Source organism: Ammospiza nelsoni, chromosome 4, assembly GCF_027579445.1.
Source record: "Ammospiza nelsoni isolate bAmmNel1 chromosome 4, bAmmNel1.pri, whole genome shotgun sequence".
NCBI classification, from domain to species: Eukaryota; Metazoa; Chordata; class Aves; order Passeriformes; family Passerellidae; genus Ammospiza; species Ammospiza nelsoni.
The window spans coordinates 63,205,129-63,493,486 of NC_080636.1; the positions used below are offsets into that span (position 1 = coordinate 63,205,129).

The window sequence follows — 288,358 nt, forward strand, 5'->3', positions numbered from 1 at the left end:
TCCTCTTCCTCCTTTCAGACAGTTCAGCTGAGAGGTTGAACCTAAGGAATTTGAGTTTCATGGGAAACAAAGCTTTTGTATGTGCAGTGATCATGTACTGAGCCCACTGCCCAGTTTTGGTTTACCTTTTCTCTTTGGTGCTTCCTACAAGTTTCTTGCAAGCTGGCATTGACAGGAAAAACCTTCTCAATGTCTCTACCAAGGGCAAAGTTATTATACACGACAAAACTCGCATGAGAGCGAGCTGTACTTGGCTAGGCTCCACTAGCTCTGGGCTGCTGCAACTTGTTTTTCCAAACCTGCTAGCATGGGGTACGACTCAGGCAGACACTCTGCAGAGGACCTTCCATCCCACACAATCCTACGCAACAGATTTATCCTCTTTTTCATCTCTAACTCTGCTGGCCACTAATGGTTTGAATAGTGCAGTGCTTTTTTTAATAAGCCCCTCTAACTCATGGGCAAACATCTTGATTCTATTTATACAACTGTCCTATTTTAAAAGATAATTTCATAAAATATCCTGCCAGAGCCAAGTACAAGAAGTTAAGCAAACATACGTCACAGCAGTGTGGCTTTCCTGGCTCAGTACTTGCTGTGACCCACCCAAGCTCCCCCCAACATCTATTGAGCATCCCAGCACTTAATTATTGCAATGTGAAAAATCATGCATCAGTTTGATGATACTTTAGATGATATCTATGATCACATAGAAGAGTTGGATCAAACAGCCCCAAAGCAGACCTTACTGTGTGAATCTACCCACTATCTACCCAATGGTACTTATTTTCAAAACTAAATTGACTGTAATTTTTCATGCCTGTCAATCTGCCTGATTTTATTGGACTCTGCTGGATTTTGAAATAGAAAAACCCTATCTCCTGGCAATGCCCGTGCTTTTTTTTAAAGGCCTTCTCACAGCAAGCCCTGAAATGAAATGTTGTCAAGTTTTTGTTCCACTGATTACCCTTTTTCTTTACTAATTAGCCACGTAAAAACAGATTGAAAACACTGAGACTGGCAAAATTACCTATGTCTCTCACTAACATTGCTGCATCAACCAACAGCAGGATTTAAAGCACAGCATTTTCTGTTGCCAGTTGCACCAGATTATGGCTGTGCATCCTCCCACCTTTTTTTTTTTTATTATTATCACAAAAAGATGCATGATGCTGAACCGAGTGCCACTTCCAGTAATGCTTTCCCTCACAGGTTCCATGGGCTTTCCCGTCTCCTTTCTGATCCTCGGGTGGAAAGTGTTCTCTCTGTCATTATGATTATTTTCCTGGCTTCTAAAGCAGCATAATGTGGCTCAGCCTCTCTGAAGCCTGCTGAGCTCTGCCAGCTTACACCAGCTGAGAACCTGGAGCAGATTATCCTAACAGCTACTATGAAAGCCAGCTATGGACAATGAAAGAAGTATAAATAGAGCTGTTTCTCTCCTCATCCAAAAAGCAGCACTTCCAATCCCAAAACCAGAGTTGGTTGTTTCTTTTTTAAGGAAAAAAGCAGTATTAAATTTTTTAAATTATCTTTTGATGTACGCACGAAGGGTTATATTTTTCAAGATTTTTCTCACAGGAGCTGGGCAAAAATTGCTTTGTGGTAACTCAGGTTCTGCAGGACTTGGAAGTTGCCAAGTCCCACGACTTAACAAGAATATCTCCAGAGCCAGCTGCAGGGCTGATGCTTACCAAGAACACAGGAAGGAAAACAATGCCAACACAGCCCAGTAGCCAAGAGTGTGGTGCTAAGAAGACCTGCCAAAACATGCAGTGCCCAAAAGCTTGCAAACCTAGTCTGAGCCAGCAGCAAGGACCCATCATTTCAGGGGCGGGACTGGATGATGATATTTACTATTTCCTTAGCATGAGATTCTTCTGTTTATTTAATTTAGAAAAAGAAGTTTGTCAGAACTCTCCATCACAGAAAATGAAAGGTTTAAAGTACTGCTGACACCTCCTGGAAAACTTTGAAAAACCTCCTAGGTGACATGAAAATAAAGCAATGCCTCTATCACACTTTAACCTGCTCTTTTAATCCTTGCTACAGGACTTTTGTATAGGTCCATCAGCCAAGGTTAAAAAACCCAAACTTATAAACAAGACAAAGATTATTATTACTACAGTTAGCAATTTGTTTCAGATCTTGTTCTTCCATGTTACATTCTCTCTGTCTTCTTTAAACAAGAAGAAAATTAATTAAAAATTAATCCTTCCATGCTTGTCAAGCTCTCCTCTGCCAAGGCAGCATTTCTCTGATTTCCCCCCAGATGCTGGGGCAGACGGCTGCTGAGTGCAAGGAATAAGGAAAGAGAAGGAACACCAAGAAGCTGCCTTGTCCCATGGAGCTATGGCTACAATAAGTATGACCTAAAACCCCCTTTATATCTTTTTTTTAAAAGCTTACACATACATAGGGATATACACAAACACACACTCATTTTGGTGTGATCTTTCTCCTATCTTCTCTCTAGAAATAAATGCTCCCTGGTTCTTAGCAAAGCACCAACTCAGGCATAGCCAGGAATAAGTCCTTTTGAAACATGGAAAGGTGCTCAGTAGACAAATGAAAGTCACCCAAATCCCTGATGCACCCAAGCTGCCATTTTCTGTCAGTCTTTGTTAGTTCCCTCATTTTTAACACAATATTGACAGCACCACATATTGAAATCATTATGACATGAGGCCTCAAATTCACTCTCCAAATCCAAGAGTAAAACTTAAATAATTTTGCTGAAAGCATAACATGCTGGTTTTTTCACTCATTTTTTCATTTCAAATAATTTCTTTCCTATTTTTAAGCTTATGTCAATGGCTGCAAGTACAAGAAACATCAGGTTATATGTGAAAGTTGACACCTTATCTTGAAGAAACATGTGTGTTTCAGAGAGGAACTTTGTCAGAAGCACCCACTGTTTAAGAGACATTTCCTGAAATTAGGAAAATAAAAAAGCAGCTGTAACACTGATACATCGATCCTCCTATGTGAACTGCCCAGCTCTTTTTGAAAAGGTCAAAGTAAAAGTGAACCCATATTAAAGAGCCTCCTGCTGAATAGGGGGTGCTGGCTTGTACCCCTGCCTCAGCCAACCAGGGAGAATAGTGTTCCCCTTCCCTTTCTCTCTCCATCACCATCAAATCAACTCCTCCAGTTTCCCTCTTGTCCTTTTAGCTCTCGGCTGCTGCTGAGCCTCCAGAGGCTCAATTCACCCCCTGAGGAGAAAAAATGCTGGCTGGAAATCTCAGAGCAGAGACCAGAGAATGAGATATGTGACCCCAGACCATTTCATAGCCTTTAGCCAAGATGTGAGTGACTCCTTGAGAAACAGAAGAATCAAGCCCCATCAACTGATGCATTCATCACCTAACCAGAAACTCTGCTAAATAGATCCATTTTTAATTTCTGTTTTGCTGATTTTATTTCTTTCACTTCAGAAAAATGTTCTTGTCCTTCTGTGTGAGTGCATATATATTATTTATTTATCATCCTATGAATATCAATTTGATTCTTGTCCATAATTAAACTCTGCTGCTCTATATCAAATACACCCTGTGTCCCATCACTTCAGATATCTGTCACTGCCCTGCCAAGGCTGTGTTAGCAGCAGTCCTGAAAAAAAGGATGCTCCTTTTCGGTTCACCGCTTGGGCCCACTGCATCTCCTGCTACAGCTGGATTTTCCCTCCCAGGCTCCTAACATGGCTTCCTCCCTTGATTTTCTAATAACTACAGATAAATGGGTATTTCAAGAAAGATTTGCACTTGAAAGTTTGCAAACTCTGTCTTCTTTCCAGAAATCTTGAAGAGGGGGAGCCCACAGCCCAGGTCTGAAAAGGTAGGGGATAATATTTGTATCACCCAGAAAACATCATTGGGCACCTGACTAAACAGTGATATGGGAGGCCTGATAGCAAAATTGGTAGCCTTGCCTGAATAAATATCTTATCAGAGGGATTAGTTGGTTTCATTAATGTTAAAAACTACTAAAGGGGAAAAGTTGGAGGGGGAGCTCATTAGTGCAATACGAATGTTTTAGAGAAAGGAAACTGAGAAAAAAGAGAAGGGAAGAACTTTTTTTGTCCCAGCGCATTTGCAGCAGCAGCAGGAATCTGAGTGGGAAATGTGGTTTTGCTTTTTTGGGGTGTTCTATGGGGCTGTGTGCTGATCCTATTCTGTTAGTATGGCCAGCCAAAGCAAAGGGCTGTAGCAGCTCTTTGTGCAGGTCCTCACCACATCAGATAGGAACCTGTTCATCCCCTCCTCATCAGTGTTGATTTACAAGCTCTTGCCCATATGTTATTCCTCAAAAGGAAAAGCACAGAATAAAATGGTTTTGGCAGAGTTTTGTGCTTGTGCTATGACATATGATTAGAGTGGGTAAGCAGAAAAGCAAAGCAACAGCACCTGTTTATTGTGAGTGAGCTGTCCTCTCCAACTTTTCTATTTATGTCCCAGCATACAACATGGCAGCCCACATGGATTAGAAATTAAACTGTAAGTGAGCCTTTTCCATTTCCTGCCTAAGTAAGGATTAGCATATTTTAAAACGTTCTCAGGGGGTTTGCACTTTCTGTAATGAAACCTGTTCAAACAGATAATTGATATGCAGCCACTAAATAAACACTAAATAAACATCAGACTGGAGGAACAATGTTTTCTCTTTTTCTTTATTTTTTTTGGTAATAAATTATTCTGCTCCTTCCTGTAAACATTTCCTACCAGTGACAATTTCTATTGCAGAGGGCAGGCACTACAACAAAGCTGAAGCAGGTAAAAGAGCAGAACAAGTACCTGAGCCTAAGTAAGAAATACTGAAATCCCCAAGAGCATGGCAGAGAGGAAAAAGGCGGTCTGAGCAGCCCCTCCTACCCTTTTATAGCACTAAAAAATGCCCCAGCCTTTGTTCTTCATGCCACAGCATGGAGGAAAAGTGCTTCTGTCTCTTTGTCAGAGGCAGCTCCAGACCAAATGCATTATCAACACATTTTCCACTCAGGTTCCTCCTTCTGGCCCAAATGTGCTGGGGCAAGGGAAGTTCCTCCTTTCTCTTTTTTCTTAGTTTTCTTTTTTTCTTTCTCTAAAAGACTCTAAATAAGTTACCCTTCCAACTTTTCCCCTTCAGAACTTTCTAACAGTCAAGGAAACAAACAGTTGTTTAGAGAAACTCAAGCCAAGAATGCCTCTCCAAGTGGGTGCTGTAACTCTTACGCTTCCAGTTGGATTAACCCCCTTCAACTGAACAACTTTTGCAGCTCTGCAGCTCGCCAGATCCCAATACCCCTCCTGCAAATGTCAGGCTAACACAGGCTCACCCAAACAACGCAGCAGCAATTACCTAAATAAGTTTCTACCAAATAACTCAGGTTGAACCTAATGAGTTTCTGAGTGCTTGAGCAAACATGATCTATCACAAGGGGAATGGGCTGCCTAGTAGAGAACCATGTCCTCTGCTTGGCCCAACTCCAGGGGTAATTAATCTGTCATCTTTCGTTACATTGCTACCAAGCATATAAATATATACTGAGTACCACATCTAACAGAACAGTGACACTGCACTGACAGAAGACTTGGCCTGATGGTCTCCAAATATCTGTTCTGATTCAAGGTGCTTCAACCACCAATCAAAATGGGATGTCCAGGCAAGATTAGTTTGAACACAGCAATGAAGCATGTGTTCTTCAGGGGGTTTTTTAGATGACAATGTACAAAAACAGATGAATTATACTCTGCCTGTAGTTTAGAGTAGAAATAGAAACATTACACAGTTTAAATATAACTACTTATAATAGCTCCTTTAATAAAAATGAAAAAAACTCCAAAATTAAAACCAGGCTTCTCTGAAGTCCATCAAAACAGATGAAAAGCATGAACCTTCCTGGGAAAGTCCTAATTTCCCCCCCAGACTGAACCTGAATGCAGCATGACCAGCAAACAAGGCAAGAGCTTTTCAGAGCAGGGAAAAGAGTGGCTGTATGTGGAAGCACCAGCCCAGATCATGAATTTGCAGAAGTCAGCCCGGTTAGAGTTAGCACATGCCAGCTGACAGTTATGGCAGGTGCAAAAGCACATACTGCTTTTCAAAATGCAAAGAAGGGCTTAATGTAATTTGTGGGGGAGATTTTTTTTGTTTTCAATCAGAAAGCATCAGCCATTCTGTCACCAGCACTAATAGCTCTAACTGCAACAGTCATATCATTTAAATGTGTGGCTGTGCTACCTTCATCCCCAGCCTAATGGCATGGGAACCAAAAAACAAGTCTTTCTCTCTGGAGTTCCTGTGCACAATAAACACTGCGTACCCTGCATCCAGCAAGGCACATGTGGGAGCAAAGCAATTACCACTGGCACTGGTGAAGCAGCTTCAGGCCTGTACTTTCACACGCCACTGGCCAAGGAGGCAGCTGCAAACTCACTGGGTCGAAGAGAAGCTGAGCTACAAGAAACCCAAGTGCGGTGCTTTAGGGATTTGTTCCGCACAAGCTGTAACCATGGTGGTCTGTAAGGAGCCCCCACGCTCTCCTGCAGCACAAGTGAGCACGTGGCAGGCTCACCTCTGCACCGAGCATTCACTTAACAATGCTTGCACTCTTTTCCCCCTACTCAAAAAGCCAAACAATTTTCAAAGTAAAGCGGGGTTACATCTTGAAACTCATGGCAGGTACTGCTGCTAGGACTGGCAACAAAATCCTCATCCTTAATAAGAATATTTTCTGGTTTAGTATAAGTCCACACAGCTGTGCTTACCAGGCTTATAGCACTCAGGCCAAAATAAGGACCAGCCACCGATGCACAGCAGCAGTGCTTTGTCCCTTCCTGCTCCAGTCAGAGTTCTGAAAAATGAACTCTTTGTTTTTAACCCAAGGTCAAGTGAGTGTTTAAACAAGGAGATAATTTTTATTTCATACTTCCAACCACTTTTCAGTTTTCCTCTTTGGAGAGTATACAGCAGGCACCTGTAGGATTTAGTTAAAAGCAGCAGCTGTGCAGAAGGGGTTAATCCAAGACACAGAAGTTAAAGCCCTGGCTTGCTGACAGATCACACAGAGGCCATTTGGTATGCTGTGCTTTCAATGGTTACTTAAAAGAAATTGCATATAATTAATTTGCAATAGCTACCTTGCCTTATTCTAATTAAATGTCTGAACACTTATTTTAAGATAAGCTTTTCTAGAAATTAACACAAGTTCAGGGCAATTTTTTTTAGAAGGCAGCAATACCATGTTTATTACTTACGTAAATTTCCTTAATTATACCCTAACTAGGTTATCTTCTTTATTGCATTTCAATCCTTCTAAGAGTCAGTAGCTCTTTAATTAAGTTGAAAGAGTAAGAGGTGTCTTGTTAATTGTAAATTAAATAGATTTGAATAGGCAATAGTTTGCAAATGGGAGATGCACTTTTTAGTGCATATAGAGGAGTCACTGGAAGGCTTCAGTGTAGCTTTTGCTTTCCTTAGTAGGCAAAAAGGGAAACATCCAAACCCTCCTAACCTTTGCTCCAGAGAACTTCCAGCTTACTTCTCAAACAACTTCTCAATGAAAATTTTAAGAAAGAATAAAAACAAAAAATCCCCCCTATCAATGCAGAACTGTGATGATGCTGTGAGCAGGGCAAGCTCAACTTTGAAATTAAGTCATTAATTTTCTTTCTGCAGGAGATTTGCAGGTACCAGACTGCTATGGGTTACCGGGCACTGGTAGAACAAACCGTGGGCAAAAGTTCATCTATTTGTGCATGACTTCTTGTGCCTTAAAAAGATGTCAGGGATGCTCTGAATTATAGATGCACATTCTCACATGCTTGTATGATATTGTTGGCATTAGTTCCAAGACCAATGAATCAAAAACATTTCCATACCTAGAAATAAATTATTGTTAAAAGCTATTACTGCTAATCATTACTGTTAACGTCCCAATATTGCCAGAAAGACAAGCAGAACTGTTATTCTGCACTAGGGCAGAGTGTATACTGTGTATGTTTTTTTTTCCAAATTGGAAGTCAAATTGATCATCTATGCCATTAGGAGTTATGGCTCATGGAATTTTATCACTCCTATAATGTGCTGTGAAAATGCAATAAGGGAATAAAACAGAACAGCAACTTACAGTAATTTGTTATGAAACACACCAATATTGAATGTGTCTAGAGTCTATTGATAAACAGATTTATTGTAACAACCAGTGGATGTTATGATCACCCTAGTGCTAATCTTTGTATGACCAATTTTCCTCATGGTATGCTGGGGAGCCAGATGCCCATTAATTTAAATGGGAAGTGAAGGCAGACCTGTGACCAGTGTAAATCAGATACCTCCTCAAATCACCAGACCTACAGCAATTTATCAACATTCATACACATCCCTTGGAATCTCTTCTGCCACTTCATATCTCAGTGTAATGCAGCAAGAGGGAAGCACCAGCATGAATTGGAAACATCTTAGACTTTGACTGAACGGCATTAAAATTAATGAACACACACGTTAAAATCTCACAGTTTAAGATATTCCTAAATGTGCTCACTTGACTTTAAGAAACACTATGCTTAAGGGGGATAAATCAGCTTAAGAGAGGTAATCCTATTTTTGCACGTCTAGATAAAAACGAACCCACGGCTCAGGAAGCCCAGAGAGCACACACAGTCATGCCTGTGAAGGGCTCATATTCCCTCTCAAGGGAGACATAGCCAAGCAGAAGTAGTCAAGAGAAGACAAACACTGTGCAGAAACCCATTCCTCAGCACTTACAGCATAAGGGATTTTTCCCCTTGGACACCCATGGAGATGGGGGTGGGGAGAAGCAAAAGTCAGTGTTTTACAAATTATTTTCCAATAATTGCCTTTTCCCTAGCTCACCATCAGCTACTAGTGAACAATTAGCTTGCATTCCCTTGGGCTACTCTTTGTAGAGATTTTTTTTAGTTCATTCATAAGCCTTTTTAAATTGAAAACTCAAGTTTCCTCCATAGTATTGCAAGGAGAAAGGATGACTTTTTAGCATTCATAGTGATACAAAAAGATGGGCTTCTTGTGGTAGCAGACAAACAAGAGTCCAACAATCTAGATGCCAGATCTTAATACAGCAGGGAATGCAGCATCAGTCCTGTGGAGCAAGGGAGCTATTAATAGTCCACAGACACTTGTGTGGCATCTAATGATAAAATCTTCAAGTTGGGAAGCAGCAATACCTGGGACCATTGATAACAAAAGATCCACATGAAATGACATGTGCCATCCACACGATGATGCCATCGAGTCTAATGAAAATTGAGACACTTTTCTGGGACTTCTGGAGGGATAATGCTCACACCTCTGTGCACACTTGTCTCTCTCATCCCAAGCCTCCCCAAAACCCAAAGGCACTCCCATGGCTGGCAGAGGAACGCTGTAACAGGTCTCAGTCAGTGCTTATGGATCTGTTCCACCACAATCCAGCCTGGACAATATTTTCCACATCTCCATAAAAAGCAATTTTGCATTCTCTAGCCTTGTTGTTTTTGTTTTTTTTTTTCCAGCTACAGTGTTTGAGCTCCTATTCAAGGAGTATTGTGAAAAGGAAAAGGATGACAGCTCTGTTAGACATGTGATTTTCAGGCTGACAGTTTCCCTTTCATTTTAAGGAGCTGAAAAACATTTCAGTGTCAGACAGATTGAGTTTTAACAACATGATAAACAGGCCCATTTGTTGATCTCGGGTCCTTGCTATCCATCTTCAATTAACATGGTAAAAAGGTGGCTTGCATCCAGTGTCAGACATTTGTATAAGCAGCACATGCCCTTGCAGTTGGAATCAATGTTTGCCATTGATATATCGGGCAGGATAATTTATAGTATGGCACTTGCCTCACATAATCAGAAGAAATCAGGTACCTTTTGAAAATATCTCTCTCTTTCAAAATCCAAAAGTCTCTCTAAGATTTATAGTGGGTAAAGTAATCATGATATTATAAGAGCACAACAAAAAATGTGTGATGTTTCACCATGAAAAAGTGCAGCTGATTTCGGAGCCAGCATAGAGCATACAGTGATTTTACTAATGCAGATATGCCAAGGCCATTTCTGTCCAGGGCCTCTTCATGACAGGCAGTTCTGATTTAATTTCTTTCCACTTTCCTAATAAAATTAGGATTGGCTAGTCCTGATTTAAAATTTCCTCACAACATGTCGGTTTTTACATAACAAGAAAAGGCAGACTGAAAAACCAAGTCCATTTCAGAAGAAGGAAAGAAGATAGCTATGGCTGGGAAGATTTCAGGTTCAGCACAGTGCAGAAGCCTATGCAGAAGTTACTTGGGTAGCTGTGTGCAAACCAGACAACCAATACCAAAAGAATGCAATACCATAGAGATTGACATGGCAGATAGTTTCTTTTGATTTCAGCTATTGAAACAGCTGTCTTATCAAATGGGATAGTGTTTCTTACCCCGGTGAGATGTTTAATGAGATGAAGTGTGGCTGGTGGGAGCTGAGCCCCCATAACTGTCCAGCCCTTTAGCTCTACCGCACCTTGAACACATTGCTCAACAGAGGACGTTTTCTCAGCCTTGTGTGACTTCCATATAGACCAAAACAGCAAGGAGAAAAATTAAGCTATTTTCTCATTGGAAAGATGAGAAAATTGTAATGGAACTATTGACTCTGAGATAATAATGGCAACGTACATGATATTGAAGATTAAGGTGCATATTTTATAGTTAAAACTAAAAATGAACAGACTTTCCTGATGGAGTCAGCAAACCCTGACATCTTATTTATTTTAAAAGACCTGAGGGCTGCTCAGATAATTGGAAAGAATGCAATAATCTACTAACATCTAGCAGCACAGGAGTGACAAATGCATAGTCTAAATTCAGATTTTTTGGAAATAGTAGTTGCAGTTTCTCCCTCTCTGGGCACAGACAATATAGGAAGGGTTTATAGTTAGTAAAATCTGTCCTCCTGTACAGTAGTGGTGACTTAACAGACATTTTAAAATAAAAATCAAATCCAAATAGTGTTTGGCAAATTCACTTGCCAACTGTCTTATACAGTAAATCGAGTCATCTGAACATTCAAATACCCTTTTTCAATGTATGCAGAAAATAAAATATCAGACCAAAATGTTTTGAGCAGAAACCAAGAGATGCTCATTAAACCAGCACTCCTAGTCAGCAGTGTGCAAGCTCAGTCTGCTCTCCTGAATCCCATTTAACTCCAGCCCACCAAACTGAGCCATCCCAGGATCCCCAAGGGTGACATCCCCCATGATCAGGGGTCACCCATCTCCTTCCCATATACCACCTGCACTGCACAAGCAGCTCTTGGAGCTGGTGTGTGTGCCAGGGCTGAGCTGAGCCATGCTTGGGCAGGGAGCCAGGTCATTTCCTGGTGGCACCACCAGCAGCACCCATCCTTGGCTCCAGTTTACTCAGCTCAGCTCAGAGGGCCATGACCTGTGGAGCCCAGATAAACCCATTGCACAGCCCCATATAGACTTGAACCCTCCCATGCTCAAATGAAGAGATTACTGTAGGAACAGGGAACAGTCCCAGGCTCCATTTAACCCTGCAACCTGTCTCCTGAGCAAATACCCAGAAAACACCAAGAACAGGATAGATATCAGAAGGGGAACATATCAGAACCTTGTGAAAATTCCTCTGTTCCTGTTTTTAACCAAAGTGATCTCCTGAACCAGTTCATGTTTCTGGCTGTGCAGGGGCCCCCAAGAGCTCTCTTACCTAAACACTTGGACTCTTCTGTACAATGTTCTATACGAAATTCAAGAATGCCAGTACTGAGCAGACAGGTTGAAGCAAACCTTGGCTTCAGCAGAGCTGAGCACAGACTCATACTGGCTGAGACCCATGTGGATACACAGCAAAAACACAAAGCACAGAAATAGTACAAATGGGAAGTGTGCAGGCTGGTTTCCTTGCATCATTACAAGCTGCCTCATCTTCAGAATGTGGGGTAATTTAGATCACAATAAAACATAAATAGAAGTATTAACCCTATTCAAAGCAGCACACTGTCAATAGCATCAAAACCAATACTAAAACAACCAGTTCAAGCTATAGGAAAATTATAAAATTTGATTTCTTTTCATATTTAACTAATAAAGACTTGCTACATACATAGAAGTAAAACCAAAGGAATATAAGCTCAGCACAATGAAGAAATGCTCCTTCCAGTCTACCACTGAACCTCTCTCCAACCAGTTCCTCACTATCCTGGCTTTCCACTGCAATAGCTTGTGCAAATAATACTCTATTGCTTTTCCTTCCCCCTTTTAGTCTTTGTCTGAACTTATCCTTCCATCAGAAGCTATTAATAAAAAATGTACTAGGGAAAATCTTGTTTCTACCATATCTTCCATATTTAACATACCTCTGCAGAACACTTAATCTGAACTGTGGTATCAAGTCACACTGCACCACCATGTAACAGATTCTTACCAATTTCCTGATTAAAACAAACAACAAACTGTATATCATGCAGACAGGACAAACTCTTCAAAGTCACGTTGGCTGATAGCATGCATCTAATTCCTAATTTCTCTTGTCCCAGTGGTTTGGTCTAACATTCAAAAGTGCAGATTATCATCTTACTCTCACTGAGTTTAGTATCAGCCCTTAGAGTGTTGAAGTTAGTTTTGGATAACTAAACAATACCTGGTATTTCCTCTGTGCAGAAGGGAGATCTAAAAAGCCATTGGTGGCTTTAATTATCTTGAAATAATTAGTCAAAACTCCTTTTTCCAAATATTCTACCTTTCAGGAAACTCAGAATTTTAGCTTTATGGAAACATACCATGCAGAATGTATTTCATAGTCATCACCAATCCTACTTTAGATACATAAATTCCTTTCTTACTGCTTCAATTCTCTGTCCGTCACTACTGAAATTGGGCCCTGTAGCAGTGGCTGGGAAAGGTCTCTAAAACATCCAGGGAGCAGCAAACTGCTCTTTCACATGTCTTCTCACTCAGTACACCTACCACTAAATCCAGGCTTGTGCTGAGACAGCCTGCTGCTGTCTCCCATTTCTTACGTGGTAGAAAGCATCTTTCATGCTGTGTAGAAAGCAGCCTGGCTATGATGAGTGATGTGTCTGAAACTTCCCAGCCAAGCTGGTTCCCTGCAAGTCCCTCCTGTTGGAGAAGTCATGGGAGCTAACACTCATGAGACAGCTTGCAGAGCAGTTGGGGATGTCTGGGTTCAGGTCAAGGCAAGAAGAACAAGTTGGAGACAGAAAGGGAGGCTGAACTGGTGCCACAAAGCAAAAGTGCTTATTATCTTATGAAATTGGGGTATTCACAGCCAGCCTTTGTAACAGCACCAAGGCTCACTCAAACTGTCTCTCCTCCTGAAATTTACTACCCACAAGCCAGGAACAGGCCAAGAACCCCATTGCCCTGGATGACTGTGTCGCCTCAAGTGAGGAGGAGGCACATCACGAAGGAGGCACAAAGCTGTTGTTGTTTTGTTTGGGTCCTCCATGCTAAATACAAAGAGGACTCAAAACAGATCTGTAGGTTCTTTTCTGTGACTGCTACACAAAACTGCCACGCAAGGAAAATCAGTGCAACGCCTTCCTTTCCAAACCATCATCCCCTCTATGCAGAGATTGTAATAATATAATTTATTACTGCTCAGCTCCAGCTCCCAAGCCCACCTGCCATCTGGTTGCAGGGGCTGCACTGGTGGCGTCACTGGTGCCAAGTTACAGCTTTGTGACCAGCAAGGGAAGGGCACTCATGCACCCCCTGGCTCCTGTCCCGCCCGCTCACAGCCAGCTCTGCATTTTCTGTCTGGGCACCAGTGCTATGGTGGAAGCCAGTGTTTCCCAAGGACAGGGACACCTGTTTCTCCTGGAGAGGAGTTCCTTCTATGCTCTGTCCCCACAGTGACAGCACAGGGTGTGTTCTGTTTTGCATGACAAAACACAAGAAAGCAGCATCTATGTGAGCAAGGAGATACAGGGAGCAGCAGAAACTGTGTTAAAATGTACAACTCTCTAAGTTTGAGACCAAAATGTTTCAATTATATGTCTAGCACTGGGATTTAAATCAGATTCAAGCAAAACAAAAGCAAAGAAAAAAAACCAAGCAAACAAATTAAGGCAAACTGACCATGCAAAAGAAATTTACTCTCAGGCCTGCATTTAGCAATTTTACAGATATTATTGCTGGAGAGCTTAGACCCTTCAGCACAGCACACAGAATAAATATGCACTTGATAAAATCTAAAAGGCATCAATAAAACTTCATTACCAGTACTTAAACACTAACAGGAGATTGAGTAACACAAAGTTGAGGAATAAAGTGGCACTCAGGAATGAACTCTTAATTTTAGCTCTGTCATGGGCAGAAGATGTCACACAACAATTCTCCCATCTTCCTCTAAAACTTGTACAGACCTAGACTGATTATTTTCAAAGTAATAAGTTGTCTCAAATTTGAAGTCCATAAAGATCTACCATATCTTCTGGGAAACTGTCATAATAATTAATCTTGTGGTTTATTTTGGGAGTGGGGCAAGGGTGTTGTTGGATTTTGTTGGTTTTGGGTTTGTTTTTTTTTTAAAAAAGTATATCTTGTTTTGAGGATGGATTTTTCCAGTTTCAGCTTCCAGCTCCTGGCTCCTGTTATATGGTTCCTCGCTATCAAAAATGTCTCATATAGGGTAGCTTTCCCTCTAGTGAAGTGTATATAAAGTAGGTACAGTACAGTATCATGCTGCCTTTTACTTTTCTTTTACTGGTTTAAATTCCCAGACCTCCCAGAGCACCTCACCCAGAGGATTCATGACGAGCCCTACTGACTTTTGCAAAGAATGAGACTTTTCAGTAAAGATTACTGGATACCAGTTCCCTCTTTGTCCACCAGGAAAGATGTCCTGTTCCAGAGTCTTGTATCCATCCATTCAATAGATAACATATCATTTGGACAAGGATCTGGGCCAATGTCCTAGGCCACCATGAGCTACAGGAGACATGGTCTGGGGAAAGGGATAAAACAAAGAGAAACAAAACCTGGCAGTGTAGCAAAGAGGAGAGGCAGATCAAATCCAGGACAGCCTGGGTTTTAGCACAAGCAGACAGTCTGAACTCTGTGTGCTTCAAACACAGGGCTGGTGACTGCTCTGGGATGTAATGAGGGTCACACAATTTCATCTCATCTGATGTTTAGGCAGCATCTTTGCACAGAACACTCTATCAGACCAGTACATTACAGTAAAAAAAGTTGTTTTGACAAATCAGTATTTTGCAGAGGAAAAATTCAACCATTCTGAAAAGTTTCCCAAACAGCTTTTATCTAAGCATAGATAGCAAAAGCCAGCTGATAAAAAAGTTTTGTTCTGTTTTTTTTGTTTTTGTTGTTCAACCATGTGTGGCCACAAAATGCCTTTATGGATGTTAGCACAAAATCAAACTTGCCAAAGCAAAAATATTCTATTATTTTTGAGGGCAGAAAATTAAAAAAAAAAATCCTAAAATTATTTACTGCCAAAATAATGCTGATTCTAGGGCCATCTAAGAGGCATGGTTGATCAGCTGATGGACGAGATGCAATGTAGTTTTCCAATTATAATCCTTTCTACTATATCTCAAATTCACCTTCTGATGCTTTCTTATTTTTCATGCCCCTTGTGGAATAGGCAGGCCATTAACCAAGACACACTTGAATTTTGCTGCTTCCCAGCTAGTAATTTTCTGTGGGATGGATTTTCAAAACCTTCTCCGCATTGGAAGCCTATTATAATTTTTGGACATGACTTAGCACCACTGGAGTTTGGTTCCTCACAGAACAAGTCAGAAAGGCAGTGATCATTTAAAGATGGTCACAGAGGCCAAACTCAATTTGCAAAAGCAGGGAAGATAATTAAGTCACATTAATTTTTACTGATGTATGTTAATTTATGGAGATTTTAAATCATCAATCTGAAAAAGAAAAGGGATAAAGGGATACAAAATTAAAGTACAAGCTCTACTACAGATAAATCAAGGTACAGAACTGGAAGCCATGGTTACTGAGCTATGTTCTCACTTCTAACCCATGCAGGTGACTATTGCAAAATACTTTCTACACTCCATTTCTGAGCACTATCCATAAATGTTTTCTCCCAGTACCTCTCCCTCAGAGAAATCCCTCAGAGCAGGAATCACCTTAATGTGTTTATACAGCACGGAGTACAACAGTGCTCTGCCCTCTCAAAACCACAGCAGAACAAACAGTGGTAAAAAATCCAAGGAGGTGTCCAGCAACTCCTCCCCAGAGCATCCACAAACACAGAGGAAAAGATCCCGGGACTGTTTCCAAAATCATAATTTCCAGCACAGAGTACTCCTTAAGGACAGGAAATACCTGGGGGTAGAAATTTGTGTCCCTCTGAGCCTTGCCAACCTGGCTGCAAGGGGTTCACACTTGCCCAGGGTGAAACACAACTCTTGGGCAGCTGCAAGGCAGGGCTGGCCTGGGGACAGCCTGGCTGTCACTCCTGAGGCTGTGCTTGCCCAGATGTGGAATAGGACCCACCACAGTTCAGAGACTCCTTGGTTTCTGGCAGGGCAGGCACTGGTTTTTTTCTGCCCCAGAAATGGATACACTACACACCTATTCTGGTGAATCTATGTCCTTTCAGTCCCAAAAAATGAGAACATTCTGAAGTAACTGGTCCTCACCTGAGGACTTCAAAAGAGCAAGGAAGATATCCTCAAGTGGTAGTAGATACAGAGGGGAGGGATTTTTTTTTTTTCTTCTGAGCTCAGGGAGTGTAAATCCACTTCCTTGACCTCTTTTGGCTCTATCTCCTGTGCCACTATGGGCTTGCCCTCTACTTTCACTGCCTTTTTATTTTTTTTAACAAATCTCATGAGAGCACTAAGCTGATAGAAAGGATTTTTATTAAATCTGGCAACCCACAGAAGTGTCACAGAGTGAAAAATACCAATCTGCTGAGCATGGAAGTGAGGAAAAGTGTGAGTTGGAGGCAATTACAAAATATTAATTTGACAGCAAAGGCACAACTTTTGAAGGAAAGAACAGTATAAGGTAGACAAACAGAAAAAGGTGGAAAAGTGTAGCATGAACTTATCAAAGAGAGATCATATGAGACTTAGCTGGTACCTTCCTCTAAAAAGATAACTCATTTTCTAGATAAAGGGTGCACAAGGATAGAGACTATTCAAACTTCAAATAAAGCTTTGGTTATAATATCACAGGGGAAATACTCAAAATTGAGTAAATGCGGATTATCAGAGGGACTAAAAGGAGTTATGAAACCAATGAAGAGGTAACAGATTGCACTGGGGAAGGGTGAACCAGTCTGGAAGGTAAAAATTGGCCAGGGGAATATTTTCTTTATTATTTAAATTAATAGCCTCTGTGTGACTTCTGGAGCGTACCAATGTGATTTGCTGATGATAAGATGTTGGAATGAACTGCCATCCCATGGCTAAGCTGGCACATTTTGCAGCCAAAATTATCTGGAAAAAGGCCCAGGGGATGGAGCCGAGCAGGTTTCTGGGCAGTAATTTGGGATCACTGGCGATAACACCTTCAATGATTTCACTGTGTGAAATGATGGCAGAAAAAGCCTCGGGAGGACAGGCAGTTCGTAAAATGATTTCAAATCATCAGTCTGAAGGTGCTGTTAGAAAGCCAAACCTGCAGAGGTGACAGTGAATGAAGGACAGGACTCCCATGGGATGGGCACAGTCTAGGAAGCAGGAGGGAGCTGAAGTGCCACTGCAATCTCTTGTGGCCAAGACAGAAAAACATATGAACTAGAGCTATTAAACAAGGCTAGTGGCCAACCCAGTTGAGGACAAGAAACTAAAATAACTTGCCATGTTTTGCATTGCAAAACAAAAGCTGAGAAGGCACAAAGCTTTTCCTCCCTCTTCAGAAATATCCAAAGGGGGTAACTTAAACCAGTGCTAACATAAGCATGGCTAGATCTGTCTCTACTGTAAATAAATTTAGTCTGAAAGCACAATAGTTACAAACAGGAGGGGTAGCAGACCCTTGCAGTAGGAATAAATGGGAAGGGAATATATGCTGCTTGGGAAAGCAAGGAATTTATCTTCTTTTCCCTATTGCAGCACCTCATTTTCTTTAAAATATTGGAACCATCAGCACTGCTTCAGATAACTGAAATACAGTGAAATTGTGACCTGATTTTCTCCAAACTTTTTTAAAAGCAGAAATGATTGCCAGTTTAAAACTTATGCTCTTCAAGACAGAGAAATATTTTTTCTTGTATTTAAACTTGGGTATTTAAGACAAGAAACAAAAAGTATCAGTCGGAAGACACTCCCTCATGCTACTATAACTACCTTGATACAATTATGGCTGAGACAACCTGCGCTAGAAATGAATTACACAACCATTCCAAGATAAAGAACACACTGCTAATGGGGGAAGACACACAAAAACATCAGTCCATTGATGCTCTGTCAGTTCTGAGCCACCTGGGAGCCATGCAAAATGCCTTCCAAGAGCAAACATGAGAACAAGACTGACAGCTGTACAAGAACTGCAAAACTCAATATGGTATTAGTCTTATGAAACAATATAATCTCTGACTTTTCTAACCTTGTTTTGTTTCACAAGCTGTAAAGGACCACTTGTTTTTCTCCAGGAAATAAAGACACCTTTCTTTGCTGATGTTCCTGCTTTGCTTTAGACACCAGCCTATAGTGTAATATTTTCTTTCAAATCTACTTTAACTGGTACACTTCTAAGTGGACTTTCAGCAATCCTTTCCTCTAACTATGCAAAGAGCTGTTACCCAAAACATACAACTTTTTTTCAATTATATTAGCTGGTTTAACAAAAGGTGATGCTTTTGCTGCCCGCACCCTCTGACCATCAGGCTGAAAAAGGTGATCTCTGGGGATAAGCAAATTGAAAAGCTCATAATGTCATCCTGCCAAAAACAGAGAATATTATTGGAGTTTCCTCATTTCTCAATAAAATGCACAACTACTTGATGTAGAAGTTTTGAAGTTCTAATCACCATTTTTATGGCAGTTTGGGTAGACTTTCGCAGCAAAAATTGTTGCTTTCCATTGCAGAGCACAGAAACTCCTCTAGCACTGTCTGCCTAAACAGAATTTAAAAGAAACCAATAACAAGACAGACAGCTAACAACAAAACTTAAATCTAGTGTTTTAAACTTGATCTCTTGAGAGAGGTTTGTCTTGCTTTCCAACTTAGAGGGATAAAATAGTAATAATCCTCCCAGGATATCTAGCACAGCAGAAACTTTGGATGCCAGCATTCATTTCCTGCTTCATCGCAGAGGAGTTGCTTCATTTCTTGTTATTTATGAAATTTCCCCCAGATATTTTGTGAGTTTCCTCATGACCAAGTCTTCAGAGGAGCTGTAAAAATGTTCCAACTCAACAAACCTCCTTCATGAAAAATGGACTTTCAAAATAAGTAAATAAATAAATCCATTGCTATCCAAGAAAATGTCACTTTTGACAGATGGTCAGATTTTCTGTTTATTAATTAAAAAAAACTTCTAAACAAATTCTGGGGATTTTATGTCTAAAACCATACCACCAGCAATAGAACTTTGGGGTTGTTTCCTGTTTATATCCTTGAATCTGGATAAAATCAAGAAACGCCAAGAGAAGAAAGGGCAGCAAAGACTTTAACTTTCTCACCTTTGTGCTTTCAAGCTTAGAAGAGGAAAATGAGTTATCATTGACCAGCAATGTTCCAAAATTTCCACCATTAAAAACTAGGAAGGCACAGAATTAAATAATCCCACATATTACACTGCCCATTTCCCAAGTATTCAAAAGGCATGGTAAAAGGTAAGCAGCAAAACAAAAAGTACCTAGGAGTGCCTACTTATTTCAGTAATAGAACAGAGAAAAGAGGAGAGGGGGACCAACTCTAAAATGCAAGGACACAGAAGATAGCACAGGATGTCTGGAGAGAGGGAAGGCTCCAGTCTTTCCATTTCTCCTTCCATTCCTGCATACACACTCATATGCATTTAAATAAGTCTTTCAAGAGTGCAGCACTAGATGTGAATGTTAAGCTACAGCACAGTCCCCATTTCCTGGCTTAGTTTGAAGTACTGTGACCCAGCATGAAGGTTCATATATGAACTATATTGCTGAATAGAGGGCAGAGCTACCTAGGAGTGCTAAGTCCCAGGGATGGCTAGGAGAAATCTGCTTTTCTCCATGGCATAGGTCAGGATTTTGTGTCATTTCAATGTATGCCATTTCTCAAGGTCAAACCTGCTCAAGTCACTCACCAGTTAAACCCAGGATCAATACTAAGAGGTATTTACTGCCTGCCTCAGTGCATACATCTGCAGCAGTCAAAGAATGTATTGGAAAATCTGCCTCTCTGAGTAGAGTTTTCCTTCTTTTCATTAAAGAAAGGAAATGCATTTCTTTCAAGCATGCGGTCTAGATATGAACATATGTGAACAACAGCTATTAATATCTACAACTTCATGTAAATATAAACAGCAATAAATACAAGCAGTAGTAATTTCAGGACCAGTAGAATTAGCAAACTAGAGAACAAACCCCTATTTTTGTCTTCTCCCAATATATCAAGTGTCAGTTCAAGTAAATATTTTCCCAGACAATATATTTTCTAGAAAAGTTAGCCTGCTCTGCTTAAGTTTAATGTGCAGGTATATATATAGATTGAAATTTTGAAAGGCTTTATTGGGTCAGTTTGAGTGCACAGACTGTTTGCAAGCAGCTGGAGATATTGAATAGCAAAACATAATCAAAGCAAGGCAGATCGGCCAGTGCTCATCACACATGGATTACTGCCTTATAAATTCACTTATTTGACAGCTGACACAGACTCTTGTCCTCTGCAGGGCTGGACCAAGTGGCAAAGTCTGCTCAGAAAGCCCAGACTGCTGCCAATGGAATCCTTCAAGCAACCAGGCTGCAAATCACAGAACTGACCTGTGCTCCTCAGAAATAATGGGAAAAAAATCTAGGGAGGGCTTAGTAAGCAGCAGCCAGAATATTGTGTACCTGACTCCTGGGCTCTGTGTGCAGTGGTGGGATTTAGAAGTGGATGGTTTGCTTTTTTGCAAATGTGGTGTTACATTTGCTTACTTCCCACTCTTTGAGAGAGAATTCCTGCTGCTCAAAGTGTGTGCTAGAGTATGGAAGGCAAATACAAAAAGACAGGCAGATGGAAGTGAGTACATCAGACACAGATGTTGTATGAAATTCATACTTTCAAAGGAGCTTCATTGCTCTTCTCAGGAGGAATTGTAGGAAGCTGAGTCCTTTTGGAAACTTGGCTCCTAAAGCCACAGTAATATTAAAAAAAAAATTTTAAAAAGTAGCATATTTTCTCCTGTGCTTTAGCTTTATTACTGACTTCATGGGAAATGCATTTTGGCCACAATGAACTGTTTTTCTTGTCCTCTCCCCCAGTTCCTACACTTTCTTCTTCAAATCTAAAGATCAGTGGCACCAGCAGAAATTCTTCCACTGACAGCAGCTTGGGTCTGAATTGGGCTTTCCATTTTCATATCTCTGCTATTTTCTTCCCAAGGAAATACACAGCCTAAAATTTTTGGTTAAGTCAGGCATATGAGTTGCAAACAAGGGAATGAAGAGATTCCTCCCTACTTTTCTACAAAGATAAGACTACTTAGATCTCCATCCTCCTGCCTGGAAAAGGTGGTTCACTACCTCTAAAGGGTCTCAGTAGATTGATAAGAGAAAGTCAGGCAAAGAGGCTGATCAATACTCCGTACCTGTATAGTCCTCTGCATCTGGAGAAGGTCTTCACCAAGACTTTAACTTCTTTCTTGTTCTAAATCATTCTTAAGAGTTAAATTTCTCTGCCCAAAGTTCAAATTAACACACTGAAAAGACTGACTGATGGAATGGAAATGCCAGGTTTATCTACGGAGCCCCAAAGACTCTTCTCCAATATATATTTGCAAACTGGCAGCTGCGTAAGAGCAGAAGAAGCTCTAAGAAGTGTGTGTGATAATCACAGCATAATCACTGCTGATGAAACTTGATGTTCTTCCATAATCACTGCAATTTTAAGTGGATTGAGAGCCATTTAAGTGACAGGAGTGCTATGATGGATGAAATATATGCTCCCAAAGTTACATCAGCTTCTTTGACATTCGTGGCATGGAATGCTTAGTGGCATTTAATGTTTGTAAATCTTTAGAAATAAGTTAAATATGTTAATTACCACTGGAAAAATCTCTCAAGCTGAAGTACTCAATGACTATATTGCAGTTGTCCTTAGTGCTATATTCTCCTCTTCTTGTCCACTAAGTAAACATGACATATCAGGCCAGTGATTACACTCAGAATTAGCATTTATTTGCATCTGTTAGTATTTCTAGATAAGTCAATGAACTGGGACCCAGCCTGCACTGGCTGCCTTCCCCTCACCCATATTTTGGGTGCCCCAAACTCCTGGCACTGGTGCTGCCACGTGCTCTCACACATGTGGGCTGAGCACAGCAGGCCCACAGAAACATTCACTAGCCAAGGCACAGGGCCAGCCCAGCGCTTCCATTTCCTCTCCCAGGTCACCTCTGGCTGTCACATGGCACAAGGGTCACACACCAAGCCCAGGAAAATGGGTGAACTGCTTTTTAAAATGTCCAGTCTTAAAAAATTGGAATCAAGAATGGGGGATACACTGAGCATTCTCTGATGGAAGGCTGCAACCTCTCGTAGTAAAAACAGGCGACAGAACAAGGCTGGCTGACTGATGGCATCTTATTCCAGCATATGGGCCCCAAGGAGGCCTGCTGGAGAGAAACCATCTGCTAGCCATCCCTCAAGGGAAGTGCTCCCCATTTCTGCACCCCCTCCCTCAAAAGATTGTATCACCCAAAATGTCTTCCATCCTAGAAAAAGAATCAAATTTCTTCACATGGAACATAAGATAGTTGCTCTGAACCAGGAACAGAAGTTATCAGAATAAGACAAGTGATGAGGGTATGAAATAATTCAACAAGATATTCAATTCTTGGCATCTTGGCAACAATTTAAAAAATAATCCAGGAGAAGTTCCTCTAAGAATTGTTGGCAATGAGCAAGAGCAACAGTAGGTCAAGGCAATTGACTTTTTATAACTTAAAAAATCCTGTCTGAAAATTACCTGGGATATTATTTAAGCATTTTAAAAACAGGTAAGATATCAAAATGAAGCAGGACGTTTTGTAGATTAAGCCTTCGCAGTGCCTCAGTGATTACTTTCCCTCCCCTCATTATTGGCTTCTTTAGAAGGCAAAATTACTTCATTTTACAAGACTGGCACCCCCAGCTCCTTATTTTCAAGTAAAGGCAAGAGAGTTAAGTGTGCATATGCATGACTAGTCTGCAAAAAGCGTGGGGTATCTGACTGGCAGGTCAGGCTACTAATTCAACTCTTCCATTCTTTGAATTTGCAAGAAATTATCTTTAACAGTAAGGCTCCAAACAGCCCCAATCCACTAAGAGGGTGAGGAAAATCAGGATGGAAAACCAAAATCCATTTTAAGCAGCACACTGGGCACTGACCAGAAACACAGCTTGTCAAAGTCAGCCCTCAGCACTGTCACACAGAGTGACCTGAAACTGGTGAAATGAGCTAATACTAAGTTAATGCACTGACTATTTACTCCATTCTCATAACTGTCATCAGTTGTTATTTGCAAATTCCAAGCTGCAATTCACATTTCTACAACTTGAGCTTAAAGCCCCACTTGCCAGGAGACTTATTAAATTTAGACGGGCTCCAGCAGGCAGAAAAGCCCAGCTACCTGGCCTTAATTGAGAAAGAGGCCTCTGAAACAGGAAAGCTGCTAAAAAGCATCCTGGTTTGGCAACAAAAAGTACATGCTTCACCTTGAACACAAACATATTCCTAATTTTAAGCACATGCTCAAGTGCTTTGCCAAAGAAAAGCCTAAAATCCCATTCTGTAAACTCTTCAGCATATTAGATTACAGCAGCTTCATTGACATTGAAAAGAATTTGGTAAATTCAGTGTAAACTATTCATGAGGATGTTTTCACCATTGGTTCCTACGTAATTCCAGGCCAATGAGAGATTTGTAATGCTGATATTGCTTCAGAGTATTTCCCTTGTAGGCTGAGCCTACTTCCATCACATACAGACTACATTTTATGAGGAAAATACTGGCAACTTTGATATGAAGAAAAATCCTCTGGGCTATATCATTCCCTGTAATAAAATAAACTGAGAGAGAAGCAAAATGGAAACTTGGAACAAGTAATGTAACTGAGCTGCATCACAGAAGCTATTTACAGGTTGAAATAATCAGATCAATGTGCAAGCCAAAAAAATTTGCAGTTAAAGGGACAGCTTTCTAAACCAGGTCAAAACAGGAGTCAGAGAAGGGTTCCTAAATGACCTGAGTCTCCATTTTGAAGCTTGTGCATCTTAATACTGGGTCCTTACAGTTCCTGGTGCTCATCATGGTGACTGATTGACGTTGAGCTCCTCTGAAGACCCAAAGAGGTCTGAAATGGCAGACTGCTAATATTTTCCCCTCTGTCCTTTGGGTACAGTATCACCCTACACAGAAGGCAGAGAGGCAGTCATAATTTGCTTGTGTTGCAGCTAATAAGAAAGAATAAAGTTCCTCTTGAAGGCTGTCACCACTAATGTGACCCTGTCTCATTTGTGCCTCTAACCCAAATCTATGGACTATTTCATCTGACCTTTCTAAGCCTGAAGTAGCAACTCCATTTGCTCCATCCAGCAAAACATAAACCACCAGCTCAGAAATGGTTTTAATAACATCAACAGGAATACCTGCTGAATAACCAGCTCTTTGATTATTATTACTTGAATAAACATTCCTGATGCCAACATATTTCTGAGGTGGAAGTGAGGAAATTGTTTCCACACCTTGTACTGCGTAGTAGTTATGTTAAAGATTATAGAAGTACTTTCAAGTACAAGACATAAAGGATCACCATATCTGGTTTTCTCATGGAGAGCTGTAATTTTTTGAGAAGAGAGAAAGCACCAGGTATATAGCTCACAAGATATATTACTTAGGGAAAAAAAGTTGAGAATACTGTAATGCGATGTGTCATTTTCCACAAGGATTTATCATAACTCTATTGAAATCAGTGGGGACTCTCACACTGACTTTAAGAGGGATAATATTTCACCCTGAGTTTTCAGACACTGATCTGATCAGGTTAAAGTTACAACATATAATTTTCCTATTTGTAAGGAGAGAAAAAAAAAAAAAAAGAAAAAACCCAAGCCATTCCATTCTCACAGAGCTAACTCACCAGGACAATTTTCTGACTTCAAAAATTTTTCATTTTAATCTTTTTCAGAAATTAATGGCTTTATTTGATGATATCCAAAAACTTATAAAAGATGTCTCAGTGATAGATTCTTAAATGTATGTATTTAAAAGTCACATCACAATTTCTTCTCCCTACCTGTATTTGCTCCAGAGATAGGGTCAAGCATCCAAAAGCAGAAAAAGAGATTATGTAAAGCTTTTTTCCCCCAAGACAATCTGCAGAAAATGAAAGCTTAAAGAAAATAAGCATCTGCAGAAAATTAAAATGTCAGTGGTTTTCACTGAAAATTTAAAGCTATTCACACAGTGAGGTTTTTAGCAGTAGCTCTTCCTGTCTCAGACAGCAATGCAGTGGTAACAGTCTGCAACAGGGAAGCAGGAGTCATGGACACTGCTAGCTGGGCTCTCTGTTCTGCTCCAAAGAATATCTCCCATGGAATTTTCATAGGAAAAAATCACCAAAATTACAGCATCAGAGAATATTCTGAGTTGGAAGAGATCCACAATGACCATTGAGTCAAGGCTTTAAGTGAATAACCCATATGGGGATCAAACCCATGACTTTCACATTATAAACACCATGCTCCAAACAACTGAGATATCATTAATTTACACAAAAGGAAGTCTGAAAGGCTGGGTCAGAAACTGATGAAGATCTTAGGAGAAAAGCTGACCAGAGATATGTAAGTGGCAAAACCTGTATATGATGCACATATCCTGTTAAGGAGATGTGCTATTACCTTTGCTTGCTTATGATACAGACAAATTTCAGAATTGTTACTGCAGCCACAGAGAAGATGAAGGGGTGTTCAGTAGCCAGATGCCATGCTGTGGATTTGATATCCTTACCACAGGCAGGCCTTTCCTTTCCAGGACAGAACTTGCTATAATTAATTTCTCAGAGATGTTCAGATACTGTCTCCTTGGAAATAGTAGATTTTTTTTATTAAAGTCAAGGGGATATGAATCTAAAACCTGTAATGAGAAAATACACAGTAATGCCCATGCTTATGCTTTTTTTGGTCTTATGGTCACATGGAGCATATTCATACTGTACCATTTTAGGTAAGGTATCATTTTTGTCAAGCACAAAAATGGCTTTGGGCAAAACAGCCACCTTTTCCCAGTTTGGTCTCATTCACAACTGTCAAAGATCACCATTAGGATAATGAAGTGGAGAATCCCATAGAAGACCTATAAATAGTCCCAAGAAACCACCACAGCATTGGAGGGCAAAAAAAATCCCAGGTGCAAAGGTGCACTGAAGTTGGGACAGGAGTCTCATTGTGCCATGGTTTTTCTTTTTTTTCCACCAGAGTGGAAGGAAGAATCTCACTAGGGCAGAGGAGCAGAAATTTTCCTTTTCAGAGATGACCAAACTAGCTGACTATCCAACAAGCTATATGCTACACATGAAACACAGCACCATGTGCCTGCACCCACAGGAAAATTCCTTTTAGGACTAGAAATCTGAGGCTTCATCATCCAAGCCACACCATGAACGCTTCCCAAACCGGTGGATGCACATTCCCTCAACCTGGGCATGCTAAAGCAGCTTCTCTTCCTGCAGTTGCAGACCTGCCCCACATACATTACCACTGCTTGAAGTTTGAGCTTTTTCCAGCTTGTCTTGTGAGCAAGCCTGGCTTGCACCATGCACCAGCTGGAGATAAACCTGCACATTCATGTAGTGAAAAAGCACCAGGGCTGTAAGTTTGCTTTTGTGGTAGATAAAAATAGAGGGCTCTTTTGAAGGTTTCATTACAAGATGTGTGGTAGAGTCCCCTGAGCTGGCACTAGTCTTCTAATTAATCAGTGCAAGGATTGTTGAAATCCTGGCAGAAGTCCTTCCTCTGCCTGACTTAATCCTGGAGGTTTTGATTTGGAAATTGAAAAAATCTGAATTCTGTTGGTTCCCCACCCAGTCAGGTAAAAATGGAATAATCAGGCCTTTTTTAAAATATATTTTAAAATGTTGCACACAGACAGACAATGCAGTTTCTACCTCAAAACCAAACAGGCTAGTTTTCAGGGTAGTTCTTTGGGGCTGAATCCTGTCAAATCAAGAAAGGAAAGAGAGAGAGGAAGAAAGCAGAAGAGATGGCTTGTGAAGAAAGTATTTTCTGAGCAGGAAGTCAAGGGTGTCAAGTCAAGAAAGTCAAGGACAACCAACATGGGTGTCCTATTTATCGGTCTCCTGAGTCTGGACAGTTGATGAAGAGCTCTTTGGAAGCAGTAAAGAAACATCACATCCACATGATACTTTAATTTTGCTTTTTCTTTTTTCCTAATTTTTCAAAATTTTGCTTTTGCTACTTTAATAAAAGCTGTCTTGAAATCGGCCACTGTTTATATCAAAGTATTTTCTTTCAAATAGTAGGGTTTTTTTCATTACTAAAAAAAAAATTATTTTTCCAACCTGGCCCAAATGTTTTCCTTTTCAGGATAAAGCCACACTAAGGCAAAATTTTCTATATATCTGCGCCTACAACTGCTCTCTGGAATTCAATTTAATTTCTGCTCTCACTTTTAATAACTCTTTAAATAACATAAAAGTTTCTTATTTCAACTGTGCCTCACTTTAGAGTCGCATTATTTCCTCCTGGCCAGGAGACTGGTTTGTGTTTAATATACTGCTACTTTTCAGTTGCTTTTCTGGGCCTCAGGCTTTGGCAAAAATTCAGCTCTGATTAACAACATGCTCTTCACTTGCCTTTGCTATTCACCCCTGGATGTGTCAAATTTTTGTTTCCACTCTTCACTGTGTTGGGTTTTTTTTTAGTTTATTTTGTATCATCTAATTCTGCTCTGAATGCTACATTACTTTACAATCCTAGAAAGCATTTGGTTTATTTTTCACTGTGAGGTATGCTTCACCCTTTGAGATTGTGAAACATGGTGACTGTCATGTGTTTAGCTGGTGTTTTGATGTGGCAGTATTCAACAAAGTCAGAAGATTTTTCCAAGACACACCAGCATCATATTGTCTGGCTCTCACAGGACTCCAGCACTTCTTCTGAAAATCAGCAGTGGTGATTCTTACTATCTCAAACAAAACATGTTTTTACTGGCCTTTCCAAAGGCATATCCAAATTATGTCCCTATTATTTCAGGAAGAAAAAAATTCATTGCAGGAAAGGTCCATGCAAACTGGGACATGGACAGCCAGGGAAAATCTAGATTGCTAAAACCAATGTGGGGGCTTTCCTCAAAGGCATAGCTTTGGGAGAGGAGCAGCTCCCTTGGGACCTTCCTACTTGTATGGTATGTGCCAGTAGGGAACTGCTGCTGCTGCTCATTTTGCTTCTTGGCCAAGCAGAGCTCAGTTTTCAATAAACCCATCTGACTTCAAGGAACATCAAGAACAAACCTCTTTTTCCTCCTCTTTTTTTTTTCTCCCCTTTCTCATTTGCCCATAAATCAAAGAAGAAAGGATCAAATGTACAAAACAACAAAGTGGCAAAACGCTCACTTCAGGGTTGCAGCCAATCTAATTAATTTTTCATTTAGGTCTGATGTATTAGAGGCCAATCAATCAAGGATTATGTTTACAGAGTTGTAGAAAGAGAGGAGACCGATCCTCATTTGTTGTCTAGGCTGTCCAAATTAGTCAGTTAAATGATCCTGGGGGAGATCATAAAGGATATGAATAGGTCCTTGTAGGTACCTTTCTTTTAATTACAGACCAAACAGTCAACACTTCCCGCAGTCCTTGACTTCCTGCCTGAAGGACAGAGCTGGCTTCCTGGAAGCCAGAGGGACACAGGTGACTTCTGCCACCCACTTTTGGGACAGTGCGGTTTCTTAATCTCTGAGTGTGTCAGAGTAGCCCATTGGGCTCAGGATACCTATCCAGCAGCAGTATGCAGTAGCTGGAGTCCAGCAAGTCCACCATATTCAATGGGCTGCAGTATTTCTTATTTCTAAGGGGGCAGAAAAAGGACTATAAAACTGCAATCCCATTTTCAGGTCCATCTGTATTTCCAAAAATTGTAGGGAAATCATAGTCAAATCTGGCTGTGCAGAATTTACATTTTTGATTTAAAAGCCCTTTTTGAGTGTGACTTAGCCGATCATGCCCACAACAGCCAAATAAGTGCTTTGTTACTGCACCTTCCAGTGCTTGACTTTAAATTCCATCTTTGACAGGGCCCTTCTGGTTCATTCCCTCCAGAGGGCATGACTTGTGAGGTACCTGCTTTTGTCTTTTATAATTTGCTGGGCTGCAGACAGTGCACGGTCCTTACAATATTAATGATCCTTAATAGCAAAGAGTCAATGTAGTGACAACTAAGTAGACAGATGGCTTCAAATGACCTGATAAACACAGGAGAAAGATGAGATGAAGAGTCAGACGATTTGGTCAGTATGACATGACCTTTCCCTACAATCATTTGACATGGCAAGTTCCCAAGGACATTTATAGACCCAAGATGACCAGCACTGAAAAGTCACTTTGTGGTCAAGAGCCAAACAGGATGCAGGAGGCTCCTACTGATACACACTGCTTGGGTGGGGGTGAGACAGAGCCCATCCAAAGGCAGCTGTTCTGCCTCCATCCAAAGGCAGCTGTTCTGCCTTGCTACACGAGTGCTGAAACACAGACCTGGTGCCTGTGGGGTGCACTTTGCATGACAGTTGCCAGACAGAGTAACCAGAGCTTTTGGCTGCAATGCTTCAGGAGAAGAGCAGTAGTTGTGATGGCTCCAAATATTTCAGACTCTTTATATCGCTATTACGACTTGGAAATTTTGGCGATTTTCTCCATAAAAATCTCAAATTAGTGAAAATCTCGGTATGATAATGCAACAGTGGCCCAAAAATGCCATTCCTTAAGCTGTCTCCTCACGTGCTGTGGCAAGGTACTTGCTTGCTATACAGTGTGTTTCCATTTCTGTTAGTTCACAGAAGGCAATGGGTTTGTGTATATTTTCAGTATCTCAGGGAACTGAGGGCAAGAAGCAATAAATAACAGAAACAGAGAGAGGACAGGCTTCAGCTTTTATTTCAAACCCACTGATTGGCCACATTAAAATCACAAAAAAGCAGAAGGCAGCAGTAGCTCCAGATAACTGCATCCCCATGCCACCAAAACCAGGCACAGATGTATTTCAGATATACTGGCACAGAGTGCCACCCTGTCAGCCACTCTGTCCCAGCCTTGTTGGACTGGAGCCCTGTCTCTTTTAGCAAGGCACACTCTCATCTGAATCAGCTCAAGCTGATGCAGAGCAGATTTCATGTAGATAAACTCTGGCTTCAGAGGGACTAAAGTTCTTCCAGAAATGTCTGGGTGCCTGATTGCTTTAAACAACACGTAAAAAAAGAACACTGCTGAAATTTTCTCAAATGACCATTTCTATTGTACCCAAATCAGCTTTTCCAACAAGGTTATTTTTCTTGCTGTCAAATAGATAATTTAAATTCCTTGAAAATGTGGTCAAGTATAATCATTGAAGTCAAGCTGCCTTGAAAATTCAATACCTACAGACACACCAAAACCATAAAATTCTGAACAATGAAGTTAACAAAACCAGACTTAAACCAGCAAAATCCATTTAAGAACACCCATACTCACACACTGCAGTGATGTGTGGTATCGACACCACACAAAACACCCACTTGAGTTTTTTTAAAATTGCTTTGGATCAGTGGATTACATGCTCCTGTGTTTTGTGTAACTAGTTATTTCCATGTCTAGTAAATAAAAATCAAGTTTAGTCAAAGCCTGCCTGTTGCCCTTAGAGGGGCAGTCACCTGGCTTTAACTGATAATTACCCCAGGAAGGAGATGCAGAAGAACTGTAATTATTGCAGCAGGAAAAGGTAGGAAGGGTTGGAGCCTGAGTCCACTCAGAAGGGAATAGATAAAAATAACTTTTCCCAAAGGGATAGTGATGCAGTGGTGGAAAGTATTTACCAAGGGCTTGCCATTTTTGACAGCTCTCTTCTGTTTTGCTGATTTTATTTCTTTCTTCTTTTTTATACAAAGGTGCCACTTTAGGTAAGCATGCTAGTGGGTCCCAGTTCTTGGGGCCCATTTCTATTTTTGCCCTGGACCCTGTGTGATACAAGAGTGGGTTGCTGGTGGACTTTAATCAATATACAGACATGTGCAATACATACCTAAAACTTCTATTTTTTTAATATGAATATTACAATCTGGAGGTAGACATGCCTCTGGTACATATATCTGCAAACCACAGGAGAGCTGTCCTCACAAATCACACCCAGTGGACTCCCAAGGTCTTTAAGCAAACAAATGGAAGGGAAGCAGCTTTTCCTTGACTCCAAGGCACTAGTCAGCAGCAAGACCCCATCAGCAATTAGGATTCCTTGCTGGCCTGTTCTGAGAAATGAGTAATTTGATCCCACTCCAAAGGCTGTCATGAGCTCTGGTATGGTTTACTCCTCTAAATGCATATGCTGAACCTGATCTACAGACAGGAATAATGGCTCTGTGGCAGATGGGGATGTCTTTTGGGCTTATTGCAGGTGCATCCTCATGTGCATTCGTCTGGCTGGGGAAAAATGTGAATCCATAGATCCTCTGTGCTAGGTGGTGTCTGCATAAAAACTTGACAATAAAGAGCTGTAACACAATGCTTTTTGGTTTGGTGTCTGCCCTAAGAGGATTCATGGCAAGATGGGTGGGTATCAGTCCCCAAAGCCATAATTGAAATCCCTGTGGGCTGTAATGAGCAATCCTCTTCCAGTTGCATTACAGCTGTAATGCTATATATGGGATTTAGCCTTTTAATTAAAAGTCTGGGGTAAAGCTTTAATCCAGTGTTTGTGTTCCTCAAAGGAAACTGGGTTTGAAGTGACAAATTCACATTTGTTGGACTGAGAAAGTTGCTTTAGTCCTTGATCATTTGTACTACTCTTTTTCTTAATAAGAAAAAATTGATTAAAATAAAGCATTAAAAAAAAAAAAAAGAAGACAGCTTAGTTGGCAGAGTATTAATTCCCTCCCATTTGTGAAGCTATTGATCAAAAATGCTAAGGTGCCAGTAAAAAGTCAATCCAGCCCTTCCTGGCAAGAGCTGTCAGCAGTGTCTTGAAAAAACAATGGTTTCTTATCTTTGCACTTGGGACTGTGCAGAATAGGAACTACATGCAGTTGTCAAGCTAAGTAGTGCTTCATTCTCGCTTTAGTCAGTTCCACATACACCCTCTCTTCTGGAAGAACAGCTGGGTATTTCTCACCAAATTCTTACAGAAACTACCTAGATGCCTTCCTGCCTTCAGTCAGTTTTTCTGGGGGGAACATCAGGACAGAGGCAGGTCTCATCTACACTAAATTCTTGTTTACTAGGCACTGAAATAATTGCTGCACAAAACACAGGAACATGTCATCCTCTGATCCAGAGAAATGCTTTCTGTCTCACTCTCCTGCAAGCTTTTTCCAGTCTGGCCTGCAACTCACCAAAGTCTCTTGCTCCTGGCGTGCCAACCCCTGGAGCAGACCTGGTGCAGGGAAGCACAGGCAGAACAGTGCACCAGGTGCTCTCAGACATCAGATGGTGGGTCCCATAAAGCCTAAATGAGTCACTTGTCACATGAAAGATGGCAAGGGGCCGGTGGAAGGGGACCATCCAGAAGATGAGTTTGAACCTATGGGGTTTGACTGACCTCCAATAAAGGTGGCAGGGCACACAAGGTGGGTATTGACACCGTGGACCTGCACACAGCTCCTGGCCATCAACAGAAGAGCTCTAAAGTGTCAAGTGAAATTTGAGTCTTTCTTCCTAATCCAATGTATTGGATCTTGCACTTTCCCCTTCCTAGCCCTGGAGCCTCCAGAGGGGGTTTTTAAAAGTTTTAAGATTTTTAAAATTAAGTTTAAGGTATAATCACCAACTCCAAGTTATCCAAGGGTCAGAGGGGGAGACTTGCTTTAGGAGAGACCTCCTTTATTCTTGGATCACATCTTAAAGGCATTCCTTGCAACCATGAGGCCCAGGCAACTTACTGTTCCTAAGAATAAATTACTGTTAGAGGTTAATTCCTGAAAAAAATCTGAATTTTTCATGCTGGCCACATCAGCATGTCAAGCAGGCCATGTTTATCTGAGAGGACAGCTGAATGACATTTCTGACAGAGGACCTTATACAGTTGCTCACACTTGCCAGGCCAGAGCTCTTTGGTTATGATTTTAAGTAGAAACCTGCAAAACTTTATTTCTTATAACAGCATCTGACACCATAGAAAACTAAATTGTTTCTGTATGCATTTGTCTACTGCTCTTTCATTGTGACTATTCAATCTTTATGAAATCACAACATGGAGAAAAAAATACCATGGAGATGAAAGGAAGAAAGAAACCTATTCCACGGTGTGCTAACCCACTTCAATATTCAATATAGAAAAGCAATTGCTGCCCACTCAGAGCAGATGTTCCTCATAGTTCATAAGCACCCATCAAATGTTAGGTCATACATGCACTTCCTTACAGCTTTGATCTCTAACGTTACCCAGGTGAGTAATTCCAGATACTTATAATGCAACCTATAAACAGACACCTGTTGTTATTTGAATTAAAACAGCACACACACAGATGCCAGGTAGAGATTGGGGCTCACCTCTACTAAGGTATATATAAAGGCACCTGTACACATACAAAAAAACCTGGAATTTCAAGAGCTGTGAGCTACAGGGGTTTGTTCTTTTTTTCCTTCTGTTTCTATAGCAAAATGGACTTCACTCATATGTCACAGACTCACCCTAAACAAGTTCAGAGGACCTCCGCTCCAATGAAATAGTCAAGTAAACTAAAAGGCCAAGAAATCCCAAAACTCTGATAAGATTTCCCAAAGCACCTGGTTCACACACATCCTGCTGTGCCATCTGAATGTGATTCTGTATAGCTAATGGCTATTTGAAGACAAGTCCTGGTTTTAATTATACTGGATTTCACACAACATACCTGGGTGCCAGCCACTGTATAGTTCCTGACTGAATAAGAACTCATTTTAGTAAGGTACCAAAACAGCTGAGTTTTTACAACTGCTCAACAGTAGCATTAACCCCAGAGAAGCCCAAAGAAATAACAGCAGCACTAATATCGGTGTCTAAATGAGACCCGAGCTCCCTAGTGGCCAGATACAGTCAGGACCACCAAATTTATCTAGAATTCTCTCCCAGATTATACAAGGCAAGGTGAATTCCCTTAAGCAAAACAGATGTATTTCATAGACTTGTGTTTTTTTAATTTTTGCCAAAGCAGAACTCTCTGCTACTATGAATACTGTTCAAAGTTTGCTTTTAAAGGATGAGAATCTGGATGAAAGAAGCACATTTCAATCCATATGCAACCAGTTATCCAAAGAGATGGATTGACCAGAACATGCATTTCTTTGACAGTTTAGAAGGCTTGGTGAGCCCAAGCTCTTTCCCCCTCAATCTTGATGGTATCCAGAAGAGATATCTAATTCTCTCATCCATCTTTACAACATGCCTCCCAAACTCCACTGCCACTCCCATCCACCAGGTGAATTATTGTTGCCCTCCCAATCCAAAATCCATCCACTCTCAATTGTCAAACTGATCATGCCACACACCTAAATGACAGAAATAATTTCATTGGTGTTTGGTGGGATCAATATACTATTTTTCTGTCAGATGTCTTAAAGGATATCATAGAAGGACTGTCATTGAAAGACTGTAGCTCTTATCCACACTCCATGTAAGAAAGCTTCCTACTGCTGGACAGCAAGAAAGTTTCAGAGATAATTAACCATCTGAGGCCATTCATTATTTTAATGAGTCTGCTGAAGAGCACTGTTCCCTGATAAAAAGCACATGGAAGACAGTAGCCCTCATTATATTCCAAACAGGAGCAAACTGAAAAAGGAGGCAAAAATCTTTGCACAAAAACCAGAGAGAAGATGTAGACAGTCTCTGATGTCATGTTTTAATTCTGTGAAGACAGAGGCAATGGAAATATTGTCATTTTCCCAGCAATGACAGATGGTGGAGACTCATTTCACTTCAATATTAAAGGTGGCATAGTACCTGAAGCTACAGGCTTTGACAATTTCCATCTATTTGTAAAAGTCACCTTCAAAGAAGAGAAAGTTAGAATAGGGAGCACACAGGCTCACTGTCAGTAGCAAAATTAATTGCCCTCAATAAGGCTGACTCCCTCCTCTTTGCTCCTGCTCTGTATTAAAGACACATGTCCAGCTTCCACTCTGAAAGATGGGAATTTTTGCAAAGAGCTGAGAGAATTGCTCTGAGTTAGGCCAGCACAAGCAGCAGCTCTTTAGGGAAAAAGGGCCTAAACCAGTCAGGCACAACACAGGGCACAGCAGCAATGCTTACCATCCCCAGCTGCCTAGCAAGGCTCCCACAGAGCTTCTGCCACCCAAAACATAGGGCAGACAAAACTCTGCCAAAAATAACAAGAGTGCCAGTTGTGGATGTGTAACTTCAGATCCCTTCTGCAAAGAAGAAAAGATAATGGAGGCTGTGAGAAACACATCCTCGGGAAGATACAGAAAGGAGAGAGTAAAAACAAAGATGGGAGCAAACAGCAGCATTAACAGACTCAAAGAGCTGGAAAGAGTGCAGATGGTGACCAGAAGAAAGGCGCCAGAAATCTGCTAACACGTAGCATTTAAGCAAGTGGAGTCTGTGTAGACCTCTGAAGTTTTTACACCTCTGGCCTCCCAATACCATCAAACATCTGGCCAGAAGATTAGAGAGATTACTGAGATACACAAACCTCAATATGAACGTATATGGATGCAGTAGAAGCAGTCTGTTAGCAACCAAAATAAATACAGACCATCCTGCCCATATGTTCTGTGCTTGTAGAATCTCCCCAACAGCCCTTCTGAAGCGGTCTTAAATGCTTTGGCAGCCAAGAAGGCTCTCTATCAACTTTGCCTAGTGAGCCTCCAAACATCTTATGGTGCATCCTAAACAAGGCAGATGAGAAGGAACCCAGGGTGAAGGCTGAAGAAGGCTCTTGCTTGGTTGCAGCTGCAATGAAAGAAATTAATAAGCCAGAATTAATAAGCCCAAATGCCTGTTTTGTTTGCAGCAGATCTGCAGTGGGACTCAACCCAAGAGAATCCCCAAAATGGTTGCCAGCATGCCCAGGGTAACTGCACTGGACTGATTCCTGGCTGGGAGGTTTGCTAAGCAAGGGCAGTTCTGAGTGGAATCACAAAAAGATCATGTTGCAGAGGTCATGAAAGCACTAAACCCATTATTTCAGTATGTAATAAACATTATCCAAAGCAAAGAGATTATAAAGCATAAGAAGAGCAGAAAATCCTGACGTGCCAAGTTATTTTCAGTTAATCTGCATTAGTACGGTAAACCAGCACATTAGCACGTAGGATTAAAGTGGAACCCCAAAGTCAGGCAGTTGGGAATGTTTTGTCCTGAGAGCAAAGATGATTGTTTCCAGCATCAGAACAGCAAACACAGCCCAGCCTACTGAGGTAGCATCCTGTGCTCCCACGTCTGAGGCAACAAAGCCATCTAAAATGGTTTGGCTGCTCTTCTGAGCTGTTTGTTGAGTAGTGGGATAAGCACAGAAAATAATTTAATGAGCTATCTGGACAGAGAGGTTTGCAAATAAACTCCTCTGTAGTATTGGTCTCTCTTCTGCATTCTGAAAGCTCTCACAGTGTCAGCATGGCTTGCCTCTAGCCATGTCTAGCTCTAGCACATCTCCATTTTGGCAGCCAAAGAAAAGGGAAAAAACAGGGAAGGGACATGATGAAGGTGGATTAGGAATCAGCACAGTCCACCCCTGTTTCCATTTCTAATCAACATGAGTTAGGTACTGAAGTGCCAGAGCACTGCAGAGCATCCTCTTCTCAGCTTGCAAGCTATGCACTAAACATATGCACCAAGCTCTTGCCCCCAACATTTACCCAACAACACAAGGCCTCTGGCAATCATTCCCAGCAAGGAACAGGCAAGTCAACAGCCAAAATTCCCTGGACTATTGACTGTAGATCCAACTCTTCCCCCCACAAAGTCCTACTTGAAATTTAGGCTCTATGAACAAAAAAATGCAAGTAGTGAAATATTTCTTATGCAAGGAAGATCTACAAAATATGGCAGGTCAGATGAGATTGCTCTGCCTGCATGAAATCAGGGAAATTTATCTAATTCATTAATGGTTTCACCATTTAACAGTGCTATCTTGATTTCACGGCTATTGAGTATTCAGACCACTCAACAACATCAGTATCTTCATCCATATTCCCTAAGTATACAAAGGACTGAACTTATTCCTGCGACAAAGACATGGAAGAAAGCCTATCACAGAGAGTTTTGCCCTCAAACTCTGGAGATCGCAGCCTGAGAAGTTTATGAATCAGCTCTGGGGTCTATAATTGCTTTCTGGATTCATCTGTTACCACTTAAGTTTGTACTTTGGGAATGTGTAGATCCCTTTCTGCTCTTTTGGACTCACCTGTTTCTATGTAAGCTTACAGTGTTTATTCTATGTGTTGCCTGGAGGGGACATGCATGATGTCAGATCTTATGCTTTTTGTGGGTTATCTGATAGGCATGCAGGAACTTGGGTCAGTAGCCAACAGATTATTTCATGCAGCCTGGTATACAAAGGAAATACCATTTATATAATGCATTATATTAAGCAGATGTTCCTTTTAATTAACTAAGATATACAGCCTGGCTAAAACTCCTCTTCCACATGTGACAATAAATAACTGGTGAAACTAAGTTGGAGGGGAGTTCTGATAAAGATGAGGACTGCTTCAATGCTCTTGAATCACATCCTATGTAAAATCTAAAAGCCAGGACATGTGCAAAACTGCAATGTGAAGTCCCCTCTTCACTCCAAAATCACTTGTGGAGATTTCATTCCAGTAAGCAAATGAAGTGCTATTGATTGGGCTGGTTTGACTTTTTTGTTCCTGGGACTGTGTCAGACATTTCTTACAGGGAATGCTGAAGCTTTTCCAAACAGCTGGGAGGATTTTATTATCAGAACGTTGCTGTGGCAGGAGTACCTGAAACAAATCTGCTCCTGGCTCTCTAGTTGTTCAGACCTCTTCACACAGGACAGACTTGTACAAAAAAGAAAGAAAAAGATCTCCAGCAGATAGAGGCTACAAAGGTTTTCCCCTACATATTGCAAAAAAACCCCAACACCCCCCCCCCCAAAAAAAAAACAAAACCTCCCAAACAAAAACAAAAAAAAAAAAAAGCCAAAACTAAAAAAAAACCCCAAAAATAAAAAGCCAGCAAAAAAAAAAAACAAAAAAAAAAAAAAAACAAAAAAAAAAAAAAAAAAAAAAACAAGAAACCAGTAAAAACTCCTACATGCCTGTGGATGACCCAGTGTGGCACAAGGCATGACACCCTGAGAAAATAAATGGACAGATACAGTAGGCATTCATTGTGTCCTGGCAAGAATCCCATTCTCCTGCAATTAGGTAGGGCCTCAGTTCATGAGGAGTTTTTGATGCTGGTTTTCTTCTGTGCTGAAGTAAGTAAATGTGTTTGTCTACAGGGAGATATAAGAAACAGGAACAAGGAGGTCTCTGAATGCACTCAGCCTAATGATTCACCTGTCTATTAGTCACCTAATTTCACAGTTCATGAACTTTAAAGGTTTCAGTTATGAATGGGCCCAGTGGTTCTGGGATAAGAAAGTACTCATCTTCCATAAAGAACAGGAAAATAGGTTTATGTGATACTGCTCTCAGCTGGTTTTCATTCTCAAATACAATGCATGTTAGAAGAGGAAACCCCAAGAAATCCCATCAGCCCTAACAGTGTTATCCAAATCAGAAGGATTCCTGCCTTATAATCTTGTTTGCTGAGCAACTCAATGTGTCCATTTTCATACACGCATGATTTGTATAAGCTGTATTTTTTTCTAGATAGTAGACAAGAGCTTCAGTGTGAACACTAGACATAATGTAAAGCTGGATCTTTATGCTACCACTCCCACCATTTTAGAAGTTTTTCCTTCACTGGAAAATGACTGTCTCCTCACTGTTTAGATATCTAGTTACAGGATTTGAGCTGCACATTTACAAGTTATGTTGCAAGAGCAGTGAAACTGGAAAAATTAAACCCTAGAATTATGTGTAGACTGTGATCCATGTCACGGATGAGGTGCCCATAGCAAAAGGCTTCCTCTAACTGCAGAACAAAAAAAAAAAAAAAAAAAAAGTCAGAATAAAAACTCATCAAGTTCACTATTCCTATTTCTCATGAGGATTCCAGCTCTTCTCTAATCAGTAGCTTTATGCAAGCAATGACTTAAATAGGAAGAGTTAAAAGAAATTTTATTCCAGAAATGCTTTTTAAACTGCAGTAACAGTTCACTGCTAATTTCCCTGGGCACATGAACAAAATAACTTTGAAAACATAAGAATCGGCTGGCAAATGTCAATGGCACAGTAATGGATACATCCTGGAATTTACCCTATAGGCAGAAATTCACTTGCTGTCACCCCTCAAGCAAAAGCCTGAGTAAGCAGGTGGGTTAGTAAGGTAAAGGTCAACATCTGTGTTCTGCTTTGGGATAAACAGGGGGAAAAATGAATGCCCAGGTGTCCCCAGACATTTTAGGCACATTCTTACCTTCAGCCTCATATCAGCTGATGTAACCAGGGCTATTAAATACCTGCCTTTGGTTTGCAGGACCTGCCACCAGTCAAAACATGGCTGGGTGCAGAAAAGCACTAGAGAAAGGTTAGCTCACAAAGGAGAAGGGACAGTCAGAGTCTGTTCTGTAAAAGGTGGAGGAGGGCAAGGGAGTGCTAAAACCTGTGATGGCAAGGGGTAGCCCTGGAAAAGAAGAGTTTGGGGGCTGAAAGAAACCAATTGTGCTGAGAATCACAAAGAATGGAGAGAGTAGAACTATTTGTTGAATTGATTGAAATAGCAGAGACCTGAGGTATTTAAGAAAACCAAATAGGAAGCACAAAGGGCACAGGACCTCCTACATAGCTCAGGTCCAACTACTGTGTTCCCTGTGGACAGGGAACTCAGGCCTGGAGCATTTGACAGAAGAGCCACTCAGAGAACAAACCACTATAACCATTAACTTTCATCCTCAAAAACTATCTTTCCCATGCTTGAAAGCATGAAACTAAGAATAACATCCAGCAATAGAAACATCTCAAAAAGCTACCTGGTGCACTGCTGGTGTTTGGTCTGCATATCTGGGACCTTCAAAGGTCTGGTCTTCAGGAAGAGACTGTCTGATTTAGGGTAAATGACAAAAATCAGTCTTCCATGAATGAGCACTGTGTCACCTGATAAGCACATAGTGATCTACAGATCTCCAGGCTTTTTGATCCCTATCACTTGAGACACTGCAGTGACATTTTTAGAGATGCACTGCTGCTGCTTGGAAAGGAAGGCAAATTGAGATTTCTTCTTTCCTTGCAAATGTATGATGAATATGCTTTGCTGGGTACTGTTCAGGAAAAGAATAACTGCTATTTAGAGGTTTAGTCAAAATGTAAGCCTTCAAAGCAAGCACTTTGATTTTTAAAAACAGCCAACCATTTAGTATGGAAGACAAGCCCAATTTTTCTAAATTAAGCATGTTAGGTTGGACTCAAAGTACTATTTTGATTTTTGAGAATCATTGGAAATCTGATGGAAGATATATTTCCAGTCCACCAATAGCTGCTGAGCTCTGCTCATCTTCATAGATGGCCTAAGTCATTTAGCACTGAGATGGAAAACAAATCTTTTCAGAGTTGAGCCCTCAAAGGTTAAAGGAGAGGCAACGTTTCAGTAATGTCACAGGTGATTTCTTGAAAACACTGGCAAAAATATCAGAATAGATGCCATTTCCAAGAAGAAAATAAACTGTAGGAAAAAATGCAAATTGACAAGTGCCATTACTCTTTCCTTGACCAGTCCTTGGTATCTCTCAATTGTCCTACTCTTCTTTTTTTAAAAGATGTTGCCATAGTGATACTACAGAACCTGCAAGACTGTCCCAGCTATTCATCATCAGAGATTAAAATATATTATGAAATGGGTTTTAATATAGTATAAATTATACATACTGCAATACCAAATTCTATTATAAAACAGGCTTTAAATAACATATTGTGGAACTAGAGTAGCTGTCCTGAGTTCAGGTGGAAGATTGCTTTATAATATAAAGTCTGATTTTTCAGTCTCACTAATGGCCCTGAAAAGAAGTCACCCACTATGAAATTTTATCTACAGGCTTTCATTCATTCCATGATCCTTCCAAGCAGCTGAGTCTGGAGAGAGACGTGAGGACAGATTCTGTGCCACTGCCTGGGCACCCTGTGTCATTCAAGATGCTATAGGGGGGGCAAAACTTTCCTGTGGGGCAAACAGAGACAAGAAAGGAGCTATGGAAGAGCTTTGCTTTTTTGGACAGCAGCTGGAGGCCAGTAGTGGTGTCCCAGGGCAGCACTACTGGGACTAGAGGCTTATTTCAGACTGAATTGAGCCAATTAAATGTATTTTACTTTACTACAGGGAAAGTGAGGCTAGAAATAAAACAACCAGATTTGATTTTAAAATGGGCCTTGCCACAGCATTTCTGTTCCCTGTGTTTAGAAGGGACAGACATGGGGAGGCACAAGGAAAGAAGTATGAAAATCCCCCATAATTTTCCTTCCATCCCATACAGCAGTACATCGATTAACTACAAAGCCAGTTTTAGTTTCTGAGCTGGAAAGCCTGACAGGGACGATCCCCTCAATTCCAGGTCCCATCCTAAAGCACAGGGAGTTCTTGCCACGCACTAAAAGCAGGAGCCCACCACATCACCCTGAAGACAGCGTCACATCCCAGCCGTCCTGCTCCCTGCTGGGAGTATTAGCTCCTCCAAAGGGATTTTATCCCTACAACCAATGGGAAGAGCAAAGAGGTCTAGCAGCAAAATGCCCTCCCCCAAGTCCTGTATCTCAGGCTGTGCTTGCAACAAAGCCTTGTGCTGGCACAGGGGCGATAAATGGCTGGCTGTGGTTTGCACCCAGCTGGCGCAGCGGTAGGCACGCGGAGCGCGGCTGCCTCACGCTCACAGCCTGGCAGCTCTGCGGGAGCCGCCTCCCGCTGCCTGCCACAGACACCCGGCTGCTGCACAGCCAACCCTCGGCGCTGCCGCGGAGCACGGAATCCAGCAAACAGCAGCCATGCTTAGCAAGAAACAGTTCCCTTTGTTAAGCACTGACATTGAAGTCCCCAGCCAATTTTATACCCGCTTTCGGTTAATATTTTGAGCTTAAAAAATTACTGCTTGCGAGAGGTTGTGTTGCTAAACTGGCATGAGCCCAGAAAACAAAAACAGGGACCCAGCAGTCTTATCAGTTCAGTGCCAGCTCCAGGGTTTTCATTAGCAGCCAACTTTTCTGGGCGCTCCTCAGAGAATGGATGCCTAGTGGTCAGCCTAACACACACATAAGCACTCGGTGCTGGGGGATTTATGCTGTTCTTCCAAAAGCCATGCCAAATGCAGTTTTCCTGATTGCACTTCAGGATTGTGGATTTGAAAGTGGCAAGCGATAAGGGCAAGAATGCTAAATCGTGGATCCCGTCAAGCAAGTCACAATCACTATGACTATTGTTATCTGTCACCTTGAGACATCAGGAGCTGTGTGCTTCACTAGATCCAAGCAGAGACTTCTTTTCCCCAGTATATTATGTACAGATAGCTCACATGACTATGGAGCTACACCAAAAGCTCTGCATAAATCTCTGTGGCATTTATTGTCTTTCCAAGCAGCAGACAAGTTGTTTTTTTTCCTAACTTGCTACAGGAGCAACACATTTCATTAACCTGGCTTTTATTCATGCCAACTCAAAAGGTCAGAACCAGTAGCCTTAAAGAGCGTCCTCATTTTAACAATGAGGTTTGCCTGCTGATGAGCATCAGGCACTGCTGAAACCTCAAAAAATAAACATTATGCTCACAGGTCCCTTAAGTAGGGTAAACTATCCATTTATCTTGCAGCTGCCAAGCACACAGTCCTCTAATTGCTGTTACAGATACACCACTCCAGATCCAAGCTTTACCAACGTTGTCTTGAGATTTAATCACACGTCTTGCACACATGTCACACAAGAGCCCAACATTATTTGGACTCATCCTAAGTCTCTTCAGAAATACATGTATTTGATTTGTGTGATCTGCAGGTTCTTTATGCCCATATCAGAAACCCCTCCTAAATAAACTCTGAGCCTGAGGCTTTTATGCTCTGACACAATCCAAAGGTTCAAACAGACAATGACATCCCATTTGGAAGATCACTTGGAGAGCCAGCAGAGTCAATCAATTTGCTTCCTTGCTTGCCCTGCCTCATGAGTTAAATCTCATGCTTGCTTCCTTAGACTACATGGGATTGCACTTCAGCCTTTGTTGCCTGAAGAGGTGTAAATAAAAATATAAACTTTAAAGGGGATCAATCTACTTCTGGATGGAGAAAAATCCAAAAGATTTCTCCCTAATCTGTGTTACAATTTAACATATTCGCCAGTATCAACAGGGTCTGCCGTCTACAAGTATCACTTTCAGCATCTCTCATCTTCTCAAAGTAACAAAAACTGTCTGGTTGACACCCAAATTCAGAAGCAGATTCCAAATGAATACAGGAATTAGCACTTATAGAGTCCTCAAATATTAATGCCAATTCAGAAGACCCAAATTTAGGGGCACGTATGATAAGGATCAGGCTTATCTTAGTGTGCTGATTCAGACATCCAAAAGTAATGAGTTAACACTGAAAACTCAAGCTTATTCTACAAGTACTATACAATGCAGGGATAAATCAACCCATAATTCTCTCTCTCCAGCTAAACTCAAAATCCCCTTTACATTGAATCAGAAGTCTTCTGAAGCATGAGGAAAAATAAAGACCAAGATGAATCAGCATTTTTGATCAACAAATTTCTCTGACACAAAAGAAATAAAACACTAACTTGAACCAACACAGATGAGATAAACCCTCAGCCAGAAGCACCATTTCTCTGGGGTGTCTGGGATGAGCTACTTGACATGTTGGCTTGATCACTATTTCATGCACACTAAATAAATTCACCTGAGTCTGGTGATATTTAACTTAAAGTAAGGACCATTTAAATTGCAAACCAATTCTAGTCAAGAATGAACCTTTGAAAAATCTGAGATGTTTGGCCAGAAGAGATAAGTGATGAAACAAGCAGTAATTTATGGAGACATATGGTTGACAAGTCTTCCAAAATAATGTTCTGATCATGCTTGAACACTTTGAGACATGTGTGAATGAAGCCATGTTTTTTTCAAGACAGAGAGAGAAATCACAGTGGCGAAACCCCACAAGGATCATCAACACATAGTATGCAGGGCAACCCCAACATCTGGCAATGATTGGCATCTGACTCAGATTCAGAAGGCCGAAAATTGTTTTATTAAAACTATATTATATTACATTAATACTATATTATATTAAAGAGATACTATACTAAAGAAAAACCCATGACTGTCTCCAGACAGCCAGGACACAGCTTTGACCCAATTGGCCAAGGAAACAAAACAATCCTCAGCAGAATCCAATTGACAAATCACTTCCGCCAAACAATGTTCCTAAAACATTCCACATGTGCAAAAAAACAAGAGCAGCAAGTAGAGATAAGAATTGTTTTCTCTTCTTCTCCGTGCTTCTCCAGGAAAAGTCCAGGAAGAGAAAATGATGTCTCTCTCTGTTCAGAGAACGTGAATGCCACATCACCACATGCTGCCTGACTTACAGACCTCATCTCATCTGCCTACCCAAGGGTGCAGCCTGGGCAGCATGCTTGTGCTGTCCCAGGCTGTGATGATGGCAGGATGCAGCCTCACCACCCCCTGCACGTTCAAGCTCACAGGTCAGCTGCAGTCATCTCCCATGCAAGGTATGTGATTGCAGAGACAAACCTGCAAGGCCATGAATTAACCTGTGAGCAAGCCCAGCAGCTCTTGCAGGCACAATGTACTAGGCTTGCTTCAGGTGGCTTTGCAAGTATGGCCAAGTGCAGCTTCACTGCTTAGTGGGGCTGGGGAAGGCACCTAAAGAGTGGCTGCGTGCTCAGAAACACGTGACAGAGTTTGGAGATGAGTGTGAGTGATGTCAAACAACAGTGACTGGGTGTGATAGGGTCCCAAAATACTGATGTATGGGGAGAAAAATGTGGCTTACACCAAGCTGCCCCACTTCAGACATGCCTCTGCCCACTGCTCCTTGCTGTACTAAGGATATTTAATGCAGAAGGGCCCTTTCACATTGCTAGGTGCTCTTTTCCAGCTTCTTTCATGCAAGCCCTGAGCCCAAAACAGTTGCACAGAGACTGGCACTGCATAATGTGAAAAGAAAACCTGGTAATGACTGTGAGAAACTTTTACTCTCACCTTAAGGCTGTCTTGTCTTGCCAAGGAGAAATGAAATGACAGACAGGTAGAGGACAAAGATTTTTTCTGATTTTACTTTTTTTTTTTTTTAATTCAAATTCCCATAATTTATTTGGGTCCAATTTCCTTTTTTCCTTAGCCATGATTCTAGAAAGGGTTGAATAATTTTAATCTATAACTTTTCCAAAGGATCAGCTTCAAGCAGAGAGCAAATTCTGAAAATCACAGGACCACAGGAAGCCAGCTCTCAGTTTGAAGTCTCCTGCAATGCCAAACACTTATATAAATAACACCTCACAGCACTGCTAAAGTTACTGCAATGATGTGTACCCTTCCTCATTGAGGTCCACTACCTGGGGAAAGCACTCTGAAGGCTTCCTATCCTCTTGTCCATCTCTTCAGGTGCTGCTGGTACCCATCTACTGCCACTCCTCCACAGCCGCATGGAAGGAATTGCAACACAGGTGAGCCCCAAGCCTTGCTGGAAGCCTCTGTGGGCACTGCCAGGCCAGAGAGTTAGGTAAATGAAGCTCAAAACTGTATAAAACAGCACTAGCAGCTACTTTTACATCCTCCAGCTCCAGCTTGCCTCTGTGCAAGCAGCAGACATGTCTCACTTGGCTGAGCAGACTGAGTACCTGCACCCACCCAACAGCAGTGGCAGAGAGAGGCTGTGTGTTTGCAGAGCAGACGCAGCCAGTGGTGCAGGGACTGGCTTCATCAAGATCCAGCAGTAAGAGCAGCACCACTGAAAACACAACTTGCTCTGTGCAGGGTTATTTTGTAACCTCTAAACTTCCTTACTGTGGAAATGAGACTGGCATCTCTGAAAGACTGAAAATTTCCAGGAATTTGTGAGTTGTTAGAATATTTGTTAACTTTTTATAAAAGGTTGTTTTAGAATCACATCATGTGATGAACTGACCACAGTTCTCATTCCTGTTCCCTTGTGCCAGTGCAGGGAGAAGGTACGGGAAACCAGGAGTGAAACTGAGGCAAAGAAGAAGGGACGGGTGGAGGGAAGGTGTTTTAAGGTTTAATTTTTATTTCTCTACATCCTACTTTCATTTGATTGGTAATAAATTTAACCAATTTTCCCCACATCAAGCCTGATTTGCTCATGATGGTAATCACTGAGCAATCTCTTCCTCAACCTTATTTCAACCCAGGAGCCTTTCAAAATATCTTCACTTCCCTGTCCAGCTGACAAGAGGAATGATAGAGCAGCTTTGCTGGCAGCTGGCATCCAGCCAGGGCCAGCCCACCCACACATGAATTGTCTAACATCCACATTTGCATCTCAGGAAATGTCAAATGAGGATTATTAATTTTAAGTAGTTTTCTTTCTTAAAAGAAAAGATAAGCTTCAACTGCCTTTACATCTAAGGCATCTTTTCAGCACACACAATAATATTTGCTAATTACTAACTTTTCACAGTCCCATAGAATTTCACTGAAAGAAAAAGTTTCTGTGGGTGAAAATGCCTGAAATATTAAGTGACTTAAGACAGAATCTACAAGATGATCAAGAACATTTTCTTAGTAGATATTTCTATTTTGAAGAGGATATTATAAAATATTCCATACAATTAGTCTGGTTTAATTGGATTTGTTTGGAAAACAGATGGAGAACTAAAAATCCTAATGATGTCTAAACAAATCATTCATTTCTCTTTTAATTTAAACATTGAAAACTGCATTGAAATTACAGAATCAAAAAGAAATGCCACAGAGCTTCAAAGTCAAATCATTCATCTCCTGCTTCTATCAGATCCTTTCACTGGCAGCATTTCATTGTGTAAAGAAAAAAAAAAAAAAAAGAAAAACAGAGAAAGAAGTAATCTAATTTAAATTCATATTATTTTTGCTATGGGGGGGTTCAGTGGACAGCAGCTGGGCACCACTGCTATCAGCAGTGGGTAAACATCACAAAGTACAGTCATTGTCTCAACATCTTTATATTCAGGACAGCTAAGGTGTCCAGAAAATGACAGGAAAGGCTGTAAATACATATGCAGAAAAGCCTAGGCAATTTTTCTGGCTCTCAGTTCAGCCCACATGCTCAGGTCTCCCCAGGGACAGAGCAGAGCAAAGGAGAAGGCCACTTCCACAGAGTTCAGCTGGTACTAAAGAAAAGCCAATTTTCTGAGGACTGGCGCTTCAGTGATGGAAATGAGCAATTTGAGTTTGTCTTGGAAGAAGAGTAAACAAAATTTTTTACCCATATGGTAACCAAAAAGCAGCTGTAGAGATTTCCCTGATCTCAGACTAATTTTTGGAAAATGCTATGTATTCTCTAGAGGGGGAAAACACGTGGTGATTTCTCTCACTGTTTTTCATCAAAGGACTGAATTTCACTTGCAGTCCTAGCTTATGGTGTGAAAACTGAAACCTCAACCCAGAAGTAGGGCTCGTGAAGCACACTCCAAAGCACTCTGCCAATATGTTACTCCCTACACCAAAACTCTGTCAGGACTAAGACAGTGGGAACCATCTCCTGATTTTCTAGCAACAAAAGAGACAAGAGGCAACCTTAAAGTGCTGACATTGCAGCCTATCTTACAACCAGCCCAAAAGGCACACAGCATAAGCTCCTCTCTATGTAATTTCACAACACCACTCCTCAAAAAAAGTTCAATTTCTTTATTGAGATCATAGGTAATGTAACTATTTAAATATGAACCTCTGTTCAAGAAATAAAGTTTTTGTTCTATCATATGGATTCAGTGAATGACAGCCATAGTAGGAGAAGGTGGCCTTTGCAATGCCCTATGATGTCGCCATCGGGATTATTGCAACAGATGTGGAAGAAACATGGCCTATTGGCTGAGTAACTCCCAAAAGTAAGGGCTAAAGCAGTAGAACAAGCTATTTTCCCAGACCCTGTTAAGCATTCAAATTCCCAGTGTCCCATTGTTTATAGCAAACAGAATTACAAGAAGAAAAGTGACACAAACACAAATCTGTCTAGGTGACTGTGATTGTCAATGAGCTGGTGAAAGATAGCACTGGAAATGGATCTATGAAGAGATCACAGAACTAATGCCTTTTGTGATATAATCCTGGCTCTAAGATAGATTAATGTATTAGCATTTCTACTGTAGGTCTCTAATGTTACTGTTCTAATTCAATACCCAGCTAGGGATATAAATCTCTGAATACATCCTGCATAAATAGCATGCATTGTTATGATTTTCTTAATAAACCATGGAAAATTAACATAGGCATTAATAGCAGCTTTATGTCCTAACTCAAATGCAATTTATTCTTTTGTGGGATGTAATGCTATACAGACAAGTTATGATATTACACTAATTTTTGTAGACAGCCTTGAGACAGTTGACAAACTAGAAATGTAATGTGCTGTCTGATCCTGTCCCTTCCCAATGTAGCTTTTCAACATGAAATATAGCGGGGCTGACACTGCACCAGCAAAGGACATTTTTAGCTGAAGAAGCAGGCTGGAAGATGGCAATTTGCCTTTGAATTGCTGCAGCTGCAGGGTGGTGAGTTTGGGAGGTAGGGAACAAGAGCAAAGATTCAAGCTGCTCCCTGCCTCCTGGGGAAATACCCACTCAGGCCCTGACAGCAGGGACAGACAAAGTGGCAGGACAGATCGTGTTTCTGTTTTATGCCCTTACATCAGCTCTTTTCTCCACTCAGTCCTGTGGTATAGCAGGAAATCACTGCTGGTCCTAATTTTACATGAGAAAAGTAGAGGAATGGTTTTTGCTGATTCCAAAACACAATGCCAAGAAATCTGCTGAGCTCCCAGGCAGGTCTGCCCCATGGCTGGGCATTCCAAAATAGCAGGACTCTGATACAAGAAAACATACCTTGCAGCAGAGGACACTGAAAGTAACAGCCTGGGACTGGGGCCAGCTCATTAACACCCTGCAGCACTATTTTATTTAATCCCACAGTCCCCCCAGTTTGACAGTGCCAGAGAGTGAAACAGGAGACATCCTGGCATTACCATAAAAATCCATGGTGCCTGGAACACTGCAAGTAGAACCCACCTCACCTGCCAAAAAATTACAGTAGATCTGGACAAGGTATAAAGAAGGGAAGCAAAAAGAGTTAAGGGAATGAAATTGCTTTTATGCAGGGAGAGACTTAAAAAGAATAAGACTCCAGCATAGAAAATATAATATGGTAAAAGCCTATAACAGTCACAAGCAGCATGGCAGTGTGTAGGGAATGACTGCTCATAATTTTCTGATGCAAAACCTCAAGGTTATCAAATGAAATAAAAAGGAAAAAAAGCTCAAGAGCAGACCAAAAGAGATACTTTTTCACAAGATGTATGGTTGAGCTGCACAGCTGAGCCATGGGATACTATAAATGCCAAAACCTTTCTGTGAATTGGAGAAATTAATGAATAGAAAAACCCTTCTCAAGTCAGGAAGGACAGTGATGCTACCTGTGGCTTAGGAAATCCCTCAGCTGCAGAGCAGCAGAAGGTGAGGAGCCTCATGCCCCACCCAAGCAGCCTGACTGCCCCAGTCTGACCCAGACAGCTGCTGTGAGCTGGCAAGGGGAGCTTCTCTGCCAGCACACCAGGCAATTCTGACTCCCCGCACATGCCTGAGCCTCAGCTCACATGGAGAATGGACAGCTTGCCCACGGGGCTGTGAAAAGGCACCATCTTGCTGTGTGTGGTCATTTGCATGGGGAACAGCAAAGCTCAGCTCAAGGGCAGTGCTGAGATGTCAGCACGTGTTGTGCAGTGTAAATCACAGCACAGAGGATGCCTCCAACCCCCCAAAAGAGAAATGACAGAACTCCAGCCTTACCTCAAACAAGATTCACCTGTCATTAACAGCACCTTATAGCATTTGCCAATAGGGGCTGAGGAGTACAGTGATGGAAGCAGGGAACATATTTTGGGAAGAAGCAGCCTTTGCCCTCTAAGCAGAGGGCAGCTGCACACATGCTGCTCACTTGCCTCCCTTCTTTGAGGCTGAGCTCATGTCCCCACAAAGGGATGGCAGGGCAAGCTAGAGCAAGGACAGGCACCCCAACACCCTTCTGCCCCGATACCCCAGACCAATCCAAAGAAGAAAGCACCTCACTGCAGTGCAGCCCCAGACAAGAGCAGAGCCTAGATTTGTGCAAATCTCATATTTATACAGTTGCATCCATTGCACCCTTTCTGCCTCTAAGTTCCCAATCTCAGAAGCTGCAGCACTGGAGGGATTTGTCATTAAGTGTATGGTGCAGGGCCACTGTAATATTTCCTTTTAGGTCAGCAGTGCTTTCAACATGTTTTCCCTCTACATATGGGGTTCTTTTGACTGCAATAATTGTTACTTTTGCAAAAGAAAAGTGGGCACATGGAAGATACTGAGATCATGCTGGAGAATGCACATCTGCTATCTGCTACCTCTGTCTAGTACAGCAATGAACTTATGTGGAAAACCCCACAGCCTTCGTAGAATGCCACTAGGTAGTGCTGGAAATAGATCAGGGGTAGCAGCATCTCTCAAGCTGTACACTGTGTAGAGCACCCAAAAGAAATAAGGAGGGGAAGAGGGACAAGATGTGTGGTACTGATGAACTGCCACTCTTCTGGGATACTGGAGCATGGTATATTGCCCAAGTTATTAATTATTTCAGAGCCAGGATACTCTAAGACAAAACAGACATTTTTGTGTCTACATGCTTGGTCTTCTGTATATACCAGTGAACTTAACTTGAAAAAACTCAAAGCAATGTATTGTAATGCAGATGTCAGCCTTCAGCTGTCTGCAGCACGCGCATTGAGTAGCCCCTTACGTGTGATTCTGCTGACTCTGCTCTGCTGCAGCTTAATGACTGCTCTTCTCCAGGATGGAGAGATTCAAATCCAAAAGGTTCACTGCTGAGCACTGTAGAGTTCCTCTCAGTGTGGGACACTGACAGTGCAGTTGCAGACTGATATTTCCTTTTACCAGGTACTGTGAGGAAATGCAGAAAGGATCCCCCTCCTCCAGCAAACACGCTGCATTTGGGTGGGGCAGGTCTGGCTTGGTGGAGCCAAACTCCAGCAACAGCTGGCTGTGAAGCACAGCAGCAAGTCCAGGCTTCCTCCCTTCCCTGCACAGAGCTGCAGCTGCCAAAGAATTAATCTGCACTTGTTATTGCTTTCTTTGACCAAATGCTGTGCAACCATACAGCACAGAATTTAAGTCAGCAGGGCAGGCTTGATCTTTGCCAATACTGTGGCAGGTTTGATTTATTCTCAACTATAACACACACTCAGACTGTGACTTCTGGCAGCTTGCTTTATTTCCAGATCAATGAGAAATCATTGTGGAGAAGCAGACTTGGGGAGTAGATGTCATTTGCTCTCAGGGATGGGAAGCCTGGATTATTCAGATTATTCACACACAGACAACTCCCTCTGGGTTGCCTTAAGAGTGCAGTGGATAAGTTTCAGGAAAACTTCCAAAACTAATGCAAAAGCTGAGCCTGTTGCAAGGGTTCACTCAGATGGATCTGCCCCTCCCTGAGGATGGTGCAGAGAGCACCACACACCTCAGAGAGTCCTACTTGGGTTTACAAGTGCAGCCAGATAATGACATTTAACTTCAATAATGAAAGGAAGCGTTAGCTTTTGTTTTTCGTGTGCTTCATCTAGATCTTCTCTGAAAGCCTTAACAAGACTTGTGGCTTCAAAGTTGCTTTCAAGGGCCAACAGAGTGCACAGTTCAGTGGAGCTTCTGAAAGTGACTGCAAAACAGTTGAGGGCTATCCAAAATTGACACTCAGGATTTCTCAGGTGGACTGATATTAATAATAAGTGCATAATTCAAAGCCCCTAGATTTTCCATCACCCTACAAGATCCAAATTTTAAGAGAGAAAAAGATATGGCAGCAGACATGTAGACAAATGTAAATTTGTATTTCTGCATTGTGGAACACTCCTGTAATTTCAGAGCACTATTTGTATTCAGAAGAAAGGATTGAGTGTTGAAGCTTGGAATATAATATGAGCAAAAAGTCTGCAATATTTCATTTGGGGATGAAATATTTAATCCAACTTCCAAGTGTTTATTTGCCAGGAAGAAAAAAATAAAAAATGCAGGCAAGAAGAAATATCTAAATAGAAAACATCTCCTAAACTAAATAGCACTTAGAAAAAAAGAAGATTTTACTTGCTAGAAATCTGTTAAGGGAAGATTTTTCTTTGGACAAATATGTGGAAAAATAAGCTTCTCAGATAGCTTCTTTGAGAATCAATTTTAGATAAACATTATGAAACCACAAGTGGCATGATAAACATGCATGCCATGTTTCTTCACCCAGCTGCAGCTAGGAAACCAAGCAATAAATACTATTTATTTATATTAATAGTATGCTTAGTGAAAGTATTACAATATTTCCTAAGCTTAAAACTATCCATGAATGTATTTTATCATGAGGCTCAGCATTTTTATAGTAATTTACAACTTTAAAAGGGTAAACTCTATTGCTCTCTGTCAACCCAACAACTGGGTAAGTGCAGAATGTTACCACATGAAGCATGATGAAATTTATTGCTGCAGTCATTAGTACATATTGATTTTGTTTATAACAACCCAAGGGGAATACTAAACTGATTTTGCCTGTGCTTGGCTCTCCCTCACCCTCTGACAGAACACAGGCATGGCAATGCCAGGTTGCAAACCCCCAGCACTGCTCCCTTTCCTCTGAGGACAGAGGTTTTGAGACATCAGCATGATTTCTCAATGATCCTTTGGTCAGCTCATCCTGCTCTGCTCCATTTTGTGGCTACCCCACATCCAGCTTCATTTTGAAGAATTTGCACTTAGACTGTCTAGGCTGCACAAATATTGACTCCTTATTAGTCAGCACATGACTAAATTGTATCAACTCCTTGTTCAGTCTGATTTTTCCACTTTGGGTAATTTCACTGTGTTAAAACCCCAATGTGCAGTCTTGAATCAAAGTTACTGACAGAACAACTCATTATGGACTTCTGTTACAGTTATTTAATTATTTCTACAAAAAAAAAGTAAAAATACTTCTGCTCAGGAAAATATGAAGCAAAATGTGTTTTCCTGGTTTAGTTTTTGTGGTAGAGTAGCATTTTAGATGACTGTTGATTTAATTTTTAACTCATCAAAAATGTGACATTTCATACTTGTGAAGGAAAACTAAGTATGAAATTTGATTTAAAGAATCAGAAAGTTGCATTTCAATATTTAATTGAAAAATATTCAATTCTTTTCAATCTGCAGTTAGGGCAAAAGATATGCTGAAACAGAGTTTCCTCTATTCTCAGCATTTTACACATTAGTGGTAGTTCAGAAATTTCCCCTAATTAACAAGAAAAGACTGATACAGTTATTTCATTTCTTTCTTCCTACCGTTTTTACTTAAAAGGTAGTTCTTTAATTGAACAGAAAAGCAATTTCAGTATCAATCACAAGTCCAGGGAATGGAACATTATGGCAAAAAAAAGAGCAAAAAGAAAGCTGATTTAGCATGCAAGAAAGGGGGAAATTATTATACTTGAGACTGCAAAGCCAACTTAGAAATCACCTTCCTCCAGCCAAGCTCAGCAGCTGGGAGGTTACAGATGTGCTTCTCAAGCTTTGGAGTCACAATGAAAGTACCTCAAGCTGTGCATTTTGCTTTTTCATCCCCTTGATGCCAGAAGAACAGTGTCACACAGCCCAGCCCACAGAGGCACCACCCTGCCAGTGGGGTAAGGAGTGGAATGAGCACTGGAGAGCTACTGGCTCCAGCTGGCAAGGCAGAAGTCACTAACAGTGCCAAACAGTGCAGGCCCCAAGAGGAGAAAGCACCTCCAGAAGGTAAACCTTTTGCATTTTAGATAGTTCTATTCCCCCAGATAAAAGAACACTTGTGCCTGGTTCCCTCCCTCCATCTGGCCTGACCCATGTGAGTTTCCCATCAGACTTGCATTGCAATTCCCTCTTTTCACCCAGAGAAAACAGCTTATGGGAGTGGCCAACAGTTGCTTGCGATGGATATTTCATGGTGGGTGGCTTTCATGTGAAAAACCACCTCAGCCTCAAACCCCCTCAAGGTACTTGTCTTACTCTGCTTCAGGCACTCCTTTTATTTCACTAAGTGCAAAGAGCACGTTTATTAGCGTTCGTTTGTTCACTCTTTCATGCGTTCCCACACTGTGGATATTGCAAGAGTTCATTAGAAGGCCAGTAGCACAAGAAAACACAGGGAAAAAAAAAAAAAAAAACACAAAACCACAGCAACTGCAGAATCACTTTTTATAGACTGCCTCTTCCCACTGCTCCTGAGTGCACAGCACTGGTACTCACCACACTGCTCTTGCAGCAGGCATAAGGACACAAGTCACAGCAGTCAGCCCAGAATGCTGCCCTGGGGCAGTTTCCCTCTCCTGCTCCCACAGCTTGCTTATCTCACTACACAGAGCTATTTCTTACATATTTCTGTGGGGGTCACAGGAACCTCAACTCACATATAGAAACTCATTTTACACAACCTTAGAAAGCTGAAAAAGCTCCCCACTGGCAGACAGTGGCTGCAATTCTGGTCTATTTTTTCCCTTTGTTTTTGGGGTTTCTTTTCCCCTCATTGTGCTGCAGCACAAGCAAGGACTAGATCCAGCAGGACTAACAAGAATGGTGCAACAACCACAGTACAATATCTCTGCAGGGATCTAACCTGGCACCCACAGACAAGTCATTGCATTCCTTTGAATACACCCTCCAGTGAGGATCAGATAGCACAGTAGTGAACTTTCTCCCCCTCGTTTTTCACTACAGTTGAGCATTTTCCTGTACACTCCTAGGGAACATCATACAGCAAGGAAACATAGCACTCAGAGTTGCAGGTATGAGAGGGCAGGCATCTACTGGTGGAGCAGTCAGTCATTTTAAGCCCTGCTTTAAAGCCAGGCTAATCTGTGTCCCCTGCTTCACACACAGAACTTCTTTTATTGGGGGTGCTCAGGACAGGCCATTTATGCTGCAATGCTTTAGATTAGGGCACACACCTTCCCATAGAGCCCATTTTCCCGGAGATTAACCAACATCCTCGAGGGAATAACAAACATAACACCACTAGGAAGTTATTTGCCTCAGTACATTTGTGACAGGATGTATAGGGCTGCATTGTGCCTCTGCTTGGAAAGTAACTGCCTAAAATCAGGTTATTCAACACTCAGGTGATTTTAATTTTCCATCCATCTTCCCAGATGTATTCCATTTGTTTGTGTGTTTTGTTGTTGCTTGCCTTTTTTTCGCTGTTGTTGCTGCTGTTTTGTTTTCCCTCATTTGTTGCCATTCTTTCCTTATGTGCAGCAGCCAAGTGCTGGATATTGAAAATCCCTCATGAAGTCACTATGTAATGTCACCACTTACTGTTTTCCACCTGCAGTCCCATCACCACTAATTACAGCTTCCATAAATTAGTTCACTGGTGACATCTAAATGAAGCCATTTACAAACTGCAGCAGTGCCGGGCAGCCCAGCTCCCCGGTACCGGTAATGGCTGCACACAGCCTCCATCAGGAGCTCAGAGCCACGGCGTGCTGCTCTCATGGCCAGCCACGACAGCACAGATTTCATTTTACCTCATCCATGTAGGATTTGCTGTGCTGCTCTCATGGCCAGCCACGACAGCACAGATTTCATTTTACCTCATCCATGTAGGACTTGCCTGTGTGCTCTCATGGCCAGCCATGACAGCACAGATTTCATTTTACCTCATCCATGTAGGATTTGCCCGTGCTGCTCAAAGCAGAGAATGTGTGCTTATACTGCCAGTGCTCCCTGCACTTACAAACAGAGGGAAGAGGGGAAAAGCATCTGGGAATTGGAGAGCTTCAGTTACTTGAAAAAGCATTTACCCCCACTGTTCCCAAGCACAGAAACTGGGGTTTTACCAGCCTTGCTTACACACTATGCTCCCCACTGCAACATCAAAATGCCTCGAGGGATAAAAGCATAACTCAGGATAAAAATTATCATCCTGTGATGAGAAAGAACAGCAGGCAGAGAAAAACTATTTGTAGCCATCCTGTGAGACTTGCCACAGAAGTGGGTGCCTTTGGGGGCCTCAATCACTGCAGACTTCTTTAAGCAGCCATCAAGATGCAAGAAGAGGTTCAAGTTGCCAAAAAAATTGTATCTGGACACATTTCAAAGTACTTCCTTCCGTAGGCCACTGAATGAAGTTACCGTATTCATCAACATTCTTTACATGACACATGCAAGAGAGGCAACCACCCTGCACCTTTTTGGGGCAAACATGCTCAGGTCACTCAACCCACCCTACTTCTATGCAGCAACAGCCAGTGTCAGCTGCACAGCTTGGGGAACAGAATTACCCAGCATCACAAAGGCCAGTTAATGTTCAGCAGCCTTTTGGGGAAATTTTGCCCCAAGCCACCCGATGCTCTGCCTAGACTCTGCTGCAGAAGTGGAAACTTGTATTGCTGGACCAGGGTGTCGTTGTACTCTGGTTGCAGAAGGCTCCAGTAGCATATTCCCAGCCAGCCAAGTGATGTGAAATGAAACCATGCCTTACCCTGCAGAAGGGGTAAGCACAAAACAATCCACTACAGTTTTTCTCCCAAAAGCCACTGTTAATTTGATAAGCATTTGCTGCTTTAAACTCACCCCCTTCAACCCATAAAACAGAATAATCAGCACATAGTCTTTCTGGAAACACCCACATGACAGACCTTCAGTGAAAGTGTGGTATAAAGTACAAGAAAAGAAAATTTTAAAAAGCACTAGTTTTGTCATGGATGCTGTTCCAAGAATTTGAAGTAAGGTGCTCTTTGAAAACAACCCTTCCAAGTACATTGATTGTTTCTTGCATGCAGAAAATCCCAAGTTAGGGCTCCCATTGATTTATGTCACTTTTAAAAGCCTAGTTCTCTTGAGTTATTCCACTATATTTCAAGCCAAGCAATTAATTCTTGTTTTTTTTAAAAAAACTTTCCAGTGCATGAAAACTTTTTGGTACAACACACAGCATTATATAAATGAGTCTCTCAGAAAGATGCTAAGCATTCACATGCCAGCAATATTTCACGGATTGAACTGCTCTGATATTAGCAGACTTTGTAGCACATGTGCACATAATTACGACACGTCTGGAACATTTTGTCACTTCATTGGTGTTTGGATGTCTAGCACAAAAGGCTTGCTGGCAGTCAGTTTGAAAGCACATCCTATTCACCTGTTTCATAGCACTGTGGGTGTAGAGGTAGCCCAGATAAGAAGGAGTTGTTTGATCACATAGACACAGGAACATCATTCTTTCCCATTCAGTTAAAATTTCATAGAAAAGAAGAATTAAAGGCAACCTATTTTAGCTGCTGTAATACTGATGCATGTGCTGGTAGCCTGGAGGAAACCTGCAGCTCTCTGTAATGGTTTGGCTGCCATTCTCCCCATCACCATCTGCAAAAATTTTCCCTACTAAACATCCCAGTCTGTATCTTTATTTAAATACTACAAGGAGCTTTTTCCACCTCTTCAATCTATGCTTAAATCACCACCAGCAGCACAAAATAGAAGCACCCTCACCTTGTTCAAAAGCACTCCTTAACTTTTTTTGCCAGGAACATTCTTTACCAGAGGTCAGATATTAGGATTTGGCTATAAAAGACAGCAGCATACTTGGAGAGGCCCAGGCTGGACCAGGACAAAGAAAACAATATTTTTCTAATGAGGTTTCAGTCCAGCCATGCCATGTGCTGCAGGTTTGCTTGGGATGCTGGAGCAGTTTTTTGTGCTCACTTTGGGGTAAAGCCAAAAGCTACCCAAAGTAACCCATGGATGTTGCCAAAAAAAGAGGAGGGATGCACATAGCCCCCTGGATAAAGGTGGAACTCAGGGCACAGGGAGGTGTACAGCTCCAACCTGCCCTGCACAGGGACTGTGGGCACAGGAGAAAATAACTCCCCAAAACCTCTACAGTCTCTTCACACCCACCCCAACTAAGCAACTCCCCATATCTCACACGCCATGGGCAGCTCCCATGGCACTAGAGCACAGCTCCAGACTTATCTGCAGAGCCACCCCCAATACCCCACTGAAGGCTGCAGCAAGGGCAAGACAGACTGCTGTGGCAGCTGCTGCTGCCCCATTTCACACCAAACACAGCAAAACACGGTTTTTCCCATTAACCTACAGTAACAAAGAAGGTCTAATTCCTTTCCTAATGCAGCCAGCAACTGGTAGACACCCACAAGAAGCACATACCTGTTTCACTTCAAAGTGGAACACCCAGGTTATTCCTTTACAGCCAAAGCACCAATCCCAATATTGTTCTTTCATGGATCCTTAGCCTTTTCTCAAGCTCCCACTCTCTGCTTGTGTGAGCAAGCTCTGCATTTCACAGGTGGAGCTCACTAAACCTAATTACTCCAAGACCTTTGATACCAATAGAGGTGATTTTATAGCTCTTACCAACATCGAAGCACCTGGGAACCCAAAGCTCACTAAGGCCTAAAACTTCATACCAGCCCCAGGTTTAAAATCACAAAGCTTACATTTTGTCAATGACTATGGTATGATTTGAGACAACTGTCAAAAATCTCAGACCTAGCAATGCTTCTTCAGACCATGATTTTCATGTTTCCCACCTAAGTAACTTAAAACCTCTCGCATTTTCTCATTGGGGGGCTTTTTTACCTAAATAAAACCCCAAAACAACAAACCAGCCAACCCAACAACAAAATACCAAACCAAACAAACAAATTAAAAAAACCCTACCCTGGCTGAATATCATCTCTGTTGAAGAATTCTCAAGGATTCTCTAAAATTTGCCTTTTGTGTTCATATTTTTAAAGCTTCCCTTTGCAGCTACAGTATCTAGAAGCATGTCTCCTGTTTATTTGTTTATTTTGAGTTTATTTTTATTTGCTTCACTCCTCTGCAGGGAACCGTGCAGTTGTAGGACTCCAACAGTCTTTCAGAAATCAGTAAGCACCATGACGGTGTGAGAATGAGAGCTGATAAGACTGCAGATCTGTCAGAGCAATAAACAAGTTTTTCCTCTATGATTGTAATAAAGTTACACAAGGGATGAACTTCACTGCTGTGTTAAATTTGCTCATTAAAAATAAGCCTGGACATTTGGTTGTATGTAGACACAGGGGCTGGAGTGCAGGGTTGCTGAACTTTTCCATCAATGCTGCATGACCAGTGAGACCTGTTGAGCACAGGACAGCTCTTTCCACAAGAGAACTTCTTCATCTGCCCTCGTTTTGGCTCTTACCTCAAGCCTCTCTGAGGGTTCTGATGAATTTCTCTGGCGAATTTTGATTTTGCAGTTTAAATACCTTCAGTCTTGGAGGCAAACCCATGTAGCCCCAGGAGCAGAAGAAAATCTGCTCCAAGACCTCAGTCCCTGAGTGTAAAAGCTCTGTCTGTTCCAAGCACTGGCAAACAACTCTCCACCCAGACACATGACTATGACCTGTGGCAAACATTCCCTTTGGCAACTCTATGCAAGTATGAAAGGACACAACTAATGCAGCCTTCCTTCCAATCACACAAAATACATATATATTTGTTTTCCCCTTTGGACTCAGATTTTCATGCTGAGAAGGGTGATGAAAGGACAGACAGGTTTTGAGGTGATGGCCTCCTCTCTGTGAGCAAGGGGAAAGTCTTTTGCAAAGAAGAACAAATTCTGGCAGTAAAACTTCACTTTCAGTTATGCTGAGGTACTTTTCCTTTTTCCTTGCCTTTTTCCCCTGAGCTCTTCAGCCAAGGTGATGCCACCTCTGGGAAAACACACAAACTTTCCCAGGTCAAGACTGTTTTGTCAGTGATGCTAACTGTAAGTGATCTTTCTCTCTTTATCTTGATCCATGAGCCTATTTTTCATTTCATTTCCCCGTGCCCCCCATCCTTTTGGGGAGGGGAGTGCGTGTCCAGATGAGTACCTGGCAGCTGATCACTGCCAACTTGCCACACCGGTATCAGAATGACAGTGCTGCAGAGAGAGGATTCAGAAGGAGCTCTCTTGTTTTGGAAAAAGAAAAAAAAATATTAAAAAAAACCCAAAACAAAACAAAACAAAAAAAAAAAAAAAAAAACAAACGAAAAAACACCAAACCCAACAAAAAATAACCACAAAAAACCAACCCAAAACTAGTCTAAGCAATAGTCTGTGACTACTAAATCTGGAGATTCACAGTTGCAAGCCTTTCTCAGGGACATTTATGCCTGTGGCCCCACTGCAGCCTTGTAAGGAGGTCAGCATCCCTTTCCTTTTACATTTTACATCCCTTTACTTTTTCTGTTTGCTGGGGGTCTGGCATACAGCCTGGCTTGCCACCTCTACTCTAAATTCTAGGACTGCGGAATAAAAATCATTTGCTGTTAGTCAACAAAAGCTGTCTTTTCTCTCTCTCTATTGATTACTCCTGAATAATCAATTGACATTTGGCACAGTCTTATTTATAATAATTCAAGTCAGCAGCAACATAATTTAGAAACTGGCTACTAGGCATGTGTTGGTAATGAATCAAATCCATGGATAATTCAAATTCATAGACTAAAAAATTACATTTAAATAATGTTAAGGTTGTGACAACCTGACAAAATACTGCAAATTCAATGTGAAAACTTTTCCTCCCTCCATGGCTGAGGGGAAAGCATGGAGAAGACTTGAGAAGGAATTGGCATTTGCTGCTTCCCCAACGATCCTGCACCTTTGAGTTCATACTTAATTGACACCACCTTTGTGATCATCTGAACTGAATCCCTGGTTCTTCTTCACACAGTTCCAGTGGTGTCATTTTAGCCCATGGGAGGGAATGGATGCATATTTTTACACAACAGATTTCTTGGCCCAGTACAAAGCCAATAGAGTGTGGTGTGCAAACCTCCCTTAGTTTTGTGGATTATGGAAGCAGGAGAGACCTGAGCCATCCCCTGCTGGGCATTGAGTTTCCACTAACACTCACCTCCTGTCACAACCCCAGACACTGCCTTTTTCTCCTTGTTGCACCCTGTGACAAATTTTACTCTGAGTAGAACCTGAATGTAGGGTTGCCCTTAAACCTACAACAGGAGAGACTTGGAAATTATAGATAACTTCAAGCTGAATAAATGAATGGCTCCTTAAACAGGTGGTCAACCTGCTCATTTTCACACAGGATTAAAAAGCCACAGAAACCCACCTCGTCTGGCTGGGCATGCCTGCAGCCAGTCCAAGAAGAACAGCTTTCCTGGGAAGCATGTGCTGAGGTGGGTCAGTGCTTTGTGCAGAATGTGTTATTGGCACATGAGCTTTTAGAAGTGCACAGTCCACAAACATATCTTCTGTGAAATAACAGGCGTTCCCTGAGGAATGTTCTCCCAGTAGTGTTCAAAAAGCTATTTCCCCTTGGAGGGTCAGAGTCAGAGACTTCAGGCAGAGTCAGAGACTTCAGGCTCAATGCAAATCCTCTTCCCACAGTAATGGAACTGACACTGGAATTTCAAACTTACAGCACCATCATTTCCCTACCTGCCCTGCTAAGACTGAACTACAGAGATAAACACATTAAATTAATTATTAGAGAGCTTGTGCATTCAGCAGTAGGTTCATAAAGGCAGTCCTTCATGGTAACCTACTATATATATATATATTATAATACAACCAAAAAAAAAAAACCCAGAGAAAGAGAGAAAGCTCATTGCTGTGTGCTGGATTGCAAACACTATGGGGTTTGCAGTGGAATTTCAATTATGGGAAAATGCACTGTCAAACCCTCGTTCAAACCCTTAATTACCAGCACTTAACCACCACATACTATTGAAGGAAACTATAATTCACTCTGAAAAAGACCTGGTTTATACCTATAATTAAATTAATCATAATTAATTCCAGCAGCTACTGCTATAACTATTGAAGGAAAGAAATATTAAAGAAATGCACTGTCAGGGACTGCTTACACTGTTATGATGAAAAAATAAGAGTTCTGCTCCATGTTTCCATTCAATTCTGCATCCAGATACTCAGCAAAACCCACCAAACTCTTTATCTTCATTTCATTCTTGTTTCCTAATGTGACCTTCTCTTCAGCCAAAGCCACATCCATATCTTGGACATTTACTACATAACATTTCTAAGATCTGGCCTTTCCTGTCTGCCTGGTGAGTTCATCTTTTGCTGGAGCTCTTTCCTATCCCTTACTGCCAACTCCAAATGCTGCCAAGGGATGATCTTTCCAGCCTGTTGTTTGAAGCAAGTCATTCCCCCTTCAGCTGGAGCCCTAATCCCATGCACAAGAGCCTTTCCCTTAGCCTGAGGGCCCTTTGCCCTCTGCCGTGGCAGAACCTCTTTCCCTGAATATGGGAAATAGCAATTTCCCTCGACCTACTGCTGCCTTGCTGCTTCCGCTTCAGTTTGCTGTGTATTCTTGCCATTCCCTCTGCAGCCTCTGAGCAGCACCAGGGAAGTCTGACTGTGAGGAAAACCCAGGCTGAAGGAGGCTCTCAGGGAGCAGCAGTCAGGGCTGGGGGCATGTAATCAGTGAAAAGAGGGTGGAGAGAAGTCACACTTTCTTCTCTTTCTTTAAGCAAAACAACAGACATACTGATAGGAAGGGAAGAATTCCCCTACAAACTCTGGGTTATAGTGACAGAATGGTGCATTAACAGATTACAGCACTTTATTGCAGAGTACTGTTAAACAGTAGGAGACTTTTCAATCACCAGTGTCAATATCATGTAATCTTCTAAGTAATAAACTATTAAAAGAATATGGGGCACATCACATTGTTTGACTTGCACAGTTTGCTCATTGGCTTTTATATGTGACTGCTTTCTAATTTCATTGTCAGAATTCATCAAGTTGCTTTTATTCCTTCCTTTGACAGGGCTGGCTTGTTTTTGGTTTTTTTTTGTTCAAAAGGCAACTCCTTTTAAGTGTATGGGTTCATATCCCTCAACAGCTTTCAAGCAAATCCAAGTCCTTGGGGCTTTTAGTACATCACTGGCCAGTAGAGCTGCCTGCATTGTTTCTTCTTCCTTGTAGCTCTATGCATTCCTTCTCTGGCTTCAGCTGCAGTGGAGCCACGTTCTTTGTTCTCTCATGATTTCTCTCTGCTCTGTGAATGGGCTCCCTTTGAAAACATGTCTGAATTTTTAGCAAGGTTAAAGAAGGACATTTGGCACTTCAAGACCATCTTGCTGGGCAAACTTGAGCAAACTGTTCTTGTTTGAAGATGTGATCACTCATTAATGTCAATTTAAAGTCCCTTGATCAAGGCCTGATTTGCCTTTTCTGAGCTTTCCTGAGCAGTAGCTCCAACCTGAAGTCTCTGCCATAACTCTTCCCTGTTTCACTTGTGGAAGGATTAAAATAGAGAATTGAAAGAGAAAACCATAAGCAAAACTCCTCTTGTAATTCAAAGGAGAACTTGTCTCAAATGTCCCATTTGTCCTACAGTCACCATCTTCTTGTTTCCATAACCTTTTGTCCTCTTCAACCACTTATTATGCATATGTTTAAACTCATCTATTTCAATAGTCTTTGTTGAAAAGACTAGGGGTAGCTGTTGCTTTTTATTCCCCCAAGCTTGTATTTCTTTTATTCCTTCTGCTGCGACAATTCTAAATCAAAACTAGAGCATCCTTATTTCAGAACAAGATGGTTTTCAAATTTGTTGCAACTCAGAAATACAATAGAAGTAAATGTTCTCTACAAAACTGTTACCTTCCAGAAAGCCTTTCTCTCCACAAACACAGTGCTAATCCTACTCAGAAATCTGAGCATGCAAAACAAGTCTTTCTTTTTGAAAATTATTCTCCTAGAATGCTCTCCTGACTGTTTCATGTTGAAACTTCTTTTTTCTGCTGCAGTTATTATCACCACATCTTGAACAGACCCTGCAAGCAAGAGCCTCAAAGTTGATTATGAAAAAAATCCTTTAGAAGCATGTTTGGTCATTTCTACTGGTCCCTCCAAGACTTTTTTTTCTGCGTGAACACATCCCAACCTGACTCAAGACACCCCGCAGGTATTTGTACAAACCAATGAGTGAACTGTGTGGGTAAAGAAAACAAATCTTTCACCATTTATCTGCACTTTTTCCCAAAGGCTTTGAAAGAAAGAGATTCAGTAGGAGGTAATATATCAAGATGAACAGCATCAGTTAGTAAGGTGTGAGGTCCGTGACTTCCCAAGGAGCTGTGTACATACAGGTGAGAGATTTCATGCTACCTGACATGGCCACTGCTGGCAGAAATAAAAAATTTCCTTATAATCTTTCCCAACAGCTCAGCAAGAGAGAGTTGATCTTATGCTGCTGCTTTTAAAGACAAGCCTTTGAAAGAAAACAATGCAGACGTGGAACAAACTGGCAGAATGACAATCACCTCTCCTCAAGTGAACACTTATCATCCCTGTTGAGCAGGTCCACTCTTACCCACTGCTAGGAAGAATGAAAGGAGGCGTAAAATGATCGCACCTACTGTTGACTGCCAAGCTCCAGAGGCAGTTTGCCCATGGGATGCTGTGTGTTTGACACATTTTGTGTTCTGCTTTTAGCCTTGTGTCACACTTCCCAGTGACAAGGCAGGGTTCTTTCTCAGCTGGCAGTACCCACAGAGCTTTGCATCTCCAGCAGGGATGGTTCCCTAGATTTCAGCACAACTGCTCTGCTTCCCACCAGGTGCAACCTTGGCCTGTCGCTATTGGGAATGGTGTCTTGTGAGAGATCCTGTGGGGCAAGCACCAAATCCACAAAGGCTGTGGCTGACCTATTCTAAAATGTCACTTTGATTTTAAAAGTACTATTAACCTTCCACCTGGAGTTTTTGTTCTGTTAACTCAGAGTATTCACACATACCCTTAAAAGCTGTAATAAGCTGATGGCAGTGATTAATTATGTACAGGAGTTCTGTAATAGATGAATATATATGATATCTCATTTATCAGGGAAATAACCACTTCTTTAAACTCCATGATCAATCAAGCAAAAAGACACAGGATTTGTTGACAATGCCAGATGCACTTCAGATGAGAGCATCTCTAGCTGGTAAGGAGACTGCTGTTTTAAAGAAATTAGTTACTGAAAACATGATGTTTCCAGTTCCATTCTGTCCCTGTTCCTGCTCTAAATGCATTCAGTAAGAAGCCTGATTATAATTAGCACATCAAACACTGAATTTAAAAGGTAGGATTTTTGCCACAAATGGGAGAATGATTTACTTTTTTGACATTTATATGAATGCTCCAGTGTCCAGTCAAAGTTTCAGGTTGTTTTGATGGCCTTTTAAATTTATGCATATATACAAGGCATCACACTAGAACTCCAAAGGGACCAGGGCTCTGATTCGGTGGTGGAGTAACTGAGCCTACAAAGAACTTCTGAGCTCAGACGTACTAAGACACCTGCCAACCAAAGCCACAATAAAAATTAGATTGAAATGTTTTCACCCTAAAACTGGACCTGCTGTCCCTGCTGGTTTGGACAGGGGTAGAGTTAATTTTCTCCATAGTGCCTAATATAGGGCTATGATTTAGACTTGTGCTGCAAACAGGGTAGACAATATGGAGATGATTTGTTATTTCTGAGCAGTGTTTGCACAATGTCAAGGCCTTTTCTGCTTTTTGTACAGATGAGAAGCTGGCAAGAAGTCTTGGGATATATGGGAAATTGGGAGGAGACACAGCTGGGACAGCTGACCCCAACTGACCCAACGGCTATTGCAGCCCATGTGGCATCATGCTCAGTAGATAAGGAGGGGGGAAGAACAAGGAAGTGAGGGGCATTTGGAGTTTTCCCAATCACTTTTATGTGTGATGGGGCCCTGCTCTCCAGGGGATGGCTGAACACCTGCCTGCCCATGGGAAGCTGTGAAATAATTCCTTCTTTTGTTCTGCTTTTGTGTCTGTGTGTGTGTGTCCTTTGCTTTGCCCATTAAATTATTATTATCTGAACCCACAAGTTTTCAGAGTTTTACTCTCCTGATTCTCTCCCCAGTCCCTCTGGTGGGGGAGTGAACAACCAGCTGCATGGCACCTATGTGCTGTCTGTGGTTAAACCAAGACACCTTTCAAGATTTGAGTCTTTCGTTACATTCCTTCCTTGAAAACTTGGTGAATAGGGTAATATTTGTTCTCTTCTTTTTATTTTATTTAGAAGGTGTTGTTTTCAGTGATACATTTCAAAAGTAAAAATAGCTTTGAAGCACCTCTTCTGAAACACCCTATTTATTTTGTTTTTCCAGGTGTGAACTAAGAGTTGATGGAAAACAAAGGGTTTGTCTTTTGCCAGCTGAATGAGCTCAGGGATTGAGGTTTCATCTGAGTGACTCTTAAAATTTACATTTTATTTTGCTTTGTATCTGTCCATGATGTATGAAACACCCTGGGCTCATCAGTCCATTCCTCCTCTCTCTCCTTTGTCCACTGATGAAATATAGACAGATAATTTTAAAACAGCAAAATTCCCAGGGGAAAAAGGAAAAAAAAGAAAAGGAGAGTGTGCAGTGTGAGGGAGCTTATATTTGCAAACAGTTTAACTCCTGGCTAATCCAGTGCACCAAGTAAAATGACCAATGAAGGAAGAGGACTGCTCAGCTATTCTCTGTAGAATACACTATGCTTGACAATCCTTACAGAGCCTGAAAACAGCAACAGCCTGTATGGTAACCTCAGTGTCATCTCCCTTTATCTTGTGCCAGGGTGGCAGGACACCTTGCTCAGAGTGGCACTGGGGAAGGTTTAACTCCTGCCTTTCTCTGTGACCTTGAAAAGGTTATCTACACCTTTAGCCACTACAGCTCTAAGGTAGAACATTTTAATTGTACTCAGGGGACTTAATTTTCAGGTGATTTGAGAGAGATTTGGATACCAAACTGCCTTAGCACATACAGAAAACCATCTTGGATCCATAAGCAGTTCTGCTAAACAGATTTTCATCAGATTGAAAATGGGGTATGTGCCCAAGGAGCTATTTTTTCTGAGTTAGTTATTTTGTCTGTGAGTTCACTGTTATAGACAGCTGTGCAACAGGCTGGCTCAAGCTGCCCTGGTGCTTCACCATCACCAGGTCCCTGCACCTCTTTCTGTCCTTCCCATGCCATGTGCTCACCCGCACTTGCTCTGGGGTCTCCACCCAGACAGGATGTTTGCTAGACCCTCCTCAAGTCAGTGCTGTTTAGTAAAACTGAGCATGGAAAATACAGCTCCTTTCATGGTGGGTCAGTGAGATGAACTGGGTCAGTGCCATGTGTGATGGATGCCAAGGCAGGTAAAGAAATGAATGCATAGGAGCTGGGATAGGAAGATGTTCCTGTTGGCAAAACCATCATGACACCAACTCAGTCACCTCACAGAAGGTTGCCCCTGGTCTGCAAACTTCTTTCATGCGCTTTCTTCTCAAATTGTTCACGCTGGGTGTAACTCAAAGGACCCTGTGGTCAGTCACTCTCAGCTGGGGTCTCCACCTGCAGTCATACAGACTCACCTGCAGAGAGGAGGAACAGCTCATGGCAGAGCCAAGGAAGGGGCCAAAATGGATGTGTGTGTTTTGAAACCTCATTAATCCAGGGCATTTTATGTTAGTGTAATGAGCACTAGAGGCTAAGAGGAGTGGCAAAATACATTTATCTCGACAAAGGTGGATAAAACCTGTAATTCTCACCTGAATTATGGTTTTCAAAACCCTCTCTAAGGAGACAGATGTTATGCCAGACCTCACAATTATAGATTTCATTCTTCTTGAAAATAACAAGTAGCTAATTAGTTATGGGTAACTCTTGCAAAACAAGCGATTTTATTGCAGGGAGAAGTTTTGATAATAAACAATTCCTTTGCTCTGAGGCTAACCCTTTGCCCCTCTGGGTGCATTTCCAAATGCACAGTGATCACAAATCACAGCTATGGCAGGGGTAAAGTCAGTGCAAAGCTGTCATTTGTTGAGAATATATTGTATATGAGAACTAGGGAGCATCTGCAGAAACTGATGCAGAATTTGATTAAAACAGTAAACAAAGCAGGTCCCTAAAGGGATTAGACAAATTCATGGACAACACGTGAATGGTGCTCTCTCTGAGAATCATAGAGGAATGAGGTCTTACCAATATGCAGAGATACCACCTTAAGTATGCCTAATGAAGGATCTCTATCCTCTTCCCCCATAAACACACACATGCATAAAGTCATGGCTACCAGCAGTTAATGACAGATTTGTTAATTAACAGCATGAGGCAAAGCCAAGGTTGATGTTCTAATAAACAGGTCATTAACTTTGGTAATGACCAATTTGGGAAGATGATTGCTCTTACAAACTGTATTCCATGGCTTATGAAATGCAGCAGTGCAGGTCTGAAACACATCTGGCAGCCAAGACGTTTAACAGAGCAGTTAGACTGAAGCATTGGCCGTTCCCTGGGAAGTTATCATCCCCATTTTTCACCAGGCACATCACGTCACCAGGAATCAGACTAGATGTATTTCAAGCTACAGCAGTTAAAATCCATACAGATGTAAAAATGAAATAAAAACCAGCTTTGAGACAACAGGCCATCATTGGCAAGATTGTTCAGAAAAGGTATTTGAGACTGCTTTTGTCCTGACTGGCTTTTTGAGACTGCTCTGCTGCCATTTAATTCAGGCTTTTCACTCTATTTTTCCATGAGGCCAAAGGATATGCCTGTCCAAAGGACTTGGCTACTCCAAGGAGTGAAATCTTCATCAGTAGCCCTGTCATTGTCAGGGATTTGTTTCCTCCCTGCAGAGGAAGGCAGGACAGTAATGTATGCAAGGACTGGGATGAAGAGCCAAGTTACCTAAAACAGCCACAGGGGAAGGGGTTTGAAACATTAACCTGATTTCCCACGACACAAAAGGATGGAAAGCACCTGCATTTTCACTGCACTGCAAAGCAAGCCCCAAAAGAGACCTATATAGAATGTGTCAAGATCAGTGAACTACAAAAATGTTGTGTTTTGAAACAGAAGCAGGCTGAGATCATGTTGCAAATAATTCCTCTGTTTGCGGGACCTGTGCCATTTTTTGGTGTTACTGGAATGAGAATCAGAAGCAAAGGAAGCTGACAGTAATGTGTGTCATGAGCCAGAGAATGCATTAGCAGCACTTTGGGGCCTTTTTGGGGATAATTAAACATCCTAAAGAACAGTCACTTAATATCACAGCACTTAGTTTTTACTAGAGAGTTAGTAACCAGATATCAGCGGGAAAAAATTACTCTTTCTGTAGTTTACCATCAAATTATTAGAGAAAATAGTTTCAAAGTTTTGTATGTTACAAGGTTTGGTGAATAGGAATGGTAGCATGAGTTAGACCCTTGCAAACAGGAGTAGGATGGAAATGGAGGGTGTTAGGGGAGCAGAGTTCATGGAGGATACTTACTTCAGAAAAGACAAAGCACTTGAAAACCTTTCAGGGAAATAGTTCTGACAGTGGCTGAAATTAACCTGGGATCTAGGCTCTGGACTTGTGACACAGAGATAAGTACATACACACATGGCCTTAAAAATTCTGCAACTAGCAGTGCTGTCTACAGTAACACTGTTAAAACATGACATTTAAAAGGCTAAAGAAAAGCAAACTTTTCCAAAAGAGATAAAACTGAGCTAAAAGGAAATCTGCCTGTGATACACAGAAGTGGCATTTGCTTGTGGCACGTGCTTTAGACTGAAAAGTGAAACTGCTTTACCAGTGAGAATATAGGTTGTATATTTTTCTTTTGTCATCTTGCCCTCTTGCATTTCAGTCTGGCTATGCAGTGCCTTTAAGGTGAAAGCTATTTTTTAAGGTGAAAGGAGTAAAATTTAGCAGGACAGGGACAACCCCACCATGAAGCAGGGATCACTCAGTCTCCATGATGGACAGCTATGTAATCATGAGCAATCCCAAGAGCTGTGCCAGAACTCCTCCACCTCTTGCAGCCTTGCACTGTTATTTGACTGCACAAGGACTGTTTCCTGCTGAACACTCCTATGGACTCTTCATTCCTGAAAAGGAATGAAAAATCAAATGTAATCACTGATTCAGTCTTCTCACTGAAGCTCAGCATCATGAAAAGCTATACTGTATTGTAGGCAACTATATGGATTTGGACCAAAAATACTCAAGATTGTTTGGATTGCTTTCATACCTGAAAAAAACACCCAAAAATGCTATATGATTTTAATTAATAAAATTTAAAACATGGACTTCTGACTTTCAGGGAAATCAAAGTGATTTTTCATCAAAAATTTTTACTAATATTTATTTCTTGAAGTTCTTTATGGGCTTTAAATGGTATTTTCTCTTTCTACAAACATAACATCACTCTAGAAGCAAAAAATATTGATAAATTGACATGCATAAAAATGACAACAGAAGTGTTTTTGTAAACAGACCCCTTTTGTAATTTGTGATACAAAAGAACGTGGGAAACAACACAGATGAAGTCTAAAGGGACAGAGGCTGACTATATCCATCCATCGATACAGCACTGAAAAGTCATTTTGAGTGCAGATGGGAATTTACCAACACAAGAGAAATGATCCCATAAGGCAGAAGAGAATGTTACTGAAAATAAAAGTTAGAGATGACAAAGCACCTGCTATCACCTGATGTAGCAATCAGAGCCAACACATTCCGATTGTCCACTCTAAAAAATGGGCTTTATCACTAAAGAAGGTCTCAATTCATTATTTCTTCATTGATGTTATGTCAAATATGTAGGTCACATAATCAGCCTGCCACTTTAGAGTGAGAAAAAACTAGAGAACTGGGTTAAGGACACAGAACGAATGAAATTTACAGGGGTGAGGGAATTGTTTTTAAAAGTCACAGTCAAGTAGAAATAAAATTCAGCAAGAAGAAAAGAGTGAGCAAGCACTCCCTCTTTTTATTGTTACATTTCTGACTATAGAAATTGTCCTAATATTTCAAAGTGACTGGCATGTTTAGGTCTTCTCTTCTTAGTGGGCTGAACTTGAGAGACTAATATATAGGCCAAGCCTTTCTACAGTGCCCCAAACTGAGGCTGAGATAGCTGAAGCTGGATATATTCAGAATAAAATAATAGATGCAGCATTTAACAGAGAAGTGGCTCTCCCTTGGAGAACACCTGCTGAAGGAGATAGTAGCTTCAACTGCTTTTGAGTGGATGGTGGGGATTTTTGACATATAGACCTTTCCATTCTTACAGCCTTTGATTTTGCTCAACAGGAATCCTTTCTTGTCATTGAACCAGGGAAAGACTAACGGTAGAAGTTTAGCATTATCAAGGCCAGACTAGGACCAGAATGTTCTTACTCCATAAAAGGCAATGCTGTATGGAATAAGATGAATAGTCCAGTATCTTGTACACCCCACAAAGCTCTTAGCAGGGGCTTATCTCTGTCCATATGGAAATTTATATCGATTTCACTGGGAAGAGATTTAAGACACCACCATGCCCTAGCTCTCATGACTCAAACAATATTTGTTGTCTTTCTTAAAACACTAGCTCCTGCCCTCATGCGATCACAGAGGAATCTCAAATGCAATCAGCACTATGGGCTATGCAGAAAAGCTTGCAAAATCAGTGCACTCAAAGGGAAAGGAAGACAGCAGAAAACCACATGATTTAGGGAGCTTTTAACCCTCAGATATGCTCTCTCCTTGCAATCACCATTCCTCCAAGCTATATAAAATAGTGCAGGTCAATTTGGCTAGTCAGGGAAGAGAGACAGGTGAACAGAGGGACATTTGCCTTGGTATCTGGCACCTGGACTCCATCTGCAATACAAAGAAACCTGCAGCCAAATGAAACAGCAGGGGAAAAGGAGCAGGATTTACACTGGTTTATTTGGAGGAGTAACAAAAAGTGTACCCTAGTTTCCACCCAGACTTGAAAAAGGTACATTTGGCTCAGAAATTGAGTCAAGGCTCCCACCGGTGAGCTGTGCAATTCACTCAAAGATATTCTTAGCAAAGATAACAGGGGAGGAGCCAATACTACTAAACACAAGCAGTGAGTACAGACAACAAACAAGAACACGCCACAAGGTTGCATTCGTTCTTTAGAAACAGGATACTAGGACAGTGATTTGCAGCTCTGACAGATGCACAATACAGCATTTGGCTCTGAGATTGTATCTGTGGTCATTGGAAGAAACAATTTGATTGCATCTGGGGGAATTGGGATTTTTAAAAAGGGAATTAATCTTCAAAGGATTCAATGACCTTTGCTAACTTCTCAAAAATAAAAGAACTCATATGGATTTTTATATTCAATGTGCATTAGCTGCTCATTCTCTCTGAGGTGATTTGCTTTCATTTTTTTCAGTTTTATTTGCATAAAACACAGTCTGCCTGAAAAGACAAGCCAGCAAGCCTTGTGTATGTTTATACAGTATTTTGCTGTAATATTTTTGGTAGATTTGATGGGGTTTTTCTTCAATATTCACAATCTCCCATCATTTCTGTTCACAGAGAAACAATTTATTTTCAAACATAGCTGTGCAGAGCCCTCTCGGACACAACCTGTTTCCCAGCCTTCCACTGCTGTTAAAGCCAAATCACATTTATATTTAACAGCTTAATTTTCCAAATTGGTTTTATCAGTGACCCTGTTGGCCTGAGAAGGCAGCGCCGGGGGGAGCTGCGACCTCACCTGTGGCTGACACAACAGGGCATCCCTCTGCCTTCTCCTCCTCTAAGCTCTTGCCCATTTAAGATGGTAATTCCCTCAGAACAGGAGCTACCTTTTGCTGAAGGGCACACAATGGAACTGTTTTGTGCCAACACAGCAACAGGATGGCCAACTGTTGCAGACATCTTTTTATGAAAATCCTTTTCTTAGGACTTTTTCCTGCTGAGAAGCTGAGAGGTTTCAGCAACAAAATGTAAACAATGGTTATGTGCTGCTGTGGAATGCAACAGGTGCATCTTTGATTGGCCCATCTTGGATGTTTACAATTAATGGGCAACCACAGCCCAGTTAGCTTGGACTCTCTGTCCGAGCCACAGACCTTTATTATTCATTCTATTCTATTCTTAGCTTAGCTAGCCTTCTGAGATGAAGCTTTTCTTTCTATTCTTTAGTATAGGTATAATGTAATACATATATAATAAAATAATAAATCAAGCCTTCTGAAACATGGAGTCAACGTCTCTTCCCTCATCCAAGAACCCCCGTGACCACTGTCACAGCCAACAGTGGAGGAAGCTCAAGGCAGAGGTGAGCTAACAAGTCCACAGGGCAAAGGCCTGTCCCACAAAGGACAGGCTGCAACAAGCATCTTGTCTCTGACGTGGCTTGCATGACTCTCTCAGCCTGACTTCTCTCTCAGCTTTTCTTCTCATACAAGTTCATTTGCTACTCCTTGGCTGTCTGATATCCAGGTTATTTTGCCTTATTACCCTAAGAAGAGTCATCAGCTGCACTTTCTTTCCAGTCCTGCAGCTTCCCGTCCCAGCCTAGTTCCAGATATGTTAAAAATATCTCAAGCTTGTGAACAGTTTTTTGTTTTGCTTTGTTTTGTTTTTTTTTATTTAAGCCAGAAAAAATAAAGAATTCTGAGAGGACAAAAAGAATAAATCCAAACTGTGAAACAGGGCATTTTTAAAACCTTATCCCATGACAAACAGGTTGAAGTCTTTTTCTCTCATTACAGTGAAGAAAGCTCACACCTTCCTTGAAGAGGTTCAGGATTAAAATACAAAAAACTTTTGAGATGGAATTCAAGCAGTAAAGTGTAAACAGTAGGGCAAATGCTCCTTTGTGAAGCAGCAATGGCAGTAGAACAGTATCCGTGGTCCTGTGTATAGATATGGAGAGATGGACCCATTGATGAACCAGTCAGCAGCACACAGAAACCACTCCCGTCACACCAATAAGCATGTGCCTACGCTCAAAAAAGATATACCCCAACACAGCAATTTAGAGAAGTGCTAATGAGGTCTCAATTTCCAGGTTATGCTTGGATGTCAGTCTTGAATTGACAAAAGCACCACCATGGAAGGGAAATATTTTAATTTCATGTGTGCCAGAATCCTGTCAATTTTCAGACATCTCTATTTCTCCTCTAACAAACACTCTTAAAATTTGTCCCCTGGGAATATTGTTCAACTACATAGTGCCAACCAGGAGCTAGGAAGAACAAACTGACTGAAAAACATGCAGACCTTCAAAGGCAGAAGAAAATTATTCTTGCTGGAAAGGAGATTGTGGCACTAAAAAAAATAATGTGGTTTATCTGTGCAGAAGAAGTCAGTCTGCCAATCTTTTCTCACCCTGATCGGCTGCTAATTGCAGAAGTGCTGACGATCTCTGTGGCAGTGAGCTCTCAAAGATCAATAGTTGCCTCAGTCTGTCAAGCCAGTTATTCCATTGCAGACTATGGAATTACTCCTGCCCTTATTCTACTTTGCAGCTGTAGTTTCAGAGCTGCTAGCACCCCTTTGGGGTGAGACAGGAGCAAAGGCATCTGGCAGCAGGATGACAATAAAATTTGTGTAAGAACAAAGGCCAGAGGCAAATTATGGGGACTTTGCCTGTACACATGCACAGGCAACATGACCCTACTACATTGTGTTCCCAACAAGACAGCTGTAAGCCCTAAACATCTGGGATATATAGGGCATAGGGAAGGACAGAGGGGGGAACAGGGAGAGGGACATTCAGGGAGTGTTTGTCAGAAGTCAGGATGGACAGACACGGCAGATGAGCTGGTGGGATGGCTACAGTAGGACAGACTGCAACAGCATCAATATGCCATGTGATAAATGACATGTAACATATGACAGGGCTGTCTGAAGGAGGGATCTCTGAGCTGGGACTGCTTTTGCAGTTTTCACATTAAAGGGGATTGGGCAAAACCAGAAGGGTTCACTTTGCTTTGAACGAAATAACCTGCCCAATATACTATACAACTAGAAATAGTGCTAAGGTCTTTGCAGACCAAAATGCAGCTGGAATTTTTAATGTAAAGAAGTATAGCAAACAGCAATTCATTTTGGTGACTTTTTTCCCCCAGAAACAGAAACAAAAAGCAAAGGAAAATAATACAGAAAACTTCTGTTTTGTTTAAACGAAATGTGGACATTTTGACATGTCTTTTTCCAAAGGCATCAAAATATTTTTCTTCACCTCAGAGGCATTCCAAAGCTGACCTGTTTGTCCTTCAGACTGTCCCATCTGCCACTTTAACAGCTTTTTTTTATATTCTCTACATAATCAATATTTACATTTCAGGAGCAACTAGCAGCTTCAACAGACACCACAGGCCCCATAGTGTTCAAGTGAAAGGGAGCTGTTCCTTTCTAGTCAGATACGAAAGACAGATTGAGGAAAGGGAAATACAAACAGGTAATAGAAATTATTTACACAAGGTGATTCATCGGATCAGACACGAACCTGGGATTAAAGCTGAAGTCCTAGCTCTGATGGGAAGCTTTCAGGACTCTAAACACAGCTACCCAAAATCAAAGTTTTCCCCAAGGTCAAAGCTTCCTCCAAGTCCACTGAGTTCTTGGTTTTTTCCAGGCTTAAATTCTTTATTCAGAATGGAAAGGTGAGAACAATTCAGGTTTAGGTCACTATGCAGTTTTAGGCAGGTCACTAAACTTACCCCTGTCTTTGCCCTCATGGTTAGAAATTACACATACACAAAAAAAAGATTACAGGAATGTTGGGAATCCTAAATCCACTCCATGAGTGGGAAACACACGAGACTGGTGGACTGATATGGACAGAATTGCAAGAAACTTCAGACATTCACAGCCCAACAGCTGCAGATGGACTAAAATCCATCTTCTTTCATAATCAAGAAAACAAACCCGGCTCCTTTTAGGATCTAATTCATCTGAACTATTAAGGCAACTAACTTGAGGTGAGGCTATCTGAGAATAAACAGCAGGATTGATTATTTGCTAAGCTGATGTGTGGGTATGTGAATGGGTATGTGGCTTCACCCCAAAAACATTTTTTATGATGGATTTCTTTATGTGGATAATGCCCAGCAACCTACAAGGCATCCTTAGACCTCTGGTAGTCTCTGCCCTTGATGGGGTCATGTAAAGAGGTACTGAGCTTTCCACCTCTGTTCCATGGTGGCTGCTGCTGTAACAAAGCCATTGAAGCCCTCTTCGGGTGTGGGAAAGCCAAAGAAAAGCACTTGGGCACTTTTTGCCAGATGGGAGATGGTTGAGGTCCAAGGCCAGTTGATTGATAGATTGAGCAGAGCCTGGATTCTTGATGGAAACACTGAACCAACATTACTTCTGTCAAGATAAGTTATTAGTTGGTTCAATGGCAACAAAAACTTTAAGACATCATGAATCGATACCTTGGTAATTGTTACATTAATTACTGTCTGTCATCATCTTCTAAAGTCCTTTCTGGAGTTCATATTTTCAGTAAGTTGTCTAGCTGCCTTACTAGAAGCCTGTAGGCAATATTCTCCATTATTAATGTCACAAATGAGGGAGCAACCCTCCCTTTGAATAAAAGCACTCCTATAGTTTCCAAGAGAAATTTGTTTTCCATGGGATTTTTTTTAAGTTTCACAACATGGTGACCTAAAAGATGGGGTGGGAGATAAACTATCAGGGTCTGATACCTGCAGGTGAAGAAGAAAGAGCCACTGTGCCTTTGTGAATAAAGCAGAGGGCAAAGACTCCCAGGGAATATATGTTACAAAAGGGTCAGAGGGCAGGTTGGGCTTTGGCCCAGAGGACCTCCTTCCCTGCAACACCCCAGCATTGAAAGGGAAGTGCAGACCAGCACTCAATATCATTATGTCCTAGTCAAGGTCAGATTACTGTGGGGGTTTTGATTAATGCATAAAACGCAATCAAATTAGCTGAGTCGGCACCCGGCTCTGATGTTCATTAAAGAAGCTGCCACGCTCATTAGATGGAAGCAAGCCACCTAAAAGGTCAAAGCTAATTCTGAAAGCCCTGCTAAGACTCAGGGTGCCAAAGCAGGGTGAACCTGGCATGACAAAGAAAGAGACAGATGCCTCAGCACTCGAGCACTTCTGCTGGACTCTGTCACCACAGCGTTCAGTATGCAGCACTCGTCAGTGGCCTTTATCCCACTGCCAGCCCTTAAAAAAGGATTCTGTCCTCACCAGGTGGAGACCTCAGCATCACTGATTTGCTCAAGGATACTTAGGCTATGACTGAGCTCAGTGCTAAATGCAGCTAATAAAATATAATTTGAGAAAATATAATTTGAAATGCTTGCAAAAGTAAAAAATCCTCATATTCTGGTTGTCCTTCACTTTAAAAGTGAAAACAAGCAGGATATCAGCAGAGCTCCTTTGTTTTTACCTTGACTACACATTACATTTAGGCACAACTGTAATTATGGAGAGAGCAGATGAAGAAACTAGTCAAAACTGCTGTAAGTCCTAAACTCACACAGACAGGTGGGAAATCATATTTTGCAGTATTTCCATTCAGCATTGATCAGCAGACACCAGGCTTGCAATAATAAACTGTAAGGAAAAAATGGATATTGTAAGGTTTTTACTGGAACAAAGGCAAGAAAATTGCTAAATTAATGCTGACCTTTGTAAAATAATAAAGCCACAAAATCATAGAGCAAAGATTACAGCAATAATGTTTAATGACCACTGAGACCACTTCACCCTGTTGTATTCAAGAGTAAAATATACTGTGACAGTATAGATGAAGAGATTTGCCAGCCAGGCTCTCCATATGGACCTGTGTTACTTCTGCCTGAAAGTACTGCAAAATTTTGGGTTTTTAGCAAGTATCTGCCCTACTCTGATGTCAGTGTCACCACTTTTGAGTATTTTGATCAAAAGGGGCCAGGCACTCCAATATTTTTTTTAAAAATGTCTAAATATCATGAGAGAAGAGAAGAGAAATTGGATGTGCATCCTAAAATAAATGGGGAATAATCCAGGCAATGGAGAGACAGATGTGCAGGAATTCCTTACTTAAACCATATTTATCTGGTCTATCTGGTGGCAGTTTATTCTATGAAAATGAAGTTATGTCAGTTCTGAGTTTATAGAGCCAAATTATACTGTTTGAGAGACACAGATTGAAATAAGAAGTAATTTTGAAGCAGTATATTGAAAAGCACCAGTTAAAAAAACTAGAGACTGTATATTCTGAAGTCACCTGTATTTCAAAATGAAGTTTTAAAATGCCATTGAAATGCTTCCCTTTTCCTTTCATCTTACTGTCAGTCCCCAGTGGAAAACAATATGCACTCACATTAACTTCTCTAGCCCTGATATGAAGTTGGGTTAAAATATTCCCACAAGCTCACTGCAAAGGCAGGAATGTGCTGCAGTCCACAGGCTTAAGTCCTAAAAGAAATTTGGCTGTGGCAAAATTAACACAAAGCTGAAACCTTCTCTGTCCTTAATAAAATCATTGAGCTCAAACTTTTCTCACTCTATCTACTTTAACAAAACATTAACCAAAGAAATATAGGTTATTAAATAGAAAATTTTTCCCGCTCATTTTTCAGTTTGCAGTAGCTGAGGAGGATGGGTTTAATATTGCAGCTTCCAGTTCTTCATACACATTTCTACCACACCTCCACATGAGCATTGCAGGGGGAGGGGGACCATCGGCCTCATTTTGCTATTAAAATGCTAATAATCTGGAAGTCTTTTTCTGATTCATCCAGTCCGCCCAAGATTGCTTTGCTTAAATTGGAAACATAGCCAAGTAATGTCACCAGCTGAGCCATTCACAAAAAACCAGCTCTGTGGCTCTAGAAGCCTGTCGCTTTACACGGTGACAAGTCACATATCCCTTTCTCCAAAGCAGCTTTGTGTGCACGAATGTGCGTGACTGCATGCAAATATATATTTTTCATATAAATACATACATATGTATATATTTCAGAAAAGAGACAGTATCACGAGGAATAATATTATAGTTTTGTCGGCAAAAATCAGAGTTCTTCCCAGCCTTTGTTCACCATAGCAACTCTCTCTCACACACACATTCACGGGCAGAGCAAGAGGAAAAAGAAAAGCTCCTACACAATTTTCAACCAGGCCTTCTCCAACAACAAAAGCAAAGCTTTTATCTTTTAGATGGGGATAAAATACTATTCTGGCAGTTATTGCATAGGCACGCATGAACCTGTCAAAGCAAGTACACATTTTCATTCCCCTGCCTAGGAATTTAGCACAGCCTATTAAGAAATGCTTTGCTACTTCCAACACAAACATTTCTGTGTCTTATAACAGTTGTCCTGCTAACAGCTTCCTGCTTCCTAACTTTCTAGGACAGTGACAGCTTTCTGCTTACTTAGCACAGCATTCATGTGCATTTATACATATACAGAGAGACATGTTACTTACCAATTCCTTCTTCAGTTTTCCAGCAACACTAAAAGTGAGTCAGGAGAGCTTATTTATCATGTTTTACTAACCATGATACATGTTTTGGCAGTACTTAAAAAGCCCACATAGTAGTATCAGGATCACACCTTACAAGATACTGTACTAATACATATAGGACATACCTAAGTCAATGATACATTTCCAGTCCTTCCTGAAGACTCCAGAGCCTGAGGATATGAACAATTCCTGCCAAGGTCACAGGAAAAAAATCTGCTGGCATCATCAAGGCCAAATTAAGCAAAAAATGTCTGCGGTTTACAAACAGGTCACTGCAACACAGGGAGGTTAAAGGACCTGCTCCCAGACACGCCAAAAGTTGCTTTCAGGGAAGCTTGAACATAAATCTCCCAAGTCCCCCTTGACGTCTCAAATGCGACCTATTTGCCCTCAGACAGGAACATACATTGCTCTGTCTGCTGCTTTTCTTTGTGTCGCTTTTTCCTTTTTCTAGAGAGAGCACCTCCATTCTCTGAAATGTGCTACTAGTATTATGGAAAAAAAATAATGTAACATTCACCCTCAATCAAAGCCTGATGTCAGAGATATTCCTTTGCACCAGCTACACCTGTAATATTTTGAGTACCTGCAGACAGCTGTAGCTAGGCTATGACTGAAGTTATAACACAACTTCTGTAGAAGGGATTTGATTTGCCATAGTTTTTCCCCAGCTTTAAACTGAGGCTCTACTGACTTTTGGATAACAACTGAATGTGCCAGCCATCAAATAAAGTCATTAAGAAAAGCCACATCTAAATGGCCTTCTTGGACAAAAAAAAAAAAAAAGAGTGTAATTTGCATTCCCCCTTGTGTCACTTCCTTCCAGCTTATTTTCAGTGTGTGCACCCTGTGGCCCAAGGAGACTTCAATGGTGAGGATGGAGAGAAAGTGAGGTGACAATGAGTACATCTCATCACTTTAAAAAAAACAGCTTTTTCTACAACCAGGGAGGTTGAGGTTGTGGGAGAGAGATAGATCCCTACTTAATGAGCCTCTTGTAACCACAAGAAGAGCACTGGCAGCTTGCTGCTGTGCAGCAGGTTACAAGGGGGCTTCGTAGAGCCAGTGCTGCTAAAGAACTTCCCTATTTTATATTATCTACTGTGGGCATCTTTGAGCTGCTGATCTACCTGTCATTTCTCCCTCGCACACTAAGCATGCCAGCTTGCCAAGCAAGGCAAGTCACTCTTACAGACTAGAGAATATTGCCTTCCTGCTGCTGTCCCAGAGTTCAGTAGAGCCTGCATTTGCAGAAGAATGATTGATGACAATAGAAACACATTTTCTTCGGGTTTCAAGGTCACGAGACAAGTCTAGCTGGCATGCAAATAGCTGAAGCCAAAGAAGGACCATTTCTGTTTTGATGCACACACACTAAGTGCTGGTCTCTGCAGCTGCAGCTCTGTGACCATGAGTTCCCAAACGGTGCATGCAGTGGACATTTACCCAAATTGCATTCCCACACTGGGCTGCAGATAGACCCTCAGAGAGAGAATCAGCCGATGTTCCTCTCCACTAACTGCACACTGCATTTTTAGTTTTCTCTCCTAAAAAGTGCTTAGAAATTTTTTCTCCCCACGCTCCTCTATCTTTGATTCAACACCATATTAAATTGCCCTGGATGTTACCTCTTGCCCTTTTTGAAAATGCATCTCTTCTCAGTAGAAGGCTGAAAGGGTAATAAAGAGATGTTGCCACCATACCAGGAAAAGCACTGCTGTACTCAATACCCTCACACATGTCACTTGTTTGCATGTTGTCATTCGTGCTCCTGCTTGTGCAGCAGGGTGATGGAGCATCTCCTCTAAGTAAATGTGTGCATATCCTCTTTGCTGAGCCGTACACAGATGCACAAGGTCTCCTTGAGGACGTAAATTCATTTTCCTGTCTTTTTAGCAGAGTGGCTGATTTCAGTGTCATTAGCTGATCCACACTGAAACTTCCTTGAGCCATTCATTGAGGCAAATGTCCAGGAAGGTGAAACTAATGTTACTCATTCCCAACTAGGCTGAACCAGTTCATTTACTCAAGTCAGACATATTAAGAGCAGTAGTCTACTTCATAGCCAAGATTTTTAGAAAGAGGTGGCCGAGGGGCACTCAGCAAAATCAGCATTGATTTTTCAGCTTGGAACACATCCAGATCTCACAGGGCAAGAATAAAATAAATACAGGAATCTGGCCTAAAAATTGTTAAAGGGAATAGCATGTAGAGGACTGTCAGTCAAAATTAGTTTAGGCAGGTGAGAGGAAATGGGTTAATAAGGAATAAAAGGCTGAAATAATTAACCTCAGTTAACATGGGTTTATGAGGGCAAATGACCCTGTCAAGTTAATGTAATACTAATTTTGGAAATGTCCTAAGGTTACTACCACCAAGATTGCATCCTGCTCTGACTTCTGTACTTGGGACCATGAAGAACTTCAATCATTGAAGTTTGGAACCAGATGAACAGATTGAATGGATTTAAAAGGAATTGATTGACAAGTCATGATTTTGGGGAAAATCTCTAGCAGACAGGAAGATGCTCATGGATATGCATACTCACTTGCAATTCTTAGATGCTCTGAACACAGGAGAAAAGTTTCAATGAGAAACTTCCTCCTGCTTTTGTCTCCAGCCAGGCTGGAGTGTCATCCTGTGCAACTAAACCTGTCAGCCTGAAACATCCAGCTTACTTTCTCTGCCAAAGAGGTTATAGTAAACTTGAAAACAACTGGAACATCTCCAGACTGCTGCTGTCCCAGCAGACCTCCCTCTGCTATTCATTTCTGACTATTCTTAATAATTTATCTCCATGTCTTGGGTTTGATTAATACTAATTGACTGCCAAAAATGCAGCCAAGTGGCCAGTGCTCTCTATGTCGTCCTTAACGGGAACAGGACATATAAAAAAAATTTGTTTCACTGGGCTCTAGCCATGACTCCACCTAAAACATTTGTCCCTCACAGTCTCTGGCCCATGGAGTGGGCAAGGTCACTGTACTCAGGATGCCAGGACCAGAGCATGGCAGCTATTGGCAGCCACGCATACCTGCAAACTGAATTCATAGTGAGGTGCGATGTTTGTGTGCCTTATTCTCAAGCCTCATGTTGCTTAGCACCCTCAGTGCTCCCACAGTGACTTGGCCTTTGCCACTGCTTAGTTATTTTCCACAGCTGCCATCAATAAACAGTGATGTGAGGTCTCTAAAATGCCCTGAAGTTTCTGCTTTTGGTCAAATTCAACTGGGCTCAGTTGAAATTGCCATATCTATGAAAAATGATATTTTTTTGCTGCAAACAGCTGGAACAAGTACAATTGAATTTATATAAAGACTGGGTTTGTTTCTGAGCTGATGATTCATATTCTTGTCTATTTCTGATTAAATAGTATCCTTGTAAATGGCATACACATTTTTTCATATTTAATTGTCCTGGCTGGAGGAATTTAATCTATGCACCAATTCAATAAAATGTTATCAATCAGCCAGCCACATGAAATGCAATCAGAATGCCACTGCACGCGTGGCTATGAGACATAGATGTGTACTCTTGCTTTCAGGGGAAGGCATTGAAGATGGGAGTTGTTTCACTCAAAGAGAAAGAAGCAACTAAAAAAAAATCAAACTGATGCTGCATTCACAGAGCCAGATGTCTTATACGCAAACAAAAGTCACAAGCAGTGAAGGAGCTATCCCAGTACGCTGTGATATTTAATTGATGCAAGTTTGATGTTCAAAAAATCAGCGGGCAATTCCCACATATACGTGTTCACCGACAGGAGGAAAAGCAGCTGGGGTGCTAATGGCATTATCCCAATCCTTCTAAAGGCAATGAAAGTTATTTTCAGGCCCATCTCTGGGAATCGCCTCATGTCAAAAAAAACCAAAGGTTTTGAGATTCTCAGGGCTGGATTTTTTGGCTGTTTAATTCACACCAGTTGGGCCAGGTATCCAAAAGAGCTCAGCTCCTGCTAATGTAATTCTGACAGATTTTTTTCAAGTGCCCCTCTATTGGTATGCAACATGCTAAGAGTAGCTGGAGATTTGGCAACAGTTTGTCGTTGAGGCCCCTTAGGTTTAGAAGTTACACCACTACTAATTCCTTGCAGGAAGGGCATTTTCTTTGGCTATGGCATCTGTTCAGGCCCTGAGCCCCAAGCTCCTGAGCAGGTTTTGAGCTGACCAGGCTGCTTGTACTGAGGAATCCCACTGCCCTGCTGACTGCCTGGGGGCACATCAGCATATCTGCAACATGGGTTATAAATAAGTTGCCCACAGCCCATAGAAAAACCTCCCACCACTCATTTCCAGTGTTTGTGGGAAACTCTGCAAGCTGATAGAAAGAAGACAGGCCACTGCCTCTGCATGGAAACAAGTAAGAGTACATTCCTCCCCAAAACATCTAGTGTCCAAATGAGATCAGATTGTTCAGACTCCCATGTGGAGGGGCCCAGGATTTGCAATTGCAATGCATCAGGAGATAATGGTGAGTTAATATAGAACAATGGTAATGAACAATAAAGGATGCTTTATATAGTTTTATAATCATCATACGGCACCATTATTCCCAAACGCGCACATAAATCTGCCAAAGGAGGCAGCTCTACAGCACAGACACTTTTATATGTATTTAAAAAATGGGATAAAAGTCATCTCAATCCTTGGCAGAGCTAATTTAGCACCACGCAACATTTTTCATAATACCAGCACCTTTAAACTCGATGCCCACTGCACCATCAGCCAGTGGCACTTTATTGCAGGCTGAAGACAATGGCACACTGCCCAGACAGGGGCTTTGCAGGCAAGAATAAAGCACTTCCCGAGGGAAGTAGGGAACCCAAAATTTCCCTCTGTACCATGGAGCCTGCTGAAGAAAGCTAATGGATGTTCAGACACTACAGAGATTTTCAGTGTACTCTGCATAAAGTCTTTATAAATCCAGACAACTCTTAAGCTGGGATGCAGCTCCAGGGGCAAAAGGAGATGATACTGCAGAGGGATTGGTTCCCATCTAGTGAAGTGCTTGTGAAACAATCCAGCACACACAGCAGGACTGATCACACATGCTTGGAGTAAGTCAGACCTGGGATGTTTTTCCTCGGCCAAGTTTTCAGAAATTACAATACCAGTGCTCAATATCCTTGAGCTGATTGGCTTGAGTTTCCCAAATTAGGCTGCAGAGAGGTGGTTGAAAATTTATTTACCTTCTTCAGAAAAACTGGACTTTCAGCTAATCACTGGCTCACCCACAAAGGCCTGAGAAATTTAGGCTTTTGCATGGCTTAAAGTATTTTACATTTCTGTGTTTCACAGAGGCCATAATATCATCTATATGGAAAGTATTGAATCAATTTTCCCTTGTGCACATCTGAAAGTGAAGGTGTGCACAGCATAAACAGTGTGTACCGACACAAAACATGGCATCAAATTTGCAAATGTTGCTGTGGATTTTACCCTTCAAGTTACACCCTTCCTGACTGTCAGTGCAATCACAACCATTAATCAACTTCTGCAGGCTCCCAGCTGAAAGTCAGAAAATTACTTTCCAGAGAAAGTAATTTTCTGACTTTCCAGAGAAGTCCCTATTTTTTTTTAGGATTGTTTGCAAATATTGCTGTCTTTTGCTTAAACACACAGGGTACATCTGACTAAATATTTTCACTCCTTGGTTTGTGACCTAAGATAGAAATCTGAGGCTATTTTAAGCAATGCTTTTATAGCTGTATGTATTCAGTGAGCTGAGCAATCTTCAGAAGAGCGACAGAAAAGCAGAACTGGAAGAAACCAAGGCCAGCTTTAAAAATGGAAAACAAAAAACAAAGTCCCTGCTAGTATTGCTGCAGGCAATCCAAAAGGCATGTCTGAGCTGCTTCTAATCATATCAGCCCTACTCCCCAGCAGGAGGTGAGGGAGGAAGCGTGACACTAAACTGACAAACATACCTTTTATTTCACATCAGCCAGACTACCATGCTGAGAGACATGATTCAGTCTTCTCCTTAGGAAAACTCACTCTGGCCTATAGGGAGCATCATTTCAGCAACCAATCAGTATGATCCCAATTAGAGAGAAGCCAGAGCCTGTGACAAGTCCCTCAACAAGGGTTGGATCCCATATCACAGCCCGCCAACACACCCTCCTCTGCCATTACTGTCCCTCCTGGCAATGTATGCCACTCCACAGCCGCCTGCTTGCGTGTGCCACTTCGCCAAGCAATGTGTCCTGTGACACAGCACAGGTGGGAAGGATGTGACCTCAGTGTTGCATGAAGCAAAGGAGACTATGGAGAAGGGTCACAGACTTGTGCACTCCCAAGTCTGCTTACGGTTAGTCCTTATATGCAACTGTGAATACATCAAAAATAATTTTAATTTAAACCAGACAAATTTGCAGCAGCTCAGCAAGTGAGAGCATGCACAAGCCAAATGGCTCAAATCCAGATTAAGAGAGACCACATGTTGCATTGAGATGTCTGAGCTACCATGGTACCCTGCAGCTGGAAAGGACACTTTCCAGTAAGAGACACCTTGCTGTGACTTTTAATCACGGCGCACATGAACTACCTCACTTTTACAAGACAAAAGGGCACTGCGTAGAGATGGGCTAAGTTGACTGCTTGAACATTTAATTGCCCTTGTTTAATTGTCAGAGTTTAAATCACAGAGGTATTGATTTCTCAGAAAGACCTCCAGACCTTTCACTGAGCTCTACCTCAAAGTGAACTAACAAGTGTGGGGGAATGAAGCCTGCAATATAAGTAATTGAAAGCAACGTATCACCCATGGACTGCATTAAAGAAGAATGCAGGTAAAACATTAATGTAAGCCATAGCAACACCAGTGAAGAGGACAGCTATCAATCCTTGATTTTCCTTGGAGTAAATTTTAGGGGGTTTCTTCAGCAGCTCAACTCCAATTGTCAGAATCTCAATTTTTGTTCAAAATAAAAATCTCAGTACTCTAGAAATGAAAAATACAAGATGCCATCAAAATTCAAACACAAATAAAAAAAAATTAAAAAGAAGAAGCAAAATAAAAATAAGACATCCAAAGACCAAGATTGCTATGCCAAAGTTATGATTTTTCACTCCATTTCTGAGCACTTGAGATCAGCAGGGTGAGAACATAATTATAAAGGCAACCCAATACCTTCCAAGTTCATCACTTGCTCAAGAAGCCAAAGTCCAAACAAATTTAGCGGAATGGATGAGAAGGGGCAAGATTTTGAGAACACAGCAGTGAAATGGTAATAAATCCTTTCTTTGTGTTATTTTGAAAAGATTCTTAGTACTATTAAAAATAACTTTATTTCACCAAAGGACTCAGTGACAGAATTATTGCATGCCAACCTAAATTACAGCCTGTCAACAGAAGCAAAAGCCTTAAGACAGGAAAAGACATTATTGCAACCTGTGGCAGTGGGAAGTAGCGAAGATGGTTTAATATGACAATGCAGGTGTTGCCCTGCACCCTTCTAGTAAAGATCAATGGGACTGAAGTTTAGTGATCTGCCCAGAAAGCAGCACAAATGGCAACACTTATCAGCACTGTGGTTTCCAATGAATGCTGCTAACACCACGGATGGCAGGTCTTCAGCACACTTAGTCTAGCAGAGCTTTGCAGCCCTTGTGAGGGATACAAGAGGAAGAAGGTTGTGCAAGGCTATGGTACAAGCCTTAAACATCTTACTCATAGAGTTATGCAATTTTTGAAAAATACTAACTCTCAGCAGAGAGCCAGTTTGCTTTTAAGGTGCCAGTTCTCCTCAGGGCAAAGCAATATTTGAAAATGTTACACCTGAGAGTTTAAAAATGGGGAGAAACATTTTTGAAAACCAGAAGTTTTTGGGTTTTTCTGTGCTTTCTCATCTTCACATTTTGAGACAAGAACTTTCGAATGTTTCTGCTTAATGTGAAAACAAAGTATTTTGGAGCATATTTCCCTCAGCAGAAGTCATTTTATGTATAACTGCGTAACATTCCAGCTCTTTGGATCTGCAGACCCACAACTGAGGAGAAAGCAGTGATATTTATGCAAGGTCATAGACCCATTTAATGGAAATTGATGTTACGGTTCCCCAGGTTGCCACACATTGGTGGGGAAAATCACTTTCACCTTGATCTGAACTAACTCCCAAGTGACTTCAAGCAGGAACTAAAAGACCCCTAAATGTTTTGTGGATTAGTGTTTTCCAACCTCTGTAAAATGAGTTCCTGTCAGTTTGCCAAGGTGGGAGGCTCAAATACAAGTGAAACAGGGAACTGTACTGCCTAGAACCTTAGAGCAAATCAGTCCCTTCTACTTCTGTTACTACTAACCCTGATAGCCCAGACCAGCCCAGGATTTTAATTCATGTCACAGGGAAAATAAATCAGCTTGAGTTCGGTGTTTCCTTCTCCACTTGCACATGGGACAACCACAGTGCTAAGAAGCTGTAATAAGCCCAACAATAAATCTTTTTTTTTTTTCTGTTCTGAGCTAGGTATGCAAGGCAAGCAGGTAGGCAGTGAAGACATAGTGTCCATGATGGGACAATGACAGGACAAACAGGATAGACCTGCTGTCTAAAGAGAACCATCAGGGGTACTAGAAAGTAGGAGACCTGTTAGAGTTAAGTTTCGTGCAAACTTTAAAATTTCAATATATACTCCTCTTACTTTAATTTCTGTTTTATGCATTCAGAGCATTTGGAATAATTGTATCAACACAGAAATTCCTTATAAGTAGCAATTGCTGTTGCAAAAGTTAAAAAATCAGGGGGGCTGGTTATTACTGACATTTAAACCACTGTGTATTTTAAAGGGATGTATTTTTCCATAAACATTTGAGTAAGGACTGAGTGCAAAATACTCGCAACATACTCTCCACGAGCTGGGCCCTTTCAGCTCTCCTGGCTTCAGGCAGCAAGATGTGAACAAGCAATTCAACCTCTCCCACTTGTCTTCCAGTACTTTTTTCCAGGTGTCTAAGCATCTTCCGTCATTACAGGTGGGAAATGATTGCATCCATGATAATTAGAATCCACTTGTTGTTATTATTACTATTACCAATTGCTATAATCAACACAAATCGGAAGCTTTCCTTCCTGGTGCTCTGCTGCAGCTTTGCTAAGGAAATGTGCAGCACACAGCACCTCATGCAGCAACTCAACAACAAATGCAGCCTGTTAAGGCCCCTGGCACCACGTTCTGCTGCTGACCTGCTCACAGACACCTACCAGGTACTTAGTGATAGAGGCTGAGCAGTGCTTAAAACATTGTTGTCTTAGGTGCCTCCACACCTGACAATTTCAAGTGATCCATATATAATCACTGTAAAAACTTGGAGATACACAAGGAGCTATGCTTTTGGTTTCATCCTGGTGATATGAAAAGGAAGGTCGTGGCATAAAGGAAATGACCAAGGAGATTACATTCAGGAGGAATAAAAGTTGTTTGAAGTAAAGATTTAGTTGTATTTGGAGCATGAAGAATAAACTGAAAAAGGTGAATTAGGAGAACCATGACAGATACATGTTTATACACAGATGTGAGGGGCTGGATATGTTTATTCTTGTATTTTTTTTCAATTGTTGTCTCCAATGGAAATAAAGGGATGCAGTACAATCCATGAAACTTGAACTGATTTAGCAGAAATTAGATGAAATAGGCTAGAAAACATAAATAGGTGCTCATTTAAGACTACAACAGATCCAGCAGGTAAAGATTCAATATAAGACTCAAAAGACGGCAAATCCTTAACAGAAGGGTGAAACAATATAAATATGCATTTTTTTCTATGTTGTAATATATTGTATTCTATATCTGTGTATTTATAGAGCTGAAATAGAGTTAAATGAGAGCCAAACTTCATTAGGATATTCTATGTAGTAAACCACAAAAAGCTGCATCCTAAGATTCTTAACTGCTCTGTCTTTAGAAATTAAACAGCAAAGGTAGCAGAAATATTTGAGACCTGTAACATTCCTCTTGCATCCTTCTCCTTTAACTCCTGAAAACAAAAGAGTTTATTTTATGGGACTTCAGCCACGATAATAATGAAATGAGTAAGACTCTTCCCTAATACCTCTCTTTCCCACACTTCTCCACTGAAAGCTATCTGTATCAAAAATAAAGACTCCCAGACAGAGCCACTAGAAGAGCCATTTAAATTTTTAAAATCTGGTCTTTTGGCACTTCACTGTCCCCACTCAAATTTCATCCATCCATCCATCCATCCATCCATCCATCCATCCATCCATCCATCCATCCATCATAATTTTAAGACTTGTCCATGTAATGTGTCCCACGTTTGGACCCTGACAGACTGAGGGACAGGCCTGAAAGCGAAGCATCAGTGGTGCAGGTGGTCCTTTGTAGGTAGCGACAGCTGTGTCTTGACTGCTAATTTCAATCTTACAGCCTGCAACTGAATCCCAGAACAGTCCTGTTTTCTTTTCTCTTTAGTAAGAAGGAAACCACACATGTTAGTGCTAGAAGCAAGCCAGGCAGTGCAGCGTGTGCAGCAGCTACCTGGCAGTGAGGCGACTGAGCTAACACATGGGAGGCAACTTTTATGCTCTTTTGGAGTGAGTGAGGATTGTGCCAAGCCCTAATGTTCCATACAAAGGAAATTAAATCACTCAACATATTTTACAGCTCAGGGAAAAATGTTGCTTCATTTTTCCTCAAATGAGGTGTTTAGTTCTGTTAACTGGACATTTTTAGATTTATTACCATGTCAAGTCCAAGAGAGCCACCAGTTTAACTCTCAATACAGACAAAATGCTGTTTGGAAGGACAGAGAGAAGTGCACACATTTGAAGTCGGCAATAATTTTTTTTTAAGGCATTAACAACTCCAAGAGATTTGAGCCAGTAAGGTACTTTAGGAGAATGCAATTGTCTTGATAGTTTGAAGGGAGACACTAGATTAGAAAACATCATTCCAGTTTAGAAACCTACATATAGTCAAGCATAGGAAGGCTAATATAAGGAGAAGAGAATAATGCTACAGCTCCTGCTTCTTGTCTGAGAGCAAGCAAAAGTGTTTGGACTTCCACATGGTGTTTTCAAAGGTTGCTTGGGCTCTACATTTAATAGGATTTAAATCCCCAAGCGCACTACAATTCCTTAGCTGTGCTAGGATCAGTTCTGTTCTAAATGCTTCAAGGTCAGAGTCCAATATCAATAACTCCTGCTGAGCAGCCCTTACACCACCATTTCTACGAATTCCACTGTAATAATTCACAGAGTAATATCTAAGACCCAAAACTGTATCCTGCTTGCCTCCTCATCCATCTGAAGGGCAAGGAAAGAAGAAAAAAAGAGGGTACTACAATCATAGAATCATAAAGGGTAAAAAATACATCTAATACCTCAAGTCCAACCATTAACTCAGCACCACCATGGTCATCGCTAAACCATGGCCCTAAGTGCCATATCTGCATGTCTTTCACATACCTCCAGAGATGGTGAGTCTACTGCTTCCCTGGGCAGCCTGCTCCAATGCCTTACCACCCTTTCCTTGAAGAAATTTTTCCTAATGTCTAAACTTACACAGGTAGAACTTGAGGTAATTTCCTCTCATCTTGTCAGTTTTTACCTGGGCGAAGATATTGACTCCTACCTGGCTACATCCTCTTTTCAGGTGGCTGTGGAGAGCAATAAGGTCTCTCCTTTTCTCCAGGCAAAACAACCCCAGCTCCCTCAGCCAATCCTCATTGGACTTGTGCCCAAAATGCTCCACCAGCTCTGCTGCTCTTCTCTGGACACACTCCAGCACTTCAATGTCTTTCTTGCAGTGACCAGCCCAGAACTAAACACAGGATTTGAGGTGTGTCCTCACCAGTGCCATGTACAGGGGGACAGTCACTGCCTTGATCCTGCTGGCCCTACACTATTTTTTGACACAAGCCAGGATACAGTTGGCCATGGATGCATTGCCACATGGGCACACTGCTGGCTCATGTTCAGATGGCAGTCGACCACCACCCCCAAATCCTTTTCTGCCAGGCAGCTTTCCAGCCACTATTTCCTTAGCCTGTAGCAATGCCTGGGGTTGTTGTGACCCAGGATGCAGCACTTTGCTTTGTTGAACCTCATACAATTGGTCTCAGCCCATGGATCCAGCCTGTCCAGATCCTTCTGCAGAGCCTTAATAACCTCCGTCAGATCAACACTCCCAACCAACCTGGTGTTGTCTGTGAACTGACTGAGGCTGCACTCAATCCCCTTGTCCCAATCATTGGTAAAGATTTTAAGTAGGGCTGACCCGAGAAATGAGCCCTGGAGAACCCCACTAGTGATTATCTGCCTCCTGTATTTAAATCTTTCATCAACACCCTCTGGGCTTAGCCACCCAGCCAGTGTTTTCACCCAGGGAACAATGCACAATTCCAAGCCATGACCAGTTTCTCCAGGAGAATGCTGGGGGAAACAGTGTCAAAGACTTTGCTGAAGTCTAGGCAGACAACATTCATAGCTTTTCCCTCATCACCAAATGGGTAACTCTGCCATAGAAGTAGATCAAGTTGGTCAAGCAGGACTTGCCTTTCCAATGCTGGCTGGGCCTGATCCCCTGGTTCTCTTATGCATGCTGTGTCAGGACACTCTAGATGATCTTCTCCATAATACCAATATATAATGTTATATCTCCCAAGTGAAGTGTCCCATAATACACTTTTACTATCCCCTATGGCATCAGTGATTTCTGTCAAACCCATCTATTACCATAGTAACAATGGGACACAGTAGGGGGCTATGCTGTATTTAAAAAAAAAAAATGAAACAATAAGCTTTAGCTGAAAATTAGAATGTGGAGGGCCTGATTTAATGCTTAAGGGCACAAAAGGAGGAGTTGCTGTACTGCTGGGAAAAAGCAGGAGCAATCGAGCCAAAAGAGCTCTGACCAGAGAGCACTAAGGACAATCTCCATCCCACTTACCCAGTGGATCTGCAAGCCAGTTCCTGCCTTAAGAGTCAATAATCAGCAGCAAAAGTCTCCAGTGCTTTGCAGCCTGCTGATACAAGCCCCACAGCAGCTCCTGTGCTAATGCAGAGCATCAATGTGTTCTGCACTTACTGGGCTAATATTTATTTGAGCATAAACAGATGCCAGGTCTGAAATGCTCATGGTGTGGCATTTAATTCAAGAAGCAATGGGAATGACCCTGCTTTTATGAACAGCTGTAAAATCATGCTGGTGTGGGACTCAGGTGCTTTGCACCCCCTGAAGTGTTTTGCAAAAGGCTCAGAGAGCAGATGCTGGGCTGCTAACCAAACCAAAAAGCAAATAACGCCGAGCATGGGGAGGGGGCAAACAGGACTAATGAAACCCTACAAATGTGCTTGATGGTTTCCACAGCCAGGGCATCCTTCTGAGTGACAAATAATTCATTTTTTATCAGCTCCCGTTGCCTAAAGATAAGTCTCTTGGTTGTTTTCAGTGAAACCTACATAAATGAAAGTATTTTCAAACAGGAAACCAGATGTGATGGGGCCTGTCCCAGCCTGTGACAGGGACACAGGGGTTAATTATGATTGATGGCATATCACTCTTCATAAAGCACCCACTTGCCACATCAGGTGTTTTTACTGTCATTTACGAAAGGATGCTGGAGATGCCAGCAAGCAATGTCTGGGGTCAAGGAGAAAGGGACAGCGGTATGAAACAGCCAATTAAGTTTCCTCTACTTGCCAGGAGGAGGAAATAGAAATACACGTTAGATAAAAGTCACAGAGTGACACTTTTTGTTGTGTTTTCATGTTGTCTGTGGTCCCACAGCACTGCTTTTATTGAGGAACACCAAGATGAGGAGGTGGCTGCCAGGTTAAACTGTAGCTCATCATGGATGAAATTGGGAGGGGTACACAGAGCCACGTGTCTGCTGCAGGCTGCTGAGGAACACGTGACTACAACCATTGCTGTAAAAGCATTTCAGACATGACTTTGCCACACAATTAACACTGCTTCTCTAGGGGCTGCATGCCACTCATCTGCTTCCTAAGGTATCTTTGAAAGGGAAAATTCTAGGAAGTTCCAGTACATGGGAATTAGTGTGAAAACACACTTGGGCCCCTGGGATTTTTGTCACTTCTATCCAGTAATGGATATATGTGCCATATGCACACACACACAGAGATACACAAATTCCCTGTGCTCAAGTGTTGGCTTCTTTAAGGTGTAAGAAAGGCCTGGACTTAGTACTTCACAAAACAAAGAAAACAAGATGCAAGCCTCTCATGCTTAAAACATGCTCACTGCTACATGGTGTGCTTTATCTGTCTTCTTTTGCATATTAATCCCTTCTACAGCAGCTTTCATACAAGACACAAGAAGACACTGACATTAGCTAGTGCTGCTGTGCTGGAGCCTGGTAAAAATATGAGCAAGAAGTGAGCTGGAGAGCCAGGGAGGAAGGATGAGGCACTGTTCTCTGCTTTAGCTATTCATGGTTGTGTAGCACTTCTGAGCTGGCTATGACTTCACATGTGACAGCTGTAGCCATCGTCTTCTGTGAGTAACAAAAATGGATCAATGTTAAATGAACTATTGTCCTGCACTTTATCTATTTTATGGGTTAGACCAACATATTGTATTTTAATGAAAAATCAAGATAATAAAGCTCATCAATTCATAAAGGGAATAGGATCTGCTGAGCCTCGTATTGAACAAGCTGTGTAATTTTATTTGTGGGGTTATTTATCCTCCTGTTCAAATAATCTTTTTTTTTTTCTTTCTGCTATTTAAACTAATCAGAGCCATTTCAGGGAAGGAACAAGGTAAAAAGTAGAAGTCCTAAATTTCTTTGGGGCTCTGAGTTAAGTTCCAGGAGAGAAGCAGCTATCAGACAGTCCAGAAAGCTTTTGCACACTATTTTGAAGGTTTTTGCCTGCCATTAAGAATAAACAGAGCACAGCTGGAGAGCACCTTTCACTGTCCCCTACATGTCCTCACTTTGAATTAACCCGCTCACAATAGCAAATAGCAAATTCCACGTCCAGCAGTATGTGTGTGCAGAGCTGCTAAGGAGGCAGATTTGAGTGTTAGATTTGAATGGCACATGCATTTGCACCTACACAAGGTCCCCAGAGTAGGTAAATCCTCAGAGTGTTCACCCACATGAGAGGGGGGAACACTCTGGGGAGAGCCTGATGCCTGCGCTGCAGGGAAACAGGATGGTGCTGGATGGGTCCTGTCTCAAAGTGTGGCTTGTCCAACTAACTTTTTTAAGACTTTTTATCCTAAGCTTCCAGTTCTGACATTTCTGCACAGAGAAACAAACAACTTTGAAACAAGGGATCATTTTTAGCAGATCATCTGTATCTGTGTATGTGCACACGCGTGTGTGTGTAAAAATAAACAACTTCCACATTAGTTGCAGAGAAGTGAACAAATTAATTACCTGCTGTTTTCAGCCAGTCATGAATAATTCAAATTCCCCTGTGTCGGTGGATCTAATTAGTAATCATCCAAACTATTCTTAAATTATCTAGTTTGGAGTTACTTGCATAGCAACGACATTCATTTCCGATAGCATTATTAATCCATTTGCCAGTGTGAGATTGCCAGGGCAGAGGCAGTGGGAAGCCATACCATCAGTTAATGTTATTAATGTTTCTTTAACAATTAACCTATCCGGTGTTCAGGGACAAACAGCATATGTCATGCAGAGATATTTTTAAAGCTCTGTGGATATGTGCCATACGTCCCGCTGATTCGGCCACCTTGAAACGCAAGGAGCTGTCATTAGCGAAGGCTTGACCCTGAATGTGCAAATTGCACAGGAGCCAAGAGAAAATATGAAATAATAGAGTTACCAAGACATCTTAGAAACAGCTGAGGTATGACTCACTTCAAAAAGTGACTTCGCAAATGCAAGGCTCATTGGAGAGCTTATCACTGTTTCCCACTTAAGTAATAAAGATCTGTAATTTGTTTTCTGTGATGCTAATTTTAAGATTCCCAAATGTAACCCATCTCTGAAGCCCACACAAGAGATCCTTTCCTACTTTGCTTATCCTATGAGTCCACAATCAGTTCTTTTGAAAAGGAAAATGACAGTTTAGTGTACCTCAAAAGACGGCACAGCTGAGTGGTCAGAAAGCTGTATATTTTTATTCAGTATATTGTGAGCTTTCCCTGTCCACTAGGTATTCACAGTAAAACACCTGCTCCAGGATTGATCTGTAACTGTGCAAGGTCAGGGTGAGACCTTTGTTTAAGGCAAATAATCCCACAACTATTGCTGTGGGAGTTTCATATCTTACTTAGAAACATGTGGCCCTGGTGCTTCTTACAGATGGGATACTGAGTTAGAGGAAGCTTAGATCACATGAAAACATGTTCCCAAACTCAATTATTTTTAAAGGGCCCTTTAAATTTACTGATCCAACATTCCCTTCTGATATCCTACTGGAGAGGCAGTGCCAGCTTGCAAAAAGGTAATGATTTGTTCCACACAGGCAGCATATGGGCCCCGGGGTATCTGATTGTCTCAGCCCAATTCCCTGGACAAACCAATTTAAATAGCAGGAGGGCTGTGCTGAGGGCAGCTCCCAGCCCTGCCTCTGTCCAGGGTGCAGCACTGGCACCTAAGGAAGCCACTCTGACATTCTGGCTGCCACGGCTGCAAATAGAAGCACTCCTACACATTTAATACTTTCTACATAATGTTAAAGGGAGTTAGCTCATTTAGAAACAAAATCTTGCTTTCTCAGTCAATTTGGGGGCTTCACTGGAAACTGATATTTGCAAACATACTACATAAAATACTTTTAAACCCACTAAAACCTAATATTCAAAAGACAAAGGAGAATTTAATTTCTACCAGCCCAGGAAAATCAAAGAAACCTGTCATTATTTAGAATTGTTTTCTGATTAGCGCAATATGTTGTGTTAGAGCTGGCCATGTGGAAAAGGTCTGGATGATAAAATAGTATGGGAGAGAGCACAACACATTTTTTATTAAATAAAAAAGTAAACACACTGATGCCACCAAAGGAAAAGAATAAAGTTGTAAACATATTTCCCAGACTTCAGCTAACAGCAGGAGTTTACAGTTTTTCTGCAGTGGCCAAGTATAATAAAACTGATCTGTTGACTATATAGATCCATAAAATAGTTTACGCAGAGTTATATTATTGCCAGTTGGATCAGAAACAAAATTCTTCTGAAGGAAAGTGGCCTTATAAGCATCCTTTTTCCATTACACATCATGGCAACTGCAGCGTAAATGAGGTCCAGGTTTCCTCAGAATTTGGCACTTTGGGTCATTCTGCGTTTAAACAGTGTTCAAGGACCAAGTATAGGAAGATGGTTGAGCTGAAAAGGACTGAAAAATCCTTAGACATTCTTCTCCTCACAGTAAATCCAGTTTGTAGCCCTTCCATGGGCATTGCACTTGCCCTGACAGAGGAAACTGGTTTGTAAATCACTTTGAAGACAAGTATAATTTTTTTACTTTTTGTCAGGAGAGGTAGTGGGAGATGCTCTCTCCCAACCCCAGGAAGACAAAAGGGCAGAGAACTGCAAGTGGAAACAGTTTAGTCCACCACAGCACCAGTGTTCAAAGCCAGCCATGGTGTTTAACCTCCAAGTCTCTGTCCTCAGTCTGAACCAAATGTTCTCTTCAGAACTGTGTCCCTCAGACAAACCCCACCAGACCAGGCTTTCAGCATTGCTACTCCTTGTCATCAATTCAGGTCTACTATTTGGGACAAACTAATTAACACCCAAAGAGAAATCTTTTAGAAAGTCTCATTTAAAAAACTCATTAGCATCCAAACTTTGATGGTATATGGTTCCTAGTCTTGATCCAGGAATCTAGATCTGCCGATGCAAACCCAAGTGAGTGGGGAATCAAGGAGCCCTTCTTACAAAATCTTATAAGAAAGATTAAAGGCAAAAGGGCTGTTTGGCACAGAAAAGGAGGGCTACCTTCTCTCAGGAGTACAAATCCATCCCTCTGATAGATCTTATCTCCATTGCACATGTTAGGTGAAAAGACCTGCAGAAGGCAAATGCAGGACACAAAACTGAACCCAAAGCTCCAAAATGGCTGGCTAATGCCCTAACCACTAGCCAATACATTACTGCACACCTCTTTTCCCCAGCATTAGTCTCAGTGTGACTAAAGAAAATCAGTGTATAAAATATGCAAAAACGTAATTCATTATTTCACAACGCAGCGTACACAAAATCCTCCCCAACGCACGAGCATTTAGTTTGAAATATGCCAAGGTTAATAGCTATAATGTAAAATCGTTATCTGCAGCAGAGTATTAATTAGAAGCCTCATGCACAATGCATTAACAATTTGCATGCAAAGAGCACTGCAGTGGTTCTCTGCAGGAGGCTGAGAACACGTTATAGCCCTCAGAGAGCTGGCAGACTTCAGGGAAAGCCTCACACTGAGCTCTCTTGCAGCCCAAAGCCGGGCTCTACAGCAGTGCCAGACACTTCTCTCCTGCCTTTTGCAGATTTTTGGGTGCTCACTGCATTCCTGGTCAAACAAAATTAATTAATTTGCACTCCTTTAGGTACAGGGGAGCCCTGCAGGCACTGGGGGTGTATCTCAGCATGGGCCACCACAGGCAGCTTTTATACAAATTGTGCCAGACACCTTCCAGAGCTCCCTGATATGTTTTGGGCCGCAAGTGCTGTATATTTTTTGGAAGAGTGTTATTTTGATGCAGAAAAGGTCTGATTTGTTTAATGCTACTATTAACATTCAGCCATTACTATTAACTAAAGCCCCTCAGGCCAGTAATTCAGCAGAAGCCACTTCCACAAGTCTGAGAGAAAGACAAAAGCCAAAATTTCTGCCAGTTTTCTGAATTTTATAACTTTGGAGGGCCTCACTCTCCCATGCACAACACTTGAATACTCTTGCAGGACAGATCTAGGACAAGGCATCAAAACTCTCACCAGGGACATGAAACTTGTTCAGCTGCAGGAAAGGAGCACATTCCTCCTTGCAAATATTCATAGAGAGCACATGGGTTTCCATCCTTCTCTTTCCTGTACTGATCAACCATAGTATCAGATTTTTTTTCCTCATCTATATTTTTCCTGTTGTTTTTGTGTAGAAGTTACTGGTTTGGTTTTCTGAGGCTATTTTCCTTCAAAAGTCAACATAATCAAAAATACTTTTCCAAACAGCCGTTTCCCACACCCAAACAGGAAATATGGTTCTATGCAACCACAACACACAATTAGATGCATCAAGCAGTGTGCATATATTTTTACAAAGTCCTGGTGAGGTCACAAAACCACAGGTAAAGATGCTTGATGGGACTTTGAGAGCTGCCATGCACACCCTTCCCCCCAAGGCAAGCTGATCTTGATTCAAATGGCTCATACAGACCCTCATGCACAAGAACACAGACACCCCTACAGAAGACCTCTGACCTCATGGACTTTCCATCAGACTGGCAAAGAAACCTGGGAAAGGTGCTTCTTCAGGAGAAAAATCCCGTTCTTCTTTTTCATCCTGGAGAAGAAATTGAGATTCCTTATCTCAGACAGCTTTCATCTGAAACGAAGAAGGTGCTGTCCTAGCAATTTGCACATATTTTTGCCATCTTTCAGCTAAAATACTACAGCTGGGACAGACAGACTCATGATTTGGCTGTGGCCTATCTGAGTCTTTTATTAGTGTGATGTGTCAGTGCCAGTAGTTAAGATATCAGTCTTTGTTAAAAGACTTATCTTGCTGCTGAACTCCAGATATGGCTGTGTGACTTGCAAATTTCTGGGTATAGTCCATGACATAAAATTCCTCTAGAAAGTTCCTGTTCTAATCAGGCCTGGATTTGATAGAAAAAGGACAAAGACATTTTCTTCTGGAATTTTTAGGCTAAGGTATGAGAGAGCTCACTCATGCTACATCATGTGCCAGGATGTTTGCAAATGGTTTTGGCAAAGTTCAATGACTCAAAGGTTTCCACAATGCTAGGAGTGATCTGTCCATGAGTTTTAAGATGGACCTTGATAGCCATGTAAACAGGATTGTGCAACACGATTGTAAGCAGTCAGGGGAGATAAATCATGGCCACCCCTCAGCCCTATTCCCCAAGTAGATGAAGTTTTTATCAGAGCGCTAGGAAGATAACGCCAAATGTCAGGTGTATTCTGCTCCTGTCAGGTGCTAAAAGATATTTAATCAAATTCTTTCCCCCTGCTTTTATTCTTCATTAAAGCTTCCTCTTGGGCTCCTTTTGGAGCTCCTTTTGCTCCCCAGCCAAAACCTGCAAAATAACAAGTATTGGTGAGGCTTCAGCCAGGTGTCTATGGGCTGACTCCAGCTTGCAGGACTGATCAGAAAGTAGGAAAAATAAATCTCTGCATGTAGATTCTGTCTAGCTCCTCACCTGCTAAGGAATGCCTCTTTGGGGGCCGTTATGGCTTTTTAAGGATTTGTGTTATTTTTCTTTAAGTAACAAACATACAGTTGTTCTGTTTTTCAAATTACTCCCATTCTTTCATATTTTCATATTTTCCACTTTTCTTTCATATTTTTTTCTCATGTTTCCAGCTTATTTTAGCTCAGGGAAAGCATTCAACATGCAGCAAAGCCATCAGTCAATGGCCTCATGTCCTTGAACCCCAGGAACAGGAAAGTTGTGACTCAATAACAGAATCCACTCAGTGACAAAACCCTGTCCCTGTCCCTCTTTAGGGACATGACTCCCTGCTGTACTCTTTTTCACCTTGCATTAGTCAGCATTCTCAGACTTCAAAGCGGTATCTTTGATCCTCTCAACCTTTTCCTGCCATATACTTCCGTCACCATTCAAAAATGAGGCAGAAGATGAAAGGTGTGAGATGAAAGAGCAGGAGACAGAGCTCTTTCTAAGCAAAGGTGGACACAGTGGAAAAGCCAGACCACAGCCATTGGTACAGGCATGAGCAGAAAACACAACTTGCTCTCAGCAAGAATCCACTTTGCTGCAAGCAGTACTCAAAGGTGTAGGGGAGGGATGCACGAAGCAGAGCTCTGCCAGCTGATGCTGCCCTGCTCCGACCCAGGGGGCGAATCTGCAGGAAGAACAAAGGGCCACAACACCCTCACAGCCACAAAGACAGGTCCTAAAAACTGCATACCTGTGGGCCCTGATGAAGTGCACAAGTGTCACACAATTCCCACAAGCTCAAGGCTTTTGCAAGCACTTACACCACACTTCTAGAGCCTCTAAAGGAAAGTTCCTTCAAAAATTCCCAAAACAGTAACAGGAAAGTTCAAAAATATGCAATCTGAGGTCCCTGGAGCACATAATACTTTTTTAGACAAAAGCAGTCGGTAACAGGAGCCTCCAATGAAGTTTCACATCTAAATAACAGGCCTTCCCTTCCTTTCAACAGCACTAGTCACTGCTGAGACCTCTACATAATTCTGTGAAATCAGGCATCATGAAGAATTGCCTGAATATACTTATTTTAATACTAAGATTCTATTCACTATGTCAAATCCTGCTCTCATGTCTGCCAGGGTTACTTGAAATGATGAAGTCACCTCTTTTATCTGTGTAAGTTCAGGATTGCCCGGCAGATCTTTTTGAATAACAGATATTCAAGTATTTTTCAGCATCTCTTTTTTCAGAAACAAGATTTTTCTTTAGCATTTAAGTATCCAAAATATAGATCTATTTTTTTTTTAAATGACCTGGGGTTTTCTTGCAAATTGCATTTGTAGTGTCAGGCTTTTGTCTGCACAAAACTATTTTGATAATTCCTTTTGGTCACAGAAGTATTTTGATGACAACAATATTTTGAGATAATCATTTGAATGATGTTACAAAAAAAAATCTTTTTCAAAATCTTACAATTTCCTAACAAATTTGGGCAAGCCACTTAACTATTTGAAATGCTACAGCTTGCTTTAAAATACTTCCCCTCTCCAGTCTGTGCTTAGATGTCTTATTACATCCCTGACCTAAAATCGCAGCAAAGACAAAACTTTGGATTTTTCCTGCTTCACAAGAAGAAAGAAATTAAAGGACAGCAACCCTGGCAAGTCCTGAAGGACAGAACAATTGGATTCAGTATTGTGACCCCAATGGCTATTTGATTCTGTGAATATCTGTGCTGCCAAAACCCACTGCAAAGGCATTCCAGATTTACATACTTCTTTGCAGGGGGGGAATTGAGAGTATTACCTTGGGCTTTTTTTAAATTTTTATTTCTATGTGTGGATTCTTACATTAAACATATGAAAAATACCCCAGCACACTCAGAAAGGGCTTGTGAGACTGAAGAGTTATTAGAAGAGCCTTTCTGGAAGGAGCTGTTCCATAAGAGCAACCCTCTACACTCTGTCCAAGCTTTGTAAAACTACCTGGGTCAGTGATAATTATCATCAAGGTAAATTATATTCCCTGTCATGTCATATCACAATTAACCAAGCAGCCATAATCATCATCTATCTTGCAAAGCCTCTGAGTAGGCAGTTTGCTATAGGCTGTTGAGACATAAGATAGATGCCCACACAGCTGTGAGAAATGTCTTATTTCCTGGCTACACACAATCCATTTCAAAGGCAATAAATGCCCAGCAGTGAGCTATTCTGCTCTCTGCCAGAACCCTTCTCTTCCTGCCACCTGACTGTCACAGGCACTCTGCCTTTCTCCTGGCAGCAGCCTCCTTTATCCACTTGTCCATCGTTTCTCCAGGTGTGGGCATGCAGGAGGAGATACAGAATGCCTGTCTGCACTTGGAGAAATCAAGAACCAGCAGGTGTGCCCATTGGGATTAATCAGCAAAAGCAAAAGATGACAAAGCAGAAGAGTCTCTGGTGCATAAAAGCACCCTTAGCACTAGAGGGTGCCTCCCTCTTCACTGCACCTTCATTTACACCTCCAAAGTCTCTAAACACACCAGATTTCCTTCAGTGTGTTCTTGTACCTCTCCCTACCTTGGCTGCCATCTGGCTTTCAGAAATCAGAGCTGCTGACATCAAAATGTTTACAACCAACCTATAGCACAACTCCCACCAAGAGCCAGTCAGCCCAGAGTCATCCTTCCGCTGCTCATAAACAGCCTCAATGAGAGCAAAAACAAAACCTCACAAATGCTAAATTTTATAAATACTTCTGATCATTACTCACTAGCCTCATAAATCTCTCACACATTAGACAGTTGGACTAAGAGGACACAGAAATTTTGCTCTTAGTGCCATAAATTTTTCTCATGTTCTTTCTATGGTTATAATAATAAAATTTATTGTTGCTTTCGTTTCTTCCCTTATTCTGTGTAATTAATCTCGATGTGTTGCCATGTACACCAAGAGACAGTACATTTTGTGCCTGCCCATTTCTATTTTTTTCAACAGCAAGTCCCATCTGAGTTAATATATTGTTTTATATTATATATAACCACTGACCATAACTCAGAACACAACACATTTTCATTTTGTTGCCCCATTATTTTTGCAGTAAGTCGATACGATATGAGGTGAAGCGTGCCTTGCTCAGCACTTATTGATCTGTCTGTTTGCCCATTGCTTACATCAAAACACCACTTGTCAGCTCTGCTCTGTTATGATTATCTTATCACACAGGAAGTGACAGCCTCAAAGACTAAATGCTAGGCAACATCCAAGGTCAGGTGACACCAAAAAACAGCCCAAATTCTTTTGAGCACGGCAAAGATCAGCATCTAGTGCTTCAGAATCAAGTCTCCTTTTTATGCAGGGCACCTCTTCATTGTAATCAGGGAAAGCAACTATTCTAGGTAAGGGAACACAATCAGCTCTTGCAGCACTGAGTCTCAATGTAGGCATGGTGGTAGAGTCACAGTCACTCCAAAATGAGAGGAACTCCATGGACCACAAATGACAAGACAAGCTGTCTTAATTTTTTGTTTGAAAAAGGAATTTGGAGTTTACCCAAAGCTTGTCCATCTTCCTATAAGGGATGCTGCCCTCATGGGAGATTCCATGAGCGGAGCAGAAATGTTGTGCATTGGTTTGGGCTTTTTAGTTCCTAAGCAAGTGCTTTGCACACTAGCAAAGCACAACCCTGCTCATTGAGGACACTTATACCATTGTGTGCCAATGTAGCATATCAATAACACTTTGGACCAGGAGCAAAAGCCCAACATGTCATCTCTCTGCATATTCAATGAACCAAAATAGAGCAGGGTGTTCATCCATCTTGCCCTGGCATCATGTGATGACACATATGAGCACCAAAAATCACTGCCCCCTCGTTCCTGCATGTTTCTCTGTCCCCTGAAGATTTCTGCTCCCAAGAGCTTTGAAATACACGTCTGGCAAGGCAACTCTGTTCTTTCATAACGTGCAGCAGGGCAGTGCCTGAATAAATGAATATGATTAGTGAACCCTTGCTTAAAGGATAGATCACTTTGCCTATGTAAAAAAGAGCTGTGAGAGACAGATGCCAACTGCCAATGTGCTGATGCATTTGGGTGTTTTTCAGCAGCGGGGGAAAGTAGGGCTGTGAGTGACAGCAGAGCTTCTTGAGGATTTGGGTCATGTTGTTTTAAAATTCCAGACAGGAAAGATTAAAATTTATGGCTGGATTACTGATTGACTGCAATAATGTACCCTCCTATCTGGAAAATGGCAAAGGCCCAGTAGCAGCCTCCACTGTACAGTTGTCCTTCTACATGAGGGTCACAGTTTGAAGCAAACAGATTTCCTGTACTTGCGCTTCTCCGTAGGGGTGGGCCTCTGCAGAGAGAGAAACTTACTACAAGGTGGTTCAGGGGAAAGAGAACCCAAAGTATCCCCTGACACAGAGGGAATCTAGGGCACTGTGCCATGGCAGTGTGCAGAAAAGGTGAAAACCCCTGGACAGAATGTGTTCGTTACCCATTACCAAATTATCCTCTGTTTTAATCCCATGCTTTGGAGGCACTAGGCAAGATCAAGAGATGCTGCCAACCACCATAAGCACCCAAGAACCACAACACAGGAGTCACAAATCCTTACCCACTCTACTAAACACTTTCTCTTTTTTTGCCTTCTCTTCTCTGTGGAAAAACATGTAGAGGACTTTCTGGAATGACAGCCAGGGTGGGCATGCAATGGTGGAGAACACAAAGAGCTCATTCACCTTGTGAGGAGGCTCCATGCACTGTGTCAGAGAGCAATGTGGAGCACATAACTTCTGCTTCTCTCAGCACAAGGCTGCAAAACAGGCTTAGAGTAACTCACTCACACTGTACAATGCCAGTACCCAGGAACTCAACAGTTCACATAAATACAGACCCAAATTATTTCTTGTAACATGCTTATAAAGAGGAACTGAAGAGCATTTCCATGCTCTGTATGGTTTGCATTACTGGTGTTGGTTTTTAAATCATCTAATCCAATACACTACAGCTAAATCTGATGAGGAAACAGCTGACTAGAGCTGACTTGTGTTCCTTAATTTAAAAGTGTTTGATTTCCCTTTAATGTGCTGGATTCTAATTGCAACCTATCCTATCCAAGTTGCAGCCTACATGCCACTCACTGCTGGTTTCAGAGCAAGGAGGACTCACATCCCTTCCCTCACCTGCTCTGCAGCCTGATCCTGCCCTTACAGCAAAGCCCACTTGTGCCCTATACAACACTGTGCTTTTTCCCTTTGATGCACACAGTTTTCCTACTATTTCTCTCCCTTAAACTTCCCAGCTTCAGCTTCTGAGTTTCTCATTTTTGAGAGTTCTTACTCTCTATCAGATGGTCTTTGGCTTCAAGGATCTCAAAAGCTGCCAGCAGCAATCCCCTACTGCAGTTTGCAGAAAACATGGGCAGCATCCTTTAAACACACTGCTCCACCAGAGAAATGAGGGGCTGCTGGCTCTATGCTACTTGCATTGCCTCGTGTTTCCATCCCCTGGGAGGATGGAAGGGAAAGGTGCTAATGATACGATGTCCATTGCCTCGTGTTTCCATCCCCTGGGAGGATGGAAGGGAAAGGTGCTAATGATACGATGTCCATTTTGCAGCTGCAATGTACTTCCAGAGGGAGGTAATCTAATTGGTACCATATTACTTTAACAGCAAAATCAGAGACAGGAACATGCACACTGAAGTGCTTGGTCATTTGAGGAGAGTTCATATGAACTGTGGTGGCTGGGCTGATTGCTGTGAGTTCTGAGAAAATTAGATAGAGGTGAGCTAAGAAAGAGGAAATCCTGAACTCAACTAAAGCCTGTGTGGATCCCAGAAAAGCCCAATAAATTTCCTCTCTTAATATTCATCTCTTGGGAAGATTTTTTTTCAAAACCTGTAGCTCAGGATCTCTGATCTAAACACTTCACTTTTTGAAGTCCTGGGGAAGCAGGTGTAGGGTCTGGGGAGTCTCCACTAAAATTGACCTTGCATGTAAATCAGTGCTAGCCATGCCGGGGTGCAGCAGCCACTGTGAGTCTGCGGATGTCCCTTGGGTGTTTAGCCCTTGGCATCACCTGTGCAATGGGAGCACCTCCAGCCTCCTGGCTCTGATGACACTGAAATGGTCAGAAACCACAGCCTGGCTGACAGAGTGCAGCTGAGCCTTCATTTGAATACTCACAAGGGGGAAAAAAAGGGGGGAGAAGCTCTTCTATTCAGTTCGTTCCTTCTATTATTCTTCTTCGCACATGCTGCGTTTGTTTTTGTCATTAGGTTTCCAGTGTCCCTAATAAGATATTAATGAGATGCTAATTCAACATGCAAATTACAGGAGACTGGCATGGCAAGATTGCTATATTTAGAGCCAGAGCAGGATTTTAATGGCTGTCTTCACCCATCTTGTGCCTTTTGTCAATTGCTTTCTTACTCCAGTGAGCAGTCTCGCATCCCTGAAGTGTCTAGGTGACCTTAGAGGTTAGGAAAGAGACAAAAAATCTGGACTATATTTCCATAGTATTAATGAGAAAATCTCACTATGTTTCAAAAACACTGTCAAAAAAGAAGCCCTCTTCTTGAAAAAAAAAAAAAATTTAAAAAAAGAAAGACCATGGAGCCTTGCTAAGCAATAGCAAGGCAAAGGAAGACATGTGGCAAGGAGATGCTCCTTGCCATATTGTAGAGCTCAGGAGCCATGCCAGGATCCAGGTGTAACTCCATCACACAGCCTGGTCTGGAGGAGTGGAGCAGAGGAGAGGGGTTTTTATATATCCTGTGGCCCAGCACACACAGCATAACCTGTCCCATGGCCTGAGGCACAGGCTGGGGCTCTGCTCCATAGACACAGTGTGAGTTGCCTGCCTTGAGCTCACAGCAAGAACACCAGGAGTTTGCTCTCCTTAAATGAAATATTCCCTTAAGAAAGCAAGCAAGCTGAGTGCTCAGGTATTGAAGGAAGTTAAATACTCAGGATGACACCATCCATTCCCACCACCTTTGCATTCCTATGATGTGCATCTGTCCCAATCATTGTGAAAAAGCACGTTCTCACAGTGAACTTGAGGGTCAGCTATGCAAGTCACACCAGAACTTGAGGCTTCTATTTTGTCACCTAGAAATTAAGGATAAACTCTTCTATTTACAAATGTTGTAGCACCACAGACAACAAGAAGGGATTTTTAAACACAGTAGCTTTAAAGGTGCTTAAGCCTCAGAGAAGACCTAGGTAGTAAAAGCAACATGCCCCTTTCTTGCCTGAAGCTGTTATCAAGAATCTCACTTCAGAAGTTATGATGAGAGGCTTGCCTCTTCAGAAGCTCAATAACCATGTCCCACTGCAGTTTAGAGTCTGTTTTCAGAGTGCTGGGACACCCAGTCCTGAAGCAACTGAATTCTGCCTCTGATCATACCAAGGGCCAAGTCTTTCAAACTACCAACTCTGGAATACTTCTAAGAAGAAACTGATTTTTTAATTATTATTCTTATTACTGAAAGTACCAGCAGCAAGCTTATTATCTTATTTGTTGTCACCATATTATCATGTGCATATCAGATACCTCCAGCTTCATGAAAAGTGCACGTCCAATCCCTGCCAACAGTCAGTCCCACTCACAGAGAGGCTTTTGTGTGCTTCTCAAAAGCCTAAAATAGCTTATTCCAGTCTATATGGACACATGTAAGGGATGCCCAAAGAGGCTGGCTTACAAAGTTACTGAGTCCCCAAAATGGCACTCTCAGGTTGTGGAAACCAGTCACAGCCCCTGAACACAGTGTCTGCTTGGGCAGGCATTGCCTCATTCAGTATTTGCAGCTTCATGTACCAGGCTTCTGGCTCACTAACAGCATTTTTAGTGTTACTCTATTTTTAGATATTACCCTGAATTTCTGGCTGGACCTTTGCTTGTAGACAGATTGCCCCATGGCTCTGATGCTTCTTACAGGTTTTGATCGTTTGTATCAGCTGTGAAACTGGCTCCTATTTTATGGATTTTTTTTCCCTCTGAATCATGGCCTCCAGACTAAAATGGTACCACAATCTCTGCAGACTTCTCCCGCCCCCAGTGGTTTCAGCTGTTTTTATTGCTCTGAGGCATCAGACAGTTTTGTTAATAAGAGTAAATCCTTTTAGCCTCTGGTTAGTGCAGGTTGTGCTGTGATTGACAAGGTAATAAAAGTGTTAATGAGAGAAACTGGCACAGCCAGAGATCAATAGTTGCCAATAAGAAAAACAATTCTGATACTTAATTTTGTAGAATTCCCCCAAAGCGGTTGAAAATACATCACAATCGGTCTATTTTATTGTTTAATAGATGTTCTCTCCCTGGTGGTCTCAGATAGAGATCAAATTAACTGGAGATTGGGTGAAATGGCAAAGAAGAGAGAAGGATTCTTGTTCCTCCCAAGTTTGCAGGACTGTTGGGACATGGAGCTCTAGGGCAAAGCCATTTCTGAAATAAATGTGTTTGGGGCTACCTTTCCCATCCAGATGATTTCCCAAATCACTCCTTTCTGCACATTTTTCCTGCAGTACAAATACAAGGGGGGAAATAGCACACAATGACAGCTGCAGTGCCAGTGGTCACATTGAGGTTACAGCCCGAAGATCAACCATAATCAAAATGCTGATTCAATGGTGCTGTCCCAAAGGGCAAAGATACAGGTATGCCAAAGGAGTCAGGGAAATGCCCTTTGGAAAAGAAACAATTTTAGGATTACTGCCAATTTGGGTTTCTGAGAGCTAAACAGAGTGGTAAAAGCAGATGAAGCGCATACAACTTGTACCACAGATTAACATCAGTTTCTTGCTAACAGGCTCCCATAGACAGCACACCCTGTGTGGCCCTAAACACCCTATAACATCCTAAATCTCCTCTCACAAATCTGTCTGGTGCCAGATGCATATAAAAGCCTAATCTCATTTCAAGGGCAGCTGTTAAATTTAGGAGAATGTGTGTTGGCAGTAGGAAGCACTGCCAAACTGGAAATGCAGTGAGAGGAAGGAACCAATTCCAAGAAGGGCACAGAAAGGCTGTAAGGGAAGAGAAAACACTGTGCATTTGAGAAAGTATGGAGAAGGGGAGAAGGAGCAGCCCTTAACTATACAAAAATGCCCGTGAATACATTATCCAGAGGCTGGCTGGATTATGCATGGATGGCAAGACTCTTTGGGCAGCTTAATGACAACAGCTTGTGCGGTCCCACTGGTTGTGCACAGGGAGTACCAGCAAAGTCACAGTGAAAGACAAAAGGAGGCCTCTTCCCATGGGCTGTGCTCATGGGGGACACTGCTGTGAAATCCCTTCTTAGGCAGGACAAAGAAATTGCCAGTCCAGTTCTGACAGCAATTATTTGTTATATATATACACCATTATGACACAAAATTTCCATTTCTACCCCTGTATTTTGAGGGGTTCAAGGCATTTTGCTGAACTGTGGTACAGAGAGGAGCAGTAGAGGACACTGTTAGAGGGCTGACTGGATTCTAAGCCCATCAGTCATAAAAAATTGGTGGCAAAACTTCACCTATCTTGACAATAGCAGAGCCTGGGCAAAGTTGAAGGCTTTTAGAAATAACTTCACCCTTTTTTTATGTGTAGGAATGATACACAGCCTCTGACGTAGAGTCTTCTGGTTTTGCATCTCACAAGTGTCTGTGGGCTTTAGGGCAGGTACAGGAAGGCTGGCAAATGCAGATGCTTTAACTTTACATCAGGCAAGTTCTGCACAGTGATAAACCCAGGCTAATCCAGCCACACAGGTATGCAGACAACAGCATAACAGAGAAGTGCTCTTTCCTGAAAGTTTTGGTGTGGACTCAAAGTTGCTGTGAGCCACATTCACCTGGCAGGAAAGGAATCGTGCCTGAATTTTCCAGCATGGGCCCTTAACTTTTTGGCTAAAACTACATGGAGCCAATCTGCAGGTCCAGTTGGGCAGGCAAGGTCTCCACATGCAGCCTCTGACAAGGTAAGCATGGATTTCTGTGGACTAAATACAAATAGAGTAGAGCCAAAAAGGGTAGGTAGATCCAAATCTGTTTTTCCTTGCTCTTCCCATCCCATAGCATAATTAAACAAATACTCCTGCCTGTGAAGAGAGGGGAATAATTGGAATCAAAGAGCATGAAGGGAGAGATCAGCATGAAAGGATACCCAGATGAAACCAAGGGGTTTGGCTTATCCCTTTGGCTTTATCCCCCTTTTCTCATCCTGTCTGTATTAATGTGGTGCTAAAACCTTATTGTCTGACTGCATTATTATTAATGACAACTGGTATCCCAGAGGTCAGGGTGGCACTGCAGCTTGCCATTCACTTTAATTATCGATGCACATCACCAGTTTCAGAAATAAGAAGAGATAAGATGAGGATTATTGAATCCCATCTTATGCTGTGTGTTATCGTACGCTCTACACCCCGATCGGTTCCTATCAGCTTTTCTCAGCTCACTGCAGGAGGGGAGGGGAAAATCAAGAAGGTTTTCCCTTTATGTTTTCATAAAATGAAATTCTGCCCATATCTTTACAAATTTGGCCAAAACAAATTCTGACCATCACATTAATGGCTGCATCTGCCCAGTGACTTGGCTTGTGACACAACATTTAGATATTTAGCTCTTTAGATATCCAAATATAAAGGTATTTAGCTCTTTACAAACACAAATATTTAGATGTGTCTACAGTAGTTGTTGCTGTACTTCAGGACTATCACTGAGACAGATACAGGTACATGGCTTAGTCTTGTTTTGTGGGAATGGATCAGACTAAAGAGAACTTAAAGATGTAGATAAAATTCACCATTCTCTGATAAAACACACCATTCACTATAATTTTACCCAGATTCAACACTGGACTAAGCAAGCTGAATCAAAACAGGGGAGGGAATGTTTTTTTCAGACAACAACAGCAAAAAAAATAATATCTCAAGTGTATGAAGTGTTTTCCCAGCAGAGTCCTTCCAACCCAAAGAGCCATCTCTTACATGGCATATTCAAAGAAAGAGAACTGCTGGGTGTAAAGAAATTAACAGATTCTCTGCATCTGCAGAGAGCTCATTCCACATATTGGGCCTTCCACAATAATAATAACAATGTATTATTCGTGGAAATGTATGCAAAAGCCAAACAAGAGGAGCTATCCATATGCACTAAATACCCATGCTAGTTTTGAAAGGCAGCTCAGAAGGAACGGTAGCCTTTTATCTATCCTGTCATTTACAAGCCAGGTAACTCAGCTCTCAAGTTCCAGCAGATTGCACGCTCCCAAATGTAACTCATCATGTTTGTTGGTGATAAAACAAGATTAGGAGAAAGGGGGTTGGCATGAAGCTTCCTGTGGGGAACATTGCCCACACCAGTTCATGGCTTTTCCCCATTTTCATGCAAGGCACAGGTAACCTAGTTAACCTTTTTTATACACCTCCAATTACGATCAAGAGGCAGGTAGGCCTGCCACATGAGTTAAAGAAAAGGTCTTTCTGAACTGAAGCAATGAAACACATGTATTATATATATACACCAGCTCAACTTTGCTCCCTTTCCAAGCATGGTGATTACCTCGCACAGATGCAATGACAAGAGGCGCCTTTGGCAATCCCACGGTCCCCTCCTCCTTCTGAGAACTGGCAGAATGAAGGGGAAGAAAAGCCCAGAAGCCTTTTTTAGCCTCCTTATTTTTCTTTGTCACATCATTAAGGGTTCAATGAATCTCCAATTAAATTTCCCTGACTGCTGTCACCATTTTGATTGATAGGTGTCCTTGGATCAACCTCAGTAGGGTATGTTGTTGCACCGAACTCCCCCTTTCCACTCACCATCCATTATCAGCCCCTTGTCATCATTACCTTCACATGTCAGTTCATTTACCACAGAAACGGTGTCACCAGCCGATAGGGGAAATAGAAAAACATTTGTTACAAATAGGGAAAAACGTTAATAAATCAGGTTGGGCTTCAGCCTGAAACTCATGGAGAAACAGTTTATCTCCGGTGTGCTTGTTCATCAGTTGCCCTCATATAAAACTCTAAACAAAACACACACACACATAAATACTCATTCTCAGAAGGAGCAAACAAACAGGGCAGTGCCATGTGCAGATAAAGACAGAACAGGTTTTACACCTTTGGACTTTCTTCATTTTGAACCCCAAAAAAATCTGGATCCTTGAGTTAACTTCAAAACCCTGACACTAACAAGATTTAAACTATAGAGACTAAGAGTCTTTGCTGCTGACGCTGTCTGGAGATTTTCTACCCAAACAGTTTTTCATCAGAAACCAAACACTTTGTCAAAATTAAAGCCATTTTTACAAAAATGTTCATTTATGATGAACTCCTGATTGCAAAAAAAAAACAAAAACAAAACCAAACAAACAAAAAAAATGAGGAAGAAGAATATTTTTGCCTTCTAGAAATCCCTTTTTTTTTCCACTTCATCTGCTTAGAAACCTTATAATAACAAAAGGTATCATTAAAAAATAAAATGTACAAAGTACAACATAAAATTTTAAATTTGTGAAAAAAAGTATTTAATTTTACTTTAAATTTGATTTAAAAGTTACATAAAATTTTTCGTTTGACTTTTGCAGCTTTGGGTCAGCATTTGGCTCCATTTGGGAACTCCTCTGAAACTCAGAATATCTACATGGGGTGGGAGCACCATTCTGTGTTTGGCAGCACTGCAAGGAGCTGTGCACAGAGATTTCAGGTTACATATGAACTGACCTAGCTAGGACAATAGCCAGGTTTTTGTTCCCTGTTTGTTCAGCATCTTGTGGAGTAGGAACCTGTTTGTGACAGACATGCCTGTCCCTGCTGTGATTTATCATATAAAAAGGTCTTTATACATTTCACACCAAGGACTGTATCCCCAAGGACTGACACAGAACCACGGCTGCAATCCCTCATCTTTTTTTCTCTGATCACCATGAAAGGATGGAAACACTCCTAGAAGCCTGGCAATTGACAACTCAGCAGGGAAGGCCTGCCCTTCAAAAACAAATAAGTAAAACCAGAACAGCCTTACTAAATTATTTGTAAATGAAACCTCACTGCAAGTGTTCTGCAACACACCATCATCCCCATTGCAGCAACAGCTCCTGGTATGGGAGGCAGCCAGCACACACTGCCCTGAACCCCTCAGGGCTCAAGGAGCCACAGCTGCCTCTTATTTGCATGAGTTTCATCCTTTGCTAGAGGTTTATCCACCACAGTAAGAGACACATGTGTCCCTGAAACACACTGGACAGTTTTACCCAAGATCCAGTCCAGCCCTTACCTGTAATTCCCACGAGCTGCATCTATTCCCAGGAAGACAGCCAACCTCACAACAGGGGAAGATCAGCTTTTCCCTTGGGAAATGTTTGGAAGACCATCTCAGCAATTAAAAAGCTTCACTGCTATTGAAATTAAGAGGATTAATCCTTTTAAACCCCAGGGGTCCCTGGTTCATCAATCCACCAGCACACACTTTTTCCTATCTGCTTATAACTAATTGTAGCTGGTGCTTCCAGGAGCAGCAGGACAGTGAGTTCACACGGGGCAAGGGCTGCTTGGTGAGCAGAGGCTGCAGGTTTGCAAAGGCCACTCTGGAGCACCACAGCACCTCGCAATTTGCCCTGATTTATTATGCAATTAGCAGTGAGTGCATCTCAGTGCACTGCGAGAGACAACACTGGCAGAGCTCAGTGTTTAAAGCTGACTTTGTTCTCAGGCACCTTAATAACTGCCCTGGTTTTCTTCATTGATTTCAATGCAAATTTTGCCTGAAAATGAACTTCTACGGAGTCTCAATGCAGAAAATCTCAATCAAAGACCAAAAAAACTATGAACCGTGATTTTAAATGGACGACTTTCATGTAGCCTCATCAGGCTGAAAGCAACAGACACAGAGAAAAAACTTAGTTTAGTGTAAAGCCACAGTACAAAAGCTCACTGTGGAATGGAGATGCATAGACAGACCAGAGATGAGGAATTCCTGTGGGAAATCAAGTTATGTGGTAGCTATAAAAACCAGATACACATGGAGATGTGGAGAAGGATCTCAACACACATGCATTGACCATGATAAACACTGGGCACACAAGGGCTGGGTGGATCACATATAGCTGCTCCCCATACCCAGACCATGGCACCAGGTGGCAGAAGATGGGGTGAACGTAACCTTGCAAAGGTTAATGTGGTTTCAATTGCCCAATTTTCTCTGCATTTGCTTTTGTTCAGCTGAAATCCTCTGTTCGTGGCAAAACTCAACTCCTGGGCCCCTCACAAGATGGATCAGAAAATTACAAAGTCACCCACTGCATTTCTTTTGAGTATTTGTTCCCGTGGCTGCAGCTTTCTTGGTGGAAAAAGGGAGACAGGGCAAGATTATTCACTTGGGGCTTTTTTGGATGTGTATTCTGAGGTCTCCAAGAGTGCCCCATCTCCCATAGCCTATTGAATGTGCCCTCAAGGCAGCTCCCTTTCCCTTTGCCATTCACAGCAGCATCTCTGTTTTAATTCTTCTGTGCATTATTGAAAGCCTCTAACCCAGCATATAATTTAGTAGGGTAGAATCACTTGTCTTTGACTAAAAAAAAAACAAAAACTTCTTCTAGGTCTTACAGGAACAGGGGCAAAAGAAACGCCCAGAGAAAGGAAAAACATAAGTTAATCCTGGACAAGAGTGTCCAGAGGTGAACAAAAGACTTTTGCCAATAGGAATGGGGTGTAATGCTGCTCTTGCTATCGCAGGAGAAACTTCTGCTGCCACAATGTGTCTTTTTCCACTATTTGTACATTTCTTCCTCTCCTCGCTAGCAAACTGAAAAGATTAAGATAAAGAAATGCCAAGCTGCTAAAAGAGCCACACCAGACATCAGAGAAATAAAAATGAAATTAAACCCAACTGCACATACCTTTTAGTGGTCCTGTTTGAAGGAGATGTCTGAATTGCAGTCAGAAAATGAGAAAAAAGCACCGAAGGGATGGGAGAGCTCCCCTCAGCACTGCAGGCCCGGAGCAAACCCTGGGCTGTGCTCGGGCACTGGGTGCTGCACACATTTTCCTCTTGCTTTTTCTCAAGTCACCAGCTTGACCACATGAAGAAGAGTTTACTTAAAAATAAACCAAGCAATAATTCAGCCTTTTCAAGGAAAAAAAAAAATTAAAAATCAACTATCATTCACAGTCTTAAGACCACATTTGTCAAGAGAGATCGGCGAGTTGTTTCCTCCTGTGAAGGCTGGCAGCCCCTCGGGTGAGCCTGGGCACAACAGCCGCACCTGGGCCCCGGGACCCCTGGAACAAGGCCTGAGGGAGAAGCTCAGCTGGAGGACATTTTTAGCCAACACCCGGTGGAAAAGCAGCGTGTCAGCACCGCCCTCACATCTCCCGTGCCTGCGGCTCTGTGTCCATGCCGGTGCCGGCCTGAGAAGGGGAGCTCCCTGTGAGCTCTGACCGCCCGCACCCGAGCACGGCACAGCGCCCTGGCAGCGCCTCGGGGGAAATGCACTCGGGAAAGGGCAAAAAGGCACCTGAGGAGGGAGTGAGGGGAAATGGGATAAACAGCCCTGACAGCCCCGTGAGGAGAGCAAGAAGAAGAAGGGCATAAGGTGATCCTTCTGCAGCCGGTAGAGAAGCCCCATGCCTGAGCTGAGGGGTATTTCCTGCAGCTGTGACTTTTTTAAATCAATCATCATTAAATTATCATTTTTGAGAGATGGAAAACAATTAGAAGATTATTCCTGATGACTAAGCAAGCCTAAGTGCCATGAAAATGAGTTGTTCAGCACCATCACTATCAAAAATGAAGTTCACTTTGGATGTGAAATATGTCTGATGAGCATTATGAAAAAAAGGGTATTAATTTGGGCAAGTGAATAAAATAAGAATTTTCTGACTATCCATCAGCTGTTTAACAGGGTATCTGCTATCAAATTAAGAAGTGCAAGGGGGAGTGAATCCAGAGAGAGGAAGTCTTGTCAAGTTCAGCATAGTTCAGCTTTCCTGGACCTCTCTCAGCTCAGCATAGTTCAAATCATGACGAGAAACCAACAGGAATGAACTACTAAAAAAAACTTGATTGCAAAGGTCTTCTGAAACTATTTCCCAGTGTTAGATTGAAACGAGATTTTGTATTTTTTCCTCACACACGCACCAAACTAAAACCCAGCCAGGAAGATTTTTAAGAGTCTGAAATCTACAAACAGTGAACAGGGAATTTCTTACCCAGCTATGCCTGCAGCTGGACTGGAAACTTTTAGTCTGAGGTTTTACCACATGTCTCAGAGAGCACAGAGCTTTGCTATGAAGACTTAAGGCAAAAGGACACACACCACATCTCAGTGAGCTGCCACCAGAGTTAATTTCCTCGTTGGTAAAATCTGCCTTTTGTTTTGTAGCCCTCAGCTTTCAGCCTTCAGATCTCAATGCACCCTTGTGTACTCGACTGAAGAGCTCTTTAGCTAAAGAAAACATGGCTACATTCAGTCTTTGATCAAATCACTTTCTGGTTATTTCTTTGTCAAAGGGTATGGGCAGACCTTCTGGGAAGATCTTACATCTTTCATTGTGAAGGGCAATCATGGAAAATTCAAAGTGTTATTCCAGAAGCATCTTCATAGATGCTTGATACAGACCTTACCCTCTTAACTTTACACCTCTTTTAAAAGACTGTTGTTCAGCCTTACCTTCTTTGAGGACATATAATCACACTAAAAACAGAAACTGGTCGCTCCCCCATATTGGCACAAGGAGCCAGCTATTTCCCAGCTCTGCATCTTACAGAGTTCAGGGAACCTCACACACTGATCAGAAGGAGGTTAACACAGACCAAACAATTAAAAATATTCAAATACATAACACAGAGAATTCTAGCAACTTTAAAGTGCTGCTTCAATTAGTGTCTGGCTGTTTGGGTTTTTTTTCTCTTAACCTAATTCACTAGTATTTTCTTTTCAATAATAACTAAAATGAAGGGTTCCCCCCAGCTGTTTGTATGAAGGAAGGCACAGACAGGAATAGTTTGATGTCCATTTCACTGCAATAGTGAGTAAAAATACAGATAAAAGAAAATTATGCATAATTATTATCACCATTAACACCATCTGTCATCACCCAAATGTGCTGGTGGGTATATTGTTTATATTGTTTATATTTTTATATACATACACACACACACACACACACACACACACACACACAAACCTGGATATAACTACTCCCAGGGAGCAGATTCTTTGGGACAGAGCATCTCTCTTTGCTGTGCTACAGCAGCATCACACTCCCTTAGTCTCTTGGAGCTGCTGGCTGCTCTTGTAACACACCCACCAGCACTCAGGGGTGACAAGAGATGCAAAGCAACCCATGGCTCCCAGGCCCTCTGGTCATCTAAGGGGGCAGAAGGTCCATAAGGTGACACCAGACTCAGACTTCTCTTTGTAAGCACAAAAATAATGGTTTAAATACATGATATCCAGCTCCTGAAGGGAAAGACCTTCTGTTTTATTCTACTCCCATGATGTCCCACAGCTGTGCCTTTGAACTAGACTTTTTTTCCCCCATTGTTAAAGAGTCATGACATTTTCTTGATTTAGCACTTGAGGGTTTGTTTAAAAATATGAACCACCTAATTTGTAAATCTTAACCAGCAACACGAGCCATCTGTGCATATTTATAAAGTACACTGGCTGGAGATACATTAATGATGGAATGTGGCACACATGCATATTCCTGCTTGGTGTATATTTGTTAAATGCTCTTTTTCTCCAGAGGAGGCAAATGACTAACTGCTTCTGTTGTTTAGGAGCTTCAAGTGGAAAATGGGCATTTCTGCTGTTCTGCCTCCATTTCCAGGTGTTAAGTCCACACATGTACAATAAACATAAAGTAATCCACAAATGTTCAGACCTTGGCAAGAACTCCCTCTCTGCCCTCTTGCCCCTAGGCTAGGACTAATTGCTGCCTGCATGTTTATATCAAACTGTCCCAGATGTCTTATGATTTACTCTTGTGAAATGAAAATCGATCTGAAAACATGTGAATGAATCCAAGGTTAATCACACTTCTGCTACTGACTCCAACTTCCCTGCTGCACACCTATTCAAAAATAGGGGTACTACCCATGTTTTATCCTCATCAAAAAACAAATTCAGGTTCCTAAAGCATTATCTCTTTGGAATTTAAATGACCAAAGACTAACCATGATGCTGAAACAACATCATACTGCGCAAAATTGCCAGAAAGATTCCAGGCGCTCCAGTCCTGCTCTGCATATTGGAAAAATCAAGGCCAGTCCATGGATTTCTGCTAAAACACAATCCTAATAACAACCTCAAACCAAGAGCACCTCACCCATTTCCCCTGGGCTTGCTTCAAAGCCTCCTGTATCCTGGGAATTCATGCCAAAAGCAATGGGAGCTGTTGCTGAGAGAGAGAGATCTGGTCACAGTTCTTGTCTTCATGTGGTGAATCTGGACCCCTTCACTGAGCAATCCCAACACCAGGAAAAAGCATTCCTGACTCTCCTTCCAAACATTATAGCTGTGCTAAATAAACTAAAGATGCATTTGGCCAGGCAGGTAAACAAAGAATTTTGTGTTCCTCCTTTTATTCCATAAATAAATGTATGCATTGAAAAATTGTGCATGGTTGGACTGACCCTTTCCAGCTCATTGGCTGCAGGAAAGTATTTTGAAAATTACTTTAATACATATTTACTCAATGGACCAGAATGATTCACTTCAGCACATGAATATGCCTTATTAAAAACTGCTTACATACAGGTTATTCAAACCAGCCCTTTTTTTAACTCTCTAAGGCATGTATGAAATACCATGTTCATTACATGTAAGTCTGGGAAGCCATTATTACAACTATCTTCTCCTAGAGAAAAGAGCATGCCTTAAAAAGAGCAGAATAAAAATTATTGCAATGAGTGCTGCAGATGCTATGAGCTCGCTGGAGAGAGTCTGTCTGTAACTGAAGCTGAGCAATGAGCCAGCCTGGGATGGCAAGATTTTAGCAGGGCCTGTTGTGATAGGACAAGGGAGAATTACTTTAAACTGAAGGAGGGTGGATTCAGACCAGATACGAGGAAGAAATATTTTACTATGAGGACAGTTAAACACTGGACAGGTTGCCCAGACAGGTCATAGGTGCCCCATGGCTGGGTCAGGCTGGATGGGGTTTTGAGCAACCTGATCTAGCTGAAGATGTCCCTGCTCATTGCAGAGAAGTTGACCTGTAAAGGTCCCTTTCCAATTAAAGCATTCCATGAATCTTCCCACACTCCATATAAAGCTTCCTGCAGAGGGTGCAGCCCCCCAGGGTGCAGAGACACTTCTGCAAAGTGTTCCAAAAAGGTTCATTTTTCAGTGGGATAAGGAAACCTTCCCATTATCCTCATCCTCTGCGGCAGGTCAGCCCACCCGCCATGTGAGCCCGCCCCTTGTGATGGGCTGGGGCCGAGCAGCCTGGGGAAAAGTGCCTTAATTGCTGGTAATGCAATAGCTCCACTTAGCACCAGCAAGGCAATTCAAAACTGGAATCAAACCTTTTCTGGATGCACATCCAGGGAGCAGCTGGCTGTGTTGGCATGTTCCTCCATTACTTAACCACTGGGTCACATGTCTGTGACTACAGATGGCTTTTACATCCGCACCTCTTAGGCAGCATCTGATACCATGGCTGAATGTGGCCCAAGGGGAGGGATGCAGTCATTCTGACCAGAAAGACTTTTTCCTTTAAATTAAACACCATCTCAGGCAAGGCATCAGAAGGTTTTTCTGTAGCCCCATTAGACCCAATGGAAACGGCCTCCCTCAGCTCCAGCATGGGAAGCACTACCCATCTGCAATTCAGCGGCAGCTCTGCCTTGCAAAGTCCAAGGATGGGCAAATAAAATTACCTTGCCCCATCAATCTCTCACCAGCACCCCAGGACACCCACACTGCTTCCCACGGAGTACTTCCAGGGATATTTCTTGAAGGCATTTTTTCTCCAACTCCCCTTCATCTCAGTTTTTTTTTCTTCCAGGCATCTCTAAGGAATCCATAGTCTCCAGGGGCAGCTGCAAAAACATCACCATGCCAATATTTGGAGTGTAAATCTGCTGGGCTTAATGCTGACACAGCTACAGCTGCTTAGCTGTTGACTGCACAGGGAAGGCAATACAGAAGATCAGAAAAGAAGTGCTTTGGTCTGAGCCAACATACCAGCAAATTCAGTGACAGCACAAAATATGAAAGCAGAACGGTCCTATAAACAGACCCATGGGGCATCCATTCACCAAGTACCAATGCAAAAGTATTCATGCTATGGATCCCAGCACTCTGCGGCACAGAGAAGAAATGGTGCAGACCACAGACTCATAGTCCCTGGCTCATTGTACTTACACAGGCTTTGACAAATGCCTTGGTGAACACCTGTGGTCTCTCATCCCCATCCTCAACCACAAGCTAAGTGTCCAAGTGCCCCAACTTTATCAGAACTACTTACTTGCTTGAATATTTTGATGCTTAGGGTTATATAGTGAAGAATTGTTCTATTCAAGGAGAACAATGATGGGTGAAAATTGTATAAAGCTCTTCAGAATGTATTTCCTTATTTGCATGCTTCTCATGCAAGGGAAGCCACATATGGTAGCAAATATTTTTAAAAATCTATTCCATTTGTAGAATAATCCTCCAAATTATTCCATGTTATTAAGGACCCATGGTATACAAAATGTGAGCAGTACCATATGACACACTTCAGATTAACCAAAACAATTTGTTTGATTCAAAATGAAACTTCTCACTCAATGTTTGAGGACAGGCTTTTCATATTGCTGAAAGCAACTGCTCGCAGAATTAAAAACTGGGGCATTTCTTTTTTGCTTGCCTATTTTACCATGTTTCCATATACTAGATGAAAAAAATTGTCCTTTCTTTCACGCAAAATTGCTTCCAGGACAGACTTGGAAATAGAGCATCAGCCCAAACTGCATTCTTATAGCAAACAGCCCTCACTCCAGCACAGGTGACACATAGGGTGAGGAGAGTTTTGCTTTCTTCCCATATAAATATTTAACTGGCTCAGACCCAATTTGCCTAAAGGATCAAGCCTTCTCTTCTCATTGATTGCTCTGCTAACCTCTTATTAGTGCTGGAGATCATCTCCATGTCTTTAAAAAGAAAGTTGGAATAACCTTGAAAATGAAGAAATATTTACTAGGAAGAAAGAGGCAGAGGGCTTCAATGTTGAGAAGAAAATTAGTTTGAAATTTTCAGTCTAAAGTAGGATGGGAAATGGGGACATTCCTGGGTTTTTTAAGAGTTCCCAACCAAACAATTTTTTTCATCTGTTTTTTTTTAAGCTATGAAGTGGGCTACCTCCCACTTCACTAACAGATCCACAAAATAAAAGGAAAGGTTTAGGAGGATGCAATTTGGCTTCAGGGTAAGACAGACCAGCAGTTAGCTTTTGAAGATAACTATTTTGAGGATAACTATGTAGCTGGATGCTACACAAACCTGTCCCTCAAGTAATGCCATGTACTGAGAATGTTGTCCTTTGCACATCCCTTCCAGTGCTGTGCCCAAGGCGTTACACATTGTATGATTGCTTGCTGAGATTTTGCAAAAACATGGACAGGATATGGTGTCCAAACCTGGAAAAACACAAGTGCAGAGGAATTTCCAGAGCTGGGTCTGGTTTGGGATGTTTGTCCAAAAACAAGTAATTTTAGCTCAGCACTGTGTGCTGATCCTTCCCCATGATCCAAGTCAGACCTCTGACAGTATGCCACTTGGGAGTAGGGGGATATATACTCTCAGCATGAATCCAAGGGCTCAGGGGGGCAGGTAGGATGGACACAGCTCCAAACTGCTGCTGAAAACCAGAATTGGCTCCTCACCGCATTTATCTCTACTCTTAAAGAGGCGTTTTTCTCCAAGACATCAACCTTTTTCATCTCATAACCTTGTGGAGATAAAGCTTGGCATTTGGTATATTTCTTTGGTTCTTAAATCTGACAAAATTAATCATAATTTGCAAAAACTGTAGAGAAAAGATAGGGAGACATCTTGTCCCAAAGACCATTTTAAGATACTTTGGCTCAAAATAATACATTGCTGTTCTCAGCACATGTTGTGTGCAGGTAGCAAATTCTAAAACAAACAATTTAATTTCTAAAATCCAAAAATAATCCTTCTGTGATAAGATTAAGAAGCAGGCAATAAAGCAATTCTTCTGGGAGGAAAAAACCACAGCTGTGAAATAACCCTTAGGGGCTTTAGAGGGAAGGCTTGATCTTAGGTGATACATGTGGTCCTGCCTGAAGAGATGCTGCTGGATGACTTAGCTGGGGCTCACTCAAAAATCCCTGGTTACCAGCATCCTCAGTGCCAGCAAACATGTGTTGGAGCCGGTTTTAGTCAAGAGCTCAGATAAAGAGCATGTTTTCCACTGGGGAATTTGGGTGACATAAATCTGTACGCTTAACGGGTTTGAGTCTCGAGGGTAGGCATGCTCCCATTGCAAGTGCTTTTCTTACAGCTAGATAAAAGCCTTCCATAAATAAAGCTTTGAAATCTTCCAGGAGAAGTTAGCTATACAAATTTGGGCACATGAAGCTCAGTGTAAGCAATAATTCCACAGATTTTATTAGAAAGTAGATATATGGGAACAGCAATGCATGATAAATCAACATATCTGCCTCTTTACTGGCTTTTATGATAGGCATTAGCAGTAGTGACTGTCACAGAGATCATAACAGCTTTATTTCCACCATTACTGTAAGACAAAATCAAATATAAGCAGTTGATATTATTTTTTAAGTATAAAATCTTTTCCCTTGCTTTGAAGTGGTGACAAAATCATTCCTGGTAAACATCAAATTTTGGGGGAGGAATGAAGTAGGGGAGGGAGGAAGTGTCGGAAGGAAGTGTCGGAAGGAAGTGTCGGAAGGAAGTGTCGGAAGGAAGTGTCGGAAGGAAGTGTCGGAAGGAAGGAAGGAAGGAAGGAAGGAAGGAAGGAAGGAAGGAAGGAAGGAAGGAAGGAAGGAAGGAAGGAAGGAAGGAAGGAAGGAAGGAAGGAAGGAAGGAAGGAAGGAAGGAAGGAAGGAAGGAAGGAAGGAAGGAAGGAAGGAAGTGTCGGAAGGAAGGAAGGAAGGAAGTGTCGGAAGGAAGTGTCGGAAGGAAGGAAGGAAGTGTCGGAAGGAAGTGTCGGAAGGAAGGAAGGAAGGAAGTGTCGGAAGGAAGGAAGTGTCGGAAGGAAGGAAGGAAGTGTCGGAAGGAAGGAAGGAAGGAAGTGTCGGAAGGAAGGAAGGAAGTGTCGGAAGGAAGGAAGGAAGGAAGTGTCGGAAGGAAGTGTCGGAAGGAAGGAAGGAAGTGTCGGAAGGAAGTGTCGGAAGGAAGTGTCGGAAGGAAGTGTCGGAAGGAAGTGTCGGAAGGAAGTGTCGGAAGGAAGGAAGGAAGGAAGGAAGGAAGGAAGGAAGGAAGGAAGGAAGGAAGGAAGGAAGGAAGGAAGGAAGGAAGGAAGGAAGGAAGGAAGGAAGGAAGTGTCGGAAGGAAGGAAGTGTCGGAAGGAAGGAAGGAAGGAAGGAAGTGTCGGAAGGAAGGAAGTGTCGGAAGGAAGTGTCGGAAGGAAGGAAGGAAGGAAGGAAGGAAGGAAGGAAGGAAGGAAGGAAGGAAGGAAGGAAGGAAGTGTCGGAAGGAAGTGTCGGAAGGAAGTGTCGGAAGGAAGGAAGGAAGTGTCGGAAGGAAGTGTCGGAAGGAAGTGTCGGAAGGAAGTGTCGGAAGGAAGTGTCGGAAGGAAGTGTCGGAAGGAAGTGTCGGAAGGAAGTGTCGGAAGGAAGTGTCGGAAGGAAGTGTCGGAAGGAAGGAAGGAAGGAAGGAAGGAAGGAAGGAAGGAAGGAAGGAAGGCAGGCTCATTTGGGTTTTTTTGGGAAGATTTTCTTGGAGCCAGCTGATATGTGACTTGCTCAGTGCACAGCCATCACAATGTCTCCCTAACAAATGAGGTTTGGCATTATTGATGGCAGCACAGGGACTGCTTACCTCTCCTATAGGATTCTGGCATGAGTTTTGCTGTTGCAATGTGGATATGACCAACACAGAAGTGTTTAATCTTTTTCAGTTGTCTCCTTGAATAAATCAGCTTATGTATAATATGATTATACATTTAATATAAACATATAAATTAAATAGATAATTGGTAAATAGGGCTTTGGCAACAAAATTATTTTAATACAGGGTTAGAAAGGCTAGACTGTCTTAAAAATATTTCTCTCTTTCTAGAGTAGGATTTAAAAGACAATTACAGGAGGTTTCCACCTAAACCTAGATCTGTAAAAGTCCAGGCACTCAGCTCTGACTGGGAACTCTCCAGAGCTCTTTACAAGCCTAAGGAAGAGGAGGCTGTTTTGTTGGTATCAAAGTAATGTGGCCTTGCACCCTTCTTTATCTGCTCACTCAACATGTACCATGCAGTGAACAACTTGATGAGTTGAATGCCAAATGGATGCTTCATTTTGCAGCTGCCCTTTTTGAATTGCCATTGTAGGCAAGACTGGAAGCAGTGTCACATAAAACAGTAGCACTAGACAAGGTGAAAGGTAATTTTATCCACTCTTTCATCTTCCATGGCCACACTCATCATAACCCCACCTCTTTCAAACTCTCTTCAAACCGTGCCTACCCTGGGGAATCATCAGACACATAATTGCAGTCTTCCTCCTTTGTGGTTAGTCCTGCAAAATAGTGCTTGGTCCATCTGTTGCTGCTGACACAACAGAAGCGATGCTCTGGAACAATTACAGGAGGGGACACTCGGAGGAGGGACCTTCGCGCGCTGCTCTCCCGCGAGGTGCGCAGTTACCTGACACATCTGCCAGGGCTGCCTAAGGAACCATTAACCAGTTGCTGCCTCCTGGCTCAAGAGCTGCAGGCAATTTCACAGTAATAGCTCCTCGGCTTCTTCCACGCAGGCAACCGTGGTGCCGAGACACTGACTGAAATATGTACCGTGGAATGGCATCCTTAATAGAGGCTCTACAGGAGCAAAATGTGTGTGGGTAATCCCCAAAGCCTGGCTGCCACTGACAGCTGCCTTGTTGCTCTGAGCAGGCATGGCAGGCACCAGGAGCAGGGGCAGCCATGGGGATGGGCAGCTTTGATTCACAGGAATGGTTCTGCAGCTCAGCTATGTGGGCTCAGGGGTAAAATCAGAAGCAGCTGTGCAGGGAACCCTTAAAAGTGCAATATTATTGCATGTGTTGGGTTTGCATGGCCAGGTTGGGCAGGCTACAGCAGGAGGGTGTGCTACAAGGGTGGCTTCTGTGAGGAGCTGTCAGAAGCTTCCCCCATGTCCAACAGAGTCTGTCCCAGCCGGCTCCAAGACAAAGCCACTGCTGAACAAGGTTTAACCCATCAGTGGTGACAGTAGTACCTCAGGGATGACAGATTTAAGGGGGAAAAGTTACCTCAAGACCAACTGCAACCAGAGAGTGGAGCAAAAACATGTGAGAACACCCCTGCAAAAGGCCAGGTCAGTGCAGAAAGAGGGGTAGGGAGTGTCCCGGGCATCAGAGCTGAAATTTCCCTGCAGCCCATGGTGAGGCAGTTGTGTCCCTGAAGCCCTTGGGAGGCACATGGGTGAGAAGTGATCCCAAGAAGAGCTCCATGCCTCCATGCCTAAGCAGGTGGATGCACAAAGGAGTCTTTGACCCTGCAGAAGCGCACGCTGGAGCAGCCTCCTGGCAGGACCTGTCATCCTGTGGAGAGAGGAGCCTGTGTTGGAGCAGGTTTTGTAGCAGGACTTGTCAGCCCACAGGGCACGCATACTGCAACAGTCTGTGTCTGAGGGACTGCACCCCATGGAAGGGACCTGCACTGGAGCAGGTTGTGAAGAGCTCCAGCCCATGGGAAAGACTCATGCTGCCAAAAGATCATGAAAGACTCTCTCCTGTAGGAGGGACCCCATTCTGGAGCTGGGGAAGGCGAGAGGACTCCTCCCCATGAAAAGGAAGGAGCAGCAGAGAGAACATGATGAACTGACCACAGTTCCATCCCTCCGCATGGTTGGAGGTAGAAAATTTGGGAGTAAAGTTAAGCCCAGGAAGGATGAAAGAAGGGGAAAGGTTTTTCAAATTTAGTGTTTATTTTCATTATCCTACTCTGATTTGATTTGTAATGTTAAATTTTTCTGCAAGTTACATCTGTTCTGCTTGTGATGGTAATTGCTGAGTGGATTTCTGACTGTCCTCATCTCAACTCATCAGGTTTTTGATATATTTCTTCTTCCCTGCCCAGCTGAGGTGGAGACTGAGAGAATGGCTTTGGTAGGCACCTGAATTCCAACTGTAGAGAAGCAGAGGTGAGTTTTGGGAGCCTGGAGCTCTGGCTTGCAGAAAGGACCACGAGCCAAGTTCTTCCACAAACACAAGAAGAAGGGAGACTTCTATGCAGTAAAGCTGGGCTGAGTATGGAAGTCCCCAAATGTGGTCTGACAATGAAGGGAATAATTTGCCTTTTTGTTTTTTTAGTAAGAGTGAAACTGAACATGAAAGCAAAGGTAGTTCAGGCATATCCATGTGCAGAATTAAGTTTAAGGCTCATTGCAGGTAAATGAGGTAGGAGATCATGCTGGTACACGTTGGAAGTTGATTTAAAACATCTGAAAGTTTAAATGGCATCTAGTGCCTTCAGAAAATTACCTGAATCCTCAGGGCCAGAGCAAGGTCTAAATTTTGACAAGATCTATATCCAGTACCCAGAGACATCTCCTCCTGATGCACAGTTTCCCCTTCACAGTATTCCCTGCCGAAATTGAGGGAAAAAAAAATAAAAAAACCAAAAATCCACTAAAGGACTGGGCCCCAGAGGGGATGCATTAGTTGGCATTATTTTCTTGATCGTTGAGCTTCAGCAATTCAGAAGAAGCAGCGATGCCTCTCCCTACGGCTTTAATGACGTTTGCTGTCAGAGACGTGAGCCACAGCAAAGGAGAGGGCTGTAACTTTATTTTAAGCCGGATAGGCTGCAGCTAAATCTCCTGAATCCCTTTCAGCTTTGGAAATGGTTTTCCCCTATCTCTGTCTTCTACCTGGTGCCTTCATATTGTTTGTGCTAAAAGGGGAATGATACTTTTAATCTCAAAAATGCCTTTGGAGCTCTGGAGTGGATCGTTTTAAAGTCAACAGTGTTTAAAGCACATTAATGAGGATATTCCATAAAGCAGTTTTATTTCTGTGTGTAACTGATAAACATGAATATGACAGAATATAAGGGAAAAGAGGTGGGGAAACAGTCCTGCTTGGAAAAGCAAACAAATCACAGATCCGTGGTAAAAAGGATATCAAATTATTATAACACTAAAGCTGGCTGTGAATCTTCTGGTATAACATATTTTTCTTTTCTTTTTTTTTTTTCTCTGTGAGTTTAAGTTCACAGCCCAGCACTTTGCCTAGTGTTTGGAAAATTATTGTCAGACTACATTGTGAGAATAGCATTATCTTATAAGTTTTTTAAAACAAAAATAGCAGCTAATGCTCATCATGCTGGCTTACTCTTGTGCAGACACAGGGCAGTGAAAAATACATGAGAGTAGTAGCAAACATGACTGTTGCCTCCTAGCAGGCAGCAAAATTTAAGAAGAAAATTTTAAGACTGTTTAAAAGTTAAGATAAAAGCAGGTCAGGTTGGTTCTGAGGCCCCAGCCATCCCTTTTTCACAGCTCTCCAGATCAATCTAAGGTTTTGATGAGATAGCCACAAAGAGGTGAACTGGGTACCACCTTCATTTCTTTACATGGAAAAGGCAGAACTTGCAATCAACCTCACACAAAAAAATACACAAAAAAATATATACCAAATAAACCTTGAGGGCATCAGGAACAAGATGTACTTACCAAATAACCCCAGCAGCACGATGTCCTGGTGTCACTGAATCCAACACTCCTATTGCTATTGACTGCGATGCGATCCTGAGCTCTCTTGTTACCATTTTAACTACACTTTTGGTGACTTTGGAGAATCACTGAAATGTTACAGTGAGGTGCAGAGTGAATTCTGTATCCCTTGCAAAAAATAAAAACAAAAAGGAAATATTCTGACAAAGAATAACTATTCTGCGTCAGCTCTCCAAACTAAAAGAAAAACAGTTTAAATTCGAGGAGCTGGGGAAACCATTTTATATGGGGAGGGGAAAAAAAAGCCACACAAAGAAAAAAGAATCATGAACTATTTCTCCCAGACAAATTCTCATGTTTGATTAAATCTATTTCTGAAGTACAAGAGGATGAAATATATCAAGCCTAGGAAATAAATGTGTGAGCAACTTTCAAGAGTAATCAGGATTTACAATGACCTTTTATTCTAGGCAAGCAATGGCAAGCGCTATGATGGATACAGAGAAAAGATTACTGAGAAACAAGGAAATTTGCATCCAGGACCAGCAGGAGCAAAAAGGGCACTGAATTGTGCTCACTTTACACAGAGAGTTACAGTGCCATGTTATTGCAGACAAATGAAGGGCTTGCATTAAAAATGCATAATTTAATCAAGAGAAAAACTACTAATCAGATTGAAATATGCAGACCTGATATTGGTTTTTTAATATTAGTGTTATTAAATTCCGCTATAGTTTCTCACAGAATCACCCAAATGTAAATTAAAATAAGGGGAAATGGTTAACAAAATTACAGGCCCAGATCAAACATTGCTGCTCATTCGCAAGCATCCCGCTGACTTGTGATATTGGGGATGGCATGAAAGGCTTAGTATAAAATACAACATGCACTGATCTAATAGTACTTTTCCCAGTCAGAGCAGCTTGAAGTGCACCCTGATGCAGTTGTTGGCTTGAGTTGAATGGCAGCTGAGGGTCGATGCCAGCATCTCTGCCTTGGCCAAACACAGAACTGCCACCTCCATGTGCCATAGCCTGAGCACGGCTGCAGGGCTGCCAGCTCCACCCAAAGTCAGCCTGTGCTGTAAGGAGCAGCAGGAACTTATTCCCTGGACAAAATCAACCTCTAGAATTAACACCTGCATCAAGAAAATAGGGCTGAACATTCCTCTAAGAAGCATTAAAAGTATCCCCCCATTTGTGCATCACATATGATGCAAGAGTCACTGCTTCTGCTCAGCATCTGTCAAACCCAAGGCTCTTTCTCCACTGCTGCTGAAGTGCAAGTTTCCAAATCACCCATTTTACATGAGGGTGAAACAGCAGGGCAGGAGTTATTGTCACCTGCCAAGGGAAATAGCACCTTGCAGTTAAAGCTAGGAAAATGCTCCAAGCCCCTTTTCTCATTTGAACATTTCTGATGTGGCAAACCTCAGCAGAGAGATGTGCTTGAAAACTCCACCAAGAAATTAGGAGCTCATGTTTTTTTCTACACACCTGCTTTACAGTGCTTCAGTAACAGCAAGGCAGTCACCCTGTAACACCATTCTTCAGAAAATGAAGAATTATTAATATTAACTTGGTTTATAAGGGTGGCTCCACTGTCTCAAGGAGAGTAGAAACATCAGGAAAATTACGCTTACAATTATTTTCCCCTTGTCAGTTAGAATATAAACACTGTAGAATAGAGATTCTGGAGCTTTTGTTTGCATAGCACCTTGAATCATAAGGTCCTAATCTTGTACATCTGAACACCAAGTGGCTCACCAAGCCACTTCCCATCATTTATCTGCTGTCCTGGTTAATCAGGGAGGCCCCAGCTGAGAGAAGGTGAACAAATAAGACACCCACAGGTCTGTCAGCCTGATCTCAGTGCTGGGGAAGTTTACAGACATGGTCTTGAGCGCCATCACACAGCACAGACAGGACAACCAGGGGATCTGGCCCAGCCAGCACAGGGTTACAAGAGGCAGGTCCTGCTTGACCAGCATGATCTCCTTTTGTGACCAGGCCACCCGACTAGTGGATGAGAGAAAAGCTTTGGATGTTGTCTGCCTGGACTTCAAGTAAAACCTTGGACATTGCTTCCCACAGCATTCTCGTGGCTAGTCATGGCTTGGACAGGGGTGCTGTTTGCTAGGTCTATGATCATCAATAGTCTTGGAGATCTTTTTCAAACTTAATGATTCTATTCTAAAACAGGTACTGAGCATTTAACATTGATTCCCAGTGACCCATTATTTGACATCCACCTATGAGAGAAAGGGAAGATGCACAGCAGGAGAACAAGGAAAATGAAACAGCATGTGTGACCAGTAATACACAAAACTGCTCATTTTGCAAATATAGCTGTAGACTCTTTTAGACTGAAAGCTGATATGTCAGTCTCACTTCCTACTTATTTTTCAATTTATGTATTACACCATTTGAATGTTTCTGACACTGCTTGCACCAGGGGATAAATAAAGCTTAGCTAGATTCCCTTTTCTACCCTATTTTTGCCAGCTGCTACCCACCCTGATCTCAGGTCCTGCACAAACATAACACCATGGCACAGCACACACATGGCCATCAGCAGCATCAGATAACGGCCAGGAAGCTGCTGCTGCTCTCGATTCCCTGCTGTGTTACATCAGTGCTAATGAGGAGTAAATAATAGTAATAAATCAGCTTTCTGCAGTTGACAGGAAGGTGTTCAATATTCACTGAAGCCACTGGCAACTCAGAGGCGGTTTCCAGAGGCCCCTGCCTAGCAAACAGTGCAATACTGCAAACACCATTTATTCTGGAAGAGCCAGCTACCATGTTCTGTGGTATAAACTTCAAAGCAGCCCATCCTGCCACATTAGGAAATCCTTTACAGGCAGCAAAGAGGAGACTCCTCAAGGGTTACAGCCTGTCTCATGCAGCATTTGCCTGGGCTTGACCTCCCCTCTCTAACCACAGAAAAGCTGCAGCAGAGCCCTTCTGGCTCATAGGTTGGGTCAGGAGCTTGCAGATGCTGATAAACCTTGGGGGGCCCATGGGTGTGCCCCAGCTCAAAGGGCTACATTAAGCCATGCCACCATGTGATTAGAGCTAGCTCAGGCAACCCTGGGAGCTGCAACCCACCTTAGGTTTGCTTCCTATCATAGCAGCCTATTCATAGCAGTATTACCTTCCAAAGGAGAAGCCCAGTTTCCTCTAAAGTCAGGTTTCCTACAGCTTCCAGAAAAATCTCACAGGTTTAGGATCAGCAGCCAAAGCACAGTGCTCTCAGCAGGACCAGCTGTGTGGCATCCAGAGGGGCTCACACATATGTGCCACCCACAAGGCACCCCTGCCAGGCAGCAACAAAATCCTAAACCATCCTCCAAGCTAATGGCCCAAGCAGTGCCTTTGTCTTACTGTAAACATTTTGGGCTTTAACCAACACATTAGGCAGCATTATTCTTCACTTACTTGAGACAGAAAATGTGGGGTAGTTCCCAGGCAAAGAAACATTATCCCAGATGGCTTCTTCTGTCTCTGACACAGAGCTGGCACCACCAGCATCACATTTGAGGACTTTTGCTGTTCTGGACATCTTAAAAACTTTGTAAAAGACCAATGTTATTACTTAGGACTGAGATATGAGCTGAGAAGTCAGGAGGCCAAGGCACTCAGGCAGAATGATGTCAGAGTAGGGCCAAGACCCTGTGCCTCAGCTGGAATGGGATGTCATTGCCTCGGTCACTTGTAAGCAAAAAATGGAGGAAGCTCCCCAGTAAAATGCAGTAGCTCCAGATGTACCATTTCCTGAAACCCTTAAAAGTCCCAAGCACTGGCATTATTCACTGTTTCCATTGCCTTTTCAGTGCGCCCTTTATTCCATGGAGGCTGCTACATAGTTAACAGCTAGGAATTGAAAACGTGGAAGGAATACCTATCAGCAAATCAAGATGCCAATTCTTGTACTTTCTGAAGGTTTTGGGAACAAAATGCTGGGAGGAAGACAGCAACTGAATTCCATTTCATTAGAGGGAGAACTATTTCTAAAAGAAAAAAATAATCATCAAGATGGAGATACCACTGTTCAGCAACAGGTCTGGAAGGGAAAAAAAGATGGGGTTTTCCATGAAAGCCTTGCAGCAGCCTTGTCCTGCGCTTCATTGGCCTCTAGTGGAAAACAGAAGCTATGTCTTGTGACGACAAAACTTCATTTACAGAACACAAATGCACCACTGCCCTCACAGAGCTTGAATACATACCTGGTGAAGGAATGCAAGGCATGTGATGAAAAAGGATGACTATTCTGTATCAGGTATGTACAGAGTCCCATTTTTGCTGTCATTCAGGCAAAAGATTGAGTTAAATATTGGGTTTTCCCTACATATGTTCCCATTCTAGTGAGCCCCTATCTTGTGTGCCACAAAAGAAATAAAATTTCACCTGCAGAGGCAGTAAGTTTGTTACATTTGGGCTACAAACTTGATACCATTGTATGTGCTCCACTGGAAGTTAACTCTTGCAGTATTCAGACCACAGTAGTCTGGCTGTAAAGAACAATCTAAACCAGGATTTCAGTTGCTGTCTTCTGTAAACACAAGCTCTCAAAATGAAAACCTATGTCTGTATGCAGCAGGCAGTGAGTGCAACAGCAGTCCTGCCTAGGTATAAATTTCATGACTCAAAACCCATGGCTCCAGTTTCCATGGATATAAACAAGATGACACTTCTCCTCAACTCATTAAAAATACAAACTATAATCAAAAAAAGCACTATGCAGGATCACAGGAATAAACCTCTGAGAAGGTGAGTGAATGGAGGCTTAGTGCAGAGCTACTGAATAAGAGACAGCAGCAAGATATCCTTCTGGGCAGAGCAGAACCCTCAAAATCAGAGCCAGCTGAAAAAGCAAACAGTGCCCCCAGCAGAACTGTGCACACCAGCAATGAGCAGATCCTCCTGAGCAGGGCAAGGGTGCTGGTGCCATCCTCCTCTGGCTGAGTACATCTCTCTGCATCCCTCCAACAACTCCGTAAGCTTGGCTTGGCTTCCTGCCTCCTCCAATGCCTGCCTTCTGGAGCCCAGGGCAACGCAGCAAGATTTGCTCCCTGGGAAACAGCATCTGTCCCAGCAGTCTGGAGATGGTGGAAGGCAGATGGAACCTCCGCCCTCCACATGGAATGGGCTGCCTGGCTGGCCTTCAGCAGAGGCACGGTCCTGCCACCAGCTCCCAGGATGTGCCTTCCATCCTCTGCGGACGCTTGGTCCTTGGGAACCACGACACACAGGAACAAGGGAAAGAGCAACAGGCATTCTCAAACATGAGAAAAAAATTCTTCAAATCTTACTTTGAGTGTATTTTGACTGAGTTTTGTGTCCACTTGCTCCTGCATTCATATTAGCAGTTTCTGTGCTTGCCAAGGTTACAGGGAGTTGCTATTAGAAGTTTGTTTGGAGGCTAAACTGCCAAAAAAGGTGCAAACAAACCTCATGCCAAAATAGCACAGCATTCTCTCATTCAGAGCAAGGTGATGTGAGCTACATAAAAAATCTGAAAAAGAAAAGTTGTTTTTGAAAGCCCATGCAATCTTCTGACTGATTTGTTTTGGTCAAATTGGCTGCATTCCTTTCAGGGAGAGAAGGCAAAAGACCAACATCCAAAAGCCACCAACTCAATACTTTTTGTGATTTCAGAAGTGTTTGCACCCACTACCTTGTGTGCCTGTGCAGAAGAAATGCAACCAGCAGCAGGGAAGCTACCAGGCTACCTTTTGTTTAAGTATCCTTGGCTCAATGCTAGTTCAAGTACCTTTTTTTCTGCAACATTTAGCAGAGTAACCTAAAGCAGCCTGATTTTAATGACATAAATGTAAAATAATCAAGCACAGGACTTCAAGACCATGAATCCTCATCAGGGCTGGCTGAACTCCCATTTGTAAATCCCACAGATTAGTTCTATTTACTTCCTTCACAAGGAAAAAAGAAAAAAAGGATTAAATACAATTAGCCTGAGCTGGAAATGGGCTTCTCTGTGTCTCCTGCACAGACTGGGATCTCAGAGCAGTAGAAAGCAGACACAATGGCAGCAGGACTGGTGTGTGGCAGAGCTTCACCAGGCTGGGTCAGCACCTGAAGCAAAGCAAGGCTATTGTAGCACAGGAAGGCTCTCCTCAGTGTGAAGAGAGGCAGCCAGGAGAGCTGTCTGCACCTCACTCACTTTCATCTTAATTCCTTAGGCCACAAAACATTTGGCACTGGTTTGATATATCGTCTTTCAGTTACGCATGCATATGGATAGCACTCAGCTGAAAACAGAAAAGAAGAAAAAATAAAATAAAAAAATCACACTATCCTTAACAGACAAGTTAAACCTGCTTATCTGCAGAGGAATGAAAACCTTTTTTTAGTAACAGCTGAATCCCATGAGAAAGCACTCACAGATGTGCACCAGCAGACCACATACCAGCGTGACCAAGTGGCTTCCTACATGAGAGAAACTGGTTTAACTCAAGATACTGAAAATCCACAAGAGATTCAGATGGTAAAATCACCATTGAGCTGTCAAAGACATGCAATAAATGTGACTTCTAATAATCTCTTCCACCACCACTCAACAACAAGAAGCTTCCATGGCTGCTCCCAAGCCCCAAGTACAAGCATGTGCCTTTGTGCCCACCACGTGTCACAGCACAAGTAAACACACGAGCTCAGAACTGGCCTGGCAATCCCCAGGCAGTGACTGTGGCTTGTGGCAGGTGCCATGCCCAAAATTGGGCTAGTGTATAAACTCCAGCACCTTTGCTTGGTGTGAGCCACAGGATATCCTACCTCCTCCTGCTGTACAGTGGGGAAACATGGACTACTTGGGGTAATTTTTAAGAGCCTCACTTTGCTTTCTATCCCCTAAGATAAAAGGATTTAAGTTGAATTCTTTTACATGCAAAAAAAAAAAAAAAAACATTAAGCCTCATCTGCCCCCTTAACTGTGCACCTCATCTGTTTATCACTTCTTATAGCTCCTCAAACTGTGACCTTCCAGGGACAGACAAACTCCAAATGATACATCCATATAACAGACAAAAAAGCTCCTTGCTTCCAAAAAGTTTATACTGGGTCACTGTGCAGGTTTTACTGGAACTGCCCTCTTTCTATGAAATTATGACTGAGTCTAACTGGCATAACAAGGGCAAATGTTCTGATTCTTCCAGGTTAGAGCAGGTAAAAGAAAAAGACAATCTTCTTGACTATCAAAATACAGCACATGATCTATGTGGTTATTGCTGTTTCTGTTTGATGCATTGGTTTGAGCCAATTAACAAGAGACTGTGAGACTGTTCTGAGTGAAAGCATCTCCTAAACACTGCAAAGAACATAAGCAGTAACCATTCCTCATTCCTCATGTCAGACCACAAGCAAAAGAGCTCAGTCCGAGCGAGTTGGGGTGAGGAAAGAGAGACTCCAGATCCAGTCCTGCCCTGGAGGGATCCCACAGTGACCTACACTGCGCTCAGCCCACACCAGCACCACCCTCCCCTTCCCAACCCAGGGACACAAGCACTGTGCATGGATGTGCACTTACCCAGGGGCACAGAAGAGGCCACAGGAGGCTGAGCTGTAGAGCCAGGTTCTCTGCTGCCTCAGTGAATGGTAAATACTTAGTGAAAATGAGACAGGGCTTCAAGAATCACGAGAACTGCAGGTGGAAATACTGCTCTCCAGCAAGGCTTCTGCCAGCAAAATGCTCACCATTGCTCCTGGGGAATGGCTGACAGGAATGAATGCTTCCAGAATGAATGAATGAATGAACGAACAGAGCTTCCAGAACTTTCCAAGAGTGGGAAACCTCTCTTGCTCCCTTTCTCTGCAATGCTTATCCAACAATACACTATCATTCATAGCATAGTATGCCGCTATTCAAGAGGATTTTTCCTCACCCTTCCACCTCCAAAAATTGTTTTGGTTCCAGAATTATTTTTAATACTCATTCAGACTCCTGAGTTTTAAATGCTGAACAATCCTATAATACTCACCTTGTCACAATCTGACTTCAGATGAGGCAAAGATGCTTTAGGAAAAGACAACCAACCACCACTACCAACCACAAAAGCCACCCAGCACTATACATAGGGCACTTGAGTTCAATTTGGACATTAAATAATTCCTGGGGAGACCTACTTTTACTACCCACTGTAAATATTTTTGAGAAAGTGAGCTCGTTGCTGTGGAATTAATAATACATCTATGCAGATTGATATTCCCAGGAGATAAAGGGAAAGGGAAAAACATTAAAAACTGATGCTCCTGGCAAATGAAAAACTAATGGACCGTACTTCCCTTGAAGGGATGGGAGGTGTTTTTATTTTATTTCACTCTGATGACTAGGCAAGATTTGCTCTCAGGGAGCACCATCTCCGGCTAAATGGAAACACCTTGAAAATTTTGTATAAAATGTGGAGGAGAGCATAAGTCATCATATACCAAATATAAAGAGCCCTGAATGATCACATGCTACAGCAGAATGTAGCTCTGATTATGATTTACTTGAAAACCAAAATAATTCTGCACCATTCCAACCAGATGTTTCTGTGTAAGTTTGGCAGGAACATCAAGGATTCAAACTGCAACCAAAGCCATTGTCAGCTGTTTATCGAATCTCACCTCCATCGCTATCTGAGGTTCAACAAGGCCAAGTGCTCAGAGGTGACCTTCTCTCTCTCCAACCACCTGGAAGGAGGCTGTAGCCTGGTGAGGCTTGGTCTCTTCTCCCAAGTAACAGGATAAGAGCAAATGACCTCAAGTTACACCAGTGGAAGTGTACACTGGGTATTAGGAAAAGTCTCTTCACTGAAAGGGTGGTCAGGCACTGAAACAGGCTGCCCAGGGATATGGTAGCACTGTCCCTGGAAGTATTTAAAAGACATGGTACTCAGGGACATGGTCTAGTGATGGACTTGGCAGGGCTGGGTTAATGGTTGAACTGAATGGTCCTAAAGGTCTTTTCCAACCTTAATGATTCTATGACTCTATCCTTTGAAAACTTTGAAAACTATTTTACTTTCAAACTCCTTTTGAATGTTTCAGCAACTCCAAAGAAACAGTGAAACATTTCAGTTCATTACATCCTTGAAGCCACTCAAGATAACACACATATTTATTCACAAAAATTTACAAGTCAAACTCATGCAATTATCTGCATTTTCAAAACCACATGGAATGCTAGAAAACTGATTCTCAAATTATTTAAAAACAAAGAAATCAAAACTGATTTGCACTACTTAATATTTATTGATACAAAAGAAAATTCATAACAAACTATGTATTTACCATTTACACTGAAGAAAGATCTTTAAGATCAATGAAACAATATGCCCCAGAACTGGGGTCCGATGAAAATGTTCAATGTTCTTTAGAACTCCTCTGCATTAGATGACCTTCAATTTGCAGGTAAAGTTATGGGGAAGAGGTGTCCATCAACACATTTCTTGCTCTTCCTCTAAATTATAAAAAAAAACAGCAATTAGTTCAAATTAACACGGTTAAAAATAGGCCTACCTGTGCCATAATATTGGGGAGTTACAAGACAGTAAAGTGGAACAACTGCAAATTGTACTCACAGCAGCAAGGACATCACAACATTCACCTACTCCAGCGGCAAATCAATAAAAACATTAGTATTATTTCAATTATGCTCAAAAGAGCACATTAGCCTAATTTAATTCCACTAATAGTGGTCTCTGACAAATGTGCTCATCTGTGCAAAACCTGGAGCTGTCAAAGCCACACCTGGTTGTGGCACTGACACTTGCTCTCCAGGAATTCTCCTAAGCCATTTCAAGTACAAATTATATCTTGTGAAGGACCAAGAGGCCTCAGTAGTTAATGTGCATGTAAGTTTCTTGTTATTTTTATAAAGATCTTGTGTGTATTTGAATTCCCTTTAACCTGGGTTTACACAAATGGTTCACAATCTCTGGTCTGCAGTTCCAAAGGTCACAAAAAGCTGCTGACAGTAGGGAAAATAACTAGGAACTAAAATGCTTGCTGAGAGAATAATAACTGATGCAATTCCCCACCTCAAGTGACAGCTGAGTACTGCTACTCCTCATGTAGAGTTATATGGCAAAAGCAGACACTTGATAGCCTGGACTATGCAAGATGCCAAATTTTCAACTGGTTTAAAGCCCATGCACAGAATAAAGAATGCTGTTAAGACCTGCAGGTGAAAATAACAAGCCACTATCCAAATACAGCAAAATGTTTTGGGGTGTATGTGCAGAAAAGTGGTAGCTAATTCACCCAACCTGAGCAGTGGGCTTCTCATCAAACCAAGGTGTGTGTCTGCCCTAGAGGGACTCCTTAGAGCAAAGACAGAAAGGCAAGGTTAAAGCTGACACTTGTGACTGTACTTACTGTGCCTGTTTTGTCCTTTAGCGTGGAGAAAGGGATGGCAGTGGCTGGGGCTCAGGCACACCCCACACTCTGGTGGCAATACTGGTGTGACATGGAAGACTGCTCTCCACTTTAAGGGTACAGAAATAAGGGTCTTCCCAAGAAAAGCATGAACTAAACTTATAGAAGAGCAGCTTCCATAGCACAGGGTCCAACTTCCCAACAAAAGTGTGAACTAAACTTATAGAAGAGCAGGTTGCAACTTCACAGGATGTCTGAGGGCAGAGGGGACCTCTGGAAGTCATTTGATCCAACACTTCTGCTCAAGCATGACCATCAAGAGCTGGCTGCCCTGGATTCAGATAAGCACTTTCCACTCACACAAGCCTGTGTTTCCTGATCTCTTCTGTACCTCTTGACCTCTCTGCAGTAACCACGGCAAGAAGAATGAGGATGCCAAGTGTGCACACCAACACTCTGATGTGCTTTGCAAACACACACTCCCACCCAGGGCACTAAGAATGGCAAAACAGAGATGATGGGATCTGAACTTTGTGGACAGAACTGTTCCACATGGAAGGCTATGTCACATGTGCTTGGCCAGGTCTCAGCCCCATCTCCAAGAGAAATGTATGAAGCTGATCCTGAGGGGCCACCCAACACATCTCTTTCAGTCTAGGCTCCTTAGACACTGCAGAAACACTAAAAACCTGGAAGATTACTTTCTCTTGGAATTTACCAGAAAAGTCAAGCAGCAAGAGTGTGAGAGGGCACATTAGAGATCCACAGCCACACACGCAGCAGTGGGCACACCTCTGTGCCAAAACCAGCTGGTGCCAGGAGGCATTCCCACTGGCAAGAGGCAGAAAGATGTAAGAGCAGGTGAATGCCTGGACTAGCCTGCCAACACAAAATCAGGGTATGGCGTGGTGCCTAAGTGATGGCAGACACACATCAAGATTGTGCCAAGGCAAAGGAAGTCACCAGCACGCTGAATTAGTGCTCTAAGAGGAGCAAACAGCAAAATACTATGGTGCTCCAGGGTAAGTCTGGCCATGGGGAACAGTGCTAGGATGGATTCTTACAGCACTGCAGAGCCAGCCTCAGCAGATGGACGAGGTTCAAGGGCAACCAAGTGGGCCTGAAGCAGTCTCAGTTCTGCTTCTGCAGCCAGGAAAACAGCAGATGATGACAATACAAACACCTTGCCAGTGACATCCTAAGCCAACCTTCTTGGGATTAAAACTACACAAAAGTCCTTCAAAGAACAGAGGCCAAAGAAAGCTTTGCATCACCTCTCTGAGGGTGAAAATTGGAAGCTATGCCAGGCCCTGTACAAAACTTGCAGGAGAGGTAGCAAAGGAACCTTCAGGCACAAGAACACCTCTAAAATAATTCAAACACCTGGAACTGAGCTAAAAAATTATTCAATCCTTGCAAGTGGCCAAAAGACAGCAAAGAAAGCTTTGGTAAGGAAAATGCATCCAAATAGGGCAGGAAATTAGTTTAGGCAGCAAGACAAAAAATGAAGGAGCAGATTGAAACTTGATGAAACAGCTGAGCTGAAACAGCAGCAGGTGAATGCCTCATCCTGCAGCCTGTTCCAAGAGAAGGAAGAAAAAAAGGAGACGAAAGTGAACTTGGGGCAGATACTTCAAGAAGACAACTGCCAACTTGCTTATAAAGACACAGTACATCACAGTGGCATAGTGTTAACATGGAATTTAATGAAAAAAAGGAAATTATTATCAACATTTCAATATATACTTGAGGTGACCTCTCCACTGTAATTTCTGCAATAATTCAAGTTCCAGATATGAGGTGGGATAAAAAGGGAACATTTACGCAAATCTATAGCCCATGCTAAATCAAATAAATTAAGAGAGGTTTTGTATTTCATTACCATCACAGTTCAGTGGAAACAAGGAAGAAGGGAAGCAGGAAATCTGGGGTTTGCACCTCATCTAAACGCCTCAGCATCTCATCAGAGATTAGCTTTGCTAACTTAAAAAGTTCTTCAGAAGAAAATGTTAAATATTTTCAGGTAAAACAATACCAGTGTTGTAGGTTCCTCCTCTTTTTTTTCCAGCAAAACCCACAAACGCATCCTGCAGCATGAGTGCAGGACTGTGGGCTGACCCTGGCTGGATGCCAGGTGCCCACCAAAGCTGCTCTGTCACTCTCCTTACTCAGCTGGACAGCAAGAGGAAATACAAGGAGAGGCTCCTGGGTTGAGATGAGAACAGGGAGAGATCACTCACCCATTACTGTCACAGGCTGCAGGGGAATCTCAGCTCCAGCGCCTGGATCTCATCCTGGCTCCTTCTGCACTGACCTGGGTGTGGGCAGGCTTGTTTCTCTCACTTATCCTCACTCCTCTCTTCTCTGGCAATAATTACTTCTGCACAGTAACATTTTTTCATTCTTAAATGTTACCACGGCAGAGTTACCACCAGCTCTGGCGGGCTCAGCCTTGGCCAGCGGCAGGTCGGCACTGGAGCAGTCTGGCACTGGCTCTGCCACAGGGAAGCTGCTACTGGCTTCCCACAGAAGCCATCCCAGTAACCACCCCCCACCACTATCAAAACCTGGCCATACAAACCCAATACAAGGTCAAAAGCAGCAGAAGCCATTTCATGACAAGGTAATGATTCTGTGAGTTTCAATGGGGTGAGCAACTGAACAAAATGAAGCTATTCTAAATTCTGATAGTTCACTCAGTGTAATTTGTCTGAAAGGTTAAACAGGATGCTAACATGGACTTGGTATGCCACAAAATGAAGAGGGAAATAAAGCAAACATTTAATTTGTCTTTAAAACACAGTGGGGCTTTTTCACTATCTAAAATACTGTTCAAGTTTGGGAGCTGAGTTCTAACTTACAGCTACCGCAACCTCTCTGCTTTATATGTGAATTACCTTAAAAGTGTGTAGTAGAGCTTAGCTGCTCATCAGGCAAATGTCTGCTTCTACTAAGAAAATCAGCCATAATAAAAGGCAGACAGCATTTGCTAGATGTAAAAAGGCCTCTGCAATTATCACTTAATTGTCCTTCATGGGCCAGTACTGGGAGTCTCATACTTTCCCCTTAAGGTTGCTCCCTTCTTCAGCACTTTTCTTAACTGTCTACTTAATTAGTCTTCCTTCCTGGCCTTAATTGTGAATTTGTTTTGATTAATTAGCCTCAGAGCTCACTTGGCACTAACTGAAATATAGGAGAAGTGCTCAGTTTCTTGGGTGAATAGCCTACTGCATCCTAGGGGAGCCCCCTCTTTGTCAGCAATAAAATTTCAAGTCCAGATAGTGTTTGAAAAGAACTTTTTTGTAATTAACTTTCAATTCTTGTAATTACCCCCACTGTACTACAACACAAAAGTGTTGCTAACACAAAGAAAGGGTAAAATTCATTCAATTCAGGCCTCTTCTTAGGTGGATTATACATCATGCTCATTAGCTGAACCCTGTAGTTTTAGATAAGATGACACAATGTTCTCAAATGCAGGTGATCAGATCACTATTAGAATCCCAAACCAGGAGTGTGGTTTACCAGCAGAGACAGCTGTGTCCTTGTGGCACTAACACCAGAAAACCTTTCCCATATCAATATTTTTAAAGTTATTGAGCTTCACTGAAAATGCTTTGCATAACCTAGACCAGTAAGTGTGTAACACCTCTGAGCACTAACATAGAGCTCTTCACACCTCTCCTATCACTCCTCTCCCCTCCCTCTTTACAGCACGTTGACTCCAGAAGACACCCTCACAGGTTACCATGCATCTGCCATCTTGATCAATTCTCATTTCAGGTACTGTTACTGAAAACACAGGAAAAGGCACCTTTAAACACCATCACAGTGAAAAAATTTAATAAGCTAAATGAAATAATGTGTGTTAACAGCTATCATACCCATTTAATAAACTTCCTAAATATTTGTCAAGAGTACTGGAATTCTTCAGTTTTCAAATTTAAAAGTCCTTACTTATCAAGCTGCAAAGAGAAAAAAAAATCTTATTCTAGATATTAATTTCTGTAACATTTTAAACTTGCATCTCAACAGTCAAGCTGACAAAGTAAACATTTTGTTTCTTCCAGCTCCTGGTTTCAGTCACTGTTGCTCTTGTGCTCCAAACAGGACTGCAGAAGGAGTGCAAAGTACCTTTGGTTTTACAACCCTTTGTGCCGTACCTTTCCTGGGGCACAGAAGCTCAAATGAAGCAGATTAGAACAGGAGATTTATGAGTGGGCTTAAAAACACAGAGCAGCTCTGCAGACAAAACTTTTAAGATATTTGTTTCCTAATGATCTGCAGCCCACTGTTCTGACTGATAATCAACCATGTTTTCATCTTATAACTGGATCACAGGACTCACTTCGGTTGTCAAATCCTAACTGAAGCTCATCCATGCAACCCAAAAGGTTTGCCTTTGAGATCTCTTCTGACTGTATTTGTGAACATCTGTGAAGTGACAGGATTCTGCCAAGGAAATGTACCGGCTTGGAAGAACTAAGATATTCAGTTACAACAGCTGTCAGTAGCATTAAAGAGGCATGGCCCATGCTCTTCAGCTAGATGTATCACCTGCAATCAATCACCACTTAAAGTAAATCCTGTATTACAAAAGACATCATGCAGAGTCTATACAACAGTAGAAATACAAGAAATATTCCCTCATGCCGAAACGTCTTTTCAACTGTTATGAAATGAGGAAATAGCTCTTTAGGTCTATTGCATTCCCCAAATGTTAATTTAAAATCATCTGCAGATAACCAATTTAGTTGTGCACTTGCAAAATAGAAGAAGCTGTACATGTGCCTCAACAGTTTGTTTTGTCTGTAATTACTCAGCTCACAATCTCCTATTTTAGATTTACAGAACTGTACAAATATGGATGTGCATACACATCTGACTGTTCTGCAATCACTCTTCTGCTAATTTAAGCTTCAAAAAGCTTTCTTTAAAAAAACAGGAACAGCTTTCCAAACAAATAAAACTACAAAAAGATATATTTGCAAAAGAACCTACTAACTTGTAATTTTTTTGAAGGGAGGCACAGCCTTCAAAGCTGTGGCTTTTTATTGTGGCATGACTTCTCAGTTAAGCCTCTTAAAAGAAGCCCCTGGATGTTACCATAGTACCTGCTATGGAATACATGAACCTATTAACATAAAGCTGAAATATGTGACTTGGCTTTTGTTTCCATCTCTCTCAATTACTGCTGATAGAAAGCAATGAATTAAAATACTGAAAAACAGGGATACCCATTAGGATATCAGCATGTATCCTCCAGGAACAGAAAGTGTATCTCACATTTTGTCTCCTTCAAGACAAAGATCCCAACTTGACTCCACAACAGGTAACACTGGTTAACCAACTTCAGCCTAGCTCCACAAACACCTGGTGAAACCACAGTAGCCAGTGGAAGTGAGATTACTCAGCAGAGCAGAAAAGAGGCTGGCAAAAAGAATCACATGTTTGCAGGAAGAACTAACTCGTCACATTTCAGAAAAGACTTATTTTTTTACAATATCCCATTTGGCCTGCTGTACACAAAAATGTAGGAAGCAGGAACCAAAATGAGACCAGGCAGAGGTGAAACATCAGCTGCTGCTTCTGACTAGCAACTGATTATTAATTGACACACTGCAGAACTCAGCAGCCATAGGAGTCCTGGCACTCAGAAGATTCTCCTGCACCTCCTCACACTATATTTAGGCTAATGACACAGCAGCAAATTTCTAACAAGTGCCAAGTTGAAGAAAAAACATTGAAATGCAATCCAGACCAACAGTGAACAACCCAGGTCCTGCTGTGTACTAATGTTTTAAAGAACAATTTTGTGCAAGTGGCTGCAACAAGTACAACATCCATGTAACTGAATGAACTTAGTAACCTTCAGCAGTTAAGTCCTACTGTGAATGGCAACTGATTTACATCTCTTTGCAAGAGAATTCAACTAAATTTATCTCCACCTCTAACACACTGTTCTTCCTGCCTTTCAAAAACCAGATCCTCCTGAGCACAGAGGCCAACAAAGGACTAAGAGCTGTGCTTGAAGCCCCATCTACTGACAAATAATAGAATTGTCGCTATACCAGAGCAGTATTCCCGAGAACATCCCTTGACAAACTTGATATTTCTTCTTAAAAAAAGCAAACCACAATCATATTCAGATGTAGTCCAGCTACAAAATGTTCTCTGCAAACTACACAGGACACTTGTCTCAAGAAACCAACCAGCCAGAGAGCAACAAAGCCATCCAGCCTAAAAAGTGACATACTTTACCAAATCTGCCCTGTTCGCCTTGACATCCCAGCCATAGAATTAGGAAAACACAAACAGGCATGCTGACCTGAAACCTGCATTTGAACACCTGCACTTTCCAGCCTGTGTCAGAAAACGGTCTGCACACATTAAATCTGCCTTAGAAAGCATCCTGAAGAACTATTTCTCTTGACTCAAAAGAAAACCCTCTCATGATCTTGCTGCCAAGTTGCAGGGGGCAAAGACACATCTGTGCCTGATATGACATTGTCATCACTTCTCATCCCAGCCCACCAAATGAAAACACATCCCTGGAAAGCAACAGCCTGCTGAGCTCTGCCACAGCATCCACCCACACTCTCCTTCAGGACCACAAGCCCTGAAGTCCATACACATAAGTTACCTACACTAACCCCTTAAGTATCCATCCTTCTGCTACCCAATCTGCAGACAGGTAACACAGAAAAGAATCTGCAGGGCATTTTTGTTCAGAACTCCCTGGCTATTAACACAACTGAAAAGTTTTCTTGCTCTCATTTTTAACTGGAGCCAGTTTGCTGCTGGGATCAAAGACCATCACATCCATGGCCTGACCGCTGGGAGACCTGCTTGGGTTAGAAGCAGAGTCTTAGGTTTAATCCTAGCCCTGTACTTTTTCCAAGTGGCAAAGTTCCAGATCTCTGTAGGCCTGAGGAGCTGAAAGACTTAAAAACTAAACGTTTTAGTGGGTGGGATCCCCTCAAGCAGTGAGACAGCATGTGTGCCCATCTGGTAGCTGGTATGGCTCCAGCACAGGAAGGACATTATTTGAATCTTGCTGACCTTGAAGAGACCAACCCAAGCCCAAAATTTAGAAAAGCTGCCAACATCAAATTTATACCTAGTGACTAAATGACTTTTTTCCTTTTTAACTCTTAAACTGCTTACAAAAGTTGAAAAAAAGGACTGGAAAAAAAGGACTTTCTGTGTAGTCTGAACTCTCACAGTAAATAGTTTGTTTCAAGACAGGCACGTTCCTGTTTCATCTTCTCAGAGCTACATGTGACTTAGCCATGAATGAAAAGAAAGCACACAACTTCTACCAAGTATTTCCACTGTCAGGCTACTTATGCACTAACCATAGGAGCTTCAAAGAGAATAACAAAGTATTAGCTCAAATTACCCAATCCAAAGGATCTTTCACAGAGGCATGATAAGATAATGTTGGTGTCCAAGACCTTTCACAGACACAGGAAATTAGCTGAGAGCTGAAAGCCAATTCCTCTTTCCTACTTTAATGTATACTCTAGATTTAGCATAAAGATCATGGCCAAGACTGGTTACAAGGTTAGTGCTCAATCCTCAAGTCCTTAAGAGTTCACAATTCCAATTCAATTTTCCTTATCTCCTTCTCTTCAAGGATAGCAATGACCAGAGAGAGAAAGCAGTATATGAGAAGAGCTGTAGTTTATCCTTATCTTCAGCCAGAAGGAACCTCGAAGAGCTTGGGAGACAAATGCTATGTATACCATCTGCTGTCTAGACTTAGCTTCTGGAGTATACAGTATAATTACAGCTTTCCCAAAGGTCCTCATCATTATCAAGGAACACAGCAAACAAATCAAAAGGAGATATTAGAGTAATACATTTGGCAATGACCTATCACTGTTACACAAAATAAAGCTATCAACAATGCTCAGAGCTAATCAGGCCATAGCTTCCACACAAAAGACACAACTGATAAGCTCCTACTTAAGAGCTCCTATTTTCCTATTCAGATTGGAGGCACTAATCATCCAGCTGCCAGACAAGGAAGGGTTGCCTGTCGTTAACATATGAGAAGGCAGCTGGACCCCAGCACAGCAGCCTTGCAGCAGCCCATCTCCTAGACAACAATTACTGGAATGCAAACAGCAGGTTTGTCATTTAAACAGAGATTATTCTAAGCAGGTTGTACCAGGCAGTCGTTAAGACTATCTATCAGATGTTAGCTGAGCATGCCAACGTTTTTTCAAGTGCTAAGCATCTTTAGGGAGATTAGGCATATTGATACAATTTGGAACAACAAATACACCCACACATTTCATACTTTTATCTTTCTGTCACTGGATGGCACAAGAACAGTAACTGATTCAGAGCAAGGCCCTTCAGTATGCCATTTCAGTTTGACAGCAAACAACCAACATTCTTCTGTGTTTTTTCCCTCAACTCTTCTTGATTTCAGCTGCTCTGTATTCATTTGTAATGTTAGGGTGGGCCCACTCAAACACTTTTGTACGTAAAAAGAACTTCAGAACATACAAAAATTTGACAAGTGTTTAAGCAAACTTCTTTGCAGAAAGTTCTTCACCTGTCTTTGAGTTGTGTGAAGAGAAGAACACTTTCTTCATTTAGAAGATTTCGTATGTTATATCCATTTCCTACAAAGAAAAACAGAGCAAGTTTTCCTTAGCATCCACTGACAATTTTTTAAGTCCTCTCCTTTTTTAAGTCAGCCAAGTATAATTCCATTTAATATATTTTAACAGAAGGTATATTAGCTCTTAATCTAGGATGCCACTCTTACAGGCAGGTCAGTGCATTTCAAAGAGATGACAAGGAATACACCTAATGTCATTTACTTTCATCTGTGCTTAGAAGATTTTTACTGAGAAGAACGTAACAGGCATGAACTCTCAGCTCTCAAAACCCACAATAAAACTTTAAGGTGACTGAATTTACTTCAATTTATTCCTACAGACAATATCAATAAAAAATGTACATGGAAACTTATCTGCAGATCTTGACTTGAGTTTTGCACGCTAACCTGACCACAAAACAGAATTATCTAATAGGCCCTCAACACTGGGAATGAACAACATCCTCACATTCATATATGGCCACACAGTGAATTACAGAGATCACCTGCCACCACCATTGCATTGCCCATCCAGCCATACTGAGAGCAGCCATCAGGAAGCAGGGAAGAATGAAGTGTAGATCTTTATGGTCATACAAAACTTTCAGCATTTTATATAATCTGCTTTCCCAAAAAGCAAATTGTCTCTGCAGACCCACTAGACTTTTAAGACTGTAACACCAAAAAACAGCTTCAAAGCACCAAGCATTAACTGAGCAATGACTGTTCAGTCAGGACACTGTGCTGAAAAGTTAACAGGGAAAAAATGGGCTAATTCCTCATTTTCTGAAGATAAGCCTCTTCACAAGAAAGCTGTACAAAAGCTCTCTATAGTTTCATGTACAGCCTGCTTTAACACTACTATAAATCTCCAGACTAGTGTCTTAAGCCAGTGATGAACAGCCTCCCATATGGAATTCATGCCACTTTTATATCAGAAGGACAAAATCAGGTCTTTAAATTCTCAAGAAAACATATGAAGTTACAACCTATTCAACAAGATAGCTGAACCTTCTATATGTGAGAAGCACAAAGCACAAAATGGTGAACTGATCCAAATGGATTTTCATAATTTTACATAGGAAAAGAGCAGCAAGCATATGGTGACAGAAACAATTATATTAATTATGAGTAACATTCGGCTGTCTGTGATGTTTCCTCAACACTACAGCTAGTGACAGAACCAGAAAACCAAGAGAAATTTACTCTTAGAAGTTGGTAGTGTCATCAAAACTTTGAGGCCACAAGAGGTATGTGTATCCCTGCATTCAACCATTACATGATCAACCCACTTCCAGTGTTTTGTCATATTCCATTTCACCCCGTAGTGTGCCACTGTCTATTCAGTCATTCTGTTTGGATTTGATTCCTAGCATGCTGATGTAGGCTCCTGCACCTCCCAACAAACACACACTCACCTGCTGGAACATAGAAGCAGTCCCCTGCAGTCAGGCAATACGATGCGTTATGTAATGTCACAATAACTTTGCCATGGATAATATGGAAAGCCTTAATGGAAGCCAAAGGGTTCTAAGGTTAGCACCATTTAAAGAAGATATCCAAGAAAACACTTGTACACACAAAACAAAGATAAAAACCCAAATCAGCCAGCAGAGCTGCAATCTCTTTTCCCCATACTGATGAAAAATAAGATGTTCAAAAGGGGGATAGGGTCCAGTTTTATTTTTCTGATATTTCTATCTTGCCTGCAAGATTTACAAAGTAGAAGCAGATGGACATACAGATTTAATACAAAGCAAAGCAGGGCAATACGCATGCAAAGATCCTTCAGTAAAAAATTCATTAATGTTCATTTGTTTTGGGGGCAGGGCAGACCTCTCAACCTCATATGTTATTTCCAACCACCCCAACAGATCTTCTGTTTACAAAGTCCATTTCATAAAACTTTTTAAAAGCACACTTACTATTGTATCCATGTCGACAAACTGGTGTCCCTTTTCTTTATATGGTTTCAGAATCAATCTACCAGTTGCAAAAAGAGACGTATTCAAATTTTTGTGTATTTCTACAGCCTCATCTTTGAAGAAGTGAGTTTGACTGCCTGCAGTGTTTATACAATCTACAAAAAATGTCCAGGAGATCAGCATTAATGCTACTACATAATTAGTCTTGTTACAAGCTCAGTGCAATACATATTGTTTCAGTGCAACACCTCCAAAAGCCAGACTCAACATTTAGCTGAAAAATTATGACACTTATGTCTCCCTCAGAACCTTCTCCAGAAGAGAAATGAGTATTTCAGATCCTCACCTTTTTATGCACAATGTGGCATGAACATTTTTTGTTCTCGTAAGTCTACATAATTCAGGAAGTCCCTTGGTCCCATCCATCAACTCACCTAGATACACTTCATTATTTGTTACTGGGTCCAGTACAATGACTGGCTTAGATGCATCAGCTAGGCTGTGGTCCAAACTTGCAGGTATCTCTCCTCTATCTGAGGATACAAAGAAACCAAAACAAGACCAAAAAAGAAATCAATATAGATTACAAGAAGTTAATAATTTAACCACAACTTTTCCACAATTCCAATGTTACACATTAAGTAAAGAAATTTCCTTTAATAAGTGACTAAATAGAATGAACACTCTTCCTTCAAATAAAGAAAACCATTCATAACAATTCTTTGAAAATATCTTTTTCATTGAAATAATTTCTGTGTGTTATAGATGAACACTCTCTGAATCCTAAAGAATTTTCTGGGGAAATGCCACCTATTTTTCCTATGCTATTAACAACAATATTTATTCAAAACTAAACTCTATGTTTTGAGAGATGTGTTTTTCTAGCAACAGATGCTGAGAGAATATGAAATACATGATGAAGAGTGAAGAACAGGTGGTTTTGCTCAATGTATTGTTGATAGGCATCAGGGGACTTAAGAGAGAAAGTGTTCAAAGATAAGCACATGTCCAATTTTCCTGTTCTAAAGAAATAACACTATGGGAATCTCACTCTAAGTTGTAAATCTGAGAACTATTGCTCTAATAAAAAGGACTTATCCAGAGAAAGAAATATCCTAAGAACTGATGGCAACACTATGCTTTTCAAACAGAAAAGAGATGCTTTAGAATGTTCACGGCAGAATAAATATCCCAAAGCTCTCCTGCAGAATTCTTTTAAGCAGACAATTTTAGCTCTACAGTGCACAGGAAATTTCTTTAAACACAGACAGAAGAAGCATGCTAAAGGCAAGCTATAGCACTTTGTAGGCACTCATGGCAGCTTAAATACTCTTACAGTAAAACTATCAGGGGGAGGAAGAAAGTTACTGTGTTTGAACAGCTTTGTTCCAACACAACCATCTCTCTATAAAAAGAAGCAGCAACAGGTACAACACTATAGCCATAAAAACAGAATTTTTTTTGTATCAGTAACATTTAAGAATTTGTGCTAGAAATTCTACTTGGCTGACAGGTCTTACATGCATCACTAAGACCCAAGGATGTAAGTGAAAGACTATCTCTGAGAATGAATGTCTGCCACACAGGAAATCAATCACTTCTGGAAGACAGTTCAAAGGCACTTGAAGCAACCAATAGTTCTTGTAAGATACAATATGAACAGTCACTACCAGCTCAGGATCTCATGGGCTGCAAGTGATTTATATTACAATATAAACTGTACTTAGACCAAATATTGATCTATACCAGGGTCCTGTCTCCCATCAGTGGCCCAAAGCAGGTACTCATTCCATTCCTCAAAATGCCACAATAATATACTCAATATAATATATTCAGTTGAATACTTTCCACCTCTAACCTGGAGCTCCCACACTTCATGTAGAGCTATTAACTCTCTGTTTAATGTATCTGGTTCTTGCCTTGAAACTACGTAAATACTTTTATGCATAATATTCTGGGCAGGAAGCACACAGTGAGAATGGTCACCTTATTTTGCTGAATAACCCAGCTCTCACTGTCTTTCTTCTATACCTCCTAGTTCTTGTGTTTAAAAAAACAAGCAGAAAACCCCAACGAGACCATTTACTTCTATTTCCCTTCTCTAGGTCACTCATGATTTCAGAGGTGATTTAGACCTCTAAGGAAGAGGCCTCCATAGTACTCTCTTCAGGACTGAGGAGAATTCACTACAGGAAGTCCTTTTAGGTCTTTCATGAGCTTTCCCTAAGCCTTCTCTAGTCCCACCACTTTCTTTTTGAGGTAAGGAATAAAATTTATATGAAACACATGTAAAATCAGAAACTGGTACCAACAGTGATTGTTTTCTTCCTTATTTCTCTGATGATTATGTCAGTCCTGATTAGTTTAGTAGTAGATCCATATGGCATTTTCCATGTTTGTTAGCACTTGTTTTAATAGTTCTATAACTTTAAAGAGAAATGTTTCCACTTCAAACAAAAGCTCTAGACAGTCTCCATAAAGAAAGGCTCTGTAGCATTACAACATCTTCCAGAGAGCATAGCAAAAATAATTTGGCTTTTGGACTTTGACACTCTTTTCTGAGCACTACTTACATGTTTATTATATACTGGCCAGAGAGCCTAGGTTTGCTTAAACATCACTTTATTGCCCACTTTTAATCATTTTATGCACTGTTCTTAAAGCTCTCCACCTACTGTGATGTGGTTTTGTATTTAAACTACAATAGCTTGAAGCCCTACTAACACTCTCTGCTGCATTTTTAGATGTATTACAGGCTTCAGCAAAATGGCTACAAGTTTTTATACCTTAACCATGCCCACTAGCATCATAATCTGAACACAGAATGAGTACAGTTTAGTCTCTTCAGCCCCTGCTTTAAAGGCACAACAGCACTTCTGGGTATGTCTAGCACTTCTTCCTTTCTTACGCTGAAAAGTGAACAATTTTACTACAACAATGTACAGCATGGCCATAGATCCAGTAGGAGCAGGTTTTTCCTCATCAGATCACATTAATAAATTATGGTATAAAATTATTTTCACCCAGAGAGAGAACTGAGTGATTATGGGAGAAAAATCTTAGAGCAGTAGAGCATTTGATTAAAGAGACTTTTTAAAGTATCCAAAGGAAAAAAGCTTTTGTTCCTACCTGTTTTATCTCTCTTCTGCTTGGGACAATCCTTCCTCCTTTTACTCTTCCTGGGAGATTCTGTTTCTGGATGCACGAGTCCACTAATCACAAGCCCTCCTGAAACAAAAGGAAGTTAAACAAAGTCCACTAACTCACAGTAAATCTAAAAGAATGCAAACTTGCACAACCAATCAGCATTTCAACTGAGAATAGACTTCCTGGGATGCTCAACTTTTCAGATCACTTTAGAAAGCCAGAACAACCAAAAAACGTTTTAACATTAAGTACTTTGGAGTGCAATGCAACTTGAGACATTTTGAAAATTATTTTATCAAATTCAGTCAAAGAACACTTCAGAAAGCCATCACATGCAATTAATTTTTTAAGATAAAATATCACTTTTACAGACACAAAAAAATACTCTTTTGAGTGAACTAATTAATTAGGAAAGGACTAAACTAGGCTGAATTGTCAGTAAAAAATTACTGAGAACAAGATATATTTTCTCACTTAGGGTATTTAACACTGAGACTATAAAATGTTATAGTATCTGCTCTCAAACACAATCCTTACACAAAAAGAAATGCTCCAATGAATGATCCAGTGGATTGTCTCTTTTTCCAGTATCACACACAATCTCTGACATAAAAACCCACTAGTACAGAGCAACTGTTCTGTTTTTCCCTCAACAGTGAAGGAAAAGTACTTAACATGCTCTGCTGAGATTATTTTCAGCTGACACAGGAGTGTCAGAAGAGAAGAAAACTACATGGAGAGATGACTAAGTAACTGGAGACCAAATAATCTTTTTTAAAAAGATACCCAATAGTAAGCATCTCAAGGCTTGCACAGCACAAGATCAAGTCAGATTTTTCTATTCTGCTTTGTCAGAAGGAAGCAAATGTTGGTGTTTTGGAACTAATACCTGAAGGTTTCATAGTATAGTTTATGCGCTCGCCTCTCCAGTATTCCAGAGGCCTCAGCCGTATCCTTTTTGTCCGACGAACATTAGGTGTGTTGGAAGGCATGACTGATTTCAAGGATGAAGTCATTAAATATGAAAGGAAAATTCAGAGACAGAAAATATTAAATATTCTTTCCTCTTGTTCTGTACCACAAGGGGGTCAGCCCTTCCCAGCTGATATTTTTATCACATTGCTATCATGACAAGAAAATAGGATTCAAGTATTACCAAATGCCTTCTTTCGCATAAATCAGTATTTCACCCTCCTTTTTCTTAAACAATCACCACCCTGACTCGACATTAGATTTCATTCTATATATCTTAGTGAACCACTGATACACAGACATTAGGAGCTCAAGCTCAAGGACAGCAAACATGCTACATCTGTGAAGACAAAGTTCTCGACAAAGACTAAGAATCTTGCCTCAATCTGGGGGATTTCATTAGCAACCATGAAAAGGCACTGCCTCAGTTATGGGGAGGGTAACAGAGACTGCCTAAGTACATCCTTCTCTTCCACATTCAGAAGTCCTGTTTCCAGGGTCCAGAAGAGCAGCACTTTTGCAAAAAGAAACCACACATTTCCAGGATTTGTCAGATATTTATCTTCAGATGTACTAATCACACAGTCTCAACTTGGAATTTGTGTAAGCTGCCATATATGAATAAAGTATGATATTTTATTGTTTGTAAGAAGAGTAAAAGCCCCTTAATATCTCAAAGCAAATTAATCAAGAATATTTAAATATTTTAAAATAGTAAATATGAAACAGTTGCTGAAACAGTTTTTGAAGGTAGACAACTAAAGTGTTGTGCAGAAAATAATAATGAAGCCAATTAAAAAACACCCATAATGTAAACAGACAAGCATGCGACTACAGCTGACTGCATGACCATTGTTCCATCCTATCCAGACTCAGACCACCACAGAAGGCAGGTTTTACTGCACAAAACCAATTCAAACTCTTACTGTTCTCACTGTACAGTAAGAGTTTGTGCTGACTCAGTTTTTTAGGAATATATTCAGTGCACACAGCTGGGTGTGGAGCTGCAGTGCCAGCCAGAGATCGAGCTCTGCAGGAGAGCCTCAGGCAAGAGGCCATGAGCTGATGCTGATCCTCTGAACCACAATGGGCACGGGGACCTGTGGCCCAGCCCAGTGACCAGACACTCAGGGACACAGCAGGAGCTGAGCACTCAGCTGGAAGGACCAGCAGCACCCCAGACTGTTGAGCACAAAGAATGTGAGGGTACAAAAGCCCAGATAGTCCTTGGCTCCAGTTTAAGCTGTTATTCTGTTGGCACACCATAAAATTACTTAAAGGAACCAGAGGTCTGAGATTCAGCCATGAGAAACTCAGAGGCAAGCCAGGAAGGAAATCTGGCTGTGTACAGAGTCAAATGGGGCACCTGTCAGGGCACTGGAGCCACCCACTGTAAAGGGGTTTCAGTCCCAGGACTTCAAGTCTGTGGTGGTGGGAGTGTGATTGCCAGAGTGGCTCCTGGATGGTCAGATCTGAAAGTTTCCTTAACAAAATACCATGAAAAACCAAAGTGTGGCATTTAAAAAGACAATTGTTGAATGGAGCAACAAAAAGAGAAACACTAGGAGTTTTAAAAAATAACTTTCAAATTAAGAGAAGGGCTGAAGGCCTGAAGAAACAACAAACCCTATCTGTACATACTTATGAACAGAGAACCCATTTCTAGGTGTTTGTGTCTCCTTCAGTAACATTTAAATCAAGTTGAAAATGCGCTTGCATTTACACACATTATATTTTAAAATACTCTTACCTATTTTATGCTTTGCTATTTCGTCTGACAACAGATGTCTTAATTTGTAATTCAAGTCTTCAGAATTATCTGAAAACACATTCAAAAACCCCATCACCAAAGGCATGTATTATTCCTGACTTTTATTCAATATGCCAACTAGAAGCAACCAAAAGTAACACAAACAGAAGTCCCAAGGACAGTGCTTCCACCCACACCTTTTGCTATAAACATACATTAAATCCAGTATAGATAAACAGTATCTGTAATTAGTTTTAAACAGAGTAAACTTAAAAATTACTTGAAAACTATACATTCAAGTAAATACTCCTCAGACCTAGCCCTCTTGATAAAGTGAACATTGACAAATTATAAACTATACACATAATTTTACTGATCAAAATGCAAGGTCATTCAGATTTATATCACTGAAACCTAACTTCAGAACAAATTTTTTACCAGGACACACACAAAAGTAGGTATCTGAAAAAAGCACTGCATGGACTAATGACATCCACATCTGGCTCTGAAGCACTAAGGAAAAGACTTTGTATCTCCAGGGCTCATGTTCATTACAACAACATGTGGAACTTGTGCAGTGAAATTTAAAACTGAAACCAAACAAATAATAATAATCCTCCCCACACAAAAGCCCCTAAACACAAAACCAAACCAAACAACTAACAAAAAACAAAACAAAACAAAACCTAACACAACAAAGCAAACAAAAAAAAAAAAAAGAAAAAAAAAAGAAACAAAAAAAACCAAACAAAACAAATAACCCCTCCCTGAAAAAAACACCAAACCAAAGTATTCTTTGGGGAACAGGCCATGAGTCCATCAATGCTGTAATTTGGCTCAGGTTTACCTGAAGTGTCTGCATACAGGACCATCACATGGGAACACATCAAACTGGTACAAACTGAGCCTGAAAATTTTGTTCAAAGTATTTTAGAAAGAATAACTTTATCCTGGTATGCATGATGCCAAAACACAGAGGGCTACGTTCTCCCAAAGCTAACCAGATAAAGCTGGCAAGCTGTACCACACACTTGGATAGAAATGCAACCACAGCCAATAAAATCTGCATTTCTTCTCCTGCACAAGCTGAATACAACAGAAATTACTGAACTGTCAGTCACAGTTTATAAGAAGCTTATACATAAAATGCAAGGAATTACAAAGTTCAAACATTACCTGAAGATATATCATCCTGCTCAGGACACTTAGTGCTCGAAGCAAGTCCATCTTCTAGAACAAGCCCACTGCAAAGGAAAAAATATACACCTGCTTGAACATGTCAAAGGAACATTACAGCACTACCAAGAATAGCAAATTAAAGGATTTTTCAGATCATGTGGGCTGGGTTCTATTTTGCTTTTAAACAAGTCTATACCAATTACACACTGAAGCAAATGACTACTCCTTAAAAATCATAGGTCAGAAGTTCGTGAACTCCTCCCCTACTCAGTCATCAGGCAGACCATCAGTGTTCACACCTCCTCTCTGAAGAGGTTTCCTAAACTTTTTTCTCCATTCCAGAACAGACCTTCTCACCATGCAGCATGACCTTACAATTTTCTATATACTATAATTATAAAAGATAATTTATAATTAAAAGAGCTTTAAAGAGTTGTTTTGCATACTCTAAGGAAAGGACAGGAAAATAAAATGTAGCCTGTCATAAAATCCTCCCCATAAAATGGCAACAATTTATACATATAACTCCAACAGAGATTCTCTAGCAATCAAGCCACTTGTCACAGAACTTCTACAGCCTTAGAATCAGCAACCTCGACCTTCCTTCTTCCCCCATCTGAGGCTGTGCTTCATTGCTTTTACTGTGCCAATGAAGTTCAGCTGTTATCTACCTCAACTCCAAAAGGTGCATTTCAACTACCTAGGTTAGCAAATCTACACTGCAAATCTCTCCAAGTCAGTCTGCAGTAAGTTCTCCTTAGAAATAAAGTCCCCAATATTTTCAGTACAATGACTGCATAAGAATTTAATAAATTCACAGACTGCCACTCCTGTTTGCTTCGTTATTAAATCTCACAAAAGAGGAAGAAGATACATGCCTATGTACATGCATAAAGAGTTTGGATTGTAGATTGAGCTCTATACCCTGCTTGACATCAATTTTATTAGTGCAGCTGTCATTAGTTCTAGGAGCACTGATCCTTCTGTTCAAAAATCACACGCTAATGTGGAAGCAAGCCTCAAAGGAAAGAAATCCCCAAAGGCAATAAGCTTATTATGACCCCCTATTCATGACAGGAAGAAAAATTGTATTCGTTTATTAACTGTATTAGCACAGTATTTAAAGCCCTGAAGCAGGAATCACAATGCTGTTCTACTCAGTGTTTCACCAGCAGGGCACAGCACACAGCAGCTGTACCAGCTGCCCACTCTCAGGGCGTCTCCATGGGCCAGAAGTAGGATTAAAGTAACGTGTTTCAGACAACTCAGGAAATTACCTTTGGCAACTCACAGCCCTCTCAGCTACAAAGGAATCCCTAGAAAAGAAAACAACACTCTTGTTATATTTTGTGTTAAATAAAATTAATGAAAGGAACCTGTAGGTCAATAATTTTATGTCCTGAACAAAACTATAAAAAAGACATTAAAAAAAATTAAAAAGCAATGCAAAGACCTGTGATTATCAACCAGGTTTTAGACCACTTGAACTTAGTCTTTAGATTGACAAAAATAAATATAGCTGAAGAATTAAATGCTGTATTTTCTAAATTTATTTTTAAAAAGGAACCAACTTGGCAGTGAAGTTATTCCATGGGTGGTGAGGTTGTGTTAAACTAGATCTGCTCTGCAAGTCTCACAAGAAGACTTGAACTAGAACAAGTTTCCTCATGTAGGAGACAAAAAGTATGGCACCAAGCTTTGAGAAAAGAATGTTGATTAAACTGCTTGTTTCTCTATTAACTATTTAACCAGCCTCAAACTACCATGTACTTGAACTGGGCCATCTCTGCTTAGAAGCTGACAAGATGTATTTCATTATCTACCAAGTTACATACCACATTTGTAAAGAATCACGCAAAAAGCTTACTGTGGTCCACGCTGTCTGTTATGCTTTCTTTTTTTACTTTTTATTTTCACATCTGGTAACTTCCGTTTTTTCCTTGCCTTGTCTCGTACAGAAGAGCTGTCAGAATCTGTTTGAGACTCAGAGCCTTCAGAGCTTGAGTGAAGAGCTTTATTGGTTCTAGGTGGAATCTTTTTGGTTATCTTCCCTGAAGACTTGGCAGAGCATTTCTTTCCAGGATTTTTCACACTCTCCACGGGATGTTGGAGTGCTTTTAGAGGAGTTCTGTTATTGGCATCACCAGGTGACTCTGGTGCGTGTAATGCATTTCCAGGCTTTTCGGGCTTAGTCAACTTCTGAATCACAGGAGTCTCTAATTTCTGATGCAAAGATGTGGTGCATACTTCATTCAGTTCCACAGGCTCTCTTTCAAGCTCTTCTTCACCAGGTCCACTGTTAGAACTCTCTTCTCTTTGTAACTGAAGCTTTTTATTACTACTTTTCTGGACAGATATTTTAAATTTTTTCCTTGGAGTTGCTGTCTCTCTCTTAGCTACTTTGACTTTTGGAAGTTTCTGCTTAGCAGTTTGTTTCTTCTTAACTAAATGCTGAGAAGCTTTAGAAGCCATCTTCAGATTCTTGGAAGACTTGAGAGACTTTTTCAGTGACACAGTCTGCTTTTTCTGATGCCCAGATGAGAGCACAGGTAAATCCTCACTTGGCATACTTGTTTTACGCTGCTCTTCATCAGATGATTCTGTTTCCAATCCAGGCCACATCGGTACTTCAGTTTCTGGTTTCCAGGATGTGTTCTTTTTCTGGTTTGGAGAGTCTTGTCTATGTGCATCCTTTTCAGTTTTTCCTGTCAATACACAAAATATTTGGACCTGAATACATTTTCCCATTAAGCCTGAAGACATGCGTTAACATCTGAATGCACAAAAAAACCTCAAAGAATCAAAATGGGGGGGAAAAAAAAAGAGGTATCACAAAACCAGTTTTATCACCATTGGCTAAAAGAAGGCTTTCACTAAACTATAGTCCACAAAAAACTTTGCAGTGTTCTTCCAGTATTTCCTAACAAAAAAAGGGGGCAGAAATGTTACATTCAGTCTGCTTTCCAATTTTCAGTGTTCATGCTACAAAACCCTTCACAAATAAAAAAATTCAATCCCCCTCCTGTCCAAATATAACTGCCTTTCTATGGCAAGAGGAACAAAAGCTTGTTGGGTACCTACTTCCCATGACTCTTCAAACAAAAAGGCAACACTGCTAATTTAATTGTTAATGTTCTAAGAGGAAAGGCAAAGGATGTGGCAAAAAAGTGAAGACACTCTCACGGCTTCTCTGTCTCACCCAAATCTAACTGCACAACTGAAACAGCTAAAAAAAATCTATTGATGTTTATCATCTACTTTATTGTAATTTTCTCATAAACCACCAGAAAATAATCCAGGAATGTGACCTGTAAGGTCAAGTCTGAAGAGCTGTTAAATAACTTACCCGCACAATGACTCTTTCGGCTTTGAGTCGTAAAGACATTTTCTTCACTACTAGGGATTGGATCTGACACTGGCGTTTCTTTGAAGTCAAAAGCTACAGTATCTGGATGATCCGGTTTCTGTTTAGTAAGTGCTTTACCCTGTACTTTTCTGTTCTTGACTTTCTTATTCTGTGTCTTCTCCTTTTCAGAGGGCTGAGGTTTAGAAATGGGAGCTGCAGAGCCATCATTTTTTGATTTTTTCTTCTTAGTGGGTATCGAAAGCCAAGAAGTAAAAGATGCACCACCCGATTCATCAATTAAAAATTCACATTCATTTTCTATTTCTATTTCTTGATATTTCACAGGACGAGGTGATGGTGGTGATATGGAGGTTGAGTATCTAAAGAATGGAGGGAAAAAACATTCTTATCAATCAGGGTGGGGGGGAAATTGACTTTCAGTCTTTCAAATCCAGTGGTAACTCCCCACACCTAGACACAGTACAGAATGTTCCTCAAAAGAATTATTATAAACTCCATCCATCATATGTTCCATATTAAGGCTCCATACAAACCTCTGTCCAAATGTTCCTGTTGCTACAGCTGCAAAGACAGCTGAAGAGAAGGTCTTCTCTGTCCGGGCAGATGATGCAGTAACGCGTTCTGTTCCTCGCACAGGAACAACCTGCTTATCTCTCCCAGGCAGAGGTCCTTCCAAATTTTCCACTTCTCCATGGCTCTTTGCTGCAGCTGGTGTACTCCGCTTATCAAACTGCAATCTACAAATGAGAAACAGCATTCAAATATGCTGCTATAAATCCTGAGTGCTCAGTAAAGTATTGTGAGGATGAACAGATGTTCCTGCTGACAGCATCTCACTTCCTATGAACGAGCTTCCCTTTGGAAACTTGCTGCAAAACAGGTGAGCAGTAGGGCTTTCCAGTATAGTAGCAAGTGCCCACAGGCATCATGGAGTCAGCATGTGACTCTTGATCAAAGGCTGCTCAGCAAGACGAATTCCTAATTTTAGGAGGATGTGCTTGAGAAATTGTCAGGTTTCCTAGTTGTAGATGCACTGTCTTTCCAATCTCACTCCATCAATGGGAGTCAATGGGATCAGTGTCAATCCATCTTTATTATCTATCCCAGAGATTCAGTCCTCCAGGAAAGCAGAACTGTGGCCAGGACACTGGCCAGTGCTGCAGTTCAGCTTCAATTTTTCCAACAAGGAGATAATAATCACAACTGAAGCTATTTTACTTCAAATAAAACATTTGTACATTGAGAGCGAGAGGAACAATGACTGCTCATTTCTGCTTTAACAAATTCTTGTTAACTTTTAAAGTCAACACTGTCAATAAGATTCACTGAAGAAGTCTAGATGATCTGAGAAGCTGATACTTTGGTGCACTCTCCTGGAAAAAAGAGTTAAATTTATTTTGACAGGCTTCCTTCACTTGGGTACTACACTTATCACCAGAATATTCAATAAAATATAATTCTGCCCTTTCTATACCCAGATATAGAACTTCCTAAAAAGCTTTCAATTATTTTTTATGAGTTCACAATCCAAACTCAATTTACCTTGAGGGGGAGGGCACACCTGGAATATGACACCACAACGACGTGCAGCTCTACTTACTTAACTGCAGGAGAACTTTTCACTTCCTCCACAGGAAGAGGTGATCCAACAGCCCCACGATTATCCTCAGGGTTCAAAGGCACAGCTGGACACTGGCATGGTGCTTCAACATCTTTTAAAGTATTTTTCTTTTCACTTTTAGACACAGGAGACTCTGTCTTTTTAGGAGTAGCTATATAATCAGGTGTTGCAGCCTTCAGGTGTGATTCACATGACAGTCCTGCCATATACATAGAACAGGTTTCATTCTTTTACTTAAAACCTTGCAAAATCCCAAGAAATAGTTACTCTAAAAACCTTAATTCAGTAATAGTGTGACCAACCTCTGCTGCTGACTGGTTTTAGTAGTGATGCAGGTGAGGGTTCTGCAGACTCACAGGCTCTTTTCACAGAGCTGGCTGACCCTGCCTTGGGCTGTCATAGTTGGTAACAAATAATGAGATGAGGTAAAATATTTGATAAAGCAACAGTATTTTAACAAGAATACACATTTCTGTAGAACATTAATATAATTCACACTGTGGCAAAGAAAAACAGTGCTGCAGTAACTCCCACTACTTCAAGATGTCTCATGTTCTTCCCTTAATTCATACTCATTCAAATCACAGTTGTATTTCACCTAAACACTTAAACTTTCTATGGTGCAAAACTCTAAAAGTAACTGTAAATTTCAAACAACAGGTAAAACAGTGTGTACAGTAAAAATCTATATGCAGCTTGAACCAGACCTCTGGCTAATCTCGAGGTAAACTACTTATTATTGTCATTAGAATAAATTCATTTAAACTGTTTAATTACCCTTTACTAAGACAAGCTGACGTTTAGCAAGAATTGATTTGAGATTATATTCTAACATCAGACTAAATTAAACAAACACCATTATAAGGTTGCCTCTTCTAAACCCTACCATTAATAGAATATCCTACTTAAAAAAGCAAAATCAACACATTAAAACTAAATATACATTCTAGATTATTGGCATCATCCTCTCAGGCAGCACATTAACAAGGCCTTCACCTTGTTTCCACTCATCAACAGTTACAGACCTATGAAGTTATTGTATGAAGTTACTGTATAGTTAAGATAGCTATCAGGAGTTATCCAGCTGCTTTTCTACATGAATCCCCTTTAAATTTTACTGCCCATCTGACAGCTAAGAACTGTGCCTATATATTTGGCAAAGTGACCACAACCAGCTCCAGTGGAGTCCAAGACAGCCATACCCAGCACCAGTAATAAGGCAGCGTGCTTCAGCCTCAGACCATGAGAAATTTAACTATCCTGGACAAAAAGCTGAAGAAGCTTTCATTAGTAAAAACCCAAGGAAAAAAATCTATTAAATAATTCTACTTTTAGAATATTTACTATTAGAGCACAACAAACTAAGAAAAAATGCACATTTTCAATAACTGTCATAGATCATTAAATTGTAGCCTACATACTTTTACAGTGCTCATACACAACCAAATGCTACAGAATTGAACTTGTACCCACGTGAACCTGTATGCAGTGCTAAACTATGACACTGACAGAACTCACCCTTTGTCTCTCGATTGAAGTCCTCTTCTCATTTTTCAAAACAAAGGTTGAGCTATTTGGAGAGTTTATTGTAAGATCACTGCTGCAACCTATGAAGAAAAAAGCAGTAAATATGGGAATCTTGGAATTGTCCAGGTTTTATTTATTTTAACAAGTTCTAAGGTTCACTAAGGTCATGTAAATCCAAACAAGAAAGGAATTAGATTCTTGAGAAAGAGATTATAGGACAGCTAAGACAGTTTTAAAATGCTGAGAAGGGACTGTTCTTAAAAAACCTGAGAACTATTTCTATCTATTTTATCCCTATTTTTTATTTCTATGTACTTACCACTCAATATAACACAGGGAAGAAAATAATTATTTTCTTTTATCAGCAAATCAAGCAAAATACCAAATAAGAGCTTACTTTCAAAACAATCCTGTATGAGTTTCAGTACATTTTGACCTGGCTGTAGATCAATCTTATTTCTAGAATGAAGAAAGAAAAATATTTTCAATCAAAAATGCCAAATGCTCTCATCTCAAATATTAACATAGCAAAGTTTTACTTCTAAATGTTTTAGGTTATTATTTCTTCAAGTTCAGACTTTAATACATTTTTACCTACCATTTCCATGCATTGATATCTGCAAAGAAATTTGTCTAAGTAGGAATTCCAGGAAGAAAAGCCTCACTGCTACAGATTATAATAAGAATGAAGAATTCTCTCTACATTAAAGAAAACATGCAACTACTGCAACAGCCCTGAGGTAAATGAGCTTTAGGCTGACTAGAGTCTCACTTGAACATGTAATTTTTTATAAATCAGACCTGGAGCTATGTTGCCTGCACAGTGATGCAGCTGGAACCAGGCCTGAGGTATTCTATCATAAGCAAGTGACCAGCTCAGCTGGCTGGATTATTATTTCAAACCAGCACAAATGGAAAGGGCAGAAGTGAGTGATTCATCAGCCAGACAACGTTGATCAAAACCAAAAAAACAGAAAAGCCATGGAGTTTTACTCCCACAATGATCATGATATACCTTTAAAAACAACTAATTGTGTACATTTGGTAAGCTCATGAAATGCATTTCCAGAAATGAATTTCAGCAACAAAAACTTCACAGACTCCTAACACACATGTAAAGAACATCACAGCACATCTCTAACATTTACCAGCAAGGTCCAAATATGCTGGAACTCTGCCTGGGTTTAATTTCCCTACTCCTTAAAAGGCAACATGTTTGCACAGATCACTGCTTCCCCACACAGGCAGCCCAGTTAGGGGTACCTTAGGTACAGCTGCACCACAACCTGCTGCCTCAGCAAAGGGAAACCTCAGAGCCTTGTCCCCTCACAGAGCTTGCTCCTCTTACCACTAAGAAATACAAGAAATTTGGGAAACATCACATGATCAGTTTAATAAGGTACATCAAGTAGTTTTGACATTTAGCTCTAAGATAAAAATCAAGGTAAGTTTTCCAGAATCTAAGAATAAGTTTTTAAATGCAAATTACCCTCCTCCATGGCAGAATCTTGCTCTGTAGTCTTTTTTTAAACGATTCTGTGAAGAAATAAGAATAAATTTTTACTAAGCATGACACTTGACAGAAAAACAAGCAAGCAGATCTCGAGGATTCTTGAGACATCCTGAAGTAGTGGGACAGTGGGAGTTATTGCAGCACTGTTTTTCTTAGAGTGCCACAGTGCCTCTTCATACATTTGAAACCCAAGTACGACCAGTCATTCGAACAGCAGACAGGACTCCAGCCATTTACCACAACTAGAGCAGTAATAATTCAAGCAGCAGCATGTTCTCTGTGTAATCAAATAAAGCTGCTGACCTGGGAACCAGTAATGGCTGTAGAGGATAAAATGGAAATGAAGGGCATGAAAAATTCAACAGCAAAGCAGAGTGCAGTTCTTCACAAATGTGACAGGAAAATATCACAAAAAAAATGTAAATGTTTATCTGAAAAACAATTATAACCTCTGCCTAATTCATAAAAATTTAGAATATTTAGCAACGTGGACAGTATCTAATCCTAACACAAGAGAATTCAACACGTTTTTGTGAAGTTTGCCATATTGACAGTATTTTGCATTTCATTGCAATTCCCCTTTGCCTATTACTTCCGGTATCAAAAATAAACAAACGCTATACGGATAGATTTCACTGCAAATTTTCAACATCGGTTTAAAGCGGCAGAAGGAAGACACAGGGAAAACAAATGACCAAAAGCCACCACTTCAGAAACTATACAGAAGCACACTGCGCAGTAAATCCGGCACTCGGACATTAAACCCCCTTCCCTTCGCAGCAGATTGCAGCACAATGCACTGCGCACTAAATAAATTAAAATTTCCTGTCAAGGCCCTAAAAGAGCCTTTACCAGTTCATTTAGTATTGTGTCCGTGTCGCGCTACACATAAAGAATGTTAAAACTCAAGCACGATTCTAGCGTGCCTGCACAAATGTCCTGCTCTTGATGCGCTGACTCTCCCCTGGAAGTCGGCTCTCCCGCGGCAGCCTGAGGGGAACGGGAACAGGACACGGCTCTGGCACAGACACCGGTGCGCTCCGGGGAACAGGACACGGCTCTGGCACAGACACCGGTGCGCTCAGGGGAACGGGGCTCCCGCCACACCAGCCCCACAAATGTCCGTGCCAACCGCCCGGACCCGCAGTGAGCGCGGAACCCCAATGCCAGCCTCGGTCTCCTCATGGGGAAGGGGAAGATCGGCCCCGTCCCTCCCCTCAGGAGCGCGCCGAGGGCCGCGCCCCTGCGCTATGGATGGGCCCGGCCGCCGCTCACAACAAACCAGACAGACACAGACACAGACATACAGACACACACAGAGCGGCCGCTGCCGCGCTCTCTCACCAAGGCCTGCGCCATTCCGGACCGGGGCCGGCGCGCGCGCGCGCCCAGCGCCGCCTTCGAACCTCGCGCGCCTTTCCGGGCGGGCGCGCGCGCACGGCCGGCGGACGGCAGCGCCCGGGCCACGCCCCTCCGGCCCCGTCCCATTGGTCGCGCGCCCGGCAGGGCAGCTCGTTAAGGCGCGCGCCGCTGTTACGCCTGCGCAGAAGCAGCGGCTGCGCCCGTCGCCCCGCCCCTTCTCCTGCCCGCCTTTCTGAGGGGGCGGGCGGGGGATGCTTCCCGTTCTTTTATTTCGCCCGTGGGAAACGCCACTTCAAATTCTCGGGTTACGAAACGCTACAAAGCATCCCTTGTCACCACGGGGCGTTGCAATTTTTTCTTTAAAATTCTACTGAAGAACTCAACAACGAGCAAAAAACAACTGCTTGAGAACGTAAGGGCGCAGTACCTTACAGTGACGGCAAAACATTGCCCAAAAATACAGTTTTAGTGATGCTTTTTATCACACACTTGTGACCGGAACACCAGGTCTTACCCCTATCCTTTCTGACTACTAAAGGGAAGGCCTATTCTATTTTAAAAGTACACCATAACGCGGGAGGTTAGCACTTTCTTTTCACGAAAATAGTTTAGATCGCTTTGTGAAGAGGGCGCTGCTCAGTGTGCATCAGATCAGAGCTGCAGCTTTTTCCTATGAAATTTAAACTTGTATGCTGCTGGGACAAGTGGTAACTTAACACTCCTTCCCTGTCTCTCACCCGTGCCATACAAAAGGACGGGCACTAACACAGTTCTGCTGCTAGCAATGCTCATGGAACGCTTACGCTTAAGGAACCTACGGCTCCTTTAGGCGTTGTGCACCACGGATAAGCATCTGCACCGGCTACGTAATCAACCGCGCGCAATATACCTTTACTAAAATATTCGAAAGGTCTCTGGTCAAATTTATCAACGTTTCCAAAAAGGTTTAGATTGCTGCACTGTGCTGCACATTTGCTTTCTGTAATTGCATGGGATTGATAAACTTTCAGTTTCAGCTTTTGGCTGAAATTCAGTTCCTTTTTTAAAAATACTGGCCTATATTCACATTGTTTCAAAGACACAAGGAAAATTACAAACATGAAGATCATAAACTTATCTAAAATCTTTACTTGTATTTGATGACAAGTCTGACAGGTGTACGAGCTCCCTCCTAGCTCAAATCCATTTTATTTCAGGATGTGAAAAGCCATGAAGAGGTGACAGCCTGACTGGTGCCAGAGTTTTTCTCCCTATATACCCCTATTCTTGCATAGTTTTATCTTTTTAATAAGCAGTCGCATATTTCCCTGTACATAGGAAAAGGGTGGGAAAATAATATGGAAACATCTATTTTTTACTTGTGGTATAGATAATAAAAGCTTAAAACCATCTGATCCATTAAAACATTCTTGTTTACAGTATTGAGACCCTCACACAGAATCCTCACTACTCCTAACATTAAAGAAACATGATGACTAACCAGAGAAAAGTTGATCTGGCTGCTTAATACTTGGCATGCACAAATTAATTAACTGCACCTATTAAGAGTGATAGAAATTCAGAGAAAGCTGGTGTAAATATGAGCAAACTCTTCTAGAAAGCATTTGAGTGAGAAGGATCTTCATTACTGATATAAAACTTCATTCCTGCAAAAATCAACTGCTCTCTCAAAGAATGACATTTTGAAAGAAAGCTATTTGAAGTGCTCTAGTGGAAAGACAGTTCTTCATTGTGGCAGGAAGACAGCAAGCTTTAGCTGCTCCACAGGAATTGTGCATCAAACAGTCCTAGACAAAAAGCTTTCACTGCCATGAACAAAAATAAAAGAGATAAAGCAGTCCTCAGGTTCCAGGTAATGCTACAAGACTCTAGCTTGGTAGCACTGTGACAACACTGGAGATTTGGCGCCCCAAAATTCACTTGCCCAGAGCCTTTTTAGTATGACCATGCTGAGTACCTGCAGAGACTTTTGATAAAAAGCAGGAACAGAGAGAAACGGGCTCTATCAAATACAAATACCGAATCAGTGTACTCCACAATCTTCCATATAAACACTTTCACTGAATCAGTGTACTCCATAATCTTCCATTTAAACATCTTCACTCTCCATATCAGAAATTTAAAAATGTTTAAAGCAGGAAGAAGAGTTTTAATGAGCCACTTGATATGCCAAGTTCTTCTACACAAAGTCCTCTTGAATTACTAGTTCTGAGATTTTACCTAGATTAATTTATATCCAAAAATTTTAAAGGTGTGCTAATAAATATCTAGAGCCATTGTGCATTTTTAGTTTTTCCATAACCAACTTTTCAACCGAGCAGAACCCATCCATGGAGCATCCATCCATCCTACAGACACACACACAATAAGAGCAGCATGAAGATATTACTTTATCTGTAAATTCTGGCTGTGATCCCTGCCAGCCTTGACCAGGACTTTTTACAAGGCTCTCAAAGGCATACATGTCATTAGTAAAATCCACTGCATGAATTATACCTGACAGTTTACTTTAAACCCTGAGGACAGTCATATGGCATTCTAGAACAGTACTGAGACTTTACTATATTTAAATGCTGCTTATTTCAAAAGCATAAGCATTATGTTAACACCACACTAACATAACAGTGTATACTTACTCAAAGTTTCATTTCCCAGCCTCCAGCTGTGAGAGGTGACGGTGTTTTCTTGTTGACCTAAACCTTTAAGTGATCCTTAGCACTAATTATTGACATCATTAAATTAAATGTGAAGACATCTCTAAAGCTTAATAAACTATGATTGAGGATAAACAGCTAAGTTGTTAATATCTTTTGCAACAGCTGCAGAACATAATGTTCAGTAACAATCTCTAAAGCTGAAACATATGAGAGGGTATTTCAGTTTAAGTTTCTATTCTAATCGTGCCTTGCTCTACCCATGATGGGGAGAAAAAAAGTACTACTTCATGTACCCAGTGCTTAGATGAGTTAAATTATGATGTTTTTGTAACACACCTCTGCCTCACCATAGCAGCAAAACTAGTCCATAAGGATTTCCAGTTAAGCAGAAATTTTATAATTACATATCCCAATAACTGACCAGTGAGGGTAAAACCTCGTGGTTCAGTGCAGCTCAGACTTGTTCTGAGGACAGGTGTACAGCACAACAATTTGCTATAGGGAAATGGTACCAAAAGGAGCAGCTGAGGTAACAGTTTGCTTTGACAAACATCCAGAGGTATTTGTCTTTTCCTCCCTTTAACATCAAGTGCTATAGTGATTTTAATTTGGTGAGGGCAGAAAGGCTCGACGACATTTCTCTTTGTTGAAGACCAAGTTTTATTGTTGAAAGTGCTAATTTGGCTCTCCGATAGTTTTCACTTTCCCCATACTGCAGTATTCCACAGAGAACAGTCTTAGTGCAGATAATCAACAATTCCAGCTCTCTGGACTTGAGGGGAGTTTGACAATTTACAGCCCCTGCCTACGTCAAGACTGACAGAAGACAGCTGTGCTGACCACGGCACCACTAAGCAGCCACACACATAAGCAGTTCCTCTGCTTTTAAATGGGAGTTTAAGCCTTTCAGATGGATCTAATCTCACATGTAGATGGCAGGAGTGAAATTCTTGTTTGAGAATGGAGTAACATATGAAGAGAGTTTGAGATGTTCTTAGAACACCAGGAGTATCATAAAATGGTGCTTCTCCTATTTTTTGCACTCTTCCCTAAGCAAATGCAAATTGCCTAATTTGCACATGGGGACCATTTCTTAGCTTCACCATTCTTCTTGCTTTCCTCAATACAAATCTTGCCTTAAAGCTAAGGACTGTACTGGACATTCCATCTCATAGAGTGACCAATCCTCCTTTGAGCAAACAGGCTTGAAGAATACAGGAGCAGAAGAAATAAATCCAGTTTGTCTTCAGTGCAAAGCCACTGATTTTCACCATTTAATTAAGGCTTCACCAAAAAGAAATATATAGTACCATCTTTAATAGCTGAAAATTAGCACACTCCTTTCAGAACAAATGGTCCATGAGTGACTTTTGTGTCTCTACCATCAATTGTCTTCCTGAACAAAGTAGTATCTCACTGGTGGCCCGGGCAAGTCTTCCTCTCCATCAGTCTCTGGAGCAAATGAAACTGTCAAATCCACATACTTCTTATCAGCTGATGGTTTCACAAGCTTTTGCATCCTATAAAGAAATGAAGGGCAGTTCATAAATGCACCAAGAGAATTGGCAGTGGGAATTCAGGGCCAGACTAGGAGGAATTTCACTGCCAGCAATGTGTACTGGCCCAGCATACTACAGACCAAACTAAAATAGAGACTACACCACCTCTAAATTGCACACAAAAGCTGATCCTTCACCTGAGCTTCAGCAAATAGTATTCCATTTTCCTGACAGACACACCCCATTAAAGTCTCAGAGTAGTAAAAAATCCTGATATTCACAAGAAGGCAGCTTCATACTATGACTCTGACTTCATTACATACCCCACTCATTCAAAATTATTTATACAGCTGTAAGAGAAAGCATATAAGCAATGTTTTTGGAGACAGGCTGTAAATTGTCATCTTAGTATGCCAGGCACTCTACAGCTTGGCAGCTCTTCTCTCCCCAGGAATTTGAAGTAGCTTGCTCATACCTCTCTGCCTGATACCTACTGTCAGGCCTTCAAATCAGTACTGATCAGTGCATCCACTTGCTTCAGCAAAGCCTGTGAGCACTGACTACCACACACTTCACAGGAGCTGTAAGGAACAGATTTTAAGCTAATGTAGTTCAATCCACAGGTAAGGCAGAACTAAACCTGGGTGAGATCTGGCTGTTATTTTTCAAAAGCCTTCAGTCAAAACCCAATGCCCTGCCTTCACATCCTACCAAAATGCCAGGGTGAAATACCACAATTTCCTGTCTGCAAGCAGCATAGCAGAACATTTTTGAATGTCATCATTCTTAAAAGGGCTGAACTGATGGAGAATCTCAAGCAATTACTCTAACTGAACAGACTTACAGAAATCTCAAACTGCAAGCAATACATTATTCCTTCAGAGCTTAGTTGCTAAATATCAGCATTAGTTTTAAGCCAGTTTCAAAAGGTTCTAGTAGTCTTGCTCTGCTTGAACCATGGTACATTCTTTCCCCTCAAGAAATTACTGTCAGACTTCTTTAGCTTTCTCATTCTGGTATTCAACAGTTAAAGAAGCATTTTGCAAGTCTCCTTCTCTCATCACAGAAGTTAACTCACTCTCTCTTTTTTCTTTTACAAAAAGTAAGAAATTATCTTTTTTCTTCCCAAAGTATTAATGGCTAGAAACCACTTTGAGAGAAAATACTGCTGTCAGACACACATCCTTTGATACAAGCAATCAACATAATTTGTATGTGCACTTGCATCCCTAAATCCATTCTCCGGTTATACTTACGTCAACTTTAATCTTTTAATATGGCCTGGCATCACAGGAACATAGAGCATCTTGACTCCTTGTACAACCATAGTTGGTTCAATTCCATATTTCTCCTGGAATTCACAAATTAAAACTTGTTAAAAGACTAGAACAGCTACCCAGATACTACTGCTGCCTAGATACTACTGCTGCAAATACTACAGCTAATTATTCAAATCCACAGGATCCAAACCAGAAAACCTGCTTAAGCAGGTTTTGGATGGATGTTGATAGAAAGTTTTATTGAGATACATTTGAGCCAAATGAATTAGCAAGGAATTTGAAAATAGGCTTGAATGCCTTTACTTAAGAGACATTCCCATTGACATTAGTTATTACTAAAATTATTCTGGTTTGAACAGTAACTTGATAGAAATATAAAATAAAACAAAACACAATTCAACAACAATTTCAACAAGAAACTCCTTTCCTCTTGTCTTGTATTGACCCAGGACAGTAGATAACTTACTCTGACAGCATTTATGAAGTCCGACAGAGTAAAATCCTCTTTCCCATAAATTGTCCACCTGTCCCAGATGGTAAATGATATCCCATTTCTGTTTTAAAAAGTGAAAGGTTGTTACTTTAGAATGTGAACTCAATCATTCCCTTTAAAAGTGTATTGGAGAACTGCCACGTCTTCTTGTTGATGTGCTGTTTAATCTTGAGCAAAAATCTCTTCCCTCTCTGCTGCCATTTCTCCAGCCCCCTGACCTTGCTAAGCACAAGACACAGTAAGAGCTCTAAGTAAATGTGGTATCTGACAATGAAGTCGCTGAGTTTTCAGACTTACTAAAAACAGCTGTTGTATTGAACAAGATGCAAAAGCGTGTCCGGGATGTTTCCTAAGAACAATGCCACACATCTACCTTCTCCAGATTTTTAAAATCTCACAATTAACAGCTTCCACTGAAAAACAAACTAAGCCTTTAAATCCACTATTTTTTTATTTTTTTTTAATTAGGACAGATGAATATGGACTGCATTTTCCAAACAGGAAATTCTTGGGCAATGCATTATGGGACACCCTTGGCAGTATTACAAGGATCACTTACACCTCTAGCAGTACACAGGAAGTGGACAGCAGAGTTTGATAGCAAGCATGAAACAATTCATTATTTTCCAAGTTTAAACAACAAAAAAATACCCTTGGATATCTAAAATGCTTAACTGGAGTATGGCTACAAGCTGTGGTTCCATCATAGCTCTGCTATGTGAGCACATAAGGCCTTAACATGGATATCTGGATTTAGTAACTATTCAAACTTCTCACTTGTTGGAATGGTTCAGCAATCAATTACTACATTTCCAAATATTGTCCTTGCCCTTCTGCCATTGTCCTTCCTACCTGATTTCTGTTCTTCTTACTTCAGCAGTTTCTGTAAAGACCATTATGGGAATGGCTAGGTTCAGAAAACAGTTCTTGTATGCATCAGCTGGGTAGCCACCCACAACTTTGATGAGTTCCAGTGCAACCTGCAGTAAATTAGAATTTACTTAATAGGTTTTAGTAATATCAACTCTAGTGTAGTTAAGAGACCAACAACTACCAAGGAAGTTGTTAATGGGATCAGCCTTTGTCCAATCAGCAGAGTAAATAACATGGAAATGCAACCCACTATGCCACCTAAATAAATTCTGTTGCAGCCAAGGGAAACACTTAAAAACTGTTCTTAATGTAGTACTCTTCCAAAACTGTTTGGTTCATGCAATCTCCACAAAGCATGAGGTTCTGTTGAGATGCATGAACATGAACTACTACAGAACAGATCCTTTCCACTCTTGGCAGCAGCATTCTAATGAAAGTTAGTACTAATGGCCAAAAACAAACCAAAATGCAGAATTCCAACCCATTTTTCTGTGCTGCAAATAAGAAATAAAAGCACCAAAGGCTCACCATGTTAAGGAAACTTTCTTTTTGACCATTCAGGAGCCACTCCAGCAGCCACACTCACACCACCAAAGCTTTTGCTGCTGGGACTAAATCCCCTTCACAGTGGGCAGCTTCTCAATCACTGTCTTGCTACTTATCCCAGTCTCACAGCCAGACAAGGTTTCCTTGCTGGCTGAACCCTGGGTTTTCCTTAGCAGAGTCCCAGACTTCTGGGTTCTTTGAGTAATTTCATCATGATGTAGCAACAGAATAACAATTCAAGCTGCTGCCTTGGAGAAGGGACCCTGAACAAAGGACTGCCTGGGCTTTTGTACCCTTACAGTCTCTGTGCTTGACAGTCCAGGGTCTTCCAGCTCAGTCCTCAGCTCCTGCTGTGTCCCTGAGTGTCTGGTCACCTGGCCAGGCCGCAGGTCCCCATGCCCTTTGTTGTGCAGAGTCAGCAGTTCATGACCTCTTGCCTGAGGCTCCCACACAGAACTCAGCTGGCACTGCTGGCACTGCAGCTCCACGCTGAGCTGCCTGCACTACATGCATGCCTCAACAACCACACTTAGAATCAATTATGACCTTTGCTATTGGTACGTGAGAAATAAATCCATTTCTTTAAATGAGCCTCTGTCAGGGTAGTGGTAATCAATACCCAGACAACGGCAAGAAACAGTAAGAGAAAGGTAAGAAACAGTAAGAGAAAGTAATATGCATTTTAAAAATCAATCTTACCAGCCCTGATACTGCAGCAGTAGCTGTTGCAATGGCAGGAATAATCTTCCCAGCAATGCGCTTTGTTTTGAACCGATCCGCTGGTTCGATGTTGTACATCTTGGCTCGCAGGTTCGACGCTGCTGTTACAAAATCTATGTGCCCATTACTATCATCATCTTTCTCGAAGGAGATGGGCTTCATTTGCAAGTCAGCTGCTCATAAAAAAAATATAAAAGAGCACAAAATTATTATTAGAAAACTGAAGATGTCCTAAACATAATTTAAAGGAACTAGAATCTTAACAAATTAAACATTTCACATCTTTGAGCTTGGTGCCTTACTTGTTTTCCTATGCTAGGAAATGCCCCTCTTGATACCACTTGCTAAAAGTGAATAATGAAACAGAACATCAACAGAGCTCTGTAATTTTACTTTCCTCACACCACCAAGAACAGATTTCAAACATCCCTATGGATGTTTCTCATACGCCTCACCTCACTAAAGCTCCATCCCGAGAGAATTCCCTTTTAAAATTTAGTTCAGCTGTAAAAATCTAAAAATCTAGACTCAGTAGCATTGGAATCGGAGTTTTGGGCTCACACTCCATGGGATGAGTTAGGGATAAGCTAATCTTTCTCCTGAATTCATGGGCTAAAAAAGCTTGCATGTAGTTGTTGCTTAGTGGCCTCTTTGTATGTCCAGGCACAAAATGGAATGCGAGCATCCTCATTTTAAATCCAGAAGATGCTAAGGAAAACTCTTAACAATCTTTACAATTTAGGATAATTTCAGATTGAGAACTCTCAGTAGTGACAGTCAGCCTTCTCATGCCCAAATAATTTGCAGTCCATCTGGAATCCAGCCAGCACCCTTCCTCCCTCCTTAAGAGTTCAATTCCCCACAGCTGCCTGCTCCCTGTCGTCAGCGTCATAATTACAAGCAAGCATAACAGAAAGCCTAAAACTTGTATGAATCTCAGAAATACAGAACCATATGGTAATGTGAAGCAACACATTACCATATAGGACAGGTATCTGCATGGCACTTCAGAAAGCTTTAGATATCAGCTCTACTTCTCACAGAATTCCAGAACTGCTTATCTAAAGATGTGAATGTCACTCGTAGCAAATGTAAATGCAGGATATTACTAAACTATGACACTGTTTTGCACTACTCACTTTCCAGAGCTTCATTGGATAGTATAGACTTCTCCAGCTGGAAAATAGCATTTCTTTCATCCTCACTGCTGACGGGAATATGATCTGGTTTTCTTGCAGTTTCATCAGTCTGTACAACCTGCAAGTGTGCACAGTGCTTGAGTAATAAAATACATGAACTTCATACAGTGCAGCTGTCAAGTGTACTAAATTTCCTGTCTTCCTTGCAGGCTTTCCTCCCCAGCTCAAGAGAGACATGGATTTACTGGATCAAGTCCAGCCAGGAGATTCTAAGAACATTAAAGGACAGGAGCATCTCTCATAGGAGGAGAAGCTGAGAGAGCTGTGATGGTTCAGAGTGCAGAATAAAAGGGTCAGTGGGATCCTATCAATGTGTACAAGTATCTCACGGGGGGGGAAGTACAGACAGCACAGTGTGCCCAGTGACAGCACCAAGGGCACAAACTGAAGCACAGAAAATTCCCTAAGAAACACAAACATACTTCAATGAAAAAGAAACAAATAAAAGCATCCCAGAAAAATTGTGAGGATGGTTGAACACTGACACAGAGAGAGAGGCTGTGGAGTCACTATTCTCAGAGATATTCATAACCCAGTGGGACACAGTCCTTGATGACTTGCTCTAGCTGCCCCTGTTTAAGCAAGAGGATTGAACTAAGCGTTCTTCAGGGGCTCCCTCTAACCTTAACACACTTATTTCCCCAGAGCACATTATAAATTGTGTTTATTTCTCATTAGCATCAATGGAGTAGTTGGAGATGTGGGACACTGCTTGTGGAATATTTTTTTTTCTTTAAATTAAATATTACACTTACTTTGTTTGAAGGTCTAAACTCTGGTACCTTCACAGATGAAATAATCCCCAAAATGGTTTCCTCTGACAAGTCCTGTTATAGTTTTGATGAAAAACAATTTAAATCCACATCAACTCAAAAAGGCCTCCACAAAAAGACTGTAAGTGTAATAGGATTTCAAAGAATACTAGACCCAAAAAGTCTCACAGATATTCAGTGATGTTTCAGCTAAACATCATCATTAAAACACCAAGGGAGAATTCATTTGCCACAGCAAACCAGAGCAGTGTGAAGTGTCTAGCACTTGAAAACTGAACAGAAGTGCAAACCTGACTTACAGGAAGGTCCAATTAAAAAACAAACAAGAAAAAAAAAAAAAAAAAAAAAAGATAAGCAATGCAGAGGTGGTAAGCAGTAAAAAAAATAAAACCTCCATAGCATACCTAAGATACTAAATTTTTTTAAAAAGCCTTAAAGAGATTTTCATTTAGTTCACTAGTTATATAGCATCAAAATAATAATTACCAAGTTCAGTGCTTACTGAAAATATCCATTACACTACTCATTTCTTCTCCAGGTTAGGGATTTAAAGAAAGCGTAAGCAACTGCCAAACAGACAGTGCTGAAGGACAGATTAGTGTAAGAATCACTTTAATCAGCCCTTGAAAAGAACTGGCAGCTGGACATGGGCCCAAACTGAACACCAGGTTAAGTTAAGGGAACACTGTTAGAGTCTGGATTACCTTTTCAGTGAAAGGAACACAGTACACTGTTGCGAAGAGCTTTGCTGTGCTCACGATGAAACCATAGTGCCTAAAGAAAAGAGAATTATTTTTGATTGGTCGTTTTTTCTACTTCAGTTGCCCAAAGGTTTGCAATCAGTTCAAGATCTTGGACAAACATACTGAGAAACAGGATTTCCATCCTTCAGTGTACACAGTACAAAATAGCACATTTTGAGTGACTCAGAAGTTGTGCCCAAAACTAAGTAAATTTTGATGAGTGGAGAGTTAATGAAAACCCTGTCTCCTTATCCTTTGCAGTCAAGCAACAATTACAAATGCTCATATGACATCAATATGATAAAAAGCTTAACCTCAGAATTACTTTGATATTTACCATGATGTCAGTTTTCAAACCAAAAATGGGTGATCCAGTTTCTCAAAGCAATTGTAGATATACAGTACATAAAAGCTTCTTAATCCATCAACCACATCCATTTCTAAAATTATCTGTAATACCCAAGCCATCTAGATCAGACCCAAATTGAAATGAACAAGAAAAGTAGTCCCTTCACTAAGTCATTTGGCACATCCTGCATTTTATGATGTGGACAGTGGGGGTAGGGAGGTGTGAAGCAACAACTCAGTAATTCTGCAGCCATATAGGACATGAAATGGGTTGTTCTAAGCCATTTCACATTAGATATTGTCAGAACAGCACCTCCAATCCCCTATCAGTGAAAGTTAAATTATCTGCAGTGAAAGTATTCGGCAGCTCACCAAATCTGCCACAGGATAAGACTATGCATTAACAGCTATTGATCCCAGTCCAACTTCCAGGGCTATAAAGCCACTGCCTTGCACTTCTGTAAGGTGGGCTTTGTAGGATGCTATACAATGCATCTGGCTCAGTACCATACTTACAAAGAATCGTTAAAGTCAAACTTCACTGGGAAAGGAGGCCTCTTTGGTGACTGCCAAAACAAACCTGGTAGGAAAACAGACTTAAGATGAAATCCTAAGGAACCAGGAGCAGCAGCAACATGACATGCCATGAATATGCCAACACATGTTGGCATATGCCAACAGGCATAAAGGGGCATTTGTACTTACTTCCATCTTTTAATCGTGTATCAAGGGGAAATGAATGAAGGAGCTGAAGAGCCTAGAGGAAAAGCCAGAGAGGCTTTAGTAATTTGTCACATAGATTGACATGACCATACTAAATCAAGCCTGACTAGCTGAAGTAATTTAAAGAGTTAGGAAAATCATCAAACATCTTTGTCAAGATGGACAGCTTAAAGACAAGTACTACTAGACAGAGTGCTTATCCATTTCATTCACAGAACAGAGATGACAATGTCACCTCATCTGTACAAAGCTCAAGGAAGGTATTTAATCCAAGAAGCAAAGCATTCTCCCCCACCTTTTTGTCACTTTAGGATTCTTGCATATGGATTCACAACTTGGAATGCAATATTTTCTCAATGTGACAACTACCACCAGGGATTCTGTATACACAGGAACGTTTATTAATCCACAACATCCCAATCCCATCTTTCCTACAAAATTACACACATACTTTAAGCAACACTGTGGATCAGACTGTCAGAATAACTGGCTCTTATTTCAGAAAAATCTTTGAGACAAATCAGGGTTACAAAGATGAATTCAGTAACGGGAGTTTAGTGTGGGAAACAAAAACCCACTGCCTAATAAAAGACATCTGATAATCCTGATACTTTGGAAAACAATGGAAAAATGCCAAGAAAACTGAATGGAGACTACTGAACTGAGTACTAAGAGCAAGTTAATAAACCAGACCTAGAAGTGCTACAGTAGAAAAGGATGCAGCATTTTTAGGTTTCAAGTATAGTCTGTTATTTATGAAGAGATGGAAGTGAGTGCGAAGACTTGGACATCTTGTTATTAGAGCCACGAGGTTTTCTAAAATCCTCATCATCCTCATCATACTACCCCATTTACAGGTCTTACCTACCTTATGGCTAAAATACTTTTCAAATTTTACTCTTGCTAGTTCTACACACTGAGTCCAACTTCGGGGTCTTCTGCTGAGAGTTTTAATAACATGAAAACAACCTTCCAAGCTCTCTCCTGACTTTATTCGCTGGAGAAAGAAACATGGAAATGTTAAAACAGACAAGATTCCTTCTAATCCAGTCAGTCAAACAGTAAATATGTTTTTAGCAATCCACAAGCAAGAGGAAACAGAGGTTCACTTCATGAAATATTATCCTTTATGTGCTGCTCTCCACTGGGGCTTTTCCCCATTTACTTCCCAGCCCTTTGGACCACAGGCCATTACAGACTGAAAATAAAAAGACAGTAAACAATTCCAATCTAATTTATTACTACTTGAACTAACTTCAAACTCAGTCTTACTTTCATTTTTCTTAGCTAGTTACACATCAGTGTGACACACACTAATCACACACTAGCAGTGTTTCAGTCTTTCTGGTATTTCTACATCATGTACAGAGCCCATGAGCTGGAGAAACTTTATAATTAAGAGACACTACTGTTCATATGATCAACTAATGACTTGGCCAGTCTTCAGGTTTTCTGAAAAAACTCAGAAACTAACTGTAATCTCACTGGCCTTAAATAGAAACAAAATCCATAAAGAAGTAGTTTAAACCCTCTGTTTTACCCTGGCAACATTCCCTTACCTGCAAAACTTCTTCTGCCGATAGATAGGTTTGCCAGAACTTGTTAAACAATGAGGGCTTGTGGGAAAATGAACTTTCAAACTGTAAAATAAAAAGGACAAATATGGCATTATGCAAGAAGAGTATCAGATGCCCACCCTTCCAAACACACATGGATTTGTGCTGAATGCCAGAAAGGTTAATTCATTACCTTATCTCTTGCCCACTGTATTGTATGCTCAATAGCAGCTGGGAAAGACTTCAAGGTGCAAAAAGGTATTTCTTCCTCTGGTGGATCCCGCTGTAATTAAAAAGAGTTATGTGTCAATACAGGCTTACCCAGGTTAATTGCTAATAATTGCACCAAGAACTTGTACACTACATAAGTTAAAAACTCTGCTGTTATAAAATACAAAGTGGCTTTTTATGCTTAGAAATCTGTTTTATCAGCACTAGCTAGTATTGTCAATTCTTCTTTATGAGGAATAATCTAAACTCAACACCAGAAAGCAAAACTGAACTTTGAAACATAAACAAGAGGCAAAATTACCAGACAGGTTTTCCAAGATGTGGAGCTGGCATTCATGTACACTTTCAACATGAAAGTTTTTCACGCCCTGTCACTCAAGGCCAGAAAGACTTCTTTATGGACCCTAACAAGACAGCTAGGATGCTCAAAATCCTGTGTTTATGTCCACATGGCCCTATTTCATGGTGTTCTCAACCAGTGAATTTCTCCATAAGAACTTAAAATGGAGGGATACTGCAGGTAGTGTCTATCAGCAATAGAGCCTGAAGGTTTGTTTTCCCCTCTCCCATTCAAACAGAACTATTATGTATGCTTGTAAAGAACTACTCAAATTTTATTTCCTGTGGGTTTTTTTCAGAAACAAAGGAAGCAATTATTTCCTAACAGTACTGTTCTGCAGCAGCTCAAACAGGCCACTTTAGAAAATCACAAAAATTATCAGAGTCAGAGGGCATAATGGGACAAGCTACAGAAGGTAAGCAATAGTCTTGAAAGACTTACATGACTATTGTAGGACTCTGTCAGATGGGGCACAATAACTTCTGTGTGTCCTTTGGTTCCCATAGTTCCAGAGTCTATAAGAGGACGCAGGTTTGCTACACAACGACTGACATGGAAAGACACAGACTATCAGAGTACAGAACAATCTCTACATTCTTGCCTTGCAAGCATTACTGAAGTGCAGCCAGAGTTGTCTCTAGGCACTTTCAGAAGAGTGGAAAGCTTACACCAAACTCAGGTAAAAAAAGAGATTAAAAGAGAATTATTCAGGTTAGATCAAGATACCCTGTACCTCAACATGTGTGGATTATGAGCATTAGAAATGTCAATATCTCTACTTTTAAATTTAAATGCATATTTTTATGCTTTAATAATCTTAAAACTGACGGAGTATCCTCACCATCATCAGAAGTTAACAGTTGCCCTGGCTTCCCTTCCACCCCCTACCTATCAATGTATCTCCTGGCTTCAACATTGTCCAAAGCAGTCACAATCACGTCTTGCTTGGTGTAGAATTCATCACTGTAAGTGTTCTCAGTGGCTGGACAAACTTTATTGATATCTGAATCAATCTTTATGTAAGGATTGATGTTCAGAGTTGCTTCTGCTGCAGTGTAGCTCTTAGGTTTCTGAAAGCATAAATACAGATATCAGCAATATGCAGATGAAGAACATCAGGGACACAAAAACAGCAACTTCTTTTACTGATCAGACAAAATTCACTGATAGAAAAGTTAGTATGCAAAACACGCAGTAAACATTTTTTTATTCATATACCTCCCTCACTGATAAATACCTTATTGATCTAGTTTTATTTTTTGTTTTATTTAGTGTTTCAGAGAGGACGTGGTGGTGGAAGTGCTTAAATGGTTTATCAAGTAACAAACTGATGCCACATGCTGCCACTTGTAAGAATTTCTTCAAAAGAAGGGAGCAGCTCATGACTGTCTGAGGATAAACCCATCAGTAACTCTGACTCTGTCTATGCAGCACAGACATCAAGCACCTGTGAATAATCACATTAGTGCAAGGCATTCCACACAAAACCAATTTCAGAAGCTGAACTGAAATAGAGTTCTTGACCTACTCCACACTTTTAGCCATACCACAATTATCTAGAGATCAGCACTCAAGCCTGTGGCTTCTAAAAGCTTGCAGGGTTCACCTTCCATTTATCTATCCATCCCAAGTGCAATCTGTTCCCAGATTTGCGACACATAAACAGGAGGCAGAAAATTCAACTGTTGGGTTTGGGGCAGGGGAAGCCTTTTTCCACACTGCTGCCATGATCTAAGCCACCTTTATTATTTTGTGCCGTGTTTGCAAGTACTGGGATGTTCTCTCTGCTTCTAAGGAATTAACAGCTTCTCGGTTATGCATTTACTGAATGTTCATGTTGGGCTTTTTCAAATCATTTACCAGCTTAGTGAAAGCTAAATTAAGTAAAAAGACACCAACTTTGGTCAAGTTCCATCTGCAGAAGCACTACTGAGACTTCTGCCAGCACTCTCTATTTTTTGTTGTCTTATTTTCCCCAAATTTCAATGGCATAGTAGAGCATTTCTGACATAGTAATGCATGGCAGGCTCTTAAGCAATACAGTACTCATCCAACTGTCAAATTTGAGAGATTTCATTAGTCAAAAACACCAGTACAAATTAAGATTAGACAACCCATTTTACTTAACTGACAGTAGTGATGAGTTGGATGCCATTGGAGTTCTAAGCACAGTTTAAAAAAAAAACCTAGATTTCATTACAGCCTTTAAGTCTTTTCTGGACAGTACAGACACTCACAAGTTCAGCTCTCTGTAGGGACATAGGACAGGGAAACACAGTAGTCCAGAAAATTTACTAAATAAGAAAGCCTACCTGTATGTGATGAGGTCGAAAAAGAAACTGCCTGTTCAGGTTGGATTTCTCTATCAAATCTGGATCTGTAATTGTAACCTAAGTCAGAAGGGGCAAAAGCAACAGTTGAAGTTACAATTTAAGTGCAACATTGAGCAATGATCTTGATGAAACTTCTATAAACACTTGTCAAAACAAAATACTGTTATTGGCATCCACTGTGGCCAAAGCTCTGCTTACACTGACTGACTACATTTTCTTTTAAAATCAAAATACAGCAAGGCTGCTCAAGTGTTTTCTCCTTCTAATTGCACACCCTTCTATGCCAAGGCCACTGTATTCTCTGCACAGACATCAACCTGAAGTAAGACTTAAGCTTTTAACAACTTTAGTAGTCTAATTATTTAACTCTTCCCTGTCACACGACTTCTAATGAGAAGTAAGGTTAACAGGTGACTTACCAATCCTTTGTCTTGCCCAGTACCAACACCAAGAAGTGCAAAGTTTTTTAGCATTTCACAGCCTATGGCTCCACAGCCAACCTAAAGAACATTACATTTTTAGAATCAGAAATGTTAAGTGAAAACAACAAAGACAAGTCCATTCCAATTCTGGACCATTTATTCTGCAGTGACACATCACAGAGCTGCCCTCATGTATTCTGGGGACAGTGGGCATTAGCTGTATCAACAAAGCATTTGCAAACAGAGTAACAGTGTCAGCCATACTCACCAAGAACACATTCAAATTATGGAGCTTCTGGCACAGAGAGTCTCCAATACAAGCCCTCAAGGCATCGTATCTATCTCCCCTATGCAGGCACAGGAGACAAAAACAGGAGACTTCAAGCTGCTATTTATCATGGTGGTACCATTGATGCCAAACTACACTTTGACATGAACTAACAAAGTCAGACAGAGTATAATTCCCATTCATGCTGAAATAGGACACACATTCTTAACCGCCAACCTGTCCCTCCAGCAAACAGCACTGAATTAACTTTAAAAGACATCTGTGCCTGCTTGAGACTCAGATGTGAACAGTACATAAGCCAGCAGTTTGTAGTTATATTTACCGTGGTACAAACTCCTCAGAGCCCATCTTCTCTAGAGGTGTTACAATGTCTAAAACATCTATATATAGCTGCAAAAAAAATGAAAAAAGAAAAAAACTATTAAAAACCTGTGAAAAACATTCATGTTATTTTAATTTAAAAATTAAGTACATTGTATGAACAACAGTCTGGAAATGTAGGAGCACTAAGTATTTACTGGAAGACTACAACAGCATCTGGTACCCTAGAGTCCACAATTTTAGTGAACAGGAAAAAGCATTTGGACACAGAGGGGAGAAAACATTCACTCAAACAGGTGAGCTGCAAGTTTTGACTTCTCACAGGCATGTTACCCCTCCATAGGTAACTGAAGATTGTGACAAATTTTAATCCAACTGTACTCTGACATTTATCCTGAGAGTCTAAAAGCCCTGATCTTATGCACAGTAGCTTAAGCTGGTATCTGCACTATATCACACCCTTGCATCCATGCAGTGACAAGCCAAGGTTCTTGTTGCTAGTGTGGAAAAACAATGTACTATCTGAACCCCAAATACAAAAACTTTAACTAAAACTGGCTGTAATTTTAGTGTGCTCATAAAATCACTACTTTTTCTAAATATACTCTCAATTTTTTTTTTTTTTTTTTAGTTCAATGGTATAGAAGTTGTTCAGGCTACTCTGATCATACAGCATTTACACACAACCATCCCTTGATAACATGTCAGAATAACCATCCAAAAACCAAGATAGCCTTACCCACTGCTGCAATGGTGAAAATTTTCCTGTTACTGCTTTCAGGACTTCCTGGCTAGCAACACCACCCACTGCTGCAGCCAAAGGAGGTAGAAATCCCTTAGCAGTTCTAGACAGCCATTTCACCACATCTCCATTCACCTGAGGCTGAAAAGTAAGACACAGGAACAGGTTTACCCCCCCAGTGAACAAGTCAGTGTTTGACAGTTTCACAGTCCATTTTTCTTCAGTAAAAGACAGATTATTTCACTCTGACTAGGAAAATGTTTCCAGCAAAGACAGATCCACCATATACCCTGCATTTGTCACATGCATTCATCTAAAAACTGAATTCACATCATCACAGGACCAACCATCATGTCAGGTCAACATTCAGTTGAACCCATGCTGAAATCCCATTGTTTCCTCACATGGCCTTCAGACAGCCAGCTGATCTATCTAACGATGGACTCAAAGGCCAGAACAAGGACCAACAACTTGTTGCATGACTTTTAGGCAAAAGCATGACTTTTAGGCAAGTAAATAAGTAAAAAGTGAGTCAGAATGATAATGGTTCCTTACTCACTTTGTTTTCCAGTGTTTCACTTATAGAAATGGCTATTTTCAGCATTTCCTCAGCATCTTGAAGGCATCTAGACACCAGGATAGAAACAATAATGATGACTTAAACATTCCAGAGTTCTTCTAGAAACACAATCAATGGCAGAAAAAAAGCAATGGATACAGTAGGAAGTATGGAATCTCACATTATCCTTAACAGTGAGCATTCAAGATGTACTTCTAAATGGTAGGGTTAGCTCAAGAACAGGAGTCTCAGAGGAAAAGCCCATGTGCAAGTACAGTCTTAAGATTTATACTAATTTTTTCTCATTTAACTCAAAGTTACGCACATCAAGAACTACAGCTGAATGAAAAACACTGAAAATTAAACCCAAATCATTTAGGTTTTTTAAATCCATGAACTACAAGATAATTCAGGATCACTGAAACAACTTTTCCATATCAGTCCCACAATGTGAAAAAACTAGAACAGAGAAGGCCCCCCTGCAGAAGTATCTCCTGTCTGCCTGGGCCTAGAGAGTGTCATTGCTATGTTGGGAAAGCCTTGTTACAGCCCCAGACACACATCAGGTAACATTTTTCATCTTTCCATTTCTACATGGTCTATCAGGTACCAGACAGGGAAGGTGCCATGCTGCACAGCCACCCAGGAACTACACCAAAAGGAGAGACCTGTCTGGTTCAAGGCTTGGCAAACACAGAAGTGCTGCTTTACCCAATGTTTGGTCCACGACCAAAGTTCTCCTGGAATTGGTTCAAGGCAAGCATGGCAACATGGATCTGCAAAGGTGCCTGTTAAGACAAAAACAGCTGTTGACCAATTACAAACTAGGAAGAAATGCAGTAAACAAAAACAACTATCTGAACTCTTCTGTTACCATTTCATATCTTGTCTCTTAAGTACAACACTCAAAAGAAGTTTTTAAATGGCCTTAAAAAAGTGAATTTGAAATACATTTTATTAATGTTTTTTAAAAAGCGTTCCTCAGTAATGCAACTTTACACACATTCAGCACCCACTTCAACGAAGTCTAACTGAAGAGTGCCCAAAAGAATTTAGAGCTGAAATTGGAAAGTGCAGTAATCTTCATTTAACTAGACATTATAATGCATTGCATTTTGCCAAACATCAATAACAAAGCCCAGCATTAAGGGCAAAAATTAGAAATTATATTATGTTAAACACAAAGATACAGATTACAATTCATGTATATTTGCTATTAGAGCACTTATGCCCAAATCCCCACATGCTAATTACCTCAGGCTTGCTAAAATCCGGAACAAGGCATAATGGGTTTGTTATCTGCTTCTCCAGCAGTTCCTGGAAAAACAGAATTCATGACAACAATGTACCACTTAAGAACACCACAGCCACTGCTACCTGACAAAACTGTACTCTTCCTACAGAGATTAAGAAATACATATCCTTTCTGACTAGCACTCTTTTCATTATTCATACCATACTAGATCTAAAATTAATTATCTACTGCAAGTTCTATCAAAAATGGTCAGAGAGATGTTTCACATCCTAGTGGCAAGATTCATCTTTAAATGGGTGTGCTTTCTGGGGCTGTCCTGTGCAGAGCCAGGAGCTGGAATCCATGATCCTTGTGGGTCCCCTCCAAACAAATTCTATAATTCCAGGAAACATGTACATGCTGAACTCTGCTTCCAGTGCTCAGAGTATTAATGCCTGAGAACCCAGCTCTGTCAAGCACACACTTACAAAGTAACACATCTTGGGCGTCTTCACTTGCACAGCTATGCCTCCATGCAGGTAAGGCTCCATCTCTGATGTATCACCAATGCTGAAGGAGTAAGGTGACACCACTGAAAAAAGACAATAAACAGTGACAGATAATTCTAAGTGTCATTGGATGCTACAGTTCTGTATACAATGAAGGGGAGGGCTTGCCTGTCCTTTCTTTTAGTGCTGCAATTTCCAGTGAGCAACCTCATTTTGAAAGCATAAGCACAGCTGATCCTTCTAACAGGATTAACCCAGAAACTGGCAGAAGGACAAAGCATTAGTTTCACATGATCTGTTATGAAATGAGCTTTTTTAAGTGGCAGCAGAATTAACAAGAATTCTGATGACCACAGCTCTTTAACAAAAATGAAATCACATGTAATTTTCTTTAGAACATGCACAGCAGTGTCCAGTATTAACTGCTTTGAGTAGGACTTTAGCCCTGTGATGAGAACTACAGGTAATCAAAAAAGGCAGCTGGAGCATTTGGTCACATCTTCCCCCTCATACATGGGAAGCATCATTCAGGCAAGGCAAAAAGAAAAACTTAATTCATGGAAAACTAAAACCAAAAGCTAAGCAATGAATAGAGGAATGAACTGACTGCAGCATCAGTTCTAGCAAAATGCAAGGGCCCAGAGGAAACAGATTCAAGCACATGTTTCAAGGGTACTGGGTTTTGTCTCAGACCACAAAACAGTTAAAAACAAACAACTCCCACCCACTTGCTCTCTCTTCTGCTCCAAACAAACAGACATTCAGATCTGGGAACTCAAAAATTCGCCAGCATCCAAAAGGAACCAAGTAGAATACCTTGAGACATGCATAAAGTAGAACAAAGCAGGGTAGATGTAAATCATGAAAACAATCTCAAAAGCATTCTTAAAACATTGTCAATGCAATACACTTAAAATTGTCACCCAAAAAAGCTACAAGGCAAACAGTGACACACCAAGTGGCATCCAAAACATGACAGAAGCACAGGCATTATGGGACCCTCCAAACACCAAATCAGTTTTATCAGCAGACGAAGGATGGTCAGCTCAGAGGCTGCTAACTAGATTCCACAGTTTGAGCTGAGCCATTCCATTGGCTCCTTAAGTAGCAAGATGAATTCAGGTAGAATTTATTAAATGCCATCTAAAACAACATCAGGAACACCTTTGCACCAAAAAGCGATTTTTCTGTGCAAGTTCATTGGAGGTCTGCACAACCCAACACTCCTCTGACTATGGTAACTAACACTGCAGTGGCTAAATCAGGCCAGCAAATAAGAACCTTGCAAATGAGCCAGCAGCAGCTTACCTGTTATTTGGTGTGTGGATCCATTCAAGCACGACATTCCATTCACTTCCCGAAAGGTTAAGAACTGTCCTGTTTCAAGCCTGTGTGGATGATTTTCAAGGCAAGTGACAATACCAGGATTTGACTGAAATAAAAAATGGCAGTCAGCAAGGAGGGAAGTCTCTCGTGCATAGGGGTCACATTGCATTGCAGGCACATAGCTTTTTGTCTACTGAAACTGCAGTCTCTAATACTTTTAACACCTCATTTCTGTCACAGCAAGAGTTACCTATGGCAACTTTTTCAGTCCTACGATTTTCAATTTAACAGTGTTTCTACAACACAAACTTTCTCATTTTCACTGTTTTCACTTCTCAGTATGTTAGCAAACTGCATTTCCTAGCTCTCAGCAGTTTAACCCATTGTTATGTTCTAAAATGGTAGCAGATTTATCCCCTTTTCCAAACTAAAAATAGTCCCCATGTTCAAAGAAATTTTCAGAGGCATTAAAAAATAAAATCTTGTAAATGGTGCTTATTACTCCATGCTTCCTTTCTGGCTGATAACCTTAGAAAGGACATCCAAACTCAGTCTTGAAAGTTTGGAAGCTTAAAAAGCTGGACAGCATTCAGGAGAGACAGCTTCAGCAGGTCACAGACAAGCTTACAGTTGCAGGAATCTCAGACAACACCTCATCCTGATATGGGATGTGATGCCAACCTGCCACACACACAGAGACCTCAATGCAGTCTGAACACAGCTCATCAGGACCTTGTGCTACACCTCAGGCTGTAACCTGGTGGATTTGCAAGCAAGCCTGGCCTGTAAAGTCTTCTCTCATCCCTTCCTGAGTCTCCAGTATAAGAAAGATTCCAGTTAAGAAGCATAGGACTTAATTACAGTGGACCACATTCTCTGTGGACAATGAAAGGAGTTGACTGGAGAAAATTCTGCTCTGATTTAGGGACATCAGTACCACCTTGACCCTGTTTATGGGACAAGAAGAGGCACTTGATGGCATTAATTCTCATCAGTTTTACACTGCAGAGTGGAAGAAGATACAACTACAGTCAAGTATTAGATTATTAAACACAGGGCATACATACAAATATATATTCACTCCTTGACTTGGCAGGTAATCAGCACAAGCCATGAAACTCAAAAAAGGACCTAAAGTAATTTCCCTTTATAAAACAATAATACAAGATTAAATGGACATCCTTACATTCTGCACTGGAAGTACTAGCACTAATATGCCCTTCTCATGCCCTGCTTTGGTAGGTTAAAATAAACCTTTAAATTTCTTTTCAAAATATGCTCTCAATTCCCTTGATTATTCCAGTAGCCTGCCTGTAAGTGCTGCAGTTTCTTATAAAAAGGTTCTTTTCATGCCTATTTTCATGCTTCCTTGCAAGACTTACCCTATTCCCACACCAAAATTACATACTTTTCTTTCTACATCCCCTCATTTCTTTCTCCTGCTCTCTCTCCAATCAAAAAAAAAAATCATTATTGTGTGTTGCATGGTAAGTAACAACCAGGAGGCCAGGATAAGAACAAAGTAACCAAAGTAACTTTGCTTCTCATATAGCACCAATTTTAAATTGCTTAGCAGGCTGCTCAAGTGAAGCACTCTGCCACTCTCCTTTTCAAAGAGCCAATAATGAGTCCTTTTAAACACAGTTAAAGCAACACAATGACTTTTATCCCTTACTTGTGTTATATTTGAAATGAAGATCTCCTTCGGTTCCTCTCCTGTTGTATCCAGCACTTCAAATTCATCACCAAAGTCACAAAACAAACGTGAACATACTCCGTACACATCAGCACTGATGAACTACAAGAGAAAGTAAAAACCATGAGTATCCCTAGAACAGTACAAGCCAAAGATATGATGGCTCACACTGGAGCTGTTGAAGGCCAGCAGGTTTGACTCTACAGTGGAAACCTGTTGTGTGCTCAGGCCACACTACACAGCACAGCACCAACCACAGACCTTGAACCTGCGAGAGCGTTCCTGAGCCCATTCACAATTCAGGAGCAACAGCACTGCACAGTGAAATGCTGCCATCTCTGCTTCTCTTACATCCAGCTGCAGCACATCCCTCAGCCCCAGCACATTCTTTCAGAACCACTTTGAGTTAACAGTGAAAACTATTTCTTTAACATGACTGCTTTTTAATTAAGGACCAAGCTGTGGTTACCTGTGCTGGTATCCAGATAATACCAGTAGCAGCACTGTATTCCCAGAACTCCTGCTGCTGCATCAACATGCCATCTGCATTGAATTATATACCTCATAACCAGCTTTCTCCACTTCTGGAAAGAACACCCTGGAGGTCCAGAATGCCCACTGTACAGATTATTCATGTGTTGCATTTTTTCTATTACCTTAATAGGTGGCTGCTGAGCATGACAGAAATCATTAATCTTCTTCTGCAGCAACAGACTTACTTCAGTCAGTATGACACACTGTGAACAAGAACAAAAATACTTCTAGGACACTGAAAGCAATCAGTCTCTTCAGGCTATGGGAAACCTTAGTACCGAGACTAAGTTACTTAAGTGTCCTGACTCCTATCCTTAAGAGAAAGCAGTCTTTAGGAAGTTTTTTCATTAAAGCAGAGTGGTTACCACCCTACAAGTTCTGGAAACAGAACGAGTAAGAACAGGAACAGCAAATTCTCAGGTTTTTGTTTGTTTGGGTTTTTGGGTTTTTTTGTTTTGTTTTTTTTTTTGACTGCAGCTGTGGAATTCAGTACCCAATTAGAATATTAACCAAAACAGTTATGGATAATCTCAGCAAAAATGTAGATTTTTGAATTTTAATAATACTCATCAGTGCACACCAAGAAGTCTGCACAGGCTTCCAATATTTGTGGTCATAAAATTGCAGACACAGAATTTCTACACACCTTCCTTTAATGTCTAGGACAGTACTGGGTTCCGAGGCACGTGCACTGCAACCCATTCAGCTACACTGGCCTGCTGTAGCTGGGACATTCAGAAACTTGGTGTGCTTGTATGTCAGGCACACAGCAAAGGTGTGGCTGTCAGACTGAGCCATGAACACAGGCAGGAGACAGCTGAATGAACAACTGCACGTGCCCTCACTCCACCACAGAGGCACTTACATGTCATTACATACATACATGAATCATCTAAATATACAGCCTGAGCCTCTGCTGCCTGGAATACAGCACACAGAATATATGTAGAACATCTGTGCTATGTAGCTGCAAAGGTCACAGTTTCACCTTCAAAGAAAAAAATTTGTACAGCAACCCCACTTAGCTATTTATTGTCATAGCAAATTCCATAGTAAGTGTACTAACAAAGTGGTGGGAACACAAACCCACTGTTTCAGTCTTGAAAAAAATAAGCACAACACTTCAACAGTTTAAATACAAGACCTACTGTTTTATTTACACCATCTCAACGTATACTTTGAAGTTCTTTATTCTATTTACTTACATAAAAAATCCAAGTTGTATGCTCTGAACAAAATACATGAATACACATACAACTGCTTTAAGATTGACATACCTGGTAGTGCTTTAGAAAAGACAGATCTGTGGTTTCATCTAGTGGCACAGTTGATGCTGCTACATGGACATATGGATTGAGTTCTGCAATACGAGGAAGTGTGGCCTCAGCCCTGAAAGAAAAACAATTTTCAATTTTTTACATATCTACAAAACTGTATTTTCAATATAGAATTTCATACTACACATGCCCTACAAGAGATCCTCACAATGTCTCCTGGCAATAACAACAACCCATTTATTTACACCTCAATTCCCAGCAGGTCTGAGGAAAACTGCTGTGTCCAATATGCCACAGGACTCGAGGATTGTCTGCTGTCAAGGCTGTTATCCAGTCTTGTACAAGTGGCTGAGAAAGCCCAAGGAAGAAATGCATGCTGGCCCCCACTATCAAATTTGCATAACAAGCAGTGACACTTGTGACTCAGAACATCAGTCCCAAGTCTAGACTTCCTCTAATATCTACCTGGGCACTGTAGTCACAGCCAGCAACTCCAGAGAAAGGGTTTAACAGGTATTTGATATGTACTACCAGCTCTTGGACAACAAACTGCTATTTTTGATGCTGATGAAATCATCAGGCTCTCACTCCAAAGACTTCACTGACCTGTTCCTTTGACTGGTAACATCATCTTCATGGATGAAGAAGTTGATCCCCAAATCCCATTTTGTGCAGTGCTTGGTGTCATGAACTGTAAGAGCCTAAGAAAGTTTGTCAAAAAGCATTTGTTGGAAGAAATATACAAGGTCACAGCACCCAAAGGATGGATTAAGCCCCATAAAATGTTGGAGGACTAACACTGCAGAAGATTCCGTTGTAGTACATATAATAACATATAAGTAGTTGTAGTACGTATAAGCTCTTCCAACCACTTTCCCAAGAAAACTCTTACTGTTTGAGACAGCAAAAGACAACATGCACTTCATTCAACACTTTCCTCCCAGTTTGCAGTGATAACAGACAGTATTTAAATACAAGGATGATTTTTGCCAGACTGTGATACAGGGGCAATTGTCATCTGAAAATTAATGGACTCACTTGATTTTTTTCTATTGGAAAGAAGAGTTTTAAAAGGCTTCTTGCTAATAAAATTAATCCCAGGAGCACAAAAACAGTTGTTGGATTAAAACACCCAACCATTCTAATGTCTATACAAAAGGATTCTCATGGATGACAAAATAAGATAACATATTTTGAGTAGTTTGGGTTTTGAGTTTGGATCACTCCATTTAGGAGAAGCCAGTTTGTACAAAAGGATTCAGTATCTAATCAGCAGCTGGCTAAAATATTTTATGAGATATTTCAGAGCACAGTGGACATTAACGTGAGAGTCTAACAGTACCACTAGAACTTCCAAATTATTGAAAGTTTTCACCCCTAGGTTCTCACATGTTTTGCAACCCTTCTACTGAGAAACAGATTCAGAAACTTTACATTACTGTGTAGTGTTTTGCCTTTTTCTCATGCTTACCCAAGAATACCCAACAGCAGAATTGTTTTACATACCTTTACGCCAGCCAGAATGATGTTTTTGGCTGAAAAAATAAGAACAAAGCAAAAACAGAGAGAGGGGTTATTGCAGGTTACTTGCAAATCTGTAATTTGATAGTTATTCAGGTGGACAATAACAGTATTTCATTGTTAAGAACTTCATAGCTTAAGGGTTTTTTCTCTTTTACATTTGGCTCAAGCATTCTATGGCACCCCAGAAAGCAAAATAACATAAGCAAGGTTAAAAAGACTCTCTGCATTTGTCATTTGTCAGCTGTTCATGCCACAATTGTGATTACAGAGACAGTAATGACAACAAACTGCAAAACCCCATGACTGTTCTGGCATCTGATGCAGGGAACCACTAGAGGCAACTGAAGGAGTAACACCCCAGGCATGAACCAGCCAAAACAAGATCATTTTGCTCATGAGGAGTAAGGGAAATTGTTAAGGAGCCTCTTGTATCAGGGCAGTTATGCATCTTCACCAAATAGCTCTGTTCTCCTCACACACTCTCCCATTTCATACATGGGAAAAATCTGGGCTATAGCTATTCCCATAGTACATTCATTGACACTGGTGCCTAAAAGAGTAACTTGGATTACCTATCTTAAACCTTCATCTAGGACAAGATTTGGGTAAAGCAATCTGGCTCATGGAAGCACATTTCAAAGTAAAATTTGAAATGCTGTTCTAGTAAAATAAGAACTCAATCCAGGATCTTTCCTGCATCTGCAATGTTAGTAATATGCATCATGCACATATAAATTCACTCAGACAGTTCAGACATTATATTATATTTACATTTAAGGTTTACAAGTATTCTGGGACAGTATGTTAACACACACTTGTGTCTGTTTAAACAAATGCTACCTAACTTACCAATCTCCACCCCAAGGCCACCTATACCACTCAGGAACACATGGGACTGAGCCATCTTCTGCATTGCTGTGTCTCCAAGAACATACCTCTGGCGACTACAGCAAAGACAAATTCACATCAAAACAAGATTCAAAGTCAAGAGCATATTAAAGCAAGTCAGGAATTCCCAGTCATTAAAAACTTTTTCAAAACTGAAATGTTTATCAATCAAATATAAGATTTGCACTCACAATGCATACAGTGAAATGCATTTAGTCAGACCTTGTCAGTGCCAGATTTTAGAGAAGATAAATAAAGTTATAATTTTAAATCAGTGCAAAACTTCTTCAGGATAAACAAAACTTTTGGAATTAACTATTGAAGACAAAAGCATGCAAAAGAATTTCTTTGTTGTCAGAAACCTTCAGAACAGAGGGTGACACAGCTTTTGTAGTCAGATTCTGAAATCTGGGAGAGTCCTAACATCCATCTGTACAATTAAACTTATACCATTCTAAACATCACCTTTTTCATCAAGGAAAAGAACAACTTTCATGAGGTTACTACCAAAAAGTAAAGTGACACAACACTAGAAGTATTGCACTGAATTAAAAAGAAGCCGTATTTGTTCTGCATGCAATAATTTTTTTAATTATTTTTTATTTTTTGATGTACAAAGAAGCTTTTCATCCCACCATGCTTTTACAGGGATATCATTTGTCCCAGTAGAGACTTTCTGAACAATTACCATACCAAGTGATCTCAAGACATTCCCAGCTAACAAATTAAAACAAAACTAAACCAAAAGAAATATTTAGGTTTTTTTTTTAATCTACAAAAAACCCATCAAATCCAATACCCTAAGGTCTGGAGGGTAACAGAGATATTGATGATGAGGACCAAGAAGCACAGCAAAGGGTGAGGGATGAATGAAATTGTAACATTACTGCATGTAAATGTAAGTGCTCCTGAAAAGTCAGGAACGATGCTTAAAAATGAGACAATCTTACCTATACAAAGCATCATCAATTTCCATAGAGTCCGCTGCCATGATTCAATGTGATCTGTTTACACTAGAAGGGCTACAAAAAGAAATGAGCTGGTTATGTCAGATGCAATTTCACAGCTGGCACCCCTCCCTGTCCCACTCAGTTCTTCATTAAAGGAACTGGAAAATAAAAAAGTGATGTTACACAGGAATCACTTTGAACATTAAGAAGCCTGTGGAACATCACAGCACATGGATGAGGAAAACACACACCAGCCAGAACACAAAAACCCACAAATCTTCAATAAATACTTTCAAAATACAAACAGACATTAATTTCCCCACTGAGGAAATGCAAAACTTACTTATTATATTTGCCACAGTTAGATTTACTGAAAGAGCAACTCTTTTTCATCAAGAGCTCCAAGCTGATCAACTTGTATCCATCTGATCAGTGGGGTTTTTTTTGAAAAGAAGATAGAAGATCACTGAATGGCCAGAAATAGGCATTTATGCTGCATTATTTCTATGTTAATTTAAAACCCTTAAGAAACAAGTGTTTCAGCTCACTGAAGAAACCAACACCCAAAGATCTGAATTACTGCAACATTCAATTAAAACATGCAGTGAGACAGTTTGACAGGACTGTAAGAAAACACGTAGTCTTTACTATTAAGGCCTTTGGCCATTAACAAGGATGTTTTCATTGTTAAGTTGGTGATAACTAAGCACCAGGATTAGGAACAAGCTGCCCCTGGGCACCTTGTTTCTTACTTATGCACACTGGGAACTGGTGCTTCCTGAACCTGGCAGGTGACTGCCACCAAACACAGGATGACCAAAATAGACCCTCTGTATACTTTGGTAGTAGTGAGAGGAACTGATGTTCTGGGTCACATATCTCATTTCAGCTTTCTACAAACTGCCTTGGAAACTACACAATAGCTGACAACCCTCTCTCCTGAGACTGAAAATCAGGGCCCAGACATGCTAAGGACATTTTTTTTGGAGAGCACAGATATACTCTAAAATAGCTTCCAAACCTGCCCAAAATATAACTCCTATTCACTGTTCAGGTGACTCTGGCAAACATTTTAACATTTCAGAAGTATGGTACCTGCAGTCTGTCACAATGTGGAGACTGCAACATTCTGACCCAAAATTCATCCTTTTGGCTTTTAGAAAGTGCTGAAATAGCACAGCAAGGGACAGTTACATTGGACACAGGCCACAAATCTCATCCACAAAGCTCCTCCACCACATAGACATTAACTCCTGCACTTGAGTGAGCACTCAAGGCAGTGAGCATGAGCAGCCCCACCACAGCCCACACCACCAGCCACTTCAGAGCTGCTCCCACACCCTTGACACCACATGGGCTGAAGACAAGCAATGACCATTTTACTACAGGCAGGTCTCCAGCCAGAGTGCAACACACCACACCTTACAGTCCCTGCTTAAATAAGGGCCTTCATTTCAGCCGCTGCCTGAGACACCAGGCTGGAGGTGCCCTTCAAAGCAAGCCATCTCACACCAGAGCTGTTCTGCTCCCCCACAAACAGCACTGGCACTCTGGGACTACACAACATAAAAGGATTGCAGTACTAAGATGGGGAAGGTGATCCACGCCTGGATAAAAATGCTCAGCTTCACTGCTGTGGTTGCTAACAGCCATCTCGATCTCCATGCTCTCCCAAACAGTCTTCTGTAAACAACGAGGACGTGTGATCAACTGGCAAGAGAAACTCAGCCACCTGTTTCACACAGACTCATTTGACAGTGGCTCTTTCAATATACTTTTCATTTCCTCATTCTCCTCCTACAGTGATAGTTACAGCACTGAGATGCTGCCAGTGCACCCATCAGGCAGAGCAAAACACCTCCTTCCACAAGGATTTAGTGACACTATGATCAAGCGACTATAGGACAAACTCGGTTAATGTATTTCTGCATCCAAGTTATTTCTCACTTTTGTTCCACCATACAGGTATTGAATCTGTTTCAAAGAAATGCATGTAAAAAAGTCATTTTAACATTATGTCCTAGTTCTTACCAGAGGCTTAACATTTACACACTTGTCTGTTTCCTTTTAAAACCAACACTCAGTTTTAATGTCAGCCTTGTATTTAACTGTTTAAGTAGTGTTCTTCATTTTTTAAAGACTCAGCTGCTTGCATGGCATAACCCAGGGACAAACCGAGAAGCTACATGTTACCAGGACGGATTTTATTATTCTTAACAGCACGGTCTGGTGCTGTTCAGAGATGCTCTGAAGAGCAGCAAAGGCACAGGAGCTGCAGCGGTGCGCTGGTTTCACAGTGCTCTCACCTCCGAGTCAGCGCAGGCTGAAGCAGTGTTCACTACTCCTGTTCAGCACACCGGGATGGCACGGAGGAGGCCTGGACTCATCCCACCTACCCGGGCTGATCCCAGTGGATGCAGGCTCCCTGTTCAGTCAGCAGGAGAGAGAGAGGAGGCTCAAACCCAGTTCCTGCCCAGCCGGGCTAATGCGGGAACACCGGCACCTCGGATCCGCAGCGGGGAGCCCCGGCAGAGCCCGCGGGCTGCCTCAGAACCGCCCCGACCGCAGCAGAGCCTGGCGGCGGCAGCCTGCACTCGCCGCTCCCGGGGCGCTCCCGCAGCGCTGGGCACCGCCGTCCGCCCGCCCCGGCCGCCCCCGGCTCACCGTGCCCCGCCCGCCCCCGCCCCCGCGGCCCCGGCCCCGCCGCCGCCCGCTCTCCTCACCCCGCGGCGGCCTTGGCGTGGCGATCCAGGCCCGAGCGCAGCCGCCGGCGGCGGGGGAAGAGGCAGGAAAGGGGTGGGAAGCGGCAGCGCCGGTGCCGCGGCGCTTCCCCGCCTGCGCCGACACGAGGGGCCGGGCCGGTGCCGCCCTGAGGAGGCGGGACCGCCGCCACTCGGCAGCGGAAGGGGCTGTGCACCCACTGCCCGGCCGGAGCTGCTTAAGCCATTGAGATCTTCGCCATTTTCTGCCCGGAAAGTCCTACACTGTGCTGTTAAGACTAATATAATCAATAAATCCTCCTTAGGTTCAAGCATGACCAGTTTAGGCGATGAAAGGCGCTCCCGGGCCCTGCTCCTGCGGTACCTGCCTGCGTATCTGGCAGGAGAGCACCAGCAGATGTCACCGCACTAACAGGCGGAACTTCATCGAAAGGGTCTAGGGAGCCAACTGCGAAATACAAGAAGGTAGCCAAGGCCGCAGAGGAGATTTGGCAGAGTTATCAAAACCAAACAAAACCGTGCCGGGGTGTTATATAGGCTTGTGGAAACCTTTCCTCTTCTTTTGGTGGTGATTAAGCAAGAGAAGGCAAGCCAAGCAGGAGAGAGGCCACTGTGCTGCCTCCACCACCAACTCCACACCACCCCAGTAAACCCAAAATCTCCTCCCATCAGTATTTTCTCTCCCATTTCCCGGACTCCTGATCAAGATACTAGCTCAGCCCACCTTCCCATCATCCAGCTTAGTCTCTCTTCAGCTTGAACCCTGCATTCCCTTTTGTTATCCCAATCACTGGAGTAGATGAGACAACTTTAAATCATTCTTGATACCATTAGCACATCTTGTCTAGAATGGGAGGGATTCAAGCACTCAAAAGTGTCCTTACATACAGTGAATATAGAATAGTCACCTTGTATTTTAAAATATTTATAACTTAAAAAAAAATCCAAACAGGCCAACCAACTAAGGGGAACTTGTAAGGGCAAGAAGACCCAAGTTTTGTGCTCTTCGAAAACATCCAGTACGTTATTTTGGCATTTCTTTTAACAGAATTCTAGCAACTCTCAAGATTTACACCTCAATCCAAGAGCACACACAGCCTTTGTACTTAATTAACAAAGATTAAGAGCAGCTGGACAACACTGTGCTCGTTCAAACGTGGGCTGTGCTTCGGCAGGATCACGGTGAAGGCTCTTGCCAGCTATACCGCTGCTTTCACCCACAAATAATTGGAGATGTGGGCAAATTTCGGAGAGCCACTAGAGGCCACTAGAAGTCTGGAATGTCGAATGGAAAACCGAGACGGGATAATCGGAGAAAGCCATTCTGGATGTCGACTGCGACCCTTATGTAAAGGAATTGATGCTAAAGCTAGTATTTGCTTTGTAGCTTTTTCACATAATACATGAAAATCAGGACATGGAAGAATAACTTTCATTACTTCAACATAGTAATTTCAAAGAGCAGGGCATGTATCTAATGAACGGAATTAACAGGAGTCCCAGCGACAAAAGGGGAGAAGGGAGGAAATGAAGAAGAGTTGAAAGACACCAAAAAAAGTTAGCTTCAGTTTTGTCACTTGCATCAATTTTTGTCTTGTTGGTGATTTTTACCATTATATTTCTTTCCTTAAAAAGTTCTTTCCTTAAAAATTAATCTTTTTTTTTTCAAGGTTAACCTAACCATTCTTATTTTCAAGTACTTACCAATCAAAAGTGTTATGAAAATAATAACTAAAAGAATCTGCTACCTACTATCTTTGTGCCCAGGTCATTACATTTTTCAAGACCCAGTCCACTTTGATACAGTCATCTCACATGAAATAGGTTTTGCATAGTCACAGCAAATACTGACAAGCCTTTTGCCTAAGTGGAGAAACAGCAACATCCAGTTAATTCTCATGTAACCCTTTAACAGTAAGGAGGTAAACACTAACAGTTGGCAAAACCATGAATGTGGACCTTCTAAGATAAAATGCCACAAAGACATGCAATAAAAAGATTCTGTTTACCCCAGAAGCCAAAGAAACAAGTTCCCAAATGCATCAATTAGCAGGTGTACTGAGGAACTCTCTAGGCTGATGGTACCAAATCAAAAAACATACACATTTTCCCTTACCTTTCTAAGACTGCAAAATTTGAAACATCTGGAGTAATTTGATCCCCCCCCCATAGTCTTCTTCTTCTTAAAAACTACATATGACATTAAACCTTAGTAAATTTGGTGAAATAAATTAATTTTAAAGGAAATCCCAGCTCCTTATTTGCATCACGCTAGAGTCAGGTATAGCTTTGAGGTAGGAAGCAGAGCTGTCAGTTTACAGACTTGCTAAAGCAGTAAGTGGGATGCGGCTGTGACCAGGAGAACATCACCACCTCCAAATTTGAGCCTATTCACGTCCCAAATCTCTGCAGCTTCAGTTTATGTGCACCACTGTAGATTCATTCTGCATCCAGGTACTGAATACATCTCTTTAGAGCCAGTATTTTCAAATGGAGCTGAAGCTGAAGTAGCTGTAAATCTTCTTTCCATCTGCTGGGAAAATCCAAGCCGCTTGGGTATTTTTAGTCTTTCATTTCCTGGTTTACAGGTGCAATTTCACATTCTTAGTGGGGACTTCGTAGTGGAGATTTGGGGACATATATTTGTTTCCCTGATTGATTTAGTTAATAAGCAAATTAGCAGACAAAACTCTTGTAGTTTTTTCCCTAAAAATGTGTTATTTTAAAATACTAAGGCAAACACAGTTCAGTTTAGCACATAGGCCAGTCCAGAAGTTACCATAAATCTACATCAACATCTTTCAGTAGGTTTCCAAACGTCCTTCCATAGACTGTGGCTTGCCCTCAGCTCTTGCAGGAGCAAGGTGCTGACTGGCAAGGCTTTGTCTCCTCTTTTTGGCAACCCATGTTGTGTAGGAGTGTTTTGATGGCATATTTAAAAGGACTCCAGCTTCCCAGCAGGATGGGCTGAAGGACCTTGCCACTTAAAACTGCTCTAGCAAGTGACACCTTCCTAGAAACCATGTTAATAATGTTGATAATTCCAGATAAACGAGGGCACCAATTACCTAAGCTGATTTCACACTGAGATGTGTATGAATGTATTTCCAAAGGAAGAGCCAGCTTTTCCATGCCTGTAAATCTGCAGCACAGGCTGCAAGTTGCCAGATAAACATTCATTGGGTTAAATAATGACTTTTGGCCCTCGGCTCATCTAATTTGTTAACAGGAATAGCAGCTACAGAATGGGATTTTCTACAAGATTTACTTACATAAGAAATCCCGATGACAGATTGATGTCATTCAACCAGACCTCCTCACATGATTAGGCCTTGTGCAATCAGCCTCTTCTTTCTTTCCTGCTTCAGCTCCAAGCTGAAAATTAGCATTGAGAAAGCCCCAGACAACTCAATTGGAATAACCAGAGGTTTGGAACACATTTCTTGATGCTTTAAATCTACCTGGGAAATCTCAGGAGAATTGGTGCTAGCAGCATAGAGCTCCCCGTAGCCAGTTTGCAGGGATGGAACGTCACACATGGGTTTTTTTCAAGGGCAAAAGCAAGGTGGTGAATCCTTGAATGAAGCTTCAGATCTGTTCTCAAATTTGCATAGTGCTGTCTTAACTGAAATTCACCTCTGAGTATTTTAGAAAAGCAAATGTCTTACCTTGTCTTCGCTGAAACACACGTAAAGTTGAACCACCGTTAATAACAAAACGATTCCTAGGACAGGGAATGGACAGCAAACTGTAGTTTTAGAATAGGTTTATATAAAATAAGGAAGATTAGTCTACTTTGCATCATATTCAAACTTTAGCTTATTATTATGCAAAGAAAAAGGACAGAAAAAGATCTGTTGTTTTTAAATACATTTAATGTTATGAAACATGTTGCCTTTATTTTGTTTAAATCCTTGCTAAATCTTAACATCAACAATAATAAAAGGCTTTTTAAAACCTTTTCTTTAATCACACAGTAGCCTCATTGTTTTACTCTAACCAGAAAACAAACAGAGTCATCATAAATAAAACACTGACATGGAATATAAGACAAACCCAGGCCAGACAGTTTGCTAAAAAGTTTATGAAAAGTGCATCTGGCTGGCTCAGGACTCCCTGAGTAAGGTAGACATTCTCCCACACACCTCTTGGCTATTTAGCCACTCATGAGAAATCTGAAATAAAGGCTGCCTTTCTCATTTTAAAGATATTGCATTTACATGTCACTTGCTGTGTGAGGTAGGAACCAGTTTCTAGGGGCTGGATCTGGGCCTCACCTCCTTATTGTTGCCCCTCCATTTGCTATGCAAAAAGAGATTTAAGTGCAAAACAAAGCTTTAGCTGTCTATGAAAGTGAACTACTGTTTATTTTCAATCACAATTCATCAGCTGATTGTGAAGGACACTTCTCATGATTTTCACCCTCAAACCAATAAGAGACACAAAAAACTAGGTGTAATTTCCCCCCACCCCCCACCAAGGATGCCTTTGAAAAAAGGGCACTTTAGCACTAGAAGAAAACGATGTGTTCCGGTTATCTAATTCAAAGCTCCATGAAGTTTCTGTTTTGTAACTGAACCCTGCCTGAGTAAATTCTTAATTGAAAAATAGCAGCAACTCAAAAGTGCATAAATTACAAACTTCATCAATAAATTAAGGACATGGATTTGCTGCATCTAACTATCCTCCTAACACTCCCATGATCCTTTTCTTTTTACAATGACATGGAAAATCAGAAAAAAGGTACTACTATGTCAAAACTAAAACTAATCTAAAATCTTCAGTAGATTTCTTTCTGAGATAAGGCAACTTGTCTTTTACCAAAATCCAAAAGATATACAGAATGACTGGAAGTAGCCCAATAACAAGACAACCCCTCCTACACCACCGAGTCTTAAACATAGGTTTTTGCATTCATATGTAGACTTGTAATTCAGGGTGTGAGTTTTCAAGAAATGGCAAGCATCTCATTCCCAGGGATGCTGATTATTGAAGAGCTTGCACAGTAGGAAGGCTGAGGAGAGATCCAGTCCTGAGCAGTGGGGGAGGCAGGATGTTTCAGCAGAATATTTAGCTATAGTAGGTGCAGGTGTAGGACTTGCAGTTTCACTTATGTCTTGTACAGACTCCTTGTGAGCCCTGCATTCAGAGCCTAAGCAGTCCAGTGGCCTGAAGACTACAGGTAACATTTTGGATCCCCACATTGAAGGCCTTGGCTCTAAAGGACCCCCTTCCACCAGCAATCCATGAGAGGTTGTGCGCAGGGGTAGGAAAAGTGCTTAACCAATATGTAAGGACTGCCTTTACTCTGAAGTTCTTATTGGAATTGTTCTTTAATATGAAATTACTCTTCATCCTCATAAGGCATTCATATTCAGGATCATATTCATTCATGGCAGAGATGAATGCATCAGTGAAGTATCAGTAATCACTTGCTTTGCTGTGAGATGGTTTCTGCTGGCTGGCATGCCCTTGGAAAAGCGTGCTGTTTCTTGATCAAAAAAGGTAGTTCCCAGTTCATTTGTGGCAAATATTTTTTTTTCCTTTAGAACAAATTTAAATGCCATATTTATTTCTAGCGAGATTGTTCATGGGGACAGACTTTAAAAGAAAAAAAACCAGTTTGAGTAGATCTTGTGTTTCTGCATCTTAAGCATACTGTGTGTTGAACAGAGTAGGTCTCGAAGACAACAGGTACAGAGGTAGCAGCACAATGTTGTGATGAAGCACTTCCACAATAGCAACTTCAAGCAACTTGAACTTCACAGAATCCACAAAAACATTCCCGTTTAAAATGTACTTTGCAATAAGAACATCAAGCTTTTCTCTTTCCCCCTCTAACCTCCTGCAATCACAGAAATCCTACTTTTCCTCAGCTAGGACCTCAGTCCTGCTGATGCACTTTTAGTTACGAAGGCCACAGAGCAAGGTGAGCATCCAGAGATGATAGTCTCTAAGAAGAATTGCCAGAAACACAGCTGTGACAGCATTTGCTTCATTGGAGGAGGAAGATTCAGCTGCAGACCTTGCCCACGACTGAAGAAAAATTTGGTTTTTCTTTTTTTTTTCCCACTGGAAAATGTTTGCATTTATAAAGCAGGTAAATTGCTAGCTTTTAAACATAATTTTAATGATGCCAGTTCATAATTTCTGGTAAGGGAGAAAGTTTCACAGCTCAAAGATGAGGCAGACAATTTCATACATTTAGCATGAGTTCAGAAGGGGTTAGTGTCTCTGACAGCAAAGATAGCGCTTGCTGTGGACTAAGGTTGCTTCAACCGAAATTACATAGGAATGTATCTACTAAAAAAATAACCTTTCAGAATTAGAGACAAATATGAGTTACATGTAGTCTATGTAGTTAAATCCATTTTTTACTTTGGAATTAGATGCCTGTTTTTGTGGTAATCCAGTCACGGAAATAAGTCACTCGTGTGTAAACTCCAGGTTTATTTGGCTTGGCACATTCATCTCCCCAGCTCACTATTCCCACGAGGTACCACATCAGTCTAGAGTCTGGAGTAACCAGTGGTCCCCCAGAGTCCCCCTAGAAAAAGAGGAGGGGGAAGAAATATTTAATTGATCAGAAGAGAAAATACAATTCTCTCCATAGACAGGAGTGTCTGTCCTATAAGAGAAGTTAACAAGCAGTATTTCAAGAGAAGCCATTTGTGCAGAATCCAGACTGTTTCTGAAACTCAAGTCAGAAGTCTGTGGCATTTTCCTGTTGGCCAAGGCACCTCCTGACCTCTGTTTTGGTAAAAAAACCTAACAAAAAGCTTCTGTTCTGTTTTGTGATACACTGTTTCCCACCTGCCTTGTCTTCTTCCTTGTACAAAGTATGGAAACACCAGTGTAGGCAGCAATCTAAGAGAGCATGAACCTTTTTTTTAACAGGTTTTAATAGTAATCGCTATTCTTAAAATAAACCGTTTTAGTCACTTTGAGCAATAACATTTAAAAATGAGCTTAGAACTCCTTTTTGCTTTGAGCTTTCATCAAGAACTTGGTCTTCTAGTCAGATGACATCTCCTTAAGGTATTATCCACTTTCCAAGGCTCAGTTTTGATACTGTTAATAGTATGACATGGTAATAATAATTAAACCGGAAACCTTACAGACTGAGAGGCAATCCTCACACAACAGACCAAATTCCCCAACTTTCACCAAAATTATTTACTGAACTAAACAGCAGTTGCACCCTTTGGCTTAGGTCTTTTCTGTGCTGAGCCAGGAACAGAGGAATGAGCTTCCCTGGCTTACTCTGCAGGGAATTTGTTTTTGGCAAAAATCTGTAGGACTGGGATTAAGGGAAGAGTCTGTATTAAATCAGCACTTTAAGACCAAAATCTTTAAAAATAACATAAATAGAAATTATGTTTTTAAAAGTTAACACTATGGAAATATTTTTCTTTGAACATAAGCATTTCCTTGGAATGTTTGCAAACCTGCAGCATGCATATTTCCTTCCCATTCTTTTACACCTACCTTCCTTATAGTTATCTTTGCTTCAGACAGTTTTCCTTTCACTGAGCAAAGTCTGTTACTAAAGATCACATTGTAGCAGATTTGTTATGATATGATCCAGTCCAGAATTTAATTTCAGTGAGTAACAGTGCATTTTTTCTGGTAATTTAACCTTCTTAACCCTCTTCCTTCTCATCTCTACAGATGTCTGATGTTAGCTACTTAAGACATTTAATTTTTAGCTCATAATTAGTATAACAGCATTTAGTGCTAAATGATGTGTACTAAATGCTATTCCACTTTACACCTAAATTCCTGTTTGACTGGAGCCTGTTTGAAGGACTAATACACTGTCCATTAAGATGTGGTCAACCAGATACTGCAATCAGCATTAAAATAGTTTTCCTTTCTAATTTTCAGCTACAATTACCTGACAAGCATCTACTCCTCCTTCCAAGTATCCCGCACACAACATCCTGGGTGTTATGTCCCCATCATACACTTCTTTTCTGTTGCAAGTATCTGAGTCAATAAGTTTCACTGTTGCCTCCTGAAGAGCATTTGGTGCTGGACCTGAAAGAAAATAAAATTTGGGTATTTATCAACATAATTACTTTGCAGTAGTTAATGTACAGGAGGAGTGTTTAATGTCCTCTTATGGAGGACCAGCTTGACTTGGTTTAATGTGGGGGTTTTGCTTGTTGATCTGCCTAGGTCAGGCCCTTAAGGAGAAAGTACATAGAATCACAGACTCAGGAACCATTAAGACTGAAGTAATGATCACATGGTACACAGTGCCTTAAGTGTAAAGCTATATATTTTACACATGTTCCATAACACAAATTCCATGTTCCATGGAACACAAATTACCTAGTAATTTGAGCAGATGATACAAAAAAAGACATCTTGATTCCATTGCTAAATGTACTCTTAGTGTGGTCTGGTGAGAGTATAAGCTTGGGTAATGCACAGCTCACTCGCATTTACCTGAAAGCTCACAGTTATCTGTAGCTTCTGACTAGTGCTGGCAGAATAGTTTTTTAGGTTCTATATAAACACGTGCATGGCTGGACTACCTGTCTTAAGAATTTACAATACGAAATGGAAAGGCTGGGGAAACAGAAGAGTATTCTTTTTTTTTTTCTCCAGTGGACTGTAGTTCTATCTTTATCCACTCACGTTTTAGAAAAAGAAACTGATGCCTACAACTAAACAAACCTAGGCTTGCTGTAATAGCTCATGAGGCCACAGAAGTTGTATCAGTTCACTCAGAGCTGCTGTTTATGGCCCATGCAGATCACCTGGCAGACTCAGAACTCACCATCATTGGTGAGAGCTCCCCAGCCTGTGATGACAGCGTAAGTATTGTAGGGAAAGGTCTGAGATGGCTCTGGCAGACAGACGCGGTGTATGCTGCTCGTGAACTCCACTCGTTTGGAGAGCTGCACTAGTGCAATGTCATAGTCGTGCTCTGGGTACAGGTACTTCTCATGGATGATAATTGTCTTGACTGATCGCTTCAAGCTTGGTGGCTTCAAAAGAGCTCCAAAAGTAGCAGTCCACTTCTGAGGGTGAGTCATGCTGAAAAAGGTAAGTGATATAAGTATTTTGCTGTAAATATGTGTTTGGGACTTTAAATTTGCAGAGTGCCTTTACTGTAAAACTCCTTCAAGCTAGCTCCCTACTAGACAGTTGTGGCATCCATCACTTTCCATAACAGAACTGTGGGCTGCTGCTAGAAGAGGGCACTCCCTGCATTCCCTCCTCAGCCATAGTCTTGTACTTCTCCCCTATTCCTTGTCCCTCATCTAACCATTGTGTGGCCATAGGGTGTCATCAAATCCAAAAGCTCTTCTGCTGTAAACTCTTCATTTCCCTCACTCTTTTTGCACACTGATAATCTGTTCCACCGACTGTTTGATTTTAAAATACCTTGCAGCTTCACAATTGCCATGCTTTACACAAAAAATGCTGGGAGTGCATGGGTGAGCAGAGGGGCAGGAACATGGGATGGTAGCTCTTGGTAGCAGTCTGCAGTGACAGCAACTCCATTGTAACACAAAGCATTCGTTTAAGAAATGTAAAATATAACAGGAAACAAATACTCCACAATTTCACTTACCTTGCCTTTTCTGCACTTTTTTAGTCAGTAAGCCAAGTGACTATTGATTTTCACTCATAAAATTGCCAGTTCTGCTCCTGAGGGCCAGTCTTTGATTTCTCATTGAAACATCCAGCTGATGGGCCTACTTCACTCTGACTTTTCTCTTCCAAAATTATTTGTCTGGGAAAGAGTCAGGGGTGTGGTGCAAATCTGCAAAACCACACAACTTGATACAGAAGGGGCACATTCTGCTGCAGATTCTGAGGTGGGAACTTACTCTCTGAAGCAGTGAGCTGCAGACACCAGCCATGTGTTGCTGATGAGCGTCGCACCACAGCGATGGATGTTGTTGTACTGCAGACTGGCCTGCCACGGCCAGTCCCCGGTCTCTGCAGAGGACAATCCGCCAACAATCCGCAGCGATGAGGATTTTGCCATGGACTTGACTGATCTGTTCTGCCGTAACCCACAGACTGTCAGAAAGGACAAAGACAGTATTAGCTATTCTTTTGTTTAGGAAATCCTGTGAATGGCTGTGGAAAACATATGAAAAATTCCATACCACCTATGTTCTGTAAAAATGTATTGACATCAACAAGAAAACATACCTTCCACCAGTGCCCCCAAATCCGAGTTCCTCATGCACAACCCATGCACAACTGACTATCATGGAAAGCCATGATGGTCAAGCATTCAGGCTTAGCTGTGTGAGCAGCCTGACTCAGGAATCAAAACCTTCACCATGCACCCAAGACAATTCCCAAATAGAGGCATTGCCAACTTTAATGTCTCAGGTAATTTCTCATAGGATAAAATATGAAAAAGGCAAAACCTAGAACAAGAACGATCTAAGTTGTGGGGTTTCACCATGCATGCACACAAATTACATCAGCAAGATGTCACCTGGAGACAGGCAACTGATCACTGCAGTCTGCAAGTGGGCCTGGAGAGGCACTTCAAACAAAGAGCATCACACTGCTCCAACTAGAGATGACAAAAGATATGGACACCTCCAGCATGGTATGCATCCATGACACAAAACGAGCATTTTTATCCAAACCCAGAGAGAAATTGAAATATCCATAGTTTCAGCTATTAAACTCAGGATATTCAGGAGCAGCCAAAGCTCCTGTATAGCTTTAGAAACTTCCTCAATGAACAGACCTACTTCAGCCGTCTTCTCCCATCCAAACAGCATCAAATCCATTCTACCTGGACCAAGACCACTAGTTTTCATCCAGGTCCCAATTTCAGCTAGACATTAGGAAAGTTGACACACAGGGCTATCCCAATTAATTGAAAAAGAAACAGGGATGAGAATTATTTGCATAGTGACCACACAGTCCAAACCATTGTTGCATGGCTCATCTCCCAGACAGTGACCTGGGAGGGGGCCAACACAGAACTTGGTAATTCATCACTGAGGAGCTGCCAGCCCCAGGACCCTTGAAGTCCTCAGAAGTTGAAAACTGGAGCCACAGAGAGTGTTATCTCATCCCTTTCCTGCTAGGATCTGCACAACATTATGTTAACAGTACTTCATGGTCAAAAGCGGCAAGAATACCACAGCAGACTGAAAGATGTTCATAAATTTAGAAAAAGAAAGAAAAGTTACACCACACTGAGGAGTTCATGAGCTCAGTGTAGAGTCTGCCCTCGTCTGATATTTAAAACCAAAATGAAGAAAATCAGTGAAACCTGTCCAAAAGTTTTGTCTAAAAGACAAACTTCAGAATATACCACAGTTCATAAGACTGTCTGAACAAACATTTTTCCCTCCTGAAAGCTCTTTGTAATCCTCAGTAACTGGTCCTAAAACTGGACAATCCTATCAACCACCTGAGCAGTCAATGTTCAAAACACAGGGAATAAACTCCATTCTATCAGTGTCCCAGAACACCAGCACCTACATCAGACCCAAAAAGTGATGTAATTTAATCTTCAATTGTTTGACAGCTTATTGCTAAGCACCTGATCAAACCTTCTCAGAGTTAAAAGAAACACAGCTTGTAAGCAAAGATAGCTTTTATGACTATGTTATCTCCAAGCAAGCTGACCTCTTTCTCTGAAAACTTAAAAAACATTTCTAAAACAAGGTCTCTCTATCTAACCCCTACAGCAATGCATTGAGAAGACCAGTCCCATTTCCATATATTTCCACGAGGAACAATTTTCTGCTGTCAGCCATTCCAAATTCCAGAACATTTTGATTATAATCACAGGCTGATGTAACTTCTATACATTTCCTTGTGGTACCTCTCTCCTTTCAATGGGTGCTAAAGAAAATTACAAAGTCCCAATTTCTGAGAGTACAAGGTTACATTCATTAGACAGAAGGATGAGAAAAGGCTCTTAAGGGCCAGGAAAAGTGCTCAGGGGCTCTTGACGCTAATTTTAAAAGCTGGAGATGAGATTTCTGATGTTTAAAAAAAAGCCTCACTTACTGTCATTGAAGATGGCTTCTGCTCTCACTGGCTCCACATCTGAAACAAAGAAACAGACAATAGGGGTAAGGCCAGCCCCGCACAGACAAGGTTCCCCATCCTCATGGTAATCCCTCTGACAGTTGTTTGAGCACAGGGCACACAGGAGGCATGGCTGTGGGAGCTGCTGGAGAAACCAGGGTAGCTCATATGTGTTCATGTTCATGTGCTGGCTGCTGGCCTCCTCTGCAGTGTTGTCTGAGGACCAGGCATTCATCCAGCCCATCCTGCTGGCCCTCAGTGTTTCTGGTGGGGAGTATGGACAAAACAAATCTTGTATTACTCAAGATCTACAATTTTGTTGGGGAGAAATTGTTATGGTGGAAATTTTTGAAGTTCCTCTTTTTTGCAAAAAAAAAAAAAAATCAACAGTTCACATATTACATCCAAGAGAGGGCCAGAGAAGATCTGGTACTCTATGCCCTCTTCAAGATCAGAAGGCACTCACTTCACTGTAGCAATGGAAGCTTACAGTAGCAGTGGCTCACTCTCCTTTCTCCTATCTTATTGGTACACTAATAATACTAAAGTAGATAGTTCATAGCAATTTATTGCATGGCCCAGCAGGTGCTAGCAATACGTTCCCTCCTTTAACACCCATATTGTATGTTCACTGAAAATATGGCATGCCCATGCTGACAACAGCAAGCATTGGCTCAGGGTTTAAATATATCCCTTTTCTTCCAGAATGCTGTTTTTCACTAGAGCTACCACTGTAGTTTCCAGCATTCAAAACCATTTTTAAAATATTACTAATTTTTAAAAAATCATAATTTCAATGTAGTTTTTTATTCATATAGTGATTCTATACTGGTGTCAACAACTTCATATGTTGTGTCTGGATAGGCTTTCTCAGCAAATCCCTATCCTTATCCAATTCCTTCCTTTCTCTTTACTGCTACACAGAATAATATGCTAGTTTTGAGCCAAACCCACACCAAGTCAGGAGGAGTCCCTTTTGAATGCAAAGGGCTCTGGCTCACACTTGTCACCTATTGGGTTTGTATCTCATGTGTTTTGCATGCAGGCTTGACACTCCCTCAGGTATGCTGGGTGAATTGTCTGTTTGCAATCCACCAGTACCAGATGTGTGCTCACTCATTTCTTAATGTGACAGTGAGCAGATTGTGATAGAAAAAAGGAAACAAGCAGAACTCCAGCGCATGTACAGCTTGTCTGTAGGGAATGTTACAGACCAAAGGCAGTGCTAGGGCTGACGTGTGTGTGTGCAACCACTGCTGTATTTTATAAGGATGGGAGATAAGTTAAATTTGGACATTTATATAGCAGCACAGTGTATTCACTGTAGAAGGAACTGAAGTCTTATTCACTATGAACAGGAACTGTTCACATGATGAAGATAATTACATTTCACTGCTGGGCAGGACACAACTTCCAAGGTCCTCTTTCAAATAAAAATGCACATTTGTATTTTCTCAATTCATATGAAAAAAGGAAGAAAACATTAAAAATACACTACTTTTGCATTTCAGTAACGCTAGTTGTATTCTGTGAATTTCCCTGGATTATATGGTTGTCTCCTAGAACCCTTACATCAAAATGGAATAACACCACAGAGCAAAAGCTAGGTCAGCAGAGGGATTCAGCTGTGGTGTAAACATTACTGTTTGCTAAATTGTACTAAGGCTTTGACCACTTCCCCTGTACATTTATATTGGCTAGAAGTGCTTGGAAAAATATGGCCCTTCTTGTTTCTTTCAACTATGATGAGCCAGTGTCTTCCTAGAAATTCATACAATCTTCAGAACTAGTTAATCATTTGAGTCACACCACTACTTTATAAACTGATAAGAAACCAACAAATGTAATTCACAATGAAAGAGGACCTTTTGCCTTTAAGTGCAATACTGACAACAATGTTTTTTAGCTTTTCTCTGGGTGGAGAGACATTTACCTCATAATTCATAATTATAAAGCCTGCAGCCAATTATTATCACTTACATTATGTTGCAAAGCTCATTGAGAAGACAAAAGGAGCAACCAGCTTGTTCAAGTGCAGTGCCGGAAGCAATTCAATTGGCATGTTCCCACTGCATCGAGTTTTGCTGTGAGTCACAGGTGCTCTGCAAGGCACCTGCATCTATCTCTGTTTGCCTTTTTACCAGGCACCTAGAAAAAAATACAAACCTCACATGGGCAAAATTTTACCCATTGCTTCCAGTTGGATCAACTTCTGTGTGATTGGAGAGACAAGCCTTCCACGCACACACTGCCAGTTTGTACAGCTCTGAATGTCAGCATGTCTTATAATATATCACTACTATGCAACTGCTATACTCTCCTACCCATCCACTGCTGAAGGAAAAAGGCCAGTGATACCCTGTTTTAATTACTGTTAGAAAATTCGGTGCTGTATTCATTAGGGTAGGGTCCCAAACACAGAGCACATGCATGTGTTTGGAAAACTGAAGTAACTGACCCTATTTTCAGATAAGCTGAGCTCACAGTAGATCAAAAGCAGGGAGCACTCTGGGTTACATGACGCCACTGAAAATAAAGTTCCTTACTGGTTTGCCTTGCTAGGGGCTTGCCTTCATTTGTTACCAGCTTCCCATTTTGGCCTGTTGAAGAGCACAGATGTTCATATTGTGCCAGCCTATATGTTGCAAGCCCTGCCTTGGAGCAGTCACTTGTAAGGCACGAGAGAAAATTTCGCTGCCCTGCTCATTTACTAGTTGCCCTGGTTGTTTGCACTACCAAGAAAAAGCATCAATTAGTAACAATTAAAGTGTTATATCTTGTCCCAACCACACATGGCTGCAAAAGTAGTTCTTTGTGCCACATTTAGGAAAACAGTGTTCAAGCTTCTACTGTAAACAAGTTTGACTTGAACCTGCATTGAATACCTGTAAAATGGAGCTTGATAATGAATTCAAGCTTGCTTAACTTTAATGATAAAATGTATGTTTAAATTAAAATGGCAGCAATCTATTGAAATGCAGCTTAGGGATTCCATCTCTTAGAAGAGGGCTCTGTTCTTCAACTGGATAAGCAATTTTGTTAATATAGTTATTTTTTATATTTATTAAACAAAATAACTCTAAAACACACCTAAATTCTTCATTTCTGATTAACTTATTTAAGGCTAATAAATAATCAGTAAAGAACTCTTTTACTCCTCAACATATGTGTCTGAGCAAGCTTGGAAGGAAATGCTTATAGCTAACTGCAGAGTGAATGGGACATCTTATCTGTGAGGGGTTCAGAGGTTCCTATGAAAAAATGTGCTCACTTTGCTACATCTCTAAATACTGTCAGTGTCACTGCATCAGAGGAATCAGTCGTGTGCCCACTCCTCATTTCATTTTATCCACAGAGGTCAGTGTTTATGTTAAAAGGAAAAGATCAGACAGAACTCTATGATGTAAGAGTATCAGACATTAAATTGACATAGTGCAAGCAAAGCAACCAAATGAATTATTAGGGGATATTATGCATTTTCAACATAGAAAGGGCCAGAGATGGCTGCAAAATTAAAGATGATACATGCTTTAAAAACCTGATGCAGTTTTACCCAATTACATAATTTTTCACAGGTGCTGATTCATAAAAGAAAATTGATTGCTTTATAGGTTTCTACACTTGCAGATTTTCTAGATGTGAAAACATAACTTCTAGTCTCAAAAGCAAACTGCATGTTCCATCCTCTACTATATCAAGTTCCTGCATCTTGCTGGTCTAAGATGTTTTTTCACACAGAGAAGGTAAGGTGGAGATTATCTTAAAAGGGATATAAATGGAGGAAATGAAAGAGTATGTGCTTCAATACTTATAACACATTCTTGGAAATGCATTTGAAGCACAAGTTTGGGAAATGCACCAGGGAGCAGAGACAGCATCTTTCTCACTGTCCTTCATCACATTATAATAACAACTTTCTTGAAAGGAGTGAGAATTAAAAAATTCTCAGCTACATCAGGAACAGAGGCCTCACCCAGAGTTATGCAGGGTAACAGTTGTTCATGCAGACAAAAAGAGGATCACTGGCAAGTTTTAGTAGGTCACCAAACTGGGCAGCTGAGAGCAATGTCACAGAGTGCACGTCCTGCAGTGCAGACAGAAGTGGGGATCATAGCTCTACTCGAATGCTCTTTAATTACAGTGAAGACCACAAAGGTCTGAAGTACTGGGGGAGATGGGAATGACAGCGCTGAACAGCAGATTCAGTGTGTTCCAAAAAATGTACCTTAAAGGAACTGCAGGAGTTTCCTGAAAGATGGCAAAACATGAGCTTTGGGTTTAGCAGGAAAGGCATGCTGTTGTGTGGTTACATAGTTCATACATCCTAAAATGTCTCAACTAACCTTGCAATATTCTCACTGCTCACAACAGGAATTACCTCTCCAGATTTATGCACCCTTGTAGAAGTAGCAAAACATGGCTTAGATACAGGTGATGCAATCCTCATTCCTTCAACAGAGTAGAGTAACCTGATAGAGCCACAACAACTGCTTTGTGCCTCTAATTGTCCCTGTCACGCAGCTGTTCCCTCCCTGCTGGTGTTCACTGCCCCTGTCCTCACATCTGTCACTCCCTCCACTGTCCCCCATCAGCATCTTGATCCTGTCCATGAGGCAGACATGGGTCCATACCTCACAGCTCCATCTGGTTGTCCTGCAGCCTGAGGAGGGATCTGCTATGTACTAGTTCTGTAGCAGGCATCAAAATAGATATGATTTTTAGCATTACTTTTCTTCCAGACCTACACTCATGCTTGAGCTGCAATCAATGTCTTACTACAGTAAAGGCAGCCCAAATTGCTCTCAACCTCTGCAGACAAGGCAGGGTAAAACCAAGATTTGAGTGAGAAAATCAATTAAATTAATGTATCTGGGTCATGAGAAGAGAGGTCAAGATGACTTTTTGCTTAATGCCTTTATCACAAGCACGTCCTTGCAAAATATTAATTTTAAAATACATTTCAGTCCCTCCCATTTCAATCATTCTCTCTAGACTCTTACTGAAATGTACCACCTTGTGCCAAACTAGTGACCTCAAAGTGGAGGAATATCAGATCTCTACTGTTTCCCAATGTACAGATGCATGTTCAGTTCCACTCCCCAGAGATGCTGTTGTGGCTGATAAAGGGCAACTATCCAGACTGCTCCATACATTATTTGACACGGAACATTCCTCATCAACCCTGTCAGACACTCATCTGCATAACTCCCACAGAAGACTCGATAAAGAATTAAGAATCTGTCTGCCAGGTTCTGTACTTTGTAGTTGTTAGGAGCTTTAGCAAGCCCCAGATTCCAGATGAACAGAAACAATAACAGTTGGTTTGTTGATCAAAACCAATTCATGACTCATTATTCATGGTCAAAACCTTTGGCTGTGCAACAGATGGGAATCCTTCCTACTCACTTTGAACAGTGCCAGTGATCTTGCAATCAGCTTCTTTCTGACATCAGAAGTACATTCCCAAAAATACATTTTGGGATACCTCCAACCTACCTGACAAAGGGAAATAGTCTGGCAAGCTGCTCTACACTTTACTTAATACGGATCCAGACTGTCAGGTGACTCTACTTCTAACTAAGAAACCCTCAGGAAAATAAATCAGCCTTGTAGAACTCTTTGTTGCCAGAACTATATAGAAGCCAAACTGCAACATCTTCTTTCAGTGCCAGTGGAAAAGCAAGTCCTAACATGGGTGTTTCCAAGCCATCTGACATTTTGATATCTCACTTTGATTGCCCTTGCACTGCTCTTCAGGGAAGGTTTGCTTAGTTCTTCACTGAAAATTTGGCTTCTAGTGGGGTTTGTACACCAGTGCAAAGAATTCTATCAGTTCTTATTTTCTATCAAAATCAGAGAGAATGTGTGGATGTAACCCATCCTTGACCAGGGGACTCTGATGTCTAGCTAAATAAGAAAGCAGGAACTTTCGTAATAATACATTTGAAGGTACTCTGACAAAAATGTATTTTTGCAGTCCTATGTAAAGAACATCTACAGTTTAGTGACAGAAAAACCAGAGACAGTATTATGCTGTTTTCCTTGAAGTTCTGCACATTTTCTATTTTCTCACGTATGTATGATCAAGCTTCTCTCTATTTTAGAAAAAAAAAAGAAAAAAACTAAGAATATATTGTCAGCGTAGACTTTATCCCCTCTTTATTCCCAATCCTCAGGAATGCAGAGGTAAAGCAAGTTCTACCCCTGGTCTGGCATCTTAATGTTGTAGTGCTGCCCTGAACTGCAGCTTGAATGTCCCAAGTGTGGCACCCAGTTTGGAAGAGTTTGTTGGAACTGATTCTCAAGGCAAATACTTGTGAGTGAAGTGCAGGTTGAGACATGGTGTTGAACAACAAGGTGATTATTTCAGGGGAGGAAGACTTAAGGAGGTTCCCTTTATCAGACTCCCCCTAGTATGTGATATAAATAAGTGCCTGACCTGGATTTGTTCAACTAGTGAGCTATGCTTAGCTAAAATTAGCTATATCATGGCCCCTAAATTAGAATATTTTGATAAGGTGGTGACAAAGAACAGGTTAATGATTTTTTACAAGCCATTATGAAAATGTAATTCTGAAAATGCCTTAGGATAAATAAGGATTCCAGCTGGCAAAAAGGTACAGTGAAGCAATATTTAGAAAGCTGCCTGCAGAGCATGGAAAATATCTAGGGCTTCTTAGGTTTTATGGTTTAAATACTAATAGTGGACAAGTATTTCCACTTGTGGGGAGAGAAAAGTAGAAAAGGCAAAACCTAGATTCTTCTCTGGACCTCTAGGATCTGTTGAAAATTGTCACTTCTCCCTGGTGTGAGGAATGAGTTTTATAAATTGAGACCAGCACCTCCTCTAAAAGCATAGGAGCTCTCCATTCTATACTCTTCTCCTGAGTCCACCTGAAATGGCAACACTGTTCAGGATCTGGCCTAAGCTTCATACCACTGCTGAAATCCTATTAGCAAAAAAGATCAAAAAAATTTTTTGGACAGCCTTTTATTGTTGTCTCTTAGAAATGCCAAGGTATTGTTTATGTTCCTTTGTGTCACTCATAGCCCTTGCACAATGCTAGTCCTGTAATGAGTAGCTGACCTGTGCAGTCAGTGTTTTATGGTTAGGCTGGGAGAGCCAAGAAAAGCAGCACAAAGTTTGTCACACAACTTGGATAAAGTAATACAGATGCCATCTCTTAGTGGGACTATTTAATGAAAACATTGCAATTCAATTGCATTAGCCAATTTTTTAATTAGCTATTAGTGCATTACTGTAACATTCCTGGTGCAGTTCAAGGTCAACTAAAACAATTTTGATTCGTTTCCCACATTTTCCAGACTGAATAAAAGCAGCTTGACTTGATTAGGTCACAGTCCTTTTTTAACAATAATTTGTGTACTCTTTCCAATTTTATCCTTTATGTAAAGCATCAAATTAAAGTGAAGATTCAAAATTCACCAACTCACCACCCAACTGTGTAAACAAAAACAAATCTCTTAGAATCTCTCTGATACCCACACAGTATTTTTATCTGGGAGAATTTACATGTACACTTTGTTGAACAGGAACTACTGGCATATAAACAACACTGCAGGGAAATGGTGATTACTTGCCCAGAGGGATGTCACCTGTCATCCTGAGCCATTCCAAAGGGGAAGGCTGGTTGGCCCATCAAGAAACAATGAGAGTGTGACAGCTCATATTTGAGTTTCATTGCATTACCATAATGCAAATATGTGCCCAGTTCAAGAACCAAGAGGAGGAACAAGAAGTTGCTCCTGCTCATTTCTGTGTGGGAGGAAGTCTGGATCCATCCAGTATGGAATCTGGCTGAGGTTTCCTGTTCCCTAAATACAGCTGTCTAACCTCTGCAGATTTCTGCTGGTTCAAGTAGCCTAATGTGGAACAGCAAGCAGCAAGCACTCACCCTATTACTGTACTCTCACGCCTGCACTTAGGAGCAAGCAGTTCTGCAAAAACAAATGGAGCAAGTATCTGTCCCTAGCTGTCAGCCAGGAACTCATCCTTGAAACGTTTGACACACAGAAAAATTGCTGACTATATATAACTGAAGCCAAGACAGAGACAAAATTCTAAGCCTGCACAAAAATTCTGTAGCGGAACCAAAGTGTAGAAGGTAGTGCAGTTAATGGTCATATCCTGCAGATTTATGTCTGCTTTGTGAAAAGGGAAATCCCTACCTGAGAAGTCATGTAGATAAGAACATTATGCCTTTCTTTCCCTTTCCCCTGGGGAAGTTGCAAGGCTTTTGATCCTCACACCAAATATTATTTTTTCAGTGCATTGGTTCTTTCCCCTTGTCATCCATATATACTTCCTGCACTTTCAGGCTCCATGACAGTGACATAAAGTTGATGCAGCAGTTTGGTGGAAGGCTGAGGCTGTACTAAGAAACCACAAAGTAACTGCTCCCAGTTATCCGTGTTTAAGATTTTTTTTAAGATTTAGAGAGGTTTTCCACTGATTTTGGTCTAACTTAAGGAGCATGAAAGACCACCATTCAGACACAGTAACATCAAAAGCTATCAACAAAACGGAAAAAAACCAAGTCCCATCAATCAGAAAATGGAAAGAATTACTTTTAAAAGAAATGTGACATCCTTACTTGAGATGGAGGAAGATCGGACGTTTATCCTCAGAGGCCCTGTGTATCTTTTCAGGCCCCTCCGTAAGATCTTCCCAACTCTTTCCCGCAGTGCTTCTCTAGAGTCCGTAGCGGAGAACCAGAATGTGAGCAAAGCCTCTGCCATCACACCATCAGTATCTGGGCTACAAACCAATGAAAGAGTCTCGTTACCTCCAGCCCACTTCTGCATTTCTTAGCTTTTATCTTAGCTCCTCTAGCAATGGCAATGTAACATAAAAGATTAGATACATTTTCAAGCATTTTTGAGAAGGAATTTCCAAAAGAAATCCAAGAATGCTGAATGGTCAAATGCATCATAGGCTAGAAGACAGCATGATGCTTTCTGTGAACAAATGGCCAGACCAATTTTATAATAGAGTCCAAAAAGCAGTCGCTGACTACATGCCTGAGACGGAAGAGAGGAAGGAATGAATTTGATTGCAATGAAAAGCTGGATAAACAGCACTTGGAAACATGAGGTAGATGATTAACAGTATCTACACAGACCTTTCAATGGCCCTGCACACACACAGAATAAAAATTTACAATCATCATTAGAAAGGTACTTGAACCTTTTTGGGAGATGAGAAGAGACCACACAACCTAATTCCACCGCAGCAGTCTCTTGGAGAATGTTCCTAATAGCCTCATGTTGTGCAACAATAAATGAAACTTGGCAGCATGCTCACAGCATATTTATTAAAGTCAAAGAGCTGGATCACAAAAGGGCCTTTAACGCCTCATTGAAAAGTGCAAGCAGCACATACATTGAGACACACAATTCCACAATTTTAATGTAAGATCAGAGGAAAGAAAAGGGAGAAAAGTCTTGTCATAGATTGAATTCACCTGGTAGTTGTATTTCATTTTCCTTAAAGCATCAGATACTGCAAGAGATGGAATGATAGACTACAAACATCAAACTGACTAATCTGGCATAGTAAGTCTTGCTCTGTACTTGCAGATGTCTTATCCCTGGTCATCACAAAGGGAAGGTAAGAGCTTGCACCAGGAACCTTCTCTCCTGTGCCTCCTCCCACCTGAACCAAGAAGCAATGAGACACAAGCCACAACAGATGAAATCACAGTTACTTCATACAGGGGGAGAACTTAAAGCAGGTTTCTCTTTCTTTGGATAGGAAAGGAAAAGAGAAGATCTCCTAGTTATATATCACTGTCTTGGAAATTTGTAATTACATAAAGGAAAACTAGAAGATGGACAGCTTATCCAGAACTCATGCAAGCAGGCTTTAATCTTTGAAGGGAACATGTGCAAAATTGAAACAGACATTCCTGATATTGCCAGTGAAGGGAAAGAAAAGGCTTTAAGCACACCAAGACATGCCAAGTAGTTTGTAGGTGAGCAGAAAGACACACTCCTTGCCTCAAGGATCTCATCATTGAGACTGAGAAGTTGTATGTGAACTTTTCAACAGACTGTTTTTTCAATTTGTTCCAACTTCAGCGTGATTGCCACTTCATTTATTTTCCAGATATTATCTGATCCAACTGTGGGTGTTGCTCTGCATTTCTGAGGTGTTCCCTCACCTCTCCCCCCACTCCTCTTCCTGTGCTATGCCACACATTGGAATTACCATATCAACTCTTGCAAGCAAACCACACCTCTCGAAACCCTCAGGTAAGTACTGCCCACCCTGATTCACTTATTATATAGCAGAGATCCAGAGCCAAGGACACCTTTTCAAGATTAGTATTGTCTTTCTCAGTGAGCAGTGACATTATTATTAATGCATTGCTTATACTGAGCCAAAAGATGCACACAGTCCTTTCCAAGTAAATTCACAACCATGACCCTGCTCAAAAGAACTTGCAGTCTGAGCCCTTGAAGAGGCATAAAGAGTGTATATCTGAAAAAGCAAACAAGCTTTGGCGCATGCAAATCTTGCATCTAACACAGCAAACATCACAAATACCTCAGTCTGTCCTTGGGAAAAAGAAGTAGTGAAAAATACCACTTATCCCTACATATTGGCCTCTCAGATCCCTAAATGACTCTGCCTATGCTTGCAACACTCTAGACAGTATCAAAAATATCCTTAAAGCTTGTATGTAACTGGGGATTAAGCTAAGGCAGAGGAAGAGGCAGGATGTCACAAACCATGTAAGAACAAAGAGGAGTACATTCAGCACTTTAGATCTTAGTCTTGTAGCTTTAGTCTATGATTATGAAGACATTCAAGGTTTCTTTGCAAAGTGTTGGGCACTGTCACTCAGGAGCAAGATCTTAGTACTACAATAGACAGTTATGTAAAAAGATAATTTTCAGCACTTAACAGTGGTTAAAAAATCAAATTAAACATTATGTATTATTGGCAGTTGAACAGAGAGTAAAAGAGGAAAAAAGTTCCACATTGCTCAGTGATAATCTCAACTATGGGTCTGACCTATTCATCTCAAAAAAGCAGGAACAGCAGACCTGAGAGATGTGTGGAATGGGATGATAAGAAACAGTTTGAAATGCAAAGAATTTGAGTAGACTGGGATTTCCAACTGAAAAATGAAAAATTAAAAAAGAGTGGATCTTATTGAATACAAGAGAGAAAATATGATGGGAGTGTCCAGAATCAGTAAATGTACGGAGAGGAGGGGTAGTGATCAACTTTTTATCATCTCTTCCAGCACAAGAGCTAGGGGTCATTGAATGATCCAAAGAAGGTGGTTCCTTTTAAGTTTCTCCTTCCTAAAGGACTGAGGTGCACGGATTTCAAGAGCCCAGAAGACAACAGACAAGTCCTTGGGAAATAACGCCACCGAGGGCTGCTAAACAAACCACAGCCACTTCAAGAACTTCCAAGTGGTAAATACCTGGAGGCAGGGAGCATACCAAGAAGCAGTTATCACAGCTCTGTTGTGCTGCTACTGTTTCCTGGGCACCTACTTATGCCCATTCTCAGAGCCACAATGATAAGTGGGACTTTCTGAGCCAGCACAGATTGGTTTTACTTGACAAGCCCAGTGCAATAGATATGCTAGAAATGACATCTGCATTACAGTGTAAGAAATAGTTTTGAAAATCCTTTTTGGTTTTAGATAGCTTTAGTTATCTCTGCTTTAATGACTAAAGCTTGTTCAGAATCTGAACACAAACTTGTTGGAATTTGGACTGACTGAATGATATCTTCTGCATTAAGATCCAAAGGAGAGCAAGGTTCAGAACTAGATTATGCTCAGTTAGGGATTATGCTCTGGTTTTACACACAATACACTGTACTGAATCAGATCTAGCTGGGCTTGGTGTACATTTAATTTTATCTCAGCTGCGTGCATTTATTATTATCTCACATACCTCACTCTGATTAAGCGTGAACGGATGTATTTTTTCCTTAAAATGGAATTGTAAAATGTCTTGTCGATCTGTTGAAAAAAGAAAAATATAAGATAACAACAAAAAAGGAGGGAAGTGGACATATAGCTGGAAGGAGCATTCAGAAAACAGCATTCAGTAACAAACTCACAGCTTACAGAGCCAAGAAACGTAGAGCAGCCCAGCCTCTAGATAATATTTGTCCCAGATCTTTTATAATCATTTCCCCTTTGACCTAAGGTGTCTCATAAAAAAGCAAGCTCATTTTTCTAAATGTCCTATGGCTACATCAGTGTGCCACTGCAGTGCTGTCTCATCCACTCCCAGACATAATGAGAAATACACGAACATCCTTGGAACACACTGCTGCACTCTACCAAAGCACAGCGTCCTGAAGACTGCCCACAGAACGGATACAGCATGCTGTGCTCTGCAGTGCACTCAGCCTCTCTTGTAGGGGTCCTTTCTGACACAGCCTTTACCCTTGTTCTTACAGAAATCTATAGCAAAGCCACCAAAAATTCTAAATTATTATTGGATTATCATGTTCCCCTATAACCCTTGTGATTTTCCACATGCTTGGACAATCGTCAAGCAATTCTCATCGGAAACTGGAAATCCAGGACTCCTAAGGAATTGATCCCCAAATAACATCTTTACCAGTTCCTGCTCAACTACATCCTGTCAGGATGTCATCTCAAGATTGCAGGATCAGTCTGAGACAGCTCAGTGTGATATAACATGGCATGAAATTCTGCCAGGAATGGCTCAGGATCACCGAAGGATTGAGAAATAGCAGAGTCACTGGTGAGTTATGCAGCAACTCCTCCTACCAGCAAGACCCAGTAAATTGAACATATCCTGTAAACATCAAATGCATGACAGGAAAAACTGCACAGAAATGCTTTACAACATCATGTAAGCTGTCTCTTATTTTTTGTTTTTAGCCCTTAAAGGCAGTCTATTTTAGCCAAGTCTCAAGATGTTCTGTTTTCCAAAGGAAAGAAAAAAATAATGGTTCTCAAACTATTCATATGTGGAAATATGTCAGATACAGAAACAAGCATGTAAGCATGAAATCTGGGGGTGATTCCTCACAAGGAACACAAATCCCCTATTTTCCAGCCTCGGCTGTCACAATATGAAGCTTCATGGCATTGCACAGGGATATTGAAGCAGAATAATTATAAGGTGAAAACTGCACAATTATTATTTTAAGGTGATTTTAAGCATACATTAATAAGGAAAAAAAGAAACATTTTTAATGGTCATGCATTTAGCTGATGTTGTACCTTGCTCTTACTGGCAGTTATCTGCAATTAGTTTGACATTTAAACAGACAAAATTCTATTGAAAAAGACATCTCAACTGCAACAAGCTGCTGTAGATAGGCAGAATACTTTTTATTCTCTCACTTTGCAGATTGACAGCTGCTACCACTGCATTTGATGATGCATCCAGTTAAAAAGAGTTTTATTTCCTATAACTCCACATCCTGTTCCACCACAACCTCCCCTGGTTATTGGAAGCAGTTTCCTTAGACAAAAAGGGAGCTTTTCTGCTTTGTTTTTTTTTAATGATAACATTTGCTTATCATTTCTGTCACAGTGTTAACTGCTGCACCAGTGATTGTGTAAGCAGAAGCATGCGGCTGAGCAGCACTGCCAGCTTTCTGGCATGCAGTGGCATGTGCTATCTACAGCTGCCTCGTCTTTGAGAACTTTTGAGATCTTTGGGACAGGGACTTCTTTGAGGAGTGCTTTGCAATCAAAAGAGAGCCTTGAGCTGGGCTGAGATACACCTCAAGCTGCTGCATTGCTAACAAGCACAGTGAAATCAGAAGGACTTTCAGCTTGGGAGTGAAGAGGGCAGGAATTCACATTCCCTTGCAAGAGAGGGTTGTGTCCATTTGACATTCCCAAGTCCTTTATCTCCTCCTGACAGCTGGATCTTCAAGATACCTTACTGTCTCAAATGTCAACTGGTTTTGCTACACTTTCCACTTGCACTTCTGCAGCAGATACAGAGATCCCTACTTCTATCATCCATTCTCTAGTGTATCTTCGTTACAGCCTAAGCAGCTTGTGTGATTGTGGTTTTTGTACTCCCAACATGTTCGACTTTCTCCTTTTCTCCTTAGCCTGGACTGCTTCCAAGATGTTCCATTCAGTCTGATTAGGAACACCATGTGCTGCAGCAGAGACAAAGACTTCCAGTGGTGGCTCACAAAACTTTTGTTTGTACTTTTAACAAAAAGACTCTATGGAGTCCAAACACAACTAAACTATCAGCAACAGACACTGTTTTCAGAACATTCAATCCAGAAGGCGTGTTAGATAATTTTCATGGGGAGAACAGGAAGCATATGATTTAAAATTATACCAAATCTGTGTTACTTCCATCCTCTTTCACACTTTCATATCTGAATGAGAAAGTAGACACCTTTTCCATTACACACTGTCACTGACTTTCCCACCCTTAAGTGTTGCCTTAGCACTACATCACCACAGACAAAAAATAACTGAAGGGTGGCTTTGTTTTCAGTGAACCTTGCAGGGCCTTTAACACCTTCAAATGTGAGCTAACATTTTTTACTTTTGCAAACTACTGTGTTGTATCATGAAAGAAGCCCTAGCCAAACCTCTGCACTGTCGCCTATCACTCAACTGCTGATGAATTCATTTGGCAAATATGACCCAAACCTCTTCTTTCCTTCAACTATGATTCTGGTAACCTGAATTATTAAACATAATTTTTATATTCATACGGAGTTTATGTAAGAGGAGAGTATGAAGGAAGATGCTGTCAGATAAAAACTTTCAGAGATTAATGTTCTGCCTTATATTTTTACAGTTCTTTTTTTGGTGAAGGCTTTCACACACCAAACAGAAAACATTTCTCTCCAGCCTGCTAATAGCTTTCTTTTCAGTTTAAGTCACAATCATTGGAGCAAAAGCAACTAGGACTTTGTTCAGTGACTAGGTGTGACCTGGTCCTGCTTGGGGAAAGCATTGAAACTAATTTTAAATATTTTGCTTTAATTACAGCCCCTCAAAAGTGACACTGTCATGACCAAATCCCTTCAATTCACCACTGTTAAAGTGCATCTCACTGTTTTTCCTGGCCCTTGTCTAGCAACAGCTCAACTGCTACAGCTGTTGCTGCAGACAAGGTCTATGTACATTCTGAACCAAGTGCCAAGTCCTGCTCCTTTCTAAGTGAGAAGCATTTTCCTGATGGTCTTTATTTAGAAAATGACATTTCTAATTTCCTCAGTTTAATTTCATATTCTCCAAACTTTTTACTACACTTCTCTCTATGCAGAACAATTTTCTTAGACAAATTGGACTTTGTTCCTGAGTGCTGGTCCATCCAATACAATACAACAAAGAGTGACCAGCACCAAAGATGCAGTAAGTGGGCAAAACATTCCCACTGTACAAACCCAGACAAAAAGGAAATTCTTCCTTGCTCCTTGTAGCCAGAAGTTGTTTTATACTTTGATGAACAAGACTTCTTTTCCTATTCTGTCTCAAAAAACTCCAGATCTCATCATCATACTCTTTTTCTTGTGTTGTACCATGCTCAACCTTCTAAGGCCCGTGAGCAATCTACTGAAATCTTTGTGATTCTTTTTGTAAAAATCTTTGTGATTTCAGAGTCTCACAATATGTCCTTCCTCCCTAGGACCCAAAAACACCCAAACTTTGGAAATAGGTCACAACAGAGATCCCATTGCTCCTGGGTAGTGGGAACTGACATGAGCTGGCCTTGCCCAGATGTGTGGCTGTGTCTGGAAGTGCCCCAGCAAGGCTGGCTGTGTCAAGCCCTTGCTTTCTCCCACCACACACTGCTCTGCCACCACACGCTGGGTCACAGGGTTCATCAAAAAGTTAACTTAAATCTAGTTTGACAGAACTCTCCTCAGGAATATTTGCTGAATGCACTGAGTTATTTGCATGGGATGTTCCAAAGCATTCATTAGACATGGGAGAACAAAGCCTCTCATTGCTCAATAGTATTGCTTTTTTGCCTGCTGCCAGTTTAGTCCTTCAACAGCTATCCTCATACCACATTCTTCCTCTTGCTTCAGTAGCTACTTAGGATGTAAAGCCTATTATTAGTGATATTTAAAGATTTTTGACCATAAATAGAAATTGCAACATACAACTTGATTCAGTGACTCTCCCCAGTTTACAGTTCAACATGCTGAGACCCCTAGAGCTGACCAAAGTACAAATCCAGTAGCTGCTCCCTTGAGAACCTGACATTTTTACAGCCCTGATTTCAACTAAGGGGTTGAGAGAGGACACAAAGAGAAAGACTGACAGGGACAGCAAAAAAAATAATGTGGCACTGTTCCAAACCAGGATGTGGACATCACACTCTCCTTGGAAACAGACATTCCAATTACTACCACAGCCCTACAGCCACAGTCCTTGCCTGAGGTGAAGAAAACAGACTTGAAGGAGAGCAAGTTCAATGGTCCCCTTGCCTCCAGCAAACCAGAGGCAAGGGGACCATTGCCTCAGAATGGTCCATCAGAAACCACACACACAAGGACAGCAGGTCTCACAGTGGGCAAGAGCTGTGTGATCCCAAACATCAGCAAACGGCATCACAAACTCCTCACAGGGTTTAAGCTAACAGGGCTGCTAAAGCTGAGGGGTGAGTAAGCACTGCCTGACTGCACTGAAATAAGGAGCTCAGCTGGATGCTTCCCAGAGGCCACATCTGCAAAAGAGGAATTATTGTGCTTGTATAATTGTAGTTCCTAAAAAGATTGGTCTTTCGGATAAAAGAAATTAAGAGGACTAATACATGGGATAACGTCAGGATTTAAAGTACCATGCTTATGCTTGGTGCAACCAATTTCAAAGGCATGTAATGACATGAATGTTTCATTATAGTTATGTGTATTAGTGACAGCTGGAATTAAGGTCACCTAAGTATTCTCATTCCTACTCCCTGCTTTCAATTATCCATAATTAGCTTCCTAAAACTTTCACACTGCTATTAAAATTTTGTCCACTTAGGGGGGCGATTTCCAGCTTTGGGAGAGAAAATCAGGTTTGGTGAGAAAGGCATCTGTGCCAATATCCAGAGAAGGGCTTTGTGGTTGGGGATTTTCTTCTTCCCAAAACAACACACTTTCCCCAGGAAAATTACTACGTGCATTCTGGGGGTTTTTTAAACAATACTTAAAGGTAAGGAGCTGAAATACAAGAGCAAATACCTCTTAGGAAAATAACAGTTTTGTGAAATCTGAGGAAAATCATTGGTTATGTATTCAGCTTACAAGTGCCCAAATACCACCAACCACACAACTTCAGTATTGAATTTAGTTTCCCCCTTTGGACAAGACCATGATCTAAGCAGCCACTCTCTTGACCAGCCAGATTTTGATCACTGGTTTGCATCTTGAATCACTTCATTGATATAATTACTTGCAAACAATGCAGTAATTCTGGATTGTGAGTCTATAATTAAGATAAGGTTCTACCCTTAATCACACACACTATCGATAGCTGTGCTTTGCTTCATTTTGAATTCCTTTGTCCCCATCCATTCTCTTTGTGCACATTTTAGAGCTTCTCATCATGCACACTGGATCAATACTAAAGTTACTTGTTTATTGGGGGTGAAGTGTGTGATGATTTTTCTGGATTTGTACATGCATATTACAACTTCTGCTTTCATGAACCAAGAAGTGAAAAAGAAAAATCAGCTTGCATGCCTTTTACTTGAGAAAATTGTATTACATTAGTAAGTCAAAGAATGAAAGAAGTTGAAGGATCAGTGAATTTACATGGGAAAAAAAATTCGATATTAGGCATATTTTTGATAACTAACTATTTCATCTTTAAAAATTCATGAAATTTAGGTAGAGCTCACTGAAAGTTTGAGGTCTTAGAGATGATGAAAAGTACTAAGCCATAGGCCCATGTGTTACACTGCATCAGCTCCCACCAGCATTTAAAAGTGCTTTATATTTTCTTCAGAATTTCGTTTCCTGTGTTACTTTTTGCTGTGCTAGTTTTTCCTGTTTCCATGTGACCCATGGAAACAGGAAAAACTGAAAACAAAACTAAAAAGCAAGAAAGTATGGCAGTTTTTAAATCTCTGCATTATATACCTACACTCGTTGTCTTTTTCTTCTTTTAATTTCAATAGGATCTTCTAAAAACAGCATCCCAAGTGAAATGCAGGTGTTTGCTGTGAGTTATTTCCTCTCTCTCAGCACAGCATTTCACCTATCTCTTTAGGGCCACACCTGTATATATACATACTGACAGTCAAGTGTGCTGTCAACCTCTAATTCCAGAGCTAAAGAAACATGTTGCCAGGCTGTCATCTTGGCCACCGATCCACTGCTGTTTCCGTCTTAGCTGAATTACCATGGAAAATCCTTTCTGCTTTGTTTCTAGCCCCAGCCACCCATAGAGGGCACCCCGATTGTACCACGCCAGTCCAAGGACAAGGCTTCCTATTTGTGAGAATCATTCCCTTAAAACTAAGGTTATGAAGCGGAAGTTATCAAATCCCCTAAATTTATTTTGGTACTTTTCTTCTCAAAATGTTCCTTAAATAACTTTCTTTACATAGATAAAAGATTTTTTTCTGATTTTATATTATTGTTTTTCAGAAGAAAAAAAAATACTATTTTTTTAAGTCTCTGAAAAGCTAAATTTAAAAAGCTTACTTATTCTGGCTTTTCTTCTATAGATGCCTTTGTAAATAAAATTGCCTTTAGTGATGAACAAGAAAATCTTTAATTAAAGTTCTGTTCTTTTTATCTCATAAAGGTACTATGTAATTACTTGAGGGAGCACATATAAAGCCTAGGAATGCTTGAGTTTAAATAGAGACTTAGGTTTTAGATTTTGGGATCTTTATCCATAAACACTACCAAATCTCTTTTGAAATTTATTACATACAGAACATTCTTACTCACTTTGGTCTGGATGCTGAAAACCTCTGAAAAGTCCTTGGAAAGATCTGACTGCTGCAGATACCATAATTTCTGATTTGGCTAATTTATATTAAATTTTCTTTTGTTTTAGGGGCTAAGAGTGGAAAATAAGTGGGGTTTTGCACACACAGCAAATGAAGCTACATGGTATTTGTAGATACCTGCACTTTTCCATTTGCTGTACAAATGGAAACTCATATTGGACTCCCTTGAACGTTAGCATACTCCCTTTTCTCAGGGCATGTTTACTTATCATCTCTAAAATGATCCTCACAATCTGGTCTCCCAGAACAAATATTCTTTAGGAGTGTTTCAAAAACCTGCTGCCTTGGGGATCTGCTCCTACTGAATTAACCTCCCAACCCAAGGACCATGAGGCACTGATGGGGCAAGCCCCAGACTTCTGAGCTTTATCTAAACACCCACGAGGAAGGTGTGACAAACACACCTCATGCACAGTTTCACCTGGTTTTGCAGCTATGAGCTCTGAAGGGATTTGTATTTCACCACCCTCTCTCTCTCAATACACACACTTCTGCTCCCCAGGAAGATTTGAGTCATCTGTGACCCTAAAAGGCCAAATGCTGTAAAGCAGCAGCTTCATCTGCTCACTCACCAGTGTTCTTGGTGTTTTCAGACAGACTTCCTTGGAGTCCAGCTAAGATGGAAACCCTAATCAGAACTTTGACTGACCCTTTGGCCCTGCAGATGTGACAGTAATCTGTTCACAACTTATAGGATTCAAGATACTTCCCAATATTGGGATGATGCAAGCTTATCCCTGGGTATAAAGCAGAGAGCCTCTGAGTCACAAGCATCCTGTTGAAGGCTAACCCTTCCACCAAACAGGGTTATCAGGTATCAAAGCTGGGGGGGAGGGAAGGAGATGCATGGCACCTGCTTGCTTCTTTGTTTCTTCTCCACCCAATTCACAGTGAGAGATTTGTCTTAATAACCTCTAAAATCATCATCTCCCAAGGGAGAAAACTGCCTCCTTCCTCACCCGTTCCAGCAGAGGGACTCAGCAGTGAGCCCTTCAACCTGCTGAGACCAGGCACCATTATCAGAACCATTGTGCAGCATTTTCCAGTGGAATCTCAAGTGCCTCTGCAATACCCAGTAGAGGCATTAAATTAAACCCACACTAATTCAGCTCTATCAGATAGGACAAACTTCAAGACCTGCATTAATTAAAAACTTTCCCCCAACACCTGTACTTAAGGACATAGAAGATTCTCTTGTCATTGAAGTAGCTGAAGCAAGACATCTGTTTCTAAAGATGTCCTGGCACACAGTGCTGAGTTCTGAGGTGAAAATTACTTCATTAAATTCCATTAATTCAATAGAAATATTTGGATAGGCAGTGGTTTCCCAGTGAAAGCATCCAGGTACTGTTTTAATATAATCCCCAACTCCTCTGCCCAGATCCAGCCAGTTCTGTGCTGGTTTCAGAGGACAAGAGGGTAGTCCAGGAGCCTTCTGGATTATGAGACAAAAGGGAAAACCCATGTTAGTCCATTCCATGGCTCAAGGCACTCCAGGAGGGAAAACAAACACCTCAACTCTCCCCCAGTTACCCAACCAACTAAGGAGGGAGCCCTGCTACACTCACACCTGAGGAACATCCCCCCACCCAGCTCACAGCCAGGCTTACCAGCACATGGGAGCAGGAGTGAGTAGGGAAGGACAGCTGGGAAGGGTACAGTGTCCAGCACAAGGTTCCACAGAGACACAGGGACTCAGACAGGGAGAAGCAGCCACACAGCAGAGCTGGAACAGCGCTGGCCAGAGAAGGAGACAGGGAGATAACAAGGTGCCTGAGAAGGAAGAAGGGTTGCCTAGGCTCTCCTTGAGGAGGGGAAAGCTCACCTACTTCTAGGAGGAAGTATCAGAAATTTATGGTAGTGGCAAAAAAGAGCCAACAGGTACATTTACAAACCCCTGATAAAGGCTGATATCTGTTTCTGTTGAGCAACCAGCCATGTACTGAAGGGATCACCTGCTGTAGCTGCTTGATATTGATATTGATATACACCTCTCTCTCACAGCTAGAAACGTGCCAGCCTTCAGCTGAGACAACTTCCACTGAGACTGACATACTCATTTCAAGCTCTCCTGACTGCACATCCTCTTTCCTTGGGGTCAAGGGTCTTCTACACAAGACAAAACATCCCTCCACCCTTTTTCCTGCACACAGGGCATTTACTGCAGCTGCCCAGAGTAGGCAACTGGGATCATCCCAGTCACCCAGGTCTATCTGATTGTCACAGCTCCCTCTGCCCTTTGGCATGCCAGAGAGGCTGAAGAAGCAAAGCTTAAAGCAGGGCATTGGAAATCTCCTCCAGGATACTGTTAGTAAGAGAGTAGTTAGTGTCTCCAAGGCATTCTTGGGAAATCCAAAAGAATTAATACATTTTGTGGGAGAAGAAAAGGAAATCAAAGTCTGGTGAAGGAGTTGGAGAAAAATAGTGCATAAAAGTTGTGCAGAGGAGCCACATAATAAGTGAACCCACTACAAAATAGAAACTCCTTGGAGAAGGAGCCATAAGGCTGAGACTGTGCCCTTTTTATCCAGTGTAAGAGGAGACAGTCTGGCACAGAACATTTTAGCTTGGCAAGGGAAGAGGGGCTGGTCCAACTCGAAAAGTGAGGAGGCTCTGGTGAGCTGGAATCTCTCTTTCCCTAGTGGCATTCAGTCAAGTCTAATTTTCAAGAGAGCACAAAGGAAATGCTCACAGACACTTACAGGAAGCCAGTCAAGGAGTAAAGACCTTTCATCATCTGTTCCTCAGTCCCCTCAGCTCCACCCCAGAAGACATTTTCCAGACTTTCCAGTCAGCCCTGAGATGTTGACTGGTGCACCAGCTTCATCAGCTCTCTGGCATGATCTGGCTGCATTCCCTCCCACCTTCAATGAGATAAGAGTCAGGAATGTTGTTCACACAATGGGTGTTACTATTCAAATCTGGAAACCAAAGCAAACATCAGGCATTTGCGGCAGGTCCCAAGGAAGTCACGACATGGCTTCCATATGGAAGCAAAAACATTTTTCCTGATGAAACACCAGCTCTGAAATGAGCTCATTTCTGGAGCTTTCTGGAGACAAATGAAGGAGGGCTTCATCAGGAAGGAGTCAGAGAAGGGAACACTTGGCAGGGAGTTGCACTAACTCAGGTAATTTGAATGCTTCTGATTATCAGAGATGATTCACTTCGGTTCACTTTGCACCAAGTATTGAGAAAGACATTGCATTTATCTGCATTGACTCACTGTTTCACAACGTGAGCTTAGGGTATCGTTACTACTATGACAATGTAAAGGCTTGGATATCCAAAACCAGCCAAGGAAAGACTGCAAAGGGTTTTGGTAAATCCAGGCAAATTAGAAAATGTGATAAAGAACTCAAGTCTTTCCTCCTCTATCACAGAGTTGCTGTGAAGATGCTGAGAATAAAAATGCAAATGTTTTGAGACAGCTGCCTGTCAAGCTATTAAGAGGATACATGTGTCTGGAAAGATTGCTTTGATTTTTATCACCACAAGATGAGTTTTGCTGTTATAATATCAGACTTACAAGGAACACATTGTTTCATTACTGTATGGAGTTGCTTTCAATAAGGTTACAGACAATTCTCCATCTCATACATCCTTGTTAAATGGAACACCTGCAACTAAAACCACAAAAAGTCAAACTTACAGCAGGGACCATTTATAGAAGCAAAGAATTAATAAAATTTGAGAGAGGAACATAGAATTTAATGGCCGAATTAAGGACAGCTCTTAAGAAAAATTACAGGAATGAAGGAAAGACAGCACAGTTCTGTGTATGTTTGTTATGGTGTTACTTATCAGGTGCAATTAACATGCCCTGATATAATGGTTCTCACTGCTCAACCTGCACTGGTATTTACTGTCACTACTGTCAGAACTGCTCAACACCCAGAGAGGAGATGGAGTTTCTAAAGCATTGGCTTCCATTCAAGCATCTAAATTGATAGCCATGTTCAGAGGAAATCTGATTGCATTGGACACTGTCTGAAATAACTCCTTAGCTAAAATGGGTGTTTCTTTGCCAAAGGAGGAACATGTTTTTTAAAGAAAATGAAGAAGGAATGGATTGGGAGAAAGGGATACAACTGTAGACAGTGAAGTGTTATTCCTCAGACTCCTTCTCAATCCTTGCCTTTGTTCTCCCCCCTCAGCAATACACAGTGTCTTCTTGGTCAGGGAGAACATTCCCTCTCCAAGGTCCTATATCACAAGGTGAAAATTATTGCAATTATTAGGCAATAGCTGTAAAGTGGTACCACCTAAGCCAACACAGCCTGTGTAAGACTCTGTGCATACAGATATGCACCAGAAGTACATCCTGGGAAATCTGGAATGGGTCCCAGTAGACAAAGAGGGCAGAAAGAGAACAGACACATACAGAGAAGAGCACAACTTGACTAAGATCACTGAAGCCCTCAGCAGTGGAGCTGTGAAGAGATGCTAGCACTGCCAAGTCCCTACACAACGCCCTACTTCTCCAGAGCAATGTCCAGCACAGCTCACATTTTGTTGTGGACAAGTGACATTGCCCTAAATTAAATGATAGTGGTGGGCAAAGCATTGTCCTTTTAACTGGGTATCTGTGCATGGTTGCCAAACAGGAGGTAAGAGATATGCATCGGATTCTGATGAATGAAACACAAAAAGATACAAGCACAATCACGTGCTTATTGTTGTATAGAGATGAACTCTGTAATTAGCATCTCTGGGGTAGTGTCCCAAAGAGAAAACAAGAAAGGAAATTGCAATGTGTCTATTTATTTCCATAGCTACTGTATGACTGAGAGCCACTCAGCAACCTCTGCTATTTGTAGGAGGGTTTCCCAACAAAACATACCAAAGGTGCAGGAAAAGGGCTCGTGTGTTGTTTTCTCAACACATAGTAGCAGCCCAACAGGTAGAGTTCCCCACCCTGTAAAGGAGAGGGTGTAAAAGAATGCTTTCCTTAGAGACAATGGGACATAAATCACAAAGCCAGACTCATGGAAAGAGAACACACACAAACAATGAGATAAGCTCAGCTGATTAGAGCCTCTTGCTAAAACCACCAAGGTTGTGGGTTCAATCACTGTATGGGCATTTCACTTAAGAGTTGGAGTTCACGGTCCTTGTGAGACCCTTGCAGCTGGGAGTATTCTGTGATCCTATGACCAGTGATATAGGAGGGAGCTGAGATTATTTTAAATATCTGCTTCACCACTGCAGAGACAGAGAGAAGTGACAGGCTAGAAGATGCCAAGTGGCAAGTGCCTGGTGTGCCAGGTATAATCATGTCTCTCCTGCTATCCATTTCCTAGGTCTGCCCACCAGGGAACTGAGGGTACACCAGACTTTGTGGTCTCCGAGTGCACTGTTCACATTAATGACTCTTGTATTATCACACAGTCCTTAATGGAAAGGCACAATGATCCAAACTTACCAGTCTCTCAACCCTCTCGCTCAGGTCTCTAAACCTTCCTGAGGATTGTCTGGAAAATTCATTCTTGTACCGGATGTTGGTGATTTTTACATTGGCACTGTAATAGAACAGCTTCTGATCTGTAAGGGAAGGAAGAGGAACAGGCAATACTCAAAGTACCAAGAGGAATGAACTTTAGAGAAACAGCTGGCACTGACTGATATCCTGACATCTAGGGAGTGGGTGAGCCTTCAGTGTATCCAACCCATTCAAATCCAGCTTCCAAAAGCTAGGAGCAATTACTTGATTCAGTTAGGTAATCTAATCCAAGTTTTCCCAGCAGTGACATTTCTGGCCAACCAACAGCACTTGGGGCTCACACAAGCTGCACCTTGCTGCTTAGTTACCTTCCTTCCTGGCCTATCCACTCAACACCAAGCCCTGGCAGGAAACTGCTAGTGATCAGAGAAAGGGAACAGAGAAACACCCCAGACAGACATGCAGAAAGCTCTGTTTGGCACTCACGTAAGGGAGACCAGACACTGGTGTGTTGACTTTATCCCAGAAGTAGATCATGAGAAAAATGTGAAACGAGTGACAGTAAATGAAAACCAACAGAAACTACAGCCCTAAATGACCCTGCAGAGCAGGACATGTTCCTAGGAGATCTGCAAAGATGCTAAATGAGGAAGGAAAGAGAGCTCTAGAGAAGCCAGTGTTTTTTCCCCCAAATAAGCTTTAGACAGATTGGTGAAAACTCGCAGTGTCATCTGGTACAACAGGGACAGAGGAAATTCACTAAGCATAGGAATAGATACATTAAACTTACCATATGCCAGAAAATAAACTAGGAGACCAATGGTGATAGCTGCTGCCACTGCTGCTCCAATAACGATTACAGCGATTTTCCAGGGCTCAAGATGCCTTATTTTGATAGGCGACTGACGAATTCTGGGGAAAAATAAGAACAAAGGTAGATTATTAAGAGATCCTTTTCTATTTAAGGCCCCCATCTTCCCCCCAAAAAATTAAGCTAAAGTTCAATCAACATTAGTTGATTCTTCCCAGCAATACTAATTGACTTCTCACCCAACACCCTTGAAAATGAAACCATGACACAAGACTATTTTGAAATAGGTGTTGGGATGTGCTAGAAGTCAAAGAATACAGACAGATTTGACAGTTTTAGGTATTATTAGGGCCAAATAAAATAAGAGTCTTAACTAAGATTCTCATGTGACTCCCAACTAGAAATCTGCAAGACCAAAACTTATTTTTCAGGTAGGTGAACTTTCACACAGCAATGTATACAGCTTTCAATTGGTTAAGCCAATCAGTTATCAGACACACTGGCATCATTGCTCCCAAAACTGCTTTGTGCAGTAAAATTGGGAAAAAGCACCCCATACTTTGTATAGTACATATCTGTACATTATTCTAGCTGCTCAGTCCACTTCAGCCTGCAAAACAGAGCTGAACAAAAAAGAGAGAGATTTCAGAGGGCCAGCCTGTGTTTCCTGCCTTATTCAGACTGAATCTAAACACAAAGGCAACTACTGCTTTAAGCAATATTTGCTGAAGTGATAGAATGACAGGGACAAGCAAAGACATGTGAGTAGGAACCTTAATCAAAATTAACTCATGGAAAGCCAATGGACACAGTATTATTTTAAAAACTCCCTGAAAAAAAGTTGGTTAGAGCAAATTCTGTCTGTCTATAAACTCAAAGACTTCTTTAAGAAACTTAAAGCTATTTTTTATTATCAGCCATTACAAAACACAGAACAAGAAGCCACTATTTTTTGTAAAGAGTCCTTAATTCTGTTTCAAACACCTCACCCATGCAGACATGCACACCTGCAGGTTAAGTACAGCCCACCTCAGGAAATCAGGCTGCAGGGATCCTCTCCCCAGGGTGTGAGGTGCCTCAGTGAGTTCCCACATACAAAGTACACACAGCTCACTCCTGGAGCACACACCTCATGAGCCAGAAGTTTAAATACATTCAAATAAGTTGAAACAATTGCAAGTGACCCCTGCAGCTGGTGCAGGAAAAGGACAGCAAGACACTGTGCATGGCTCATAAATAGCAAAGCAGATCCTGATATTTCATTCTAATTCCAGTGCAATGCCTTACAATTACTATCTTATTACTTTGGCTTGGAAAACAACTGACTCAGGCCAAATATCATGATATGTGATTGAATGAAAATGGAGTAATAATTTGTCACTTGGATCTGTTCTGACTTGTTCTGCACGTCCTATTTAGTGTTTCCTTCCCTCCTGCTATCCTGTAGAACAGCCATTAACCTCTCATCAAGTTTGCGTCAAAACTCATTTGTGACTCCATAGCAAAAAAAACACCTCCAAAATGCCAGACAAACAAAACACAACCACCAACCAACCAACCAACCAGACCTCCAAAAAACAAAGACTGAAATTAAAGTCGTATTAACAGTTCAGAGATAAGCACCTCCAAAATTATTTCTGAAACTACTGTATGGAAATTGCCTTAAAATTTCACCTGGAGAAATGAAAAATATGGAAGTATAAATAGTCAGGACTCTACCTCACTAACAAGAAAATTTCTAAGTTGTAGCTTTTAGGTGAAATCATAAATCACTCAGTTGAATCACTCAGTGGTGAGTTCAACATGCATTTGTTGTTTTATGGTTTGTTGGGGTTTTTTCCTCTCACTCCAGGTAATAGTCTTTTGCATGGCATAAATGCTTTGCAAATGTGTCTATTATGTTTGAAATGAAACTGAGTTACAAGAAAAGCCAACAAAAAAAAACACAGAAGTGCATTTAATTTAACCTACTCTTATCATCTTGTAGATACTCTCATTTAAAAAGCAGTTGTCTTGATTAGGCTGCACAGAAGGAAAACACTTGGAAGGTCTTTCAGCTGTAATGACCCTGGCATAACCTCAGACCAAAATGCTGGGTTGGAGAAGCCCATTTGAAAGGCTGAATGCCACCTCTGCACCACAGCAGGGTGAGCCTGAAGAAATTACTGCCTATCACATCAGTGAAACAGCAGTTTCAGACCAGAAGTAACCGGGCTGGGACACAGTTAAATAGAGTACTATAAATCTGAAACCTTTTCAACATTCTCTCGTATAGACAGTAAAACTTTTTGTAACTCTTATTCTTTATTTCTTGTATTTCAAGTTCCATATTGTCATTAACAAAAGCCCCAGTCCACAACAGTTACTCACACATGTAATTCTACTCACACATATGACTTTCATCTAATTCATGAAACCTGTTTAAGAACATCATTTCAAAGAGGGGCAGAGAGGTTTCAGCACCAGCTTCTAAACTGAATTTCCTCAAACAAGATGCTGTTTGACAAATTAATCTTAGAAAGTCACTTAACAGGGGGAGGAGGTGCTTTTTGGGATTTGGATATCTTTTTTCTTGATTTTTATCTTAAACTTTCCCCCTTCCTTTTATATATAAACAAGAAACAGCTGTTAAATTTTATCCTCCATTCCTAATTTCTTTTAAAAACGAAAATTGGTTTTAAAAACAAAAGGTATTTTGGAGCAAAACATCCTTGGTTAGGCTGTACCATCTGCACAAACATCTTGACTAGACATGCTGCAGACTAAGAGGATTTCTAATCCAGGTTTTCAAAGATATCTGTGACACAAACCCACAAAGATTATTGAACTGATAATTTTTTATTCCCATTAACTTTGAATGTTATTACTGCTTTGCTGTACCTTCTAAGGTTCATTCTTCAAAAATTAATTATTTTATCTGACATGTCCCACTGTGTAAACTTGAACAGCATTTACAGGTATTCAGTACACACGAGAAATATTTGTTATTTGCCAGAACAGTTATTGTGCCAGAACTGAAACAAATGAGATCCACGTGATGACCTGTCAGGGCTTGATCACTCTGGAGAGAGCTGATAAAAGTTCAACACTGGGAATTTATTTTTCTCAGACCAAGAGGCAAGCAGTCTTTGCTCACTCCATGGGAGCTATGTGCTCAAAGCAAGGGAACAGGAACTGAAATGCACACTAAGACTAAAAACACTCCAGCTGGGAAAGTCACTGAAGTCCTCCAGAATAGAAGTGGAAATTTCATGCCTGAACCAAATACCTGAAGATGAAAGCTCCCCACTGACCTCAGAGGGCTTTCTGACAAGGTCCCTTCTGCCTGCAGCAAGTGGCCTGTCCCTCTTCCCCAGGAACTCTGCTCTTTCCCAGGAAACCATGTCTGTGCAGTAATCTTAAATGCACTGCAAACAAGGACTGGATTTCATCTCTTGACAGAAGACTGCTATATCTCAGATTAAGATTTTTCCAATGAGGAAGAGGATTGAAATACTTGCTGGCAAAGAGAAACAACAAAAATTACCATAGAATTGTCTACACTGACATAATGATTTTACTTCTTTGTCCTCTCTTGGTTTCCTAGTAATTCCCAATAATTCAGCTTTTTCAACTGAAATTCAGCTGACATTTTCCCAGAAATACCCACTGAAACCTCCCCTGAACAGTGGTATGTGATTTGGAGCCCTGCATTCCATACTTGGGTTCCTTCACATCAGACACAAAGAAGCCTTTCAGGAACCTTTTCCTCAACAAGGAGCTCACACCAATGAATGCAGAGCCAGAGGGATCCCTCCTGTTTGCATTGTAGAAGGCATAAGAAAGACATAGTTAATTATGTCTGACTTTTAGTAACAGAAGAGTATCAAAAGAAAAATGTCAGTCTCAAAGGAAAATTTAAAATATTGCCTAATATCCTAACTTGGGTTTTTAAGGATGTTTAGTTAACAAATGATACACATTGCATTAAATAAATCATAAATGCACTTGCCTCACTGCAGCCCGAAACTCTTAGTTTATAGAAGAAATTAGTATATTTTGCCTACTGAAATTCAGCTTCACTTCTTGCAAAGAAGCAGAATTAAAACTGCCATCTAGGAGTCAAACTGCCTGCTTCAGAGGAAAAGCCTCCAAGATTTTCCTCACCAGGGCTGGAAGCACTCTAGGACACCAGTGGAGGTTCTCCATTACCTGCAGTGAGCTTTGTGCCAGAGGCAGTGTCCAGCCAAGTCAGCATGCACCAGGAAAGAGAGCACAGGCTCTGCTTTGGCACCCACCCACTGGCAGTGGCTGCTCAGGAAAGGTGCTGACAGGACAGGCTGATGAATAGCCAAACCCAAAACAGTCACCTGCAGATGATCTCCTGTGGGCTATTACATGTCCTCTGCTTTTAGTCCTTCCTATAAGAGAGGCATGCTTAGATTGACAAAACTTCACCACAGTTTTAGGACACATATAGTACCTATTTCTTAAGGTGCTTTGAGGAAAAAAAAAAAAGATAAAAATCACTATAGCAGTAGTTTTAATATTACATTACAATGCAATGTAATAAAACAAATACACAAATAGTGGCGCAGTGATGTGTTTCAATTTGTTTACTGAAATAATCTCTTTACTGGTACATAACATCACTCCCAAGGAGCTCTGCAACTCTGATACAGCTCTTCTGCTGGTGTGCACCTGTGACAGCTTATGTGAACTCAGAATCTGACCCAAAGCCTGCACCTTCCTCTGTAGTTTAAATGCTCATATTTCTGGATAATAATACCTATTTCTGTGCTTTATACTTTATGTCCTGGTTTTGACTGGGATACAGCTAATTTTCTTCTTAGTAGCGGGTACAGAGCCATGTTTTAGGCTTAGTGTGAGAATACTGTGGGTAACACAGTGATGATTTGGTTGTGGCTCAGCACTACGCACTGTCATTCGAGGACTTTCCAGTTTCCCACACTCTGGCAGTGAGCAGATGGGAAAGGAGCTGAGATGGAGCACATCCAGGACAGCTGACCTTAACTGGCCACAGGGATATTCCATACCACTGAGCATCATGCCCAGTATATAAATGGGGGGAAGGTTGGCTAGAAGGGGCCATTCCCTGCTCTAGCATGGGCTGGGCATTGGTCAGTGGGTGAGTAGTTGCATTGTACATCAGTTGTCTTTTTTGAGATTTTTTTTGTTCCCTCTCTATTATTAATAATAATAATTTAAATTAACAGACTGCTCTTAACTTATTGGTTTTTACATTTTTTCCCCTAAATATCCTCCCCATCCCACTGGGATGAGGGTGGTGTGTGTAGGGTGTGAGTGGCTGCATGGCACTTAGCTGCTGTTTGAGGTTAAACCACAGTATATAATAAACAGTTGCTAGGCTGGGTAGATAAACAATGAAATGCTGTAATCTAGCAATGTATTTTCACTGAACAGAGATGGACAAATTTCTTCATGGGAAAAATGCTGCTGAAATTAGAGAAATCTCCCTAGACAGGTGGTTCAGCTGATACTGAAACCCCAGGAAACTCTCCAGTGGCAGAGAAATTGGATAATTTCCGTGTTCAATTCTGTATAAAATCTGTCTCCCTGTTATCACCAAATCTGTCCACAGACTACATGAAGCTTTCAGATTGTCTAGTATCAGAAGCATGTAAAATTAAGCCATCCCAAGCTTTGTGTTAGCTTTGTTTCATTCAAAAGGAGGATCTGCATTTAGTAAAAAAACACAAACATGGAAGGAGTATGTGGTAGAAGCAGAATACCTTGATTTGCAAAGCTTATGCTGACCCAAAATGCCCAATTATAAAACTTCATGGAGAAAAAACAATAAAGGGAAATACTTCTGAAACACCCTCTAAAAGGAACAGCAGAGGCCAGAAAAGCTGCTGGGATTACCCTGGGTCTTGCTCAGGGAATGAAGATGACAAGATTTTAAGGCTCAGGATGAGGCCTTGTCTCAGTCTGGTTTTCCTGTCTAAATTGGCCAGAAACTGAGGGAAATCAGCAAGGAAACATCAATGGTTCCAATATGAGTCAAATCAGCTGTGTGGTGAGTTCCAGAAGCAAAAATATTTCACTAGAGTTTCCTGAATTCAGGATCTGCTCTGGGAAAATCTGGGCAGGATAGGTTTCTCTTTGGCACCATGCAGGAACCCCATCTGCCTCCAGCGATAATCAAGGTAAACTCCCACTAATGCCAGTGGCACATGAGTGTCCTTGCACCAGGGCTGGCATCCATTTCCTGCTACACCTCAGCAGCCTGTAATTTCCATTCATTTTGCCCACCTACTGCATGACAAATTGGTGCAAGTGGCACTGCATTTCCACCTGCATATTCACTTTTGGACTGCCATATACAGCACCAGTGAGGTCTGCACCTCACCCTGCCAGGGCACGAGAGCTTCACAAGGAAGCTGCAGAGAGGACGCTGCACCTGCTTCCCAGAGTGCAGGACACAGCACAGCAGCAGGACAAGACCAGCAAGGCTGTCTACTTCACCCAGGTTTCCACAGCAGCTTTGCTTCCTGAAGGATTTTACAGAGCACATGTTCCAACTTAGCTTGAAATGCTTTGAAAAGAGGCATCTAGGAACTGGATAAAGCTAATAGTGAAACCCCACTCTTAGAAGGGACTAAGGCAGAGGGGGATGAGCTCAAACAGCAAAGCTTACAGCTCCACACTCAGAGCCACATCCCTGCCCAGCAAAGAACTCTGGTTACACAGGAGCTTTGATTAAGACTAGGCAGTTTCCCTCCTTTCCCAAATGTAAATATCCAACACAGATTTTCCCCAATGTACTTTAGATTTTATAATAATTTAAAGAACCATTGAAACAATTAAATCCTTTCCTAAATAGGAAGCAACCAAACTGTACTCAGAGGTTATTTAACTACCTTCTAGCACACTGTCATTAAAATTATTTACACCATTGCTGATATCACAAGGGCATGGCAAGGAGAATTACATCTAACTAAAAAAAAAAGGCTTTTCAATTCTGTTAGGTAGAGAACTCTCTCTTAGTTTTCCCTGCTTATGTAATAAACACAAACTGATAATCACAACTGATGGGGGGATTTCTTCTTTTCCTGACAGACAGAGTAGCATATATTTAAGTTATGGATATTAAATGGAGCAGAAAATCTTTGGGTATTGAGCAGGGTACTACTAAGCAGCACAGAGCCCAAAGATGAACTTCATCCTCTCCTGGCAAATTTTAGACTATTGACTAAAATTATATTGTTTCCACAAAATGAGAACAACACTTCAGTGGGCACAAAGAATAAGTTTTGTCCATCCAGAAACAATGTTTCTATTTCAGCATGCCCTGAAATTATTTTAAAAACCCAACTTTTAAAAATACCGAGGATGGAAAAAATAAGTAGTATCTTGCAATCATCCACAGCCATTTGCCCAAAGCAACACAGAGAGATTAATGTTGTAGTCTTTAACAATCACACATGAAAATTCAACCATCCTGCCAGATCATTAGGATGCTAAAAAACAATTCAATTTATTTTGAATTTTGTCCCTGAGGTCATACTTTTCAGCTTCATCAACTGCTAGGACAACAAAAAAAAACCCACACTCCTGGGAGACTGAGCATTCCCCTATTGCCATAGGAATCCAGAATCCAGTGAGTTAAATAGAAATTACAAATTCCAAGATATTTACTGTACATCTAGAACCCAATCTCTGTTCTGACCCAAGAGACAATAGCAGAGTGTTGCACCTGGAAGACTTATTTTTGTAAAAATACTCTGAACTTTCCAGTGCTTTCTGAAGTATTGTTATGGTAAAACAAAACTAAGGATATCCAGAATTTCTGACTGCCTGAAATATCTTCTGATGCAAACCATCTAATCATTCCTCCCTGAAAATCATGGTTTCTTCGTTAAAATAAAAGGGTTAAAACCAGAATGATGAACACCTATAGTGTTCCCCTTATGTAGTTGTGCTGCCATTACTTAACCAGGATTTTTTGCAGGATTTGGGGGAAATAATATTGCAAGTACACCTGACCAAACCCCATGTTTTTCAAAAATCATGTTACTAGCACTTGATTTTGACAAAAGAGCTTCTTGGTTTCTCCCCTACTCTGCTGTAGGCAGATTAAGATGATCAGAAGGAAGAAAAGGTAAGTGTCAACCTGACATCATCTTTCTAAACAGACAGCAAATCATTGTACTCCTGACCATGCTAGAGAAGGATTTCCTTCTGCATTTCTCACTCCAGCCACGTTACTCTTTTCATCCAGACCACAACCTCCAAAACCACTCTTTCATCCTGCAATTTCCTCTTCAGCTTTCCCTCTGTTTATCATCTCTTTTCAGAATGCACATTTCAAACAGATCCAGGATGTACCCCAGGTCTAAAATTATGAAAGAGGCATAGGTAGAGCACTGAGAAGAAAAGGTCAGAAAAAACAGATTTCTCCGCTAGATCTATGTCCTTGAAGCCCATAGACAGTACCCTTTACCACCATTACACCTCCAAATTAAACTTGCCAGGTTCAAGCATGCCACCTACTTCTGAAGATCCCATGGTAGGTCCCGGTAGGCCTGGTAGCCTTTCTGGCCTCCAATGAAGGCTTGGCTAAAGTCTGGGCTGCGCAGAGAATGGTGCTGGAAAACGCAGGAGTCGCATTGACTGGTGTGACGGGAAGGGAAAGCTGTTGAATGAAGATCCTTCATTGAGGCACGGTTGGCGCAACACCCAGCACCCTGTGGGTTATTGCAAAATGAGGGAACGAACTTCAGAATAAAAACAAACAGAGGTAAGCATGGAGTTGATAAGGAGACTGCAACCTTCCGATCAGCTCCGCATCAAAGAGCTCCCCAGGCAGAGATGGAGTGAGCAGATAAACCGGCCCAAGCAAGAAGACTTGTTCTTCGCTACAGCGAAACAGGAAGTGCCTGAGATTTCCCTTTTCCAGCACTCCCTTTCTGTCCAGCTTGTATCCCTACTGCAGGCCTTGCCCTGAGTGGCTGCACCTTCTACCACATGCTCACTGTAAAACCCACAGCGGAGAGGCACCGCGCTGTCCGCAACACTAGGTCACTTGTCTTCTGAGAGAGCCACACAAAAACAAATATGGACATAAATAGCTTGGTCAGCCAAGCTCACTCGGTGCTCACTCATCCACAGCTGTCCTGGACTCCCTTGGCATCAGGGACAAGACAACTATAAGTATCCAGCCTCCTAATTACATGTTAGTCATTTAATGGTTGGCATAACCCCGCCTGTGGAAAATGCTTACTCTGTGAAACGGGCCACCAATCTCCTTGGAATTCCCTTCTCCCAGCACAAACGTGATTCTTCAGAGCCATCTGGAAAGGGGAAAAAATGGAGATTCACCAGTGAGAAAATGTGTATTTACATCAAAACTCGAAAATCACAAACCAAAAAGTAAAATTACAAGAAAGCAAATCTGTTTTCTGCTGTTTGATGCACTTGCATTGCACGTGCCAAAAAGCGTGAAGCATTTGGTTTTCCCATGAAGTCTCAAGATTTCAGTTATTTTTGTTGGAACATTCACTCTGTTCCAGAAACAGCCTCAGCATAAAGGGAGAGGAAGAAAGAAAAAAGACAAGAGGAAAATTTGATGAAAATTTTACCAAAACATACCAAGTCGTTTTCCATCTTTCCCCAAAGTTATCCATTCACAGGCATTTCAATGCAATTGTAGGAGAATCTGGGCAGGCCCTTTTGAGGACAGTGGGAAGAGCTGAACACATCTGCTGTTTCTGCAACACTGATTTCTTCATTTGCTTTGATCAATAAATTGGGTTTTTTGGCTTTTCTGAGCTCCCTGTGGAAAGGGCATTGTCGCAGTTGCCTGCCTTACCTGAGGCTTTACTGACTGAGGACACAGGTACCTGTCAAGCATTATTATTATCCCTGGGTTGCACCTTCCATTCCCCACCACCCACCCTGTTATTTTCTTTTTCAAAATCAGTAAAACTCAGAAAAGATTGTACATAAAGGACTCCCTGCTCCACCCAGAAACACACACATCCCCACAGGAAATCAAGTACTTGATGGAGTGATGGAGATTGATTGATTCCTCCTTCAATACGTGAGTCAAGAAAATACCTTAGAATTCCTTGTTGAGGTCTTTTTCCTCCTATTTTTCCCCATTTGTTTGTTTTTGTATTTTCTTTTTTATGCTGGGAAAAGGTGGCACTTGAAGTGCTTACCCTGTGAGATGCAGAAAATTCTCCCTGATGTGTGCAGAAGTTCAGTGGCAAACTCTGACCACCTGGATCAGGTAAAAATGTATTACAGGAGAAATAGTTTTTAGCAAACAGCTAGATTTTGAGATATCATTTACCTGAAATATTGAGCCCTGAAACAAGGATGAAAAACATTCATTCGAATTGCAAAGGTTCTCAGGAAGAAGTGCCAGAAAAAAGGAATTGGACAACAGATTAATTAATTTATGATAGCTTTCAGATCACACTAGGACAGACTAATCCTATTGTTACTCCACAGTATGAATAACAAGATATTCCTAAAAAATTATTTCATTTTCTTGCAATCAAGAATATTTTGCAACCTGCCTAATAAAACTTTAAGCAGGTTGCCTTTGTTTGCAAATTGATTACACACTAAAATGAGCTGTCCTGCAAAACAGTGTGAAATAGGAAATACACTTGCTTCTTTCAGATGATGCAAAATCAATTTACACATACCTGTGCCCCAGGAACAATGGTACAGACAGACCAAGAAAAGACAATAATTAAAAAATAATTTTACTCACAATAAATTATCAAGTTGCAAAGTGCTTGGTATTAGGGTGTCATTCAGTAAGCCAGGCAATTAGTAACCTTTTTTGGTTAATACTAGGGAAGCAGTACGGAAACTAGCTATCAAGGCATGGGGTGGAAATCCAAGAATGTGGGTGCACAGGATTTTATGAATGAAAGTGTAAAAAGATGTAATGACCATTCTCTCTGTTTAACCCTGCAAAGTCAGCCCAGCCAGTCAGACAGACTGCTTGCCTAAGCAGGGTAATGACAGACTGCCCGGGTTTGTGTTTGCACGCTCACACAGCCTCACAGGCTCCAGAGACAAAGAACACCTTTAGAGAAGACCACTGGCCAGTCCTGTAGCAATAACATCTCTGGAATTTACAGGCAAAGATGTTTTGCATAACTGTCTACCAGTTCCTCAAGCCAGGCCGTGAATTTCAGGCCAAAGACAGCAATCAATCGTTACTTTTAAACTGAGAAGTGAGTGCTCCTGTCAGTGATGTTTAACAGAACTGACAGAAGCTCTGTTGAACAGCCTGAATGTTAAACAACCTGAATTAATTAGAACTGCTCTGAACAGGGGGTTTGAAAAGATGACCTCTGTACATCCCTCCTAGTCTAAATTACTCTGTGATTCTCTGTGAGCATCTGACAAGACCAAACTGGTACACTACAAGGAAATCCTTCCCTTGGACAAGCTCACTCTTTTTTCCATCAGCACACCTGGACAGCTCAGTTATGGCTTCAGGCCTCCTCCTCCTGAAAAACACAAAAATATCTTGCATTTGGCCTACAAAAATCAGCAGAAGCTCTAAATGATCTGCATTTCATAATATTTTTTCATTTTAGCTGTGGACATGCTGCACAGCTTTACTCTTTTGACCAAAGAAGGTCACCAGTTTATTATCCTATGCTACATGAAATTGCAGCCATGGCTTTTAATAACTGATGCAGTTGATAACTGATAAGCAGAAAAATCCATTAAAAAATGGACTTATTCTCCAGAGCCAATGTGAGGGCCTAGAGAGAAGCCAGGGCCTTTATCTTGAGCCTTGAAAAGTCACTTGGGGGCAAGATTTTATAACACGTCCATGCGGCTTTGAGATACTGAACACATGGAGACTCTGGGATGCTGCAGCAATGGCCTGAAGCTCTGAAGTATGCTAGATCCTGCCCTGGCTGCTTTCCAAACAGTCCCTCTTTCCAGGCCCTTGTAACAGAAACTGCTACACCCGTCTGAGTTGCAGCCAGGGAGGCCAGCCCAGAATACCAGCAACGCCCTTCAACAACAGAAGTCCCCCAGTGCCAGAGTCATTGAAAACAAATTCAAAGCTCATCATCCTGTTTGAGGCAAAAAGGTGGCACACGTGTGCCTGCCCTCTGAAGCTGCTCAGACAGAGCTGCTGCTTGCTGCAATGAAACAGAGCAGCCTGCATTTTCTTCTGTCAGGCTAACAAGCAACTCTCTACATCTAGGGCATGAATCCTTCTCTCCCTGTTAAGGCACACAGCATCGCCAAGGAGACAGGAGGTCTTCACATGACAGACTAGGCCTATAAAGAAACAGAGCCCTTTAAAATACAAATAAATCTTTTATAGGCACAGCCCCAATTGAAGAAAGGAAGATCAGCATTGTTTCACACACCTGAAGTGCTAGGGGGACTTACTGGGAGCACTTAGAGCTCTGCAGATGGCAGTACACACAAAACAAGGCTTTTCCTACATCTCTACATCCCCAGAAAATAGGTAGCTTGAATTTGATCTCATATTATTTGTCAGCAGCTAAGTTGCCTGGTAGAAGTCAAACAGAGTCTGCGATGCTTTCTGCCCGTTTCAGTTTACTCTGCAGCAGCATGCAAGATCCTATCCTACATGGCGTTCTCGTCATCGGGCAGCTGATTTATCATACACTGCATTAGCCTTCAAGGCTTCATAGACTAAATTTGACATAATGAAAAAAATGTCTGAGACCTCCATGCTGCAGCTGTTTTGACTCTAGCTGTACTTTCAGCCACAGCTCAGGAGATCAGTCACTGATAGAAACATGAAGAGTACCAAATGAAGGTCCCACTTGGTTTGCTGCCTCCCTGTGAGACCTTCTGTCTGAGCTCTCTCTCAGGTAACTTGCTTCCTACTTAGATGGCACAGAATGGATTGTTTTCCCTTCCATGCCCTGATGTTTCCATTGATTATTCAAAGGCAACAGTGCCAGGCAAGTTTGGGACAACAGCACTGTTATGGCACCTAAGGGTCAAGTATGAAAAGGACCTGGTGTCAGGCTGGCTACCAGAGCACCTGGCTGTCACAGACACTGCTGAGAGGGACAGTCAGCTCACCCCTTAGCCACGGCCATGTGCCTTTCCCTGAAGCTGCTAAGGCCCTTGGAGAGAACAGAATCACAGAGCAGCTGAGGCAGAAAGGGATCTCTGGAGATCATTTAGCCCAAAATCTCTACTCAAAACAAGCATAGCTGGACGAGGGTGCTGAGGATCATGTCCAATTGTGTTTTGAGTATCTCCAAGGATGGAGACTCCATGACTTCTCCTGGTTCAAAGTTCAAATACTCTCACAGTAAATAAGTTTTTCTTCCATTTTCATCATGCTCTAGTATAGGAGACATCACTTGCTAGCATAGTCCCTCCATCTGGTCTGTCCGCTGGAGAAGGAATGTTGCTATCAGCAGCCCCCTTTGGTATGCAGGTCATCTGCTGGCCTGGAGAGCAGTGCCAGACTGTCTGAGTCACAGCTCCAAAGGCTGCAGGTGATCCCAAGAGCCTGGTGAAGGTCAGAGATGTGTGACAATTGCTGTTTGTTTGTATTGATTTGCAAATAACAATTTGTGGTTGAAACAGGCTCTGGATGCCAGGCTGGTGGCAAGTTCTTCCTCAAGTAAGGGACAGCCAGGTGGCACAACTGGAAGGTGGAAAGCACAGGCACAGAAAGGACAAACATCACATAGCAAGCACAACTCTGGTTTACTGCAGGGAGGAAGGAATTCATTAGCTAATCAAGTAAACTGGAGATAGGCCATGTATTTCTCAGACCTATGCATGCTTATATAAAAGAAAGAGTTACATTTTTTGGGTGACAAGTTCCTCAAATCTTTTTCTCTTTCTTAATTGAAACAGTTTTTTTTTCCACCTGAGAAAAAGCCACAAACAATGAATGGCAAACAAAACGTTCTTCAAAGGAAGTGTGGTTTAAGAAAGGGTTCCATTAGATATAAAATTAAAGATAAAGCAGATTAACTGCCATTTGTTCTATTTGTTTCTGAAATCTTCTAACCACTTGAGTTTTGAAAAGTTTTCTTTGCGACAGTAATAGATCAGACACTCAGCAAGCTGAAATACTGACAGCTTTGTTCTATAGAAGGATGCGGTTTAGCCATGCATACAAAAGATCATAAGAATTATTCTTCTCTTCAGTTCTTCACTTCAAACCCTTTGACAGAAACTCCACCCACATAGCCAAATAAAACCACACCAGCTGAGCATATCTTTGGGCCATGGCACAGTTGCCAATGTAACTCAGTGCTCATAAATGCTGTCTGTGTTACATACACAACGCAGGCTCTGTCAGAAAATAAGCAGAGACCTGTTTTCTAAGCCATAAAAATGGTTGTTAAAATTATGTCCTTTAAGAAATCTGTCTCTAACACTCCCTTTCTTGCACTGGACCCAGTAAAATGTGACAAAAGGGCTACTCTTCTTTCAAACAAATGGCCACCTTCCCATCTAATGCCAACATAGCATGTCCTATAATACTGCAATAAAGTTGTTGCTTTGAAACTCCTTTTTATACTCTTAAATAACCTCAAATTCCAAGTTCATCCTGCTGGCTGTTAGCTATTATAGACCAGGATTGATGAACTCCAGCATGTAGCTCCCTTCCAGCTCAGAACACAGTACAATTTGTACTAAGTTTTCCATTATGACAAGAAACGGACAAGAAGAAATCTGATCAGTGTCTTCAATTTACAAGAATCCTCAAGAACTGTCAATATGGGAGACCAAAACATGCCACTGCAAACCTCACTATCTTTATCCTACCAAGCTCTCAAAATTACTGCTGCTCTGCTATCTTGCTTGCAAGAAGGTTGACAAGCTCAGAAAACTGACCCACAATGCCAAAAATACCTGGTCATGTGCCTTCCCAGTCTATTCTTCCACAGGACAAAGTTCTGGCTTTGTTGCTGCAGATAAGCAGACAAAACCTGCTCAGCTCTTGCTCTCACAGCCACAGTCTACTCTATTTAACACACTTACAGGGGAGAGAGGGACACCAAGCTTTCTGATGGAAGAAGCCTGAAACTCACACAGTGCTGCAGATACCTACGCTTAAAGCCTCCAGCTTTAAACAGCTGTAGCCTCCTCAGATTTTGCTAACAAACTGTGTAGCATCTCTTCATCTTCAAGGCAGCAGGAACACAGTGTCTTGTCCTCCAGCTCCTCTCTAGTGAACTGAAGCAGAGCACCACCAGGTGCCACAGTCCTAAGGCTCTTGTACAATACGATTCACCCTCTAGTGGATGACACAGGACCTGTTTACCTGCACATAAATTTGGGTAACCACTGCCCAGGTGGGTAAATTCTGTCCTAGTCTGGATGACATTTTGCTCATCTAACAGCTTCTAACAATCAAAAAAGCTACATGATTAAGAGAACATAAAAGCCAGCACATAAATCCATGGTATAGAATCAGCGTAACATCCTAAAACAGAAGAACCTCCAACTTACAGTTGCTGTGATGCAGGAAATTAGTAAGTACATGAAACAGAAGGCAAATGTAACATATTTTATTAAATTTACATATAAATTACATTCCTGTGTGTCATGCGTGATTGTATAGTTAGAAATATCCCGTTCTGCCTTAAGTGAAGATGTTAATTCCTCTAAAAACATGGATGAGAGAAACTGCAGCTTGTAGCTTCACACATTGGTGAAAATGCAGCTTCAAAGAAATGCAAGTCTGCTAACCATCTAAAACAAATTAAAAGTTTTGGCTTCAGTTTCCTTAATTTCCCCCATGAAAAGCCAGGCAAGGTTGACATCAGTGCAGTTTTGCCACAAGTAAGGGATTCAAGCCTATCATGTCCAACCATCAATATTCCCTTGGATGAAGTCTGTTCTTTCAAATGCTCTTCTTGATTTTCACCATTTGTACTGCTTTGCATCACCAAGAGGCCTCAGAGAATGTGAACTACATTGCTTCCAGAAGAAACTGAAACCAAAACTTCCAGGTTTTGGAAGGGAGAATATAAGGGAGAATCTCCACAAGGTAGCCCAAAATAAAAGCTTCCAAAACATACACCATTAGATGCCACATTCTCTTCATCCCTACTCCTCATGGCTGCACTGTGTTGGCACTCAGCAATAAGGGAAATTAGGTACTGTATCTCTACAAGTAGACCCTCAGAAATGGCAGTTCCTTAAGCAAATCACAACTTGAGTATTTAAGTTTTATTTTCACCACTTTGTAGAATGAGACTTACCCCAGCCCTTGAGACTGAGCTAAATCTTTAGGCTTTCTGATATAGTACCCAAAAGAAGCAAACCGGAAAGTTCACAGATGCAAAATGAATTTTTTTGGACATCTACTTATCTGCTTTGGGGAATCAGTGAGAAAGTTGGTATTTGCAATCCTAAAAATGTGAAGTGTGCAAGTAACAATGAAATCCAGCAGATGGAGAAACCATTATGTCCTTTGAAAACCCAAGCCTAAAGTGGTTTTAAAACTGAAAATCCATAGTATTTTGTAATGATATTTATGAAGACAAGCATAAAATTTCATTCACCATTCTGGCAAGACAAGTGCTACAGCGAAGAAAAAAAAATCACATATATTTGTCATATTTTTAAGCTTCCTCTAACAAGCAATATGTATCAAAGACAAGTTCAGCTAAAGAGGCTGAAATTAAATTTGTTGGGCTTAGACCTATGGAATCAATCTGACTGCATTTATTGCTATATTAATTAAATTAAATTAAATTAAACCACCAAGTTTGTTTCTGAAGCTCACAACATTCCACAAGAAAATTTCCTGGAGGAAAAAAAAAATCCAGTGCCAGGTATACACAAGCATAGAATAACAGCTGCCGACCTTCTGTGGGCTTCCAACTATTCCAGTACCTCCAGTGAAGCTCTAGAAAAACTGTTCTCTGGACTGACAAACAGATCACAGCACATGTAATCAAAATACTTCTGTTATCACTGCTCTGGAGGGATCACTGCTCTATTTGGGCAGCACTGGCAGCAAGCTGCACACTCAGAGGGGATCCCTGAGCTGCCATTGACTTTGCCAGCTGACTGTGCTCAACTGGAATGACACTCTGATCACAAGACTATAACTACTGAGGGCTTGTTTTCCCTGGCCCTTCTAACTAAGAGCATACTGAAAGCCTGCTGTTTGCCTTTTCTAGCCTGGCAGAAGGTTCTTGCTTGCTTGGCATGCTGGACCAGCTCTGAATCTTGGCAGTGTGGCCAGTACCTCATCTCCCGAGTCCTTTCCCTTCTGACCACAGAGGGAGAAAAGAGCAGTTCAGTGGCTCATTATCCAGCAATTAAGTCCACAGCACTTGCTGTTGTTAGGATCAGGTTCCACATGAAGTTGGAGAGCTTGCAGACACACCAAGGAGAGCATCCCCACCAAGAATACATGTGTTCTGCTGTTTGGTTGTAGAAAGCATTGGATATCTACCTGACAGAAGGTAAATATGTTTCTGCCCAGGCTCACAGAAACATGGGCTCCTGAAAACATGAAGCCAGAGAGAATATGAGGTTTGTGTGGCTGAGACCAAATGAGTCAGCTACAGTCTGGCAATGCAACACAGGCAATTCTTAGTTCCTTTGAGAAGAGAGAGCTCTGTACATAAGATTTCTGGGTCTGTCAGAAGTTCTGTCCTGCTCTGAAGGACAGGGATATTTCCATTGCAATGCAAAAGCTTTTTATTTTTTTATAGGATATAGCTAAAAATGCACATATAAAACTATAAAGACTTGAGAACAGCATTCATAAGAATGAGAAGATTGAGAAGTTTTTTTTGATGAAGGTCATACTAAGATTGTTTCAACCATCCATCCTGCACAAAAGGCAAAGGACTTTTATTCAGAAAAATACAGTCTGGAAAGATAAAACTGGAAATTAATTCAGCCAAATATTGTGCTATGACAACAAATTGGTATGAACATAAGGTGGTTTTTGGTCTTAAGTCCAGCAATTACTCCCCTGGCAAATGCTGTGGTAGAGACTGTTTATATGAAACTATGAACAGGCATATGATCACTTGTTCAAAGAAGGTGGAAACAAGCTGGTGTTTTCCACTAATTTCTTTCTCAGGCAAGGAAAAGTTCTCTATTCACTTAATTAACAGTCCAGTGTGATATTAGGAGCCAAGACTTCTCTAAGCCATCTTCCATTCTTCATTATATTTCAGTTCCTGGAATGATGCAGGAGAAAGCTCAAGAATTCAGAAGTACTGCAGCTTTGGAGTCAGGGCCTGGATTGTAGCTTTTCTATGGATAGGCAGGGCCTTGTGAGCACACAGCAAATGGATGGGCCAGGTTTCAGTTATAGCTTGTCTTGGATGCTGGTAGATGATTGTTTGGGCTCAAACACTTTGCTTGGGTATAAAAGCTGGGGCCAAGACATGTGGCCATGTAGAAAAAAGGGTCAATATATTGCATACAGATGAAGGCAGTTGTCCCTCTGACAGACTACTTCCCAAACAAACAAATGTCACATGGATCAAGTCCATTCCTGTCTGGCTGTAGGCCAAATCAATTTCAAGTCCCAGACTGCTCCAAGCTTACAAGTACTTTATACACCACCACAAGCTAAGCCAGCAGCTGCTTAGAGGGCGACCACAGATCAGGATGTGTCAGAGGAATAGCTGTACACAGCCCACAGAACTTAACCTGCTCCAGGTTTCAGATGCCCGTTTTGGACTGGATCCAGTTTCGATAGTAAGTCACTCGTGTGTATACTCCTGGTTTATTTGGCTTGCCACATTCATCTCCCCAGCTCACTATTCCCACAAGATACCAGATTCCTCTGGAATTTGCATGCACCAGTGGCCCACCAGAGTCACCCTAAGGAGAAAAATGTCAACAGACAGAAAAAAGTAAATAGCCATGAACTCAAATTCTCAAATTCTTCTGTTATAATTGGCAGGTATTTTTCTGTAGACCTCAGCTATAATTCAAGTTTCACACAGTTTACTGACAAGACAGAGGCTCACAGCCTATGTCTAATTCACACCCTCACATCTGCATTCTCTCACTTGTGCATTGTGTATAAACTTCATGCAAACTGAAGTGTAGACTCCAAAAAACTCATGCAAGCTGAAGTACATGAGCCTTGAAGCTCTTAATTTGTATCTATCAAGATATTGAAACTCATAAATTAAGATTGTCCAAAGTACATTTTATTTCTAGAAAACATCACCTTCCAACCCACCTATTTCCTTTTTACTACTACCAATAAAGAGACTTACCTGGCAAGCATCCACCTGCCCTTCCAAGTATCCAGCACACAACATTCCAGCTGTTATCGCTCCGCCGTACACTTCTCTCCTATTACAAACTGCAGTATTTATAATTCTCACTTCTGCTTGTCGAAGCTGATTAACACTGTAGCCTAGAAGGAGAAGTGGCATTAGCATTTGCAGACAAGGTAAGTAACATATAAAACTCAATGATTAGGAGTAGCAAATTTTTCCTGCCACTTTTCTGCCATCACAGGCAATTAAGGGAGCTACACAGAAAATGTCTCAGGATTAAGAAAGTTAATGCCCTCTACTGCCAAAGTCCTTCACTTGCTCCCAAACATAACTCCTATCCATCTTTAATCATCACCAGATGCTCTTTAGCATAATGGACAAATGGAATTTTGTACATATTTCAGTGCTGCATTCAACTATAGGCTACATGGTATGTCCTTGCTATCATAGAAAAGACCTATTTGGTTAACTGCAGCATAGCTTTGGGCAATCACTACACATCCCAAGGGTCTCCCATGAAACACAACCTATACAGGTCAGTGACTCTCACAAACAGATTTATAGTCCCATCCTCTCTAACCTCAATGACACAGACTAATTTGAAAAAAGCTTACTCAAATCACTTGATGAGGCCTCCCTTATGACCAAAGAGAGAAAAACTGATGAAAATTGTCATGGTACCTCTGCAAAAAATCTGAATAGCGAAAGAACTGATGTCAGAGCTAAACCCAGAGGGACTGGAGAACCAAATGTATTCAACCAGTGCTGTGTGTACAGAAACTAAGAAAAGTTGCTCTTAAATCCTGTAAGACTAACCTTCAGGGTCTTCCCCCCATTTCTGATCCACTGACCAAGCCAGAAAAAAAAGCAGCCAACTAAGTCCAAAGGTATCTCACTGGGACATGCACCTATTAAACACCAAGTCTAAGGAATTCAAAATAAACAAAAAACCCCATAAAACTAACATCAGTCTTCTCAGGCACATGTGTGACAGGGCACAGGGAGGCAAGAGACACTCACCATCATTCTCCAAAGCTCCCCAGCCAGTGACAAAACAGGAAGCGTTGTCTGGGAAAACATGAGATGCTTCAGGAAGGCAGACACTGTGCACATCACTTGTGAACTCAATAGGAGAGGCAAGTTCCACAACAGCCACGTCATACTCGTGATCAAGGAGAACGCCACCATATCTCTCGTGAACAATAATTCTGCGGACTAATTTTTTCTGTTTTGGAGGTCTCAGCAGAATTCCAAAGCTGGCAGTCCACCTCCGAGGGTCTCTTACTCTGTGAGATGTTTGAGGTTATGCCAGAGCCACACAAAACAACATACTTAAGGAAGCTTAGGTCTCCATTTAAGCATCAAAAAGCAATGTGACCAGGCTTGCCAAAGGGGAAGAGTACAACTTCATGATCTTTCAGCAGATACAGATATTAGAGGGTCACAAAAGGTCAGAGTACCCAAGAGTCCTAAAGAGGTGCTGATGACTTACTCTCTAAAGCAGTGGGCAGCAGTCACCAGCCAGGTGTTACTGATGATTGATGCCCCACAGCGATGGCTCCCATCGAGCTGAATGCTCCCCTGCCATGGCCATTCTCCCTCCGGTGCACGCTGCCCATCAGTTATTCTTTCCACTCCTGTGAAGGAGGATGCCTGTCTTCGTATTCCACAGCCTGTCAGAGAAAAGGCAGCTCTGCTTTAGCTGATTCAAGGCCCTCATGGCTGCAGGCACAGGTGTAATGGGGCAGGAGTCTCCATCAAGAGACAGCCTTCACCTAAAGCAGGGAAACCAAGTGCCATGGTCACAAGTGTCTCAAGGTACATGCAGGGTAAACAAAGACATTTGGTAGAGGAGTCAGTACTTTTTCATTAAGCCAGTTTTCAGACACACAAGCCCATATGAATTCCCATGGGACCTGAAGGCTGTGTATCTGAGATACTGAAAAAAAAGGCAGTTTTTCAGATCACCTACAGATTAGCCTTGGCAGCGGCAACAAAAAAATAGTGTCCTCTTCCCAACAATTTACTTACAGCCACTGTGCCAACAATCAGGTATTACCCAGCTGAAAAAAGTTAGATTCAAACCAGTTAATTCTCATAGGCAATTTGAAGAGGGAAAGCTTACATGCAAAGTTTTCAAAAGCATGCAGAGGACTGATGGAGAGCCCTGGGAGGTACTTACACTGTCTCCCAGTTTCCAGAGGAGCTCTAAGACCTCACGGGGGAGCACAACAGGAGGACTGAGAACCTGCCACTCTCCAAGGCCATGAGTGTGGACATGAGTGTGCTCGGAGTGTGGACAGCTCTTCTGCCTTTCCCACCCTCTGGTCTTTCCTTAAAGTTTAGGTCAAATCTGACAGACATCTACTGCCAAACTGTCCTTCAGGTAGGAGGGGGATGGAGGGAAAATGTTTTTTGAAGGATTCCAGCAAGAATCATGGCCCACAGCAAAACTGTAGTTCTTCTGCAAACTTGCCAATAGCAGCTCAGTATATGCCCCCACTTCCAACAACCAACATTAAAGCAAGTGCTTCCCACCACCAAGCCAGAATGCTTAATTCTACAAATGTATAGAGCCAGCAAGACTGCAAGGAAATGAGCTGAAGTCTCCCCTGGCTCATGCACTGCCTACTGTTCTAATATCTGCAACAAATTATATTTTCATCTTGTATCATGAAAGTATAAGGACTTTGTAAGCACAAAACCTCCAGCACTATGTCCTTTACTATAAAGTATTTGTACTTACAGTTGTTTAAAAGGTTATCTCCCTTTTCCTTGTTCAGTTCTGGAATAAAAAGCAAAGACCACAGTAAGTTTCTCTCATATGCTATGTGATCCAGCCCAGACTCTCTCCCTGTACCCAGGATACAAAAATTAAATGGCTTGCATTGCTGCCTGGAGTGACAGTACAAGAAGTAGTAATTTGCTCTGTTGGAGAAATTTAGTTAAGCCTCTGCTCCTCACAGAAAGGCACAGGATGCACATTTCTTGCCTTAGCTCAGAGCTAACAAAAGCAGCAGATGACTGCAAGTGGGTCCAAGTTACATCTATGTACAAAGTACACAGCCACCAGCAAATGCCTACAGGCCTTTGTTCATGTTTCGCGTGGCAAGGTGGTCAGATGAGTCTTCACAAGTCCTCAGTGCTGGAATTGTCTGAAGGTAAACTGCAACATTTCTAATTTCTTTCCTACAAAAACCCCTCTGTCAGAGTCGGACAGCAATCCACAACAGATTCATGGGAAAGGACGACTGCCCAGTGACCCTCAGGATCTTTTTACAGACACTTGCAACAGAAATCTGTCAAACGACCAAGGCAGAGGATAGAGAAGGGAACCACCTCAGCCCTGCAATTTTAATAGCTTCAGGACTCTGCATTTCAGTGCCTGGTTATAAAGGTTCTTATTCAATTTACTGTATGTCTTAAAGTTGTTTGTGAACCCATGGTCACAAAGTTGGACCTTTTTTGATGAATTGAGGGGGACTATCTCATTCAACACAACCAGGTCACACAGGGAAAGTCTCTGATGCATGGAGAAGAGCTCACACTCATAAATCACTGCCAATAGGTTTTGGTTCTTTCCATGTTCTGTCTTCCAACTTCCCATGTTGACAGCCGAACAGATAATTTTGAGAAGGCAAAAAAGAAAACAAGAATGGCCCATATTTGCATACTAAGGTGAAACTCATTATGTTGAGAACAGCAAAATGTGAGTAACAAATTCTAAGCTGAAAACACAAACCTAAGGCACTTGCCTGTGAGTTTAATGGTAGACTGGTCAACATTCAGGAACGTCGAGATTGCTTTCAGCCTTCTGAGTAACACACGGTTGACCTGACCCCGGGTCGTTGCTTCACTGTCAGCAGAGGGAAATTTAAATACCAGAACAACAGATGCAAGCACTCCAACAGGATCTGGGCTACAAACCAAAAAACAAATGGTGTAGTTCTCCTTGCCTACTAATGCTCCTGGTACTGCTTTGTACTGCCTGCCTTCTTTATATGAGAACAGGTCTGCTCTGCACAGATGCCCAGAACAAATTGTATGTCTGTGCTCAAGTAAAGAAAGATGATGACATGTCAGCAGGGAGCAAAAGCTTCTTGCTATGACAGTGATCAGAAGGAATTTGCTGGGAACAGTTAGGGAAAGGGTATTCAGTCTGCAGAAGTATAAAACCAAACTTCTCTTCCTTGCTGACCTCTAAGGGTAACTGAGTCTTCAGTGTTATGAACACTAGAGGACAGCAACAACCAGACAAGTCACCCTACTGGTGTAACCCAAGCCACCTGGAATGCTCCATATGGTCAACAGGTTGGAAGAAAATTTATTTAGCACATCTTTGCTTATTCCTGGCCTTCACATGACTTACCTTAGACTGACCACGTGGGACCTGATGTATCTTTTACTTAGAAAGGACCCCCTGAATACTTGAGACATCTGTTAAAAGAAAAGAGTGTGTTAAAATACACCTGCAATGAGTACATGCTTTTACAATATAACATGTGTTTCTCACGAGCCTCTGAAACACATGAAAATGCCTTCAGATCTCCACCTCTACACCAAAGCTACCACTAAATTTCCATCAGGGAATGTAAATCCAAAATAAACACTGAGTTGGCTGATTACAATATCCATTCTGCTCTGTGCCTGCCAGTTCCACCACAGGGCTTGTGGAGCAGACACCTGTGCTTACTATCTGCATGTGCAAAGTCAGCTATGCATCTTTAACCCACAGCAGCAAGGTGTGTAAGGTAAGGCCAGCCATGTAGGGATGAGGCACAATCACCTCTGACTCTATTTTCAATTACACATTTGCAAAACTCTTCAGCATAGGTCAGGTATAAGCAGAAAAGCTTTTAGTTTACCATGGTTTCGATATGTTCACTGATGTTCCTGAACTCCTCTGTAGTTTGCCTTTCATACTGAGGATTATACTTGACATTGGTGATTAGGAAAGATGCATTGTAATATCTGTCTTGATCTACAGAGGAGAAAAAGAAGGAAAGGTAGCTGGTCATCTTTAGTACAATTCAAAGATGCACAATATCTCACAGAATATGGCACAAGCAAGGGTCCCTGGCCCTGACAGTGATCCTGTAAACTGTGAAATTACAGCTTTAGCAGCACTTTGGTAAAAGCGGGTTCTGGATCATCCTGTTGCTCCTTGGACCATCTAGGGGCTCATTTCTTCTTTGAGGACCATCCCAAGGAGCTCCAAATTACACCCACTACAATATTGCCCTGGGGTCCATCTTCTGGTTGGCCTAAGGAAGACATAGCACAAGACAAAGGAGCTTTTCTGACTCAGTCACATCCACTCCTCCCCAGCTGCACTCTGTCACATTCCTGCCCCTCTGAAAGGCATGTGGGGCAGAGTTGTTTGCATCTGTTCAGTGGTTGGGTTAATTTTAAAATTACTGTTTTAAAACAGTTTAAAACACTGTTTCTTGGTTGTATGGCAGAGAGGGGCCTTGCAACACAGAGCTGGCAAAAAGCAAAGCTGAGCTGCAGCTCTGCCACTGCTCCTTCTGGTGTCCTAGTGTAAGCCACAGCCTCATTGACTCTTGGTGAGCTGAGATAGCCACATGATTCATTCCATTCATGGAATGCAGAAAAGCATTTAAAAAAACTCACACTGCTACCTCAGAGACTGGGAATGGAATGACTCAACTTCATTCATGAGGCAAGCGACTGGGAATGGAATTAATTGTCTTCAAGTCATAAGCCAAGATGGTTGAACTTGGTGATCTTAAAGATCTTTTCCAATTTTAATGATTCTATGATCTGCTGCTGAAACTAGGTTCTTGGCAACCAGAACTGAGTTCTGAGGTCTGAAAAGCCTAAAGCTCTGCCCTGTCTCTTTCTGGAATATTCTCAGCTAGAGGGGCCAGGTTGAGCTTCTGAAAAAACCCCATAAAAGATTACTATGCATAGCCTGAGTACTGGACACACCTCTGGCTTATACAAAAGACTGTTATCCTTTGGTCAGTCAGCGGAGACACTGGATACCAGTGGAAAAACCAGGGCAAGAAACAAAAGGAGGGTTAAAACTGAAATCCCTGCTTCAAGTAAAGCACATTTCAAGTATTCTTACAGGTCTTCAGATCAATCTAGCTCTCAAATAGCATTTTGAAAGTTCTCATGTGAGTTTTATACCAGAGGAAAATTGCATGCCTAAATCATCAAGCAGGACCACAGTAGCAAGTGAAACACAACAGATTCCTGAAAGTTTGTCACAACAAAGTAGCAGGGCACTTACCATGGCACAAAAGAAATGTAATCAAGCCAATGATGAGGGCTAAGGCTACTATCACTGACACAACAATGACTGCGATCTTCCATGGCTCCAAGCGCCTTACTGCTCTGTCCATCTGGATCACTGCCTGCATTGAAGAAAACAATATGGAGAAATTCAACTCCAGTACAAAGACAATAATTCATCCAGAGTCTAATCATATCTGGCACAGCTTAGCTCAGCTGAAAAACCCTACAGAAAGAGGTAGGTTGGGAAGGACCTCTGGACTCCGAGGGCCTGACTGTTTAAACTAAGCCCCATTAAAGTCGGTTGCTCCAGATCTTGTCCAGTCAAGATTTAGTATCTCAAAGGAGAAAGGTAACTCAGTCTCTCAAGATCTCTGGTCCAGTCACTGCCCATCCTCATGGCAAAAGCTTTTCCTTTATATTTAGTCAGAGTTTCCTGTCTAACTTTGCCTCTGTTGCCTCACATACGCACCAAGAAAAAGTTGTGCAGGAAATGCTAGTAGAGACAATTTGACTTCAAGAAATATTACACGGATTTCAGGTGCAGCCAGCTGCCCACACAGGTACTAAAACTGAACATAAATGTAATAATTCATGACTGATGAAATAACCTCTGCCCCAAGGATACTCTAGGCAACCAGAGATGCTACATAATACATAGCTTTGGTTCTATTTAGTCATTGTGAGTAGTAACAATTGTTGAGTCCCTGCAAGGTTTGGGGTTTACTGCTCCAAAGCCACACATATGTTGAGAGCAACCACATCCTGTATCCTGCCAAACAATCTATATAGAAAGAGGTACTTGTGTGTAAACATGACATGGCAACAATATCCTGTAGTAACTCTCTGAAAGCCAAGAGGAGACCTGTAAAATGGTAGAGAACTTGATTCACACAAGGACAGAGGCACAGAAGACTTTTTCCTCCACTTACATCCTCCAGTGCAGCATTAAGCAACAGAACATTAGGAAAACTGAGTTTTTGTGCATGCCCTCAGTAGCTTTATTGTAGGATGATGCAAAACCTTATGCACAATTATTAAAGATCCCAAATAATTCCACAGCACACCATGTGGTAATCGTCATGCCACATACTGAGTCCCTGCAACATGGTGTGCATTAGTACATGGTATCAGAAGAACACCTGAGATAATCTCTCAGATATCCTGGAGAGACAAATGGCAGCAGCCAGCCCTCAGGAGGAGGACTGGCTGGCTACTCACCATGCTGCTTTAGACCCCCTGATCCATGTTGGTATTGCTGTGAACCAGACATACTAAACACTGTTTTCCCCTTCTCAGGTCTGTGACACAGCCATCTCTGAGCAAAATCTGAGAAGATGCAGGCAGGAAGAGGAAGAAAGGCAGAGAAAATAAGTGTTTGCGGGTTTTCTGATGACAAGGCGGAAAAGAAGAAATCACAGTGAAAGCAAAGCAGGTTAACAGCAGGGGCTCCATCTCAGGAAATGCACTGAGTGGTAGGATGAGCAGTAAAGGTGAGGGTCTGGTGCACCAATCTAAGATAGCAAAAGGCAGCGAAGCGGTGAGAGAGGAGGATGGTGTTATACTGTCTGCTCTGATGGGAAGAAAACCAAGTAAAGCCACAAGCAAGAAATGGCAAGAAAAATAAATAGGGAAAGAAAAATAAAACAAACAAAAACACCCCCCAGACAGCACTACAGAGGAAGGAGATGAGAGATCTGCAAGCAAGCAAAGGTGTATTCAGCAAGAGACAGGGAAGTTGAAAGAAACTTAAAGTTTAATCTCCTCATATAACATCTTGGTTTTGGCCTGTGAGAGCACTAGCCAAATGGGCAAATTTTTTACCCATTCAAAGAGGTGGCACACGGGAAAGAAAATGTTTAAATTGGGAAGCTTCTGCCAGCATCACAACTGCAGGTAGTCACAAGAAGCAGCTTTGTGTTACCAAAATATACAGGACAGGTGACCAAGATCAAGTTTTCTGCTTCAGAGTCACATGCCATGGAGAAAGCCAGTACCTCTCCTTCTCTTGCTCCTACTTTACTGGGGCAAGTTCTGCTCCTGCAATGCACAGCCCAAGTTTTCTCCCACCAGACTGGCTCAGTTTCCTGATGTCAAGGCTGTAGGGCAGTTGATAGGAGTTGGAAAACCCAGGCTGGCCAAGATTACTCCTTTGCAATAAGCACATAGATAACACCCACCAGAACTCACCTGGCTTCACTGAGGCCTTGACTTCTCACCATCTAGACCTGCACTGTATACACTGTCCATCAGCTCTGAGAGTTCAGCAGAAAAAAAGATTCAGATAAAAACCTAAAACCAGTGGAACTGTTCTGCCTCAGTTTCTTCAATCTGCTGCAGTCTTCCATGGAACACTCTCATACCCATCTCACAGCATTTCCCAGTCCCAGGGAATTGCAACATACCTCATGGGCAGTCAATTATTACTCTTGAGGGCAAGCCTCTTGGCTAGTCAGAATAGCCCACTATGGCAACATGCCTCTGCCCCTCCTCAGTAGCCACATCTCATGCTTATAAGAGGCAGCTTTTGCATTTCACTTCGCTCTCCTCACTGGAGAGCTTGTGCTTCCAGCCTGAGCCCCTCCCATCCATCTGAATCAGACTGGTTCCCTGTCCTGCAGCTGTCCCCACTCCAAGGGCTTCCACTTGAATGGCAACTGGAGCACCATCCCTCCAGTGCTCTTGGCACACAGAACACACAGCACAGCCCTGGCAGTGTATGGCTGACTCTGCAGATATTGAGGCAACTGCGCTCTTGGATCGTAACCGCTGCATTTTGTGAACTGTATCCAGACAGATTTCCTGAAAATGTGGGTTTATGCCAAAGCTACAAAATTTAAGATTAAAAAAACTGAGCATCTCCTTGTATGTGAGACTCATGCTCTCACAGGCAGCACTGTCCTTCCAGCCATCTGTCTCTATTTCCTTTTTGTGCAAATACCAGCTACAGCCACAAACACTGGCAGCAGAGATCCCTTTCTCCTCCAATATTTCAGAACTGCTTGTTCTCCACAAGTCACACAGACCTGCAAAGGGAACAGAAACCTTAGGAAGTGCTGTAGTACTGAGGGAAATGTAAACATGGGAGATAAGGAATAGAACCCTACACCACTTCTGATACTGATTTCACTTAACTTGTTTTTTAAGAAAAAGCTTTAAAGCATTCATATCTTAGAATCTTAGAATGGTTTGTGTTGGAATGGACTCAAAATCATCTAGTTCCAGCACCCTTGCCAAGGGCAGGAACACTTTGCACTTGACAAGGCTGCTCAGAGCCCCACCCAGTGTGGCCATGAACACTTCCAGCCAGGGATGGGGCATCCACAACTTTTCTGGGAAACCTGTTCAAGTGTCTCACCACCTTCACAGTGAAGAATTTCTTCACAGTATCTTCCAGGAGTGTCCCCTTCTCCAGGCTGAACAGCCACAATTCTCTCAAGTCTGTCTTCACAGGAGAGCTGTTCCAGTCCTCTGACGATCTTCACAACCCTTCTCTGGCCTTGCTCCAGAAGGTCTGTGTCCTTCCAATGTTCAGCTTATTCAGAGCTGGATGAGTACTCCAGTACTCTGCAAGAGCAGAGTAGAATGACCTCCCCTCAAACTGCTGGCCAGTTCTTTCAATGCAGCCCAGCTCACAGTTGGCTTTCTGGGCTGTGAGTGCACATTGCTGGGCCCTGTTGAGCTTTTCATCCACCAACACCCACGAGGTGTCAACCCACATCCACATACAGGTAATTAATTTGTATATCGGATATACAAATTAAAGTGGAAATATCTCTTCAAAACCAAAATAGTTTCCTCCCTTTAGCAGGATGGTTTTGTCTTCCATCTTGCTAAGTAACAGAATAGGAAAAAAACCAAAATACTTTTGCAATGAAAGCAGCAAGACTCATCAATTCCCACAGTGTACAGTTACCAGTATCCTTCAACTGTAACGTCTGCATGCAGGACCCAGCTCAGTAGCCCCCATGTTTTGCTGTTTGGTTTTCTTTCTATTTTATCTCACAACTAGGCATGCCTAGCTTTGCTGAGACAGAGGCTAGGATGGTTACTGAGAGACAGTTCAGGTTATATCCACTCAATGCTTTTATTATGCATACACATTACACATCCAAACAGCTCTTCACTCCCCTAGCCTTTTTTGCTATGGTGCCACAGAGGGCAGGACTACCAGAATAACCACCTTGACAGGGATTCCTGTGCTTGGGACATCCTGCTCCATAGTTGTATAATTTAGTGGCAGGTGGATCCCCCTGTTTAGGAATTAGAGGTCTTCTCTGCACTCTAGGAACCAAGCAAATTCTGCTCCACCCAGCAACACTCAATGGCCAGAGAAACACTGATTCTCTGCAGTGCTGAGGAAGGCCTTCCACCATGGATACATCCTTTCTTTCTTCTTGTAGCAAAGAGACATTGCTTAACAGATCAGCGTTCTCCTCAGAAGACCCCAAATACCACATCTGTCTGTGTGATGCCTTCTAGAGTCCGGTGTTTCACACAGCCTCATGTTTCTTGTTTCCTTGTATCACAGGCTTTGACTTTTTTTACTGCCCAAACTCCACTAAGCTGCAAATTAACTCTTAGCAGGGCCGACAGGAATTCAGCATTCACCCTCTAGCATGAATGAGATAACTCAAATTCCACAGGAGCAGAGATCAGACCCAGACACCACTGGGAGCTCTCAAAGGCCAAGTCCTCATGGCTCTTAAAAATACCTCCTTGAGGTCTGGATCTGGCAGCTTTCAGTCTGCAGTGAATTAGTGACAAGTTTCAAACCCAAGATCCTTTAGTTCAGTACAGACCTGCTTATCTTGGCACTACTATTGCAAACATTAAACCTCCTCCAGCAATCCGTGTTCTCATTTAAAATATGCGTCATTCCCAAGGGGCCCAAGATAATCCATGAAGACAGCAGCATCTCTCAAGTTCATATAACAGATAATTCAGGTTGGGAAGAGCAAAATATTAAATCTCCTAGCTTACACACCTTGGCTCTGAGACAAAGACTGTGATCCCTAAAAAGTTATTCTGTACTGAAAAAAAGTCCAAATGAATTATTTTGAAAATAGATATATTTTAATTTAATTAAGTATTTAAAATGCACTAAAGTTGTGTTTGGAAAGAGATATATTAAATTAAACCTCGATACAAGATATTTTAATAAGTGAAATACAGCAAGAAATAAAAGCAACATTAATAGTTATTGACATATTATGAAGAAGAGTTATACCAAAATTTTACAGAGCTAAAATTAGTCTTCCTTGTGAAACCAATGAGAAAGCACATAGGATTTCAGGTTGGACTTCTGATTAGCCCCAGATGAATTCTTTACCTTTGAATTTGGAACCCAAAAGTGAAAGACAAGCACAATACACAGGTGACAAGCTGGTTTGGCTGTACCAAACTTCCAAAAAGGTTACTATATTCATTCACAATGCAAGTGATGCAAGTTCAGCTCCCACCTCTGCCTGACAGGGTTTGATTCACTATATTGAGATTACCCATCTTTTCTGGTTGATAACACACCTTACTGTGTCATCAAAAGCTTCAGCAAGAGCAATACCAGCAAACTGATCAGAATGCATCTGTTCAAAGAAAAGAAAGTGCAACTTTATCATGTGGCCCTAGTCACCAAATTTCTGGATAAGCAGGGAACAGCCACCCTGTTCTGCTTTACAGATCTGCCCTTGATATTTTTTGACTTTTTAAGCTAAGACCTCATAGCATCCCCAACTAGATTTGCTCTTAGATTAATTCAAACCATGTTTGAATTGTACCAGCTCTTTACTGAAAGTGTTTTGCCACGTTCCAGGGAGAAAAAAGCATGCAACCTCTTCTATGTGATCTGCTGCGGTCTTCCTTTGTTGTTTTTGTTTGGATTTTTTTATACCCCTGCCAACTGACAATCCAGTATTCTCAGAAGAGCCAGTGGCAGAGTTTGGGTGGCACATCTGATGGGGAGGGTCTCTCCACTTTTATAGTCATGACCAGTTTTCCCAGTCAATAGATTCAGGTACATGCCTACAATCATTCTTCCTAGAAATAGGACCTTTCACAAGACAACTGAACAGACTGATCTGCTGGCCGGGTGAGCGTGATTTAAAAATCCAGACTAGGTCCCTGGAACTTTCTACCTTGGCAGGGTGGTTGGGAATGGCAGCAAATGGGATACATCTGGCTTACTGTAGGAGGCCTATAGAAAAAGCACAGGGCCACAAAGCAAGACTTGCTAATTTCACTCCCACATTTACCACAAGCAATCACACCAACCTAGCACTTCCCCTGTGCTCTTGTGGCGTACTCAGGACACGCACTTCTAAAAGAATGGGACAACAACCTCAGCTGCTTTGAGAACTGAAGCAGAAGAAGCTGGTGCCTGCCTAAGTAATGCCAGACCCTTGTTTGGATGAGGTCAGTTACCTACCAGCCTCAATTGCTCAATGTTTGATATCTCCTAAAGCATTCTGATACAATGAAAGACTTCCAAACATTGAAGGTATCTGCTGAGGGAAATGAAGTGTGCGTTTTTCGATGCGTCATACTAAATCAGCTTGATCTCCCCACACCCTTGAACAGCCCACAAAAACAGTAGGTGCTGCATGCCACCCCTCTGCAGTCAGATAAGGCATCAGTAATGTATTTGCCACTTACTAATTGAGCTCCTCCCCTTAACCATCCAATTTTACCAAGGTCTTGCTGCTTCTCCTGAGCACACTTCAGCTGGGTAAAGACAACGGCTCCAGCTCCTGTCATTTGCTTCAAGATTCAAGGGCAGCAGTCAGTCTTTGGGATATCTTAACTGAGAGCTTCCCATCAACTATATCCATGATGCCAAAATGCTGCTCATACAGGCTTCCCTGGTTATCCAATCACCTCTGCAATCAGCACAAAAGGTTTGCTATTCCTTACTCTCTCATCCATTTTGCACACAACTGTTCGGAAGTTTTGAACTCTTTATTTGTTGGGATAGAGGTAGCCTCCTATACCACTACAACAGTCTGTGGGATGTAACTAATGCCAAGGACTGAGATATCCTTTATCACTTATTTGTCTTTCTACAGCTGACTGCCACAGCCAACCTCTTGAGACTCTCATGTTCTGAAACAAGTTTTAGCAGAAGTAGGAGGACTACTCAGTACATAAAGACTTAAAATTTGCATGAACACTGAGAGATCATCTCAATGTAAAGAAAATGTTAAGTACATGGCCACTGACTGCAATCAGTTTAGGATAAATTTCTGTAACTTTAAAATCATTACCTCTCAGATTTCCCCTTCCAGCAGTGTTTGGTCATAGACAACATAGACAAATATCTTGCTCTGTTAGTTTGGCAGTCACAGATGATAGCAGTAGACCTCTGCTTTCCAGCCCTCAAAAACAGCTCTGCCTGCCTCCTTTTGTTCTTCTTTGATTTCTTGAAATCTACTCCAAAAGCAAGACACCACACAAGCAGGTACAGTCTCTCTGGGTTTTCAGTTTGATTTTCGTTCCAACGCAGGGTGGGTGAAATGGTCAGATGCCAGATTTGGTGTGTTTCCAAGCTGATTCTGCACAGAATAACACTTCACTGGCTGCATACAAAGCCCATTAAAACAATCAAAAGCACAAGAAGCTACTTTTACCAACTGTCCTCTGCTCGTCCTCTCGTCCAGCAGTTGTGCCTACAACACATTCTAACTGCACTAGCACAAATGGTAGGTCAGTCACAGCGTGAGATGACTCTCACCTGCCCTCCACATAGGCCACCTTGACTTGCCATACTGTGCTGTAGATGAGCTGGAGAATTCACAGAAAACATGCATTTTGGGTGAGGAGAAAGGCTGAAATATCAGAAGGATTACTGATGCAAGAAAGGCAGATCAAAACAGAAGCAAGCTCAGCACTAGTGCCACTCTCCCCACACCCTCGGTCGAAGCTCTGACTGCCCTATAAATCTACACACAATGTAGCCATGCTGCCCAAAATACCAAGAAGCAAGCCAGAAGCTCGTGGCACTCACCTCTGTGTACCACTAAGAGGTCAGCAAGAAGTCTTCTCTCTGGGAAGAGCTCTCTCCACTGTCCCGAGCACCACAACACACTGTGCAGCATCTCAGCATAGACTTGAGGCTTTATCTCCTGAATTAAGAAAGAAAGGAGTCATAGGCAAGTCAGAACAAACAAGTCCAGCAAGTCTCAGTGACAGAGGCTTACCCAGTAGCATGATTCCTCCCCTAAAACAATAACAATACACTTCTTTCATCACACCTTTCATCCAGGAATCCTGAAGCCTTTTCAGAGCATTAGCTACACCCTGCAACACCCCAAATCAGAAGAGCCATGAAAATTTTGCAAGAACGCAGAGCTTATTTCCTTCTTTGGTATAATTAAGAACAAATCAGAAATTGTGGGAAGGATCAATGCAGAAAATTTGCATGTTTAAGAGAAAATGTTCAGCCCTAGGTCAGGTATGGAACTGACAAACTAATGTAGAATCAAAGGTATGTGCCTTTTAACTCCCTTGAACTTCCTTGAAATTGGTCATTTGGCCAGAAAAGAATCTGCCCTCATAACAGCAGCTAAATTCAAATTTTTCATTCTTCTTTTACTCCTTAGATGTTAATTTTAATTATGGTCACCTAGCTACACATACATTTCTGTACTGAAAAAATTCTGCTGTGTCACAAACATTTGTGATATAAATATTTTCAGGTTGTAAATAAGAAGTTCTACTTGTGCTAGTGACAGCAAGTTAGCTGGCAAACAATTATCACAAGCTCAACCTGTAACCTAAAGTAGCATTTCTGAACCTTCAGAAATGCTTTAAGTTTTAAAGTTTTAGGTTTTAAGAAGTTTTAAGTTTTCTCAGTACCACTAAACTTACTAGAAGATGTATGTGATCACATAGCCTGACACACAGATTTGTTTCAGAAGGACAATAAAGAAGACAGACTCACAACAAGATACGAGTGGCACACATTTTCTTTGCTCAACTGCAATAAACTTTCTAACCTCTAGGGACTCTTTTCCTCTACCTTAATGACCTCTATTTGACCCCTCTGCAGCTCAGGGATCACCAGCTTAGTAACACGCTGATGCAAATACACCTTACATGGCTGGAGCTCTTCCTTCCACTTACATCAAGTCCATAGCCAAGTAACAGGAAGACTGCTTTTGGGGATTGCCAGCTTCCTTTGAGTGAAGCATAAGCTAAAGATAAGCCTCAGCCTCTCATAATTTGGATTCAATGTCTCAGCATAATTTGTTACAAAACATGATGAATACAGTTGTTAATGACACATTTAATGTAATTGCTTCTCAATTCTTTAACTGGCAGCTGCATTGCCATCCCATATAGGAACACCTGAGTCAATCCAGATGTGCAAGCAAAATGCAGTCAGAAGCCTAGCTAGAGGGTGACAATTTCCAGGGTAAAGTATCAAGTGTCACATGATTACCTGACCTGAGCATAGGTGATGCAAAGACATTAATTCCAGGCACCCCATGATCCTCAGACATAGAGCTCTGCCTTGTGACTTGATTGTGCCATAGGTGGAAGAATGTACAACACAGAGCCTTCATGGCAATCCTTGTATAGTCTCACCTGCAGGAAGAAAACCCCCTATTGCTGCTTAAAGAAAGAGGTTAAACTGAGGATGCTTTTTTTGGACACTGAAAAACTCCTCCAGGCCTGATTTCATGTCAGGAATGCACTAAACTGCTAAATAATGTGATAATCCTGGTCAATAGTCCCCTCTCTGTACCAGATGTCTGAGTTTCTTCTTTTACTGGCAATAACTCCCTGCAGCAAAAAACTCATATGAGAAAAAAGGACAGGCAATAGCCACAAGTGGTTCCATTGCCAGGTACCAAACAGGTTTGGCTCCTGATTCTAGAGACATTCCTCTTATGTGCCCTTTTGCACTACACTGCATCACTTAAAAAAAAAAAAAAAAGCCTGGAAAAGTTAGAAATGCTGAGAAGGAGGCAGAGGTTGTAGCCCACCTGGGTACCACATAAAAGAAAGAAGGAAGATCCTGGAGACTGAACATAAAATGGCATAGATCAAGACCCCCACCAGAATCCAGCTGGTGAGGAGGCAAAGTTTCAATGACTGGCTAAAGCAATGGAGTAAGGAAGTGAGGCTCAGGTTCACCAGAGACTGGGGAGCTTCCAGAGTGGATTATACCCAGCAAAGGAGGAACAAATTTCTGCTTAAAGTCAGAAGGAAACAGGATCTGCACTTCACATCAGGAAGACTACACAGAAGCTTCAAATGGACAAGCCGAAAGCAGACTGGTGCCCACAGGAAACAATGTATCCTGTTCTAAATCCCATGGTAGACCCTGCAACCTCAAGTAAAGAATGTGACAGAGGTTACGCAAAACTAGAATAGTAAAAAAAAGTGTTTAAAAGTCTGATATGAACAGGATACAGGGACAGAGAGCCAAAATCATGGTTTCCATGTTCCACAAGATTCTCCAAAACATTAATGGCAGAATGCCCACCCCAGAATGCCTACCCAGAACACATACCCCAAAAAAGGACTTGGACACTGCATGTATAAAGGAAACATGGTGGCAGGAAGGCCATGGAATGTGGAAATCCCAGGAACTATCATTCCAATTAATTTAATTACTCTGAAGTAAAATGTGAAACCTTTTACATTGATCACTTAGATAATACTGGATTTCTGGAGGCTGTAAATAACTGTTTCAGTAACAGGCTGCTAGGAAATCCACAAAATTGGAAGCAACTCTTGATTTAGTCCTGACCAGTTTAAACAATTGGTTTTTCATCTTTCTGTCTGAACTACATCAGCATCAGATTCAGCATTTCTAAAAACACCCAAAACCAGATCAACTACTGACATGCTGAATTTCAAAGACAGAAATTATATAAAATTATAAAAACCTCCTAAAACACAAACCTTAAAGCACATGTTTTCTGGAGACAGAGAGACTATTTCAAGAGATAATATCTTAGAGCAAATGCATCCTACCTGGTAAAGGAGAATCAAAAAGCCTTGAGGAAGACTAAAGCCAAACATAATGGTATCTAAAAAACAACAAACCTATTTGGAAAAAGTAAATAAAAGAAATAAATGATAATGCTTTTTCTGAAGCCAGCTCACTATCATAGGAATCTGCTATATTCATAAATTGTCTGAAAAAAAGAAATACTGAGATGATAATCATACAATAACTGTCCAGTAATCACAGTACACAAAAAACTACAGCATGATGCAGAAACATAATTTTGAGATACCATGTAATAAAACAACAGATGAGCTTTGGAATTTAAAAGTATGAAGAAGTGATGCACTTTAAAAAATCCCCTAGGTGTCAGGAGTTTAATTATTATTCCTTTCAGAAATAAGACTGAGGATGTTTCCTATGAGAATATTAACTCAGAAGCAGTCAAAAAAAAGGAAACCCAAAAAGAATGCTAGAAATTACTTGTAAAGAGAACAGAAAAGTAAAAGGACACAAAGTTATATCCCAATATTAATAAATATTATGCCTGCATCCTGAATACTGCATTAAATTCTGGTCCACTTGCCCATTTCAAAGCTTATACAGAGGAATAGTAAAAGAAAGCAGAACAGCTGATCAAAGGAACAAAGCAGCTTCTATGTATGGGATGCCCAAACAGACAGGACTGTACAACCTGACAAAGGTACAGAAAGGGATGGGGTCTAGAGAGTACCATGTGGAGTATTGAAAGTGAACAGGAAACCACTGTTCATAGTTTCTCCTCATACAATTACTAGGGGACTTCAAACAAGAGTGGCCAATTTAAAATAGGCACAAGAAAATTCTGACACAAAAAAAAGGTCAGGTATGTGACTCTCTGCTTCAGCACACATAAAATGTCAACTATTTTGCACATTCAAATGGAATCATCAGTTTTCTGGAAGAAAATGCCACATAGAGCTCTTAATGATGATTCAACTTTATGATCCAAGAATTTCCTGACTCAACTTACTGGAAGTTTAAAAAACACTCTCAGGGAGGACCATAATCTGACTGCTGTACCTCATATTCTCTAGGTGCCCTCCATTGATTACTCCACAAGAACTTAGTTCATTTAGCTGCCAGGCATTCCTTCATAACAATAACAAATTAATCCTCTGATAGAACAACCAACACCTTGGAATCTATGTTTTCCCCATCTGTATTCTGAGCAAAATGTGGTCTGACCCACCTACCCTGAGCAGGAGGCACAGGAAGGACATATTGGTGTCTTTCCTTTCAGACAGCTGAGGAACCATGGCGCATTTCTCATCAGAATAGTTCAATTGGAATGGTCCTACAGGGATCATTTAGCCTGACTGGCAGGTAGCTATAGGCACCGACAGCGCATTAGGCTCCAGGCACAGACAGGCTTGTGCTCTGCAGCAACAGGCATTCCTGGCTACAGGCTGCTCTCTCTGCATGGTCTGCACCTGATGACACATCAGGCTGCAGAAAGGGGTTGTGGCCCCTAGTTTAGCTGGACAGAGTTTCTGATCTGAGAGAGCTTAAAGCAAAGCACCTCCTGTCTCGCACATGACCAAAATTTGCCACTCATTTTTGAAATTAATTTCAGACATACAGTATTCTTTTCTTAGATCCTCTCAAAATTTGGCAGGTGAGGTATGGTATACAACAGGCACTTACCTCAAGGCAGAAAGTTACTTTTTCTTTCACGTAGAAACACTGAGAAGACATTAATGCATCAGTGATTGATGAGCCAAGTACATTTTTCATCTTTTCTCCTCCAAAACTGTCCAGTTACCAAGACAACTGCCAAGGAAATAAAATCCCCTTTATTTATAAGAATTCTACATTAACATTAGAATAGAAAACCCCTTAAAGAATATTTGCATCTACAGAGGCTCATGCCTGACAAATTCCTTTTCCTTCAAGAAAAAGTCAACACAATTACAACTCTTGAGGCACACACCTCACCACACCTTTGTAGCCATAAGTTTAGAGAGTTCTGTCCTCAGTGCAGAACACTGCAAGTGTGTCACACTTGTGGTCTACAGCCACAATTGGGAAAGAAAGAAAGGCTACCTACAGGATGGGAAAATTGGAATGGAAAAGGTAAGATCTGTATAATTAATGTCACAAAAAAAGTTTGCAACACAGCTGTCTTGTTACCTATTACAAATGCAAGTCCAAATTCCATAGTTTATGCTTTTCCTCATGGTTGCACTCAAGTATCTTAGTTGCACAGTAGCACACTAGGAATATTTTAAATATTAAGCAAAAATTTACATTTTAAAAGAATTATTCTAAAGCATTCAGGAAAGGTATATTCAAACTTCTGTGCGAGGAAAACAGAAGAGTATACACCCAACACACTTTACAAATTGGCTTGTCCCCTAATTTGAGTGTATTTTCACAAAAGGGAATATTGTTTATCAGGCCTACAAAAAAATAACTACTAAGCCTTTCCTTTCTCATTTTATTGAGGGAATATCTTTCATTATGAACCTTAAGGAAACAAAAAGAAGTTTTCAATACATAAGGATCTTCACCCAGATTTTACTTTTTCACTTAGTCACACCACGATAGCTGAGGCTGTCATCAGGTCATGATTGATTACCAAGGCCAGAGGACTTGCTGCCAAATTTATTTTTATTAATAGTCTGTTAAATTCAAGTCAAAATATGCTTGGAACTTGAAGCCTTCAATCCACCTTGGGAATCTGCTCTAGTCTGAATCTTGGTCTACCTGATGTGTCCAAACCAGATCATCTTGCTGATGTCAAGTCCCTCCGAACATGAGAATCTATGTAGCCCTCAAGCACAGTAACTGCAGGAACCAAAGCTGGAAGAAATTTAACACAAAGCCAGACTTTAAAAAAAAAAATTTAGTGACGCCTGAGCAGGAACACTCTATGGTAGTAAGGCATATATGTCACTTAACTTTGGTTTGATTGTTACAGAGAAAGAAGGAAATCCATGAAGGTACAGACATGTGACTGATTCCAGAGCAGGTTTATGGCTTTGTCTTAAGCCCCAAAGTTTCCTACAGGGCTTGCACAGAGCTTGGAGTTTCCCCATAAAGAGCTCACTATCCTGTCTCATCCAGAAATGCTCTGATACATTTAGTGTCACCTTTAGTGTCACCTAAATAATCTCACATCCTATGACTTCATTCTCTATCCTTGCATAAAGGATACAGTAAGCAAGTCATATGCAAACAAAGGTAAGTGCTGTTTCAGCCTTTGAAAAGGCACTTGATAACTTCCTCCTTTTAGAACGCCGCTTTGACTTGTCCCTAACAAAACACTTAACAGGATGGATTGCTTTGCTAGAAACTGTATCAGCACAAGCTACAGAGTAGCCAGGATTCTGCTCCGCAGCAACCAGTGCCAACAGTCTGTGTAGAAGCTGTATATTACTTACAGCAGAGCTTACAGCACAACCAAACTTAAAACTTCAGCTGTCCTTTTTTATTGCTGTACTATGAACTCAATTGAACTCATATTGCAAAGCCAGTTGATACAAAAGTAATTTTTAATGTCTGTGAACCTTCACTTTTTGTTCCCCAGTTTGTTCTGCTTCCTTTGTGCCCTTAAGAGCAAACCGCACAGTTTCACCTAAGGCTCTGAGTCAAGCAGCATTTAATCAGTCTCTCATTTAGGATAATCCTAAAAAAAACTCTCCTCCTTATTAAATTACTGGGTAGAAATTTTTCTGTTTGGAGCCTCCTGCTGCCTTGTCAATCTCTTCCCTAATTGAGAAATGAACATTATCCAGAACTGCCCTGACTTGCAGAATGCTGAAGAATTGTCTTAAACACTAATCCATTAACAAGATCCTGCTCTACTAATGTGTCACAAGAATTGCTTCAGCAACCCTTGTGACTCCTCCCCATCATGTTTGCCAGGACAGCTCTCGTTTTCTTCCGTAAGCGCTGTTGAGACATGGACATGCCCACAGTCCTTACCATCACTACAATATTTAACCTCTCCTTGGGCAGTCCTTGAAACACAGAGAAGCAAGAACAATCAGCTGTTGCTGTGATGAATTACCTGGGTAGGACTTAGTGCCACAACAGAAACTGATAGGCTCAGTTGGATGACTCAAATCATCTTCAGATGATTTCATCTTCACCCAGCACAGAGCTTTGCTAATACCCACTAGCTGAAGATTTCTTCCCATTACTTCAGGGATGACTATTCATGTACAGGCAGTAACACATGCTTGGAGACTAAGCTGCAAGTCTCGTTAAAGGCAAAATAAAAAGGGGGAGAAGATCAGGGCAATTAACAAAAATATCTCTCCTAAGAATTTGTTTTTGGATTAACACATATCTCTAAGGGATGAAAGAGGACTCCAAAGAGCAAAGTAATTTGGTATTTGTGTGTTCTGTTTAACATAACTGTTTTACAAAGCTAGTATACAGAAGAAGAGAGATTTAGTTAACTTATTCCTATTGCAAACAATGAAATTAGCAACCTGTTTGTGAAAGGACAAAAATATTTTCAGGTTGTCATTAGTCTGTATGAAGAAGGAGACACAAGGAAATGGAAGTAGATATCTTGAGCAAAGCTCTAGTCTCTAAATCAGGAAAGGGAAAGTAGTGGTGAGCTTCTCATTAGTAAGATGAGAATCAAAAATGCTGGAAATTAAACCTTGAAGCCTGTGTACACTGCCTGTGTAGGTTGAGGCTCCTAAAAATGACAAAGAACTAAACTCAGCTAAACAAAGTGGGGAAAAAATCAGAAATTTATATGATTCTTACCCATCCAGAAAGGAGCAAGGAAAATTAAAGGCTGTAGCAACAAATAAATATACCAATGTTATAACTCCTGGACAGCAAAAAGGAACAGCTCTTCAGTACTAACTCAGTGTTTCCTGCAGTCTCATGGATTCAGAAACCTTCCTACCACACTGAAGGCCAAGTCACAGCCCCACTACAGAGATTCCAGACTCAGGCAATATAGAGCAAAGACACCATACAAGTAACCACCAACACATGAGGGACACAACCCATGACCTGTTGCATTTCATTGTTCCAGTCCATGCTGTGCAGAGATACACCAGACCATGCCCAGCAAGAACAGTGGCTGCATACAACTGCCTGTGCCTCCAGCTCCAGTACTCAGAGAAGGTTTATTCTGGCAGACTGATCCACATTCCTTCCTGCTCTCAAAGTGTCCCACCATCAATCACAGATGACTTCTCTAGTAAGCCTGGAGCTTTATCACCTGCAAGAAACAAAAGGTCCAGATCGTGCTTTGAGTACCCTGTAACACTCAGTACCAAAAAGAGTGCACACAGCACTGGGAGAACCTTTATACAAGAAGCAACCTTCCACTGCAAACATCAAGAGTCTTCGCTTCAAGATTTTTACTAGCTGGAACACAGCATTATTTAGGATTACTCTTTTTCCCCATTCTTTTAGATAGAAAGAGGACAGCCTCCACCCTGGTGACAGTAGTGCACATATTTACACTAAAGCAGGAGACATACATCTAGAATGCTTAGCTGTAACAGGGCTGCAATAAAAACACAGCAACATCTTTGTGCTGAGCATGTCATGATCTCACATGATCACACATGATCTCCCTGCAGTGAGGCAGGGCTCTTATCCTTCCTGCCTGCTGACACTGGGTGGGCCAGGCCTTGGTTTGTGTTGCTAAAAAAAGAGAACGCTAGTGCAGGGAGCTCAGCTCACAAAGCATTTGGGTGGGGACATGGAATCAAACAGTGCTGGTGACAGCTGTGTTTTTCAGGCTGTGTCTGCATACTACAAATAGACTGTACCTCCCTTACTTGGGGAGAAATGAGGCTCTTGGACTTAAGTGGAAGAAGCCTCCATCTCACCCAATCATCTCTGCTATGCAGACACTGCCAGGCAGCATCTGTTCAGGGAGCCAGGGCAGCATGCTCCAGCACACAGCAACGACAAGGGGAGAAGTTTGGGCTGTGATAAGCCAGCTCCTGTTCTGTTCCTGACAGGGACAAGCCAGCAAGACGGATGAGAGCATCTCACTGGTACTCCTGAATGGTAGGTCATCCTTAAGCAGTCAGCTCCATCTCAACTAAACCTTTTTTCCCCACATTCTCTGGACTTGTGGAAAAGAAGCAGAGGAAAAGAACCATTTGGAAGGGAACAGAAATGGATACATGATGCTTAAAGAAAACTGACTGCGTGGTTTCTAATCATGTAAACTAACTTTTACTACACAGCTGATAGCTTGAAGCCACGGGGCAGGAAGAAACCACTCCACATATGAGCTGTCTTTGCTGATCCAGCAGTTTTCATTGCTGAACCATGGAGAGAAGTGCTCTGAACTTTGCCAAAGTAACGATGGTGCTGCCCAGGTGAGGAAAACATGCATTAAGGGTGACTTTTCACCCTTCATTTGTTCACTGCCTTTCTAAAAGAGTGGCTTCCCTGTAGGATGGCACACAGAGCAAGGTGAGCTCAGGCCAGCACATGGCCTCCCAGTCAGCTGATCAACAGCAATATCTGCGAAGCCCTCTCTGTTTTAACACTCAGAGTCTCAAGTGAACATAAAGGATTTGTCAGGGCCAATGCATATTATTCATTAAAAACTGGTCTTGAACCCAATGCTAGAAAAAAAAATGCTTTGTATGAACAAGTACTGCAAGACACAGCTCTAGCCAAGAGCTTTCATGACTGTATGAGTTAGTTGCTAATATTAGCTAAGCTGCTAATAAATAACAGGAAATATTTTTCTTTCCACAATGTAAAGAAAGCCAATATTGTTACAACTTGAAGCCATGTAAATGCCCTCTGTGCTTCATCCAAAGCTCACTCAACACAGCTGTTAGCACTAGCAGGATGCAAAAGTCTAGAAGTTTGCAAAATTTTTAATTTGAGAAGACAGTCTTGCTCACACTGATATAGTCCAAAAAACAAATGCTTTGCAATGATGGTGACTCCACAAGAGCTTGGCAGTTGACATTGTACAGACCAGTGCTCATCCATTGTAAACAGTATTTTAGTTCAAATACTCCTGAAATTTCCCAGGCCAAACCCTTGTAAAGTGCTTGGCAACCCTAAACCTTATGCTGGAGATGATGAGCACATATTCAAGATGTTCAGCCATCCATGACATTCCCATGAGTCAGCAAAACCTGGACTGTCAAGAAAAGACCTCAACAAAAAAAATCACAACTTTTCAAAGTTGTTATCCTTCACAAAAAATATCTGTAACTGAAGTTGGTTTTGCCCACCAGAAAGACCAGAATGAGTGTTAATACATTTGAAAAGGAGAACAAACTTCCAATATATTCAGCTGCAGAGAGAGGGAGATGCTCTCTGACTGTTACCTGTGCTTCAAACACCGACACACTTGTGGGCAAAACTCCTAGTAGCTGACATTCACAAGCATCAGTTCCCCGTGCCCTTAGCCTAGCAGTTAGCTGCTGCTGGACTGACTCTTCTGCCTCTTTCTTCAAGACCAAAGGAGCCAGCAGCAGGCAGCTCTGTGCCTGTGCTGACATCTCTGTCACACACAGGCTCCAACTGCTGCTCAGGAAAGGCAAGGATCTGACCAAGTCCTATGTGCCAGACCCAGGAGGACATTTCATATACCCCAAGGTGTCTCAGATAGTGTTAGAAACCAATATGATGACAACTCAGTCAAACCCCAGGGGGACACTGGTCTTACCACTGTTCTCTCCATTACACTGGCAGCATAAGACACTTCAAGTATTCTCTCTGCAAGGTCAACACAGATGGAGGGAAGCCAATTCTCAGACATGACCAGGTCAGAAAGTGCTGTTTATACTGTAAATAATCCAGGATCTTACACTGAGAATAACCTGTGGGAGACACTGCTAAAGTCATTTGTATTTAATTTTGCACAAAAACCAAAAGCTTGTACCTGGTAGGCAACTAAGCAGACATTTCTAATTATCCAACCAAACAGCTCCAAGGATTTTTGAAAGAAACAGCAAGCTCTACATCTTTCAGAGTCCTATGTTTGAATACACAAGCTTGCCTTCCAAAGCCACATATTTAACCCACTATGCTGGCAGTTAGGATCACAAGGCACAAATTTTGTGAGGTGGTCCTGCAAGGACCTGAGCCTGAGGAGAGATGCCTGCTATCAGCCAAGTCACAGCATATCAATTAGTGACCAATTACCTCCTGAACTGCAATCACTAATCAGCTGCCAACTGCAGGGTGATCCAAACTTACTTCCATCTGATTTACAACAAGATGTTAAGCTAATATAATGTTGCTTTGTACTGTGATGGGATAGAAACAACCATGGAGTCAACATGACTCAGCTGAGTTGTACCAAGCTGAACAAAAGCAATCCAAAGCTCACCCCTTTTTCCGGCGTCCCTATCCATCCTTCCTGGAGCACTGGGGTGCGGCACCTTTACAGCATTATTTGTAGTTAACTATTATCTCCTTCCCCTATCCTGGCAGAAAATACACCAGAAAAAAAATAGAAGAAAACATAAGAAACCTGTTAACCATGAATCCTTTTTCCCCCTCTGCCTCCCCTTCTCATCCTGTATCATTGTGGTCACCCTCACAAATAGCCCCGGGACTAGTTTACTTAATTTGTATGTAACCTCTCCTAATTGATGTTGGAAAGAGGTGGAGCTGCTGCTGTAACAGCAACAAGCAGTCTGTCACTAGCCACAAGATGCAAGATAAAAACCTAACAAGCAAAATTCTCCCACACACTCTACCCAGGCCAGACAAAAATCTAAATATAATCAGTTTGAAGAAATCTAAGCTTGTGTTATTCTTCTCCAAGTGCAATGTTTGCCAATAACACGGAAAACTTAATTGTGTGAGGAGTGAAGACTCATTTGTATCATTTAAGCTTCTAGGTCTTCATTAGACATTCCTAACTGTTAAGTAAAGCAGCTTGCTGTGTTCTAGCCATTATTCATTACTGGAATAGCATATGCTGCACTGCTCTGTATTTCAGATGAAAGTCTCCATCTTTCCATCTTGAAAATGAGTCTTCCTTGACCTCTTCCCTTACCTCCACTTCTGGTGACCACTGCACTATTTTCCTCTGCAGATTGCAGGTTTTAAAATGAGAGCTTATTTATGAGCTACATTCAGGAGCACTTCTGGAATGGAGAGGACTAGCTCCTACTGCCTGAACAAACATCTAAGGCAGGGGTTAAGGAAAAGTCTGCTGAAAGTGAAATGGTGTATCAAAATATAAAAGATGCTTCACTAGGACCTAGATTCTGACCATCCAAAACTTTAACTAACTCCTATATAGGAGTTAGTTGAAAAGGAAAACCAGAATCAGTTTGTTGCTTGCAATGGCACGTCACTAAGGCATGATACATACCTATACATATTCAAAAAAAAAAGGGTGGTCAGAAAATGAAAATCCACCATGAACAAGTAACCACTTGGCTCCAGCTGGGAAAACACCAGCGCTTATTGTTAGATCATATAGCCCCAACAGCTGAATTGGTCTCTGACTGGAAGTGGCTCTGGCTGCCAGTCTCTTCCCAGGACCCCTGTGCACTAGTGCTGAACACCTGGAACAGGGGATGATCTGTCTGGAGTATAGAGCTCTCTACTGCAGATAGCTAGGCAATTCATATTCAGGTACATCTTATCAACAAAGTAAGGCTTTTCAAGCTGTCTAAAACCACATCTAATTGGTGCTCCACTACCCTGCCCCAGTATCACTGTCTGTCTACATGTCACTGCCATACTGAATTTAGCTCGTCAGACTTCTTCCAGAATGCAGTTCATCCAATTTAATGCTACCTGCAGGATGTCTGCCACACATCTGGTCCTCCGAGTGACAGCAGTGTGGGACCTATTCTTAGTGACTCCCATCAGGTCTTGACAACTAAATGGATTAAACACCTATAAGAAATATGAAGGCTGTTTCAGGTCACCATACTGGAAGCCTGGGCCAAATGTACCCTCTTGTGACAAAAAAGACTTTAGAAAAAAGGGGGGGAAAGAACCAACACAGAGAAGAGGAAGGGAGTCTATTAAGATGACCTTCAAAAAGCTGGTGATATCTCCAAAGAAAGATGGCAAAATAGCAAAATCTGGTTCTAAAATGGCAACATAACAAAGAATCATGGAAAGACTCAGTGAACAGTTTGGGCAAGACAACTGGCTGATAAATCTCAGCATGTTAGGTAGAAAGTCTTTAGGACCAACAGACTATCGGACTGTTTAAAGGAGTACCAACAGAAGATGCATTCAAAACAAAAAGTTAAGGAAATTCTTCAGCCTGGTGAGGTCTGAACTGTGGAGTCCTACTTTAGAAGTAGTTTATCTTCTGTGTTCAGCAGAACAGAATTTACTCATTCTTTCATTAGCATTTGCTAAGGTTGGGTAATTTCAACCAAACATTCAAAAATAACTCCTATAGAGTGGAGCATGAGGAAGGGGAGAACAGAAGCTCCCCATCCTGAGGATGTGTGACAGCAGTTCCAATATTAAAACTTGAGCTGGTTCTCAAGATACTATTCCCCCACACAAATGGTAGCTAGCAAATCAGAGACCATCAGCACCTGACAATAAACCCAAGAACAGAAGTTGAACAGGCATCAAAATTTCTGTCACATTCTTTGCTAAGCATCAAGAGGGAATGAATTGACAAACCCAAGGCCTGAAAAGCTCAGCAGTTTGCCTAGCAAGGTGGGAAGCAACCAAACACGCCTCCAAAACAGCAGGGGACCACAGAGTATGATAGTTTTAATCACTGTATTTTCTGATATCTCTGCCAACATCTCTAAACATCTACAGCCACAAAAAGCCTCAGCCTTTCTCAAACAACAAAAAAGAAATATCTCTAAATTTGGCTCCTTAAGACAACATGACACACAGGCAGAGATACCGCACTAGAGAGGAAACATGACTTAACCACCTGCAGGGCCAGGTTTAAGTTCCAGCACTTGTAAAATTATCAAACAATGCAAATGCTACAGGCATTTAGTGAAATTAAAAGCAATGAATTTACAGTGGGTTTTCACACATTATCCAATTATTACCTTGCTGCAAGATATGAATGTGACAAACAGCTGTGTAATATTTATGAAAAGTATAAAGCAGTTGACTATCCAGCTTCAAATAGCAGGGCAGTTCCAGGCTGACATCACTGTTGCCTGTATGTAACTGGAGGGAATCTGTCTCCAGCTGTGGCAACGCTGCACAAGTCCTCACTTAGCACATATCAAAGCAATCAGCAAATGGGTCATAAAAACAAGGCTCTCCCAAGGACGTAACCTTCTGCACTACTGACATCGGCCTCTAAGACATAACCTACTGCATTAATAAAGTGAGATCACTGTGAGGTTCAATTGTTCTGGCCCAACTTGCACTTAGAGGACTACATTACAAAGCTGTGAAGTAAAAAGAGAAAGAACATGAAATAAGCACATCCTTACAGTATCTGTCACAGTAGATGACCTGATCATCAGAATGTCAGAATTCACTACTAGTATTTCCATTTCTCTTTTGAACTACAAGTGAAACAGCAGATCTGATTTTGCAGCTATATCAGACTGGTAACAGACCCAGAAAAAAATACCAAAGCCTGGTTTCTTATGGAGAAAAAAAAGTCTTCTGCCACCACATTTTCCCTGTACTTACCCTCAATAGTTCAATGCCACCAGATGAAAGGGAGATGATATTTATACCTGTACTGATGAAAGGCTGGTGTTTGAACTCAGGGCTCCTAGATAACAAGAGAACTCTTAGAGGTGAGGTGATCAGTGACACAGCCAACAACACTAACCAAAACCCAGTCAGACAAATATCCATACAAACCCAAGTTGCTTGGCCTTGCTACAACAGCAGGTATCCTGAGAAAGTGGCAAAAAAGCTGACTTTGGCTCTGTGACCAGTGCTGGCAATCCAGACAGGCATATAGCAGGAGCTAGGACAGGCATGGAGCTATTGCTTAATGGCTAAAGCCTCTGACCCTACAAAACAGCAAAAAGACTTATCTGCTAATAGTGCCTAGTTTCTCATTCTAGAAAGCCATGTCCAACTCTCCCACACACAATGAGAAGGGAAAGCCATCACAATGCACCATTCCTTGCCAGCAGGTAGTCAAAAGGGCAGTGTCTGTGCAGCCCAGGCCAGCTGGGGCTGCCAAGCAGCCTCCCTGCACGCAGCCGTCTGTAGTAGCTCTCACCTGCTAAGTTGACCTTCCTAGCTGTATCTGTCAGAACATCTCTAGAATGGCAAGCTCTGCAGAAATGTAAAAAACTTTTCAACTTCAAAAGAAAAAAAATTACTACAAGCTAAAATTAACTTTTTAAGCAGGAAAAGCAAAGTGCCTATGCAAAATTAAAAACAAAAAATCAAAATATGTATAGGCAGGCCTCTCCTAAGAGACTGGTCCTCTTTAGCAGGTTTGATTCTGATCACCCTGGTGGGTTTCTGGGTTGCAGCAAACACTATGCAATCCCTTCCCCAAGGAAGCTGCTCTTTCTGTCACAAGAGGCATGGTAACCTGCTCCCAACTCCATAGCATCCCCCATCAGGTGCAGGCTCCCAGGGCTCTGGCATCCCTTTGTCACTTACCAATCAAGCAGAGATTGGTACATCCTAGACATTAGGTTCCATGACCTTGTAGTGTTCCTTTCTTTCTTTTGAGAAAGCCAGAGTTCATGTTGTTTGGGTTGCCTTGATACTGCCCTAATCCAACTCCTTCCATTTAAGAGTTTTTAACTGACTGACCAAATTAAAACACCCAGATGTGATGTGATCTGCTTTGTAACACAGGAACTGAAACTTGTCCCTTTCACAAACAATCCCATAAGCACTGTAAGGTGGCTGTGCCACAAAATAGGGCCCACGCACTTTCCCTCAGCAAAAGGGCAGCTAAGAACCAAGAGGTCTACAAAATCAAGGAGTCTTTTCTGAAGAGGGATAGCTGTCATACAGCCTTCCAAGATGAGGAGACAACAATGATAAGGAACCAAATCTGAAGGCTCCTGGCTTCCTCAGTGTCACAGCTACCTTGTCAGATGTAAGACTAGATGTTTACTGAGGTTGAACAAAAAATCCTGTGGCCATATCTCAAAATTATAGCCATGATGAGCAGAATAAATATAGAAGGTTTTTTTTTAAATATAGAAGCTTTAAAACTGAAGGGATCTAGCATTGTCAGAATGACCTTGAAGGGCATAAAAACACCTCAAACCACCAAACATTTTTATTCCCAGAGAAAAGTTATTTTGTTCCCAAAGCAAAGTAATTTTTTGGCTGTTCTTTGGATTGTCAAGTTCTTATCTAATATATCCACATTTGAAGCAACTATAATATCCAAGTAAGCCATAATTAAGATAATTAACCTATCATACAGACATAATTATGATTTCTACTTCAATACTTGCAAGAATTACTGACATGTTGCTACACGATACAAATTTAAAAAGAACTTTAAAGTAGCAGTTAGTAGGTTATAAATTAAACAGGAGGCAATTAAAACTGTTCAACTGACTGCAGAGAGTACTACCACAGGAGAGTACACTTGGTGTGGTTGGGATGAATTTTCTTCACAGCAGCCCATATGGTACTGTGTTTTGGATTTGTAATCAAAATAGTAACAATAACACACCAATATTTCAGCTATTTCTGAACAGTGCTTGCACAGCAACAAGACCTTCTCTGTTTCCCACTCTACTTTTCCACTCCCTGCCAGCAAGTAGGCTAAAAGGTAGGCACAAGATTGTGAGGGGTCACTGACAGGACAGCTGACCCAAACTGATTAAAGGGATACCTCATCACATATCATCATATCACATATTGTTTGGCAAAAAAGTCCGAGGGTCATATTTTCCAAAGTAATTGTTGCTTGGAGACTGGCTGGGCATCCCACTTCTTGTGGAAGGTGGCGAGTTACTGCCTTTGTGTCACTCGATGTCCACACACATACACATTGTCCTTCATTTAAATTGCCTTCATCTTGACCCAAGAGTTTCTCTTGCATTTGCTCTTCTGATTCTCTCCCTCATCTTGCTGGCTGGACCTAAGCCATCAGCTGATTATTAATTGCTAACCAGGGTCAGCTCCCTTCAGAATCCCAAAAGACAGTTACTGCTTACAAACCAAGGAATGAGGAGTCATGCAGGTCAGATTAAAGAAAATTTAGGATAACTCGGGGCTCTTGAGAAAAAAAAACCTACAGGTTACAGGTGAATTGACAATTTATTGTACTAGCTAGGGATTTCAGGAGCAGAAAACAAAAAAGAAACCATGTAGGTTTTTCAATACATCAGAAGCCAGCTGGTTGAACGGGTTCTAAGCTACCAGGAGAAAGATAAGGCAGATAAAGTCAGCGCAGTGACACTACATATTTCTGCATCTGCTTTCACTTCAGGTGATGTGGAATGGAAAATTCTCAGGCTTGTGTTAACCCTTCTCGGAAAAATGCAAAGTACTTCTCAGGGAGAAAAAAAAAATACAGACGTCAAAGTAAAAAACCCTACAAATAGACTCAAAATGAAACATTAAATCCTATGTCAGAAAAAAGCAAATGAGTAAGCCAACAGTGCTGACAAATTCAAAACCACACCACAGATTAAATTAGACCTATGTATTTATGACTCATCTGAATAATTGCCGAGCAAGCTGTGTCTGAAAAAACATCTCAGCATGGAAGAATTTCTACACCTGGGTCACAGAAGGTAAGCTGTACTCAGTTGCCTTGCTTTGCAGCAGAACTTGTTGGTGCCTTGCAGAGAAAGCCAGGTGGCAGAGGAGGAGCAGAATGAAGACAGAGCAAATGAAAATTCAGAGTACAGTTGTGATGAGCTGCAGAAGCAGATTAGTACTATAACAGCAGATAGAGAACCAAGGTTGAGAAGAAAAGGATAAACCACATTCCATATGTACCAACACAGAGCTGTACAGAGACGTCTGGTGAGTAGATGCTCCCAGCAAACATCTGAAAGGTCAAGTTAAGTTTGTACGCTTCTCTGGATGAACAACTGTTACCGTCATCTCAAATCTATTGCAATTCATTACCTGCTCCCACAGTAACTCCTCTCTGAGGCAAACTTGTGAAGGCACAGGAGTTGCCTAAGGCCCCTCCTGCTACCTCTGGCACATGTGCTGTCTCCCTGACAATCACTGTGTTTCATCAAGACTTATCAAGCCCCACAGGAAGCCGTGCCATGCAACTTGGCACCTCAGCTTCCAGCAGCAGGACTCAGTCATTAAGGATTAGCTCACAAACATCATCCAGCCAAAGCACTGTACCACACACAGTACAAGGAGAGGGGTCACCCAATTTTAAATGGTGAGGGGTTTCTTGGGGGAAGGTGTCAGAGGCATACGCATAACTGGAGGAGACTTAAAGGCTCCAGATGTGCAGAAGTCCTTCAGGACATAATTTAAAATTTTAGAGGAACATATGTACAGGCTGAGAAGTGCCATCTCAAATAAGAAACAGTTCTTGAATCCAATTCATGGACAATTTCCTGAGAAAGATGTATAATTATTTGAGCTTCAACTTTTTCAGTGCTACATTGAAACCTACCACATGAGATAAGGCATCAAACACATGCAATCTTGTCAATACTGATTCTGATCACAGATTCAGAGTCTAATCATTTCCTTCCAACATTTCACCTCTTACCACTTGTCTACTGCAGGCAAGGCACTTCCTGGTAATTTACTTTCATTTCTTTAACATTTACAGTGACACAAAGCACCAAAGTATGAATCCTACTTCTAAAACTTAAAGGCAATAGAACACCCACTCTTATGGTATCTGAGCACTTAATAACTGTTCAACCTGTTCTTCTAAGCTTCAGTTACAGATATTCTAAAGCTTCTGTTAAGTAAACAGAGCCAAGAGCACTTAAACTATAGTTGATAATTTGTGAGTTGGAAGAGGAATCAGAAGACCCAGCAATATCCTTTGAGCCCTAGCTTCTATTATAGCTCTAGTGTTGATCTATGAAATCCCATAGTTTTGCTATCTCACTCTTGATTCTAAGTATCCAGTGAGGGTAACACAGATAAGCAATCAAACTATTTGATAAACAATCAAACTCACATGGAAAAAAAATCCAAAACGTAAGATAATTGAAGCAGGACATAGAATCAGCAAGTCTAAACTCCAATCTTTTGAAGCATGAGTATTCCAGCAGCCCCAGAAACAGAAAAGCATTGTGGCTTAAAAATAGGGTGTGATACCAGATAACAGCAGTGATTCAGCTGGAAGACAATGAGTGTACAAAAGCAAGAGACAAGCCAAAACCTGCACTGTAATGACAACACACAGTCACAGCCTTAAAATCTCCTTTGGTTGCTGGAATGAGAGGTTAAGAACAGGGCAACCTGCTTCATGAGTACAAATAATAGGAAAAATTATAGCCATCACAGAAGCAAAACCCATCACAAACACAAATGGCTATTACCAGCTGATGTCCTGACAGCGATGCACGCTGCAGCCATCTGCAATCACAGTTAAGCCACTTTGAAAAGCAGCACAGCTTTTACAATTCGAACCAAGACGTTTATTCACAACCAAGAGTCTGACCAGAAAGACTGCAGTTGCAAAATGGACCAATATTGGGAGCAAATTAATTTCCTTTCACAGTAAAATGTGTAAAATGTATGTCTCAACTTGACCATCTATATGCTTATATGTGGAGAACGAGACAGCAACTCCTCATGAAATTGGTAATGTCTATTTACACACTGTCCTTTTTTTAAGTGAACAAACATAACATTTGGTCCCACTGATGTAGTTTCATGATTTTGGGGTCAAGAGATGGATACATACAAAACCTCTACCCAAAACCAGATATGCATGCCAAAGAAGCATTTCTACAGTTATGAGATGGATAGGATTTTTTTTCTTAGCTGCTTCCTGCCCTTTGACTCCCCTTGGATATTGCTTCTAATAGACTAAGCCTCTGAGCAACTGCTACTCTGAACCTGATTTCTCAAAGACAGACCATTAATGCAGTGTCTCCCAACAAACTCAATGGGCTTTGACATTTTAAGAGCTGGAGGAAGGGGTGGGGAGCAGAGAAGGAAGAGAGGCTACTACCCCTATTGAGAACACCATTTATGGTTCACATCTTGATAGACACCAGAAACTCTGCTAAAGACATGCAGGTAACTGGGTTTTAATTTGTTTAGGATTCCCAAAGAACCACATATTAACAGAAAACTCCCAACAAACTCACAAAATACAAGTTTCCTTCTTTCTCTAAAGATGACTTCCCAGAAATATTATCCCAATAATTACATTCAGTCTTTAATCAGACCTTCAACTCTGAACAGCTCTCTGCAGAGAGAAACCCAGCAGAAGGTGTTCAGAACTGTCAGCACACTGAAGCCTTGCTGTGCTTGGCTATGACAGTGAGAGTTTGAAAAGGTGACCTTTACAGTCAGGCACATGGCACTGCCTCTCTTCAATTCTTTCTTAAAAGTCTGTAGTATCAGAAACTGAAACCCTCCACATTTCTTCCTCAGGACAGAAGAGAAAAATACACTGGCGCACAAAAATACACAAGACAGAGAAACCTGATGTGTTCTCTCCATTATGTTATTGAAAGCTATCTGTCCATTTTGTATAGCTTTAAACTGTGCTGCTACCCATGGGTGTGAATGCTGTGTGCAGAGCCCTGGACACTATTTTTGTTACCCAAAGAATTCCTTGGTTTGCATCAGGGTGCTATTCACCTATTTCAGGATAAGTTAAGGTAGGGCTACCTAGTTAATGATAGGGTCTACTACAGTACCATGTAGACACCTAGTCTTGTCAAGCTTGTTCTTTAAATCCCTGTCTAATTGGGCTAGACAGTTTGTTCCTACACTTCCAGTGAGGTGACAGCTAAGAAGAGAGCTGTACTTTC

At 41.4% G+C, this 288,358-nt stretch overlaps 4 protein-coding genes across 9 annotated transcripts; all 4 read right to left on the minus strand.

Annotated features, from left to right (window-relative positions):
• Nucleotides 1-137,361: 137,361 nt before the first annotated feature.
• On the minus strand, nt 137,362-165,548 carry CENPC (centromere protein C). Of its 2 annotated transcripts, XM_059470381.1 has the most exons (20): nt 165,472-165,548; nt 164,104-164,150; nt 163,012-163,073; nt 162,606-162,694; nt 161,390-161,480; nt 161,067-161,286; nt 160,000-160,203; nt 159,446-159,825; nt 157,967-158,804; nt 157,377-157,415; nt 156,097-156,164; nt 155,768-155,827; nt 154,921-154,989; nt 153,088-153,192; nt 152,181-152,279; nt 149,486-149,584; nt 149,052-149,206; nt 148,545-148,635; nt 147,079-147,148; nt 137,362-137,592 (listed from the first exon to the last, which is right to left on the minus strand). In XM_059470381.1, the coding sequence occupies exons 1-20, from the start codon at nt 165,484-165,486 to the stop codon at nt 137,550-137,552; spliced, it is 2,844 nt and encodes a 947-aa protein (XP_059326364.1). In that variant the 5' UTR covers nt 165,487-165,548; the 3' UTR covers nt 137,362-137,549. The 2 variants fall into 2 exon arrangements, with proteins under 2 accessions (XP_059326364.1, XP_059326365.1); XM_059470382.1 differs by lacking the exon at nt 155,768-155,827.
• A 3,837-nt stretch (nt 165,549-169,385) lies between these two features.
• Nucleotides 169,386-196,891, minus strand: UBA6 (ubiquitin like modifier activating enzyme 6). The gene is made up of 34 exons (XM_059470883.1): nt 196,798-196,891; nt 196,381-196,499; nt 194,075-194,146; nt 193,086-193,180; nt 192,219-192,247; nt 191,319-191,413; nt 190,713-190,824; nt 189,558-189,638; nt 188,881-189,003; nt 187,188-187,311; nt 185,859-185,962; nt 185,391-185,453; nt 184,848-184,924; nt 184,137-184,203; nt 183,575-183,718; nt 182,837-182,904; nt 182,494-182,572; nt 182,223-182,303; nt 181,783-181,860; nt 180,359-180,540; nt 179,912-180,017; nt 179,093-179,182; nt 178,903-178,983; nt 178,212-178,340; nt 177,326-177,377; nt 177,137-177,200; nt 176,234-176,303; nt 175,512-175,583; nt 174,697-174,814; nt 173,537-173,730; nt 172,271-172,398; nt 171,392-171,479; nt 170,902-170,996; nt 169,386-169,666 (listed from the first exon to the last, which is right to left on the minus strand). The coding sequence occupies exons 3-34, from the start codon at nt 194,113-194,115 to the stop codon at nt 169,531-169,533; spliced, it is 3,066 nt and encodes a 1,021-aa protein (XP_059326866.1). The 5' UTR covers nt 194,116-194,146; nt 196,381-196,499; nt 196,798-196,891; the 3' UTR covers nt 169,386-169,530.
• A 6,288-nt stretch (nt 196,892-203,179) lies between these two features.
• LOC132072467 (transmembrane protease serine 11E-like) lies at nt 203,180-242,743 on the minus strand. Its single transcript, XM_059470815.1, has 10 exons — nt 242,580-242,743; nt 234,042-234,163; nt 233,234-233,352; nt 220,774-220,841; nt 217,446-217,609; nt 208,810-208,848; nt 206,643-206,838; nt 205,583-205,842; nt 204,692-204,834; nt 203,180-203,341 (listed from the first exon to the last, which is right to left on the minus strand). Exons 1-10 carry the CDS (start codon nt 242,741-242,743, stop codon nt 203,180-203,182), a joined length of 1,437 nt encoding a protein of 478 aa, XP_059326798.1.
• Nucleotides 242,744-251,729: 8,986 nt separating this feature from the next.
• LOC132072244 (transmembrane protease serine 11E-like) lies at nt 251,730-272,277 on the minus strand. Of its 5 annotated transcripts, none has more exons than XM_059470399.1 (11): nt 272,202-272,274; nt 267,561-267,678; nt 259,560-259,683; nt 258,166-258,281; nt 257,670-257,737; nt 257,056-257,156; nt 256,047-256,085; nt 254,793-254,973; nt 254,321-254,586; nt 253,295-253,437; nt 251,730-252,890 (listed from the first exon to the last, which is right to left on the minus strand). In XM_059470399.1, exons 3-11 carry the CDS (start codon nt 259,669-259,671, stop codon nt 252,729-252,731), a joined length of 1,188 nt encoding a protein of 395 aa, XP_059326382.1. In that variant the 5' UTR covers nt 259,672-259,683; nt 267,561-267,678; nt 272,202-272,274; the 3' UTR covers nt 251,730-252,728. The 5 variants fall into 5 exon arrangements, with proteins under 5 accessions (XP_059326382.1, XP_059326377.1, XP_059326381.1 ...); XM_059470394.1 differs by having other exon boundaries at nt 257,056-257,219; nt 272,202-272,271; XM_059470398.1 differs by lacking the exon at nt 256,047-256,085 and having other exon boundaries at nt 254,793-254,993; nt 257,037-257,219; nt 272,202-272,277.
• Between the last annotated feature and the right edge of the window lie 16,081 nt (nt 272,278-288,358).

Bases quoted from the DNA above. Each gene is read 5' to 3' on its own strand.
- CENPC (XM_059470381.1), bottom strand. The intron at 161,481-162,605 runs GTGAGTTCTGTC...CAACTATGACAG, and splicing joins CTTCAATCGAGAGACAAAGG to CCCAAGGCAGGGTCAGCCAG. The intron at 155,828-156,096 runs GTAATGTTTGAA...CAAAATTTTCAG, and splicing joins GCAGGATGATATATCTTCAG to GCTCAGTTTGTACCAGTTTG.
- UBA6 (XM_059470883.1), bottom strand. From the start codon at position 194,115: ATGGCAGCGGACTCTATGGAAATTGATGATGCTTTGTATAG. The intron at 193,181-194,074 runs GTAAGATTGTCT...TCTTTGCTGTAG, and splicing joins ATTGATGATGCTTTGTATAG to TCGCCAGAGGTATGTTCTTG. The intron at 177,378-178,211 runs GTAGGTAAGACC...CTTTTCCTCTAG, and splicing joins AAAAGTATTTTAGCCATAAG to GCTCTTCAGCTCCTTCATTC.
- LOC132072467 (XM_059470815.1), bottom strand. From the start codon at position 242,743: ATGAAGGATCTTCATTCAACAGCTTTCCCTTCCCGTCACACCAGTCAA. The intron at 220,842-233,233 runs GTAAGTTTGGAT...TTTTTTCAACAG, and splicing joins GCGAGAGGGTTGAGAGACTG to ATCGACAAGACATTTTACAA. The intron at 204,835-205,582 runs GTGAGTTCTGAG...ATTTTCTTTCAG, and splicing joins GGGAGCTCTCACCAATGATG to GTCCAGCACCAAATGCTCTT.
- LOC132072244 (XM_059470398.1), bottom strand. From the start codon at position 259,671: ATGGACAGAGCAGTAAGGCGCTTGGAGCCATGGAAGATCGCAGTCATT. The intron at 257,738-258,165 runs GTAAACTAAAAG...TTCTTTTAACAG, and splicing joins GTGAACATATCGAAACCATG to ATGTCTCAAGTATTCAGGGG. The intron at 254,994-257,036 runs GTTTTCAGCTTA...CAGCTAAAGCAG, and splicing joins GGCAAGTGCCTTAGGTTTGT to AGCTGCCTTTTCTCTGACAG.